General features: G+C 42.7%; 21 protein-coding genes and 2 long non-coding RNA genes across 43 annotated transcripts in view; 12 read left to right on the top strand and 11 right to left on the bottom strand.

The window, feature by feature from the left end:
• The window catches only part of mych (myelocytomatosis oncogene homolog), a 23,355-nt gene extending 17,319 nt beyond the window's left edge, over positions 1-6,036 (bottom strand). Inside the window, exons 1-2 of the mRNA XM_077603918.1 lie at positions 5,953-6,036; positions 5,481-5,578 (exon numbers count right to left, since the gene is read on the bottom strand). The gene's annotated coding sequence lies outside the window, so the exon portion shown is untranslated. The remainder of the gene's footprint in view (positions 1-5,480; positions 5,579-5,952) is intronic.
• Positions 6,037-6,096: 60 nt separating this feature from the next.
• On the top strand, positions 6,097-9,106 carry LOC144076241 (uncharacterized). Its single transcript, XM_077603920.1, has 3 exons — positions 6,097-6,446; positions 7,144-7,774; positions 8,174-9,106. The coding sequence occupies exons 2-3, from the start codon at positions 7,150-7,152 to the stop codon at positions 8,608-8,610; spliced, it is 1,062 nt and encodes a 353-aa protein (XP_077460046.1). The 5' UTR covers positions 6,097-6,446; positions 7,144-7,149; the 3' UTR covers positions 8,611-9,106.
• A 573-nt stretch (positions 9,107-9,679) lies between these two features.
• ergic3 (ERGIC and golgi 3) lies at positions 9,680-18,848 on the bottom strand. 2 transcript variants are annotated; one of them, XM_077603916.1, is made up of 14 exons: positions 18,643-18,848; positions 18,202-18,272; positions 17,548-17,635; positions 17,359-17,478; positions 16,643-16,739; positions 16,413-16,578; positions 16,282-16,339; positions 14,848-14,862; positions 14,464-14,495; positions 13,710-13,806; positions 12,404-12,468; positions 12,194-12,330; positions 10,859-10,914; positions 9,680-10,777 (listed from the first exon to the last, which is right to left on the bottom strand). In XM_077603916.1, the coding sequence occupies exons 1-14, from the start codon at positions 18,728-18,730 to the stop codon at positions 10,698-10,700; spliced, it is 1,170 nt and encodes a 389-aa protein (XP_077460042.1). In that variant the 5' UTR covers positions 18,731-18,848; the 3' UTR covers positions 9,680-10,697. The 2 variants fall into 2 exon arrangements, with proteins under 2 accessions (XP_077460042.1, XP_077460043.1); XM_077603917.1 differs by lacking the exon at positions 14,848-14,862 and having other exon boundaries at positions 18,643-18,846.
• On the top strand, positions 12,875-13,676 carry romo1 (reactive oxygen species modulator 1). The gene is made up of 3 exons (XM_077603921.1): positions 12,875-13,019; positions 13,241-13,377; positions 13,466-13,676. Exons 2-3 carry the CDS (start codon positions 13,241-13,243, stop codon positions 13,572-13,574), a joined length of 246 nt encoding a protein of 81 aa, XP_077460047.1. The 5' UTR covers positions 12,875-13,019; the 3' UTR covers positions 13,575-13,676.
• Positions 18,849-19,313: 465 nt separating the features above from the next.
• On the bottom strand, positions 19,314-23,968 carry LOC144075936 (B9 domain-containing protein 2-like). Of its 2 annotated transcripts, XM_077603401.1 has the most exons (5): positions 23,292-23,968; positions 20,875-21,001; positions 19,778-19,902; positions 19,607-19,708; positions 19,314-19,541 (listed from the first exon to the last, which is right to left on the bottom strand). In XM_077603401.1, the coding sequence occupies exons 1-5, from the start codon at positions 23,595-23,597 to the stop codon at positions 19,398-19,400; spliced, it is 804 nt and encodes a 267-aa protein (XP_077459527.1). In that variant the 5' UTR covers positions 23,598-23,968; the 3' UTR covers positions 19,314-19,397. The 2 variants fall into 2 exon arrangements, with proteins under 2 accessions (XP_077459527.1, XP_077459528.1); XM_077603402.1 differs by lacking the exons at positions 19,314-19,541; positions 19,607-19,708; positions 19,778-19,902 and having other exon boundaries at positions 20,859-20,961; positions 23,292-23,964.
• A 175-nt stretch (positions 23,969-24,143) lies between these two features.
• Positions 24,144-28,967, bottom strand: LOC144075935 (purine nucleoside phosphorylase-like). Its single transcript, XM_077603400.1, has 7 exons — positions 27,819-28,967; positions 26,518-26,681; positions 26,340-26,443; positions 25,250-25,425; positions 24,969-25,159; positions 24,621-24,700; positions 24,144-24,536 (listed from the first exon to the last, which is right to left on the bottom strand). Exons 1-7 carry the CDS (start codon positions 27,890-27,892, stop codon positions 24,378-24,380), a joined length of 948 nt encoding a protein of 315 aa, XP_077459526.1. The 5' UTR covers positions 27,893-28,967; the 3' UTR covers positions 24,144-24,377.
• Positions 28,968-36,597: 7,630 nt separating this feature from the next.
• Positions 36,598-40,728, top strand: LOC144076248 (tribbles homolog 3-like). The gene is made up of 4 exons (XM_077603932.1): positions 36,598-37,032; positions 38,199-38,474; positions 38,546-38,838; positions 39,777-40,728. The coding sequence occupies exons 2-4, from the start codon at positions 38,199-38,201 to the stop codon at positions 40,270-40,272; spliced, it is 1,065 nt and encodes a 354-aa protein (XP_077460058.1). The 5' UTR covers positions 36,598-37,032; the 3' UTR covers positions 40,273-40,728.
• LOC144076249 (uncharacterized) lies at positions 36,795-38,900 on the bottom strand. The gene is made up of 3 exons (XR_013300771.1): positions 38,657-38,900; positions 37,196-37,277; positions 36,795-37,022 (listed from the first exon to the last, which is right to left on the bottom strand). It is a non-coding gene; the product is annotated as an uncharacterized LOC144076249 (long non-coding RNA).
• Positions 40,729-41,080: 352 nt separating the features above from the next.
• On the bottom strand, positions 41,081-49,556 carry LOC144075717 (snaclec botrocetin subunit alpha-like). Of its 6 annotated transcripts, XM_077603039.1 has the most exons (11): positions 48,027-48,042; positions 47,885-47,947; positions 47,547-47,632; positions 46,481-46,609; positions 45,756-45,846; positions 44,457-44,501; positions 44,308-44,332; positions 42,956-43,041; positions 42,330-42,458; positions 42,144-42,237; positions 41,081-41,231 (listed from the first exon to the last, which is right to left on the bottom strand). In XM_077603039.1, the coding sequence occupies exons 5-11, from the start codon at positions 45,825-45,827 to the stop codon at positions 41,122-41,124; spliced, it is 561 nt and encodes a 186-aa protein (XP_077459165.1). In that variant the 5' UTR covers positions 45,828-45,846; positions 46,481-46,609; positions 47,547-47,632; positions 47,885-47,947; positions 48,027-48,042; the 3' UTR covers positions 41,081-41,121. The 6 variants fall into 6 exon arrangements, 5 of the variants coding, with proteins under 5 accessions (XP_077459165.1, XP_077459164.1, XP_077459167.1 ...); XM_077603038.1 differs by lacking the exons at positions 47,885-47,947; positions 48,027-48,042 and adding an exon at positions 48,143-48,245; XM_077603041.1 differs by lacking the exons at positions 47,885-47,947; positions 48,027-48,042 and adding an exon at positions 48,052-48,080.
• Positions 49,557-54,230: 4,674 nt separating this feature from the next.
• On the bottom strand, positions 54,231-65,231 carry atrip (ATR interacting protein). The gene is made up of 17 exons (XM_077603444.1): positions 64,907-65,231; positions 64,050-64,331; positions 63,800-63,970; positions 63,586-63,683; positions 62,635-62,771; positions 62,493-62,567; positions 60,982-61,090; positions 60,789-60,905; positions 60,481-60,700; positions 60,364-60,411; positions 58,776-58,945; positions 58,581-58,717; positions 58,415-58,506; positions 58,258-58,332; positions 57,030-57,312; positions 55,927-56,928; positions 54,231-54,316 (listed from the first exon to the last, which is right to left on the bottom strand). The coding sequence occupies exons 2-16, from the start codon at positions 64,308-64,310 to the stop codon at positions 56,855-56,857; spliced, it is 2,067 nt and encodes a 688-aa protein (XP_077459570.1). The 5' UTR covers positions 64,311-64,331; positions 64,907-65,231; the 3' UTR covers positions 54,231-54,316; positions 55,927-56,854.
• A 2,025-nt stretch (positions 65,232-67,256) lies between these two features.
• On the top strand, positions 67,257-75,526 carry LOC144075968 (uncharacterized). Its single transcript, XM_077603445.1, has 7 exons — positions 67,257-67,523; positions 71,156-71,355; positions 71,562-71,664; positions 71,729-71,824; positions 72,480-72,994; positions 73,290-73,720; positions 74,345-75,526. Exons 1-7 carry the CDS (start codon positions 67,482-67,484, stop codon positions 75,196-75,198), a joined length of 2,241 nt encoding a protein of 746 aa, XP_077459571.1. The 5' UTR covers positions 67,257-67,481; the 3' UTR covers positions 75,199-75,526.
• A 6,760-nt stretch (positions 75,527-82,286) lies between these two features.
• Positions 82,287-83,695, bottom strand: LOC144075949 (transcription factor HES-5-like). Its single transcript, XM_077603416.1, has 2 exons — positions 83,590-83,695; positions 82,287-83,496 (listed from the first exon to the last, which is right to left on the bottom strand). The coding sequence occupies exons 1-2, from the start codon at positions 83,683-83,685 to the stop codon at positions 83,215-83,217; spliced, it is 378 nt and encodes a 125-aa protein (XP_077459542.1). The 5' UTR covers positions 83,686-83,695; the 3' UTR covers positions 82,287-83,214.
• Positions 83,696-86,603: 2,908 nt separating this feature from the next.
• On the top strand, positions 86,604-87,955 carry LOC144076342 (transcription factor HES-5-like). The gene is made up of 2 exons (XM_077604095.1): positions 86,604-86,657; positions 86,751-87,955. Exons 1-2 carry the CDS (start codon positions 86,604-86,606, stop codon positions 87,030-87,032), a joined length of 336 nt encoding a protein of 111 aa, XP_077460221.1. The 3' UTR covers positions 87,033-87,955.
• Positions 87,956-89,380: 1,425 nt separating this feature from the next.
• LOC144076341 (transcription factor HES-5-like) lies at positions 89,381-90,944 on the bottom strand. Its single transcript, XM_077604094.1, has 2 exons — positions 90,822-90,944; positions 89,381-89,916 (listed from the first exon to the last, which is right to left on the bottom strand). Exons 1-2 carry the CDS (start codon positions 90,915-90,917, stop codon positions 89,671-89,673), a joined length of 342 nt encoding a protein of 113 aa, XP_077460220.1. The 5' UTR covers positions 90,918-90,944; the 3' UTR covers positions 89,381-89,670.
• A 3,599-nt stretch (positions 90,945-94,543) lies between these two features.
• pank4 (pantothenate kinase 4 (inactive)) lies at positions 94,544-103,164 on the top strand. Of its 2 annotated transcripts, XM_077603621.1 has the most exons (19): positions 94,544-94,714; positions 95,038-95,120; positions 95,933-96,138; positions 96,207-96,390; positions 96,471-96,563; positions 97,342-97,495; positions 97,552-97,733; positions 97,806-97,887; positions 98,278-98,378; positions 98,616-98,771; positions 99,527-99,639; positions 99,710-99,797; positions 99,899-100,050; positions 100,668-100,723; positions 100,806-100,855; positions 100,939-101,043; positions 101,186-101,286; positions 101,361-101,429; positions 102,626-103,015. In XM_077603621.1, exons 1-19 carry the CDS (start codon positions 94,570-94,572, stop codon positions 102,858-102,860), a joined length of 2,355 nt encoding a protein of 784 aa, XP_077459747.1. In that variant the 5' UTR covers positions 94,544-94,569; the 3' UTR covers positions 102,861-103,015. The 2 variants fall into 2 exon arrangements, with proteins under 2 accessions (XP_077459747.1, XP_077459746.1); XM_077603620.1 differs by having other exon boundaries at positions 97,552-97,887; positions 102,626-103,164.
• Positions 102,758-110,768, top strand: draxina (dorsal inhibitory axon guidance protein a). The gene is made up of 7 exons (XM_077603622.1): positions 102,758-102,902; positions 104,052-104,239; positions 108,789-109,176; positions 109,268-109,507; positions 110,073-110,165; positions 110,249-110,338; positions 110,395-110,768. Exons 2-7 carry the CDS (start codon positions 104,168-104,170, stop codon positions 110,505-110,507), a joined length of 996 nt encoding a protein of 331 aa, XP_077459748.1. The 5' UTR covers positions 102,758-102,902; positions 104,052-104,167; the 3' UTR covers positions 110,508-110,768.
• A 1,563-nt stretch (positions 110,769-112,331) lies between these two features.
• On the top strand, positions 112,332-121,550 carry agtrap (angiotensin II receptor-associated protein). Of its 3 annotated transcripts, none has more exons than XM_077602403.1 (5): positions 112,332-112,465; positions 113,490-113,524; positions 114,156-114,264; positions 114,347-114,557; positions 121,378-121,550. In XM_077602403.1, exons 1-5 carry the CDS (start codon positions 112,439-112,441, stop codon positions 121,515-121,517), a joined length of 522 nt encoding a protein of 173 aa, XP_077458529.1. In that variant the 5' UTR covers positions 112,332-112,438; the 3' UTR covers positions 121,518-121,550. The 3 variants fall into 3 exon arrangements, with proteins under 3 accessions (XP_077458529.1, XP_077458530.1, XP_077458532.1); XM_077602404.1 differs by lacking the exon at positions 121,378-121,550 and adding an exon at positions 120,165-120,262; XM_077602406.1 differs by lacking the exon at positions 121,378-121,550 and adding an exon at positions 114,838-115,125.
• LOC144075420 (RING finger protein 207-like) lies at positions 121,218-135,760 on the bottom strand. 2 transcript variants are annotated; one of them, XM_077602401.1, is made up of 20 exons: positions 135,648-135,760; positions 135,053-135,225; positions 133,914-134,104; positions 130,489-130,621; positions 130,281-130,425; positions 129,429-129,510; positions 129,267-129,342; positions 129,073-129,198; positions 128,490-128,536; positions 128,075-128,147; positions 127,063-127,131; positions 126,885-126,953; positions 126,706-126,815; positions 125,302-125,434; positions 124,151-124,336; positions 124,036-124,087; positions 123,348-123,465; positions 123,199-123,279; positions 122,377-122,477; positions 121,218-121,532 (listed from the first exon to the last, which is right to left on the bottom strand). In XM_077602401.1, the coding sequence occupies exons 3-19, from the start codon at positions 134,102-134,104 to the stop codon at positions 122,420-122,422; spliced, it is 1,749 nt and encodes a 582-aa protein (XP_077458527.1). In that variant the 5' UTR covers positions 135,053-135,225; positions 135,648-135,760; the 3' UTR covers positions 121,218-121,532; positions 122,377-122,419. The 2 variants fall into 2 exon arrangements, with proteins under 2 accessions (XP_077458527.1, XP_077458526.1); XM_077602400.1 differs by having other exon boundaries at positions 125,302-125,479.
• zpr1 (ZPR1 zinc finger) lies at positions 130,721-132,821 on the top strand. Its single transcript, XM_077602402.1, has one exon. The coding sequence runs from the start codon at positions 130,937-130,939 to the stop codon at positions 132,272-132,274; it is 1,338 nt and encodes a 445-aa protein (XP_077458528.1). The 5' UTR covers positions 130,721-130,936; the 3' UTR covers positions 132,275-132,821.
• On the top strand, positions 135,727-137,615 carry LOC144075424 (large ribosomal subunit protein eL22-like). The gene is made up of 4 exons (XM_077602407.1): positions 135,727-135,831; positions 136,131-136,244; positions 137,034-137,158; positions 137,415-137,615. Exons 1-4 carry the CDS (start codon positions 135,820-135,822, stop codon positions 137,554-137,556), a joined length of 393 nt encoding a protein of 130 aa, XP_077458533.1. The 5' UTR covers positions 135,727-135,819; the 3' UTR covers positions 137,557-137,615.
• A 1,643-nt stretch (positions 137,616-139,258) lies between these two features.
• Positions 139,259-166,554, top strand: chd5 (chromodomain helicase DNA binding protein 5). 9 transcript variants are annotated; one of them, XM_077602618.1, is made up of 38 exons: positions 139,260-139,436; positions 144,564-144,712; positions 147,882-148,100; positions 148,854-148,972; positions 149,159-149,394; positions 150,293-150,405; positions 150,482-150,614; positions 150,675-150,841; positions 151,722-151,943; positions 153,148-153,357; positions 153,430-153,641; positions 153,734-153,865; positions 154,595-154,703; positions 154,790-154,981; positions 155,055-155,255; positions 155,347-155,484; positions 155,582-155,703; positions 155,778-155,951; positions 156,032-156,173; positions 156,237-156,368; positions 156,670-156,787; positions 157,299-157,423; positions 157,492-157,741; positions 157,799-157,971; positions 158,061-158,235; positions 158,821-158,907; positions 159,005-159,093; positions 159,234-159,367; positions 159,436-159,580; positions 159,932-160,091; positions 160,166-160,486; positions 160,554-160,715; positions 160,779-160,887; positions 160,966-161,098; positions 161,667-161,862; positions 161,962-162,128; positions 162,204-162,327; positions 163,875-166,554. In XM_077602618.1, exons 1-38 carry the CDS (start codon positions 139,370-139,372, stop codon positions 163,991-163,993), a joined length of 5,976 nt encoding a protein of 1,991 aa, XP_077458744.1. In that variant the 5' UTR covers positions 139,260-139,369; the 3' UTR covers positions 163,994-166,554. The 9 variants fall into 9 exon arrangements, with proteins under 9 accessions (XP_077458742.1, XP_077458746.1, XP_077458739.1 ...); XM_077602616.1 differs by having other exon boundaries at positions 139,259-139,436; positions 150,482-150,841; XM_077602620.1 differs by having other exon boundaries at positions 139,259-139,436; positions 150,482-150,841; positions 161,965-162,128.
• Positions 139,551-152,940, bottom strand: LOC144075513 (uncharacterized). Its single transcript, XR_013300567.1, has 3 exons — positions 152,901-152,940; positions 152,763-152,820; positions 139,551-139,907 (listed from the first exon to the last, which is right to left on the bottom strand). It is a non-coding gene; the product is annotated as an uncharacterized LOC144075513 (long non-coding RNA).
• Positions 166,555-167,397: 843 nt separating the features above from the next.
• On the top strand, positions 167,398-243,533 carry arhgef10la (Rho guanine nucleotide exchange factor (GEF) 10-like a). 2 transcript variants are annotated; one of them, XM_077602971.1, is made up of 27 exons: positions 167,398-167,700; positions 174,121-174,357; positions 175,673-175,700; positions 177,503-177,597; positions 178,938-179,009; positions 179,092-179,222; positions 179,854-179,949; positions 181,353-181,461; positions 182,292-182,392; positions 182,464-182,541; positions 185,872-186,051; positions 186,961-187,077; positions 187,999-188,091; positions 188,163-188,333; positions 191,275-191,420; positions 192,511-192,695; positions 196,959-197,074; positions 198,641-198,768; positions 206,154-206,254; positions 214,070-214,191; positions 223,138-223,224; positions 228,433-228,650; positions 228,712-228,869; positions 232,915-233,057; positions 237,140-237,311; positions 239,198-239,320; positions 240,436-243,533. In XM_077602971.1, exons 2-27 carry the CDS (start codon positions 174,126-174,128, stop codon positions 240,981-240,983), a joined length of 3,750 nt encoding a protein of 1,249 aa, XP_077459097.1. In that variant the 5' UTR covers positions 167,398-167,700; positions 174,121-174,125; the 3' UTR covers positions 240,984-243,533. The 2 variants fall into 2 exon arrangements, with proteins under 2 accessions (XP_077459097.1, XP_077459098.1); XM_077602972.1 differs by lacking the exon at positions 179,854-179,949.
• Positions 243,534-243,793: the final 260 nt, after the last annotated feature.

Consider the following 243,793-nt stretch of genomic DNA (forward strand, 5'->3'; position numbering starts at 1 on the left):
GAAAGTGCCTGTCATGCCGTTATGTGACAATAATAGCGGTTGTGTGTAGCGCTAACGCAATAAGTGTGACAAGATAAAATAAAAGAATAGTAGGGGAACTTCCGCAAAGTTTTTACCAAGACATATCCGACTTAATACGCAATATTTTCATTTATAAAGCAAATTGTAATGTGTCCTTTTGTCTACACGCGTCGCATCGGCGAATGCAATTGGTGGAGCTGTGGCGCAAGCGGTCGCCGCGACTTGCGCCATATAGCGAGCGGCGGAACGGCGGAGATGGGCGTGGCTATCGGCGAGTGGCAGAAAGAGGAAGAGGAGGAGGGGGAGGGCCTCAATGGGGGCCCCTTCCTCTTCCTCTTCCTATTGGTGAATGGAGCGGAGCAGACCAAATGGAGAAGTGATGCCTTTGCTGACCGCGGGAACATTTAATGTCTTGTGGTTGGCTTTGCTTCCTGTCGGTTTTGCTTCGAGTCATGCCGATTGATATAAAATTTAAAAAAAAAATACAATTTTAAAAAGTTGCGTTCACTTAGGGTGAAAGTTGTTTTTTGGGGGGATAAAGTGGACGTGATTGGCCGCTCGAAGATTGACATTTTGGCAGGAAATGAGTGAGCTGAGCTAGGAATATTAGGTCATATGTATGATTTTTAACATGTACTGTCTCTTTAATAAATGAATCAATCAATCAATAGTTCATTTTCAAAAGAGAAATTAGTTTGCACTTGTACAATATTTGATTTGAACTCCTTGTTAAGATCATTTCAAAATATATTTATATCTTAAATGTTAGGCAAGTGGTTAGCGTATCGGGCTTACAGTCCTGAGGTCGAGGGTTCGATCTCAGCTGGGTGTTTGCATGTTTGCATCCTTGGGCTTGCGTGGGTTTTCTCCGGGTACTCCGGTTTGCTCCCACTTTCCAAAAATATGCACGCTAGGCTAATTTAGCAGCCTAAATTGTTCCTCGCTACAATCATTTATTTAGTATTATTTATCTGTGTTTGTTGTTATTTGTGCACTCCCATACTTATTTATGTTGTGACTACTTATTATGTTGACTACTTATTTATTATGTATTTATCATTTATTTATTTTTTGTTATTTATTTACTATTTATCTATTCTTTATCTATTATTTATCTATTACTTATCTATTATTTATCTATTATTTATCTATTATTTATCTATTATTTATCTATTATTTATTATTTATAACTTATTTATCATTTATTACTTATTTATTTGTTGTTTTTATTTGTGCACTTTGGGGTGAACGTTTTAAATCTCATTATAGTACTTGTAAAATGACTTTAAAAAGCATTCAATTCAATTCAAAGCCTGAAACGAGAACATTACTGCCCCACACAGGCGAATGTAGGTACTGCAACCACTGGTGTTTTCAGCTAAGTGGGGAAACTTTGAAAAAACTTGCAGCGTGTGAGTGTGCGCGTGCGCGTGTGTATGTGTGTGTTTGCTGATACTACTGTGGGGATGAACATTGTGTTTTGTGTTTACCGTTGATAATCGGATCATCACTTGGGATTGACTTATCTGCGCTCGCACAAAACCGCCGCTGATTAAGACGCGTGGGCGCTAAGCAACTGATTTCCTCTTTAATCTTGTTTGGACAGCTTTTAGTCACAAAAAGAAAGATTTTTTTGTAGGATTGGAAAAAAAAAGACATCATACAGATTGGACGTCCTTAGCCGTCCATGGCTGCCAGCCCTCCCAGTCAAAATGGATGGAATTTTTAGCGCCACCAATGGCAGAAAAACAGTTGAAAATCTATTTTAATGATTCTATTGATCACCATTTTAATCATTAGTTTTAATCCATTTACCTTTTTAGTCTTTTTAGTATATATAAAAAAAATGTTGATCTCCATTTTAATAATTAAATAATTGTCATTAATATATTTACCTTTTTGTATAGTATATAAAACTGTATAGTATATAAAAATATTTGTAAAAAAAATGATTATAAATAAAATGATAACTTTGTCCAAAATGGATTGAACATGTGTCACCATTAATGAATTAAATATATTTGTAAATAAAACAATGTTAATAAAACAAAATAAAAAACAATTTGCAAAATTAAAATGGAATGCAATAGAAATACACACTAGTTAAGAATCAAAGTAGAATTTGAGATTTTTTGTACTGTTTATCTGCCATTTTAATAATTAAATCATTCTAATCCATTTACCTTTTTAGTATATATAAAAAATGTTGATCTCCATTTTAATAATTAAAATCATTGTCATTAATATATTTACCTTTTTGAATAGTATAATACTGTAAAGTATATAAAAATATTTTTATTTTTTTAATCATAAATAAAATGAAAACTTTGTCCAAAATGGATTGAACATTTATCGCCATTATCGAATAAAATATTTTTGTAAATAAAAACAATATAAAAAAATAATTAGCAAAATTAAAATGAAATCCAATAGATGAATTAAATATATTTGTAAATAAAAACAGTATAAAAATAATTAGCAAAATTAAAATGAAATCCAATAGAAATACACACTAGTTAAGAACCAAAGTAGAATTAGATATTTATGTACTGTTTAACTGTGCGTGCCATTGACATTAATAGACGTCCAATCCACTTTAAACCCGAAAGTGAGCCAAAAAGGCCCTAAAACCCAACAAGAAAGCTTTCAAAATAAACAGGAAGTGGCCCAAAGTAACTCATTGCCCACCATTGACAACAATAGACGTCCAATTCTCGTAAAGCGGGAGGTCGGTTAGGCTTAGCGATTTAAATGAGCGTTTAAAAAGTGGGTCAAATGCAAAATATGGTTGAGATTAGAACCTTCAAAGGGGCGGCTTTGGGCGGAGACGTCACGGCCGCGACGCGACCCCCCGCACGGTGGTCCCCGCCGCAATTGGGGGGGGGCCGTCGCTGGCGTTCCAGCCAGACGCTTTGGGCAGCGGCCAAGCCAAAGGCGGCTTGTCATTTGGGCGAGCCCAAGCAAAAAATAAAACGTTGAATTTGATGAATCAATTGTAAGGAAGCGCCGGAGCGAGACAATCCAGGGGCCCCAAAATGGCGCCCTGTGGGATTCCCAAAATGGAGCCTTCGTCTCTTTAATGGTCGCCTCCGCTTGGGAAAATGGCCACATACTATTTATTATGGTGACGAAACGCAAAATCCGACAAATTCCAACATTGGTTTTGTAGCCTCCCGTGTTTTATTTTGAAAATGGCGCATTTGGGGATGATTATAAAAAAGTAATTGTCGTTGGATCGATATTTTTTTACCAAACGCGGTGGAAAAGTGGTTAGTGTGTCCGCTTCACAATTAGGGAGATTAAGAGTTTAAAAAAACGGGTTTGAACCTTTCTGTGTGCTTGCGTGGGTTTTCTCCGGGTACTCCGATTTCCACCCACACCCCAAAATATGCATGCTAGGCTAGCTGGCTAACACTAAATTGCCCCTAAGTATGAGTTTGAGCGTGAATGGTTGTTATAAAAAAAATGTTGATCTCCATTTTAATAATTACAATTGTTGTCATTAATATATTTACCTTTTTGTATAGTATATAGAACTGTAAAGTATATAAAAATATTTCAAGTTTTTTTTATCATATATAAAATGAAAACTTTGTCCAAAATGGATTGAACGTTTATCGCCATTGATGAATTAAATATATTTGTAAATAAAAACAATGTTAATAAAAACAATATAAAAAATAATTAGCAAAATTAAAATGAAATCCAATAGAAATACACACTAGTTTGAACCTTTCTGTGTGCCTGCGTGGGTTTTCTCTGGGTACTCCGGTTTCCACCCACACCCCAAAATATGCATGCTAGGCTAGCTGGCTAACACTAAATTACCCCTAGGTATGAGTTTGAGCGTGAATGGTTGTTATAAAAAATGTTGATCTCCTCTTCCCCTGCGATCCGTACCGTCTCAAAAGGGTCGCGGGGGTGCCGGAGTCTATCCCAGCCAACTTTGGCGAGGGACACCCTGAATCAGTGACCAGCCAATCGCAGGGGACGAGGAGACAAACAACCATTCACGCTCAAACTCATACCTAGGGGCAATTTAGTGTTAGCCAGCTAGCTTAGCATGCATTTTTTGGGCTGTGGGCGGAAACCAGAGTACCCAGAGAAAACCCACGCAGGTACACAGAAAGGTCCAAACTTGTTTTATGATTTCTTGATCTCAGTCCTTCGCCAAAGTTGGCTGGGATAGGCTCCGGCACCCCCGCGACCACTGTGAGGCGGATAATGAGTGAAAAAAAACATTAATTTGTTCATTTTCAACACTGCTTGTCCTTGGCAAGGTCACGGGGTGCTAGAGCCAAAGGCAGACTACAACCTAGACTGGTCGCCAGACAATGATAGAGACAGACAACCATTCGCAGTCACAACCGAGCCGGAATCGAACCCACATAGGCGGGAAAAAAACACTAAATGACTATGGCGTTCTGGCCAACAGCGGAATGGAATTCAAACTGCATTCAGCCCGTTTTTAGTTTATTTTAAAAAAGAAAACAACACCGGAATGCGGCTGACTGAAGAAGACCAATCCATCAAATTCAGTAAATCACCATCTGACCACTTTAACAATAGGTTAGTTTCCGGATTAGGGTTTCTACTTTGATAGTGTTTGAAGTTTTTCCGTTTTTTTTAGATGCCAATGGTTTTTGAAACGGTTAGAGTTTCAATTTTACGCCGTTTTTCTCTGGATGCGCTCACATGGACAACCCGGAATGCACAAAGTCTGTCATTACGCTTTGGCGACGAGGAAAAGTCGTAATTTGAGGGGGCGGGGGTGGCTTTTGGCAAGACCATGACCGCTTCGCTCTCGCTTTTACGGCGACGGGAACGTTATGGGCGTGTCTTATGTCTTCCAAAGTTACTTCATTCCAGTGCGGTGAGCTGATGGGCTCAATGGCGCCCTCTGGTGAGTGACAACGCTTACAACAGCCCTAAAGATCACATGGTTTGTACGTTTAAACCAAGTCAGTCCGTCATACATTCATTCATGCATCCGGAATCAGATGCTTTTATTTTTTTGACACGGGCGCACCGGAAACCAAATTTTGGGGGTTGTGAGATCGAGTTTCGATATCCACTTAAGCCACATTGCCCCACAATGGCGGCCAATGAGTTAAAAGAGAATCTTAAAATGGACCAAAAGCAACAGGAAAGCACAAAATTCAGCAGAAAACAACCAACAAACAGGAAGTAGCCCGGAAATTCCCCACCAAATCAATAGGAAATTATTTAAAATTGACAGGAAGTGGCCTGTAAGTACGCTAAAATGACGAGGAAGTGACGCAAAATTAGCTCATTGACTGTTTTTTTGTTTGTTTTTACCACATTGCTATTACAAATCGCGTATTTTGAGGAAAAAAAACGACAATATTGCAATAACTATACCACAGATTTTAGGAAAAAACGTTGGCAAGTTATGAGAAGGAATGTAGACATATTTTGTAATAGAACAGCATTATTACCTTGACTCATTTGTGATTCCTGGGGTGCTATTGACGGCGATAGACGTCCAATTCGTGTTGACTGGACATCAAGACACGTTCTCATCTGCAAGTCCAACCTGGGAGGAATTGTCAAATCAGTTTTGCCATTTTTTGTTCAATAAAAAATAAATTAACCCCATAGAGACCGTGAATTCCTGAACGTCACATTTGGTACACAATCGTGGCCTTTTCCAAATGTGACGTCATCAAAAATAAGTCGATGCGGCTATCTATGAATAATTCGATTAATAAAAACATTCGCATGTTAATAAAATAATTTAAAGCAATAAATACGTAAACATGTCAAGTAAACACTAGCTCCACCCCATTATACTTAACAAGTTTACGATTACGAATATATTACGAATTGTCGAATATATTACGCTGGGAGACTTTGCCAACAGATGAGTTTTTAAAAAGTGCCGTACAAAGGATTAATAGTTTCACGTACTTTGTGATAAAGCGAAATTGTTTGAAATTTTGAGACGAAGTACGTAACACATGTATTTTCCCGCTAATATTTCCGGAAATACAAACACTTCCTGGGTAGCCTGTACGTCGTGTAACAAGCTAGGCCCAATTATTTGTGCGATTATATACACACTGACACATTCGCCGCCAGAATTGACGTCGAAATCCAACAGAAAGAGGGTTTTATCACCTTTCCTGAGTCCAAAAACTACGCGTGTTTTCGTTCGCCACCAATTTAGACACTTTGAAAGTTTCTTTCCTCGCGGAGGGACACAGTCGTGCCGAGGTGAAGCAACCAAACTCCGCGACGCCTGCTCCCTGACGTCACATCCGGACGGACAATGCTTCTTTTCCCCTAAGAAACTGTACATTTCTCAACAGCGAATAGTTTTCAATTTTGGTGATACAGAGTGGATTTTAACGCAGATATCGTCACATTTGTTGAACCCACGCACGGTTTATTTGAACGTGCTGGTAAGAAAAATATAATTGTTTTCCTTTAATGATCTGACGTAAAACGTGCTTGAGCAGAATCCCCATTGGGAAGCTATTCAATGTTAATTTAATTGCTAAATTTCACCAATGAATGTTGGGTTATTTGGGAACATCTGTCTTTCAGTAATGTTATGAAGAGTAGATTGGCGTATTTGTATATCTAGTTTTAAGAGAACAACGTTATACTACAGCTTACACAATACTATAGCCATGTGGTTGACATTTTACTTACTAAATTTCCACAATGTTACAAAACAATCACTCTCTACCCATTTTATGGTTGAGAGATTATTGGTATTTGTCTGTCTCTTTAATAACGCAATTTAAAGATATAATGCATTTTTTAATTAAACGTTATTTGAACGCAACGTGAATCATACAGGGTTCTCCAATTGCCATGCTGCGTTCAAATCCGTCGAAAATTCCATTAAATAGTACTACATACATTTGGAATGTACTGCTTCTGTGCATATCACCCCCTTAATGTAGGCTGCATTTAAGATTCTTTTGTGGGCCATATTGAATATTTAGATTAAAATGTTGTTAAAATTTGGAGAGTATTTTGTCCTTTTGACAAGTCTTGCTTGTGACTGGCGGCTAATGCTAAATACAATAAGAACGAAACTACTATTTTGGTGAACTTTTTAACATTGTTGGGTTTTTTTTGTCAATGTAGGAGACCATGTATATTTTGGATAAAGACATGGAGTGTCTCCCGCGGGCTTACTCTTACTTTGACGATGAGGAGTTCTGCCAAAGTTTGCTGAAGGACTTGCAGCGCTTCGCCCGGTCGCCCTCTGTCAAGACCAGCTCGGTGTCCGACGTCCCCCAGGTGGACAAAGACGAGGAGGCGGAGCCAAGCTGGAACTGCGGCTTCTCCCTGTCGGACGACGATGACGACGACGCGAGCCTGAGCTATTCTTCCTCCTCTGAGGACGACATGGAGGAAGACACGGGGGATGACGCGGAGGACGACGTGGAAGAAGACGTGGAGGACAACGTGGAGGACAACGTGGAGGGCGGCGAAGAGGACGACGCCAAGGACGACGCAGAAGGTGGCGAAGAGGACAACGTGGAAGGCGGCGAAAAGAACGATGTGGAGGGCGGCGAAGATGGCAGTAAAGACGGCGCCGAGGACGGCGGTGAAGACGGCGTGTCGGGGGTACCGACCTCGGAGGAGAAGATGGTGCCGTTGGACGAGGATGTGGAGCCCTCCGAGGACTTCCGGGAGCCGGTGGAGAACCAGGAGACGGACGACTACACGTCGGACTACTGCTCCACCGGAGGGGGGACGTCCAGCGAATCTGGTGAGAGCGAAAAACCGCCTGTTTAACTTTTATTATTATGACTCCTCCTACTTTTTGAGGAAGTGCAGTTATTATCTGAGTCTCGTCAGTATAAATATATATATATTTTTCTAAATAAGTATGCATGCAAGCGTGTTATGAAAATATTTTAAAAACCCAAAGCGGCCAAATCTAGCACGCCAATTTTTTTTTGTGGCCAGCAAAATTAATTTACTTCATCATTTATGAAGATTTAGAAAAAAAATATTTTCCCTTTCATTTAATAAAAGAACAATAACACATTTCAAACCATAAGAATCTCCTACCAGTTTGTTTTAAATCACAAAAAAACAAAGCTTTCATTCTAATTTAGCTACCTCGATGCTAACTCAGCTAATAAACAAACATCTGCTTCTTCAGAAGAGGAAATTGACGTGGTGACCGTTGGACAGCGCCCCCTGCAGCCCACTTCCCTCCTCTCGGAGATTCAGCAGCAGCACAACTACGCCGCGCCCCCGCCGGCGTCCCCCCCCAAGCGCCCGCACGTCCACCAGGCGCGCGCCTCGACGGCCCACGCCTACGTCGAATCCCAAGACCGGCGCTGGACGCACACGGCGCTGGAACGCAAGCGGCGCAGCATGATGAGAATCTTCTTCTGGCGCCTCCGAGACGCCATCCCGGAGTTGCGTGGCAACAACAGGGCGCCCAAGATCCTCATCCTCTCCCGGGCCCGGGACTTGATCCGAGACTTGGAGGCCAGCGCCTACCGGCTGGGGACCATGCGCTACGCTCTGAGGGCCCGGCGGAAGGAAATGAAGGAGCAACTGTCGTATCTGACGGGGGCGCCGGACTCGTGAATAAGGGGACGGCGAATTTATCTGGGCGCCAGATGTCGAAACGTTGGCGAGACTCGAACGTAGCGAAGTTGACCGACGTTGAAATGGGCTGCGACAGTTCAGAAAAGAGTTCTTGGTCCCCGTAAAGAAGACTATGTCATCAGGTTTCTTCTCCTAATGGACTGGAGAGGTTTCTGTAGTCCTGAGACGTTCTCAAGATGTTATTTTTTTACGTTTGGAGAGAAGGTTCTTCTCCCCCTAAGAGATGTTCTACTAGAGGGAGGTTCCTTTTACTTACAAATTGAGATGGGTGTTTGTTTAGGTTTGAGGTTCACGGGTCCAGTCAAAGAGAAACGGGTTTCTTCATACCTTGTTAGGTACAAATCCAGAGGGGGGATAGTTTGTTGTTGCAGGAGATGTTTCATCAGACCAAGATTGTTAAGGTGTGTTCTATTGTCCAATGGAGAGAAGGTTCCTTTTACTTAAGAGTGTTGATTAATAAAGTTTTTCCTGCTGAGATGGTTTCTCATTCTGTTTATTATCTTGAATATTTTTTTGTCCTTCAAGATGGACTGTTTCTCATTGGGAGATGGAGGACATCATGTTTTTTTGTCGCCTGGAGAGAAAGCTCATGCTCGGTTACACAAAATATGCTCAAGTACCGTATTTTCACGACTATAAAGCGCACATAAGTCTTAAATTTTCTCCAAAATAGACAGGGCGCCTTATAATCCAGTGCGCTTGATATGGACCAATACTAAAATTGTTATCAGGATAAAATAAAATAAATCAGTGGATAGGTGTTCAGAGTGAAAAAATAAGACCTAAATTGCACCTGAGTATAAGTCGCAGGCCGAGTTAAACTATGAAAAGTGCGACTTATACTCCGAAAAATTTGGAACTTGATTCAATATGTAAAAGAAATACTGATCACATTTTCAGTTAACTATAAAGAAAGCTACTCACCCATCGCGGCCTTCAACAGCAAAGCGGATGTCACCCTCTTGTGGCCGAAAGGTGACACTGCAAACTAGAGGAAACAACATAGTAACTCCAAATGATACAATGATGCATTCAAGCGAATCCGCACTGCTGTCGTTCACATTTATTGTGCCATTTAAAAAACAGTTTCGAGGACAATCAAAATATAAATACATTTTACCCTCGCGCAGCGGCGTACTCACACGGTGAATACGCCGTAGCCCTGATTTCAACGTTAAAAACATCCACGCTTTCAAATTTGAGAAATTCTCTCGTCGGCAAAAAGACGCGTACGACCGTCTCGGCTTTGTCAAATGATGACTCTTAAACGGAAAGACAACACCTTTATCCTCCTTTAACCGAAGGGGAAAAATAACAGAATTTAAACTTTACCGTAGTGTCCGTCTTGTGCGCGGGTATAAGTGATGTCACAAAATGGCTGCCGTCATGAGCGGGCTTGTTTTTTCCTGCATTATCAGAGTTTTAAGACAGCCATCGTTTGCAAAACTTAAATACTTTGAAGGTCATTTATGCTAGGTGTTGTCAGTCCAGTAAAAAAAAAAAAAAAGAAAAAGAAAAGCGCCCCCTTGAGGATGAATAGCAGCAAATTAATGCTGTCAGCCCTCCCGGTTCAAATGGATTGGGCGTCTATGATCGTCCGAGGCAGCTAACGCAACAGGGAAACTGACGATGAATTAACTGGGAAATAAACAGAAAGATGCCATTAAGAACAAATAATATAAGAGACAGGAGACAAAGTGCAATGTAGGAATTGGAACAAAATAATCCGAAAAAAGGCACCGAGGCAAAAGGTGTGGAACTGGGAAAAGACAAAAAATAAAAATGAGGGACCCCAACATGGCACGGAGAAAAAGAAGAGCAAGGAGAAACCCAAGGACCGAGACAGGACACCAACAAGAACACAAAGAACCTGGACAAAAGGACGTAAAGAAGACAACGTCGCGGCGCCCTCCCGGTGTTCGTTTGACGACGGACGACTCCGAAAAGCAGACTCGGGGACCCGGCCGGTGGTGTTCCGACGTCCTTCTCTGCCCGGTCGACGCAAAGATGCTCGCTAGGGGGCGGTGTGGCCACGCAAAAGGCCGGGACGGGGGCGGGGCCTGCCGTTAGGAGGCCTTGCCCAGCTCTATTTTCTTCTGAATGACGCGGGCCGAGTGGTAGATGAGCGAGTCGATGAGTCCGGCAACTGCACGGGGACGGAAAAAAGACAAATAGGACTGAGCCGTGAATTGGACTGGCCACGCCCCCACCCCCGCTTGAGACTGACCTGTAAAGACGCCCCCGACAATGGCGCACACTCCGGTCAGGAAGTGCGTGAAGGACCTGACCCGCAAAGATAGCATCAAACGGGGAATAGCACACTGGAAGGATTACCGACCGTAATTTCTGGCATATTAGCCGCCTCCGCGTATGGTACACGGTCGATTGGTCGCCGGTCTTTTGGTCGCCCGGAAGGTTATTGATAATTACCATTTAAATCGTTGCTCAAATTCCCTAAATACAAACTGCGAATGACTATTTAGTCATACTTAATGCCCTAGTCATTATTAGGCTAAAGAAAAGCTCCAAATTTCCCGGACTTTTATTGTTTTTTGTTGGAGAACTTGTTAAGACCCTGACGGACTGACCTCGCTTCTTAAAGGGACAACGCATGTACATACAAACTCTTCTACACTCACACGTGGGCTCAGTGAAACTGCTCATGGCCATTGTTGGCTTTTATTCGTGTGTAGCCCGTCTTGTTTTACCTTGTTTTGTCGCCAGTCTTTTGGTCGCCGGTCTTTTGGTCGCCTGTTGTTGCGGTCGGGGCGACCAAAAGACTGCGACCAAAAGACTGCGACCAAAAGACCGGCGACCAAACAAGGTAAAACAAGACGGTGTACGCATGAATAAAAGCCAACAATGGCCATGAGCAGTTACACTGAGCCGACGTGTGAGTGTACAAGAGTTTGTATGTACATGCGTTGTCCCTTTAAGAAGCGACGTCAGCGACCGTATAAGCCGCACCCTTAAAATGGTTGAATTTTACAATTTCTCTCGTATAAGCCGCCCCCTGATTCGCCACTTTCACCTCCATATTCGTGGTTTTAATAAGGAGTACAAATGTGTTACTTTGAGGGGAAAATCTTAAGAAAAATCATCATCAATCAGAGATTAAATCGATTGCTGGATTCCGTAAGGGTGTTGCCTGCACGTAGACAAATTCAAAAAGGAAGTCAGATGAGCAGTACAACCAGGAAGTGTGTCCGTAGCGGTCTAGTTTGTCATCCCTAGGTAAGATGGCGGCGCCCTGAGCGAGCGTTGGCAGGCACAAGTGAGTTTTTTCACCTTTTATGCAAGATACGGTTTATCTTTTTTCTTGAATTTCATTCATAGACGTCAAAATAAATTTTGTTAAGCGTTTTATCTGTTTATCTTTTCTCAATTTTGAAATAAATGACCATATCGGCCACATTGTCTTGCATTATGGCGTTTCGTCATTTGCGGTTTCATGCAGTCTAATTTGTGCGCATATAAGCCATACCCTCGATTCAGTTATTTGTTTTTTGCGACAAATGCGGCGTATAGGCGAGAAAATACGGTATTTCGGCCGGCGTCCCACCTGTGTTTCTCTGTGAATTTCACCATCATGGGCGAAAGCTCGTATAAAACGAAAACCCCGGGTAGGCCTTGGTCGCCTATCAAGCCGTTGGCCACTTTTTCGTGTCTGGTGACGGAGAACTGGTTGGATTTGACAACCTGCTCAAAAGAGAAAAGCATCAGTTATTCCGTTTTTGAAATGTTGGGACGGCGTTCCGGTGACGACGCTCACCTCTCCGTCGGTTTTCATGTAAATGGTAGGCACAACTTTAACGAAATACTGGTACATCATTGAGGCTGTGGGACAGAAAACACACAAGACCGTCGTGTTAAGTGATACAAATCATGCTAAAATGTATCTATTTACAGATACGCAATCAAATTTTATATGAGAATTTAACGCTAATGTATGATGTTCCGGTTATTCTCAACGAATTACATAGCCCGGATAATTTAACGCAAAAGCAGCCTTTGGATGTCCAAATTATTTTGACTGGAAGGGGTGGTCCATTGCCGTCAATGGCAATTAATTAAAAAAATGTCGTTTTTGTCTTTTCATTGCATTTTCATTTAATTTATATATTCATTAAATTGCAGAAACAATCATGCACATGACTTTCAACTCAGTTCGAATGCGTATTAAAATAGCACTATTCTCACGAGCCACTGGGGGTCGCTGTCTGCCTTAGCGCGACACCGAATTGACCTGTCGGCTCACTTCCTTTCTTCCTCTCTTTCCTACTTCCGGCTATGGAGGTCTGACCAAAAGGCATTTGAGTCTACTTCGCCCGAGTGCGCCTCTCAACCTTCGACCGATAAATCTTTCTCAAGAAACAATCGACTTAAAGGTAACGTGTGTTGTATCCGAACCCTTTAGAACTACAAAACAAATTGCGCGGCGTGTTTAATCGCCCAAGGCCACAGGTAGCGTTAGCCTGCTAATTAGCACGCTAATGCTAGCACCCGCTTAGGTAAACAACCTGCTTTCATAAGGGTCTACGGAGAAGCTACTTTTAACGCAAGCGTGGTTGTGTTAACCCCGAGTTACTGAAATTTCCTACACTTTCAGATGCCCGTGAGTGTGGCACCGTACGGCCACGGTCAGGCCCAGCCCAGCTGTTTTGACAGGGTCAAGATGGGCTTCATGATGGGCTTCGCTGTGGGCATGGCCGCCGGGGCCATGTTCGGAACTTTCTCCTGTCTCAGGTCAAATTAGAACAAACTAATAATAATAAAAAAAGTGGCACTTGGAAGTGACTTATTTTAACGTATTTGGCTTTTTCCTCGTCTACAGAATCGGCATGCGAGGTCGAGAACTGATGGGAGGAGTGGGCAAGACCATGATGCAAAGCGGCGGGACGTTCGGGACCTTCATGGCTATCGGGATGGGCATCCGCTGCTGATGGTGGGGGGCTTTACCGAGCCCCTCCGCGCAACTACGGGACTTTTGTGACGCGTCCGCTCGGCCGTGTCGAGGCGTTCATTAAAAAATACTTAAAGACGAAGAGGGCTCGGTGGAATTTTTGGTCCCGACTCACCTTGCGGCGCCATCACCTGCGTCCCGTCCAGAGGGTTGACTATGCCGGGGTAGTCTTCTCCGAATGACAGGTGTTTGATCAAATGGGTCATGTTAATCTGGTTAACATAAAAGTTCAAGTCACAGGCATTAATGGACCATCAAAAACAGTGGAAAGCACATTTCAGACTATTTAGCACAAGGGTGAGCAAACTACGGCCCGTGGGCTACCTGCAGGCTGCTGTTCAGTTTTTATTGGCCATAAGCAAATGATATCACAAAATAAGGCCTACAAAAGAATCTTAATTCAGCCTACATTGTTGCATTTCTCAGTGTTAACACTAGGGAGGTAGTCACTTACACAGCACCTCCCATTAGTCCCAATTGATAAAGGTAATTAAAATTTCAGTAGTTTTTACCCATATATTTATTTTTAAAAACTAAATAAGCTATTTTGGTTGGAATTCTTTTTCTATACAGCCAATGGACATTTTTGTTGTTCTAAAAGTTAGTTTCAGTTGTGTAAATATTAAATTTTTAATCATGATTAATCACATGCAATTCTATAGTTAACCTACAACCAACATTTTTTTTATTATTGTTATAAATGCAAAATTATTATTTGACATTATCCTTATCTCTCAGGATTATTTTGTTGCTGCTAGCCCTTTAAATTATGAGCATCAAATCATTTTAAAATGGCGTATAATCTAATTTGAGTAAAAAAACAAAATTGCCGCTAAAATGTTCCATTTAAACAACAATTGGTTACTTACATTATCCAAGCCAAAACTCTGAAGGTCGTGAACTGCGGAAAAACAAATTCATATTTGTAAAAAATGCATCAAATTCAAATTTTTTGTAATTTTAGTGAGGTACTTTAAATATGCGGTACTTAAAAGTGCGGCAGATGCATGTGTATTACAAGCGTGTAGTATTTCAGGCAACCTTAAAATATCATAAAGCATGCCTGCCATTAACGGAGACAGACGCCCAATCCGTTTGAACCGGGAAAGCTCCATCGCTGCCGACCCTCCCTGCTCAGATGGATTAGACGCCGGTCTCCGTCAACGGCACGTGATCGTTCGCTAACCCGAATCGGTGGTAACTTTTTCAAATAAATAGATAGAATTAGCCAAAAAGGAAAAAAGATGACTTACTTTCCACAGAGTGCACTGCACAAAGAACAGAGAAGAAACACCAGATGATTTTTTGGGGGGCGGGGCAACACATTGAAAGTCATGTACTTGCTGGGGCCGCACCGCCCGGAACGCATGACGTGCTGAATAAGACTAATAATCGACTATTTTGATAGACAAGAAATACAGTCATACCTCTACTTACGAAATTAATTGGTTCCAAGACGTTTTTTGTAACTTGAAAATTTGGTAAGTAGAAGTGTACTGTATATGTAAATTCTCTCATTCATTCCACGGCCCTCACACAACGACTAACTGAACTTTACGTAGGAGCCGATTGGTCATAAAAAATAAAGGAGACATTAATGGACTATCAAAATACTGGTTTGAGGCGGCGCTAATGGCGAAGCTAAACGTTGCTTCCACGCGACCGTGCGGCCCCAAAAACAAAGACCGGCTGATGTTAATTCTCGTCTCTCTGCTGCAGAGCACTGAGATTTCATGGTAAAATGTGTTAGTGTGTTCAGTGTAGGAAAGTGAAGAAAATAAGATAGCGTTGCATAGACTTCAATGGCATTAAAATGAATAAAAAGGACCTTTGCATATTGTTCTAAAAAAAAAATAAGACCGCTTCTTGTATCTTTTCTTACTTTCCTGCACAAATGGAATGAAATGGTGGCGGGATCACAAAATTATCACATTTTTGTGTATTGTCCAAAAAGTATGTGCCTTTTTGCGTCTTATGAATCAAAATTAATAGTTAATTACTAAAAAATAATTTAAAAAAAACAGCCTACAAAATGTTTTACAGCACATGTGACAAAGTGGTGGCCCGGGGGCCAAATCTGGCCCACCGCCTCATTTTGTGCGGCCCGAGAAAGTAAATGATGAGTGCCGACTTTCTGTTTTAGTATCAAATTCAAATGAAGAGTATAGATGTATATTTAATTTCCAGATTTCCCCCTTTTAAATCCATAATTGTCATTTTTTAATCCATTTTTTCTGTTTTTAGTTCAAAAATCATTTTGTAAAATCTAAAAATATATTTAAAAAAAGATAAAATAAACATTTTTTTTAGATCTATAAAAAACGTATATATATATATATACATACATATATACACATATATACACGTGTATATATATACACATATATATGTATGTATATGTGTGTATATATATATTTTAAAAAAGATTAAAATAAATAAGGTTTATAACATTAAATACGGTTTTTTTTTCGTGCTTGTTCATTTTTTGTAAATACTATTTAATAAAAAACTAAAGAACATGGCTTGGACGTCTACCTACTAAACGCGCATCCAATGAATCGTCCAATCAAGTTTTATCTCCACCACGAGAAGCTCCGCCCAACCCGCACATCCTCATTCGCCGTTCAGAAACCTTTGACGACCCGACTAACCTACTAACCGACCCAAAACGGAACCAGTCTTCTTACCGTGCACGTGCGACTGCTGGAAGCTTTTCCCCGGAGCGAAGTGAAAGTTTCCCGCCACCTGCGGGTCGGACACGGCGCGTCACGCTAGCCCAAAAGCGACGAGACGGAACGGCGGTGGCGTTGGCCGCTACCTTGTTGACCTCCAGGATGCCATAGACTTGGCAGCCCTCGTTCTTCTGCTCCTGCATCTTCTGCGTGAAGCCTTCTCGCTTGCACTGCTCGATGGTGTCGGCGCTCTTGAAGGCCCAGCCGCGGCGGCGGTAAGCCTCGCGTACGTCGTCGCAGGTGTTGCAGCACCTGAATGCCGCCGCGAGACCGTCATTCCAGAAAATTAAAGACGCAAAGTGGACTTTTGCCTCACCTGAGTTCCTCCGTCTCGGCGCCGTAGCAGCTCTCGCAACGTTTGGGGTCCAGCGTGCCGGGATCGAACGCTTCTCCGTCGTCGGCTTTCCCCAGTTCTGCGCATGGGAGATTAAGAATTGATACCCCCAAATCCGACATAGTGCAATTTAAATACCGTTCTGATCCGAATATAAGACGATGTTTTTTTTTTAGCGAAATAACACTGAAAAAAGCAGCCTGGTCTCACAGCTTTGGGGTTCTGTGTTCAAATCCAGGTGGGAGTTTGCATGTTTACCCTGGCCCTGCGTGGGTTTTCTCCGGGTACTCCGGTTTTCTCCTACATTCCAAAATCATTTGTTCTAGATCGGGTATTTGTGTAAAAAAATGAATTTGTCTTTTTTCAAACTTGAGTCTTGAAAAAGGAGTCGTCTTATATACGGACCAATAAGCGCCTGCTCTGTATTTTAAGCTATTTTTTTCTGGGAAAAAAATGTCAACAGATGTTGTAATCAGCCTGATTACAATCCAAAAATTAAAAAATAATTTAAATGTAAAAACTGCAATTAAGTCATGGTGAAGATATTATGGGCATCCAAAATATAGTTTATTTTCATCACAATATTTAGTAGTTGTAAGATGCTACGGGTTGGACGTGGCAATCCCTTGAGGGGAGGAGCTAAAACAGGCCTAGAATAAAAAAGCCAGGTATCTGACAACATGATATTTGGGACTTACCGTGTTTCTCCGCCTCATTGGTGACGGCTTGGAGGTCTTGGTCCAGCCGCTGCTTGAAGAGGTTGTGTTCCACGTCCAGCTGCTGCTCGCCGGCCACGTCCATGGCGTCGATGCTGAGATCTAACAGGAAGTCAGGTCGTTGGATAATGCGGATAGGCCTCAAAAATAACGACGCTTTGAAATACTAACAGGCGCAGGGCATGTGAGGGAAGACCACGTCGATGTTGATCTTCAGTTTGTCACCTCGGGACGTGTCCACGTACAGTTCGGGATGGACCTGCAAGAACATGGACGATTGCAGCCTGATGATGTCATTTATGCGTCAAAACATGTGATTTTTTTTTTAAATGGATTCTCATTTATCTGGCGCAGAAGTCTTATGGAATTAGAAATATCATTTAATTGAGGAGCGAGGACAGGAAAGAAGACGATAGGACAGAGCACGGTCAGCCAAAATGGGCGGGGCATCGACTACAGTGAATGGCAACCAATGAATTCACATTTAAATAAAAGTAGATAAATACATTGTAATTAGTTAATCTTTTTTGTACCCGATTCTGATCATTTAATGTGCTCAGCCTCGAATTTTGATGGGGGAAATCCCTAATATAGCTGTGATGCTAATAAAACCACATTTCCCACAATGCCTCACGACAAAACATAATTACTTTTGGCGAACGGTAAATCTGATCCAGTACAACCGGTTGAGCATTGGAATCCTGAACATATTCGACTAGAAAACGAGTGTTGGAGTAACATTCTTGCTCGACAACTTTTATCGACTCGATATAACTTGGTGGATGAAAATGATTTTATATATGATAAATATGAAAATGCACTCACCTCCTTTGTAAGGTAGTACTGCAGCTCCGATATGAAGAGGATTAACATGATGAAACCACTGATAATTGTCACTGTGGGGAGAGAAAAACCGTTCAAAGTCGAATTTAAATCGATAATCATCATGTCACATTGCCATTGTCGACGATAGACGTCAATTTAAACGGAGAAGTGGGCAGATTTAAAAGGCATTCGCCCCATTCTCACTACCTTTCACTCATTATGGAACGCCCCTTTCAAACTGGTTCATCGCCAACATTGAATTTAAAACCTTCTGAGTATTAATTTTGACATGCACGTCGAGTTTGAGGACAATAACTTGAAACACGCTTGCTTTATGAACGTGGTTGCTTCAATGGAACCGGCTAGCATTGTTATTAGCCGAGCATGCTAGCGGCGCCGACTGACGGACGGACGGCTCCCGTGTCAGACGAAGCCTCTCACCGGTGGCGCCGCCCCACGTCTTCACCCGGAAATCCTCCAGAGTTTTGGGATAGGCGTCAAATTGTTTAAGTTTGTTGAGCGCGTCCATTTTACGTAGCGGGCGCCGCACGCCACCGACACAATTGCTGCACTCCGACTACACACATCAAGACCGGAGGATTTCTTTTCCGGTATGGGAGGCGGGGTCTGTGTCGTGAACCAATCAGAGACAGACGCGTGAACTACCAACCCGCCCCTCTAATTATTTGGTCGGAGATATCATGTGTATTTAAAAAAGTAGATGCCTGGCTCGGCGATTAGCGGCTGAACCGTTTTAAAAATAAATATAGAATATATATGGGTATATTATTTCTCATATATATTTGTAAATATTAAATAAATAAACATTTATGTTTTTTGTACAAAATTATGGTTTTATAGAGAACGAAGAATGTATTTTGAAATCACTATGAATTTCAAACGATGTTAAAAACTTTTTATTTAACTTTGGAGATGCTTAAAAATAATTCTGTATTTTTTTAAAAGCCTGAATCATAGCCACATTAGTATGATTTGTAATATACCCAACGGTTTTTTTTAAATCAATGTTGTGCAATCCAAAGCAGAAACACACATCTACACACTAAAAATACACACACACTGATCCACTGCAAAAAAATACACTAGAAACTTAAAAGCGTAAACATTTTTACTTCACATTGCTGTTATAAAAGACTACAAATTTCAATTTCTACTCCATTTTTGGCCATAAAAAGTCATTCGTCAACCTCAGCCTGTAGATCATCCCTCATTTGACCTTTGACCTTCCCCTCCGGATCCCCCACAGCCAACTGAACCATTCTCATTTGCTTTTCTCTGAGCCATCGTTTTACCTTTGCCCGTCGGTTCTGAAACCATATCTACAAAACAACAACAATAATAAGTTATTTTTTTATGATTCGGCGTCCGTATGTATAGTCCAAACCTGTATGCGGTCCTCATCTAGGTCCAGCCTCCTGGCCAGATGTTCCCTCAAGTGGATTCCTGGATAACAATCGACCCGAAAGACAGCTTCTAGAACATTCACCTATCACACACAAGCACACGACCACGATCAAACGTGATCAATAGGAGATCGTCCATATTTATTGATTACTTGGCTGTTGGTGAAGGCCGTTCGAGGTCGCCGTCCGATGTAGCAGCCGGACGTGGGACTCGCTTGAGAACGATGGAGATCTTCTTGTGAATGGCAAGATTTGTTCTCCTCATCTGATGACTCCTCTAAGAGTAAAACAAAAAAGTTCTTATACATATGAGCAGGGCAGAGGGTGGATGATTATATTTCAGGGTCATTAATAGTCATTTTAATAGTTGTCCAATCCATTTTGACCGAGAGAGGGTGGCAGGATCTTTAAAAATAAACATATTTTCAATTAATTTAAATAAGAAAATTCAACGCATCAGTCAATGTCTCTACAAAAACGTTTTGGTATTTTTTTAAATTATTTTTTTTAATTAAAAAACAAAAAAGGTTAAAAAAAAAAATGCAATTGCCTGTAAAAAAAGTTTTCTTTTTCATTAAGTTGTAAAAATTGCAAGTAATTGTCTCTAAAAAACGTTTTTTAATAGCTTAAATAAAAAAATATAAAACTGTAGCTATTCTCTTTATTTATTCATTAAACACAGAAATAATTTTTAATGTTATTTGATATTAATGCAGTTTATATTTTTGTTAATTAGCTTAAATAAAAATTATAAAACTGTAGCTATTCTCTTTATTTATTCATTAAAAACAGAAATATTTTTTAATGTTATTTGATATTAATGCAGTTTATTTTTTTGTTAATTAGCTTAAATAAAAATTATAAAACTGTAGCTATTCTCTTTATTTATTCATTAAAAACAGAAATATTTTTTAATGTTATTTGTTATTAATGCAGTTTATTTTTTTGTTAATCAACTTTACAGAGTTATAGGGGGTCCACACTGTGTATGTTTTTTTTTTACTTTATTATTATCGTTTGATCAATTTATATATTTTTTCATTCTTTAAAAATAGATAAAAATTCATATTTAATAAAACAAAATAGTTATTATTGACATTTGGGGAGCAAATGTGGGGCATCACATTTTGGATCATTTCAAATGTGACGTCCACAAAATAGTCACTTGGCCTAAAAAGTCACCAAACAACACGTAAAGGAAATATGGAATATGAGTGTAAAAATGAATTGAGCTAATTGCCCCACTCACCCACATGATGCCAAGGTCGGTGGAGTTTCCCGCGGCGTTTTCCCTCCCAAGACAAAATCCTCTCGATGGAAAACAGCGATGCATTTTCTGCGACAGGAAGGCGACCAAAAGCCGACGTCATCTTTTTCTGTTTTGAGACGCGAAGTCTTCACGTTTAAATGGAAGAGGAAGGATTTGAAAGACGCTCGTCGGCGACCAATGAGAGCCAAGACGCATTTGTTTCCATGTGAATGAGATTCCCTGAGCTTTTGGCTAATCTGCCTGTGTTTGAAAGACAACGCCTTTACATTCTTTGCGGGCTTAGTTCGACGAGCTAATGCTAGCGGGTGGATCTACGTTTTGACCATCTTACACACAGAAAATGGACAGTAGCTTATATTACCGCCATGCAATGTTGTTGCGTAGCTTTTATCAAACTTATTTTGTTAAAATAATAAAGTATTAAAATTTATTTGGCTGGTCATATGTCCAATAACTTCAATGGGCTAATCTATGCTAGCCAAACGTGTTGATTTCTCACAATATCTTAGCATGTTGAGCAGTTTAGCATCAAATCAATACAAAAACAGAAGGAAACCAAAAAGTGTGAAAGCTAACGGTTCCATTTTTTCACCATAATACAAGCTATGCTAATCAATAGCTAGCCAAACAAAACTTTACAGACAACTAAAGGGAATTTTAGCATACCACACTTGTTGATTTCTTGCAATATTTTAGCATGTTTATTAGTTTAGCGTCAAACCAATACAATAACAAAGGTAAACAAAAGAAGTATGGAAGCTAACTAAAGCTAACGAGTGGCTACACGATCTACGGTTTGATCATTATTCAATTATAAAATGGTCAGTAGCTTATTTTTCCACTTCACCATATTGTTTTGTAGCTTTACTCAAAATTATTTAGCAGAAATAATGATTACACCACACGTGAAATTTGGCCTGTCACATTGAACACAAAGCAATAACTTTAACGAGCTAATTTATGCTAATCAAACAATACTTTTCAGACTATTTAAGGGAATTTTAGCATAACACACTTGTTGATTTTTCACAGAATCTTAGCATGTTTATCATTTTAGCATCAAACCAGAACAAAAACATTAGTAAACAAAATAAAAAAGCTAACTTTCTTCTTTTCAAACAGCGTAAACAAAAAAGAAGCAGTAGAACTCGAGTTAACAACTGAAGCATTCAAAGCACTCCGGCCCAATTAAAAGCAGAAAATTAGTTCGACGTTAATGACATCCAATACTAATGATCCGACGGGACGCGCTAATGCTATTAGGCTAATCTGCGCCATGTTGTCATGCAGATGAAGCATTTGAATGCAGCGTGAAGCAGTGGGGAGGAAAATAAGCTTTTCGGGAGAAGATTAGCTCTTAATGAAGGCCCGGGGCTTTTTTTTCTTTTTTTTAAACCAACAAGCACACTTGTTTATTTAATCTCCACCACCAGGGGTGGAAAAGTAGGCCGAAAGGACGAGAATGCGACACGGGATGAGCAGATTTACATAATTGGGAAAGGGAATAAAAGCAATGTATATTGTGTACTGGTAATACATCGACTGTTAGTGTTCATTGTGTACAATGTGAATACAACATTGACATAAAATCGGTACCAAGTAAAAGCTGTTGTTGTTAATTTCCTGAATTAGGAGTTTCAAAATGTAGTTTAAAATCAATATTAGGGTTTCCCGTATGAAATGAGTTTCCAAGGGAGGATGATATCAAGGTTTTGCGATTATGGATGGTAAAAATGTCAGTGATTTTTTTTAGAACGTCAATACAGACATTTTCTATTTGTCCTGTAAATTGTTTCCAATTGAAAAGGCAGGCATTGAGCAGAACATGTTTCACTGCCATTGACGGCGATAGACGTCCAATCAGGCTTGACCCAGTCAAAATGTTGCTGTCAATGGCAGTCAATTAGCTCACATTTGATGAAAATATAATCATTTTAAAAAGCGGATACTCTGAAAATGACCCGATCAGACCGGATTTCCGATGACATGATCGCATATTGGACATCTCTTTGACAAAGTAGCGCTAATTAGATATATTTGATGTTGTACTTTGTGCTTTTTGCTTTGTTGTTCTGCGGCCTTTGACTCTACTGTCTAACTTATAACTATGCATTTTCTTGCTACTGTCACAATGAAATTTCCCGAATATGGGATGAATAAAGTTATCCAATGCAATAAGTAGCTTTTTAAAGTATAAATGCACAGTCCCAAACAACTCACTCCAACGTACTTTTTCGGTTGAGCATTAAGTTTCCACCCCATATTTGTCAAAGTGTCGCATAATGACCCCGAGCTCCAGCTCCACGGTCCCCATGGCCTCGGTACGCAGTCTGTATCGATCCGCCCCGCTGTATATGATGTCCGGGTTGCGGAGCTGCGGCCCACCGCCGACTAACCTCTGCGACATCTGCTCCCACAGCGAACCCAGCGGCCTCCAGGTGACACAGTGGATTCGGTGGTGCCCTGGGCTGGAAGGGACGTGACAGTAACCGTATCCGAGCAGTTCGCAGCGGCCGAACGAGTCCTGGTGCCACACTTGGAGGTGCAGCTTGGGCCAGCCTTGGAGCCCCTTGGTGGCGTAATGGACGTCGATGGGGTGGCTCCAATAGGCCGTGTTTCCCGTCTGGGGGTTGTCCACTTGAGTCTGACCTTGCTTGGAGCCCGAGAGGAGACGCCACGCTCCCCCCGTGTGGAGTGCCCATTTGCAGAAGAGGGTATTGTGGGGGAAATCGCTGGCGCCGACAAGCTGGCCGATGATGTGAAGCTCCGCCATGTCACCGAGTTGGACGCTGCTATTAGCTTAGCATCACCGTTTGCGTCCCGAGTTGGACGCTGCTATTAGCTTAGCATCACCGTTTACGTCCCCGGGCTCCAAGATAATTTGTGTATCTTCCTTCTTACTTTCCCGTGTGTTTAACACTACTCCGATAAACCACGGACGCACAAACCTTTTTGTTGTATTTCGTCGACTGCGAATTCGCGGTTCGAAGCTAAATGAATAGCTTTCAAGCAAAACAACAAACCAAAACGGAAATGTGCATTGTGCACTTCCTTTTCTACGACAACTTGTGCCAACTACAGCGCCACTCACAGGGCGGGAGGACGTAACTGCATACTGAACAACCGCTAGAATCAAGATTTCATTCAAACTGACTTTATCCGATGTCTTTTCTAAATGTCCTCGTCAAAACGTTGTAAAATTATGCACTATGAATTGAGAAGCTGCTTATTGCGACGTAAAACTGAAAGATGGCATGGCAGTGTGTTTTAATCAGATTATAAAGCAGTTCAGAAAGTGAATATATACAAAACAATCGCACAAAGAATAGCAATAGGAGATAAATAGTCCTCCATTTTGACTCAGTGGACATAGCACCACATTACACTGAATTTCGTTTAAATAAAACAGGGGTTGTTTACAAACGTACTTGAACAGAGTGCAGAAGCCTCTGTAAAATCTACATTTATTTTTTTTCCTCCTCTTAAAGAGTGTTATTCGTGATGCTGTCAATGTTGTTGTTGATTTCCATCCTGGCGACCAGTTCGGTGACAAGCTGCTGCAAAGTTTGCGAGCGCTGCCGGCCCACCTCCAGAACGCCCTCGTGGTCCACACTTTCCGTGTCCTCGTAGCTCTTGACCACCTGACATAAACGGTCCACTCAGAAAGCGACTTAAAGTGTGTATTTATTATGTGTGTGTGTATTTTTGTGTGTGTCTGTGTGTACCTTATTGGTAATGAGAGAAAGGCCAAAAACCTTCAACCCGCAGTGCGTCGCTATGACGACCTCCGGGGCCGTGCTCATGCCTGGAAACACAGAATTTAATAGGATGTAAACAAGCTCAAATGAACTACGACCACCCGTCTCATCAGCCTGGAGACATGATAAGATTGTGCGTGCCTTGTACTTACTAACTAGTAACCCACCGACAACAATAAGTCTGAAAATATTATTCAGGGATGTCAAACTTATCTTGTCGTGGGGTCCAAAAAAACAAAGCTTCTGTCTATTTTTTTGTATGAAAATTAACGATAATGATGCGGCATAAATTAGAATTTTGACATTTGGGCATACCGACGGCGTCCACGCCCAGCCGATGCAGCAGCCTGGCCTCTGCGATGGATTCAAAAGTGGGCCCGCCCACCATGGCGTACACGCCCTCCTGCGTGAGGTTGGCCACGCCCATCTGCTTTGCGATTTCCAGAGCGAGGGAACGCAAGCCCTTGTCGTAGCACCCCGACATGGCCGGGAAACGTGGCCCGAACCTACAAAAAATAAATAAATAAAATAGGACAAGGGTTAAAGGTCAATCCGCCAAGATTTTGGAGGTCCCGCCCGGTCCCCGTTGCGCTCACTTGTCGTCGTTCGGTCCGTTGAGGGGGTTGAAACCCATCAGGCCGGGGAAGTTGATGTGGTCCTTGATGATCATGATGTCGCCGGGACGCAGGCCGTCGGCCAATGAGCCGGCGGCGTTGGTCACGATTAAGGTCTCCACGCCGAGAAGCTTGAAGACCCTCACGGGGAAGGTGGTCTAAAAATGTGGAGGAAGAAAGGAGCGCTTAGCTCATTGGCTGCCGTGGACGGCGGTGGGCGTTGCATCCATTTTGACTGGAAGGGGGTGAATGATATGACGTATGATGTGATATGGTGTCACATGACCTGATACGATATGATATGTGATATTTTCTATATGATATGACATATGATATGACATTGATATGACATATGATATGACATATGATATGACATATGATATGACATATGATATGACATATGATATGACATATGATATGACATATGATATGACATATGATATGACATATGATATGACATATGATATGACATATGATATGACATATGATATGACATATGATATGACATATGATATGACATATGATATATGATATATCATATATGATATATCATATATGACATATATGATATGACATGATATGACATATGATCTATGATATGATCTATACATGATCTATGATATTATCTATACTTGATCATATATACATATAACATATATATGATCTATGATATGATCTATGATATTATCTATACATGATCCTATATACATATAACATATATATGATCTATGATCTGATCTATGATATGATCTGTGATCTGATCTATGATCTGATCTGTGATCTGATCTATGATCTGATCTATGTTATGATCTATATGATATGATCAATATGTTATGATCTATATGATGTGATCTATGATGTGATACATTCCTTTTCTGAACCGCTTATCCTCACATGGTTTGCAGTAATATATGATATGATGTAATATGAGATGACATGATGGTAGGTAGTTACTGGAATATTACTCTTGTATTAATTACAAAGCATGATAAGTGATATGATAATGAGATAAAGCTGCATTAAGCTAAGGACGTCCATCGCCGTCAATGGCACCAAACGTCTGCACGCTTACCTTGCATAGCGAGTGTCCTTCGTACATGTGGAAGCGGCCCTGCATGCACACGCAGGTTTTGCCCTTCAGCTCGCCGAAAACCAGCCGTCCGGCGTGACCTTGGACTTTGGGGGAGGGGGGGTCAAAAGGTCATCAACGGGAGGTCAACGGAAGGTCGGCGTCGGAATCCGGAATTTACCCGTGCTCTGCGGGAAGCCTGGAATGTCGGCGTAAGAGAAGGAATCCTGGCACTTGAGGACATCAGCCAGGACCCCCAGACCCGAACCGCAGATGATGGCCACCTGGGGGCGATGGCGGGTCTGCGACTTCAGCCAATCGGCCGACTTTTGGTATTCGTCGTGGCTGCGGCGGAAGACAAAGTGGTGGTTTAAGGCCAAAAAAATAAATAAATCAACGCCAAAAAAGGCATCTGACCAAATTGGGGTTGTTTTGTGTACTTTGTTCGGGTTTACCCGAGGCTCCGTCTGCCCATGGCGAGCTCGGGTCACACGGTCACAGTCATGAGAATAAGTGGTGATAAAAAGGACTTACGCTGCCAAATCATGTTATAACGTTGCACTTTTTCACTTTTGGACTTGGATTATTATGACAACACATATAATGAACCTTTACATGCATTTAGATAAAGTCAATAAGGCATCAGGGAAAGTCACTTCACTTCAGAAGCAGATTTGAAAGCCTCATTTGGGCATCTCACTTTGTTTTGAAACCAAAACATTTGGTTTAAACCCAAATTCTAAGTTTAAACCTTCGAGGTTGTCGTCTAAGCTTGTGGAAACTCAAATTCGGTCTTCAAATCCTACATTTAAATAGAAATTGGATCCAAAAGCCTAATCCCGATTGAAAACCTTAGTGTAAACATCTAACCCTTCTTTGAAACCCAAATCCTGATTTGCATTCCCACCTTCAAATCCTCTTTTAAGCTAACATCCTGGCTTTAAACCTTACTTTTAAAGATCATTTTGAACATAAAATCCCACCTCACACCTATTTCTTGACTTAAACCCCTATTTTGAAACACTTCATCCTGGTTTTATTCTGAAATCCCATTCTAAAAACACATGTATTTAATCCCTTGCTTTAATCCCAATTTAAAAGCAGTCAACCACATTTAAAACCACAAACAAGAAATGGAAACCTTAAAACTAGCTTGAAATCCCAATTCAAATCTCCCAAATAGCTTGAAATCCAAATTTCAACCTTAAAACCATCTTGAAATCCAAATGTAACACTTCATACTCTTTTAAAACCACAAAACTTAATTTTAACCCTTTCAGTTCCCATTATATAAATTCATTTTTCATCCTCCTGCTGTAAATTTAAATAAAATTTTCACAAATCGACGTCCAATCGTCAAACTTTCATTCGCTGCCGGCCCTCTCGGTTCCAACAAATTGGACATCTATCACCGTTCAATGAGGTAAGCTAGCAAAACTCTATTTTCCTGTAAAAAATAAATAAATAAATATCTTGTCTTACCTGATCTGTTCTTTGCTATGCATGACGGCGTGAGAGCGCAAGTTTGTGCGAGTCCGATTCCCAGCTGCCTCCATATAAGCCAGTCACATGCATCCGATTGGCCGACAAGCTGCCCATTCATCGGCTGCGGCCAATGAATGAAGCCGCTGTGTTAATGTGCGTGCGTGGAATTCTGCGTGGCGGCTTTTACGACACACTTTGATTATGACATAAACAAGCGTGGGATTACAAATTTCCGGCTATTGTGAGGTCAAATTGTAGCAGAAAATGGAAGTTTGGCAGCGTTGGGTAAGAACGGGAAAAATAACACTTTGACACATGTGTCTTAACCCTTTCTTGAAACCTTACAAAACAAGAGAATAAATCCTGGCTTCCCACAATGCATTGCACTTACATCATGAATTAGTTCTAGAAGTCGTTTTGTCACATTTTTCATAAATAGAGACATATTTTACGTTAAAAAAAAATCCATGATTGCCGGTGCGGTGGACAAGCGGTTAGCAGCTCGGCCTCACGTTTATGGGTTCATGTTCGATCCCAGGTGGGTCTTTACTTTGTGCGGTTTGCACGTTCTCCCCAGTCTGGCTAGCGTAGCTTTTCTCCGGCTAACACATTGTCCTCTTGATTGATTACAACTTGGATTTTTTTGTAGCATGGTATAAGAACTAATTCTCAACGAATTAATATTTTGTAAGTAGAATAATTCGTAAGTAGAATCGTTCGTAAGTAGAGGTACCACTGTATTTGTGTTACAAAAAAATGCTCAATCTAACCCCACTTGTTTGATATTGCAATTTAAAAAAAATCAAGCTAGCATGCTAGCCAACGTCGAGAATTAGCCGCACGGGCGTCACGTGGCCGGCGTCTACGGAGCGCCGCGCTAACGAGAAGCGTCTGGGTGGAGATTTGAGCCGTCTCATGACCGCTAACGCGCTAACGCACTGCACATGCCGAGGCCGTCAGCTGAGCGGACCTCAAACGTCTCACGTGCAAACAAACGGTCAAGAAATTCACTTGGACTTCATCTGACGCCAATTTTTTATGTGAACGTACGTTTGAACAACGCTATCAAAAGATTAACGCCACCGAAAAAGCTTAATAGCGAAAAACATCGGATTGGACGTCTATAGTCGTCCATGGCAGCCAATGAGTGAATACCTAAAACTCCATTTTTTTACTCACCCGATTCCGGTTCTCCGATTGGGCGGGATTTGCGATCACACGACGGGATCGACGACATCCCTTAATAAGCTCAGCGCCGCCGGCGTTTACAGGAAAATTGAAGGCATCGCCTGAGGGAAGAAAAAAAAAAAGAAAAAAAGAGAAGTACACGCTTAACATTCAACAACCAAGTCTGAGTGACCTTTCCATTTTAAAAAAACCTTATATTTTGTTATTATGTTATTGTTGGGCATCCAACTATATTTACATATTTGTGAATATCATGCAAAATTCATATTAGGAACCTACAAAACATTTTTGCTTTCCTTATTAAAAAGTATTTTGTCATTTATCGGCCGGCCACCACTTCTGGCCCGGAGACAGCTGGGATTGGCTCCGGCACCCCCCGCGAACCTCATGAGGATAAAGTGGTTCAGAAAATTTTGTCATTTCTATTTTAAAAATTAAATAGATACACTCAAAAGGTTAAAAATGTCTGACTCAGCTCATTTTCTGAACCGCTAGATCCTCATTAGGGTCGCCGGGGGTGCTGGAGCCTATCCCAGGTGACTCCGGCTCAGAGGCGGAGGACACCCTGAATCGGTGGCCAGCCAATCACAAGGCACAAGGAGACCAATGACCAATAATTCTCGTAGCCAGGGGCAATTTAGACATGTGGACGTGACCTGGATTTGAACCCAAGACCCCAGTGCTGTGAGGCCAACGCATTAACCACTCGTCTGGTTTTAAGGTTTTAAATGTTATATTTATTTGAATTCATAAATATGTAGTACATATAATATTTCTATTTTATTAAAACTGACTCCAATCCTTTGAACATCATCTAAATTGGGTGATTTATGAAGTAAGAAAAATGTACTCTATAGTTTTTAATTAAAAATGTGTATTGTTTTCATTTTAATCTTTAATATTTATTTGAACGTCTGTATATCTTCTGAATATTTTTTTCTTAACTGTGTAAAATCATTTCAACATCCAATTAGTCAACAAAATTTATTCTGAAAACCTTTCCAATTAAAAAATAAATAAACCTCTAAAGTTGGAATTTTTTTTCAGCCAATCGACAACTCCCATTGACGGCCATAGACGTCCAAACAGTTGGCAATACTATCTGTCTTAACAAAGTTTTTTTGCTGGCGCCACCCCCTTAAAAACCACTCGTGACAAACTCAAGGAAGGAGATTAGACAAGGCAATCAGTTAACCAAATTTCCTGGCTCTTGGAATTGAACGTGACCTTTTGACGATTGGTTTTTATGGACCTTTCAAAATCTCCGTCCTGCCAAGACGTCCAATTTTGCCACTTCTTTGTATTTTGCCCTCGCGCACGCACGCATGCCATTGCTAAAAATGACCACAATGCCAGCAATGTGAGCAATGCCAGACCTGTGTCAGCATTCACCCATACCAAAGGACAATGTAGCCTACAATTAGCCTAGCATGCATGTTTTGGGGATGTGGGAGGAAAGCGGAGTACCTGGAAAAAAACCACGCAAGTCTGGGGAGAACACAGGATTTTTTGGAACCCATTGGCTATCGAACCCTCGATCTTGAGACGTTGAGACGGATAGACTAACCACTGTACCGCTCGTAAATGGTGTATAATTCACAATATTTGTATTTTCTTCATAAAAAATTCTTTCTAAAGATATGATGCATTTATTATTCATAAGAGATATATATATATATATATATATATATATATATATATATATATATATATATATATCATTGAAATAAAGTGTTCAAAGTTACTCATTCTGTGTTTTAAATAATATTTTAATTATAATAAATAATTATGTCATGGAATATAGTTCTTTAAGTTTGATGGGAAACGGTACGACATTTTTATCAGCGTGACGCAAGCTTTGTTTGCTTTGATTGGTGAAGAACCCGGAAGTAGACCTTAAGGCCAAATAGATACATTGTGTTAGCTTGAAGCTAACTAAAAGTCAAGTCATTCATCAATTGGGAGCCGTCAATCTTGTCCCTTCAAGTGAGGAATTGTGCCGAACTAAAGCGAAATTTGCTGCTTTCCTCTAGTTTGTGCCCGAACGCCTTCCGGAAATTTTATCGGGTTGATAAAATACGAGAAAAGGAAACGTTGTGTTTGTCATGTGAACAGCACTTGATTGGAAAGGCTGCTCGAGGAAATCTAGTGGCAGTTAAGAAACGGAAAGGCCATCTGGGATGGAGAAATGTCGCCCTCCAGTGGCTCTAAAGAGTATTGCTTTAAAAAAATCATTCACAATTGTTTCAAGAAAAAAAGGACTGGCTGGTTGATTTTTATACATTAGTGAGTGATGGACAAACTTTTGGAAATAAACCGCCTAATTTGCACCATACAAAAATATTTCATTTTCGTTTCAAGCATTTTAAAACGTATTTTTAAACAAATTGTCAATAAAACGTGTTTAAGGTTATTCTAGTTTTATTTTTTTATTTTTAAGAATGTAATTGTACCAATCAGCTGTTGTTTAGTGGAATTAAAAAAAAAAAACAGATGATATATTTTCCCAATTTTTAATTAACAAATGATTTACTTTTAATCGATATCCTGATTTTAAGAAAGAAAATGTGAATACTCAATTTAAAAAAAAACGTACACGTATTAGTCAATTAAGCCATTGGCTGCCATTTACAAAAAAAAATAAACGTCCAATTCATTTAAACCGAACAAAAACTAAAATATTTTTAACCCAAAAATCGAATGAAATAAAAATAAATAGCTAGACAAGAATCCCCTTTAACTTTTTAGGAAAAAAATCGAATGAAATAAAAATAAATAGCTCGACAAGAATCCCCTTTAACTTTTTAGGGCCTATTTTTCCTGCTTCTTTTGAATGGCGGGCGGAAGAATACAAAGACTTGGCCAACTTCGATTCAAGATACGACGACAATTTACAAACGTGTTGTTCGTTCTTTACGAATGAGACACACAAATACTAAAGAAGCGAATGAGTCAATCGTGTAACTCTTCTGCAATCATCGGCTGACTTCATCCTTCAACCATCCCAGCGTGTCTTTGTGCTCGTGCACGTCCCTGTGTGTGCGTGTGTGTGTATATGAGTGTGTGAGTGTGTGTGTGTGTTGGTCAGCATTGCGTGTTGATTGCACATCGTTACGACAGAAAAAAAGCCTGATGGTGATGGAGGGTTCCAGCGTGTGTGTTTTATTTTGTTTTGTTTGTTTCAGCGGGAGTTCAAATGTGTGTGTGTGTGTGTGTGTGTTTGTGTGTGTGTGTGTGCGCGCGTGTGTGTGTGCGTGTGCTTTGATTGCTCTCTCGCTTTATGCCCATCAAATGCAACTTTCGGCAATAATATCCTCACGTACACACACATACACACACACACAAATGTGTTATATTACTATTTTATGCGTTCGTATTGATGAAGATTATAAAAGTTGGGAGTTTTTATTGGATTTTTTATGGGCGTTTCCGTGGTAACAGTCAGTAAAAATTGTATGTTAGGATGTTAAGTCTGGAGAGGGGTTTCATCTTGCTTTTTTGAGGGGGGAAATATTTTAAAAATATATATTCAAAGGAAATAATCAATGAAAAGGGTGGTCAGATTTTTAAAAATGGTTATCTTTAAATTTAAAAAAAATCTGTCTATTTTAAAAAATATATACCACTTACGTTTAATTTCTAAAAATATTCCCAAAATACTGATTCAAATGAAAAAAAAAACTGACTTTCCCAAATTAAACTGAATCACATTTTTATTTAAAAAAAAAGATGAAAACTAACTTCAAATCCACATTTCCTTCAAATCTCTACATGAGTTAAATCATTCAAACCAGTCCATCTTCAAACTATTCCTACCACCCTAAAAATGTATTTTCAAAAAATAAAAAATAAAAAAATAAATAAAAAACATAACCGCTAATACACATTTTTTTTCCAAATCATCCCAAACATGACACTTATCCTTCCCACAAAGCATTTCGACAACATAAACCACAACAAAATTCTTGCAGACCATTTCAGAACAAAACGAACGTGTTCTCAACGCCGCCGCCGTCCGCTGCTAGCATATTTTCTTAAATCATTTTTGCATCATCCGTGATGACCTCTGTTTGTGGGTATTAACGCACGCATACACACATTTGCCAACACACACACACACACACACACACACACACACACACACACAGTGGGCTGTCTGGGATTGTCTCTGTGATGAAACCAGCGGTAACTGTTGGCATGTCAACTCCATCCTCTGTGACATGCTGTGTGTGTGTGTGTGTGTGTGTTGGTGTGTGTGTGTGTGTGTGTGTGTGTGTGTACGTGCGTTTGAAACCTTTGAGCTTTACGTAATGGCTATCAACGTCTTTCCACAAATACAGGAAGTCATGTTGTAAAGTAATGCCAATGTTTAAGAAAAATGGCCACTTTTGAACAACTTTAGATGGCGAGCGACCCCAAATCCACAGGAAGTGACCCGTAAAGGGAGACAAAATCAACAGGAAGTAGCTAATGAACAGGAAGTGATGGATAAATTCACTCGAGTTAATAGGAAATGATCAGAAAGTATGTAATGGTGACCAAGGAATGCTCCAAAATGGACAGGAAGTGATACAGAAATGCCCCCAAATGAAGAGGAAATGGTCCATAATGACCCCAAAATGTCCAAGAAGTGACCAATGAACAGACAGCGACCTGGAAAAGTTCTACAATTAACAGAAAGTGACCAAATGTCAACAGGAAATGAGCCTGCGATGCTTTAAATTGTACAGGAAGTAGCCAATCACCTGGAAATGATCCGGAAATAACCAAAAATGAGCAAAAAATGGTTCAGCATGAAAAGGAAGTGACCCCAAAATGTCCAAAAAGGGGACTAATGCACATTGAGTGCACTGGAAAGGTTCTGAAATGATCAAAAAGTAACCAAATTTAATCAAAAACGATCTTGGGATGCCTCAAATTGTACAGGAAGTAAACAAGTGTTAGAATTATTATGGAATATTCTATATGTGTTGTAAGCATTTTTCAATAAGTAATAAGGCTATAAACCAATTCATGGAACCATGGACACTTTTCCTCCACATCGTCTCCTCAAGGCCCCACAGCTCGAGGACACATTGTTTTCACACACGCTTTTCGGCAGAACACAACGGGACTGTTTTGACGGGACTCCAGCAGCAGATGGCGATAATCGCATTATTGTTTGAAAATACGGCTTTGCTTACAGTATAATACTGCTTTGTTTACCTTGAAAGCATTCCTCACACTGTTGCGAGGGTGTTATTGTACTGATTACATAACCATGTTTTTCGAGTGTCGCGATTAAATACAATGATTCAGTTACTGCAATTCAGAATGCACTGTGGACTAAGACGGCGTCGCATTGCATCTCCTTGCAAGTTGTAGGCAGAGTTTGTTGAAAGATGTTTTTCCTTTTTTAATTAAATATTACTAATAATGATTTAAAAGGTTTGAATCATTATTCCAACAACAAGGAACTAGAAATGAGCCTGGAAAACCCTTCAAATTAAGAGCAAATGATCCATAATGTCGGAAATGCCCTAAAATTAACAGAAATTGATCCAAAATTTATTTAAGTTTATGCTTGCCAATGTTTTAATTGCTACCACCATACTTAATACTTCATAATTATTGCAATTTCTCATCATAGTGCTCATTTTTGGGACACTTTAGCATCCAATTAGCCTAGCATGCATGTTTTGGGGATGCGGGAGGGAACCGGATTACCCAAAGAAAACTCACTCAAGCCCGGGGAGAACTGGAAAAACTCTACACAGCGAGGACCCACCTGGGAATCGAACCCCGACCGCGGAAAGGCGAGGCAGACGCGCAAACCACTTCACCACCGCGTTACCCTGAGTGACAGATTGTGATTTTCAAATCAGAGGAGTAGTTTTGACTTCTTTTGGCCTCATTTAATCCGATTTAGCCACGTTAAAAGGTTTGCAAGAAGGTCTTTAGCTGGAGGGAACGTTTTATCCGGTAGCCCGAGGCCTTCCCGCGGGGAGGCCACGCCCACCCACACAATCCCCCCCCCAGGCGAGACCGCGTAGCCATCGGCAGGAAGTGGCGTGGAAGCGGCGGATTGGGAAAATGGCGGCGGCGTTTCTGCTCGGCCCGTCGCCAAGTCACAAACTTGGCCTCTGATTTCATCACATTGCTTATGAAAAAGAGTCGACTTTAATACTCGTACTCGCGCACACACACACACACACACACACAAGGGGCCTCTGTTTCTTCAATATTTCATCACGTAGCATAAAAACACGCTAAGCACGTGAAGATAACCTGCTTGGTGCGTGCGGAAATGTCCGTACAACGTGACCAATTTCGCCAATTTCACGGGTCGTCGCGACCATTCATTATTTAATACTGGCCAAAAAATTGCAGGTATTACATTAGCCTGGTGGAAACAGTACCAAATATGGACTGTACCAATTTAGGGTGTCCCTGGTGCTTGTAGTTAGCTGGGATAGGCTCCAGCACCCCCAGCAAACCCTGTGAGGATAAGCTATTTGGAAATTGAATGGGGGTTTTAGGGGGGAATTGAGTTTTAAAAATATGAATTCAATATTTTTATTTGTTAAATGGCAGTAAAACCCAATTGAAATGATGAATTGAATAAAAAAAGCTTTATTTTGATTTAAAACCTAATTTTAAAAATGTATGATTTGTTTAATTTTAAAAAGAACAATTATTTAAATTTTTAAAATGTATTACAATTAATTTAAATAAAAAATGTAGTTGATTTTTTTTACAAATGTGCTAAATAAATCAAGAAAAGAAAATATTTTCATTTGTTATATGCCATTAAAACCCAATTTGAATGATGAATTGAATTTAAAAAAATATTATTTTGATTTAAAAACTAATTTTAAAAATGTATTACAATTTTTTTTTTTTAAATGTATTACAATTAATTTAAATAATTGATGGAATTGATTTTTTTTTTTAAATGTGCTACATAAATTACTAAAAGAAAATATTTTCATTTGTTATTTGGCAGTAAAACCCAATTTAAATGATGAATTGAATAAAAAAAGTTTTATTTTGATTTAAAACCTAATTTTAAAAAGTATTACCATTATTTAATTTTAAAAAGTATTACAATTATTTAATTTCTAAAAATATATTACAATTAATTTAAATACAAATTTAATTGAGTTTTTTTTTTAAATGTGCTAAATAAATCACTAAAAGAAAATATTTTCATTTAACTCTTTAATTGGCTGGGACTGTTTGAACTGCGATCAGCGAATGAATGCCACAAAACCAATAGAAAGCGAGCCAAAAATCTGCATAAAGTGACCAATAAACAAAAAGTGTCCTAAAACGAACAGCACTTGACTCAAAATCAACACAAAGCGAATAATCGTCGCACAACCCTAATACATATCTATTGCTTTTCACTTCCAAACACTCCATTCCAGCATGTAATTCGAGTTCGATGATCGAAACAAACTCGTATCTCAACATTCCATTTCATCTGATTTCATTTTTAAAAAAAAAACAATCTGTGTAACGAAACTTTTCCATCAGGAAGTGATGAAAATGTGGATTCGGAAGCTGATGTAAGCAAGAGGCAGGCGTTGTTTATGCATCTCGTGGTGACTTGTGACTGACTGACGACGGATCGGCGGACTATTGCAACATGGAAGCCCCGCCCCCGCGCCGTGACGTCACATTCCCTCGCCCCAAGCCCAACTAAACAAAGGCCAACTCGGAGATCGCCCCCAAACTTCTACCGGATCGCGATTCTTTCACTTACCTCACGCCGATCACCGACTCCCAGCGAAAAAAGTCCTCTTTTTTTTCGTGCACCTTGCCGTCGCCTTTTGGATGGAAAAAGAAGTCTTCATCCCTCGGTTATTTGTTTTCTCTGGCCACGGGAAGCAGGCGTCGCAGACCGGACGTTTGAGTCGAGCTCCCCGGGACGCAGGCGACGCTGCCATGGCCGCGACGACTCGTCCCTAAACGGGGCTTGTCGTTGTCCAGTTTTCCCCCGGCCGGCTTCGACTGGATCTGGATCCGAATCTGGAGCACGGTGAGAGTTATTTTACTTCGTTTGGAGGACTTTCTCGGACGAAAAGTAGCTGAAAAGTGCTTTTTAAAACACACTTTTTGCTAAAGAGTTGAAAACAAAGTCGTTTTTTTGTTTAAATAACGTTAGAAATGAACAATGCGTCTCGAATAAAATGCATACTCACATTATAGTCTTTACGCCTTGCTAATCTTGGGTTCAGGGTTCGAGTTCTCCTCGTGCTTGCGTGGCTTTTCTTGGCATTTTCCCTTAAAACAAAGGCTTTAAATTGAGTGAAATATCCCGAAAAGATTGAAAGAGTTTCAAATAATGAAAGCCACGATGTAAATTCGCAACTAGAATAGTTTTTTCCCTAAAAAACGTCCCAGGTGCTGCCAATTATTCCTTGATTAGTAGCTTTTGTCAAGTTAAAATCGAAACCAAATCAACGTCATCATTCCGAGACGTTTTATCCCTTTAAAAAAACTTTTCAACCAGCATCTCATACACATTAGTTACATATTTTTGACGGCTATAACCGTCAATGGCAGGCGCCTGGTTTAACAACCCTGGAAATTTAAAAAGCTGCACTTTCACGATGATATCTCCAATTGTTATCTGTCACGTGACGTTGACCTCGCGTCATTGTGAAACTGCAAGTCGACCTCGCCCTCGTGTGGGTGTCACGGGATGGTGTTGCCATGGCGACCCGCCTGTTTATTGGTCAAGAATTCTCCTAAATATCGGTTGTCGGGGAACGGGAGCGCGCACGTTCGGCGGTGTGCGGTCGCCGCTATTTAAAAACAGTTAAAACCATAAAGCGTCGCGCTCTGATGCAACCGTCTGTAAGCCGCTGTCGGCTTACAGGAAGTTGCATCATGGCGCCTATAGACACGTTAACGCGCTCCGAGTTTGATACCCGCACAAGCACGCCCGTCGTTGTATTTATCGGCGGACGCGGACAATGGAACGCGATGTTAAATTGCGTGCGATTCCACCGCCGACCGCTAGAGGGCGGCGGACTTTTTTCGCCTGAAACGACTGAAACGTGCTAAATAAATGGAAAAAAAGTACGTTTATTTCTGAAACCTCTTTCAGCACTCAATATATTTAGTTTGAACAATGTTTGAATCATTTGATTATTATTTTTAAACTGGTCTCGATGTTGCTCCTCCCCCCCCTGACCGCAGATGAGCGTGGGCGTGGCCGAACGCCGTTTGAAGAGACGACTTGAGCAACCCGGCGACGCGCCGCCGAAATGCAAAAGAGCATGTCCGACCCCTCCGCCGACGCCCCCGGACGCCGGCCCGCCGCTCGACCTGTCCGCGGCCGAGAGCCCCGCCCCCAAGTCGGAACGGAGCCAATCCAAGGTCAGGGTCGGGCCGTACTTCCTGTTTGAGCGCTGCGAGGGCGAGGACACCTACAGGGCGGTCCACGCCACCACGCGGGAGCAGTACACTTGCCAGGTAGCGTCCGTTCGTTTTCGATTGGTCCCGCGGGGGAATTTGGCGGGATTAAAAGAGCGACCGGTTTACAGGTGACGACCGTGGCCGGCTACCGGGAGAGGTCGGCCGTCTACGCCCGTCTGGGTCACCACCCCAACGTCTGCGGCCTCCTGGCCACGGTGGTGGAGCGGGACACCGCTTACCTGTTCCTGCCCGCCCACCACGGCGACATGCACGCCCACGTGCGCGCCAGCCGACGGCTGGGCGAGGAGGAGGCGGGGCTACTGTTCGCTCAGATGCTGCGGGCCGTGGAGCACTGCCACCGCCACGGCGTGGTGCTCCGGGACGTCAAACTGCGCCGTTTCGTCTTCACCGACCGATTCCGGTGAGTTTTTTTCAAAGCCTGGGTGGAGGAAAAATGATGTTTTTTTTTTGCAAAAATAGCGGTTTTGATATAATATTATTCAAGTAAAAGTTAAAGTCGTCGCCGTAAAAATACTCCAGTATATAATAATACTCAAGTAAGCAGTCATGCTGTGAGCAATTTATTGAGATTTTTGATATATTTTTTATTTTTTTCCTATATTACCCATTATTATTATAATACACTATTTTATATATATATATATATATATATATATATATGTATCTATGCATATATGTATATGTATGTATATATATGTATATGTATATATATATGTATGTATATATATATGTATATGTATATATATGTATGTGTATATATATATGCATGTGTATATATACATATACATATATATACATATGTGTGTGTATATGTGTATATGTCTATCTATATATATATATGGTAAATGAATTCCGACTTAAAAAAATCCAGAAATGAAACCTTACCGGCCCTTTGGAAGAGTGGCTAGCGCGTCGGCCTCACACTTCTGGGGTCGAGGGTTCGATCCCCAGGTGGGTCCGCACTGTGTGGAGTTTGCATGTTCTCCTTGGGCTTTTGTAGGTTTTCCCTGGGTACACCAGTTTCCTTCAACATCCCACAAACATACACACTAAGCTAATTGTATGCTAAATTCTTCCTCGTTACAAGTGATTGGTTGATGGTCTTCCCCGTGCACTGCGATTGGCTGGCCACCCATTCAGGGTGTCCCCCAACTGGAGTCCGTAGTTAGCTGGGATAGGCTCCAGCACCCCCCCTGCAACTCTTGTGAGAATAAGTGGTTCAGAAAATGAATGTTAATCGTGCCTAATCATGTTTTTTAAAGAACCGAATTGAGTTTGTGTACATTTTGTGATAAATCAATAAATGGGTGGTAAGATATATATATTTTTTCTACGCAGGACGCAGGTGTCCCTCCTAGGCGTCAACGACTGCGTCCTCCTGGAGCGCAACGACTGCGACTCCCTGACGGACCGCCACGGGTGCCCTGCCTACGTGGCCCCCGAGCTCCTGGCCAGCGGCCAGGCCCCGTACTCGGGGCGCGCCGCCGACGCCTGGAGCCTGGGCGTGTCCCTGTACACCATGCTGATGGGCCGCTACCCCTTCCAGGACGCCCGGCCCGCCGCGCTCTTCGCCAAGATCCGCCGGGGGGCCTTCGCCGTCCCGGCCTGGCTGTCGGCGCCGGCCAAGTGCCTGATCGGATGCATGCTACGGAAGCGCCCCGACCGACGGCTGCGGCTCCCCGAGCTGTTGGCCCACCCCTGGTTGAGCGCTCGCCGCGCGCCGGCTTCGCCCCGCGGCGCCCGGCGTGGCGGGGCGCCGGAATGGAGACGCGAGGACGACGACGGCGGCGCTGGCGGCGACCAGGTGGTGCCCACGTTCACCCCCAAACTCTAAACAAAAAACTGCTCCGGAGTCCTGGATTACTTGAGCCTCAAGTGCCTTTAACCTTTTTTTTTTTTGCAGAAGTGGCTCTCTGAAATACTAAAAATTATGGGGTGTCAAAAGGCACTTTTTTGGGGTTGAAATTTCAAAAGTACACCAACTTAGTGGAAGTGTTTAGGTTCGATTTTTGTTTTGTTTTGAGCTTTCCTAGATTTTGTCATGGAGTCACGAGGTGATGTTTGAGACGGAGACGACACTTCCTGTCAGTCTACCTCGGTTTTTGTTGGTGCGCTTTATTTTGAAACTTTTTTTAAAACCATTTCTGACGTGTTCTCGCTTTGCCATAAAGCGAGATGTGGATTTATTTTTTTTGTCGATTCAAACTGTTAATTAGAAGCCTACTGGATTATGTAAAAAGCCCCCTCGACAGCTGCTCATTAAATAAAAATATGGAAAAAAAGTGTTTAATTCATGCTTTGTTTTTGCCGTGAGAAATATTAAGGCGTGGTTGCTGTTAAAAACCTGTTTTGGCGTTTTTGTATTAGAAAATTAGAAGAAAAAAGGAAGGGATAAAAAGATTTTCTCATTTTGTTGAATTTAACTCCCTGGCGGCCTCTGTTGGCGATAGACATTAGGACCAACTTTTTTTTTTAAATATAAAATGATTGAAAGGAGGCAATAGGCTATATCTAATATTAGTTTTCCTCTTTTTTGAAATTGTTGAATTACAAAATCAATTTTTTTCACCCCTTTTTTCTTGAAAAAATGAAATATATGTCTAAAATATATAATTCTAAAATTAGAAAAATAAACAGAATACTTACTGTTTTGGCCATTTATTTTTTGAGTGTTTAAGCCTAGTTAAATGAGGTGTAGGTCTTCTGTTGAGCAGATTAAGGCGCACTGGAAGACATCTCGGGCACAAATGTAGGGCAAATTCATTTCGCGATCCTCAGTGAGCCATGCGAATTCTGGGAGGATATAAACAAAACATTAGGAGCCATATATTTAGACATTGTCCGCCTCGGTGTATTGTCGCCCTCTAGTGATCAAAAACGGAATGATCTCAAGCAGAGATGCCAAAATTCCGATAATACTATGTATAGTAGTCAATCGTGATAAAATAATTATAACTTACTGAGAATAAAGTCAAGTTTTAGCACCAGGGTGTCAGACTCGGGTTGGTTCGCGGGCCGCATTAACGTCAACTCGATTTCATGTGGGCCGGACCATTTTAGATATAATATTTAGATTTTTTTTTAATAAATGGATTAAAAGCCCTAACTATTCCATTTTTTATAGATCCCAAACAATGTTTATTTGAGATTTTTTTTCTTAGTAAAGGAAAATCTCTTTTAAACATTATATTCCATATTACAGTGGAAAACAGAAAATATTTTTGATATATTTTTAGATTTTACAAAAGGATTTTTGAACTAAAAACAGAAAAAAAATATTTAAAACTGACAATTATTGATTTAAAAGGGGAAAAATCAGGAAATATAATATACATCTATAATCTTCATTTCAATTTGATCCTAAAACAGAAAGTCGCCACTCATCATTGACTTTCTCGGGCCACACAAAAGGATGTGGCGGGCCAGATTTGGCCCTCGGGCCGTCACTTTGACACCAGTGTTTTAACAAGTAAACAAATAGTCAATCCCAGAATTATTTTTTAAATTATTTTTTAAAGTCAGACCCCCCCATTTGATAGCCCTTATTCTCTTCAACAACAATAAAACTCCAACCCGTTTTTCAAATAAAGTTCAGAACAACGACAGCATGGAGTCATCTTTCAAACCCGATAAAAGTAGGCCATAAAACAAATAAAAATAAAAATAATTAAAGCACAAAACCTGTGCTAATAATCGCACACCTACCAGACAACTCGATCTTCACGCAACCATCCGGCTGGGACCGAACCTCCTCGATGCCAAATTCTATGTCCGAGCCGTCAGTCCAGAGGGGGCTGCCCTGAAAGAGCAACATTTCCTCCTCTAAGAACAATTCCTTCTCGGCCTAAAAGTCAACAACGTCGACGACTTTTCTCCACTTTGCCGCCTTACCGAGAGCAAGCAGAGTCCAATCCAGACCCCGCTGACGTCGATGGCCGCTTGAGTCAGCTCGTTGACCACGGCCCTTTGGATGTCGTTCTGAATGGACGCCAGGTGTCCACCCAGCTGGACGCAGCTCTTCTGATTGGACACACAACAAAACAAGTGTCATTCTTGGAAAAATACTCCTCGAAAGTACATTTGTATCCATTTTGAAAGCATATTCGGCACTAAAGTAACAACATCTGGCGTTTATTGTATCATTTATTGTCCTTTTTAAGTTCAAAATTTGTTGTATGTAGAATTCTAAATCTTAAAAAAAAACTTTAATGATAATACGTATATGTAATGTCACTCGGATTTGAGCTGGGAAACAGCGCTAGTATTTCAAAGCAAGGCGGCTGAATACTGCCGGCTGGTGGACACAAGTGGAAGTGCAGTCACTCATTGTTGATTTCCACCCAAAACGTTTTAAAGACCGATTTTGAATCGATACGACTATCGTGCAGTGTTATATCGCAGTTTTTTTTTTTTTTAAACACCTTTATTGTACATTGTAAAGCTATTTTCTTAACAAAAGTCTTCTGAAATGACAAGAAAATTCCGTATTAAATGAGAACTAGCATTTTTTTTCTTACCTCTGCCAGATCAAAAGTCAAACTTGTTTCCTTAAAGATATAACAGCGATTGTTCAACTGGGTCCAACCTTCAGGGCATCGATCATCTGCAACAAAACAACCTTTATTTTCATCTCATTCATCTTTCTCGCAGAAAATGAGATTATTTAATATTTGACCTTTCCCCTCATTTTGTAAACAAATGAAAAATGAACAGAATAGAAAGTAAATAATAGTGGTTAGACTTTTCCCTGTTTTATTTAAAATAATAAATAGATAAAAATACTGAAATGTGATATTGACATTTTTTTCCATTGCGAATGAATACATTTTTTTAAAAAGAATTCAGCAAATGAGAAAAAATTCACTGAAATACAGAAAATTTGAACCATCCTGACCTCAGCAATGTTGATAAATTATGCATCTATGATTAAAATAGTCGTCAATCCATTTAATAAACGATTAATGGTGGGGCTGTATGATTGACAGACCTCATTGTGGCTCTTTTAGGGAAACTTTAAAAGTAGACATACAGGTGTAACTACATTGTGATTACTAAAAGCGTGCTATAAGGGACATGAATGATAATTACCAACTACAATAGTAGCACGTATCTGGGACTATAAACTGATTAGTAGTTGCACTAGCCAAAAAATGCAATGAAATGGAAAAATATTGATGTCGCATAAAGAGCAATTTGTGGGGGGAGTTTTTATCGATTAGAAACCAAGAATAAACATAAAACTCATCGAAAAACAGAGAATGGGAATCAAAATAAGCACCTGTTATGTAACGTAGTAACTGTTATATATACTAAAATACACGACATTAGCTGTTGGCAGTCAGAGTGAAAAAAATAAAACAAATTGCAGCAGCTGCATTATGAAAAAAGTACGCCTTATAGTCCGGAATATACATTCGTTTTTTTTTCCTTTTTTAAAAATAATAATTTGTACTTGTGACTGCATGCATGTGCTTTGTGTAACACTCAAATTCTCCCTTCAAAAAAACAAAACAAATATATATATATATATATATATATATATATATTTATATATATATATATATATTTATATATATATATATATATATATATATATATATATTTATATATATTTATATATATATATATATATATATCTATATCTATATATATATATCTATATCTATCTATATATATCTATATCTCTATATATATATATATCTATATATATATATCTATATATATATATCTATATATATCTATATATATCTATATATATCTATATATATCTATATATATATATATATATATATATATATATATATATATATATATATATATATATATATATATATATATATAAAAAGATTGTTATGTGACCGGTACGTACTTTGTCGTATTGCTGTTGTTCCAATCTGCAATGACAAAGAACACGCAAAATGGTGTTACAGATTAAATATTATAATCTCAGGAGTCATTTTTTCCGGATAGAATCCAACCTCGGTCAGAAAAATAATAATAAAACACATTTTAACTCACCTGGAGTCCAAAAATGAGCAGCAACAATCCGAGTGTAAACACCATCTGTGGAGAAATGTTTTATTTAGGTTAATTTTGGGTTCATTTGGGGGAAAAATTAAAAAATAGTGCCATTACCATTGCAGTGGAGATCCTCAATGCGGAGAAAAGGGGGGTTATGTCTTTTTGTATATGTTGTCGTGTCACGTGACTCACCAGACAAGTTTGTAGTCGCCGATTTGACAAAAAATGTCGAGCAGAAAACATGGCTTTTACAATGAAAATCCCGGACAGTAAAACCAGTTTTTTTTTTTTTTTTTTTTAAATGAGTTACCTGTGGTACCTCCACTTTATTATTCTGTCATGATTTTTTTCGTAAGTAGAGGCATATTTCACATTAATTTAACATCAATTGTTCTCCCATAAAAAACACTGATTTAAAATGGGTCAAAGTGACCCAATTTTGTACGAAAATGACACAAATATTCAACAATTAGACAGAGAGGTTATTTTACTAGCCACTAGGGGGCAGGGTTTCCTAAGAAAATGAATATGGGCGATTTTTCCCATGTTGTGCATTAAAAGCGTTTAAGAAATTGCCCCCAAAAAAGCGAATCGAACTCAAATGAATAATAATGATGGATATAAAATAAGATCAACAAAAGGGAAAATGGCTTTAAACGGGTTTATTTGAGGGTGGAATCAATGTATTTGTCATGTCAATGAACGGGAAATTGTTATTTTAAATTTCCGCTACTACAGGCCCGTTTTTAAGACTATCCAGTGACACTATTAGGGTCAGGGTCAGGACTGGTATCGGGTACTGCATTATCGTCAACCACTCCTTGTAAAATCTCAAAAGAGCCCATCATCAATTATCTCTTGCTGGACGTCAATACAAATTAAGGCACACTGGAATATATCTCGAGCACATACATAAGGAAACTCTTGCAGGCAGTCAACAAAGTCCCAAAGAAGACCATCAGCTGTAAAACACACAAAACAGGTTCATATACACACCTGTTTACACAATGTGAAAGAAAAGAGTTGATACAAATACCGTAATCCCTCGATTATCGCGTCCTCCCTTATCGCCAATTCACTACGTTGCGATTTTTTCGGCTATTAATTATTTTTAAAGTTGATAAAAATGTGAAAATAAACGCTGAAACTCGTAAGAGGAAGCCACTTTTGCGACTTGGACTCAGCATTGAAGATTTTTGAAGTTATAATAGGGGTGACCCCACTTTTTGGATGATCGTGGGCGGCCATGACTGGTCTACATTCATCGCGATATTCGAGGGATTACTGGACTATTACCGTTAGTGCCAACGGCTGCACAGCCGAGACCTGCCGAAGAAACAATCTCAGCGAATCCCGTGTCTGAACCATCGGTCCACACCAAGTCGTCCTGTGAGTGAATACAGACGACCAATTGTGAGCTCCAAGAAGAAATGCAATCACCATGCACCAACAACACCAAAAGTTAGCATGTAACTTTTTCTCTGGAATCAATCATGTGTGTGTGTGTGTGTGTGTGTACGTGTGCGTGTGTGTGTGTACGTGTGTGTGTACGTGTGTGTGTACGTGTGCGTGTACGTGTGCGTGTGTGTGTACGTGTGCGTACGTGTGTGTACGTGTGAGTGTGTATATGTGCATGTGCATATGTGTACGTGTATGTGCATGTATGCGTGTGTAAGTGTGTATGTATATGTATATATATATATATATATATGTATATATATATGTATATATACACACACATATACAAATATATATATATATGTGTATATATATACATATATATATTCATATATAAGTGTATGTGTGCGTGTAAGTGTGTGTATGTATATGTATATATCTATATATCTATATATATATGTATATATATATATATGTATATATACATATGTATATATATACATACATATATATATATATATATACATACATATATACATATGTATATATACATATACATACATTTTTCATATAGACGCAATAGATGATGAAATATTTTAGAGGATTTTGGGTCAATGTCTCACGGGATTTAGCCGGGTGAGTCCAATCCAGCTCAAAGGTTCTCGTGCAAACTCAGTGAAACTTTCAGCCAGACGATATTCCAGATCGTTCTGGATGGACACGAGATTCCCACCACGAAGGTTGCAGGCAGCCTGGAAAAAAAAATTGAAACAATGTTAGAAATGTGTTTTGATGTTGTGATTGTGGGTTTGCATAGAGATAAATATTTTTTTTAAAGTACAAATACAGTGTTATACCTCGAGATACGAGCTAAATGGGTTCCGGGACTGAGCTTGTATGTCGATTTACTCGTGACTCAAATGAACATTTCCCATTGAAATGAATTAAAAACAAATTAATTGGTTCTAACCCTCTGAAAAAAACACCAAAAACAGGATATTGGATTGGAAAAACATTTTGATTTGTTCTAATTCACCATCTATTAACTAGTGGTTTAATTGTACTAAAAAAATTTTTTAATAGTACTAAAATTAGACAGGTTTTTGCACGGCAACGCGCTCGTAACATAACATAAAAAAATTAAAAGAACTTGAAGTACGATACAGACACACTCAAAAATAAGTTTCATCTAACCTTACACTAATTCTAATTTTGTTTGACATTTTGATACCTTTCTTCTCCCGGGTTGGCTCTATTGGCCCCGCCTCCACCCTGACTTTCCGATGCAACCTATCGAGGATTGTTTTTTTGCTTTTGTCTTCCTTTCAAAATATTCCCAAAATGATGCACACAAATGTCCTCACAATAGGATAACGTACGACCACTTGCCAGTATACACCTCTCGTATTAGCGAGCAAGCTCCGCCATTTGCACAGACTAAAAGGGAGAAAGCCTGTTCTTAAGGCTATATTTATCCCCAAAAAGTGTACATGTACAGGTGCTTATTTAACTTGTTGTTCTCCATTTTACTTAAAATTATGCTTGTTCTTTGATTCTGTTCTGAATTAAAAAAATCGACCTTACCAAAAAATACGACTCACATCTACGTTTTTCCTCTCTGTTGTGCATTATTTGGCTGGTGCGACTTGTAGTCCGAAAAAATACGGTACTTTGGGAATTTTTTCCTACCTCTGCATCATCAAATGTCAGAGGATCTAGTCTGAGGAGGAAACAGCGATTGTCCAACTGAGTCCAGCCCGAGGGGCAGCGATCGCCTGCAAAAAAGGAAAAATTAAATTAATAATAAATGAATACATTTATTTAGTTTGAAATCACTTTATGTGCACCGCCCTAAATTCAACCGCAGTGTTCCGCATGGCTCTTTAATTACCCTTCTTGGCCTTCCAAAATATTTTGTAAGGCCAAGAAGGGTAATTAAATTATTAGTACTTTGAAAATACAAAATACTTCCTGCTACACAACGTAATAACATATTTCTTCTAATGATTTTTTTTTTACAAACTTACATGTCTAGACGTCTGCGTCGTTACGAAATTTGACAGTTGTTGACTTATCTGCTCTAAAATGAACTGTTTTGTACATTGACTACATAGCAATTAGCATTTAGCATAAGAGTGTACGTACTTACAACACGGGAACTAAACATACATTAATAACCTTACGGTTCATTTACTTGAGTCACTTTTGGAGATAAATTGCACTTCTTAGAATAGTTTTACAACTTCAAACTTGATTTTTGGGTGAAAAAGAAACGCTACTCTTACTCGGTGACTTTTGGCTCCCCTCGAGTTTCCTCTTTATAGTTTTCTACACCGTATATTTGTCTTTAATTTTGCCAAATTAGCCCACGATTGCGCTATAAATTTCACCAATGAGACATCGTAAAGTTAATCACGTGACTCTACTCTACCAATCAGATGCAACATTAGTCACATGTCCGCACATGCGCAGTTGGAGTTGAATTGAATGCTTTTATTGTCATTATACAGGTGAGATTTAAAGCTTTCGCCACGCAGCGAACAAATAACAACAACAAACAGACAAATAAATAATCAATAAATAATAAAAAAATAGTCCAAGTTAGGTCAGCAGAGCGAAAGCGCACCACTCGCTGTAGACATTTACGTTTGGCATAAAGTCAACATGAATCGAAAGTGCGGATTTCAACCGTTCTCCCTTTTTTAGGCACGTAAAACTGGAGATGTGACCGCTTTAATTTCATGTTAGTAAATGTTTTATAACCACTAGATGGTATACTCATACTTTTTCACCATCGTTTAAAAAAAGTATAAATTGTACGCATTGTTCTCTTTTAGTACTTGATTATTTTTTTCATCAAATACTTTTGAATTTGACCTGGATACATTTTTTGGGGTGACTACTTGAGCAGATGGAACTTTTTTGCCCCTTACATTTACACAGAACAGCAAAATGTATATGTATTTACTTAAAGCTGGGCCGATTCCACCAATAAGCAGCAGCACGAAAAGCTCAAACGCCATCTGTGAAAAAGGATGCGAAAAAGGATGCAAATTCTCCATTCCATCAAATTGGCGTTGAAAATAAGGTCGTTACGCACTAAAGAAGGATTAAAAATGTCGAGACGTTACCTTTGCGGTGTAGATCCTCAATGGATTGGTCGACAATGGATGTAAAATGGGCATCAACACTTAAGGAAGTCGTTATTATTTTGGTTTGTCTTCATTATCGCCGCCCAGATTTGATTTTTAGGCGTAGTACATGGGAAACATGTAAGTTTTCAACGGATAATGATCGATAATTAGCTGAATTGGCCGTTTGCCATCGATGATACTGAAAGCAAAGCATCCAGTGTTTCTGGTTTTGGAAGTATTTACATTACCTGTACACTTGCCGCTCCTTTTCCGTGAATTACAAGTCATTTTCTGTTCATTTTGAGCCGCTAAATATTCCTTAAGGGACAGTCCTGGGTCACTTCCTGTTCAGTGACCCAAAATCAACAGGAAGTGATCGTTAGGATCAACTGGACGCGACCCCGAAATGCCCAAAAATTGACAAGAAGCGACTGAAAATTAACAGGAAGTTACCAAAACAAAACAATAGTAAACACAATGGCTGCCAGCCTCCCAAATTAAATGGATTGGACATCTCGTAGCAGCGATGAAATTGAAATTGACGGCAGAATGACGAGAAGAGCTTTTTATTTATATTTATATATATATATATATATATATATATATATATATATATATATATATATATATTGGATAACTTTATTCATGATCGTTTCATGATATATTCAAATATATATATATATATACACATACACATACATATATATATACATATATATATATATATACACACACACACACACACACACATATATATATATATATATATATATATATATATATATATATATATATATATATATATATATATATATATATATATATATATATATACATACTTGTGACTGCATGCATGTGCTGTGTGTAACACTCAAATTCTCCCTTCAAAAAATATTTTTAAAAAAAGAATGTTATGTGACTGGTACGTACTTTGTCGTATTGCTGTTGTTCCAATCTGCAATGACGAAGAACACACAAAATGGTGTTACAGATTAAATATTATAATCTCAGGAGTCATTTTTCCAGATAGAATCCAACCTCGGTCAGAAAAATAATAATAAAACACATTTTAACTCACCCGGAGTCCAAAAATGAGCAGCAACAATCCGAGTGTAAACGCCAGCTGTGGAGAAATGTTTTATTTAGGTTAATTTTGGGTTCATTTGGGGGAAAAATTAAAAAAATAGTGCCATTACCATTGCAGTGGAGATCCTCAATGCGGAGAAAAGGGGGGTTATGTCTTTTTGTATATGTTGGCGTGTCACGTGACTCACCAGACAAGTTTGTAGTCGCCGATTTGACAAAAATCTCGAGAAGAAAACACGGCTTTTACAATGAAAAGCCCAAACAATCAAACCAGTTTGTTGTTTTTTTTTTTCTCCAAAAATTTGAGTTACATGTGGTACCTCCACTTACGAATTCTTCTGTCATGAAATTTTTCGTAAGTAGAGCCATGTTTGAAATTAATTTAGCATCTGGACAGAGGTAATTTTACTAGCCACTAGGGGGCAGTGAATATGGGCCATTATACCCATGTTGTGCATTAAAAGCGTTTAAGAAATTGCCCCCAAAAAAGCGAATCGAACTCAAATGAATAATTATGATGGATATAAAATAAGATCAACAAAACGGAAAATGGCTTTAAACGGGTTTATTTGAGGGTGGAATCAATGTATTTGTCATGTCAATGAACGGGAAATTGTTATTTTAAAGCCAACCTCCAGCGGAACTTTCCGGTACTACAGGCCCGTTTTTAAGCCAGTTCCTATAAGTTGCTAACATCGTCATCGTCATCGTCATCGTCATCGTCATCGTCATCGTCATCGTCATCGTCATCGTCATCGTCATCGTCATCGTCATCGTCATCGTCATCGTCATCGTCATCATCATTGTCATCGTCATCGTCTAAGTCAAGGTCAGGAATGGTATCAGTTACTTCATTATTGTCATCCAGTCCTTGTAAAATCTCAAAAGAGCCCTGATTATCACCATCATCAATTATCCCTTGCTGGTCGTCAATACAAATTAAGGCACACTGGAATATGTCTCGAGCACATACATAAGGAAACTCTTGCAGGCAGTCAACAAAGTCCCAAAGAAGACCATCAACTGTAAAACACACAAAACAGGTTCATATACACACCTGTTTACACAATGTGAAAGAAAAGAGTTGATACAAATACCGTAATCCCTCCATTATCGCGTCCTCCCTTATCGCCAATTCACTACGTTGCGATTTTTTCCGCTATTAATTATTTCCAGAGTTGATAAAAATGTGAAAATAAACGCTGAAACTTGTAAGCGGAAGCCACTTTTGCGACTTGGACTCAGCACTGAAGATTTTTGAAGTTATAATAGGGGTGACCCTACTTTTTGGATGATCGCGGGCGGCCATGACTGGTCTACATTCATCGCGATATTCAAGGGATTACTGGACTATTACCTTCAGTGCCAACGGCTGCACAGCCGAGACCTGCCGAAGAAACAATCTCAGCGAATCCCGTGTCTGAACCATCGGTCCACACCAACTCGTTCTGTGAGTGAATACAGACAACCAATCGTGAGGTCCAAGAAGAAATGCAATCACCATGCACCAACAGCACCAACAACACCAAAAGTTAGCATGTAACTCTTTCTCCGGAATCAATCATGTGTGTGTGTGTGTGTGTGTGGGTGTACGTGTGCATGTGTGCGTGTGCGTACGTGTGTGTGTGTATGTGTACGTGTGTGTATGTGTACGTGTGTGTGTATGTGTACGTACGTGTACGTATGTGTGTGTATGTGTACGTGTATGTGTATGTGTACGTGTGTATGTGTGTGTGTATGTGTACGTACGTGTACGTATGTGTGTGTATGTGTATGTGTACGTGTATGTGTATGTGTACGTGTACGTGTGTATGTGTGTGTATGTGTGTGTATGTGTGTGTATGTGTGTGTATGTGTGTGTATGTGTGTGTATGTGTGTATGTATGTGTGTATATGTGTGTATGTGTGTATGTGTGTGTGTATGTGTACGTGTATGTGTGAGTATGTGTGTGTATGTATGTGTATGTATGTGTGTGTGTATATGTGTGTGTATGTGTGTGCATGTGTATTTGTGTATGTGTGTGTGTGCATGTGTGTATGTGTATGTATGTGTATATGTATATATATATATATATATGAATATATATATTCATATATATACAGACGCTCCCCTACTTACGAACGGGTTAGGTTCCGAGCGATTGTTCATAAGTTGAATTTGTTTGTAAGTTGATTCAGTGCTATATTTTGAATTATAATTTATGTTTAAGGCCTATATAAGTATATTGAAGGTTTATATAAGTGCATATTTAAGGCTTGTATAAGTAACACGCATTGGTTTGTACTGAAAAAAAACATTTAATAAAATGGAGAGAATATGTACAGTACTGTATAGAGAGAGAGATTTATGTATTAGAAACTGGCCGAAAGAAGCGATCTAACGACGATTGCAGTTTTCTTCTTTTTTTCATCATAAATGATGCGGTAGCACTGTATGGCATCATTCCATTGATTTGCAAACTTTGTGCAACGTTCAATATTTGGGTCCTGCTGCTCCATCTTTCTGTTTATAAATGGTACTGACGGTCGAACCATTCAAGTTGGATTCCCGTGCAACGCTCACCACTTTCTGACGCGCATCAAGCTTCGTTACTATTGCCACTCGTTTCAAATGAAATGGCTTGCCTCTTCCTTGCACCGCCCTCAATAGAAGCCTTTCGCTTTTCACCAACCATATTGAATAATGGCTGCACGAGATATTTCATGATAAAAATGAAAAAGGTTCTCTGCGCACTGGAGATACGTCACGCACTTATGCAACTTACGCAATTTACGCAACTTACGCAACTAACGCAATACAAAATCGAACTTACGAACATTTTTCGACATAAACGCAATTTGCAGACATGTTCGTATGTACCGTTGTTCGTAAGTAGGGGAGCGTCTATATATATATATATATATATATATATATATATATATATATATATATATATATATATATATATATGTATATATATGTATGTATACATACATTTTTCCTATAGACGCAATAGATGATGATATATTTTAGAGGATTTTGGGTCAATGTCTCACGTCATTTAGCCGGGTGAGTCCAATCCAGCTCAAAGGTTCTTCTGCGAGCTCAGCGAAACTTTCAGCCAGACGATATTCCAGATCGTTCTGGATGGACACGAGATGCCCACCACGAAGGTTGCAGGCAGCCTGGAAAAAAAAATTGAAACAATGTTAGAAATGTATTTTGATGTTGTGATTGTGTGTTTAAATAGAGATAAATATATATATATATATATATATGTTTAAAAAAAGTACAAATACAGTGTTATACCTTGAGATACGAGCTAAATGCGTTCCGGGACTGAGCTTGTATGTCGATTTACTCGTGACTCAAATGAACATTTCCCATTGAAATGAATTAAAAACAAATTAATTGGTTCTAACCCTCTGAAAAAAAACACCAAAAACAGGATATTGGATTGGAAAAACATTTTGATTTGTTCTAATTTGCCATCTATTAACAAAGTAACAAATAACTAGTGGTTTAATTGTACTAAAAAATGTTTTAATAGTACTAAAATTAGTTTTTGCACGGCAACGCGCTCGTAACATAACATTTTTTTTTTTAAAGAACTTGAATTACGATACAGACACACTCAAAAATAAGTTTCATTTAACCTTACACTAAACTTAATTCTAATTTTGTTTTTAAATTTTATTCCTTTCTTCTCCCGGATTGGCTTTATTGGCCCCGCCTCCACCCTGACTTTCAGATGCAACCTATCAAGGATTGTTTTTTTTGCTTTTGTCTTCCTTTCAAAATATTCCCAAAATGATGCACACAAATTTCCTCACAATAGGATAACGTACGACCACTTGCCAGTATACTCCTCTCGTATTAGCGAGCAAGCTCCGCCATTCGCACTGACTAAAAGGGAGAAAGCCTGTTCTTAAGGCTATATTTATCCCCAAAAAGTGCACATGTACAGGTGCTTATTTATCTTGTTGCTCTCCATTTAGCTATTTTTACTTAAAATTATGCTTGCTCTTTGATTCTGCCCAAATAAAATAAAATTAAAATAAACCCTACCAAAAAATATGACTCACATCTACGTTCTTCCTCTTCGTTGTGCATTATTTGGCCGGTGCGACTTGTAGTCCGAAAAAATACGGTACTTTGGGAAATTTTTCCTACCTCTGCAGCATCAAATGTCAGAGGATCTAGTCTGAGGAGGAAACAGCGATTGTCCAACTGAGTCCAGCCCGAGGGGCAGCGATCGCCTGCAAAAAAAATCAAAATACAGTGGTACCTCGTCATACGACTTCTCGTCATACAATATTCTCGTCTTACGACGGAAATTTCGATCGAATAATTCGCCCGTCATGCGATCAAAATTTCGTGATGCGACCAAGCCAGGTGGCCATGGCATTTTTTTTTGCATATCTTTTGTGTATAACAATATCTACGAGCACGGAACGATTAATTCAGACGAGTTTCTCATAGGACCAGGAAACGCACAACGCGCGGGCAAAAAGAGGGCTTTCTGGGTAATGAAGTATACTCGTGCACACAACACCCACCCATAGGCAATGGCAACCTTTCTCAGAATAAAACTTCATTACCCACAATCAATACGTGGGTAAGCTCAACTATTGTATTTCCTGTTATTCTTTCTAAGGAAAGAAGCTCCCGCGACCGTTCTTTCAAGACTATTTCTCGTTGGCAAGTGGTCGTGCGTTATCCTATTGTGATGACATTTGTATGCGACATTATCGAAATATATTTTGAAGGGTAGACAAAAACAAACAACTCTTGATGCGTTCGTTTTGAAGACTTGGGCGGAGCGGCCAGGTGGTGTCAACCCGTAGAACTACGTAAGGTCAAAAAGATTACAACAAATTTGGAATTTAGTTTTGTTTGAAGTTACATTAAACATTGAGTGTCTGTATACAGTTATCCAAGTTAATTTAAATTTGTTTGTTCGTTTACGAGTGCATTGTTGCCGTGGATAAAGCCCCCCCGAACAGGTGTTTTTTTCAGAGAGTTGGAACGAATTAATTTGTTTCCCAATCATTTCAATGGGAAACTTCCGCTCGAGTTACGAGAATCTCGTCATACGATCTCAGTCTCGGAACGGATTACGATCGTATGTCGAGGTATAACACTGTAAAAGGATTTATTTATAGTTTGAAATCACTTAATGTGCACCGCCCTAAATTCAACCGCAGTGTTCCGCAATTATTAGTACTTTGAAAATACTAAATACTTCCTGCTAGACAACGTAATAACATATTTATTCTACAGACGTCTGCGTCGTTACGAAATTTGACAGTTGTTGACTTATCTGCTCTAAAATGAACTGTTTTGTACATTGACTACATAGCAATTAGCATTTAGCATACGAGTGTACTTACTTACAACACGGGAACTAAACATACATTAACAACCTTACGGTTCATTCACCTGAGTCACTTTTGGAGATAAATTGCACTTCTTAGAGTAGTTTTACAACTTCAAACTTGATTTTTGGGTGAAAAAGAAACGCTACTCTTACTCGGTGACTTTTGTCTCCACTCGAGTTTTCCTCTTTATATTCTACACAGTACATTTGTCTTTAATTTTGCCAAATAAGCCCACGATTGCTCTATTAGTTTCACCAATGAGACGTCGTAAAGTTAATCACGTGACTCTACTCTACCAATCAGATGCGACATGAAACAGGATTAAATCATGAATATAGACAATTTAAAAAAAAAAGTGCGGCCTCATAATTCTGAGCTAAAGCTTTTTGGTCCAAAAACGGATTCACCAAGGACTTAAATTTAAAAAGTTGAGCAGAAGGAACCTTTTTCCCCCCCTACATTTACACAGAAGAGCAATATGTATTTACTTAGACTGAAAGCTGGGCCAATTCCACCAATAAGCAGCAGCACGAGAAGCTCAAACGCCATCTGCAAAAAAAGGATGCAAATTCGCCATTCCATGAAGTTGACGTTGAAAAGAAGGTCGTTACGCACTAAAGAGGAATTAAAAATATCGAGACGTTACCTTTGCGGTGCCGATCCTCAATGGATTGGTCGACAATGGATGTAAAATGGGCATCAGAACTTGAGGAAGTCTTTATTATTTTGGTTTGTCTTCATTATCGCCACCCAGATTTGATTTTTAGGCGTAGTACATGGGAAACATGTAAGTTTTCAACGGATAATGATCGATAATTAGCTGAATTGGGCGTTTTCCATCGATGCCACTGAAAGCAGAGCATCCAGTTTTGGAGGCATTTACAATACATGTACACTTGCCGCTCCTTTTCCGTGAATTACAAGTCATTTTCTGTTCATTTTGAACCGCTAAATATTCCTTAAGGGACAGTCCTGGGTCACTTCCTGTTCAGTGACCCAAAATCAACAGGAAGTGATCGTTAGGATCAACTGGACGCGACGCCAAAATGCCCAAAAATTGACAAGAAGCGACTGAAAATTAACAGGAAGTTACAGAAACAAAACAGTAAACACAATGGCTGCCAGCCTCCCAAATTAAATGGTTTGGACATCTCGTAGCAGGAATGAAATTGAAATGGACGGCAGAATGACGCGAGTATCGATTATTTTTATATCGCGATAAATGGTTATGGCAATTAATCGCCATGGCGATCACTTCTTTTTTCTTTAAGCAGTAGTTTGGCCTAACAATGTCACTTTTTGGCACGAACAAAGTACCAATTTATTTTGAAGCATCCTGTTTTTTATTATTATCATTATTTTTGTTTACTTTCCTGACTCAACTTGGACTTTTTTATAATGAAGGAGTTGGACCAATCAGGAACCAGAATAAGCATCCATGTCGTCGTTGTCGTCGCCTTCCGGGCGGCAGATTTCCTCCAAGGCCAGCTCTGACGTGTGTGGGTGTGTGTATGGAGGGGTGGGGGGGTGATATGAACCATGGTCAGAAACAACGGAATTTTTCAAGGTGTTTTTTTCCGCGTTTGCTTACCTTCGCTTTCGGTGAGGTCGTGGATTTTCCCCAGGGTGTCTTTCAACGCCGGGACGAGCTGCCCGTACATGTGCAGCACGGGCCGGCAGCTGGCCGAGAAGCCGGCGTGATGCTGGAGAAGCCGTTGGAGGAGGAGCACGCACTCGCGCAGGAGCGGCCACCGCCAGGGGTCGCCATCGGCCCGCGTAGCCGTGTCCGTCGCTGCCGTCGGCGTTGATGGCGCGGGGGAGTCGCGGAGGCTCAACCACTGACGGTGGAGGAGGACCACCGTGGTCTCCACCACCTGAACATGCACATGCAAACACAGTCATTTAATTTTTTTGCCTATCTGACTACAATTATTTTTCATTTTAGTTTAGTTTTATATAAATATATGAATATATTAATTCACAAAGTGGTGGTTCGGGGGCCAAATCTGGCCCGCCGCATCATTTTGTGCGGCCCGGGAAAGTCAATCTTGAGTGCCGACTTTCTGTTTTAGGATGAAAATAAAATGAAGAGTATAGTATATTAAATTTCCTGATTTTCCCCCTTTTAAATCAATAATTGTCATTTTTTAAATCCATTTTTCTGTGTTTCGTTCAAAAATCATTTTGTAAAATCTAAAAATATATAAAAAAGCTAAAATAAACATTGTTTTAGATCTATAAAAAAAACGGAATATTCAGGGCTTTTAAACCATTTATTAAAAAAAATCTAAATATTATATCTAAAATGGTCCGGCCCACGTGAAATCAAGTTGATGTTAAAGCGGCCCGCAAACCAACCCGAGTCTGACATCCTTGTATTAATTCATTAAATTAAAAATAGCCATATTAAATGACACCCAATTCTGTCATTTTTGTCTTTAAAACATATACTGTATTTTCTCACATATAAGCCGCCCCCGCGTATAAGCTGCACCATAAAAATGGCCTTAAAATCTTTTTTAGAGTTTTACAAATTCTTACCTCAAATTGCTCCAATATAAAATTGCATTGAGATACAAGTTTACTTCATAGCATGCTCGTAACTTAAAACATTTGTATCATCCTTTCCTGTTTGAATAGATATGCTACTCATCGGCCATTTTGAAATTTTGAATTAAGAAATATTCTATTTTGCTCCAAAAATAACAATTGACTGATTAGCCATCGAGTTCAAATGGATTGGATGTCTCAGGTTGTCAAAAAGTGTAAAATGTCAAATGATCACTCGGTGCAGAGGATAAAGAATATACGCAAGGTACCTCAGTGTAACACGGGCATCGAGCATTCTGCCAGTTTTCTTCTGTCTGTGCCAGTCGATTCAACAATCGGACGACCTTAAAACAAAAAATAATAAGAATAAGCGTGCCGTCTTCTCAAAAAATGGTACGACAATCCCCACGGCGACCAATCGAGCACCTGCAGATCCAACAGAACGAGCTGGTCGTGCGGCGCCTGCTTGCCGGTTCTGTTCCGCACATGCTGCAGCAGCTTCAACGTGACGCACGGTTCTGCAAGACAACCCCATCACGTTACGTCACATCACCTTTAAATCACCGATTCCGCGAGGGTGCTAAAAGCTCACCGTGTCGGGAGCAGAATTCCCGAAGTAGCGTGGGGTGGTCGCACGCGCAAGCTAAGGCGGCGGCGCATCTGGCGAGCAAACGCGGTTCGTCGTGGGCCGACACGCACTCGCACAACGCCCGTAAAATGCGGGGCAGCCTGGAAAACACATCCGTATTAGTCATCATTTCTTTGAAATAGATCCTACTCCACCTACTGGTCAACGTGCGTGTCCGGCGCCCTCTCCAACAGGAGGCTCGCGGCCTTCACGGCGTCGACGGCGATCTCCTCCCACTCTTTTCCGGCGGCGGTGGCGCGGCAGAGGTGCAAAACGGACGGCAGCAGGGCATTGTGGGAGAGGAGCGGCTCGCTTGTGTTAACGCCGGTCTGAAAAAAGACAAAGAAAAGGCGTTTGTTTACATTGGGTTAATATCAGTGGCGGTCCGTGAATTTTCTAGTGACGCCTTCAGCTATCGGAATCAATCCAACCCTCAAAAACTATTTTATGGCTATAAAACCTCTACAGCAGCTACAGCTGCGACACATAAAAAACATCACTAATAACCTCATACAATTGAAATATTATTTAGGAATATAGCCATATTTTACTCACCAAAAATCCTTTTTAACTGTACACAATATCCATCCTCCTTTCATTCCTCCTTCTTTTCTATCGGCATCGAAGCTAATGCCGAAAGTCGAGCCTGTCCTGACGTGTTTCTGACATAGTCCATCTTGAAAATGGCTTTAAATCAACACAACAATATATTTGCTTGTGCAGCTTGCTCCAAATACAGTTTGGTAGCTCTTTGTAGTTAGCGCACTGAAAGTGGCGCACACACCCTTTTCCCGGCTGTAACAGGCTTGCTAGCTTCGGACTTGACCGCCCTTTCTTAATGATGTCCATTTTTTTCTGGAAAAGTCCGTCTGGAAAACAGCTTTGTGGACAAATCTGCAACCAAATCCATTTGTTTTCCTCTGTCGGCCATTGTGGGTGGAGTTTGCGATCTCTGGCTGCCTCACTCTGGCTTTGGCCCGCCTACTCTCTATAGCTAGCCAATAATAGTTGGTCTTGTTTAATGCAGCAGAGCCTGCAGAACTGATTGTGAAGGCCTTGAGGCAGATTTCTGACCCTGGCAACAAATAATGGCTGAAAGATGATTGGTTAAATGCTTCAATATGAAAACACACATCTGGAAGCAGTGCAACCAGGGGAAAAAGCAATGAAAGGAAGCTAACAGACCATTTAGAATAATAAGTATTGATGGACAAAATATAATATATGATTCAGATATTTCTTAGGCCAGCAGAGAAGGCCTTGAAGGCCCTGACGGCCCGCCACTGGTTAATATTCAGAATATTTCAGAAATGCTCCAAATCAACAGGAAGTGACCCAGAAATGTCACAAAGTGTTGTAGTATCTCCTAAAATCTATAGAAAGTGACCTGAAAATCCTACTAAATCAGCAGGAAGTGACCCAAAATCAACAGGAAATGACATTCTTATATATCCCCATATAGACCCAAAATCTCCCCAAATCAACAGGAAGTGACCTAATATTTACAGGACTCGACCTGAAAATGTCCCCAAATCAACAGGAAGTGACCTAATATTTACAGGATTCGACCTAAAAATGTCCCCAAATCAACAATAAGTGACCTAATATTTACAGGATTCGACCTGAAAATGTCCCTAAATCTCCTGGAAGTGACCCAGAATGTTCCCCGATCTCCAGGAAGTGCCTTAAAATACCCCAAAATCAACAGGAAGTGATCCTAAAATTTTGAGCAGACTTGTAGTAGTACCTCGTTTTCCACGTTCCCGGGATACGTGGCGAGGACTGACAGGACCACCTGCAGAAGATTGAGCGCATGAGCCCGGAGGTCTTCTTCTTGTCAAAGCATCGCGTTCGGTCGCCGCACCTCGTCACTGTGATCTATCAGGAGGTAAAGGATCCTCAGCGCCGCCGATCCGGCGTCTTCGGCGCTGACGCCGCTCGCCGCCGCTTGGTCTGGCATCCCCGGTTGGACGGGCGGCCTGTCCGGCCGAGACCCGGACGCGGCGTCCCGTGCGTCCAGAGCGCGGCATAGGCGGGATAAATGCGTGTCCAGTAGCGGGAGAAGAAGCACGGCCCCGGGACACCTGCGGACGTGAAGGCCAGTTTTGAGTGGAACGTGCAGCGAGTGGCCACAGGAGGGCGGTAATTCCCGCAATGACATGCCCGACGTACCCGCGTTCTTCCGCGGAGCCGGACGCCGCGGGTCTACTCTGACTCAGCATGTTGAGTCCCGTGATCGCCAGGCTTTGGACCGGACCGAGGCTCGCTCGAGGGACCGCGACAGCCCCTCTGTGAAAAAGGGCATCAAATCCGGTCAAAACACACGCGTGGCATTTGCGAGGGTGCGCTCGACTCGGAGTCTTGCCTGGCTGTGCAATGGGCGTCGCTCAAACTCATAGACATCAAGTGCGAGAGGCAAAGGCTGCTGGGAAAAAGTGGCTGCTGCTGAAGCAACAAGCCCAGCAGGACTCCACCTGACCAATGGACAGTGCGTTCATCTTGATTGACGTGGGAGAAGTAGCGTATTTTCCGCTTGCTTATAAGGCGCACGCTCAAGGAATGGCCGATCTTAAAATTTGTTCCACACAAGGCGCACTGGATTAAAAAAGGCACTACTAGTGGTGGTGGTATTAGTTGGGGATTGTGTTATACATCCACTAGATGAAGCTGAAGTAGTAGTAGTAATAGTAGTGGTAGTAGTAGTGGTAGTAGTGGTAGTAGTAGTGGTGGTAGTAGTAGTGGTAGTAGTAGTAGTAGTAGTAGTGGTAGTGGTAGTAGTAATGGTAGTGGTAGTAGTAGTAGTAATGGTGGTAGTAGTAGTAGTGGTATCAGTAGTGGTAGTAGTAGTGGTAGTAGTAGTAATGGTAGTAGTAGTAATGGTAGTAGTAGTAGTGGTAGTAGAACTGCTAGTAGCAGTAGTAGTAGTAACAGTAGTAGTTGTTGTAGTAGCAGTAGTGGTACTGGTAGTAGCAGTAGTAGTTGTTGTAGTAGTAGTGGTAGTAGCATTAGTGGTAGTGGTAGTAGTAGCAGTAGTAGTAGTACTAGCAGTATGAGTAGTAGTAGCAGTATTAGTAGTGGTAGTAGCAATATTAGTAGTAGTAGGGTTAGGAGTACTAATAAAAGTAGCAGAGGTTGTGTTATATATCAGCTACATGGAGCTGCAATAGTAGTAGTAGTAGTAGCAGTAGTAGCATTAGTGGTAGTAGTAGTAGTAGCTGTCTTAGTAGTAGTAGTAGCAGTCTTAGTAGTAGTAGTAGTAGTAGTGGTAGTAGCAGTATTAGTAGTAGTAGTGGTAGTAGCAGTATTAGTAGTAGTAGTGGTAGTGGTAGTAGCAGTATTAGTAGTAGTAGTGGTAGTAGCAGTATTAGTAGTAGTGGTAGTAGCAGTATTAGTAGTAGTAGTGGTAGTAGCAGTATTAGTAGTAGTAGTGGTAGTAGCAGTATTAGTAATAGTAGTGGTAGTAGCAGTATTAGTAGTAGTAGTGGTAGTAGCAGTATTAGTAGTAGTAGTGGTAGTAGCAGTATTAGTAGTAGTAGTGGTAGTAGCAGTATTAGTAGTAGTAGTGTTAGGAGTACTAATGAGAGTAGTAGAGGTTGTGTTATATATCAGCTACATGGAGCTGTAGTCGTAGTAGTAGTAGGAGTAGCAGTAGTAGTAGTAGTAGTGTTAGGAGTACTAATGAGAGTAGTAGAGGTTGTGTTATATATCAGCTACATGGAGCTGTAGTCGTAGTAGTAGTAGGAGTAGCAGTAGTAGTAAAAATGGGATGTGTTATACATCCACTGGAACGTCCAAATGGAAGTCTTTTGAGTTGCGCCTTACAGTGCGGCAAATACGGTAATACTATGGAGTACCGCACATGGAGTGAGTACCGACCTGGGTGCTGTTGGTGTGGCGGTTGTCCGGGTGGGAATGGATCGGGAAAGGCGACCTCTTGTTTGTCGACGGCCCCTGCATTCAAACATCCCTTTGATAAACGGCGAGACATCACCCCCGGCAACCATTTCCCGTGACTCACCATCCCTGCGTGTTTTGAGTGACGCCTTTTTAGACGGGAGCTGTGCGGCGAACGTCTCCTTGGTGATGAAGCCGCTTCCTTTTGGCGAGGCGCCGCCGGCGCCATCAAGCTGGGAAAGGCCGTTGGGTCGTTTTGGGCTGAGCGGGACAAACCAGACAAACGATTGGAAACAAATTCCCACAATTCCACTACATACGTAACACTTATTGATTTAAACATGCAAACTCCAACCAGGAAACCCGTACCCCAGGATCGAACCCTTGCTCACAGACCTGTGAGGATGACCTGGTCACCACTAGCCCACTGTGGTGCATGAAGATTAATACCATTTGTTAGGTTAGTTAGCACGTCGGCCCCACAGTTCTGGGGTCCTGGGTTCGATCCCAGGTGAGTCCTCACTGTGTTTCCTGCCACATCCCCAAAACATGCATGCTAGGCTAATGGTATGCTAAATATTCCCTAGCTACAAGCGTCATTGGTTGTTTGTCTCCTCGCGCCCTGCGATTGGCTGGCCACCGATTCTGCCCCCCCGCCTGGAGCCCGTAGTTAGCTGGGATAGACCCCAGCACCCCCTAAATTTTGAAAAAGTCATTAAAAAAGGCAGGAATTTAGAAATATAATACCTAATATACTGTATTTTCACAACTATAAGGCGCACTTAAGTCTTAAATTTTCTCCAAAATAGACAGGGCACCTTATAATATTTATGGTAAAAAAAAAAAAAAAAATGTCTCAGTCATCGAGGGTGCGCCTTATAATGCAGTGCGCCTTATATTCGTGACGAAACGGTACATTAGTCAAATTTCGACCCAGTAAAAATATGTTTGAGCCATTTTTCTTCCAAAAATTGTGTTTAAAAGCCTATTTTTACAAGGTTTGTTAGCGTTTATACACACTTTAATTTGTTACTATAATGTTATCTAACTCTCCCATAAAATTCCAAGCGCTGACCTGTTTACCGGCTTATTCCTGTCGACGCTCAGCAGCTTGCCCCTCATCCCGTTGATCTCGGCTTCTTTAAACTGCAACTCGGTTTTCAGCGACTGAACCTGCACGCAAAAAGCACCTCAGCTAGCTTTTCCTACTGTTTATTTGTCCAAAAAACAACCCCATTGGTTACATCACCGTCCTTATTTTTAGATTCCGTGAAGCGGGAAGTTCTGACCTTCTTGCTGAGCTCCTTCTCCTTGTCACTCTGCTCTCTCTGCCTTTCCTTCTCCAGGAGGGCCAAGGTGTGCCTCTGCGTCTCCTTCTCCTGCTGGCTTCTTCTCAGCGAGTCCCGCAGCATTCGGATCTCGCCGTTCTTGGACACGATCTCGTCCTCCACCTCTTTCAGCTGCCGGCGCAAAAAAAAACAACCAAGACGTCACCGGGTGGACGTCACAGGAGATCTTTTTCCCACGCTTGGGCTTTACCTTCCTCCTGAGATTTGCCCGCTGAGCCTCCAGCGGGGCGCCGGACTCGTCTCCTCTGGCGCCGCCGCCGACGGGATTTCCGGATCCCAGAGACGCCACGTTGATGGTTTGCGAGGCCATGATGGCTTGCGAAGCCATAATGTCGATTTCCTCCAGGTCGTCCTGAGTGAAGTCGTCGCCGAAAGGGTCCGCCTGGTGGGCGTCCGACTTGGGGGCGTCGTGGTTCAGGCCTCGGAGGCGCTTGCTGGGAGGGCATGTCATTCTGTTGGTGACGTGGGAGTGCTGTCAATCAGAAAGTTGATAAAAGCATTTAAAAAAAATGGGTAAATGACTGTCGTAGTGCCATTGACAAATATTAACGTCCAATTTTCTGAGTTAGTCATTCAGCCCTCCCAGATCAAAGGGATTGGACGTCTATGGTCGTCAATTGTATGCTAATTGGGTAAATAGGACTCTCTTCCCAAATCTTTCAGGATTTCAATACAAGGAGCTCTTTTTCATCAAATAAACTGACTAAATGATATGAAATAGTTTGTTTTTCAATCAAGCCAACTGTTGCTGCTCGTTTAAAGTGCGTCATTAAATGGGAAAGCTAAAAGAAGCTAGCAAATTTATAACTTAATCCTAAAGAAAAACGCTCTATCGTGTTCATACTTGAACGCATTTCTATATTTATAACAGTGTATTTAATGTAACTTTTTCCACATTCCTAGTATTTATTTGTAAACGAGTTACAGTTGGGAAATAATGGGATCCCTGGTGCCTCACTTTGACCCAGAAAAAAACTGGAATTTATCGACATTATTCACATCTTGCTCATTTCTTAGATGAAAAGTTATTTATTGATTTATTTTTACCTTTGAGAGTGGTGTTCTTCCCGTCCCTGTTTGCTTCTGTTTAGCACGACGAAGTGAATCTGAACTAGCCTTTCCAATGAATGGCAGAGATAGCTTGATGCTAGGCTAAAAGTATACGATGCTAGTCAGCGTTATGTTTGAACGTTGTGTGCCCACAGCAGGGAGTTTTCTTCCACTCCGTCGCTAACGGAGCTATATAAAGTGATGTTTAACGTCGTTATTTCGTACTTTTTATCACACGAACGGAGAAGTTATGAACAGTAACAAGATTAATGTTTTCCTTCTCCTCCGGTGCAGGATACCAAATCTGACCAATCAGAAGACGTCTTAGAGTTTTTGAACCAATCAAAGAGAGTTCGTGTACGAGTGGCCGTTCAGGACATTCGATGGCTTCCGATGTGTCGTCTGCAAAATGGCTATAAAGTACGACTTGATATTTAAATTATATAAGGCTCTACGCCCCGCGATCCTCGTGAGGATAAGTTGTATGGAATTATTTATTATATTCTAAATAGGATATGCTTTTGCTAGAAAGGTTTTTCTTTAACAGATGCGCTATTACAAATCAAGTCCAACACTTTTTATGCATTGTCTGAAGTTTACGTTTTCAAAAGTTCAACTGATGAGGAGGAAAATGTGCAAAAAGGTAATTTATCTCACTTATTTTAAGTCTAAATGGGGTGGAGGACAAAAGGTACAAGTTAAATTAATCTTTTTTCTTGGCTATACGTACACTTTACATACAATCGTTGCTTATTTGACTAACAGCGCCCTCTCGTGGCTGGAGGTCGAAATGCACGACTTAAAGTTCCCCACTATGATGGCTCATCATTAGCGAATTTGAATACTACATACTAAAATCCTTAAAAGGATAGCCACGCTTGTTGTCATTTTAATCCATTTATTGGACACCAGGATATATTAGCTTTCCCAGAAATCCATCACATGGTTAAAATTTTGCGAATTATGTCTATATGTAATACATAATGGATAGATTAGCATTGATGGCGGACGTTATGCCGCAGCTTCATCTCGCAGGCGAGCATCTTCTCACTCAGCAACAGCAAATGTGTGTTCCATTTATAGACACGGGCCGGTCTGAGACACTGACTCTGACACGCATGCACGCCATCTCTCGCTCCCCAGCGCAGAAATGGCGAAGCTCAGCGAAAGGCCCCATGATGCATTGCAGCGCGGTGAAAACCCAATGATTATTTCCCCCCAGCATCGCATTTTCATCTCTAGCCTTCACACGGGACAGAAAAATGGAGTGGAAATATAGCAGTGGCTCTCTGGCTTGGTAACCATAGCAACTAAAGCACGGTCATGGAGACGGAAGGCTCGTCGCACGTGAGCTCGACGTGGAAAACGGCGAGAGCGCGTGACTCCGTTACGCCTCCGTTACGGTTACGGTAGTACTTTGCCTTCGAAGGCTGAAATTCAGCAGGTTGACTTTGGCCCCGCCCATTTTGCGTTGGTAGTGCGACTATGAAACAACAACATGGTGGAAGATGCAAAAAATGACATTTTTCCAAGTAAAAATTATAATTGGCGTTGCACTCTTCATTGGTGTACTGTTGAATTTTATATATATATATAAATAATAATATGTTGCAGCACGGTGGATAAGTGGTTGGCTTGTCGGCCTCGCAGCTCTGGGGTAACGGGTTCGATCCCGGCTCGGTCGTCACTGTGTGTAGTAAAGTAAGTAAAATAGTAAAGTTATCCAAGCCAATCCAATGTTCTCCTTGGGCTTGAGTGGGTTTTCTCCGGGTACTCCGGTTTCCTCCCACATTCCAAAAACATTAGCATGCTAGGCTAATTTAGCACTCAAAATAGCCCCTAGCTACAAATAATTGGCTGTTTCTCTCCTTGTTACTGCGATTAGCTGGCCACCAAAGTCAGCTGGGATAGGCTCCGGCACCCTTGTGAGGATAAGGACCGAAATTGAACCTAAGACCCCAGAACTGTGAGGCGGACGCGCTAACCACTTCTCCACCAGTCCATTTTTTTGCCATTCTTATGAATATTTGACAGCAAATGCTCTAACGACAACATCCATATTTCGGTATTCGTTTGCGGAATCCCGGCGTGCAAAAAAACAACAACAACAACAACAAAAACCACACACACACACACACATGAATTCAGTAAAGATGGATGAAGTGTTTCCTCTGCATTTGTCTCCCCATCCAGGCTACCCCCGTTTTTGCGCACGTCGCTTCCCTCTCGGAGGCGACGACGTCCGTCCTAGCGGGAGCCCGCGGCGGCTCCCATTGGCTCCCGCTCCGAGGAGGCGTCCAATCGGGTTCCCCCCCCCCCCCCCCCCCCCCCCGCTCGACGCCCGTTCTCCTCCCTGCGTGGCGCATCACTCTCCCGCTTTCGCGGTGGCGCGTGGACGTACCCCGGACGTACCCAGACGGACGCACGCACGCACGGACGGCGGGTTTTTTCGGTAGCCACGGCGATGGAGGAGGGGGAGGGGCGCCGACGCCCGTGATGCGGCGATGCTGAGGAAATAGAGCGGGTGACGGAGCTGGAGAAACGGCAGCGGACACCACAAGATCTTCCAAACATGGGTTGTTGGCTCTCGGGACCGTGGATGGGAGACCCCGCGGTGAGTGCGGCGTCCCCTGGATTCAAAATATGGATGAATATGCTTTATTTTTTATTTTTTTTGCTGAAAAAATGATGGATTTTGTCAAGGAAATGGCTCTATGCTTCTTGAGATATTTCATGGTGACAGCGTTCCTTTTGCGGGCGCTCCGTCAGCCATTTTGTGGTTCCCAGCGATTTTGGTGTGTGTGAGTGTGTGTGTATGTGTGTGTGTGTGAGTGTGTGTGTATGTGTGTGTGTGTGTGTGTGTGTGTGTGTGTTGACGGCGGGAGACGTCCAATCAGCGAGCGCTAATGGCGCTCGCGGGCAAAAGGAGGCGACGTTTAGCGCCGTGGTTACTCGGTTAACTTGCTTGGAGTGGTAAAAACTTGGGTTTTCTCGTGGTTGATTGTTGGTTTGGAGACTTTAAAATGGGTCCAAATGGTATTTTGCAAAAATGAAATATTCTCAATTTCTTTTCAGTTTTTGTATGTATTTACATTTTTTTCTTCATTAAAAGGATTTAGTATTTTATGTTTACTTAAAAAGCAAAAACAATTAGTGTTCTATGTTTTTTTTCTCCATTTATTTACATAGAAAATGGGAAATAAGCAAGTGATTTTTTTTTATTAAATATATAAATAGTATTATATTTATATTGTATTATATATATTTTGCAAGTAGGAATACCTCAAATATTTTTTGATCATTTGTTTTTCAATAAACAAATGATTTTTTTTTTAAAGGAAAGACATTATAAACGCATTTAAACTAATATATTTTATTTTTTATTTACATTAAAAAATAAAATGGGAAAACAGCAAAAAGGCAATTTTTCAATTTGTTAATTGATTATAAAAACATTTTATACAAATACGCAATTTTTTAATTTGTTAATTGATTATAAAAAGTCATTTTATACCTTTTGTATAAAAAAATGATGATTAAATATTCTCTCTCTCTCTCGCTATATATATATAAAATGTATTTATAATCATTTGAATTTTAGCATCATTACACAAAATGATGTGGAAAACAACAAGTGGTTAGGCTCACAGTTTTGAGATCAAGGGTTCGACTCCAGGTGGATTTGCATGCTCTCCCTGGCCTTACGTGGGTTTTCTCTGGGTATTCCACTTTCCTCCCACATCCCCAAAACATGCATGCTAGGCTAGCTGGTTCAACACTCTAAATGTGTGAATCCTCGTTTGTCTCGATTGTCTGACAACCCATTCAGGGCCCAAAGTTAGATGGGATAGGCTCCAGCACCCTCGCGACCCTGGTGAGGATAAACGAACTGGAATAAGAATGATTGAAAAGGGAATATTTGCTATTAAAGACTAAAAAGGAGGATTTGGACACAGTTTACTGCCCGTAAATGATTTTTTGCCTGTCGGAAAAGCTGTTGATCGATTGGTCGACGATTGTAGCGGCCTCGTTGGCCAATGAAAACCTTCCTGCGACTTGGCCCACGATTTTGGACGCCCGCGGTTTAAATGGACAACGCAGAGTTGGCCGATATTGATCTTTCCGTTGCCGCGTGTTTCGAGCACGTCGATGTCGAGCCCACGCGGAAACACGCCGCCAAAACGCGTTGACCTCGTTAGCGCATCCGTCCGTAGCGCGCTGGATGTGACTCACGGATGCCGAGCCGCGTGCACGTGCGCGTGGAAAAACGTCCGTCTCGCGGCAGACTGGGAAAGATGGCCGCGCGCGCGTCCGCGGGCGGAACGCCGCGTTCTGACCCAGTTGCATAATGTGGACGGCGAGGGCGGCGAAAGGAGCGGTAAAAACGGGAACGCTACGGCGCCGGCGAATAGGTGATAGTCGCACGTCGGCGGGCCAATTTCCACGCCGATGTCGGCGGGGTTCTTTTTACAGCCGGCTCGACAACGAGCGAGGTGATTTGCCGGTGTGAAAGTAACGAGATGCGCTAAAAATGGGAAAAAATAAACACATTAGGTGGAATTGGACCACGCGTGTGAAAAAATTTGGTGAAATGTTGGAATGTGTTGCGGGCTGACGCCAGGACGTCTTTTTTTTCCAGTTTTGACCGGCCCAGGAACAAAAAAAATGAAGAGAAATGGGAAACGAGGAGGGTGAAAGAGGGAAAAAGGGAGAGAAATGGGAAAGGAAAAGGCGGAATGAGGTCAAAGGGGTGAGGAAGACAAATGTACGTAAATAAAAAGAGGAAGTGAATGGGAAAAGAGGTAGAAAGGTAAAGAGGGAAAAGGGGTGGAAGTGGTAAAAAGGGGGAAAAGGCCAATGTACGTAAAAGGGTGAGAGAGGTTAAAGGGAAAGTTAAAGGGTGAAAGGTCAAGAAAGGAGCTTTTCCGAAGTAAAAGTAAAGTACTTGGGAAAAAGGAAGGGAAAAGCAAATGTTAAAGGTTGAATGTGGTTAAAAAAAAGGAATCAACTTGCATTGATCGAAATATGAAACACATGACAGTAAAAAAACACGTGTCAGAGCAGTACGAAAAAAAGTCTACTTTTACCCAAGTTGTCTGTTAATAGACTGTCATGCGTCATCCCGTGACACAAATAGAAAGAATCCTTTCCTAAAATAAATGTGCCTGTGATCGCTCCATTCCAATCAAACGGGGGTGGGTGTCCAAACTGCTGCACCGTTTTGATTGGCTGCCGTTGACGGCTATAGACATCGAATCTATTGCGATAAACTTGTATGGAAAATATACAATGGGATCAATTAGCGTGTTTGTGATTTTGTTTGATCCAAATATCATGCATTATGGCCAGCACAAGAATCTTAAATTCAACCTACATACTACTACTACTACTACTATGACTAGTACTACTACCACTACAACCACTGCTACTACTACCACTACTACTACTACCACCATTACTACTACTACCACTACTACTACTACGACGACTACTACTACTACTATGACTACTACTACGACTACTACGACTACTACTACTACAACTACTACTACGACTACAACTACTACTACGACTACTACTACGACTACTACTACGACTACTACTACTACTACGACCATCACTACTACCACCAACACTACTACGACTACTACTACGACTAGTACTACCACTACTACTTCTACTACTATTACTACCACTACACTACTGCTACTACTATCACTACTACTAGTACTACCACTACTACTACTTCTACTACTATTACCACCACTACACTACTGTTACTGCTACTACTATCACTACTACTAGTACTACCACTACTACTACTTCTACTACTTCTACTACTATTACCACCACTACACTACTGTTACTGCTACTACTACTACCACTAGTACTACTATCACTACTACTACTAGTACTACCACTACTACTTCTACTACTATTACTACCACTACACTACTGCTACTGCTACTACTAATAAACTTTCACCCTAGTTGGAGCTCATAGCTAAGTACTACATATCTTTCTGAATATTTCTATACCTTTGGATAATTTCGTTGCTTACGCCCTTAACCCATTCGGTGAGTGATTGTTTTTCACGAAAAGCTCCTCTCAGAGACAAAAGTTTGCACCCCCTCACTCTACAAGCCTCGGCACTCCAAAAGCGGCAGCCGGGTACCTCCTGAACCCGAGACAAACGAAACGTGACCCACTGAACGACCTCGTTGTTTTATCATTGCCGGCGTCCAGGTGGGCGGTGGGCGGAGCCTGGCGCACCTGAGTCAACGGGACGCGCTGCGCATCCTGGCGGCCAGCCAACTGCCCGTCACCATGCAGGTGAAGACTCAGAGGGAGCGACGGGGCGGCTGGGAGCCCCTCCCCCTCAACCTGCAGCACCTCAACCTTCCCCTGGCCAGGATGCCTGTACCAAGCCCCTCCTACCAGGACAGGTGATTCTTATTTGGCAGTCAACGAGTTAAGCGATGTGAGGTCAAAAGACAATGATATGACAAACCCTAAAAAGTCCGAGTGCAAAATACGCATTGCTTTTTAATTTCTTACAAGAAATTGCGTGCACAATTCCTGCAACAGCAAAGGGTAAATAACATAAGATAAAGGTCGCGAAAGATTTCAGTGACCTTCTTCTCGCCGGCAGACATTATTTCGGTCACCTGCCCTTGCCGCAAGATCACTGCGACGGAGGACACTACGGCTACCTGTCCAACTCCCCCAGGGACACCGTGGACATAAGCCACCAGGTGGAGCCGGTCGACCTTTCCCTTCTCCTGTACTGTTTCTCACGTCCGCTTTCCCCGCAATCAGGATCCGGAAATGGGCGGGCGGCGAGCCAAGGAGCAGAACTGCCTGATGGGATGCTGCAACGTCAACCTGGATGAGCCCAAAGGCTTTCACGGCCAGGTGACTCCAATCATTCACTCGTTCATTTTCTGAACCGCTTATCCACACTAGGGTCGCCGAGAGCAAATGTTGCAGCACGCAAGAGAAGCAGCGCTAACGTCAATGCTAACACAAACGCTAACACAAACGCTAACACCAATGCTAACACCAACGCTAACACCAACGCTAACACCAACGCTAACACCAACGCTAACACCAACGCTAACACCAACGCTAACACCAACGCTAACACCAACGCTAACACCAACGCTAACACCACCAACGCTAACACCAACGCTAACACCACCAACGCTAACACCACCAACGCTAACACCACCAACGCTAACACCACCAACGCTAACACCGCCAACGCTAACACCGCCAACGCTAACACCGCCAACGCTAACACCGCCAACGCTAACACCGCCAACGCTAACACCGCCAACGCTAACACCGCCAACGCTAACACCGCCAACGCTAACACCGCCAACGCTAACACCACCAACGCTAACACCACCAACGCTAACACCAGCAACGCTAACACCGACGCGAACACCGACGCGAACACCGACGCGAACACCGACGCGAACACCGACGCTAACACCAACGCTAACACCAACGCTAACACCAACGCTAACACCGACGCTAACGCCGACGCTAACCGTTTTCTCGGCAGACGGACGACGACGATTTCATGCTGGAGAAACCCCTGGGCTACATGCCCCTCCACCACGAGCTGGACAGCGGCCTGGGCTGGACCGACGGCTCCCTCCACCAGGGGGACCTCTCGGGCTTCGAGACGGAGGAGGCCGGCCTGGACGAACGCCACTCCCACCCGGGCCCCGGCGGGCGCGGCGGGGCCTTCGGGACGGGCGGCGGCTCGCCCTCCTCCGAGTCCTTCATCTCGTCGGAGCTCAGCGACTCGGGCTTCTACAGCGTCAGCACGGGCGACTTCCGCCACTTCCAGAGGATGCTGGAGAAGCGCATGCGGCTGTACAACGCCCGCCTCCAGCACCAGGGGGAGCCCTGCGAGAGGCGGGAGCGCCGCGACAGCTGCCCCATGAGCCACCGCGAGCTCCTGGAGGCCATCCCCGAGACGCTGACGGTCCAGCCGCCGTGCCAGCACGCGCAGATGGCCGCCGAGGAGCCCGCCGGCGCCGTCTTGGACGTGCCCAACCGTGGACTTTTCAGGTACGTTCTTCGAAAAAAACGGCGGGGAACATTCCAAAGCCGAGCGGAGAACATCAACACGCTCAAATTCGCACGTACGCCGACGTAGCGGATAGCATTAGCGCGCGAAACTAGATTTGTTCCAACCGTAGAATTGAGCTCGTCGCCATGGAAACAGCCACGGAAGTCTTGCGCGAAGGTGAAAATTGAGAAAAATGTCCTCTCCAATGGCTAAGAAAATAAGGACATTTTTGTGCCGTTTTTGTCACTCAAGATGGCAATAAAATATTTCAAATATTTCCAACTTTCTTTCCAGAGTGTCGTCGGTCCAATTCCACAAAGCCGACCGGCCCTGTCTGAACCGCCACAGCTCCAGCAGCGGCGCCCTTTTCAACCCCTCCCACGGCCTCGTGGCCCCGCCCCGCATGAGCGGCCCGGTCCTCTCCACCTGCAGCACGCCCTCCAGCCACCGGAGGGCGCCGGCTCCCATGCAGCAGCAACAGCTGCACCATCAGGATTCGGGCTCCGTGGGAATGCTGAGGAGAAGCCGAACCTTGCACCACCGGCCCCCGCAGCAAGAGTACCGTCGGAGGGCCAGCCACCCGGCCTCGCCCTCCTACTGCGCCGCCACCCTGCATCACTGCGGGGGGATCCCGCCTCACGCCGTCCTCCCGCCGGGGCTGGCGGAAGAGAGCGAGATGGCGGCGGACGCCATGCCCTCCCCGCCCCCGGCACAACAACACCCAGGTAATTGTCGGCGGCAACCCGTTTTGCTTCCTCTCGCCCCTTAATCCCTTGTACTGTGACTCCGCCCCCTCCCCTAGCTCCGCCCTTTCCGATACCCAAGGCCCGCCGGATAGTATGTTTTACTTTCCGTCCGACAATAGACGCAAATACGCTTTCCTTCATAAAAGTTCATAAAAATGTATTTTATTTTTTAAAGTTAATTAAAAAATATTTTATTTTTTTAAGTTCATAAAAAATATTTTATTTTTTAAAGTTCATTAAAATGTTGTTTTTATTTTTTAAAGTTCATAAAAAATATTTTATCTTTTAAAGTTCATTAAAAAAATATTTTATTTTTTAAAATTCATAAAAAATGTATTTTATTTTTTAAAGTTCATAAAAAAATATTTTATTTTTTAAAGTTAATAAAAAAAATCATTTTATTTTTTAAAGTTCATAATTTTTTTTCATTTTATTTTTAAAGTTCATTAAAAATATTTCATTTTTTAAAGTTCATACTTTTTTTTATTGTTTTTTAAAGTTAATTAAAAAATATTTTATTTTTTAAAGTTCATTAAAAAAAGTATTTTATTTTTTAAAGTTCATAAAAATGTGTATACTAATAGGGGTGATCTTTTTCTCCAGTCCACATCCGGGTGCCCAGTGCTCACGAGCTGCACTACGGCAACAACCCCAACGCGCACCACGACTGGTGGCCGCCAATGAGCATGATGCCCGACCCCCTGGAACCCGAGCGGAGCGAGCCGATGGACAAAAGTCTGGAGAGGGAGGTCCGGATTCAGGAGGAGGCCGAGCGAGAGATGCAGAGGAGCCGAGGGGGGCGGGAGCAACCGCTTCAGGGGCCCGCCCACTTCGGCCAGCCGGGGGACGTCAACGACACCTGGCCCAAGCCGGCCAGCCGCCAGTCTCAGGGCGGACACTTGGGAGGCGGAGCCGCAACCCGAGGCCCGTACAGTACCTTGGAGGGCCACGCGGGGGCCGGCAGGAAAGAGCAAGCGGACCCGCCGCTGCCGCCGCCGCAACCCAAAACCAGTCCCTGCCCCAAACCCGGCACGGCCACCCGGGTCTCCCGGAACCAGCTCCTGAGGGACCGGGCGTCCCGATTGGCCGACGAGCGCAGCGGGATGAGCACGGACGAGGAAACCAGCGCCGACATGCTCATGGGTCGCTACTGGAGCCGGACGGAGAGGAGGGAACACTTCCTGTTGGCCCGAGAACAGAAGCAACAGCAGGCCAGGGCCGGGTCCGGGTCCGGCCCGCCGCGCTCGCCCGCGCCGGAGATGCGGTCGGGCGCCGCCGCCGCTACGGACGCTCGCTGCAACACGCTGCTGGAGATGAGTCAGCGGAAGCTGAGTCGGCTGAGGAACCGCAAGATGTTGGACGACTGGACCACGGTGGAGGAGCTGCTGACTCACGGGACCCGGCTCGAGCACCCCATGTTGCGTCCCAGCCCCCTGCTCACCGTCACCACCGTCTAAAGCGCGGGTCCTCAAACTTTTCCGTACGAGCACGCCAGATTTGAAGTCCCACCATCACCAAAAGAAAGCCTATTCCAAAAATCCAAATCATCTGCTATTGGAATGATTCGGCAAGATTCATTTTGCCGACGGTTTGCCACTGCATAGATGAAACCGATGACGTCACTTAAGGCGGAGTCAAAAACTTGTCGAGCAAAATCACCGATGCATGCGCCACAAACGTTTTATCTGCCTCCTAAATTTAAAACCAAAGCCTTTGTTAACGCCCCCTGGTGACATTTGGGATTTACTACACTCACGTCATGGTAGATTTTACCGCCAGTTACTGATTGCGAGAACCATTTCTGGCTGGATTTCGGCCGACATTCGAATTTTTCGTGATCTTTCCACTGAATAATTTTTCGACCACAAGGTTTAGGGCACAGGTGTCAAAGTGGCGGCCCGGGGGCCAAATCTGGCCCGCCGCATCATTTTGTGTGGCCCGGGAAAGTAAATCATGAGTGCCGACTTTCTGTTTTAGGATCAAATTTTTGACACCCCTGCCCTAGGAAATCAATTTTTCATGATCTTTCCACTAAATAATTTTTCCACGTCAAGGTTTAGGGCAATTTTGGTTGAAATTTGTCGTAAAAAATGACCATTCTACTTATATTTATGTTCCATTTCCGGCTCCCCGCGGCCGGTTGTTTACACATTTCCCCCTCCGACGTGTTTACGACCAATCATACACTTGACCAGAAGGGGGCGTGTCCACCCCGCCCCCTCTGTAAGTGGAAAAACGTCCAAATTGTCGTTCCTGGGCGCGGAATGAAGCGCAATAATACCTCAGTCTCAGTGCTGCAGTTTTTTTAGGCGGACGAAACAAAAAAGGTGCGCAGATATTCTTGTAAATATTAACATATCTTTACCGTAAACCCACCAGAGGGACCTAAAATGGCAAACATTTTTTGCACATTTGTCGTTCTTTTGATACAAAGGCCAGTGGACGACTGTAGATGATAGAACACCATCTTTTAGTTATGAATTATCTTTAAAAAAAATTGACGTGTTTGAATATTTTTAAGTTTCTTTTGGGGGGGAATATTTTAGGGGTTTTTATTGCACATTGCACGGTAAAGAGAAAATGTTTTGGTTCTTTTGGAAGGTAAACACAATATTTTTGTCGATGAATTCAACTGACTGTTGTTTTGTGTCACCGGAATGTGCATAATTATGAAAATATTATTATTTTTTTGTCTGGAAGCTGCCATGTTTTATGATAGTTGTTGTTTTGGAGGCTGTACATAGCGTCGGTGTATTAGTTCTCGCACGACTACTACTACCCGTTTCGTTCTTTTCGGCAAAATGGCCGAGCGATGATGTCATCATTCCGCGCCGGTAACTCATTGGCTGTTTAAGAGTAGATTTTTCAAACATTTTTTCTTTTTTGCTGCTCGAAATTATGCAATTGTTGGTGGCGATAGACGGCTAATCCGGGGGTGTCCAACATACCTGCGGCGGGCCGGAAGCGGTCCGCTGAAAGGTCCAATCTGGGTCCTTTGTTATTTTGGAAAGTTCCCATTTAATTTTGAAAGGTTGTAGTCACTTAAGTGAGAGTTTGTGCAAATAGTTGTTCATTTAAGGGTTGTTTTGTGATTTTAATCCACGCGACCCTTTTCTAGTATTGTTAAAATTGCAACGTGAATATTGATTTATATGAATATCGTACTTGTTTTGTGTATGAAATTGATTTGTAACACAGATAGGGAAAATTAATTGTTGTTTATAACCAATTTGGGCCAAAATATTTCGTTTCACGCCCCTCGTATCATCAATTTTGACTGGGAAATCCGGCAGCGATCCCGGTCAAAATGAACGGCTCGTCTATCGCCTTCGTTGCTGCCCAAACAACCGTTCACTGCCAGTTCGAACCCCCGTTAATCCCACTTTGAGCTTTCATTTTTCATACTTTTCAAGGTGTCGTGACAAAAAAGAAGCTTCTTTCTTGTCTCTGAATAATAGATGTCATTTTTTCTTGTTTTTTTCCGCCGTCGCTCTCTCACAAGTCACACAATATCTGAGAATAGCACTGGTGTTCTCACGTGATGTGAAATTTCAAGCACACTGAAGCGGAGAGAGTCGCTAACGGGCAACGGCACGCTAGTTAGTTCCAAGCTCTTCCGTCCATCTGTCCATCAGCTCACGCCATCTCTCCCATCCATTCGGGCCTGCGGCATCTGTACGGCGAAACCTTTTGGAATACCATGTACGTGTGTGCTGTAATGAGAATAAAGAGAGATTTTAATGAGCGGCGACCCCCCGGTTGTTTCCCGTGTTCAGCCATGCGCTCGCTACAACACATGGCTGGAGTCGCATTAGCGCTGCGGGCGGATTTGTAAGGGGGATTTGTGCCAAGTATGATGAGAAATTACTTTTTATTTTGTTTTTAAAGAAAAAAAAGATCAATATTTCACATTTTATGGTCAGTAAGAGCCATGATATATTTTTTAATTTAGGTAGATTAATTCCCCACTATATTATTCATGAAAAGAAATTAAAAGTAGTGCAAAACTACTAAAAACAATTAAAAAACAATTAAATAAATATTAATATTAATGATTTTTTGGTATATTTTTTATGTTTTATGTTGGATTCAATTGTTTTAAATATCTTGTATTACTATTTCATGTTGTTTTAAATATGTTGTTCTTTTTCTTTTTAATCAAATGTTTTTCAAGTAACCAATTATATGGAGCCGCCAACATGAAAAAAAATATTAATTCATAAAGAAAAAAAGTTGAAAGCCGTTTACTACAAATAATTGTGACACATTTTTTATCCTGTAAAACTGGCTTTCCCAAAAAAATATTAATTGCTTCAACAATGCTTCCTAATGTCAGTCTTGGAAATATCAAAACTAATTTAAAGTTAGTCTAGACGACGTTATCGATTTATCGAACATTTTAAATTCGTTTCAATAATTACGATGACGTCATAAACTAAACGACGGAAGTTAAATACGACAGCCAATGAGACGCAAGCACATTGTAAAAGGCGGAAGCAGCGTGGAGGAAAAAAAGTATTTGAAGTAGGTGTAATAGTAGTATGTAAATAACTTTACGGACAGAGGAGAAATTCGTCAAAAAAGGTTTGAATACGCTACAGACATTTTCCCTAAGAGTCTAATCTCGATAATAATGACATTAAGAACAAAAGTGGACCATAAATGAAAGTTACGGAATGCGATAAAAGCTGTCTGCTAGCATTGCCTAGCTAGCATCTTTCATTTTGAATGCTGTTTAAACAAAAAAAACTGGGGAGCTGTAATTAACATATAAGCGGGGCAAATTAATTAAAAATATATATTAGTTTGCTTTGTGAAAATGACAAAGACACTTCCTTGTTATCCATTTTTTATTTACTCAATTAGCTACGGTAAGTAATGATGCATCACAACAATAACATGTTGATTTCCACAGGAATCGTTGCACTCAAATTGAGTGAAAGAAAAGCTGGTCTTTCAAAACAAAGACCAAATATGTATTAACAATGATTACAATGCACACAATTGTAAAGAAGCCTACAGACACTGTTTACCAACTCAGAATAGAAAAATGAAAAGATCATGTGACCCTAAAACAGATCATGAACCAGTAATTCTTTATCGTCTTGTCATCATGACAAAAAGCATATAAACATCCTTAGATGTTAAAATCATGATATTTAATAATAAACTGTTGCTGTCGATTCCATAGGAAGTCAAATAGCAAAAAAAGAATAATATATCAATAACATAAGATTTAAAGAATAAAATTGGCCAAGAAAAAATATACAAGTATTTGTAAATGCAACATTTAAGAATCATGTAAAATGCATGACATTGTATTTTTCACCAATAGGAAAAATAATTAAAAAGTTGAGATCAACATGATCTACAAAAAACATCATATGAAAAGGATTAGAAAAATAATCATAATGCTTGCCATTGCAATCAGACTGCTCATACATCATGCAATATCATGCCTGTAAAAAGCCACCAATTTGATGAATAACTTCAGTAATTGGCATAATGTTTGATGATTTCCAATTATGGAGCAATTGGTAGTTGAAAAAGCCCTTTAAATCGATTTTACGCCATGAAAACAGGTCATGCTTGACAGTTTGCGTCTTGCAGGGCCGCCAGAGGGCGCTGTTGGCCTTCCTGATGTTGCTGAGGAAAGTCATCATGAAAGAGAAGAATCCTCTAAAAGAGCATCCATGGTTGCCTTGGAGGCTCCTGAGAACGCCAACGCTCATCTCCAAGACCTCGGCCTTCTCCATCTTGGAGTACGCCCCCTGGTGGAGGAACTTTGGAGAATTTGAGGAGGATCTGCAAAGACGATAAACTACGGTGAGTACACTTGCTGAGCGGTGAGTAAACGATGATTACGATGAGGAATTATTCCGTATTGGAAACTATTGGAAATCGGGTACAAAAATATCAGGTTGTGAAAATTTCCTTTTGATTTTTAAGTCTTAACTCATCAATGGGAGTGAAATATTGTCACTTTCTATGGCAGTGAATGAATATTCAGTATGAAAATGATCCATAACTAAAATGCAAATGATGTATATACAGTGTTTTTTCTCATTTTTTATATTGAAACAAACCTTGCAGTAAAAAAACTAGTTCCATCATATTGGGTACCAACTTAAACTGAAAAAATACATTGTCTAAATGTCATCCGTTTTATTTTGGGGTTGCAAAAGGGATTTTTGATTTTTTTAAAAAATCCAATTATAACGTGGCAATAACGCTATACCAAAAAAAGAAATTGGGATCTACATTTTGAAGATGATGATGATGAAGCTCAACGTACCTTTTGAGTGAGAATCATGGCAGGAGAGTCCTGCAGAAAGATTGTGAGGGTCAAAAGCGGCGTGGAATGTGGTCTCTCCTGGCTTTACGTCTCCCTTTTATAGCGCTGAATCTCCATATCAATGCGGCTTTGTCGCTTTCCCACACTTGCGGTCAATCGGAGAGCGACCGGGAGGACAATAGCTCCGTCTCAGGCGAGCAGCTGGACCTTGGCGAAGGTTGACGTGGGTGGAGCGGCGTTCTGGTGGGAAAGCGATGACCCTCTCCGAGTGTGCCACATCTGCCACACGCAGGACGAGAAAGGAGAGATTTTTTAAAAATAAAAATGAGTCAAGTTGACCATCTACGTCACCATGGCGCTCCAAAATGGAGGTGTTCGGTGTTGTTACAATCAGCTAAGGTTAAATTTGGAATAGTTTGACCGAGTTCTTGGACTCCGGTTGCTATGGAAACGGAATTTTCTAGTGGGAAAGGGCGCAGTGAAAACACTCCCCCAAAAAAGAGCCTCAAAGTGGTCACTTTTGCTGCTTGTAGTGTCAGAAAATGGCAGGAAGGTCCTTGAAAAGAAGTGTGCTGAATCCCAAAGGCAGCTGGTGGGGGGCAACTGGGGGCTCCATTTGACGATGGCGGGTGGCGGGGGGCTCATTACGATGAGCGGAACCCCCCTCTTATCAACTCCGCTTTCCCACACGGAGTCATTGAAAGTCACACTGTTGTTATAAGACACTACAATTGTGACATTCCAACAGCACTTGGCATTAACAAATGGGAATTCAACATTTGGACTTGTTAAAATGCCTAGAATCGACGTCGGAAGATCGGAAAATGAGCAATTTATACTCGCTATATTTATAGAGGTCCGTGTAAATAAAAAAATGGAGACGGGCGTGTGTCTTTAGGGACGCTGGTCCCAGGGGGCTTCCTCGGGGAGAGCCCCTTCCCCCCAGTTCCCACGCTTCTATCCAAGAATCCAAAGTGACCACATGGTGGCGCCAGATAGACTATATATTTCGATTTATAGACAAAAGGATTGGACTTCTTGATGCATGCTTGGCCAGCTACATTCATATTCATTATATTTTTTTCATCTGGCATTAAGCGTGTTATCTAATGAATGTAATAGTTTAAACAGAATTTGTTTTCATTGTTTTTATCGTCCATTGGATTGGATTGGATAACTTTATTCATCTCGTATTCGGGAAATGTCGTTGTCACTGTAGCAAGAGGGTGAGAATACAGACACAGCAAAAGACATTTTAGACATAAATAGATAGGTAATAAGTAAGTTAATAAATAAATACATGAATAAATATATAAATAAATAAGCGTATTGCTGAAAAAAATATATATATACACATACACGTACATACACACACACATATATATGTACACGTGTATATATATATATATATGTACACGTATGTGTATGTATGTATATATATACATATACACATACGCGTACATACACACACATATATGTATATATATATATATGTACACATATGTGTATGTGTGTATATATATATATATATGTATGTATGTATGTATGTATATGTATGTATATATATATGTATATATGTATATATATATGTATATATATATGTGTATATGTGTGTGTATATACAGGTGTATATATGTGTGTATATATGTGTATATATATGTGTGTGTGTATGTACACGTATGTGTATGTGTGTATATATATATATATATATGTGTGTGTGTATGTACACATATGTGTATGTGTGCATATATATATATATATATATATATATATATATATATATATATATATATATATATATATATATATATATATATATATATATACATACATACACATAGATGTACATGCATGTCTATTTACTGTTGCTTCATTCACTGCCATTTTATTTGATAGACGGCAAATTCATTTCACTGGCACGGACGGCGATCGGTTGCCGATTGGACATCTATCGCCGTCAATGACAGAGTTAATAATAACTCGACTATATTTAATGAGAATGAGATCATTCCTCCACGCTCCAGCCATTTTAAACAAGTAGTGCTGAGTTACGTCTGCCTCGGGGGGTCAAATGTGAACATCCCTCTGAGAGTGGTCTCTCCTCCGTTTTCCCACCCTCGCAAACAATACGTAAAAGTGTGTCGGGCCATTTAATAGCGGGCTGCCTTTAAAGGCTTCCTGCGGTTGGCTCCAATTGGTCTTTACGACGACGTAGCGTCCACCGTTTCCGAGAGACTAGATGAGACAAAGTTAGGGTCCAGCGTTTATTGACACGGACGTGACGAAACGTCACAACAACAACTTGTAGACGTCTACAAGACGGGAGGATCAGGTTACAAACACGTAGAAAACACATGTTTTAAAACGACATGGCTGCTAAAAATGCAGGAAATGAAATCATGCACCTGAAAGCAGGTGAAGCACACATTTGTCGTCCAATCAAGTGGAAGATAACAATACGACTTGAAAATAATACAAGTTATTCACAGGAATGCAAAAATATTCCAAGCATTTCACGTCATTTACATTTGCAAAAAGGTCCGAAAGGGACGAACAACATTGAATCATCAAAAATGATCTTTTACATTTCCAAAGAATTGAAAAATCATGGCTGCCATTTTCTAGTGAAAATATGCCATTAAAAATCATGAATAGGAATTCCTGACTTTTGAGGAACATTTGGATCAATGTGATCCAGGAAGTGACGTTACCACGTAAAATATATGATGATAATAATAATACAAATCCATTTATCACATAGCAATAATATTTCTGCTGTTTGCACAGCGAGTTACCCACAAAAACAAAGACCAATATGATCCATAACACCCCAAATAAACACACCATATCAAAACATATGAAAACACTTTCCATAAAATACGAGCACAGATTTCCAAAGCAATCCGTCTGCTCTCCAAGATTAATAAATGACAAAAAAAATGCTGTTGTTTCCACAGGAAGTCCACCAGCAAAAACTAAAAAGTGACCAATATGATCGATAACATGACAAAGTAACATAACTTGCCATCATTTCCATCCAGAAATAATAAAAATAGCCAATCGCTAACGCAATGAGATGACGACCGTGCGTTACGCACCATAAATGTGAAAATATTTCCATAAATCTGAAAATATTTCCCACAGGAACTTGATTTTGTGGCATGAAAAAAGTCAGTTTCTACCAGGGCCTCCAGGGGGAGCTCTCGGCCGAGCTCTCCTTGCCGACGCCACGCCGAGGAGTCGTCTTCTCCTCGCGGGAACCTCCAAAGTCCTCCAAGGCCTCCGTGCGGTGGGCCCGGAGTCTCCTGAGGACGCAAACGGTCATCTCCAGGACGTCGGCCTTCTCCATCTTGGAATCCGGTTGTCGTTGGAGGAACTCGGGAGCCAATAGCGACTTGAGCTGCTCGATGCAGCCGTTGATGCGCTCGCGACGGAGCTTCTCCACCAGAGGTTTGCGAATCTGACAAGAGTGACAAAGTGGAGGTGAGCACCCAAGACGCCGCCATCAACGTGACCGTGATGATGAAGAGGACCGTGATGAAGCTCAACTTACCTTGTGAGTGACAGTCACGAGAGGAGAGTCTTGCAAAGAGATGCTGGGCGCCATGGCGGTTGGAGATGTGAGCTCTCCTGGCTGGGCGCCTCCCATTTATAGGGCCTTAGAGGACTTTCTCACACTGGCGTCCAATCAGGGAGCAGTCGGGAGGGGGACTATTGTTCCGTCCCTTGGGAGCAGCTGGACCAATGCGAGCGTTTGTGAAGGTTGGCTGTTGATCTGGTGGGAAAGTGGTGACCCTTTCCAACACGCATCTGCTGCTGCCTTCAATCAATTTGACCTGGCACACGCCATCAGGACAATGAGGGGCGGGGCTTATCCGCCAATGACATCAAACGGTGAGTACACATTCCTGTATCTTCCCACATATCTCAAGCCTACATAAATGTTGTACTTTTTAATATCATTAGGCTTGAGCGGTTTAACAAAAGCCAATTTTGAGCATAAATGTTGAGGATCAGCAATTCTAGTTGCGTCATATTAGATGTTTACATGGCAACGATTTTCAACAAATACGCAAAAATTGTCTATTTTCCGGTTTTTGATGACATCAAGTCCAAATTCCTAGCAAGTATTTCTTATGTCAGGTGTTACATTAAAGTCAGTTTTGTTGCCGGTCCTGTATGGAAGGAAAGATGGCGCCAACTATTGCTTTAACATCTTCACTTGTTGCCCGTGGCGCCCGCAGGTCAGAGATGGCGGCCGCGCAGTCAAATGCAAGCGTGAATGCGGGTTGTATAATGAGCCACACTTGTATTGTCGCGCTGTGGGAAAGCAGAACGAAGCTTCTCTCAGAGCGGCTCCTCGACGTGACCTTTGACCCGAGGTCACGTGATCGTACCATCCGGGTCAAACTCAAACACTTTTTAATGCAAAAATGCCCCCAACGTTTCATCCACAAACTCGCCGACCCATCCAACGGCGCTAAAAATGACATTATGCCATTTTTCTACTCCGACGCAAATGAAAAAACTCCATCAAATTGGAATATTGACGTTGAAGATGACGGAGAGCGCAAAGGGATTTGGCACACTTCAGGAAACAGCTGTCGTGGCCGGCCAATGGCGCGCTTTCCCTCCAGATGTCACCCTCCGCGGGGTGGGGGTGCGTCTCGCACAATCAGCCCCATTCATGTCTTTGTGGCGGAGGGTCGGCGTCTTGGAGGGAAGTGTGTGGGAAAGTGCCACCCAACTTCTTGCCACAAAGTGTCCAGAACAAGACACTTCAGAAAAACCATTTTCACAGTTTTAAACCCTATTTCTGAACCCCAAACATGACTTTGAAACCTTAACCCTCGTTACAAACCCCATTTTGTAACCCTATAACCCAAGTTTGAAACCATAACCCTGATTTTAATCCCAATTTTGGAAGCTCAACCTCCACACTTTTTGCGTTTATATTGGTGTCCACCGAATAAAAGACACTTGCATTATGGGAAGTGTGGGAATCAAAAAAAGGGGGGCTACCTCTGAGGAACCCCCGAGGGACAAACGTTTTATACATGCGTCCCTTGAGACGCAGTTTAACGCACACAATGACGTCCATTTTGTCTATATACGTCTATTAGCGTCACAGTGCGTGTGTCAGTCTTCAAATTAATTCTGTTCAAAAGTACTGACTAAAAATCCTATTTTTAGTTTGACTGGATCTGCAACTTGTACTTATATTTTTTATGTTGTATTTTACAATCTGGATTAAGGAATTTCTTTTGAGTTTTTTTTTTTGTTGCGTCCGCATTCCGATCCCTCCCCGCGCCAAGAGCCGTAATGGCGTGTGCCGTGCCAAAGCCATTGACGCACGCGCTGGCTTCCCGAGGGTCAGCGCTTTCCCACGCGCGATTAGCATTTGGTGACACGCCCGCACTAGCTTGGGCGGCCATCTGGAGGGAAAGCGCGCCATTGGCTGACGTGTGCAGCTGTTTCCCCGAAGTGTGCCGAATCTAAGTTGGTAAAAAGAGTCGCCTCCAGGTGGCGCTCTCCTTGATCGTCAACATTTAGGAGCCAGTTGGATTTATCAATGATAACGACAATCTGAAAAAACTTGAACATCATTGCTATGCTAAAAATCTTTACACGGCACCCCAATGTAAAAATGTCTGTCTCTGTCGGATCCCGAATGACACATTGACCTTAGGTCAAAGGTCATCTTCAATTAATGATCCCTCAGCCGCCCTGAGAGAGCCTCCAACCCGCGTTCCCACACCGCAACAATACAAGTGTGTCTCATTATGCGGCGCGTTCGTACCCCCGTTCGCGCTGCCGGCTAGCCTTGAGCGTTAGCCGCGCGGGGCTCAACTTTGACCTCCGTCCCACCGACGTGGGCAACAGTAAAAAAAAAATGACATTAAGGGCCTGTGAAAATGTAAAAACTTATTCAGAGAACACTATCAATGATGTCATTTTTTTGTATGATGGCCTAATTTTGGTCAATTTTGGTGAAATTTTTGGTGCACCAGAAAAAAGATGCGCCCTATTGGTGGTTTGATGCTTTTTTTGCCTTTCTGTAAGCATGCAAAGTTCAAATAGACCACTTTTGCGTATTTGTTGAAAATCGTTGCCATGTAAACATCTCCTAATATGACGCAACTAGAAATGCTGATCCTCAACATTTATGCTCAAAATTGGCTTTTGTAAAACCTTACAATCCTAATGATATAAAAAAGTACAACATTTATGCAGAATTGAGATATGTGGGAAGATACAGGAATGTGTACTCACCGTTTGATGTCATTGGCGGATAAGCCCCGCCCCTCATTGTCCTCATGGCGTGTGCCAGGTCAAATTGATTGAAGGCAGCAGCAGATGCGTGTTGGAAAGGGTCACCACTTTCCCACCAGATCAACAGCCAACCTTCACAAACGCTCGCATTGGTCCAGCTGCTCCCAAGGGACGGAACAATAGTCCCCCTCCCGACTGCTCCCTGATTGGACGCCAGTGTGAGAAAGTCGCCGGGACCCGGTGGCCCTATAAATGGGAGGCGTTCAGCCAGGAGAGCTCACATCTCCAACCGCCATGGCGCCCAGCATCTCTCTGCAAGACTCTCCTCTCGTGACTGTCACTCACAAGGTACGTTGAGCTTCATCACGGTCCTCTTCATCATCACGGTCACGTTGATGGCGGCGTCTTGGGTGCTCACCTCCACTTCGTCACTCTTGACAGATTCGCAAACCTCTGGTGGAGAAGCTCCGTCGCGAGCGCATCAACGGCTGCATCGAGCAGCTCAAGTCGCTATTGGCTCCCGAGTTCCTCCAAAGGCAACCGGACTCCAAGATGGAGAAGGCCGACGTCCTGGAGATGACCGTCTGCGTCCTCAGGAGACTTCGGGCCCACCGCACGGAGGCCTTGGAGGTCTTTGGAGCCTCCCACGAGGAGAAGACGACTCCTCGGCGCGGCGTGGGCAAGGAGAGCTCGGCCCAGAGCTCCCCCTGGAGGCCTTGGTAGAAACTGACTCTTTTTTTCATGCCACAAACTTTCTGTGGGAAATATTTTCAGATTTATGGAAATATTTTCGGATTTATGGTGCGTAACGCACGGCCCTCATCTCATTGCGTTAGCGATTGGCTATTTTTCATTATTTCTGGATGGAAATGATGACGAGTTATGTTACTTTGTCATGTTATCGTTCATATTGGTCACTTTTTAGTTTTTGCTGGTGGACTTCCTGTGGAAACAACAGCCATATTTTTGTCATTTATTAATCTTGGAGAGCAGACGGATTGCTTTGGAAATCTGTGCTCGTATTTTATGGAAAGTGTTTTCATATGTTTTGATATGGTGTGTTTATTTGGGGTGTTATGGATCATATTGGTCTTTTTTGTGGGGAACTCGCTGTGCAAACAGCAGAAATATTATCACTACGTGATACGCAGATTTGTATGATTATTATCATATATTTACATGGTAATGTCACTTCCTGGATCACGTTGATCCAAATGTTCCTCAAAAGTCAGGAATTTTATTCATGATTTTTTTTAATGGCATATTTTCACAAGAAAATGACAGCCATGATTTTTCAATTCTTTGGAAATGTAAAAGATCATTTTTGATGATTTTAATGTTGTTCGTCCCTTTCGGACCTTTTTGCAAATGTAAATGAAGTGAAATGCTTGGAATATTTTTGCATTCCTGTGAATAACTTGTATTATTTTCAAGTCGTATTGTTATCTTCCACTTGATTGGACGACAAATGCGTGCTTCACCTGCTTTCAGGTGCATGATTTCATTTCCTGCATTTTTAGCAGCCATGTGATTTTAAAACATGTGTTTTCTACGTGTTTGTAACCTGATCCTCCCGTCTTGTAGACGTCTACAAGTTGTTGTTGTGACGTTTCGTCACGTCCGTGTCAATAAACGCTGGACCCTAACTTTGTCTCGTCTAGTCTCTCGGAAACGGTGGACGCTACGCCGTCGTAAAAAACAATTGGAGCCAACCGCGGGAAGCCTTTAAAGGCAACCCGCTATTAAACGGCCCGACACACTTTTACGTATTGTTTGCGAGGGTGGGAAAACGGAGGAGAGGCCACTCTCAGAGGGAAGTTCACCTTTGACCCCTAGAGGCAGACGTAGGGCACTGTAACTTGTTTAAATTAGGCGGAGCGTGGAGGAATGATCTCATTTTCTACATGCGTTTTAAGCATTTTTGACCAACTCCCCCGAAAAAAGGCTTTAATGGCGGGTCCCTAAAGGGAGACAATAACCCCTTAATTAACTTCTATTGTTGGGTTGCTCTCCCAGAAATTGGAACATGTCACCAATAGAACGCATGTCAATGAAACAAAAGCTATTCCTATTCATTCACTCTTAGCCTGCCATGTACAAGATGTCGTAAATTGTGCGTAATCTACAGTAAGTGTCATAAAAAGTAATGATTGTGATGTTTTGATGTCCTCTGTCACTATATTGCTTATGATTCTAATAATACGATATCATATGTGCAACACAAATGCAATATGACCATCCAAGAATAGATGCCCTATTTTTTTAGGTGGAAAAGGGAAAACAGGAGACAAAAATTAAAAAACAAATCCCACACTAAGGTACTTTTCCACTGTGTTGATAATGATTATTAAAAGTGCAACTTGACCGTCCATAAATAGATGCCCTAATTAATTTTTTGGGTGGAAAAGGGAAAACAAGAGGGCAGATGACCCAAAAAAATTGAAAAAAATCCCACACTAAGCTACTTTGCCACTGTATTGATTAGGATTATTAAAAGTGCAACTTGACTCTCCATAAATAGATCCCCTAATTATTTTTTTTAGGTGGAAAAGGGAAAACAAGAGGGCAGATGACCAAAAAAATAAAAATAAAAATCCCACACTAAGCTACTTTTCCACTGTGTTGATAATGATTATTAAAAGTGCAGCTTGACCGTCCGTAAATAGATGCCCTAATTATTTTTGGGGTGGAAAAGGGAAAACAAGAGGGCAGATGACCAAAAAAACAAATACAAATCCCACACTAAACTACTTTGCCACTGTGTTGATTATGATGATTAAAAGTGTAACCTGACCGCCCATAAATAGATGCCCCAATGAATTTTTTAGGTGGAAAAGGGAAAACATGAGGGCGGATAACGGACAAAGAAATCCCACACTAAGCTACCTTGCCACTCTATTGATTACAATTATTAAAAGTGCAACCTGCCCATCCAATAACCCATGTGCCCATTTCCTAGGTGAAAAAGGGAAAGCTAGCAGTTGGATAAGGGGAAAAACACAAACTTTCCAAAACAAAATGGGCCACTTATGAATAATTTCCAAAATATAAACATCAGACGTGTGTTGTTTTTTCATGATTGCTTTAATGCGAACACCTTGGTTTAAAAGCAATTTGTACATTCATGTTGACACCTTCGTTTCAGGTGTGTTTGTTGATTTCCACTCATTCAATAATAACACTTGCCTTCAAAAGAGATCATACACATATTACATATTCGATATGCATCACCATTTCTCCTTCATAAAGGAGGACGTACAAATTCACCGTCCCATCGGGAGTGGACGGCAAAACGCAAATATTGCGCGGGAACCTGTCAGCCTTCACAAAAGGTGACTCCACCTCAAAGTTCTGCCAGCATCTACCAGGGCCTCCAATGGACGCCCTCCTCCGTCTTTTCCGTCGTCTTCTCCGCCAAGAGCGCCCCGGCTCCGCGGACGTCCCGGAGTCTCCTCAGGAAGCAGACGGTCATCTCCAGGACGTCGGCCTTCTCCATCTTGGAGTCGGGTTGCCGCCGGAGGAACTCGGGAGCCAGCAGCGACTTCAGCTGCTCGATGCAGAAGTTGATGCGCTCGCGACGGAGCTTCTCCACCTGAGGTTTGCCAATCTGACAAGAGGGTGACAAATCCAGGTGAGCGCCCGGGACGCCGCCATCAACGTGACCGTGATGAAGATGATTATGATGAAGATGACCGTGATGAAGATGATTGTGGATTGTGATGACGATGACAGTAATGAAGATGATTGTGATGAAGATGATTGTGATGAAGAGGACCGTGATAAAGATGACCATGATGAAGATGATTGTGGATTGTGATGAAGATGACAGTAATGAAGATGATCGTGATGAAGATGATTGTGATGAAGATGATTGTGATGAAGAGGACAGTGATGAAGATGACCGTGATGAAGATGACCGGTATGAAGATGATGTGATGAAGATGACAGTGATGAAGATGACTGTGATGAAGATGATTGTGGATTGTGATGAAGATGACCGTGATGAAGATCACCGTGATGAAAATGATTGTGATGAGGATGATTGTGATGAAGAGGACCGTGATGAAGATGACCGTGATGAAGATGACAGTGATGAAGATGATTGTGATGAAGAGGACAGTGATGAAGATGATGTGATGATGATGAAGATGACCGTGATGAAGAGGATTCTGATGAAGATGACCGTGATGTTGATGACCTTGATGAAGATGACCATAATGAAGATGACAGTAATGAAGATGATCGTGATGAAGATGATTGTGATGAAGATGACCATGATGAAGATGACCATGATGAAGATGACCATAATGAAGATGATTGTGGATTGTGATGACGATGACAGTAATGAAGATGATTGTGATGAAGATGACCGTGATGAAGATGACCATGATGAAGATGATTGTGGATAACGATGACAGTAATGAAGAGGATCGTGATGAAGATGATTCTGATGAAGATGACCGTGATGAAGATGACCGTTGACGAAGATGACCGTGATGAAACTCAACGTACCTTGTGAATGAGAATTTGGGGAGGAGAGCCTTGAAGAAAGATGGTGGGCGCCATGGCTGCGCAAAATGTGAGATCTTCTGCTTTGGCGTCTCCCATTTATAGTGCCGGATCTCCATATCAATGCAGCTTTGCCGCTTTCTCACACTGCCAACCAATCGGGGAGCGGCCTTCAATGGTTCCATCTCAGGGGACTGCCGGAGGGGGGCGGGGTTAAGCGGGGCTCCGTGCCAATGTGGGAAAGTGTTGACCCCGTCCGATTCACATCTGTTGGGGACAATTGATTGGGCAGGTTACAGTACAACTAGGCGTCCAATCCGTTTGGAATGGGAGGGGCCAAAGAAGGAGTTCATATTTTGTTGATTTTTTAAATTTGTAATGGTTCGCATTGAAGGAAAGATGGCGTCCGTTTGCTAAGATTGTCGTCCATTGGTGGACATTTGGAAAGCCGCAATATTTCAGGGAATGGAACAGAGTTATGCTCATTTTTTTGGAATATGAAATGGATATTGATATGGTTTCATGTGGTTGGGTGACATGTTTCTCACTCATTTTATTTGGATGAATATTTTTTGGGTAGCGGACTGAAGACAATCAATATTGTCTTGCATTTCAATTGATTTTTTTCTTGGCAAAACCATTTTCAAGACCTCCTGGAATTTCTGGAATTTTCTGGAAGGACCAAAAAACACCCTTTTCAAAATAAAACCTCATTAATGTGGGAAGGGCGGCCCGGTCCTGGGAATCCCACGCAAGTCTGCATTCCCGCTAGCCTTTTGACCCCAAAAAGAAAAAAACTAGGAGTTCCCATTGCTCCCCAATGGGAGGGCCGGCGTAAAAGTGAGGGTGTGTGTCATCAATGCCATGGGCAAGCAGACACGCTTCTTTTGTGCGCTCAATGGAAGCCGCTGTGGGAAAGGCGAGGAAAGCGACTCACAGTCCGCCCGCGGTGGACAATGGACCACAAGGGCGGGGCTGGGGGGGTCCATGGGGGAGTCCATTGGGGGAGGCCCCTTGGGGGAGGGGGCTTTAAATGATTCCATCAAGCCCCTCATTCATTGCAAGCCACATTCTCAGCCAACAAGGAGTTTAATACCATTTTTTTGTGCTTCCTTCATTCATTCGCGCGGCTCGCAGGGGGTCCTGGAGCCTATCCCACCTCACTATAGGCAGGGGACACCCCGAATCGGTGCCCAGCCGATCACAAGGCGCAAGGATACAAAGGACAACCAATCATAGCTAAAGGCAATTTTTTTGAGTGTTAGCAGCTAGCCTAGCATGCATGTTTTGGGGATGTGGGAGTAAACTGGAGTACCCGGAGAAAACCCACGCAAGCCCGTGGCGAACATGCTAACCCCATACAGTGAGGACCCATCTGGGATCGAACCCATGATCCCTTAACTGTGAGGCCGACGAGCTAACCACGCAAACACCGGGCCGCCATGTTTGGACAGTTCAACTGTTGTTAAATTTTATAACTTATTTCACGCATATACACTAATTAAATGATGTAATTTTGTCAAGAATAAAAAATGGAGACTTGGAGCAATCCTTTACAATTTAAATTGTCCAATCAAAGTCATTTCCGTGACGGTTTCCCTCTGCATAGTAGAAACCATCGGCCCACACGGAATAATGAATGCACTATCAAAACATTCATTTCTGCATAAAGCTCACGTTTTCCCAAAACAACAAATCTTTGATTCCCCTAAGAAGCGATGTCCATCACGTCCAAAACATTTTGGACGTCAACATGTGGATAAACAAGAATCCACTTGGCCAAAACCAATCCCCGTGAACCAAGCTGTATCCGCGCAACATGCGCTCCAAATATTTGCCCTAATTCCCCCCTGAAGGAGGATGAGAGGCCCAAGTGGGGGCTGGTCGGGGGGATTAGGATTGAGGACCCCCGCCACCCCCCTAAACCACCCCCCACCCCCCGAAGGAAGGCCAATTAGCATTTAACGAGGCACATGTCGCCGGCTGAGGAGTGTGGGAACGTCCCGAGCGAGGCGTCACAGTGCCCGCGGTGTTATTAACATCCAAGACACGCCCCCCCCTGGGCAAGCCCCTCCCCCCCGAGGGGATTTGGCACACTTCACAGGGAGATTTGCGTTTATTTACTATACTGGATTGCACAGTTTTGGGATTTTGAACTCATTTACTGCCTTGGACGGGGATAAGCGTCCAATCCAAGTGTACATAAATGATTATTTGTCTTTTCATATCATAGATTGTTTTGGCATATGCATATTTTATAACGTGGTGGATGGAGTTAGCCGGGATAAGCTCAGGCACCCCCCAGAAATGAATGAAAGTTTTAATGGAGGGAAAATATAGGGACATTCAGAAAAATGTATTTGAAACTAAATTGGATGAATTTTGCTGTATTTTTTTAAATAAAGTAAAAATTTGAGGGGAAAATAGTTTTTATTTTGCATTTTTTTGCCAATTTTAAAAAACAAATTAAAGTGGGCTATTTTGGGAGATTTAATTTTTTTGTTATTGTGTTCATCATACATGAATCAACCAAATTTGCACAATTGACATCAAAATTATTATTATTATTATTTTAACTGTAGACTAATGTATTCATCAGTTATCAGAATTTTATATTGACAAATATCAATGCAATTTTTCACGAATTTACTTTTCTTCAATTCGCAAAACATCTCCACTTGTTTACATTTGTTGTTTTTAGCCTTTTGGTGACCCTATTTGGTATCCTGAAAATTGGACACATATTATCTTAAGCCCCTGGATTGCTATAATAATCCTTATGCCCATGTACTTAATATTTAATATTTGACTCTTGTGGGTCAACACCTTCCCACGTTCACACGAAGCTCAGTTAATTCTCCACACTGCAAAAAGTAACGTCTGTTTTCGGTACATAGACTAAAAATAGTCGTGTTAGTAGAAGGTCAACAAGCACGAGTGAGGACCATTTTTGCACAAGTTGTCAACTAGTGTGACCTTTGACCTTACAAAATAGTGCCAAGTTGCCACTGAGTACTTGACAACTCGTACTGGTATTCTCACAAAGTCCTCATTTAAATGTAGTCTCTCTAAAGAGGAAAGGCCATGTGATAGTGCCCCCTGGCGGCTTTAAAAAGCAGACATGACTCAAATGACCTTAATATCATGGATTCCCACGGTTTTAAGTGTAGGCTATTTTGTTTCAATATGAAAAAAATAACTTATCATCTCATTAATTCCCCGTAATGTTTATTGTGAAAATTCCAGAATACGGCATAAATAAAGTTATCTAATCTAATCCTCACAAGGGTTTCGCAGGTGCTGGGGCCTACCTATCCCAGCCAATTGCAGGGCAAGTATTCTTGTATATTTTTCTTGTTCAACACTGCTCTCTAGTGTTCAATAACATCATTGCACCCATTCGGAAATACTGTACTATTACAGAACTGTAATATTTTTACTCCTATTATAATCAGACAGTTGTGATACTAAAGTCAAAGTGAGGATGTATTTTACCACAATAACATTTTTATTGTTTTTAATTAAACGCGTTATTTTAAATAGGAACCAATTTTAATATCTAGCTAGCTCATACATTCTAATACAATATTAACTTAATTTTTTAATATGTAAAGTCTCCTATACATTAATTGACAGCAAATATTGTTTTTTTTTAATAAATATACTGCACGAACGTAGTTTGGACTCCGCCCAACAAAACCAAACGTGCTCGCCAATTGGCCCAGCGCACGCACTCCAACCCGGAAGCGTCATGACGTCGTCGACCATGGCGGAATGCGACCAAGTTGACAGCGGCGACGCGAGCCGTCACCATACGATGGATAAAAGCATCACTTTGCCTCCGGACGAAATATTCCGCAACTTGGAGAACGCCAAGTGCTTTGCCATAGACATAGGTACCCGTAAAAGTGCAACTTTGCCACCACTTGCTCGCTATTCGGCTAAAGAAAGCATCAAAATAACAACTGCTGTTGCGTTCAAGGACCGAGGAGACACGTGAAAGTCAGCGTGACAACAGGCTGCTTTAAGCAAAAAAAAACTAAAAAACTGTCAAATGGCTTTCACGTGCTTCTTTTCTTTTTACAAACTCTCCGAATTTGTTGAAACAACCTCGAAGCGACACGTATGCTCTTGACGCGGGCGTTGTTTTGTCTTCGGATGCCGCTTCACGGACACCTTGAGCTAATTATACTCCGCTAATTTGCTTCTTTTCGTGCAGGTGGCTCTCTCACCAAACTCGCTTATTACTCCACAGTTCAGCACAAAGTGGCCAAAGTCCGCTCCTTCGAACACTCTACAGAGGTAATTATTAATATTATTCTTACCGGCAGTTTCTATGAGACTTTGGGGTGGATTCAGCAAGTTGTGAATTGAATTGACTTGAGTTGAATTCAATGCCCTTATTGTCATTACAACAAGTACAATGAGCGTTAAAGCTTCACAATAAAGAATTACCGTATTTTCTGGCATGTTAGCCGCCTCTGCGTATAAGCTGTACCCTTAGAATGGCTTAAAATGGTTGAATTTGACAATTTCTCTCATATTAGCCGCCCCCTGATTCACAATTTTCACCTCCATATTCATACTTTTAATAGGGAGTACAAATGTGTTATTTTGAAGGGAAAATCTTACGAAAAATCATCGCACATGGTATTTGTGAGATACTGTATAAATCGATTTCTGGATTACACATTCTTAAAGGTTGTTGCTTGCACGTAGACTAATTCAAAAAGGAAGTCATGTGAGCAGTACAACCAGGAAGTGTCAATAGCGCTCTAGTTTGTCATCCCTAGGTAAGATGGCGGCGCCCCGAGCGAGTAATTTGTGCGCATATAAGCCGTACCCTCGATTCGGTCATCATTTTTTTTGCGATAAATCCGGCTTATAGGTGAGAAAATGCGGTATATACAGTAAAAATGAAATGAGGTATAAAAAAATAGATAAAAGGTGACTAAAGTTGTTAGCACTCGAAAGAAAAAGCTGAAATCTGAAGGGAAAAAAATCTGCATAAATGAACCAAAATATAAGATTAAATGTCAAAAAGGTAAGCGTTACTAAACAATAAAAATATGGATAGCCAAACTAATATTTTTTTTCCCCTTTATCTCCGACAGGAAGCGGCGGACAAACTTTACGAGATCTCGGTCCAAGAGGAGTTGACGGCACGCTTGCACTTCATCAAGTTTGAGAACGCCTACATCGAGACCTGCTTGGACTTCATCAAAGACCACCTGGTCAACACCGACACCAAAGTCATCAAGGCCACGGGCGGCGGGGCCCATAAATTCAAAGAACTGCTGGAAAAGAAACTCAAACTCAAGTGAGTGGACTTAGAAGGACCTTTTTAGTTTTTCTGGGATGCCAATCGGCGTTTGTTTTTAATCGGAGAGTGGACAAGGAGGACGAGATGACGTGTCTGATCAAGGGATGCAACTTTGTGCTGAGGAACATCCCCCACGAGGCCTTCGTGTACGCCAAGCACGCCGACTCGGAGTTTCGCTTCCAGACCACGCAGCCCGATATTTTCCCGTACTTGCTGGTCAACATCGGTTCTGGGGTGTCCATCGTCAAGGTGGGTCCACGTGAGCGAACGCAACTTCTGAGTCGAGGTATTTTGTTTTTACATTTCCATCCGTCTCGTCTCGCCGACAGGTGGAATCGGAGGACAGATTTGAACGCATCGGGGGAAGCTCCATAGGGGGCGGAACCTTCTGGGGTCTTGGGGCCTTGCTCACCAAATCCAAAGTATGAAACAACACAACATAGAATTATTATTTTTTAATTAGAAAACTTTTAATGTGTTCGATCTCTTACTTATTTGTATTTTTTTGAAATTTGGTTTTCCCTTCTCCACCCGGCACTCCTTTTTGTTGGCCCTATTATTTTTGCTTTTCTACCTAAAAATCAATGCATTGACAAAAATAGTGTGAGAGCTTATTTTCCTTCATCCACCCTTTTTATTTTCCCATTTCTTCCTAAAGAATGGGCGCGTGGTGGACCAAATTGTGGGAGTTTGTTTCTTTCCCTTGCCATTTATTTGAACTTTACTACCTAAAGAATTAAGGTGCATTGAGGATTATAGTGTGGGTGCTTGTTTTCCTTCATCCAGCCTTTTATTTTCCCATTTCCTCCTAAAGAATGGGTTCGTTAAGGACCAAATTGTGGAATTATTTTTCTTTCTCTGGTCGTTAATTTAAACCTTTCCAGCTAAGGAATTAAGGTGCATTGAAGATAATAGTGTTCGCTCATTTTCCTTCATCCAGCCTTTTATTTTCCCATTTCCTCCTAAAGAATGGGCGTCGTATGAACCAAATTGTGGGAGTTTTTTTTCCTTGTCATTTATTTGAACTGCTCCCCCTAAAGAATTTGGCTGCTAAGGAGCTTACCTTTTGAGTTGTTTTTTTCCCCCCTCCCTCTTCCACTTTCTTGTTTTTCCCTTTTCCACTTAAAGACACACCGACTAATCTTTGCTCCACATTTCCTTCAAATGTCCCACTCTCTTTGGCTTCCTCCGATCCCGCAGAAGTTTGACGAGCTCCTCCAACTGGCCTCGAAGGGCCAGCACACCAGCGTGGACATGCTGGTCAAGGACATTTACGGCGGATCCTACGGTTCTCTGGGCCTCACGGGCGACCTGATCGCCAGCAGCTTCGGGAAGTCCGCCACGGCCGACAAAGGTGGACCGTCTTCTCGCGTCCCAACCAAACCCGAACTGACCCACGGTACGTTTCAGAGTTCTCGAAAGAAGACATGGCCAAGAGTCTTCTCCACATGATCAGCAACGACATCGGGCAGCTGGCCTGCCTGTACGCCAAACTCCACCGGCTGTCGCGGGTCTACTTCGGGGGCTTCTTTATCAGGGGACATCCCGTCACAATGCACACCATCACTTACAGCATCAACTTCTTCACCAAGGTAAGATATTTGGACTCGTTTCCGTTCGGATCGACGTGGCGGCGTCCATGTAACGTTGTGTTTTTGGTGCAGGGGGAAGTGCAGGCCTTGTTTCTCAGGCACGAAGGTTACCTGGGAGCCATCGGAGCGTTTCTCAAAGGCGCCGAGGAAGACAGTAAGAGGCCTTTTTTTCGTGTTTCCGTCTTTGCGGTTAGACCAGTTCTCGGGCATACGATGCAGTCGAAAAGGAAAAAATACTCACAATTTGTAGAAGAAGAAAAAAATTGGACGCATATTCGTGTTCGTAAATTAATTGGCAGACAGATTTCAATGTATTGGTGACGAGATAACCATTGAAATTCCCACTGTCATGAGTTTTCTACACGAAAATACACGTTTTTAAAGCGTATTCAATTGACCGCAATGAAAATAACTTTTGGAACGGTTTGCCTCTGCATGGTTGAAACCGGTAACATAACACAAGGCAAGGAATCCGGCATGACTCGGTGGAAAATATTACTCGGGCCTTCTGACTTTATGCCGGACTATCTTTTTTTGAATCCAGATCCAAACCAGTACAGTTGGGGTGAGAATTACGCGGGCAGCTCAGGCTTGATGAGCATTTCCCCCGAAATGAACCCCATGCAACGCGCACGCAGCGGAACGGTGAGCCCGTCCACCCCGGGTTAATCAACCAATCATCATCTCCCTTTTTGCTTTCCATTGAATGCCCTTGAAATCTTTCCATGTCATCTTTGATTATCTTTATCACCAAATCACGTCTGTCCTCACCCTCGTCTTTTCACCCCTCCGCACCTTCAGTTTCCCGTAAGTAATGAAGTCAGCCGACCGCTAGCTTCTTGGCGTGTCCTCTTAACGTTTGGACTCTGCTGGGTTTTTCAGTTCGACATGCTGGAAATGGACCGTCTGGAGCGCCAGCTGGTCAATCTCCACCTGCTTCAGGACCCGTCTTCGTACATCCCCGACACGGTGGACCTCACCGAGGACGCGCCGGCCCGGGAGTATTGGCTGGACTGTTTCGAGGAGGCCCTGGATGGCGTAAGTCTGCACCGTAACCCGACGTAACGTCTAGAAATTGTGTTTTTGAGGACTGATAGACAACCAGTAGTTCAAATTTGTCCTCTGTGGAGGACATTTGTCAACCTAAATATCTCCCACCCAGTGCATCCAATCGCATTAACCCGCCTTAAAACTTTTTTGCTCAGCGAGCGTTTGATATTGCAAGTTAAAAATAAATAAAAATAAAAAATCCGTATTGGCCTGAGTATAAGACGACCCCCTTTTTCAAGACTCATGTTTAAAAATACTTTTTTAACATCAAATTTAATTTTTCAACAGAAAATAATGACAGTACCCTATCTGAAACGAATTATTTAAAAAAGATATGTTTGAGAGAAAAGCATGTTATTTTGCCTCATTCAAATCAAATCACTTTTTAATATCTGAACATTTAAATATGTAAACTAAAGTGCAATCACATTTCTTAATAAATGCTTGCTGTTTTAAATGTAAATGAACCAATCTGTGAGAAAACAACAAAATTACAATAACTACATTAACTATCAGTGTTCAGCATTGGCATGAAACATATCTGGCGCCATCTAGCGTTGTGAATGGGAATAATATTGACACCCCGAATGTAAGACGACGACACTTTTTCAGTCTTCTTTCAATGCAAAAAATACCGTCTTATATTCGGGCCAATACAATACAAGGATTTTCATACGAATTGGTTGAAAGATAATGATTCAATTCATGTATTTTATTCCAATTTTTGTGTGGGTTACACACAGGTGGTGAAGCGGGCGGTAGCCAGTCAGCCCGACATGGCCGAGTCGGCGGAGCGAGCCGAGAAATTCCGTCATAAATACCGACACAAGCTTCAAACGCTACGACACCAACCTTTGTAAGAGCCTGCCAGGGTTATGGCTACAGCTAATGCTAATGCTAACATAACAACGTTTTTCATCTCCTAGTGCTTACGGGTCTCTCACGGTCAGAAGTCTCCTGGACACGCGAGAACACTGTTTAAACGAGTTCAACTTCCCCGACCCGTATTCCAAGGTCCGACTCGGGTCTGGCGACCGCCTGTGTTTGCCCATCCTTTAAAAAAATAATAATAATCAATTTAAACCTACGCCTTTGCTCCTACCCTGTGCTTCCAGATCAAACAGAGGGAAAACGACGGGGCGCTCAAGTACTACCAGAGAGTGGTGACGGCCTTGGACGCGCTGGACTGGGAGGACAGGCAGTTGGCGTTGGTCCGCGGCGTCCTGGCGGGGAACGTCTTCGATTGGGGAGCCAAGGCCGTATCGGAGTGAGTGCCTGCCTTCAAAAATTGGCGCTTAGGAGTCTTATTTTGGTTGATTTAAGTCAGAGGGGGTTCAAACTTGGGCTTGTGAGCCGTTGCAGGCCAATGAAAAGTGGCCATTGCCCAATCTTGCCTGGGAAATGATGAAAATGTCATTGAATATTGCTGGCTGTTGCAGGCCAATCAAAAGTGACCAATCTTTATTGGGACAAATGATGAAATTGTCTGAATATGGCCAGCACAAGAAGCTTAAATGCAACCTTCATACTACAGTAATCCCTCAATTATCGGGACTTCACTTATTTCGAATTCACTACTTTGTTTTTTTTTCTGCTATTATTTAAAATAATAATAATAATTTTAGTTCAGAGTGACTCAGCACTGAAGTAAAAAATGGGGTGACCCTACTTGGCGATTTTTCAATTATCGCGGCCATAGCTGGTCTACATTAACCGCAAAATTCGAGGGATTACTGTACTTCTCAGTTTTAACACAAGGGGCGAATGAACAAACGTCCCTGCTCAAACGGATTGGACGTCCACAAGTGACAAACTCGTTTTGATGAAAAACAATAAATGGCCAATTGCGTTTATTCCCATTTTTGTTCTTTCTTTGTTCTTCAGTGTCCTGGAATCAGACCCCGAGTTTGGCTTTCAAGAAGCCAAACGGCAACTAGAAGGTACGCGAGCGTTTGGCTGTCAGCAAAAGCTAGCCTAAAAGCTAGCACGTAGCATCCAACTGAATATTTCTTCTCCGTTCAGAACGACCTTGGCTGGTGGATTCGTACGACCAGTGGCTCCAAAGAATGAAGGTCAACGGCTCGTTCCTACCGATCCCGCCGCGTCCTTCCGTTCTACCCTCTTGAACGCAATCCGTCGCCATTGTGTCTTACAGGGGCGTCCTCACAAGTGTGCCTTGTTTTTCGTAGATAATAGCGGCGTAGACATCATTCTAGGCGTCATGCCTTTTGTCAGGGAGCTTCTGTCCAGGGGAACCCAGGTAAGATCAACACCGCCCGGTTCTGGTCCAAAGCCGACGCCCGTCGTCGCCCGGTTTAAAAACGTGCTTCGGCACGAGAGAGCGCCGCCATTTTTTTCCCCGCCCCGGTGGAATAACGGCGTGTTTTTCTGGCCGGGCGTAGGTGGTGCTGGCCAGTAACTCGGGCCCAGCCTTGAACGACGTCACCAACGGCGAGCTGCAGATTCTGACGGAGAGGATCGCCGACACGGATCCGGTCATTCGGTGAGGGGCGACCGATACCGGGAATGGCGCACGCCGACTTCCGTCCTGAGGTGACGGGCTTGTATGTGGTGCAGGGCGGGGCTTAAGGACGACAGGCTGACCTTGATTCAGAGCGGTTCCAGTTCGCCTTGCTTGGATCTGAGGTAGGTTGGGAGGAATTATGGGACTAAAAAAAATAGGATCAACAGTCAAAATATTTGGAGATTCAAGCGAATGCGTTTTAGAGAAAAATGCGAGAGAAGTCAAATGACCTGGTGACCTTGTGATATTACAAGATCAACAGTTGAGATTTTTGGTGACGGCTTGAGACCAAACTACTTTTTATAGACGTATTTTTAGGAGAACAAAAGCGCAATGTCGGAATTTAAGATGGCGCTTGAACAGGAACTTGGCAAACGGCATTTGGCGACGAGTGAAGCGCAACAAGAAGTGTTTACAAAGTGTGTTTGCTGTTTTTCCCCCGTTCTGCGCCGTCTAATTTTCCCTTTTTCGCTTAGGTGCACATGGAGCATAGTTTGGGAAATATATACAGTAATCCCTCGATTATCGCGAATTCACTACTTGGCGATTTTTTTTCCACTTAAATTATTAAAAAAATATATATATATATTTTTAAGGTCATAAAAATGTGAAAATCTACACTCAAACTTGTAAGTGGAAGCCACTTTTGCTACTAAGACGCAGCAGTAAAGGGGAAAAAACGTTTAAAAAAAAAAATAATAATAATAATAATAATAATACTTTTTTAAAAAACATGTTTTTAAAAATAAGAATTAAAAAAATTAAAGTTCATAAAAAATGTGAAAATCCATGCTGAAACTCGTAAGCGGAAGACACTTTTGCTACTAGGACCCAGCAGTGAGGGAAAAAAACATGTTTAAAAAAAAAAAAACATTTTTGTAAAAACAAATTTTATTTATTATTATTTTTAAAATGTATTTTAAAGTTCATAAAAATGTGAAAATCCAAGCCGAAACTCGTAAGCAGAAGCCACTTATTCCACTAAGACTCACAGCATGGAAGCTTTTTTTATTTTTTAAAGTTCCTAAAAATGTGAAAATCCACGCAAAAACTCTAAACTCTAAATCCCTCCCCCTTTGCGGCCATCTTAATTTTGCCATTTCATCCCTTGACTTCACCCAACTTTTGAGAAAGAAGAAACCCCAACATTTGTAGCTCCTTTATATTTTCATACAATTTTCTGAACGAGGGTCGCGGGTGTCGCCGGAGCCCACTTTTCCCAAACTTGTCGAACGCCCGAAGACGACGTTTCGACGGCCAACCGGCGGGAACTGAAGTTTTTTTTGGGTGGCCTCCTCTCTCTCTCTCTCTCCTCCAGTCGCTTGGACAAAGTCCTGGCCATGGTGGTCCGCGAACGCCACACGGACCTGGTGGTCATGGAGGGCATGGGCCGGGCCATCCACACCAACTACTACGCGGCGCTGAGCTGCGAGAGCCTCAAGATGGCCGTCATCAAGAACTCCTGGCTGGCCGACCGACTGGGCGGAAAACTCTTCAGCGTGGTCTTCAAGTACGAGGCGCCGCCCGTGGGTTCCCACGCCAACGCCGTCTGAGAGCACCGGATTTTTTTTGTTTCACCACTCGACCCCACGAATGTAAGACGGATGACGGACGGACGAATGAAAGTCTTCTTCAAATGCTGGTTTTGTGGATTCGGACTGGATTTATGCCGGATTTACCAGGACCAGCTAACGGAAAGAGACGTCAATGGCGGTGAAAAAAAGATCGTAATTAAGTTTGCGGCGTCCAGAGATTCGGAAAAAGCCGTGCTTTTATTTTAATGCAGCCAAAAATATTCATTTCATATTCTATCTGTCATATGGAAGTTTTCACTTAATACAAAATACGTGATCTCAATTTGTGGCTTTTTTTTATATATATAAAAAAAAGCTATGTGTTGCATTTATGTACATTTAAGAGGGTTTCTCTCATTATATGTTAAAAAGCTTAAAATCTGAAATTCTAATCAGTTGTTATTAAAATACCACTACAATCTTTGAAAATATATTTTTAAAAAAACATTGAAGCTTTATTTGGGATTTTATGAATGCGCACACTTTTTTATTTAATCACAATCGAATCTATGAAGAAAGATAGAAAAATAGTATCTTTACTTTGGATCTTATCCACAAGTGTCGTTCTCTACAAACATTGGCATTTATTTTCAAATTCAAATATTAAATTGTCCTCAAAAAAAAAATATTTTATTATAGATTAAAAAAATAATTTCGCAAGTAGAGGTGTGATTTTTAAAGACCCTTAAAAATATAAAATGATATTTTCATTTAAAAAATACTTGAATAAAATACTATTAGTTGTAAACCCAAAAATCAATAAAGAATAATTAAATAAGAAATAAAGACATCAATCCTAAAAATAATCAAATAAGAATAAATAAAAAAATACATCTATCCTAAAAAATAATTTTAAAAGAATAAATAAAAAAATACATCAATCCTAAAAATAATTAAAAAAGAATAAATAAAAAAATACATTAATCCTAAAAAAAAAACAAAAAAAAAACATTAATCCTAAAAATAATTAAATAAGAATAAATAAAAAAATACATCAATCCTAAAAATAATTAAAAAATAATAAATAAATAAAATTCCTCAAACATAAATATAATTAATGTATGTAATAAAAAGATCTGAATCTTTCCTCTTTTTTTCATGAAATGTGTTAAAATAAAAGATAAATGAAATAATGGATGAAAATGGCCCAACATTGATTTTTGTGTGCAGATTGCGAGCAGCTCCCCCACATCCCCCAAAATCCAATAGCGGCCAAGCCCCGCCTCCATCCCGGGCGGGGACGCGGACGCGCGCCGCGCCGGGGGCTCGTCGCCGCAGCCGCGTGGATGCTCGCCGTCTTCCCCGCAAAGCTCGCTCGCTCGTCAAAATCCCGCAGCCCCGTTGCCGTCCAAGCGCAGGTAAGACCCACCGTCCCCGAATGCACCACGGTTTTTGCATTGTTTTTTTTTTACCAATTTTTGTATTTATTTTTGTCCTGTAAGATCCACCAAAAAGAGCTAACGGGGCGCTCTTTTGTTTTTCCTCCCTGCGTAAAGTTGTCGTCCTATTTAAATTGTCATTTTTTTGATCTGGTCGCAAACTATTTTCTTGACGGAATTCTGTCAAATTGTAAATCTTGGCGTTGCGTTTAAGGACAACGCTCCCCCATTCCACTTGTTATTTTTGCCTGTATTTGTATCTAATTCATTGAAAGTGGGAGGACCGGCAGGGGGTTAGCTCAGAGTAAACCCTGACTAGCTGCTCATCGCTGCCAACCCTCCCTGTTAAAATGGATTTGACACCCATTACTGTCAATGGGAGCCAATGAGGTCATATTTGAGCTCAAGTTGCATCAAATCTGGCTTCTGACTTCTAACTGAGATATGCATGTACTTATTTATGTACATATATACACTTGTATATAGTAGTATGCATTTTTAGCAATTTTTTTTGTTATCAAAACACGTTAGTTTTGATTTGCTTCTGAATTCAAAACTAGTCATCATTGGGTTTTTGTTCTATGGACTATATATTGGCTGGCCACAAATTCATCCCCGGAGTAGGCTCCAGCACCCCCGTGACCATTGTGAGGATAAGCAGTATGAAAAATGAATGACTATATGTACGTAGGTGTATATAATAGAACCAAAAGACGGTTGTTGCGCTATAAAAAAATGTTTAGAAAAATGGGTTGGATGAGAAATGAAAATTTCAGTTACACACATAGCATAGCAAACATTTGTAAAACAATGATGTACCGATATGATACAGAAGAAGTTCAGCAGTAAAAATCAATCAAGCAAATCGTTCAGATATGATATGAGAAGCAATTTGGCAGTTCAATTCAATCAAGCCAAAGCGTCGGTAGGATAAGATAGCAAAACAAACATATCTACAATATGTAGAAATAGAATTCTCTTTAAAAAAGTGAAGGAAAAAACATATTGTGGAGAGAGCTAACGTTAAAATGAAGTACCTCCAAATGCTAACAAATCAGGGCTAACAAGGCTAATTAATGCTAGTCATGAAGCCCATACGAGAGCACGAACATATCTACCGTAAGGCGTAGTCAACGTGGTAAGAAAAAAAAGTTTTTCTTCAGCTGACCAATCGGCCACACGGTGCGTTTAGTGACATCATGTAAAAACGAACGTCCATACATCAACTCTGCTTTCAGATTTAACAAATACCAAATCTTGAGTTTCCACACTTAGAGAAGGTGAAGAAATTCAGTCTTTTCGTCTTTTAGGATCTGGCAGCCCTTTCTAACCACCATAAAAAAAAATCAACTCTCTACGGTGCACGGATTGGACAAACATAGTGTGAGAATCTTATTATATCCACCCATCCATCCATAAATCAGTATGTAGTATGAGATGTTATTACATTTATGTTTATTTTTTTTGCACAATCTGTATTTTTTTCCTCAGAAAATTTACAAATAGACCAGGCAAAATTATTATTATTTTTTTTTATGCGTGCGAGGGGCGCTGGCGACGCTCGATAAGGGCCCCGATTCCGCACGCTTGGATCCGTCGCCCCGTCGTGCAATTCTGCGCGCCACGTTTCTAAATTGGTGAACAGACGGAGGAACGCCGACAGCTTTTTTTTTTCCATCTCGTGTTTAATGGCCGCTTTAACAAGCTCCTCGTGGCTGTGAAAACGAGCGTTAGCTTAAAATGGCCTAATTGCCATGGCGTTTACAGTCTCGCAATCACGCGTCGGTTAAAGCAAAAAATCTTTAAAAAGGAATCGTCAAGAGTCAAACGGATCCACAACTATTGGAATTCGTTCATGTTCCAAACCGCTTATCCTCACGAGGGTCGCGGGGGTGCTGGGGCCTATCCCAGCTGACTTACAGGCTACGAGGAGACAAACAACCAGTCGCAGCTAGCGACAATTTAGCATACAGTTAACCTAGCGTGTCTCTTTTTGGGATGTGGGAGGAAACTGGAGTACCCGGAGAAAACCCACGCGAGCCCGGGGCGAACATGCTAACTTCACACTGTGAAGACCCACCTGGGATCGAACCCTTGACCCCTGAGCTGTGAGGCCGACGTGCTAACCACTCGTCTGTTGAAATTCATTCATTCGTTTTCTGAACCGCTTATCTACTCGAGGCTCGCGGGGGTGCTGGAGCCGATCTCAGCTAACTACGAACTCACCCTGAATCGGTGGGCAGCCAATCGCAAGGCACGAGGAAACAACTAGGGACAATTTAGCATACAGTTAGCCTAGCATGGATGTTTTTAGGACCTGTGAGGAAACCGGAGTCGCCGGAGAAAAGCCACGCCAGCCCGAGAAGAACACGCAAACTCCCCTACAGTGAGGACCCGCCTACCCAGGAACCCTAAACCGCGAGGCCGACGCGCTACCCACTCGTCCACCGAGTCCCTCCCCGACGGGACGGCAATGGCGACGGGTTAACGACGTCTCAATTCCTCCGGGGTGGTCTTTTCTTCTTCATCCTTTTGTCCGGAGCTTCCTTTTTTGGTTGCCACGGGAGACCCCGAGGAGAAGAAGAAGAAGCCCGAGAGCAGATGGCCGCCGCTGGAGCTGGGCCGTCCGTCACAGCGGGCGTCTGGTCTTTTTTTTCTTCTTTTTCATCTGCTCCTCTCCTCTCCATTTTTTTCTCCCCTCCAACGGGCCTCCATTTCAATTTCTTACGAGATTAGCCATGGCTTCACACTCGCCCCCCCCCCCCCCAAGCCACGCCCCCCACCCCCCACACACATGGGGAGAAAACGTTGCATTTTCAAGCAAACAGAAACAGCGACCAGTCGGCGCTTTGAGATTTCCGATTCCCGATTTTCGACCCACGAAGCGCCACGAGCGACTATGACGGAATGGGCGGAGTCTGTTGGGAATATTCTGAACCAAAATTCTGCTCCCAAATCTGCTTCATACCGAGTCAACCTGCAGAAAAGTCTCCAAAAGACTCACAAAGTCTTCCATTTTGGGTCAGAACCATCGAATTGAGCCCGCCTTCATTTAAAAGTCCGTATTTTTTTAAATACAACCAGAAACATGTTCCCGAGTGGTTAGCTCATCACCCAATCAGATCATTCTTCTTCTTTTTTTGTCTATGGACACTCCAAAGTCTGCCAAAGCTTCCCTGAAAATCCTCCATTTTGGATCCGAGCGAACATCTTGTGTCGGCCATTGCTCCTTCCGATCCAAGTGCGTCCACTTTCCACCCAATTGGACGCCTAACACCCCCCCCCCCCCCATACGTACCAGGCCCAAGCCGCCCACCCCCCCCGACGCAATCACCTTTCGCCCACCCCACGTTGAAATACTTGCGAACCCCGCCCCGCATTTCCAAACTCCGCCCTCGCAAGGTCACCGCTAGGCCAAGCGTCTTTTGTGTGACTCGAAAGCACTCAGACGCCCCCCACTGGCAGAAATGAATCCTACGCCCCCAAAGCAGGGTCCCTGGCCTCATAAACATTGCCCCGCCCCCTCCCAAAAGATAAAAATGTCACCCTGGCGCAGCTGCTCCCATTCAGGACGGCCGACCCACGTCGGTCCCCGAGGTGTGCTTGTCCCCGGATGTCCCCCAACATCCATTTCCCCCCCCCCCCCCCCCATCCTCCTACAACCCGCACGCATGCCAGCGAAAAGAAAACCGTTAAAGATTCTCCCCGCGTTTCGGCCGTGAGCCATCATCGACAAATCGATTCGGCCGGCGCATTGATTTTCGTCGGCGCCCGCCGTTTGTCTTTTAACACAAAGGAGACTGACGCGAGCGGGCATATTGGACACTTTGTGGGTCAAATGTGCGGGTCTGGGTGTGGATGCAATTACAGAATCCAATGAGAAGCTATGGAGATGAAAAGGGGGCTCAAAAAAGGCAGCTTGCAAAAAGAAAATGCGGGAGGATGTGGGGGGAAACCGGAGTACCCGGATAAAACCCAAACCAGCCCTGAGCCAACATGCAAACTCCACACGAGAACCGATCTGGGATCCAACCCTCGACCCCGGAACTGTGAGGCAGACACCACGACTGCTAATATTCATTCATTCATTTTCTGATCCACCTATCCTCACAAGGGTCGCAGGGGGTGTCGAAGCCTATCCCAGCCTTTCCCAGCACTAGGCAGTGGATGCCCTCAATTAGTGCCCGGCCAATCCCAGGGCACAAGGACACAAACGACCAATCACTCGTAGCTAGGGGCAATTTAGCATACAATTGGCCTAGCATACAATTAGCCTAGCATACAATTAGCCTAGCATACAATTAGCCTAGCATACAATTAGCCTAGCATACAATTAGCCTAGCATACAATTAGCCTAGCATACAATTAGCCTAGCATACAATTAGCCTAGCATACAATTAGCCTAGCATACACTTGGCCTAGCATACACTTGGCCTAGCATACCCTTGGCCTAGCATGCAATTCGCCAAGCATGCAATTAGCCTAGCATGCATGCATTTGTGACTATTTGCGCCTGTTTTCACCCCAGGCGGCGCCGTTGACCATGAGGCCCACCTCGTTGGCGCTTCTTTTGGCGCTCGTGTCCTTCTCCCTGGCCGTCGCCGCCGTTCCCCGCGGCAAGAGGAGGCGGGACTTCGGGGGAGCCCCGCCCCACCCCCTCCGGGCCCACGGCGACCCCGGGGCCACCACGCGGAAGAGAAGCGACGGCGCTCACCGCGTCCCCCACGGGCCGGCTCGGCTCGAGGAGCGCGCCACCGGTCGGGAGGGACGGCGGGCGGAGGCGGGACCGGCGGGAAGGCCCGCCCCCAGAGACGACCGACTGACGGGAAGGCGCAAGGGAAGGAGATCCGGACGCGGCGACCGTTCGCCCATTGGCAGACGCGGAGGGAGGCGGGACAAAGGACGGCACGGAGCAGGTCGGCTCAAATCTCATTTTACAAATTGAAATGTGGATAATAATAACAATAATGATAATCAAATTTTTTTGTCATTTTTGTTTTCCTGCAGGCTTTTTTGCCTTTGCGGGCCGTCCCCCGCCTCCATCCTGGGCGGGCGACGCCCCAAGCTCCACCGCCTTCGGCTCCGGCTCGTCGGCGTCGACGGAAGACGGCCCCCCCACGCTGGCCCCGCCTCCCGGCCGCAAAGGGCGGGGCGAGGTGCTGCCCACCCTGGACATGGCGCTCTTCGACTGGACCGACTACGAGGACATGAAGCCTGCGGACGTGTGGCCTTCCTCGCGGAAAAAAGGTTACGCCTATCTAAACTCAATGTTAAAAATGACTTCCTGTGACTTTTGGGGCATTGTAGGGTCACTTCCTGTTGATTTATTCATTTATAGATACTATATACATATATTTTCTTGTAGATTTATTGATTTATATGTACTACACTATATACATATATCCATTCATTTTCTGAACCGGGGTCGCGGGGGGTGCTGGAGCCTATCCCAGTTGACTTTGCGCACCGGGTGGGTGAATCCAGTGGCCAGCCAATCACAGGGCACGAGGAGAAAAACAACCCATCATTTGTAGTTAACCGCAATTTAGCATACAATTAGCGTGCCTATTTTTGGGATGTGGGAGGAAAGCGAAGTACCCGTAAAAAACCCACGCAAGCCCGGGGAGGACACACAACTTACTACACACAGGGAGGATCCACTTGGGATCAAACCCGCGAGCCTAGAACTGTGAAGCCGAAACACTAACTAGTCGGCCGCCACAAAAAACTAAACTTCAACTAAAAGTAACTTTGGCTGGCCGCCATTTTTTGTCCTAATTTTGTCCTAATTTGGTTGCTTTTGCCCAATTAGAAAAAATGCGGAGTAAAAACCTGAGCAGCGGGAACGCCACCAACCACGGCGATGACGTCGAACCCTGCGACCACCATTTGGACTGCCTACCCGGTCGGTAGCCGCCGCCGCCGCTAACGACAGCCCGATCCGTCCAAATCCTGATTTTTTGACCCGTTTTCACCCGTTTTTTGAAGGTTGGTGTTGCGACCTGCGGCAACACGAATGCAAAGCTCACAACCGCGGCCTCAACAACAAATGCTACGACGACTGCATGTGCGACGAAGGTCAGTTCTGGTCTCGCCCCAAAAGTCTCTTTACCCAATCCCGCGTTCTCCCGCAGGCCTGCGTTGCTACGCCAAATTCCACCGCAAGCGGCGCGTGACCAAGCGGCGCGGCCGCTGCGTGGCGCCCGATTCGGTCGCCGGCGACCAGGGCGGCTTCATCGGCGTCTGACCGCTGGAAGCCAAAGGCTCCGCCCACCCTCCAACCTTTTGCGCATCCGTTTTCGACCCGTTTCGCTAGCACCGCACGTTCGGGTCGCCGTGTCGTCCACTTACGACACCCGCGCCGTTTCATCCCCGCCGCCACATTTTCTGCTTAGCCAGTCGTCCTTTTTGACAGAATTTTGCGTGGAGCCATCCTAAAGTGCAATTTCCAAGTGTCTAAGGCACAGGTGTCAAAGTGGCGGCCCGGGGGCCAAATCTGGCCCGCCGCATCATTTTGTGTGGCCCGGGAAAGTAAATCATGAGTTTCTATTTTATGTTTTAGGATCAAATTAAAATGAAGAGTATAGATGTATATTACATTTCCTGATTTTCCACCTTTGAAATCAATAATCGTCATTTTTTTAATCCATTTTTTCTGTGTTTTTAGTTCAAAAAACATTTTTTTAAATCTAAAAATATATAAAAATAAAGCTAACATAAACATTGTTTTAGATCCATAAAAAACGGAATATTCAGGGCTTTTAATCCAGTTCTTTTAATCCATTTATAAAAAAATAAATCTAAATATGATATCTAAAATGGTCCGGCCCACGTGAAATCGAGTTGACGTTAAAGAGGCCCGAGAACCAACCCGAGTCTGACACCCTTAGTCTAGAGTCTAGACTGTAATTGTGAATCTCAAAATTAAAGGATCGAGACTCGGACAGATCCAATTCTGCCATAAATATGATTTTTGCTAGTGTTTGCCTCTGCATAGTTGAAACCGATGACACAATCAGCGGCAAGAATTCTCTTTCAAATTCAGTAAAGTCTATGGCTTAGACCAAGGGTGTCAGGTTACTCTGGTTGGTTTGCGGGCCGCTTTAACGTCAACTTGATTTCACGTGGGCCGGATCATTTTAGATATAATATTTAGATTTTTTTATTTTTATAAATGGATTAAAAGAACTGGATTAAAATCCCTGAATATTCTGTGTTTATAGATCTAAAGCAATGTTTATTTTAGCTTTTTTAAAATATATTTTTAGATTTTACAAAATGATTTTTGAACTAAAAACACAGAAAAAATAGATTAAAAAATGACAATGATTGATTTAAAAGGGGGAAAATCAGGAAATTGAATATAAATCTATACTCTTCATTTGAATTTGATCCTAAAACAGAAAGTCGGCACTCATCATTTACTTTCCCGGGCCACACAAAATGATGCGGCGGGCCAGATTTGGCCCCCGGGCCGCCACTTTGACACATGTGCTCTAAGGTTTTGTTTGCCAGCGCTAATACTGAAAAAAAAAAAGTTGTTCTTCAAGTCTACTCAGTCATCCTTGGGTGCAATTTCCCAATCTTCCACAATTTTGTGTTTAGAATGCAATGGTTCAGCTTAAATACGCTGTTTTTTTCTTTTATAATTTGTTTTTATGGTTTTTTTCTCCTAGTATAAGTCATCCCTGGGTGAAATATCCAAAAATATTTTGTAGATGAAATGCATTTGCACTGTTCAAAACATATTTTAGGCCGTAAAATATGTTTTTCTCCAAATTTTGAGGCATCCTTGGGTGCCATTTCCAATTTTGTGTACGAAATGCAAAGATTGGGATTCCCCTGATTTCATTGGATGGCTCATCGTGTGCAAATACACTTTTGTGCTTTGGCTTTTAATTTATTTATTGGACGTATCGTGCTTTTTAGTGAGATTAAATCAATTTTTGTGTTATCAAAAAAAATGTGACTGGTTATTTGGAGTAAAGTAGGAGAAAGCGGAAGAGCGAGTTAAGAAAGAAGGGGGGGATTGGGAGGGAGGAATGGGGGGGAGTCACATGGGAACTAGTCAGGGTGGCGTCACATGGTTTGCGTTTGCTAACCCAAAAAAAAAAAACCCAAAACAGCAGACGATGTTTGCGGATTGTGTGGTTCCTCTTTTTTAAAAGTGGGACAGCTATGGAAATTCCAGCCATCAATTTAAAGGTGAGGCTCCTCTTTTTTTTCCAATCTTTGTTTGGCTTGGGTTGACGATAGGATGACACATTCCTCCGAGGTGACGCCTCACTCGTCACTGGTTTCACTGGGGAGCCCCTTTTTACAACTGGGAACTAATGTTTTTTTGGAATATTTTGCTTTAATTATGTGGGCCATCAATAAAAGTAGAAATGAATATTTTGTTGTGTTTGATAAGCAGTTTTTTGGGGGTTAAATGATTTGTAAGTTGTTAAATTGTTTGTTTGATGGGATTTATTGGATGTACTATTTTATCGGATTTTTTTCTGTCGTTTTGGGTTGTTTATTTTAAATTCTGAGCATGGGTTTAATATGTGGACATTTTAATTTAATTTAAAAGCAGATGTTTTTTTTTATATTGATTAATATTCTTTTTTTAAGTGCGTTATTGAACTCTTATTGTTATTTTTCAATAATGTAGTCGTTACTTGTAACTTATTAAAAGTAATTCATTTAATTTTGAAGGATTATTTCTAAAGATTATTATTAATCTATGTCATAATTGGGATTTTATACATCTTTCAAATTACGGGTAATTCATAATTTTCTTTTTATCAGTTCTATTCTGGAATGACTGACTTGTAATTTATTAAAAGTGATTCATTTAATTTTGAAGGATTATTTCTCAAGATTATTATGAATCTTATGTCATAACTTTCAAATGACGGGTAATTCATAATTTTCTTTTTATCAGTTCTATACTGGCATGACTGTGACGTCAAATTCATTATTTTATATAACTGTTGTTAAAATGGTCAGTGTAGATGCCTTTTATTTTTAAATTCATTTTTCTTGATAATAATTTTCTTCATAGTGGTTCCAAATTTACACGCATTTTTTCTTCATTGTAATTTGCCGATTATTTTGTATCTTTGGACTATTAATATTGTGTGAAATGCTATGTTTTGCCACGATCCCTTCCTATTCACGCCGCTCCATTTGAAACGTCATCACCACGGGACGCCACGGACCGTACCATTCCATTCCCGACCAGGCCATCGTCGGGGTGCACTGGCTGTTGACAGTTTGGTAAGTGGACACGTTTATTCTCACTAACTCGTGGAATTTCTCCCTGGCGACCTTTGACGGCTCGAAAAGTATCCAAAAATGTTCCTCAAGTAAAAGCAAGTCTTTAACTTTGAGCTAAAGTCAACGTAGAGTACTTAAATACTAAAGTAATCTAACTAACGTATGTGGTGAAAAGAGTATCCGGCTCATGAGGAACTTCTTCCTCTTTCCTTTTAATCTATTTAAACTGTTATTATTAACACCGTGCGTTCACTTATTTCATTATTAGACCAAACAAATCTGACTCGAAATACAGTCCAGTGAGCTTGCGCGCCCTCTAGCGGACACAAAACATAACAAAATTAAAAACCGGGAGAGAGGTCGAAATCCACGCTTTACGTCAAGTCGTTTCATTTTTTATTTTTACGGCACTTTAAAGTCGTTGCCGTGATGGTGGGACCGCCAACCGCTAGGGGGCGCTAGCACGAATCTATGAATTTATGTTAAAACTGGTCAAACCATTTTTTGGCCACAATTAAGTCAACTAAAGATGGAAAATATGATGTGTAGCATCAAAGTTAGCAAAACAAGGCTACCAAGTCCATTTTCTTTCTCATGATTAGTTAATATATTTGTTGTCCCGTGTGCGCAGGGGGTGCATGGCCTGGCTTCCCTCCTCCTTCGCCTGGGGGAACTTCAGCGTTCTCGCCGTGGGGGTCTGGGCCATCGCTCATCGGGACTCCGTGGACGCCGTGCTCTTGGTGGGTCCTCATTTTTTGTTCTTTGGTTCTTGATGGGGTTTAGATCAGGGTTGATGTTTTTTTTCTTCTTCTTCTTTTGCAGTTTCTGGTGGGGATGGCGGTGACCATTTTAACGGACATGATCCACTTCGGCATCTACTACTCGCTGAGCGAGCTGGCGTCGGAAAAGGGGCGGGACGTGTTCCGCTTCAGCGCCACCGCCGCCATCTTGAGCTTGCTGCTCAAGCCCGCCTCCTGTTTCTTCGTCTATCAGATGTACCGAGAAAGGGGCGGAGACTACAACATCAACTTCGGTCAGTATGGAATCGATTTGTAGTGGACAGCCAATGAAATGACTCGCTCGCAAATTAGGTGTTTGTGTGTGTAATCACATAAAAATGACTGCTTTTACTCATCTTTTTCAACATTAGAATTAAAATGCATGATTAAAGGAAACGTTGCATGGGTGTGGCCTCCGCTCTCACCCGTCCCTAACTTTCCCCGCCCCCTGGCATGCCACGTTGCCCCGCCTCCTCGTCTTATCTGTGTCCTTGTCTCCTCCCCCCCTGGGTCTTTTCCCCTTTGACCTCTCAGACTTGGAGACCTCCGTGGACAGTCGCTGCACCACGGACAGTGCGGACAGTGCCTTTGTCGGGCGCCGTTATTGACCCCTCCCCCTCCGTCCTCTCTGCCAATCGGCTCGCTTGCCTTCCCACCCCAGACCAGAATGAGCCTTTTATTTTCTCTTTGTCGTTTGCATGTGTATTTATAAGTGTGCCTGTCGCAGTTTAGTAGTAATTGGAGTGAATATATTTTCCGCTACACGCGATTTAAAATAGCGTTTGTTTTTTTTGGGACGGTGGAATAAATGTGAGAAATGTATGGTCACGTTTTAATGTGAGTTACTGTGGCTGGGATTCTAGATCAAATGGTAGAGTGTATAGTAAGACTTTTTTCGTAAAAAATGACCATGTATAGTAAGGCTTTTTATTTAAAATAATGACCATGTATTGTAAGGCTTTTTTTTTTTTAAACGACATAGTATATATAGTAAGGCTTTTTTTTGTCAAAAAAAAAACGATATAGTATGGTAAGGCTTTTTTTCCTTAAAAAAACGACATAGTATAGTAAGGCATTTTTTCTTTAAAAAACGACATAGTATAGTAAGGCATTTTTTCTTTAAAAAACGACATAGTATAGTAAGGCTTTTTATTAAAAAAAAAACGACATAGTATAGTAAGGCTTTTTTCTTAAAAAAACGACACAGTATAGTAAGGCTTTTTTTGCAAAAAAAACGACAAAGTATGGTAAGGCTTTTTTTCTTAAAAAAACGACATAGTATGGTAAGGCTTTTTTTCTTAAAAAACGCCATAGTATAGTCAGGCATTTTTTTTTCTTTAAAAAACAACATAGTACAGTAAGGCTTTTTATTTAAAATAATGACCATGTATAGTAAGGCTTTTAAAAAAAACGACATAGTATGGTAAGGCTTTTTTTTTTTAAAAAACGACATAGTATAGTAAGGATTTTTATTTAAAATAATGACCATGTATAGTAAGGCTTTAAAAAAAAACGACATAGTATAGTAAGGCTTTCTTTGTAAAAAAAAAAAAAACGACATAGTATAGTAAGGCTTTTTTCTTTAAAAAAATGACATAGTAAAGTAAGGCTTTTTTGTATAAAAAAATGACATAGTATGGTAAGGCTTTTTTTGGTTAAAAAATGACATAGTATAGTAAGGCTTTTTTTTCTTAAAAAATGACATAGTATAGTAAGGCTTTTTTTTCTTAAAAAGCGACATAGTATAGTAAGGTTTTTTTTGTTTAAAAAAAACGACATAGTATAGTAAGGCTTTTTTGGTTAAAAAATGACATAGTATAGTAAGGCTTTTTTTTCTTAAAAAACGACAGTATATATAGTAAGGTGTTTTTTCTTTAAAAAACGACATAGTATAGTAAGGCTTTTTTGTAAAAAAAAAAAAAAAAAAAAAAAACATAGTATAGTAAGGCTTTTTTGTCGAAAAATCAACTTAGTATAGTAAGGCTTTTTTCCTTTAAAAAAACGACCATGTAGAGTGCGGTTTGACTCCTGGTGTGTTTTCATTTTCCCTTAAATAGAAGTAACTGTGTGTACTCAAGGGTTTCCAAAAACTACAAGGTTAAGTGGGGCCACTTAATGGTGTAGAGCAGGGGTCTCGAACTCAATTTACCTGGGGGCCGCTAGAGGCCGAGTCTGGGTGAGACTGGGCCGCATCAGGATTTCCACAAGAAAAGCACTGATAAAACATTCCAACGTTATCAAATATCTTTATTTTTTAACAAAAAATAATGAATTAAATAAATTAACTTAAAGATGAATAAAAAATAAATCAATCAGTAATACAAAACCAAATAATACTAATGAGCATACAGTAGATATACACTGGCTGGCTAAGTAGAGAAAATGAATTATTTTTATTCCGTTTCAAATGTCTGTATTAACAGCTCTTTAACCTTTAACTTTCTGAACTTGAATGGAACATTGAACATGAAATATTCTGAACACGGCTTCTCTTGCCTACTCCTTGCTGCTAGAGACCTGGCAGCGCTTCTTCTCACATAGTCACATTTGGCTTGAGGGAGGAAGCAGTGGAGACCCTCAGTAGAGCTTGAAGATGCTCATCAGTAAGTCTGGACCTGTACTTGGACTTATTGAAGTTCAAGGTGGAGAAGAGCTTCTCACACAAGTATGTGCTCCCAAAAAGGCACATGGTCCGCTTGAACCTTCGGGAAAGTTCAGGGAAGCTGGGGGTCAACTCTCTCAAAAATTGCCCAAGCTTGTCTGCTTCTCCACTCACCTCCCTGAACTTGGCTTTGAGTGCAGAGTTGCACTGCAGGTCAATGAGCTCCATTTGAAGCTCAGGAGGGGCATCTTGCACATCAAAGGAGAAGGGGTCCGCAAAAATGTGAAATGTGGCTTTGTGTGTCTTGAAGTCTGCAAATCTGTGATCAAATTCCTCCTGTAGCTTCGAAATGGCCTCAACATACTTCTCACCACTGAATGGTGTGCCTGCATCCACGAGAGCCTTGCATGCTGGGAAATGGCAAAGGTTTGTCTGAGAGAGCTGGGCTTTCCATAACACAAGTTTAGTGCAGAATGCTCTCACGTTGTCATAGGCAGCACTGACAAGTTGCCCCTGGCCTTGTAGCTTCTTGTTCAGTACATTAAGCTCATGTGTGATATCAACAAGAAAAGCCAAGTCCATGAGCCATTTGGGATCACTTAGCACAGGATCAATCAACTCACAAACGGCGTAGCTAGCTTTGACTGCTGCATTACAGTCTTTGGTAGCCTTCTTGAAGAGATCCTGTTGCCTCAGAAGACGCGTTTTAAGACTGGCAACCTGGTTGGCTCTCTCATCTCCCTGGTATTTTTCGTACTCCTCAGCATGTCTCATAGAACAATTACGTTTCAAATTGTATTCCTTGTGCACCGCAACTTTTTCAGTGTAAATGAGACACGTCGGGGTGCCCCTGTGTTCAACAAAGAAATATTGCACTCCCCACTTTTCTTGAAACTGTCTGTGCTCATCACCGACCTTTCTCTTCACGGCAGGCTTTGAAAGAGACATCTCTGGGGCTCTGTAATATGTTTTTCCACTTGGAATGAGTCTCGGGTTGATCTTTCACATTCAGTCGCGCGGGTTTGTGGCGCATGTGCACTTTCGCTCTCCGTTTCAATCGCGGAGATGGCTACAGACACTGACACAGGCTGGATCACGGATCATAGCGCCTCATTCAGTTCTATGCTGAGAGCAGCGGAGGAGTGTGCGCGCCGAGCGGAGTGATCGGCCTCACGGCTTCTCCTCCGCCCAGCTGATTGGAGGAATGAATGAGTGAGTGAGCGAGGCACTGGACAGCCCGGCCGATGTCCCGCCCTCCAGAGCCGTATACCTCACCGTGATTGGTTCATTCAGCTCCGAACCAAAGTTCCCTCTAATTTTTTGTTGGTCTGAGCAGAAAGACAACCTCCCTGAGCGCACTGAGTACCAGTGTGAGCGACATCATCGGTACTCGGATGATTCGCCTAAAGACGTTTCGCCGACGGACGTTTGACAGACGGGCAGGTCGCCGAATGGACCTTCCACCGAACGTTCATTCGGCCGAACGGAGGTTTCGCCGAAACGGGATTCGAACGCTCGCCCCGCCGGATCATGTGTGTACAAGTTTTTCAACCTCGGCCCGCGGGCCATATACGGCCCGTTAGGATTTTTAATCCGGCCCGCCGCCGGTGTTGTCCAAATTATAGTAAAAATCAATGTTCGTCTACCATCAATGGCAGTCCGGGAATAAGCACTCTTGGGCAGGCAGATGTAGCAGAACCGAGCCGTAAAATGACAGCAATCGGGTCAAATCCATCCTAAAACAGCATTTAATGATTAAATACAAATACTGGATGATATCGCGATGGAGGCAAAAAAACGTCTATAGACGTCCATTCGCCAAACGGCTCAAAATGCTCTCAAATTCGGTCAAATCCAGCTGAAAACAGCGTTTAATGATTAAATACAAATACTAGTATTTGTATTTAATCATTAAACTAACAAATACTAGTACGACCTGTCCGTCTGTCAAACGTCCGTCGGCGAAACGTCTTTAGGCGAATCATCCGGTCACGACATCATCATTGCTCGCTATCGGCACACCAGTATCACACCGGCCACAAGCAGGTGCATGTCAATGTTCCCTCTAATTTTTCATGTAAAACATGCTGTAAAACAAGAAAAACATGAGTGTACAGAGCTACTGCCACTGGCTGCCACTTAAACGGCGCCATCATGGGGAAAGGGGTAAAAAAATAAAAATAAAAATAAAAAAAAAAAAATAAAAAAAATAATAAAAAAAAAAAAATCGATCTTTCATATTAAGACGGGGGCCGCAAATTATCGTCCCGAGGGCCGCAGTTGGCCCGCGGGCCGCAAGTTTGAGACCCCTGGTGTAGAGGTTTGTTGACCTGACTGGTTTCAAATCCCAGTTGGGAATACTTTTTCCCTTAAATAAAAACAATCGTTTGTAGTCAAGACTTTCCAATAATGACAATGTAAAGTGCGGCCAATTCGTGGTGTAGAGGTTAACTCACATGACTGCCATGTGGGCAGCCTGGGTTCAAATCCCGGTCGGGAAACATTTTCCCTTAGTTGTTTCTATATATTTGTACTCAAGACCTTCCAATCATGACAATGTAAAGTGTGGCCAATTTGTGGCCTAGAGGTTAACTCACATGACTGCCATGTGGGCAGCCTGGGTTCGAATCCCGGTCGGGAAACATTTTCCCTTAGTTGTTTCTATATATTTGTACTCAAGACCTTCCAATCATGACAATGTTAAGTGTGGCTAATTTGTGGCCTAGAGGTTAACTCACATGACTGCCATGTGGGCAGCCTGGGTTCGAATCCCGGTCGGGAAACATTTTCCCTTAGTTGTTTCTATATATTTGTACTCAAGACCTTCAAATCATGACAATGTAAAGTGTGGCCAATTTGTGGCCTAGAGGTTAACTCACATGACTGCCATGTGGGAGGCTGGGGTTCGAATCCCGCTGTCGTTTGACTGATCACTACACTATGTAGTTCAGTAAATGGATGATCCTTTTTTCATTAAAATAAAGACTTAGTCATTTTTTTCAGCAAAACAATTATGTTCCGGTCAGCCTTCGGCTGACCGGAAGACAGTTGGGGGGGGGGGGGGTCCTGGTGGTGTTCGACAGTCGGCCTTCGGCCGACTGCCGACACCACGCAGTCGTTGGCTGGCGACACCGGGACGTGAACCCTCGACACCCACGTCGCAGGCAGGTGACTTACCCACTACACCACGAGGCGGCCCGCCTATACATGGTCACTTGCTGCTTTTATTTAAGGAAAGATGACTTAGTCTTTTATAAAGGCAAAATGGTTCATCCACCAGTCTGTTGCAAGTCAGCAGCCACCGGGATTCGAACCCCACCTGCCCACACAGTAGTCAGGTGAGTTAACCACTACACCATGAAGTGGACACACTTTACCTTGGCATTATTGGAGTCTTGGACCACACAAGGTTGTTTCTATGTAAGGGGAAAAAATAAGATATATAAATAAGAGGTTCACTTGACTGATTGCCTGCATGGCAATCAGTCAAGTGAACTTCTACACCATGAATTAGCCACACTTAACTTGGCCATTTTTGGCTACACTCGGTCGTCTCTATTTGAGGGAAAAATGTCTAAAAAACAACCTAGTATAGTAAGGCTTTTTTCTTATTAAAAAAAAAACGACATAGTATAGTAAAGCTTTTTTCTTATAAAAAACGACATAATATAGTAAGGCTTTTTTTCTTTAAAAAACGACATAGTATAGTAAGGCTTTTTTCTTATAAAAAAAAACGACATAGTATAGTAAGGCTTTTTTTCCCAAAAAACGACATAGTATAGTAAGGCTTTTTTTCTTAAAAAAACAACATAGTATAGTATGGCTTTAAAAAAAAAAAACATAATATATATAGTAAGGCATTTAAAAAAACGACAGTATATAGTTAGGCTATTTTCGTAAAAATGACATAGAATAGTAAGGCTTGTTTTCAAAAAAAAAAAGAAAAAAAAACGCCAATATTATAGTAAGGCTTTTTATTTTTTTTTAAAAGGACATAGTATAACGGGGCTTTTTTTCTTAAAAAACGACATAGTATAGTAAGGCTTTTTTTTTGTAAAAAAACGACATAGTATAGTAAGGCGTTTTTTCTTAAATAACGACTACGAAAAGTAACAATTAAAAACCCATCCAAATTTGCTGCGATTAATTTCACCGAGTTTACGAGTTAAATCTATTAATGCATCAAATTGTTTCCATTCACTCATATTCCCTACCGCAATGGTCGCAGGGGTGCCGGAGCCTCGAGGCCGGCCAATCGCAGAGCACGACGAGACTAAGGGCAAGCCTGAAAAGACACTCGCTCGCAAACACATTCGATCAAGAAGATTTATTGACTTATCAACGTGACCGCCATTGGATATCGGACACAGTAGCAAAAATGATTACGAGAAATATAGTCGGTGGCCAAATGTGACGGCTCGGACGTCTAACGGCGTCCACGGCGCTCAAGCACGAGTGTATTTGCCTTGTAGGTTTCCCCTCGATGAGGCGAAACCGAGACGCGTACCAGTCCATTGATCCGCGACAGGACTCCGCCTCCAACGCCGCCTCCAATGCCGCCGCCAACCCCTTCAACCAAGCGCAGGACCCCAAAGCGCCGCGGGCGTATTGACGTCGTCCGCAACACCTGACAAAAGACACAATTATTATTCTTTTGAAACTGGTTTTGAATCAGGATTCATTTGTTCTGTCTCCTGTTTAAGACTTATTTCTTCCTGTACGAAAAAAACGGTCATAAATTGGCAACAGCTTGGCAATAAAATCTTCCTTTTTTAGCTTTATGGTCGTTTTATTGTCATTTTTTCGCAGATTGCGTCTTATTTGGTGGAAAAAAATGTTACGATTGTTGTGTTGTTGTAAACATCAATCCTAAGAATGACTTTTCAATCAAAAAGTTAAAAATGGACATGCTGATGTGTGACTATTTTTTGATAAATATTCACAGCGAAAAAATTGTAAAAATGTTAAGAATGTTGTGTCAATTGTAAAAAAAAAAAATACATTTTAATCATGAAGTAAAAGTTAAAAATGGACATGCTGACGTGTGACTATTTTCCGATAAATATTTACAGCGGAAAAAAGGTAAAAATAATCAATTTTAATCATGAAGTAAAAGTTAAAAATGGACATGCTGATGTGTGACTATTTTTTGATAAATATTTACAGCGAAAAAAATGGTAAGAATGTGTCAATTGTAAAAAATAATCAATTTTAATCATGTAGTAATGATTATATGCAGAGGCAAACCGTTACAAAAAGGATTTTTTTTGCGAAATTTCAATTGTAAACGACCTGTGTAACTCTTGTTTATTAATTTTTGAATACTCTGACAAGTTTCAATCATTTAGTCGGCGTGTCCAAACGGAGGGGCACTTTAAGAGCGCCCCCAAGGGGTCGGGAACACTTGACCCGCGGAAAGCCCGTCCCCAAACCCGCACCCACCGCCCCACTGATCAGAAAGTGTCACGTACCTTGTGTGGCGCATCTCCGGGTTGGGACGTGGCGGTGGCGGCATTACAGCACGAGCGGGCGCTTGTTCTTGTCCTGCTCCGGGACCCCCGTCTGCTTGTCACTGTTAAAACACAACAACCAAAGGTTAGGTGAGGCGTGGCGTGTGCTAACGTGGCTAGCAAAACTACTGGGGAAAAGTGGTCAGACTGAACATACATGTGAATTTATATCAATCAGCGCTTAATTAAAATTGTGTTTGTTTTAACAACATATAGACTGTTTCATCATTTTGTGTTTTTGTGTAGACCTGCTTTAGTTCCAACCAGATTTAGTCTAAACCTGCTGAAATGCAGGATCGTAAGGATGAGAAAATAAAACATTTTAAAAGGACAGTAATCCCTCGATTATCGTGGATTCACTACTTTGCGATTTTTTCCCACTATTAATTATTTTAAACATTTTATTTCATATAAAAAATTGAAAATCCACACTTAAACTCGTAAGTGGAAGCCACTCTTGCTACTCCAAAAAAAACCTACTTGGCAATTTTTAAAAAAATGGCGGCCATGTCTAGTCTACATTAACCGCAATATTTGAGGGATTACTGTACTGAATATGGGACTGGGCCCTCGTGCGTCCAATCACGATTACTACACGTCGGGGCACAGCGGCTGACTGCTGTTACCTAGTGGACGCGAGTGGAAGTGCAGCCACTTCTTGTTTATTTCCACTAAAAACACAACACAAGTGTGAAAATCCAATCCGACAATATCGCGATATATCGTAGAATGTATTTTTTTTCTCGTAGTTTCAGAAAAGAGATAAAACTCAGTTGTACTTACGCATTTTGGGTGGCGCCGTCCTCGTAAATCTTCAACATGGTTTCGGTGCGATCGTCACGGCACTCTTTGGGCTCCTGGAGTCTGGAAAATGAACGGCGCTTCGTTTGGGTGGATATTTTGGAGATCCAAGATGGCCGACCGTACGCCACCTGGGTTCCAGTCGCTCTTTGACTTTGGCGATGGAAAGGATGTAAGGACTGATTTGCCTGGCGATGGTGGTCAGGTAGGAGTTTTCTTGCTTCAGCTGCATCAGATCGTGGAGCTGAGCTGAAAAAAAGAACATTTTTATTCATCGGAATGAAGAAAGAAAATAAATATAACTTTATTGCAATGTTTTTTTTTGGTTCTGATTGCAAAGCCGCTACAGTAGAATGTATTGATAGCTTTTTTTGGAGGATTTTTTTAGTGGGCGGGGCATGGCAGCTGAGAAAGGAGGACAAATTAGGGTCTAGTTTTTTTAGATCTATTCTGGATGGGTGAATTTATCTGTAGAATATGTTCTGTTTTCATTTGAAAATGAGATGGATCCAAGATGGCGGCACGCACGGGTGCAGTGGCTCTTTGCTCTCCAATTTGGTGTTTTGTTTTCTCAGTCTTATACTTTGTGGAGTAGCACCACTAATTTTGTGTGTATGATGACAATAAAGGTTTTTGATTTTTTTTAAATGACTAAAAGGAGTCTTTTATTAAATTAATCCAACTCAAACTTATTTAATTGCACCTTTGAATTGATGAGACGTCTGTAGTTGTCAAAGGCAGGCAATGAGTTGCATACTATCCCCAAAAAGTAAAGTTTAAAAGAAAGAACAAAAACAACAACAAAAAACAATGACCAACCTTCATAGATCTCCTGTTCGTTGGTGACCCTCTGAAAGGTCTCCTCCCAGATCTGCAAGGTGAAGAAGCATGAAGAGGATTTCCCCCAGAACATTTCTAGGAGCAAAACGGTCACCTCCTCGAACATGGCCCTCATGGTCTCCACCGTGCTGTACTGCGAGGCGATGCAACTATCGATGTGCAGCGAGCGCTCCAGGATCTGGCCCATTTGGTCCGTGTCGATGACCGAGTGGTGCTTGGTCAGATCTCGGTGCAGTTCCTGGACCTGGTCCTTCAGGCTCTGAATCTCCGTCTGCAGAGTCTGAAGAACAGGCGCGCCAATGTGACGTATTTGTCACACACAAAAAATGATGAAAAGGTTGAAAATTGTGAATCAGGCGACGGCTTATACGAGGGAAATTGTCCAATTCAACCATTTTAATGGTGCGGCTTTTACGTAGATATGGCTAATATGACAGAAAATAGGGTTCAGCACAGGTGTCAAAGTGGCGGCCCTTGGGCCAAATCTGGCCCACCGGATCATTTTGTACGGCCCGAGTAAGTAAATCATGAGTGCGGACTTTCTGTTTTAGGATCAAATTCAAATGAAGATTATAGGTGTATATTACATTTCCTGATTTGCCCTTTTTTAAATCAATAATTGCAATTTTTATCCTTTTTTTTCTTTTGGTGTTTTTAGGTCGAAAAGCATTTTGTAAAATCTAAAAATAAATATATAAAAATATTTTCTGTTTTCCATTTTAATATTGAATATAATTTAAGTTTCCATTTGAAATGAAAAAAAAATGATTATTAGATGTTTTCCCTTACTAAGAAATAAAAGTTCAAATAAGCAGTTTTATATCTATAAAAAACTGAATATTTAGGGCTTTTGATCCAGTTCTTATAATCCAATTTAAAAAAAAATCTAAATATTATATCTAAAATGGTCTGGCCCACATGAAATCTAATTGACGTTAAAGCAGCCCGCGAACCAACCCGAGTTTGACAGTTATCCCTCGATTATGGCGGTTAATGTAGACCAGACAATTTGTAAAAAAAAAAAATAAAAAATGTTATTTTTACTTCAGTTCTGGTAGCAAGCGGAGGACAGGGGAGTGGCTTCCGGTTGCGAATTTCAGCGAGGATTTTCACATTTTTATGAACATACACAAAAAAATTTCCCCCAGAAAAAAAAAACCATGATGTCATGAAGTCGCGATGATCGAGGGATTACTGTATTCCCGGAAAAGGCGCTTTTGCGGCCCGGGAACGGCGTCCACTCACCCGGTAGGAGTTCTCGTAGTTGTTGCAGTGCTTGGTGAAGGGCGTCTCGCGGCCCTCGGCCAGGAGGACCTTGGTGCAGATGTTGCGGTGGGACGTGGGCCTCCTGCCCAACACGGATCCCAGCGGCATGTCACTGAGAGACAGGGAGCGGCAAGACATGGAGAGAGGCGACTGCAGCCTGAGGTGAGGTGGGGAGAACATCACAGCTGCTTTCTCTTCGCACGCCGTTACATCCCACAGAAAATCCCACCGCCAACGCCGATTTCCACCACAAGCCGAGTGCCGGATTTATCGATCGGTCCGCCACCGACGCTGGGAGAAGCCAGGCGGCCAGGGGAGGCGGAGCCAGCCACCTGGCTTTTAATAAATACTTTGCCCACCCCCGTGACACGGGGCGTCCTAGAACAAAAGCTGCCGGCGGCCCGCGGATTAATTCCGCAGGGTTCCGTGAAATTACGATAAAAATAGTGCCGGCCCATCCCCGACTTGAGCGTGTCGAGTGTTGAGAGCGCTGATGGAATTACATGCGGAGAAAGATAGAGGCTCGGAAGCCTTGATTGTTTTTCATTTGTTTGTGTGGGTGAATTTTTAAACAGCTATATTTGGGTTTAGGCTGCCCGGTGGAGGAGTGTTTAGCGTGTTAGGCTCGCAGTTCTGGGGGCGAGGGTTCGATCCCAGGTGGGTCCTGGCTGTGTGGAGTTTGTATGTTCTCCCTAGGCTTGCGCGGGTTTTCTCTGGGTACGCTGGTTTACTCCCACATTCTCAAAACATGCATGCTAGGCTAATTGTATGCTAAATTGCCTGTAGATATGAGCGTGATTGGTTGTTTGTCTCCTCGTGCCCTGCGATTGGCTGGCCAATCTGATAAGATGACTTCTGGCACGAGGCTTCAACACCCCCTGCGACCCTAGTGAGGATATATCAGTTACAAAAATGGAATGAATGCATTTTTACATAGCCATTTTCAGGTTTAGGCAACCCGGCAGATGAGTGGCTAGCGCGTTAGCTTCGCAGTTCTGGGGTCGTGGGTTCAATCCCAGGTCAATCCTCGCTATGTGGACTTTGCATGTTTGTGTGGGGTTTCTCTGGGTACTCCAGTTTTTCTCCCACATCTCCAAAACATGCCTGCTAGCAAATTCTTATCTTAGCTTAGCTTAGCACTTGACCGGGCTTGATTTCACTCAAGGGGATCCGTTCTGGACCAAATGAGTCAGGTCTGGGGCCAATTTCTGACAGAACTCATTCCGACACCACCTGTCACGCCCCTCCCCCTCCATCGCGTTGGGAAACCGTTGGGGGATTTCGCGTCTGGACGTCTCGCCCGGGGCCGGCGGTTCGGCCCGACTCGCCGGCGTTCCCGGAACGCGGTATTCGCGGAAGGCAGAGTCTCGGAAACGATCTCACCTCGTGGCGACGCCGGCGTACGAGCCGGCGATGGACGGGGCGCGGCGTTGGCCGATCAGAAGCAAAGACTCCAGACAGCGGGCGAACTCGCTGCGGAAATCCGTGTTGATCTGGCGGCGATGGCATTTGGGTTGGAATTCAATTTTAATTTGAAAGGGGAGGGCAAAAACCACACTCACTTTGCTGCTCTGCACGGGTCGGAGACGATGAGGGAGCTTCACGATTCGTTTCAGGCGCTCCATCAGTTGCTACGGGGGTGAAAAGGGTCTTCAACGAGACAGATGGACCGCTTCCGTTTTCCACGGCGGGAATATGGATGCGATTTATTGACGTTTGTTGGCGGTGGAACACACTCACGTAACCCATGTCCAGAAACTCAAACATGTTGGCTGAGCTGAGGAAGGCGGAGCAGGTGACCAGATGGACCTGCAAACAAAGAACCTGATAAACATCTACAACTTGGCTTTGTATTTGGAACAATGGCGATCTTTAAGTCTCACCATCAGGTGTTTTTTTTATACACTGAAAAAGTGAGAATATTTTCAAAGAGTATTCAAAAATCTCATAATAGTTCGATCTTAATCTCATAATATAGTAATACCTTGAGATACGCGCTAAATGCGTTCCGGGACCGAGCTTGTATGTCGATTTACTCCTATGTCAAATCAACTTTTCCCATAGAAATTAACTAAATTAAATTAATTCGTCCCCACACTGGAAAAAAAACATAAAAAAACAGGATATTGGATTGGAAAAATATTTTTATTTGTTCTAATTCGCCATCTATTAACAGAGTAACAAATAACTAGTGGTTATTATGTTTAATATTACTCAAATTAGACGGATTTTGCAGAAGGGAGAGAGAGAGACTCTTTGCATGGCAACGCGCCGGTAACATAACATAAACAAATTTAAATGAACTTGGATTACGATATAAACACACTCAAAAATAAATGTCATCTAACCTTTATTCTAATTTTGTTTGAAAATTTTAAGAACTTTAAATATATACATATATACATATATATATATATATATCTATATATATATATCTATATATATATACATATATATATACATATATATATATACATACACATATACACACACATATATACATATATATACACACACACATATATATACACACATATATATACACACATATATATACACATACATATATACATACACATATATATATACATATATATACATACATTATATATATATATATATATATATATATACACAAAAAAAATTCCCCCAGAAAAAAACACAATGCAGTAAAGCCGCAATATTCGAGGGATTACTGTACACACTCCACTAGCATGACAGTGCGTTTAAAGGGGCGTGTGTGTCCAAGTACCTGGAGGGTTGGCAGTAGCGAAGTGAGATGTGACAGCTGCTCCTTTAGCGCTTTCTCCTTCTCCTCGTGCTGGCTGCACAAAAACCTTCATTGAGTATGTTCTCCCCGGGCTTTGGTGGGTTTTCTCCGGGTACTCCGGTTTCCTCCCACATCCCCAAAACGTGCATGCTAAGCTAATTGTATGTTAAATTGCCTCTAGCCATTTGTGATTGGTTGTTTGTCTCATTGGGATGTAGCCTGGGATAGGCTCCAGCACCCCCAGCGATGTATGTGAGGATAAGCGGTTTGTAAAATGAATGAATAAGGGATGGTGCTTTCAGATGAAATTATTTCTTTGGTAGTGTAAAATTTTATGACGCGTGCTTTGGTGTTCCAATGATGCCATGAAATGTTCCCACTGTGTGTTCTGTTGTACCTCTGTGCAGTCTTCAGCAGAATCTTCTTCCTCTCGGCTAATTTTTCCTGTCGAGTAAGGGCAAAACAAGCAAACGTGAGGATAGCGTATTCTCCGGGGTGTGTTGAAATAAAAAGTGCATAAAAACGCCTCCAGTTCAACGTCTTTTTTTTTTGGAGCAGTTGGATAAACAGCGACATGCTGTGGTCACATAGTGATATTGCTCTTGTTTTGTTTCTGTGTAATATTTTAATTTTTTGATTATTATACTTTTTTTAAAAACAAAAACTGTAAATATTTCATTTTAATTTTGAGATTAGACATTTTTTCGTAAAAAATATAAATACATTGCAAATATGATTTTTTTTTAATTTAAAAAAAAGTTATTTCATTTTAATTTTTTTCTGAAAATGAAATAAGGAAACCTGAGTAAATATTCTCTACATTCATTTAAATTCTAGCATGAAACTTTCGACATGAAACGATTGACTTTCGTGGGCTGCACAAAATGAGGCGGGGGGCCCGGATCGGGCCCCCCGGCCGTTCCTTTGACACCAGTGGCGAGCGCATGAACTACAACAACCAAAAACGTTGCCTCGCTTACCTGCAAACTGTTAAACAGAGAGCAGATGGCGCTCTCCTCCTCCTCCACGTTTAGACATACTTCTCCGATCATGGACCTGAGTAGAAAGATGGTCTCTCGAGTGGACGTCTGGAGCTCCTTCACCACCTGCGTCGGCGGGAGACGTTCGTTGGGGACGCAGGTCGTTTGGGACGGACGCCCCTTGGTTTTCTCACCAGCACGGCCTGGTCCAACATCTCGCATCCTTGCACGTAGGCCGTCTCGATGTCGATGCAGTGCGTTCGACTCTCCCTGCGGAGGACGCGGAGAGGCGCGACGTGGTGGCGACGTGGTGGCCGGGAGGCGCTCGAACGGCTTTTCGTGGCACTTTCACTCACACTTGCATGTCTCGGAAGCACTTGACGCACAGCATGGACTTGTTCTCGGTGGAGAAGAGGATGTAGGGCTCCTCGTGTAGAGCTAGCACCCAGGAGACAATTTTAGGGTCACTTGTGGCCACGTAAACAAAAATAAGAAATAATAATATATCGCAGTGCTATGCGTAGATTGGCTTTCTTAGTGGAAAATGTAGACATGGTGGAGAAGTGGTTAGCGCGTCGGCCTCGCAGTTCCCAGGTGGGTTCTCGCTGTGTGGAGTTTGCATGTTCTCCCCGGGCTTGCGTGGGTTTTCTCCGGGGACTCCGGTTCCCTCCCACATTCCCAAAACATGCATGCTAGGCTAATTGTAGGCTAAATAGTCCTTAGGTATGAATGTGAGTGGTCGTTTGTCCCCTTGTGCCCTGCAATGGGCATTTAGGGTGTCCCGGGCCTGGTGCCCAAAGTCACCTGGGATAGGCTCCAGCACCCCTCGCAACCCTTGTGAGAATAAGCGATTCAGAAAATGAAGGAATAATGAAAAGGTAGACATGCTGTTGACTCTACAGTGGCGGAACAAATGTCAACATGGCGCAGGTGCTAATTAGCATTAGAATGAGCAAAATTAGAAAAATTGCAGTAAGTTGCAAGTGACTCCCATTTGAGCATTAACATTAAAATAATACAATTTCATAACACAAATACAAGAAGGGATTATAAATGAAGGTCCAGGGTCATAGTTGACTTAGCAATTATTTGAACTAGCATTTATGCTAGTGCACATGTAAACAATCCATTTGAAGTTATTTCCGACTGACTCGAAACAGATTGCAACTCCGCCCCCGTCAAGGACACAAACTATAGTTTAAACTCACCGCATTTCCTGTGCTTGGCTTTACTGCGCTTGGCCAGCGAGACGATGTCGTGGTGGGCGAACATTCGGGCCTTGTGCGTGACTTCTCTGCAGGTGCAACACAAGGGCTGATTGCACGTATTGCAGTAGAACATCCCGCCCGTGTCCTGGACACAAACACGAGAGCCGTGAATGAAAACGTGTGGCAGTAGAAGAAAATACGTGTCCACCTTTTTATTGCTTTCTTGGTCACAGTTGGCGCATTGCACGATTTCCTCGGCGTCCGCGTTGTTGTCCACCAGGAACTTGAGCAGACGGTCTTCTGGTGGCAGCCCGTTGTTCCCCTTTATGATGGACGTGTAGCTGGGAAAAGCAAAAAAATATCGCTTAATAGCACGAATGGTGAAAGGTGGCCATTTAAAACGAGTTAATTGCGTTTTTATACCATTTTTCATGCAACTTAAGTGTGTACAGATCAGTTGCAGTACTCAAATAAGCCTGTAGGGGCAGTGCAGGTCTCCCCGCGGCCAGCCTCGAAGAAAAAAACGCGGAAGTCGCTGCGTGGACGTCATTGCTAACATGTGCTAACTGTAAACCGTCTCTAAACTTCAACGATCAGAACCGAACCCCACTTAAAAACACTTTATAGACAACGACGAGCACTAGCGAAGCGTCAAAATGTCCGTCATCGCCCAGGAACACGTTCGAGGGAGCAACGTTTTTAAAGACCTGAGCGCCGACGACGAAGACTGGCAGCCGACCGAGATCGAGAGCCTGTGCATGAACTGCTACCAGAACGGCACGACGCGTTTGCTCCTCACCAAAATCCCATTTTTTAAGGAAATCATCGTCAGTTCGTTCAGCTGCGACCATTGTTGCTGGTCCAACACGGAGATCCAATCGGCGGGGCGCATCCAGGAACAAGGCGTGCGATACACGCTCCAAGTCAGCAGCAAGCGAGACTTGAACCGCGAGGTGGTCAAAATGGACAGCGCGACCACCAGGATACCCGAGCTGGATTTTGAGATCCCCCCGTTTACCCAGAAGGGCGCTCTTTCCACCGTGGAGGGTCTTCTGGACCGAGCCGTGGCCGGCCTGCAGCAGGACCAGGCGTCCAGGCGGGAGGCGGAGCCCGAAGTGGCCGACAAAATCCAGGTTTTCCTGCAGAAGCTGAAGAAGCTGAAATCCGCGGAGGAGGCCTTCACGCTGGTGATCGAAGACCCGTCGGGCAACAGTTTCGTGGAGAACCCGTCCGCCCCGCTGAAGGACGAGGCCCTGACGGTGTCCTGGTTCCGCAGGAGTCCGCAGCAGGAGAAGCAGCTGGGTCTGCGGGCCGACGACGATCCGGACGAGGACACGGCGCCGGCGGGCGACGACCTGGAAACCATGCGGGGCGAGGTTCTGGTCTTCAACACCAACTGCCCCGAGTGCAACGCGCCGGCTAGCACCAACATGAAGCTGGTCCAGATCCCTCACTTCAAGGAGGCCGTCATCATGGCCACCAACTGCGACGTGTGCGGCCACCGCACCAACGAGGTCAAGTCGGGCGGCGCCACGGAGGAGAAGGGCACCCGGATCACGCTGCGGATCACCTCGCCGTCCGACATGACTCGCGACCTGCTCAAGTCGGAGACCTGCGCCGTCCTCATCCCGGAGCTGGACTTCGAGCTGGGCATGGCGGCGGTCTGCGGGAAGTTCACCACCGTCGAGGGTCTCCTGACGGACATCAAGGATCTGGTGGTGGCCAAGAACCCCTTCGTGGGCGGAGACAGCGGCGACGCGTCCCGCGCCGACAAGATCAAGGAGTTCGGCCGGAAGATCGACGACATCGTGGCGGGACGGACGGAGGTCCGGCTGGTCCTGGACGACCCGGCGGGGAACAGCTACCTGGAGAACGTGTACGTGCCGGAACCCGACCCGGAGATGACGGTGGAAACGTACGAGCGCACGTTCGAGCAGAACGAAGATCTCGGGCTGAACGACATGAAGACGGAAAACTACCAGGACGATAATTGAAAATGGACCCGCCTCTCATCTAAAAAAATAAATAAATAAACACATTGACCTTCTCGTTTTAGCGCGCCGCCATTTTGAACTTCTTCAGTTGAGCTCGTGTCCGTTTGTAATCGTGACACGGTAAATATAAGTTGTTTTTATGGCAGAGTGACTACAAGTAAAGCAAAACTACGCGACTAATTTGCGCATATTTTGGTAGAGCATATTAGTAGATGGGAAATTTAGCGCAGAAATCATTGAGTAAATTATGCAGAATCAGAAGAAATATTCTTTTTGCAGCTTAGCGTGGGATTTCACTCATTTTAGATTTTTGCCAGATGTCGGGGTTATTTATCGGAGCAACATTGTATTTTTTTTAAGGTGATTATTTGTAACATTTTTTTTTATTTGGACAATTCCCTGTTTGAATGCATATGGTTTGATCTACCAGATGTTTAAGGTGAGGTGGTACGTCCAATTAAAACCACGAATGTTGCACCGCATGTATCTATACGTGATAGAAGTTTAAAGAAAAAACTATTTGGAAATAAAGATTTCATGATACCAATCATTTTTGGCTCATTTTATCCACCGTACAGTAACTTTACACGAAGGTACAATTCCATTTGAATGAGACGCTTGTAGTTTGCAGGGATTTTGCAAATCACCACCGTACAATAAAGTTATCAAATTGAAATTGTTCTCGAGCTGTCAATCTTTGATGCCATTGGCCGACCCGAAGGTCGCCCTTGACGGAGATGAAATGCATCGCTATCAAGTTACCGCGTTTGATTCGCTGTAAGCTATGCGGCCAAATGCCACGACTCTTTGTCCGCCGTATGACCGGACGGGCTAAATCCGGACAGCTGTTCCGGCCAATCAGGCACACGGACCAGCCAAATGCTCTAGCTAATTTGCTCCCTGGGACGAAAGTGGGGTGCTGGAGCCAATCCCAGCAGGCTCTGGGCAAAACTACAGACAACCATTCACAAACGCCGCCACCGAGTAAGAATCGATCGCACATTGCCCCCACCCAAGTCGAGCAAAAGAACCACTGCACCAACAGCTAGCATAGCATATTATTTATGTTTACCAAATACACCAACTTAATGTTCTTCTAGTATCATTTTAGCAAAGAAAACGAATTTTGGTCTCACAGAAAACAACAAATGTGCCAGCATATAAACACAAATGTAAATGATCAATAATAATAAAAAATAATAAGCATGATTTGAATGTTATATTTTAGACGTCGATGAGGGTAAAACTTGACTCTTCTGGACTTGGATGATGTGAAAATATCAACTAAATCATAAAAAAATGCATTTGAAACTGGATGCAGTAGCACTTTTGTGACACTAGAGGGAGGCAATGGCCCCGACGCAAACTACGGCGAGGAACAGCCGCTCTATGCCACTAATTTTACGTGAAAATGAGGGATAAAACTTTAGACAACTGTTATTATGATAGGGAAAAACATTATTTTTAGGACGGCTGTCGCGCGCCCCCTAATAGATGGCACAGGGGGCGGTCGCCCCCATTGCCCAGAGCAAAAACTGGCCCTACGCTTTTGGCCAAAAACGCATTTTGAGGACACTCCAGGTCCAAATTGGTTTGTAATTTGACTAAAATCGTACGTTTTTGTGTTGTGGAGTCTTACCCGCAGAGGGGACAGCCGAGTCGGCTGTCATTGGTCCGTCCCAGCAAGCAGCGGGCGCAGAAGATGTGGTAGCAATCCAGCAGACACGGCGACTGGTATTGCTCGTGGCACAGGTGGCACACCAGGGGGTGTACGTTGGCGCAGTCCACATTGCACAGGTTGTCCAAGTTATTCAAAATACCTCCGGCCATCTGAAAAAAAAAAAATCAAAAATCAAAAATGCATCATTGACCAGGAAATGTATTCAATTACGTCTTTCAATTTTCTGCCTTTGATTTGAAGTCGTTTATTATGAGTGGACGTCCAATCCATTTGAGCTGTTTGTTTCAAATGAAAGAGACGTCTATTGCCGCCAATGGCAGTCAATGGGGGACCCATCAAAAGAGACACATGTGGCTCGCGAGCCATAGGTTCCCCATTCCTGGTCTAAATAAATAAATTGGATCAAAACATATCCTGAAACAAATCTCTTCTCATTTTCTGAACCGCTTTATCTTCACTAGGGGGTGCCGGAGCCTATCCCAGCTGACTTTGGCCAGAGGCGGGGGACACCCTGAATTGGTGGCCAGCCAATCACAGGCCAGAAGGAGACAAACATCCAAACACTTGTAGCTAGGGGCAATTTTTGGTGTCCAATCAGCCTACCATTCATATTTTTGGGAATGAGTACCCGGAGAAAACCCACAAATGCAAACATGCAAACTCAACACAGGTAGACCGACCTGGATTTGAACCCAGATCCCCCACCGTGAGGCCGACGCGTTACCCACTCATCCACCGGGCTGTCCACATCAAAAGTCAACATTTCAAAATATACAAGGAGATGTCCAATCCATTTTGACTGAGAGCGATTGACCGCCAGCAGCCCTCCCGCTGCAAATGAATTGGACCAATCCCATTTTAAAGTTCCATCATCTGCGCACGCTAAAAGACGCTAGCATGTTTCATGGAGTCAAACTTAGCCCGTAGCTGCTTGCTACGAGCAGCGGGAATCAAATAACTCCCGTCGGGATTAAAATAAACAAACACGCTTACCTTGACATGCGATTGGTGGTTATCCAAAGTTCACGCAAAACAAAGAACGTCGGACAAATAAAGCTGGAGAGTCCGGCGAGAGCGAATAAGAGAGGCACTCTTACCTCGCAGCGGCGCTATCAGGCTGGCCCCGGCAGGAATGATAGCAATGCTTCCATGGTGGACCCTCGGGCAGCTGACGCCCGCTGCCGGATGCCCCACGTGTTGCCTAGTGCACTTGTCCGAGAGACGGCATCTCCACTGCGGCCGGGCTCTCGGAAAAGACGGCAAACGGCATCTAGAAGAAAGAGGAATTTATAAGCCAGGGGTGTCAAACTCCATGTCGTCACGGTTTCGTTCAGAGTCATATCTCCGACTAAGCTGCCACATTTAATCGGCTAATGAACGGAGAGCTTAACGGAGAGTTGATTGAGCATTTATAGCCGTCCAAATATTTTTTGAGCCTCTTAACTCTTGTATTTTTGATTTTTAAACCGTTTCTTTCACAAAAAAGGGTGAAATCATTAAATATACATGTATTCCTCATAAAAATCAGTGTTACTGATGAATACAGAAACCTGCCTATATTAGCTATAATGCTAATAGCAATACGAAATTTAAATAAGGTTGAATTTCAGTTCAAAGTTATTTTTTTTCCAACTATTATATACATTTTATGGCATTTATTTAAAAAAATAATGTGGAATTGTTTAATTTTACCTCCTAAATCCATAACGTAACGAGCTATATATTTACAACAACAACAAAAACACGTCGTCTGTAATAAACACTTCAGACATTTGCAATCGAACGCCGATTCATCGATGGGGAAGCCATCTATTATCCGTCCTGCCCAGCATTTCCGTCTCCCTTTTTGCTGAACGTGTCAGCCATGGCGCCGACCGTGAGTACTACGGCGACCAGGCTAAACAACCCACACGCAATAAATACGATATAAGTCCTCCCCGATGTAACGTAAAGAAGCTTGCCGAGTGTTACGAAGTCTCGCCTTCGGCGTTTTTCGGCACTCGTCGGCCTCTTCGTTTCGCGTCGCTTGTCAACAATATTATTGCTAACGTTAGCTTAGCCGCAGCTACCCCACGCAAACAGCAAGGGGTTGGCGTGTTCTAGCGTGGAAAAATGTCGCGTGTTTACTGGTCAGCAGCGTGATTTAAATGTTATTGTCGTGTTGTGTCTCACCAGAAGCAGCACGTAGTGGTCAAAAAGCCCGGTGGGAAGAGGAAGAAGCAGATTTTAAAGTTCACGTTGGATTGCACGCACCCTGTGGAGGATGGCATTATGGACGCGGCCAACTTTGTGAGTCCATTATGGTTATTTTTGACACCTGTCAGTCATTCGCTACAAATGTTCAAATAGATTTGATTGGGGTGACATCGTAAGATGCTTGTGTTATGATAGTTTCAAAATATGTACAATTTTGACAGGTCCCTGTCACTTTCTGAGGAAATTATTCAGGTTGAAAAAAGATTGTTTTGTATTTGTTTCATTATTTTAGCTTTAACTGATTGAATGTACACTATGGAATCAAATTTGAGCAGAATAAAGAGAAAAATGTCAAGTGACAGTATAAAAATCGCCCTCGAGAAAGCTGAATGTATCGCATTTTTTTCTTATATTAATTCAAATATAGAGGCATATTCCCCCAAAATATATATACATTACATTTTATACTGTAAATTTGTAATGACACTAATGAAACCAACATTGCTGTAAAAGTCAAGAAAAAAATCAAATTACACTAAAAAAAAATCAGTCTTACCAAGAATGTATGTAGTTTTGTGTATAAAATGTCTACTTAAAATAAGATACCACCCCTTGAGCATGATTTCACTAAGATTAAAGGCTTATTTTTGTAATCATTTTTTACTTGTTACATTGGCAGATATTTTTTTTGTCATTTTCTTCAATTACTTGGTTTAGAAAAAATATTTTTTCCTAAAGTGGACATTTTTTAAAGTGTGGAAACCTGTACATTTTACAAGGGCAAAAAATGCCCAAAACATCAACCGAGTTAGTTATTCCTTGTCCATAGCTGCATTTTTAAGATCTAAATTAGATTTTTTTTGTGACATTCTCTCCCCTCAGGAACGATTTCTTCAGGAGCGCATTAAAGTCAACGGTAAAGCGGGAGGCCTGGGCGGCGGCGTGGTGTCCATCGAGAGGAGCAAGAGCAAAATTACAGTCAGCTCTGAAGTTCCTTTTTCAAAGAGGTAACTTTATAAACATTCTTTTTTTGTCAGGAGTGTCATTTTAAATCTCATAATTTTATAATGACAATAAAAGCATTCAATTCGATTCATTTTACTCGTCCAAACTGGACATTTGCCATTCGCCTCAATGGAAAAGACACTCAAACTCGTTTAAAAAGCGACTGCCGCTAGAGGGCGACAAATACACACTTACAGGCATGAGGCTGTTTCCATGCCAAATTGCAACTAGACCAAAATATACTCTTTTTTTTTTTAGGTACTTGAAGTATCTGACGAAGAAGTACCTGAAGAAGAACAACTTGCGGGACTGGCTTCGCGTGGTGGCCAACACCAAGGAGAGCTACGAGCTGCGTTACTTCCAGATCAACCAGGATGAAGAGGAGGAAGAGGATGACTAGAAAAACATTCAAAAAAAACACAAAAACGCAGAGTTTAATAAAAGAACCCAAAGATGGAATACAGTGTTTCTTTTCATTTCAGTGCACAAAAAATCACATGTAAGTTTCCAAATTCCCCCGCAAAGTAAGACACCCAAGTTCTTCTCTACTACTCTGTTATATGACAATTTTTTTCCATTATGTAATCTACCACAAGAGGTCAAATATTGGACGCAGCGTACTTTTCATTCTTGGCAAACTACAACAATAATATAAAGATGATGGATTCATGCTGAGCTTTTTTTTGCAGTAGTGGAAATATTTATCTAATTTCTTATTACATGAATCAGCAATGGTTAAAAGTGACCTTTTTATTTAAAAATAATCCTAATTTTGGGTATTATAAGACCAATAAAAACAAGTTGTTGGTTTGACTTTTGTAAATAGTCATAATTCTAGACAGTTTATAAAACATTTGTTTTAAATCAAGGCTACTAAAATAACATTTAAAATAGAGAAAAAAATACTAATTATTTTTTTGTATTTCAAATCAATACCCGTAAAATGGAGTACACTAAAAGAAGCTTATATATATATATATATACATATATTTACATATATATACATATAGATATATATATATATATATATATATATATATATATATATATATATATATATATATATATATATACATATATATATACATATATATATATACATATATATACATATACATCTATATACATATATACACATATACATATATACATATATACACATATATACACATACATATATATACATATATATACACATATACATATATATACACACATACATATACACATATATATATGTGCAATAAATTACTGGTGTCTACTCAAAAATTATGTAGCATTAATTTCCTTTTTTTTGTTAAAGTAGAAATGCACTCCATTAAAAAAAATAAAACAGTAATATTTTTATCTCATCTTCACTCATGTCCCTCCAATTAAACAATTTCTATTCCTACCACCATGAAAAAAAACCTCCAATGAAAACCAAGCGCCATGCGTGGGGCATCCCGTGTTGATGCTGCGGTAACCATGACAACACGCCCGCCTCCTCGGACTTTGTCCACGTTGTCTTTCAAAAAAATAAAATAAAAAACGCCCTAAAACCCAAAACAAGCACCATCCACCTACATTTACAAACTGTCACATTGTCGACTGTGGGGGGGCGGTTATGATTGCCTGAAAGTGGGCGTGGCTTAATTCCCCTCTGCAGCATAGAAGTTTAGCGCTCAAATCTTCGGAGGGCTAACGGGCTAGCCTCCTTATTATTTATTTTTCCTTCTGCCATTTTTTTTTCAAAATCCTCTTTTTTCCCCGCTAGCGTAACTCCGCAGGCATGCCTCACTAGTTGTGTGGGAAATTATGGGATGCATCGTCATGGCAACAGACCAGACGTCACAATCCGGGCATGTGTGTTCCAACCCCCCCCCTCTCTTCTTCTTCTTCTTCTTCTCTTCTCTGTGTGTTTCTTATTTTTTATTTCTCCAGACTGGCACTACTCCCCCCCACCCCCCCAACCCCCTCCCTCCATCCCCCATCTTTTTTTTTTCTTTTTTTCCACTCGCCGATCTCGCCTTCGTCACATTTGAATGTTCTCGTTTCATCCCGGCGCTGCGGATTTAGCGGCGGCTGACGAGAAGAGGAGGAGGAGGAGGGAGGAAGGCGGGCGGAGCGGCGAGGGTTAACTTCTCCCCCCCGATCGGCGGCCCTGAAAGGGGGCTCTTTTTTTTTTTGGCGAGGAGGAGGAGGAGGGTGGGTGGGGGGGGCATGAGATCAAGATGCCCGGGTCGCTGAGCAATGAAGACGAGGCGCGGGACGACATGGATTTTGACGACGAGATGCCAGGTGAGGAGGGAGGGAGGGAGGGAGGGAGGGAGGAAGGGAGGGATTGGGGGAGGGAGGGGAGGAAGGAAGCCAGCTGGGGGGGGGAGGCGGAGTGTCCTTCAGCCTATTTAGCGACGCGTTTCAACGCTGGCTCCGAGAAGTAGGGATGGGCGCCTGAAAACAAGCGCAGTCGTGACGTTGGCTTTTTCTCGAATGAGGAGAAAAGAAAAAAAAGAGAAAGAGAAAGAGAGAGAGAGAGAGAGAATTTTTTTTGGGGGGCCAAGTTTGGCCGGAGCGGGACGGTCGGAATCCTCCCTCCTCGTGTCTGTCGCCCTTGATGGTGTCGCTGGCGAGCGCCGGTGTCTTGTTAAGGGGTGGCTTGCCATTGACAGACACGGACGTCGTGGTCCGTCGTGGTCCCCCCCGCCCCCCTCCCGTGGTGGTCCGCTTACGACGGATCGGGAGGTTCTTGAAGGTTCTTTGAGAAAATTGCTGGAAATGTTGGAAAAATTGGACATTTTGGCAGGAAAAAGTGTTTTTTAGTGCAGTCGTTTGCGTATTTATAATTGATGGCGGCCAGGCTTGAGCTCTTTTTTTTGGTTTTCTTTCACACTTATGAATATTTATGACGAGTAATTATATACATTTCTCCTTTTGAATGGAATGTCAAGCAATTTGCGGTATTAGATGAATTGCTTTGTTTGGTTTAGAATCGTTTTCATTCATTTTCCATCTCAAATATATTGATTTCTTTTCATTAGATATGATATATTTTACTGTGTTTGAATGTTATTTGTCATGTTCAATATTTCTCATTTTTGGACATTTACGGCCGTACAAGCTACATAAGCACATTACAAATTTCATTTATTTCACGTCTATTTTCCTTTTTATTTTACGCAATTTATAAGCTTGTTGTATTTTGAAACATGGATTTCTTTTGATATCATTTTTTGGTGCTTAAATGATTATTAAAAATCATCTTGTTTACTTTTTTAACACTAGTTTTAGCCCATATACCGTATTATTTATCACATTTTAATCAATTTTGTCTTTTTTTTTTTGCAACATATGTTCCATATTGGATTATTTTTACTCCTTTTCATGTAATAACATTCTAAAAAATATATATAAATATATATATATAATGTATTTTATGGCCTACAGTATTTAATTTCTATTCTTTTTATTTCATGTACAGCACATTATTGACTTTTTTAAAAGCCCTAATGACAAAAAAGCAACCCAGAATGAAGCAGTACAATCTGACACTGACATCAAGACCGCCACTAATAATAAATGTAATATATAATACAATAAAATAATAATAAATTGCTTCGGACGTCTAAAAACGACAGAAAATTGGAGAAGCCAAGTGTCATCGCTCGACAACATGCCATTTTGACGTTAAATTGCTCTTTTATTTCCCGCCGTGCCGACATCCGAAAGATTGAAAGATTGTCGAGGGACCCTAATAAGCCCCCCCAAACCCCCCCCAATTGAAAGTGCGTCTATTTTTGTCTCGACTCTCTGAAAGTTGACACCATTCGAATCCGGCTGCTAGCGCATTGTCTCTCTTCCGACTGAAGACGATAGATTGCTGCTTTGTTTGGAATTAGCAAAGTCGCTAACGCTAGCGCAGGGGTAGGGAAGCCGTATGTGGCTCTTGTACATAGCTCGAGAGCCACGTGTGGCTCTTTGGGTGGCGGCATAAGGCTCTCCGCTAAACTGTGAGCTAACATATGGCAAGAGAGCTGAACGCACCAATAGGATCGTCGTGTTAGCACTGTGGCGTTGACACAGGGGTGTCAGACTCGGGTTGGTTTGCGGGCCGCTTTAACGTCAACTTGATTTCACGTGGGCCGGACCATTTTAGATATAATATTTAGATATATTTTTTTTATAAATGGATTAAAAGAACTGGATTAAAAACCCTGAATATTCCGTTTTTTATAGATCTAAAACAATGTTTATTTTAGCTTTTTTTTTTGCATATTTTTAGATTTTACAAAATGATTTTTGAACTAAAAACACAGAAAAAATGGATTAAAAAATGACAATAATTGATTTAAAAGGGGGAAAATCAGGAAATTGAATATACATCTATACTCTTCATTTTAATTTAATCCTAAAACAGAAAGTTGGCACTCATGATTTACTTTCCCAGGCCGCACAAAACGATGCGGCGGGCCAGATTTGGCCCCCGGGCCGCCACTTTGACACCTGTGCTCTAATGCCTTTTTCATTGGGCCTTTCTGTCATTGATACTCATTGATTAGCAAGAGCGTAGCAGTGTTGTCAAAAGAATTCTGTGACTTTTAGCCCGTTAGCGGGTCCGTTAGCATGGTTTTTCTGCCTGATGGGCACTCTGCAGGCAAAAACGAAAAAGCTTCAGGTGACGTGGCGCGTGAGATCGTTTTGTTTTCGTTCTTCACGGGAAAAAAAATGGGAGGCGCGTTCCAAACGTTACCGCTTTATTTATTATTCATTAGAGATTTTCCAAGCGGGGGCCAAGTGTCCTCACCGCGGTGGTCCCCAATAAAGTCTCACGGGTTCGTTTGCCCAGCAGGGAAGGTCAGAAAGGATTGTGTGGGTGTGCGTTCATGTGTGTGTGTGTGTGTGGTTCCCGTGACGAACACGAGCCGCCGCCGCCGACCTTCGCCCCGCCGTCCCGCGGCGCTAAGCCGCCGGAAAGGAGGCGTCGTCGCCCGAGGGCACGTCACGGACCATTTAGCGGTTCGACTGTGCGGCCAGGCAGGTGCTAAATGCGCCGAATTAGCGTTGGCGGGTTCGCCGCGGGAGACAATGCGGGTGTCTTGAGGATTCTTTGGCTGCTGGATGGGATTTTGTTATTTTGGATTTCCTTCAGTTTGATGTTGAATGGAATGCAATTTAAACAGTCTGATTGGATTGGGAATATTTTGGAAGGTTTTGATAGCATGAGTGCACGCTAATGCTAATGCTAATACTCTGAAACTGCTAATTTAATTCAATGAAATTGATCATAAATGAATTAACTTTTTTAATTAAAATGATATTTAGTATCTTTAAGTTAGTTTTAAGCAAAAGAGCACTTTTAAATATCTAAAATAATGAAATGTGACTATTAAATAATTCAAAGTTAAAAAAGGCTGTATTTAATGTTCCGTTTTTTTTTTGTCTTTTTTAAAAGGGTTGATTTTTTTTTATCTAAAAAAACCGCAATATTTATTTTTTTCACACTGTTTTTAACCTAAAGATATTTCAGGGGAATATAAAAAATATATAAAAACTATTTAAAAAATGAATAAATTAAAAAAAATGGGGCTGTTTATGCTATGGGCAATACGGCCAACTGCCAAAGGCGCAATTTATTTGGGGGCACACGAGACCCCTAAAAAATAATTCAATTATTTTCACAGTGGTCTTCATTTTATCAAAAAGTAAAAATGAAAATTCGTACTGTCACCGATTTCTTGCAAAAACGTAGACATACCCACTTTTCAGTTTCAATCCTACCACCCAAAACCCAATTTAATACCAAATATATCTGAGTATAAGACATCTGGGCACTGAATTGACATTACGGTAAAGATTTGAAATGGATTGTACTCTATTTTTAGGGTTCAGTGTTTGCGCAAGTTACATTGCTCATTATATATTGACACATTTGTGCTCTGTTACTACCGAGTTTTTGGGCTAAAAGAATGCTAAAATGGTCCGTATTTGCTAAACATCAATAACATAAGCAATATAATATGTTTGTACATTTGGGGATGGGCGGAGTCGACTTCCCAGGGCGCCAAATTGTCAAGGACCCTCCTGCCAACGCTACCAAAATATTTGTTTTGGTTGGCCTGCCAGAACCAGGGTGCCCCCGCGCCCCAGGCCAGGCCATCAAATGTTGTGGCGGCGGCGGCATGTCGGAAGCGGTGTCGCTGGACCGGGAACGCCGCGGGGAACGGGCTCGGCGAGTGGCCTCGTTTGTACGCGGACCCTTTGACAAGCGGCAGCTGGGAAATTCTCAGCGGGGTCCGTTCGCCCGCCAAGGGGAGTCCCCCCGCTTAGCGCTGGGCTCCGCTGGTCCGCGACGTTTTGGATTTTTACGTTCGTTGCGCCTGAGCGGCGCCGGGACAGATTGGTCGCTCGGTTCTGCCGGAAAACTGAACGGAACTCCAGTTTCTCATTTGCATGACTCTGAGTGGCCCGTATAAACCAATTAGCATTCTTTAGCATTCAACGTTTGTTATTAGCGGTGTACCGATTCGATACGTAGTATAGTCATACCTTGAGATACGAGCTTAATGTGTTACGGGACCGAGCTCGTACGTCAATTTACTGGTATCGCTAATCATTTTTTGCCATAGAAAATAACTACATTCAAATGAATCCGTGCCCACCCTATTACTACACACACACTTAAAAATACAGTTGTACCTCTAGTTACAAAATTAATTGGTACTTCTTGACATTGCAATATTTTTGCAAGAATTCCTCTATTTGACAACAATGATGAAACAAAACAATCTACAGTCGTACCTCTACTTACGAAATTAATTGGTTCCAAAACTTTTTTCGTAACTTGAAAAATTCGTAAGTAGAGGTGTACTTTATATGTAAATTCTCTAATTCCTTCCACGGTCCTCACACAACTACCAACTAAACCCTTTAAAATGGGTCAAAGTGTCCCAATTTTGTATGAAAGATGTGAGGAAACACAAGAATGAGAGAAAATTATAAGGAAATGATTTATTAATATCTTAAGATAAATAAAGCATGCTGAAATATCTGCCTCCGCGGCCGTTTTAAATGTAATACCCGTGTTTGCCCGCCAAATGGCAGCAAGAGCCTGTTCTAAAAGGGGCGAAAGCCGTCCACTTTGTAGTACATTTTAGACTTTTACGTGTGCCCTGTGTGTGTGTGCGGGAAAATATTTGCCACGTTGCATTTGTAGTTTTTAATTGATCTAAAAGGGCAATTCAAAATAAAATAATGGTTAAGGAAATGCATTTACTTTTTGGGGGATTTTGTAACTTGGATCTTTTTCGTATCTCGAGTCACTCATTTGCATATTAAAAAAATTGTAACCTGAAATGTACGTACCTAGAGGCATTCGTAAATAGAGGTATGACTGTAATGGCTAAATGGGCCGGACTTTTGTTTTGGTAGACGAGGAGCACGTGCGAACGGCGCTGCCCCTGGCGTCCATCGGCAGCTTCTTCTCGGACGATGACGACTCCCTCAAGCAGCAGAAGAAGAAGAAGAGCAAGAAAATGAAGGAGGAGAAGGTCGCCAAAGTCAAGAAGCGGAAAAAGGAGGTGCGTAATCAAGACGGGCTGGTTTTTATGCTGGTTCTAAATCGCCCAAACATTTGCAAGTAACCCACATTTATCAAACGATAAACAAACTAAAATATTGAGCAAGTACGTTTCTGAGGTGAGAGTTTGTATTTCAATATTTTTGTGGCGTATCGGATAAAAGGTGGTGCGGTGGAGGAATGGTTATCAGGCCCGCCTCGCAATTCTGAGGTCAAATGAATATTTGATGAAATAAGCACACATTTTGGCTGCCCTGCGGCTGAGTGGTTTGCGCGTCGGCCTCGCAATGGGGGACCTGGGTTCAAATCCAGGTCAGTCCACCTGTGTGGAGTTTGTATGTTCTGCATGTATGCCTGTGTGGGTTTTCTCCGGGTACTCCGGTTTCCTCCCACATCCCCAAAACATGCATGCTAGGCTAATTGTATGATAAAACTGACCCTAGGTATGAGTGTGATTGGTTATTTGTCGCCCTGCAATTGGCTGGCCACCGATTCTGGTACCGATAGTTCGCCCGGACGTTTGGTCGCCGGACGCTTGGTAGCCAGACGTTTGGTCGCCCGGACGTTTGGTCGCCCGGACGTTTGGTCGCCCGGGTGAATATAATTTTGAGAGCTGGTTTCAACAGTAGACTCTCTGTCATGTTGTCAAACGTCCGGCGACCAAACGTCCGGCGACCAAACGTCCGGCGACCAAACGTCCGGGCGACCAAACGTCCGGTCACGGTCCCACCGAACTATCGGTACCAGAATCGGTGGCCAGTACCCGGTGGGACAGGCTCCAGCACCCCCCGGGACCCTTGTGAAGGCAAAATGAATGAATGAATGAATCCAGCTTTTAATTTTATAAAAAATGCCAAGTGCACGGACTAATGGACCTTCCCCCCTCGAGCCCAAATCCTGATCTCATCAACCCGCCGTGGCTTCCCCGTTTTTTTTGCGTTCCCGCATTTTGTATGGAAACAAAGACTCGAGCGCGCGTGGCGTTCCGAAGCTGTTTTTCCAAACAGCTCTCAGATCAGCCCGCCGTGTTGATTTTACAGTTCAGCAGCGAGGACAAAGAGTTGTTTTTTTTTCTTCCCTTTTTTTTTTTTTACATCTGCCTCTAATATTCAGCTCCTCCCTGATTGGCTAACCGCTGCACTGCAGTCTTCCCCTCCGAGGCGGAACCGATATGCAGGAGCGTCTAATTTGATTAGGTTATCGGCGGTTATCTGATTTGGCTCCCCTAAGAGGGGGCTTTTGTCCTCTTTGGGGTTCCTTTTTTGGAAGTCACCTCCACTCCACTCCCCTCCTCTTTTTTTTTTCTTTTTCCTCGTCCTCTGCATAAATGAGATTTGTCTAGACGGCGGCTGGCGGAGGAGCGAGGGCCTCGGCGCGACCGGCTCCTGACGCGGAGCCGTGTGATTGGACGGCGCACTTCTATTAGTAGGGTGAACAGAAGGATAGAGCGATGAAATTAAATGGGGGAGGAAGAGGAGGAGGAGGGGGGAGGAGGAAGAGGAGCGGGGGCTTTTTATGCGCAGGTCGGTGATGAGAATGACGGTAAAGCTAGGAAGAGAGAGAAATGTGGTCGCCATGGCAACAGCGCCGAGCCGCCGGTAAAGTGTCGGCGGGCGCTGCGGCAACGCGAGCCGTTCCGCCGCGCCACCGAACCGGCGCGTGCCGACGCAACAGGCTGAGCGTTGCGACGTGAAAGAAATACAAATGGTGGAGTGAAAAATGCATGCGGATGCGAGAGAAAGGACGACGCAAAGGCGTCGATGCGTTGGCGCGGCGACGCCATGGCGCCCCGTCACGTTGACGTGCGCGCTTGCACGGAGACATTCGATTGGGGTTTGATTACGAAGGCTTGCGGATGTGTTTCTAATGGATTTAAGTTTGTTTTTATTGTGTCATTCGTGTGTTTTTATTCCGTGAAATATGCTTTATAGCAGGGGTGTCAGACTCGGGTTGGTTCGCGGGCCGCTTTAACGTCAACTTGATTTCACGTGGGCCGGACCATTTTAGATATAATATTGAGATATTATTATATTTTTTTATAAATGGATTAAAAGAACTGGATTAAAAGCCCTGAATATTCCGTTTTTAAAGATCTAAAACAATGTTTATTTTAGCTTTTTTTTAATATATTTTAAGATTTTACAAAATGATTTTTGAACTAAAAACACAGAAAAAATGGATTAAAAAATGACAATTATTGATTTAAAAGGGGGAAATCAGGAAATTTAATATACATCTATACTCTTCATTTTAATTTGATCCTAAAACAGAAAGTCGGCACTCATCATTTACTTTCCCCGGCCGCACAAAATGATGCGGCGGGCCAGATTTGGCCCCCGGGCCGCCACTTTGAGACCTGTGCTTTATAGCGTCAATAAGTAGAGCGTATTGGACGTCTAGGGCTGTCCATGGCACTGAAAGATGAGCTTGGGTTTTCTCCGGGTATTCCGGTTTCCTTCCACATTTGCAAAAACGTGCATGCTAAGCTATTTATTCATTTTCAATCATTTTCTGAACCGCTTTATCCTCACTAGGGTCGCGGGGGGCGCTGGAGCCTATCCCGGCTGACTTCGGGCCAGAGGCGGGGGACACCCTGAATCGGTGGCCAGCCAATCGCAGGGGACGAGGAGACAAACAATCAATCACTCATTCCTCAGGAATATTTAGCATCCAATTAGCCTAGCAAGCATGTTTTTAGAATGTGGGAGGAAACCGGAGTACCCGGAGAAAACCCACGCAGGCCCGGGGAGAATATGCAAACTTCATACAGGTGGACCAACCTGGATTTGAACCCAGAACCCCAGAGTTGTGAGGCCGACACGCTAACCACTCAAGTCAACCCATGCTAAGCTAATTGAATGCTAAATTGCCCCTAGATATGAGCACAATTGGTTGTTTGTCTCCTCGTGCCCTGCAATTGGCCGACCACCGATTCAGGGTGTCCGGCACTTTGCTAGGATCGGCTCCTGCACCCCCCGCGAGCCTTGTGAGGATATGTGGTCGGACGAGAAAATGAATGAATGCTAGCGAATGACAGACCTAATTCCAATTGACAAAAGTCAAGAATAAACTCTCACCCCAGAAACTGTCACTTAACTGGTTTGAACTGGTGAATAAACCCTGACCTCAGAAACTTGCAAAAGCTTTTTTTTCCATTTTGTTGTCGCCAGGGAGGCATCCAAATGAGCTTGGATAGCGACCAGGACCGAGGGTCCGAAGTGGACGAGGAGGCGGGGCGTCCCGAGCGGGGTTCCGGCAGCGAGAGCAGCGTTTTCGGGCCCACCAAGAAGAAGAAGAAGAAGCCCAGGGAGAAAAAAGAGAGGAAGCCCAAGAAGAAAAAACGAGACGAGGAGGACGACGACGATGACGAAGATGACGGGAGCATGAAGGTGAGTTGCTCAGCGGACTTTTTGAAAACATGGCAACCCATTTTTCAAACCAGACTTCAAACCAAAATAAATGCATTTGTTCCATTAAATATAAGCTAATATTTGTCGCACTGAGACAAAAAAATCGAATGAAGGGAACGAGAATATTTAAAAAATATATATTTTTATCGAGATAGAAATGTTGTTATTATTATTAAATTCCCCGATAAGTTTTAAGAATTATTTTAGGTTGCCATGTTTTCGATTTTGATTGGAATGATTAATTTTGGACACATGCCAAAAAAAGAAAAGGAAATACAACAATCAAAAAGATTAAGATAATAACATGAATAGTCCATATAATAATAAAATGTACTCAGTATGCCCAAAAAGCAATAGTATTTAAACCCACACAATGAGTCTGTCATATTACTACTAGTCAGTCTCACATTTACAAGAGAAATCCAGTAAATAACCACAAACTGAAGTATCCAAAATACCTTGGAAGAAAAAACAAAATGGAAATTACAAACAAATCTACACCGGGATGCCTCTAAAAAGCATATTCAATTATTTTCTCTGGCAACAAAAATACAAGATGAAACTGGGTAAGAATTCAAGTTGCCAGATTGGCTGCTTTCCAGCAGGCGAGGAGGTCAAAGACTCGCTCCCCTCCGCCACGGGACAATCGCACATTTGCCAGCTTGGCTCATTCGCGGGAATGCCCACATTTGTCCCGTTTATCGGCATGTGCTTCCGCCCCCTCACCCCCAGGAGCCCAAGTCCTCCAGCCAGTTGATGCAGGAATGGGGCCTGGAGGACGTCCAGTACGGCTTCTCCGAGGACGACTACAAGACCATCACCAACTACAAAGCGTTCAGCCAGTTCCTCAGGCAAGCTTACATTTTAATCCTCCCCTCGCCGCTTCACTGGTGTCAACCCGGTCCAGACTCACCTGGGGCGGTCTAGAGGAGCTGAAGCCAAAGAGCGGGGGGAAACCCAGGGGGTCCCAGAAGGGGGGTCCCGTGGGTTGGGAAAGGCCAGGGTTCTCCGTCACGGTTTCTGTTTTTTCTCGCCAGGCCTCTCATCGCCAAGAAGAACCCCAAGATCCCCATGTCCAAGATGATGACGGTCTTGGGGGCCAAGTGGCGCGAGTTCAGCGCCAACAACCCCTTCAAGGGTGCGTCGGCCACGGCCGTGGCGGCCGCCGTCGCCGCCGCCGTGGAAACGGTGACGGTGGCGCCCCCCGCCTGCGTGGGACCACTGGGCGCTCAGCTCGGGCCCGTCAAAAAAGCCAAAACCAAAGAGGGAAAAGGTACACTTTTATGCACCAATTATGATTTCCAGAAATGTTTATGCTTAAATTCAGGGCTGTCAAACAATAACAATATTTCGCGACCTCTTTGACCTCCAATTCTAGCACAATGACTTCTTATAAATCATCTTTAAATGAAATGAATCAATCAATTCGTCAATGAATATGAATATTTTCCATACCGCTAATCCACACGGGCAAACGCAGGGGGTGCTGGAGCCTATCCCAGCCAGCCAATCACAGGGCACAATGAAACACACAACCACCCACAAGGACTCTGCGTGGGTATCGAACTCAGACTGCCCACACCCGAGTCAGCCGGAAGAACCACTGCACCACGGGTTGGCTGAAGGATCAATGACTCAAAACTGGAGTAAAATAAACGATAAAGCAAATTTAAAAGAAAAACATTGTCTGGATAGGCTCCAGCACCCCCTGCGACCCCAGTGAGGATAAAGCGGTTTAGAAAATGAGATGAGAACTTTGCGATAAACATGAAAGCTAGGCTAGCTGGTTGAACACTAAATTCCCGCTAGCTGTGAGTATGTGCGCGGATGGCTAAGCTAATTGTATGCTAAAGTGTCTTTAGCTGAAAGCTAGGCTAGCTGGTTGAACACTAAATTCCCGCTAGCTATGAGTATGTGCGCAGATGGCTAAGCTAATTGTATGCTAAAGTGTCTTTAGCTGAAAGCTAGGCTATCTGGTTGAACACTAAATTCCCGCTAGATGAGTATGTGTGTGGATGGCTAATTGTATGCTAAAGTGTCTTTAGATAAGTTTGCCATCTACCACAACACAGAATCGGTAACCGCGAGCTAAGCTAATGCTAACTTTTGAATAAATGTCCAGCACAGAGACCTTAAATCTGCGTTTTGTTATGTCATCCCTGCGTCTTCAGGGCCCGGCGCTCGAAAACGAAGCAAAAGCGCGAAAGACGGCAAGAAGAAGGTCAAGCCCAAGAAGACCAAATCCAAGTCGGGCCAAAGCGGGAAGAAAAAGAAAGCATCCTCGGTCCGAATCGCCCGCCCGAAACCCCCCGTCTTTTGTCTTTAACCCGGTCGCCGCGACTAGCGGGTTTGCGTTACAGAGCGAGGAAGACTTCCTGGACGAGTCGGACTTTGACGACGTGGGCCTCCTCGGCGCCTCGGTGCTTTGCGACCCCTCCGGCGCCCCCGTCGCCCCCAAGAAAAAGGCCAGACGCGGGCACAAAAAGAGGAAAAGTAGGTGGGCCGACGACGAGCTGGGAAAGTGGCGGCGTTCTAAAACGAACCACGTTCCAGAGGAGGACGGCGACGGCTACGAGACGGACCACCAGGACTACTGCGAGGTGTGCCAGCAGGGCGGCGAGATCATCCTGTGCGATACATGTCCACGGGCGTACCACTTGGTGTGCCTGGAACCCGAGCTGGAGAAGGCCCCTGAGGGGAAATGGAGCTGTCCACACTGTGTGAGTAGCCCCGGGTCCGAGATACACTACCACTTCCTGGTTCATAATCTATTGATCCGAATATAAGACGATGTTTTTTGCATTGAAAAACACACTTTTTATTAATTATATATGAAGGTTCTATTTCGTTCTTTTGCATCATTTTCTGAGGTTGTAGAGACTATTTTCCATCCAAATAAAGCAATATTACCTTTCTGGGATAATTTATATATTTGTTATGAATATTTTTCCATTAAAAATTTAAAGTTTTGGGAGTTTAAAAGCCAAAAAAAGTCAAATGTTCGTCCGCCTTCGTCTTTTGTTTACATTCGAATGCCTGTGATTATTTCTTCAACCTGGCGAAAGATGGCAGCATCTAACGGACTAAATATAATTTTTCGAAATATCATTTTTCGTATCTAGCATGGCGCTAACTTCAAAACGTTTTTGGGCATCGGGGGTTTTAATTTTCACAAAAATGCGCTTTAGACACGTACAGTCATACTGGTTACGATTTTTTATATGCAAATGAGTGAATCAAGATACGAAAAAGATCCAAGTTAGGAAATCCCCCAAAAAGTAAATGCATTTCCCTATCCGTTATTTTATTTTGAAAATATTGTCGCGGATGCATTGATTCTCACTTTAGAACATCGCTACCCTCTACTTGGCTCTCATTACATTGCTCTCTTTCTATCTCATATAATGACAATTTACATATAAAGTACACCTCTACTTACAAAATTTTCAAGTTACGAAAAAAGTTCCGGCACCAATTAATTTCGTAAGTAGAGGTACGACTGTAGATCGTTTTTATCCATCATTGCTGTCAAATAGAGGAATTATTGCCAAAAATTACAATGTCAAAAAGTACTAAAACTAATAAAGCATATGCCCGCAGGAGAAGGAGGGCATCCAATGGGAAGCCAAAGACGAAGAAGATGAGGACGAAGAGGAAGCGGCGGGCGAGGAAGAGGATGACCACATGGAGTTTTGCCGAGTGTGCAAGGACGGCGGCGAATTGCTGTGTTGCGACACTTGCCCGTCTTCTTACCACATCCACTGCCTCAACCCGCCATTGCCCGAGATACCCAACGGCGAATGGTTATGTCCACGTTGCATGGTAAGCCCCACACAAATTTTGGTTCTACTCAACGGAAGGTCCGAGACACCCAAACAAAAGCTACAGTCAAACATATGTAAATATAACTGAAATTTGGGTGCCCTTTGAATTAATCAAACCTCATTCACACAACTCAATACCAAATACGAGCTTATAATTACGTCTGGACCCATTGAATATTTTATCGATTAATACATTGAATAGCAAACATTGAATGGGTTGCTGAATACTAAAATATATATAAAAACAAGGGTTTATACTATTTCCAATACCATTTCTTTTGACCTTGGCAGCAAGTTTGCTCTATAAATAAGAGCATTAAATGCTGCTACAAAATAAAATACATGACTATACATTCATAGAAAAACTAACAGACTTATTTAGGCCTTATTTCCGTTATTTACACAAACAATGTGTCCAAAAATATATATATATATATTCCATATGTATATCGCATTCTAACTATTTACATTTATACTGTTTTTGACATCTCAATGACAAAATATACAACACGATAAAAGTAAGCATATCATTTTAACTAGCCACATTTAGCATTTATAATCTATTTACGGTATGTAGTACACGAAGTGTATCTGCTAGCTTAGTAATTAATCAATCGTGACTAGCGCTAGCTTCGTGCTCATCGCTAACTAGCATTTTTACACATGAAATACTGTCTGTATAACCCCAACTATAATATTCAACACATTTATGACTCTCATAGGTCTTATTAAATTCTCGAACAAGATACAGTTTAACAAAATAACGTATTCGAACACAATTTAGCAATGGCGGCTACATCTGACATGTCTTGCTTACCGTAGTTAAACTTGAGTTTTTTTTCGACGACGGCAGCTCAAGGCACACGTCTTTTGTCCTAACAAATAAGCAAATCGTTAGACATCCATACAAATGATATAATTATTGTTTTATATGATTTTGCATTATATTTCGTACCGGAAGCTTCAAGGTTCTGACGCTCACGGAAGTGCTCTCACTCAATATGCGGTCATGGTATAAAAGAGTTGTGATGTTAATTGTTGCCACCAGAGGGCAACGTATGCTCCAAATCAAAATGCTAAATAAATAAATACGACATCACTTTCAAAACAAACCTCTTAAACGCCACTCTCACATCAAAATTGAATTTAAAAACGTTTTAATTTTTAATAATCGAAATGTAATATTCTTTTATTTATTTTAGTGCCCACCCTTAAAGGGCAAAGTGCAAAAAATCATGCACTGGATGTGGGGTGAGGCCCCCCTGCCGGCCGAGCCGCCCCCAGGCGTGGACGGACAGCCCCCCGTGGACCCCCTGAGCAAACCGCCCCTCAAGGGCCACCCTGAGAGGGAGTTCTTGGTCAAGTGGGCCGGACTTTCCTACTGGCATTGCTCCTGGGTTAGCGAGCTGCAGGTGAAGTGTCTCACGGTCTTGGGGGTCATGATTTTGAAATCCTTCAAACCCGACTTTAAACCCCGTATGCAGTTGGAACTGTACCACACGGTGATGTACCGCAACTACCAGCGTAAAAACGACATGGACGAGCCGCCGCCCTACGACTACGGTTCGGGGGAGGAGGAGCTTAACAGCGATAAGCGCAAAAGCAAAGACCCCCAGTACGCCGCCATGGAGGAGCGCTTCTACAGATACGGGATCAAACCCGAGTGGATGGTCATCCACCGTGTGCTTAACCACAGGTTGGGAAAAAATGGGAAATGTTAATCCTTGAAACGTGGGTAAATCTATGAAAAGTGAGATTAATAAGACAGTTGCATTTGGGGGTGTGTAGCTTTGACAAAGATGGCGACGTGCACTACCTGATCAAATGGAGGGACCTCCCTTACGACCAGTGCACTTGGGAAGTGGACGACTTTGACCTCCCAGAATACAACAACCACAAAGTAGCCTACTGGGATCACAGGTACACCGAATTTGACATTTTTCAAATCCCACTACTTGACTGAATTCGAAAGAAAGTTCTTGCCGCTGATTGCGTCATCGGTTTCAACTATGCAGAGGCAAACTCTAGCAAAAATCATATTTATGGCGCAATTGGATCTGTCCGAGTCTCAATCCTTTAATTTTGAGATTCACAATTACGGTCTAGACTCTAGACCAAGGGTGTCAGACTCGGGTTGGTTCGCGGGCCGCTTTAACTTCAACTTGATTTCACGTGGGCCGGACTATTTTAGATATAATATTTAGATTTTTTTTATATAAATGGATTAAAAGAACTGGATTAAAAGCCCTGAATATTCATTTTTTATAGATCTAAAACAATGTTTATGTTAACTTTTTTATATATATTTTTAGATTTTACAAAATGATTTTTGAACTAAAAACACAGAAAAAATTGATTAAAAATTACAATTATTGATTTAAAAGGGATAAAATCAGGAAATGTAATATACATCTATACTCTTCATTTTAATTTGATCCTAAAACAGAAAGTCAGCACTCATGATTTACTTTCCCGGGCCACACAAAATGATGCGGCAGGCCAGATTTGGCCCCCGGGCCGCCACTTTGACACCTGTGGTCTAGACACTCGTGACGGTGGGACTTTAAGCTAACCATTAGCCTTTTGGAAGTTCTAAATGAGGACTACTCAAAAATGCCATGTTTCATTCTGTAATGCCTTGTCGTCCAGGGAGCAAATCTTAGGGGAGGACCAGCGCCCCCCGGCGGCGTCAAAAGGAAGTCAGCGAAATGACGAGCACCCAAAGAGGGAGATCCCGCCGGACGCCCCCATCATCGACGTAAGCTTCAAGACCCACGGCAAGGGTGTCCCCCAACGTCTGAAAACCCGGTTTTCCCTACTTTGAATATACTTAACACCTTACAGCCGACCATCAAGTTCGAGCACCAGCCGTGGTACATCAACGCCACGGGAGGGACGCTGCACCCGTACCAGCTGGAGGGTCTCAACTGGTTGCGCTTCTCCTGGGCTCAGGGAACCGACACCATCTTGGCCGACGAGATGGGCCTGGGCAAGACGGTGCAGACCATCGTCTTCCTGTACTCGCTCTACAAAGAGGTGATTCTGTTGGATCCCAAACCGTCCCGTGGTCCATCGGGGCCCCCGTTCCTCAGTTCTCGTTGTCCCACAGGGTCACTCCAAGGGTCCCTTCCTGGTGAGCGCGCCGCTGTCCACCATCATCAACTGGGAACGCGAGTTTGAAATGTGGGCCCCCGACTTCTACGTGCTGACGTACACGGGGGACAAGGACAGTCGTGCCATCATCCGGGAGAACGAGTTCACCTACGAGGACAGCGCCGTCAAGTTGGGACGCAAAGCCTTTCGCATGAAGGTCTCTCTCGAAGGCCTCGCCTCGTGTCCGTCTGCGTCCTCGTGTTTTTTGGACGCCGCCGATTTGACGGAGAGCTCTCGGTGTCTCGCAGAAAGACACGCCCATCAAGTTCCACGTTCTCCTGACGTCCTACGAGTTGATCACCATCGACCAAGCCATCTTGGGATCCATCGGGTGGGCTTGCCTGGTGGTGGACGAAGCCCATAGACTGAAGAACAACCAGTCCAAGGTCAAACCGCCAATCTTTGCTTCTGAAAAACCGTAGATAAGCGTTACATCGAGCAAGTCCATCCCATTTACCGCTACTACTACTACCACCCTTGCAGTTTTTCAGGATTCTGAATGGCTATAAGATCTACTACAAGTTACTGTTGACCGGAACGCCGCTTCAGAACAACTTGGAGGAGCTCTTCCACCTGCTGAATTTTCTCACCCCGGACCGATTCAAGTAAGACGATCGAACGAACCACACTCGCCGTCCCACAAACCGGTCCCAACCGCGTTTTCGTCCCGACTGCGCAGTAACCTGGAGGGTTTCCTGGAGGAGTTTGCAGACATTTCCAAGGAAGACCAGATCAAGAAGCTCCACGACCTGCTGGGCCCGCACATGCTCCGGAGACTCAAGGCCGACGTCTTCAAAAACATGCCGGCCAAGACGGAACTCATCGTGCGGGTGGAACTCAGTCCCATGCAGAAGTCAGCGGGCGCATGGCGAAAGCGATCTAAGGACTCGCGGACCCCCGTTCGAAAAACCCTGACCCCTTTCCTCTTTGCAGGAAATACTACAAGTTCATCTTGACACGAAACTTTGAGGCTCTCAACTCCAAAGGGGGCGGCAACCAGGTCTCCCTGCTCAACATCATGATGGACCTGAAGAAGTGCTGCAACCACCCCTACCTTTTCCCCGTGGCCGCCATGGTACGACCCATCGGAAGAGTTTTCCCACCGACCGATGGTTGACGTGAACTTTGGGTCCGCTAGGAGGCTCCCGTCTTACCCAACGGCTCGTACGATGGCAGCCAACTGGTCAAGTCGTCGGGAAAACTGACCCTGCTGCAGAAGATGCTGAAGAAGCTCAAGGACCAAGGTCACAGGGTTCTCATTTTTTCACAGGTTCGTACCTTCATCTAAAAATCCAACAGCACACGACTCATCACAAAAACTTGGTCCTTCGGGTCTTGAGTGGATGAACCAATATTTTCTAAATTTGATCACATGAATGTCAACCATTGGCTGAACACGGAATTATATTTATGCTGTCCTAGAAATTAGTGCCTGTAGGGATCTGGTTTTGGGGCGCAATGGGGTCTGTAGGGTCTTGTGTAAGTCGTCTAGGGGCCGTTGACAGTTATCGCCCGTAGAAATTTGATTTGTCGCTCGTCCTACTCACCGTTGTTTTGGATTCTCCAACCAGATGACGAAAATGTTGGATCTTCTAGAGGACTTTCTAGAGTTTGAGGGTTACAAATACGAGCGCATCGACGGCGGCATCACCGGAGGTCTGAGGCAAGAAGCCATCGACCGCTTCAATGGTGGGTTTTCTTCAATCCGTTTTGTCTGGATCTGGTTTAATGCTGTTGAATCTGTATTTTTTGTACTCTGAGTTTGGATTCTGGTTGGGGGACTTCCCAATCCTTTGAGTTCTTCACTAATCCTGGGTTCACAAGCGACAGAATCCGTTTCGTCTGGATCTGGTTTAATGATGTTGAATCTATATTTTTCTACTGCGAGTTTGGGTTTTGTTGGGGGATCTGCCAATTCTTTGGGTTCTTCACTAATCCTGGTTTCACAAGCGACAGAATCCGTTTTGTCTGGATCTGGTTTAATACTGTTGAATCTATATTTTTTTTCTACTCCAAGTTCGGGTTTTGTTGGGGGACCTCCCAATTCTTTGAGTTCTTCACTAATTCTAGTCACAGAATCTGTTTCGGGACTTTGTTTTTTGCCCCCTTTTCCACCCGTTTTCATCTACGAAAGTGCAAGAACCTCAGAGCGACCGGTCCATTTTCCCCGTCCTGAATTCCTTGTTTGTCTTTTTGGCAGCCCCGGGCGCTCAGCAGTTCTGCTTCCTGCTCTCAACCCGGGCCGGAGGTCTGGGAATCAACCTAGCCAGCGCCGACACCGTCGTCATCTACGACTCGGACTGGAATCCTCACAATGACATCCAAGTAATTCCGTCTCCGTTCGGCGGCGACCCGAATGAAACCCGCTTCAACCGTCCTCGGCTTCTTTTCAGGCTTTTAGCCGAGCGCACCGCATCGGGCAGAACCGGAAGGTGATGATTTACCGCTTCGTGACGCGGGGATCGGTGGAGGAGAGGATTACCCAAGTGGCCAAGAGGAAGATGATGCTCACCCACTTGGTGGTCCGGCCCGGCCTGGGTTCCAAGACGGGGTCCATGTCCAAGCAGGAGCTGGACGACATCCTCAAGTTCGGGACGGAGGAGCTGTTCAAGGACGAGATGGAGGCCGCTCGCAACATGGGCGGTGAGGGACGCCGGAGAGGCGGAAAAGCCAACTCCTCGGCGTCCTTCTGTCCGCCAGGCGACGCCAAAGACGGCGAGGAAGGCAACGTGATCCACTACGACGACGACGCCATCTCCAAACTGCTGGACCGTAGCCAAGACGCCACGGAAGACACGGAGATCCAGAACATGAACGAGTACCTCAGCTCCTTCAAGGTGGCCCAGTACGTGGTCAAGGAGGAGGACGGAGAGGTGGGACCATCTTGTCTCCGCCCCTTTTTTCGAAAGGATCAAATCCGGAAGGTTCTTTTTAAGTCCTTGCGCCGCTGACCCCACCACAGGAAGAAGTGGAGCGCGAGATCATCAAGCAGGAGGAGAACGTGGACCCGGACTATTGGGAGAAGCTTCTGCGACACCACTACGAGCAGCAGCAGGAGGATTTGGCGCGAAACCTGGGCAAGGGCAAGCGGATCCGCAAGCAAGTCAACTACAACGACACCACCCAGGAGGACCAAGGTAGGCCCCGCCCAACCCGGCTAACTGCTAACGAATCCCCGCCTTCTTTGTAAAAACCACAGCAACCTTCCTTACAGTTCTGGGGTCATAGGTTCGATCCCAGGTTGGTCCTCTTGTGTGGAGTTTGCGTGGGTTTTCTTTGGGTACTCTGGTTAACTCCCCCATCCCCAAAACACACAGGCTAAGCTAATTGTATGCTAAATTGCCCCTTGATATGAGTGTGATTGGTTGTTTGTCTCTTTGTGCCCTGCGATTGGCTGGCCACCAAGTCAGGGTGTACCCCGTCTGTGCCCGTAGTTGGCTAGGATAGGCTCCAGCACCCCACGCAACCCTTGTGAGGATAAACCGTTGAGAAAATTGATAAATGATATGTAAAAAAGTATTACTACTGAGTAAAAGCCAAGATTTGAAGGCAGAAAGAAGGCAGATTTGATTCCAAGCTCTGGACCTGGGCGAGCGAGATCTTTAAAGTCCACTAGAGGTCCAGGGCTGGAACGTTTTTGGAGAGCCACGCCCTCTTTTCGGACGGCGGCATCCGACGGAAGCAATGTTCTGTGTTGTCTGTCTCTGATGTGCGGCGCTCAGAGTGGCAGGACGATGTTTCAGACAACCAGTCGGAGTACTCGGCGGGGTCCGAGGACGAGGACGAAGACTTCGAGGAGCGACCGGAAGGTATCTTCATTGGAGGGCTTTTCTTTAGCCGCGCCTATAGTGGCCGCTGTTCTCCAAAGAGCTAAAAAGTGGAGTTTGACTGTCTTACCTGGTGCAGGTGGGCGTCGACATTCGCGCCGCCATCTGAGGAACGACAAAGATAAGCCCTTGCCCCCCCTATTGGCCAGAGTTGGCGGCAGCATCGAGGTAATAGCCAATGGGATTTGCCCTTGTCAATCAATTTTCAAATATGATTTCCACAACGCTCATGTTAGCGAAAACCGATGTTGCAAGCTAGCCAAATCGTATCGGTTAAATGGTAACGGACTGTTTTTGCGGCTCGCCAGGTGCTCGGGTTCAACGCCCGGCAGAGGAAAGCCTTCCTGAATGCCATCATGCGCTGGGGCATGCCCCCCCAGGACGCCTTCACGTCCCACTGGATCGTGCGAGACCTCCGAGGGAAGAGCGAGCGCGAGTTCAGGTGAGGCTCCGTTTTCGGCGGGGCGACGGAGCCACGTCGCCGTCACGCTCCTTGCCATTTGTCCCCAGGGCCTACGTGTCGCTGTTCATGAGACATCTGTGCGAACCGGGCGCCGATGGAGCCGAGACGTTCGCCGACGGCGTGCCACGGGAGGGGCTGTCGCGCCAGCACGTGCTCACCAGAATCGGGGTCATGTCGCTGGTCAGGAAAAAGGTCAATGCTCGCTAGGTTCTTGCCCTGGGTGGGGCCCTGGGCGGGGCTATGGGTGGGGCCTTAAATCGATATGATATGACTTCTAAAGCCAAATCCTAAAACTTGTTCTTTGGAAAATGCATTAGCTCAAGCCTGCAGCCATTGATTCGACTCCATTCAAATCCAGTCAAAGCATATTTGACGTTGATCTCTGTCAGGGGCACGAAAACCAGATTTCCAATTTTAGCAAAGCATGCCAAGTCACACCTCTAATTAACGGGCTCGGCGAGGGCTTTCCAGATGACCCATCATTAGTCGGGTTGCGCTCATTATAACAACGTAATGATTTAAAAAATGTATTTTGGATGGCAGGTGCAAGAGTTCGAGCATGTGAATGGAAAGCTGAGCTCGCCGGACTTGATCCCCATCGGCATGGAGCTCAAGAAGCTGACCGAAAGCGTCTCGTCGGACCCCAACACCCCGCTGCAGGCCAGCCCGCTGGCCACGCGGCCCGGAACCCCAAACCCGCTCGGTCGGTATCCATTATTTTTTTACTTGGACCACAAGCCGAAAGCCCACGCGCTTACATAGTATATATTTTCGTAGAGAGGACCGAGGGTCCCGTGGAGGACCGAGACGTGGCCGAACCAGACGGCAAGAAGCCGTCGGAGCAGGACGCCGTTAAGAACCGACAGGCGGAAGCGACGAACCCGCGGGGAGACGAAGAGGAAACGCGCCGACGGGAGGAGAAGGAAGGGGGCGACGGCGAGGAGGCCAAGGCTGCGGCGTGCGAGGAGAAACCCGGAGGGGACGACGAGGGGGACAAACAGGAAGAGAGGGCGAGTGGGCCGGACTCGCCCAAAAACCAGAAGCAGCCCGAGAAGATCTCAGAAGGACGGGACGCCGATGAGAAGGCCGGCAAACCAGGTCAGGATCAAACTGGGGCTGCGGGTGAAAAATTGGGGTTCACGGGGGTCCCTTGATTGCTTCGCAGCTGATATTAAAAGCGAAGACGCTGTCGCCGTTGCCGCCGTCCCGGACACCCGACTAAATGGCGATCAAGACCCGCCGGAAGATGTGGAGGAGCCCAAAAAGGAGGAGAAGATCGGGTTCAAAACCAAGTTCATGTTCAACATTGCCGACGGCGGCTTCACAGGCGAGCGTTTCCACGAAGGCCTCGGCCGAGGACTCTTCCGTGACGCCGCCCTTTCGTCCGCAGAGTTACACACGCTTTGGCAGACGGAGGAACGAGCGGCGCTGTCGTCCGGCAAGATGGCGGAGATCTGGCACCGCCGCCACGACTACTGGCTTCTGGCGGGGATCGTCACGTATCCCAAATCCCCCGGTGGCGGTCTGGAATGTCTCTTGTGTGTGTGTGCGCTTTTTTAGCCTTGACCTAGCGTCAGTCACGGCTACGCGCGTTGGCAGGACATTCAAAACGACCCGCGCTACGCCATCCTCAACGAGCCCTTCAAGACGGAGATGCACAAAGGCAACTATTTGGAGATGAAGAACAAGTTCCTGGCCAGACGCTTCAAGGTAGGCGGGTGGCAGCTCAGTAAACATACTAGCATGTAAACAAGCACGTTAACAGACAACTTCACAAGCAGGTTAACACACAATTAAACATCGATGCTAACACACAACATAACAAGCACGTTACCACACAACTTAACAAGCACGTTAACACACAACTTAACAAGCATGTTAACACACAACTTAACAAGCACGTTAACACACAATTCCACAAGTACGTTAACACACTGTTAAACAAGTACGTTAACACACAAACTATACAAGGACGTTAACACACAACTTTACAAGCACGTTAACACACAGTTAAACAAGTACGTTAACACACCTTCACAAGCACGTTACCACACAACATAACAAGCACGTTACCACACAACATAACAAGCACGCTAACACATAACATAACAAGCATGCTAACACACAACTTAACAAGTATGTTAACACACAATTAAACAAGCGCGTTAACACAACTTAACAAGCACGTTAACACACAATAACTTCGAATTATGTTACGCACACTCGGAAAAAGTCAAAAAAGCCCTAAAACTGACTCGAAACGTACCCACGTGTGCAGTTACTGGAGCAGGCGCTGGTCATCGAGGAGCAGCTCCGGCGCGCCGCCTACCTCAACATGAGTCAGGATCCCGGGCACCCTGCCATGGCGCTCAACACCCGCTTCACCGAGGTGGAGTGCCTGGCCGAGTCCCACCAGCACCTCTCCAAAGAGTCGCTGGGCGGCAACAAGCCCGCCAACGCCGTCCTGCATAAAGGTAAACCCCGAAACCCACGTGTTCTCCGAGGTCGGGACGAAAACCCTTACCCGGTAGTTTGCCCACCCGTGGTTACCTTTGGGTGTGTTCTTCTGGAAGCAGTGCTGAACCAATTGGAGGAACTCCTCAGCGACATGAAGGCCGACGTGACGCGGCTCCCCAACATGCTGTCGCGGATCCCGCCCGTGTCGGCCCGCCTGCAGATGTCCGAGCGCAGCATTTTGAGCCGACTCACCAGTCGGGGTGGCGAACCTCCGCCCCAGCAGGTGCGCGCCCCGCCATTTTAACGGGCGGTCTTAAGTACTGTGCCGTAATTGATTTGTATTTCCACCTGGTTTTAGGCTTTCAGCCAAGGGTTCGCCTGCTCCCAGATGTACGGAAGCACCTTTGGCGGTGCGTTCAGGGGTGCCGGGGGCCAGCCCATGGTCAATTACAGTCAGATGCCTCTGGGGCCGTACGTCAGTGGTAAGAAATCAAACCCACGCTTGCATATTTTCAACAAAACACGCATCGCACTCAAACTCGTTAGGTCCAAGTCGCCCGTCTGGTCTTACCATAAACAAATGCGTATGGTTCATGCGGTCTGCCGGTATTTTTATACGGGATCGTCAAACTTTTTAACAGGTATGATGTCTCATGTCTCATCTTCCATACCGCCCATCCTCGAAAGGGTTGCGGGGGTTGCTGGAGCCGAACCCAGCTGTCTTCGGGCGAAAGGCAGACTACACCCTAGACTGGTCGCCATTCAGTCGTAGGGCACACAGCGAGACAAACTACCATCCGCACTCCCAATCGTACCACCAGCGGGAATTGAGCCCGCGCCTGCCCGCATCAAAGTCAGGCGAGTGAACCACTACACCACGAGGCGGCCTACAGGTATGACTTACAGTAAAATATCCTATTGGAAAACACTAAAATAAACTAAATGTAATGGTGGCCCGGTGGACGAGTGGTTAGCATGTCTGCCTCGCAGTTCTGGGTTCTAGAGTTCAATCCCAGGTCCAGACCTTCCTGTAGTGAGTTTGCATGTTCTCTCTAGGCTTAAGTGGGTTTTCTCTGGGTACTCTGGGTTCTTCCCTTGTCCTAAAAACATTCATGCTATGCTAATTTAGCATTCTAAATTTCCCACAAGCATGCTATGCTAATTTAGCATTCTAAATTTCCCACAAGCATGCTATGCTAATTTAGCATTCTAAATTTCCCACAAGCATGCTATGCTAATTTAGCATTCTAAATTTCCCACAAGCATGCTATGCTAATTTAGCATTCTAAATTTCCCACAGGCATGCTATGCTAATTTAGCATTCTAAATTTCCCACAAGCATGCTATGCTAATTTAGCATTCTAAATTTCCCACAAGCATGCTATGCTAATTTAGCTTTCTAAATTTCCCACAAGTATGCTATGCTAATTTAGCATTCTAAATTTCCCACAAGCATGCTATGCTAATTTAGCATTCTAAATTTCCCACACGCATGCTATGCTAATTTAGCATTCTAAATTTCCCACAAGCATGCTATGCTAATTTAGCATTCTAAATTTACCACAAGCATGCTATGCTAATTTAGCATTCTAAATTTCCCACAAGCATGCTATGCTAATTTAGCATTCTAAATTCCCCACAAGCTACGAGTGATTGGTTGTTTGTCTCCTTGTGCCCTGCGATTGGCTGGCCGCCATTTCAGGGTGTCCCTGCCTGGTGCCCCGTAGTTGGCTGGGATAGGCTCCAGCACCCCTGGCGACCCTTGTGAGGATAAGCGGTACAGAAAATGAATGAATCTATAGAGTACGAATGAGCTCCAGTGGATTTCAGATAGAACAATCCCGTGGGCCGGATTGGACGTCCTAGCCGGCTGCAACCGGCCCCCGGGCCGTAGGTTTGACACCACCGGTTTGAATGAAATGGCCCATTTTGGATATTTTTCTCTTTTAAAAACCATGATAGTGTTACGTTCCAATAGTTTGAGAATGCTGACCCTCATCTAACGGGTCCACAAATGTGATGGTTTCAGTTTCCAACGGTCCCCCCAGCAGCCACCTGGACAAGAAGACCTTCGAGTCCCTGCGAGACGCGGCCACGCCAGACCTCAAGTCCTCAAAGGCCAGCGACGTGATCTGCATCGAGGACTGAGACGCTTTCTCCCCACCCCGCGTTCCCGCGTTTTCATTTGCTGACGTATTGAATCTCAACAATTGCACTTTGACCTTTGCCGAGGTTTTTTTTTAAATATTTCGACTGAAAAAACAACAAACAAACAAACAAACACAAAAAAAACAACCTCCGACGAGATGTCAGGACTGAGGTAAAGTGTGACTTTTCCTCCATTTTCTTTTTGGAGCGCAATTTTCGTCCTTCATGCGGTGCGTATTATTTTGAAAATCTTTTCCTGTATGCAGCTCGTACCCGGAAATGCGCCTCCCGCTTGTCGCGACGGTTTTTACCTCACGTGGATGGTGTCGTGGGTGACACCTGCAGGGCTTTTATTGCATCGCAGCGTGTTGGCTTTGTACTTGACTGGATATTTTCTCATTTGAATGTTAGGGATTGCACTACGAATGCGGAGGTTTCATATTTTTGTTCGGGTTTAAAGCCGGGGTGTCAAATCTGCGGCCTACTAAGGTCTTATTTTGACAGGCACACCAACAGGAAGTCGCCTAAATGCCCCCAAACCAAGAGTAAATCACCTAAAATGCCCCCAAACCAACAGGAAGTCGCCTGAAATTTCCCCAAACTCACAAAAGTCGCCCAAAAAATCCCCAAAATCAGCAGAAAGCGAGCCACGAACAGGAAGTAGCCCGGAAATTCCCAAAATAAAAAAGAAACGGTCCAAAATTGACAGGAAGTGACCTGTCAGTACCCCAAAATGGCAAGAAAGTGATTCAAAATGAACTAATTGCCTGCCTTTGACAAGGATAGATGTCCAATTCATTTAAAGTGGCTGTGGAGGCTCATCTTTCAGTGCCATTGACGTCAGATAGACGTCCAATCTGTCAGTCAAAATGGATTGGTCGTCAATGGCGGTCAGTAAATAACTTTTTCAGGCCCACGTGAGCTCTCATTGGCACGAATCTGACCCGCCTACCCAAGTCGGTTTGACACCCTTGCTTTAAAAAATACATCGGGACCATCAGTGGCTTCAAGTCCTTCATGTTTTTGTTTGAAATCAACAATGCTGTCTGTTTTGAAAGCTTCAAACCCAAACTGGAAAATTGAACACCGTATTTTCTCGCATTGACGCCGTATTTGTCGCTAAAAAAATGACGACTGAATCGAGGGTACGGCTTATATGCGCATAAATTAGACGTGACATGTACAAGACGCCATAACGCAAGACAATGCGGCCGATACGGGCATTTATTTCAAAATAGAGAAAAGAGAAACAGATAAAACGCTAAACAAAATTAATTTTGACGTCTATGAATGAAATTCAAGGAAAAAATAAACCATAAGTTGCATAAAACGTTAAAAAAAACCTGCCATTGGTCACTTAGGGCGCCGCCATCTTACCTAGACCGCTACGGACGCACTTCCTGGTTGTACTGCTCACATGACTTCCTTTTTGAATTTGTCTACGTCTCAGAAATACCTCGTGCGATGATTTTTCTTACAATTTTCGCTTCAAAGTAACACATTTGTACTCCCTATTAAAACCATGAATATGGATGTGAAAATTGCGAATCAGGGGGCGGCTTATACGCGAGAAATTGCAAAATTCAACGATTTTAAGGCAATTTTAAGGGTGCGGCTTATGCGCGAAGACGGCTAATATGCGAGAAAATACGGTAATCTTTGTTAGACAGTGTAATGCAGACTTTTTGAAGATTTTGACAGCATCACCTACTTTAAAAATGGCAAATCTGAGTACACAAAAGCATCATTTAATACGGCAATGGGACCATGACTTAGCTGCAAACCCTAAAAGTGTCTTGAAACCTTAGCATTAGTACAAAAAAGCTATCCTAGCCATTTTTTTAGCATGGATGTCAATTTAAGAATGCTAATCCTGACACAAAAAGAACTAAAAAAGGGACCATTAGTTTTGCGTTTGCGACACGTATTATCAAATGTTAAACCCGATCTTGGACCACCATTAGGAAATCTTAACCCTTCCTTTAAAAAAAACAGCTCAATTTTTGGCTTTCCTGCTACAAACTGTATTGCCCCCCCCCCCCCCCCAACCTATTTATTTCATTTCATGCGAACGCCGTATTCCGCAAATCTTTGTTTCTTGCACTAAATGTTGTTTTGTTCTCGTCACAAACTCGCAAATCCTCAGAAATGTGTAAATAACGTGTCAAAATTCCCATGAAAAGAAGATGAATGTCCGCACGTTGACCTTAAAGGTCGACAGCGACAACCTGTTTTGATCAAGAATGCAATCAAACTGAAGTCGGGACGAATGTACTAAAAAAAAAAGACTTCAGTCTAATATAAATATTGCATATGTACATGCTTTTATTGAACATGGCTTCAAAAGCTAGGGGGATAAAAAAAGAGAACAAAAAGACCTTGTTGCAGCGAATGCACAGCTTTTTCTGTGGCGGTTCACTTTTTGGCCTTGTTTTTTTTGGGACGTTTTGATGAAGGCGACCATTCGGCTGTGAAGCGACTGGACCACAAAGTGAACGGTCATCCTTTGATTTGTACTGTGGTTTGGTTTTCTTGTGTTTTAATAAATCTTCAGATGACAACTTGTGTATTGACGTTTTGTATTGTGCCGATATATTATTTGACTCCCTAAACTTTGTTTAGTTTTTGGGTAGATTTGGAAGAAATAGATATATTACTACGGCAAGAAAAATAATTTTGTTCTTAACCGTTACACTAAAGATGCAGTTACTATTCTAGTAATATTAGTCATATTTAGATTTATTTTTGCATTTCAACTGTATTTATTCCAAATAGCAGAGCACAATTTGACAGTTTAATTTTATTTGAGCATTTTTAAAAAGAGGAAACTGATTTAAATGCGTTTATATATGTTAAAAAAAGATAAGATAGATAAGAAAATACGTACATTGTAATAACTTTGCAGGTTATATAACTGTTAATATATCCATAACAGCAATAGACGGCGGAGCCAGGGTTAACACACGTGTACCTTTATAACCCGAGGCAAATATCATTATCAATATATTACATACATATTATTATTGTTGCAACTACTAATGTACTTGGTTAATGTGAAACCCAAATACGTACATCTTTTTTAAAAATAATTATTCAAACTAACAAAATTATACTTGACCAAATGATCTCTTTTAAAGAATGTCTACATTTTTAAAACATTTTTTTATTTTCCTAAAGGTAAATAAAGTAAGATTTGAATACAATTAAAAAAAACGATAGTATTTTAACGCATCTCCAAAACCACCGGCTGCCTAAAATTAAGTGAAACCCGGAAACGGCCCCCTGAGATGGATTGGTTTTAATTCCAATACGCCCGCCTATCTTTCCCGCCATCTTCCCCACTATTGGTCCAGAATCCCAGTCGAGCTCTCCTATTGGTCGTCTTGTTGCCGGTTGCCAGTTTCGCCATTGGCCGGTGTAGCGTGAGAGCTCTCCCTCGGACGCCTGGCTTTTGTGCCGCTGTCTGGGCAACAACGCGGGGTGGAGGGAGACAAAACCAAGAAAGGACACACAGGGATGGAAGCTGGGGGTGAAAAAACGACGGAAAGGCGGCGAGGACATAGCAACGTAAGGCTCGACGACCAACCACTTCAACATGCTAGCAAGACGGCGCTCGGCTACGAACAACTTGCCGACGAGACGCCAATGATGAAACGTGGGATTTCGGTGCCAGTTTACCAGCATTGAAGCAAGCGGAGGACGCAAAGGCGAGTTTTTTTCTTTGTATATGTACACAATTATCAAATTAGTCCTATAAATGCGTGTCGGGAGTGTTGAATTAACTGGCCTTATTTTGTGGGCATTTCGACTTGAAAGGATAAAACTCGTGGTGCATTCACGGACTTTATGGAATTCCTCAATCTTCATCCATTCGTGTTCGAATGTCGACTTTACAGGTAGACACAAACACACCCTGCACTGATTCCCAGCCAATGGCAGGGCCCATAAACGCACCTGACTTTTAGCATGTAAATTAGGGTACACCCCAGAAGGGTCGCCAGCCAATGACAGTAATAGCCTCCCTTCCTGGGAATGACGTCACGCTGCGTCTTTGGGGGACCCATCTTGGGAAGAGAGGGTTAAAAGGGGAAGAAGCAATTGGCTCATTTGCATTTCCTCCATCTTCCAGGGGCCCACTGTACCAAATTGTTGTCTTGTTAGTCACAGGCTCAATTCATTCACACCCCCCACCCCGGCACCCCCGGAAGACCGGACGCACACAAAACTCCATTGATATGCTTGAAGGTTCGCTTGACAACAACACTGAGCTGGCAAAAATGGTGCGAGGAGAAATTTAGACAGCAGGGGAAGTGAAAAATGGAAGCGACGTTAGCATTTTTTTAAACTTTAGCTGCAAGGTCAGGATTTGAGTTCTTAAACTGTATCTAACTTTGTCTCAAAGTTGCTTGCTTTTCTTCACCATTATCACCCAAACATTCTTTTTTGTGCATTACAAAACATTCTAGGATGAACAAACATTTGATTGGACTTCAGCAGTGAAAGGGCGGGGCTTTGAAATCAAGTGTTGCTCACCATAAAAGAACACCACAAACCCATTCATTCATTTTCTGAACCGCTTTTCCTCACGAGGCTCGCAGGGGGTGCTGGAGCCGATCCCAGCGAACTACCAGGGATACCCAGAATGGGTGCCCGGCCAATCATGGGGCACGAAGAGACTATGGACAACCAATCATAGCTAGGGGGCAATAAGCATGAGCCCAGCATGCATGTTTTTGGGACGTAGGAGTACCCAGAGAAAACCCACGCGAACATGCAAACTCCACACGGCGAGGACCGAACCGGAATAGAACCCACCATCAATCCAACCCTTGAAAATAACCACCATGGAATTGACAAAAGCTTACATTTGTTTGTCTTCTTGTCCTCATTTTACAAAATCAATACATTCCCCATGTGCACTTTCGATGCTTTGTCTTGTCACAATGGCGACGTACGACGGCAGTGTTCTGACAGATGGCGGGTGACCTTGACTTGGACATCGATGCTGCGGCGGCGCATCCATCGCATTAATTAAGTTGTTTGCACGCGGCAAGGCAGGTGAAAACCAATCTGACGACACGCAATCCAGCGAAAGATGTGTGCTTTGCTGTCTTTCTCAGAGGAATCCAAATGACTGGTACTTCTCAATTTTTTTGTATGTTTGATGTTACCAAGCGACAGCCATAAAATTTTTCTTGGTAAAAAAAACATGAAAGTACAGCATAGCGTATTGGCCTGAATATAAGACGATGTTTTTTTGCATTGAAATGACACTGAAAAGATTTCAGTCATCTCAAATTCGGTGTGTTTAGACATTATACCCATTCATAATGCTAGATGGCGCCAGATATCTTTAAACCGAATGCCAAACAAGGCAGTTTTTGCAATGTTGTTATTTTATCATAGTAAATTTGTTAATTTACATTTCAAAACGCAGAAGCCATTCATTTACAAATGTGATTGCGCTTTAGTTGACATATTTAAATGTTCAGCAGATATTAAGATGTGATAGAGTTTTTGCTTGATTTAAATGAGGCAAAATAACCTGTGTTTTCTCTCGAATATATTGTTACAATCCTTTGTTTCAGATAGTGTACCGTCATTATTTTGTGTTATTTTGGTGTTCAAAAAGTCTTCTCAAACTTGAGTCTTGAAAAAGAAGGGGTCGTCTTATATTCGGGTCTGTACAGTATTTTCATCCCATTTTACATCTCCTGGGCTTGCGTGTGTTATTTTAGGCTACACCGGATTCTTCCCGTATCCCAAAAACATGCATGCTAAGCTAATTCTATGCTAAATTGCCCCTAGCTACGATTTGTTGTCCTCTGTCTCCCCGTGCCCTGCGATTGGCCGGCCACCGATTCAACCATAGTTAGCTGGGATAGGCTCCAGCACCCCCTGCGACACTTGTCAGGATCAGCAGTTCAGCGAATGAATGAATGAAAAAGGAATTGAGATCAGTGGCTAGTTCTTTAATCGTTTACTATTTCGCATTTGGAAAAAAGATCGGAAAATATGAAAAGACAACATGGCGGAGAAATTGAAGACATTTTAACAAATTCCATGTGACTCCATACCTGGACATTTTTTTTTGTGAAGACAGAGTTCCCTTGTCTTGACAAATCAAGTTTCGTTAAAGGTATATTGTGGTTAATAAGTCCCCAAAATGCATTACTTTTAACCAGCAGCGTCACATCACTTATTACCACATTTGCTCCACACTGGGTGTTTTTTTTAACTCTCTGTCGTATCTAGGTCAGGGGATGGGCGTGTAGGAGTGGATTTCATCTCAATTTTGTCATCTTATACCCCCCTAGAAGAAGAATAGTTTTTAATTTTTTCACTCCTAAGGGTCTTTGTTTTGTCCGAGTGGGTGGGAGTTCTTTTTAGAAATCACTCAAAAAAGCCTTTCATCCTCCCAACAACAACAACAAAAAACTTGGACTAGCCCTCGGTTTAATGTTCAAGCCAAGAATTATGTGCCTGGACCTAACGCTAATTTTTGAACTAACCGTATTTTCTCCCTGTATTTGTCGTTAAAAAAAAGACTGAATCGAAGGTGCGGCTTATATGCGCATAAATTAAACTTGACCCGCACGAAACAGCAAAATAGAGAGATAGATAAAATAGATAAAACGCTAAGCAAAATTAATTTTGATGTCCATGACAATCTAGACCGCCACGGACACACTTTCTAGTTGTACTGCTCACATGACTTCCTTTTTGAATTTGCAGGAAACACCCTTTCGGAATGTGTAATCCAGCAATCGATTGATACAGTGTCTCAGAAATACCACGTGCGATGATTTTTCTCAAGATTTTCCCTTCAAAGTAACACATTTGTACTCCCTATTAAAACCACAAAGATGGAGGTGGAAATTGTGAATCAGGGGGCGGCTTATACGAGAGAAATTGTATAGTTCAACCATTCTAAGGCCATTTTAAGGGTGTGGCTTATACAGGGAGGCGGCTAATATGCAAGAAAATACAGTTTGTATTTTTTGCTAACCCTTTCCCAACTTGGCCATTTCTAAAACCAAAAAAAAAAAACATAGAAAAGCATCCGTTTGTAAAAAATAAAGTGGATTGGATGGCACCTACGCTGTAAAATAAATACACATCTATTTAAGTGCATTCCACTGCAGGCTAAGACGCTTCATCATCCAGAAATTAGTCACGTCAACGTGTCGGAACTGGTTGCCCGAAGCCGAAATAACGCCGCTTTGCGCACATTGTCGCTGAAATCGACTCCGTGACGTAAATGGTTGTATTTTCAAATACCATTTGGGATGGGTTGACGTGGATTTCGACTGGAATGCAGGTGTACCTCGGCCGCCGGTTTGTTTAACCCAGTGTATTTTGGTTGTTTGGTTTCCAGGTCTGCTCGGGTCAGGGATCTGTTAGTTTTCATTCCTCTTCTCCACCTTTTGCCTCGGCAACCGCGTTGCTATACTGAAATGTTCCCGTGACATTTAGACCCAGGGGTCGTCAACCTTTTTGACAGAGAGCCATAAACAATGTCGATTTTTTTTTTTTAAATTATTTTTTTTATGTTTTTCCTTGAGCGACATCAAAATGTGATTGTTAAAATTTTATTTCAACACTTAAAGCTGCAAAAAGTGTCTGAATTCTTTTGACATTGTTAGCTGTTGCTAATCAATGAGTATCAATGACGCTTGACAGAGAGCCATAAACAATGCATTTTTTTTTTTTTTTTTCCTTGAGCGACATCAAAATGTGTTTTTTTTTTTTTTAATTTCAACACTTTACCCTCGAATGGTCAAGCTAAAAGTTGTTTCGGGGCTTGTCTTCCAGCTTTCACACGAGCGGCGTCAAAGCACAGAACTCGTAGCCGTGGCCCAAATGACCCGTGAGCTAATGAGTAGCGTAGTGACGAATGAAGAAACAATGCGAGATAGACGTTGGCTCCCCACAGAGGGGTCATTGTTGCTGGCTGGGGGCCGGATGGAGAAACTGGTAGGATGAGACCTGCTCTAGAATCTCTGTTTGTAAACAGAAGTCCTTTCTCATGCTAGTTCCCCTTTTTCCTTCGCTTTGTATCGTTCTAACGACTGCAAATGATTTCTCCGACTTCTTAGAACCATCGCCAAACTCCTCATTGGACCGTCAATAGCATTAGCTGGATTCTATTATATGATGACAGACATTTGAAGTATGATGCTTACGCTAACATTTTTTAGTTTTTTGTTCTAGCTTGTATTAGCCAAAGAATCCTGATTAAAATGCAAAGCAGATGCGGCCATTCTACTACACACCCCGCTTTATGTGGCAATAATTAGCCGGCGTGGCGGAAGAGTGGTTAGCGCGTCGGTCTCAGAGTTCTGGGGTCGAGGGTTCGATCTCAGGTCGGTCCTGTCTGTGTTGAGTTTTCATGTTCTGCCTGTGTGTTTTCTCCGGGTACTCTGGTTTCCTCCCACATCCCCAAAACATGTATCTAAGCTAATTCTCATTTCATCTCATTTTCTGAACTGCTTTATCCTCACTAGGCTCGCAGGGGGTGCCGGAGCCTATCCCAGCTGACTCCAGGCCAGAGGCAGGGGACACCCTGAATGGGTGGCCAGCCAATCGCAGGGCACGAGGAGACAAAGGACAACCATCACTCATACCTAGGGGCAATTTGGAATACACTTAGCCTAGCATGTATGTTTTTGGAATGTGGGAGGAAACCAGAGTACCCGGAGAAAACCCACGCAGGCCCTGGGAGAACATACAAACTCCACACCGGTGGACCCACCTGGATTTGAGCCCAGGTCCCCCACTGTGAGGCCGACGTGCCAACCACTCGGCCGCCCGCTAAGCTAATTATTTGCTAAATTGTCCCTAGGTAGGAGTGTGATTGGTCATTTGTCTCATCGTGCCCTGCGATTGGCTGGCCCCAGCACCCCTCGCCACTCTTGTGAGGATAAGCAGTACAGAAAATGAATGAATAATTATCTTGTGTATTCAAGTCATAATCTGCTATCATAAGGCACCAAAAATTGGATATAACTACAAACGTAAGATAGTGATTCGCCATTTTGAAGGAAATGTTTCGTCTTTTAGCATCTCATAAACCGCAGTTAACCATCCTTTTATGTTGTAATATGTGCAACACCCCTTAAACGATAAGGGCAACTGGCAACAGCTTCGTTTTTACGACCCTGGGCGAGGCGGGTCAAATTGACCCGAGAGTCTTTTTGGTCCACTGAAAACCAACGAGTTGGAGAATTCTATCCGATCTCCCAGACACGACTGCTTTTGGGGCCCTTCTTAATTAATCCGCCCCTAAGCCGCCTCAGACCTTTTGATTCCGCTAGCGGACATGCTAACTGCCATCTGTCACATCAGCGTTGCCCACGTTCCAGCGATTTTAGAAATTACGGCGCGGTGGATGTTGTGGAGTGTTTTTAATAAGCCTTTTTATCTCAGAGTTGTTTTTTTTTATGATTTTGTTAAGAAGCTTAGAACATTCCGGCCCCACAATCTGTCTACGCCGTTAACTCTTATCGGGAATAATCGTTTTCTTCCTGTTCCACGCAACGTTTCACTGCTCGGAATGATGTGTGGATCATGACTAAGCGGGCTCAATGCTAGACATTTCTCTCCGCTGTGAGCAAATCTGATTTCAAGTGGGAGTTGGGGCATTAAAAATGGGGGAGGTTGGCTACAAAAATGATATTTGTGGAACCGAGTAATCATAAGGCTAGTACTGTACTGCTAAATACGTGCGGTTGATTTTTTTGTAGTGTAAAATTGCAACTCTGGGAATCCTGTCCGTCTCTTTCAATCCATCCCTCTGGTTTTTACCTTTCTTCCTGCTCATATTCGCAGAAAATAGTCAGATTGCGCTGATTTAATGTCAAAATCTATTGATATTATCTGCCGAACTGTTTTTGATGAAGTACTGATATGTCTCACCAAGCCCAGTACTTTGATTAATGAGGCCTCCATGACAGGACATTAACTGCCCAATTTCCCAAATTCACCAAGTTCAAAGATCCAGCAGGCCTCAATGAGAGTTGAACTCACGACGCCTGGTTTATGAGTCCAGTGCTCTAACCGCTGAGCTACAAGGCCATTTCTTGACAAATAATGAGTGAAAATATCTCTGATTTCATTTCATTTAGGAGCCATGTCCACCGCCGTTTCTCACCAACTACCAGAACAGGTCGAGGAAGAGGAGGAAGAGGACGAGGAGCAAGGCGAGGAGTTCAAATTTGACGACAGCGAGAACGAAGACAAGCCTCCGGGGGATGTCGGAGACCCGCCTCAATTGTCAAAGCAGGAAGTCCCGAAGATGTGCGAGGACTCGTCGCGGCCTGTCAAAGACGTCACGACGCGGGAAGGAAGCGCCGACAAGGACGGTGAGACATTCCTTATTGGTTTGGAGACCTATTCAAAAGGTCAAATGTTATTCTTTCAAAACGGTCATTTCCACCAAAGGTTGTTAGCGTCATCAACGTTCCAATTTCACGTCGTAATCCATGAAGTCAGACTTTGTTGAAGCTAAGGGGAATTTCCAGTGAAAAGTAGCAGGGAAGGGGGGTGCCGTTATGTAAGAAGAAGTCACCCCCTCCCTTGCTTGACAGCCAATGTTTACGTCTCAGGCGCGTGACACCCGTTTAACCCGTCGTTACGTTTGTCGGATGCCGTAAAGTCGGGGAAATCAGTGCACGTCTTTACTGGTGTGCTCCAAAAAAGCTTCTTGGTCTTCTGCAATCGCTTAGAAAAACAAAGCACCCCTGAGGGGATTACGGTTGTTATTATTAAGGCTGTGTAATCACACAGGGAGTTGAAGTCCAAGGTAAGAAAATAGATGAGGAAATTAAATTATTTCCATATTACAAAGATTGACTGAAAAAGTGACCTGACAAAAAAGCCCACAAAAATGACTCATTTTCTGTAGTACTAAATACAGTAGTTTCAATACAAGACTTCCATAAGCAGCGTTTACTCGGCTTTTAATCTAAATACTGTATTATTATTACTACTACTACTAATGGCTTCCGTTGTCAGAAAAAAACTGCAAATTAATCTGGTTCTGGCCTACATTCCTTTCATCCAGATCAGGGTTATCGTGACTGAAACGATCACAGTCATAACAAGAAAATGCATTTTTGCCTTGTTGCAAATGGTCTTTTTACTCTGCAGGGTCGTCATAAAGGCAAAGCTTTATTTTCGATATGGAGTTTTACAGACAATAATATACACCCTCACCACTGTTCGCTGTAAATGAACAGTCATCACCTTCAATAATATTCAGTCTTGATAGTTTTTTTCGTAAACGTTCATCTCAGTTTCAGTTTACATAGACAAGTCAGAAAGGCTTGGAGTTAGAGAGAATAATTCTCACTGGTACGACTCGTACGGTGTTTGTAAGGTTTTTTTGGGGTTTGTAAGGGGAATCATAATCATTTATAAGGGCAGTTATCGGCAGAAGTTGACAGGTATGAGTCCAACACCAAAAAAGAAGAACCAAGAAGTCTCACACTGACATTTTTCACATCATCTTCCAGTTATTAGACAGGCCCTGGTCAATATTGACTTTACGACCCCTCGTTTAGCTCATTTCTAGCCAATACAGTCGCGTGTACGGTGTTTACCTTTGACTGAAACTCCGCAACGGGTTTCACTCTCAGTTTCGCTTTCTCATCATGCTTTTCTTCCTCTTTTTGACAGAAGTTCCAGTCAGCGATTCAACCACGGGGTAAGTTTTACTCACAGCAGACACAAATACCAACTAATTCTTAAAATAGACCAATCTATCAAGACCAATCTCAAACTTCTGCGACCGTCTGTTAGCGCGACCTTTCATCGTTACAAAGTTCTATTTTTTTAGGATCCATCCATGCTTTTTAGGAAGTGTGTTTAGAAACCTTTACTCTTGTCATTTGGACCTTCCTGTGCTAAGTGACCCAGGTGTGAGTCAATGTGGGCGGAGCTTTACTTTTGCCTTGATGTCAGTTTTTAGACTTTATTTGCTTATCCTGCCTTTTCTCCAAGATGACATCGACTTCCTGTTCGTAATCTCGTGAGTTCATACGCTTGGTTCTGCACCTTTGACGGTAAACTTTGTTAGCAAGCGCTAAACTAATTATGCTATCGTATCATTAGCTTGAGCTCATTTAATATAATGTGCTGAATATGTGCTAGAAGCTAATGTTAGCGCACACTCGTTTGTGTGTGTGTGCCGGTCTGAAGTCGCAAAAGGTCCCGACTATTTTTCACGCAGGAGTGATTTCTGCTGAGTTGGGCGTTTGCACTTTTCCTCCGTCAATAAGCCGGTCTCTTAAATCGGGGAGCTATCAATAGCAACTTCCAGCGTCAAGGTGTTCAAAGTGTCAGCACATTTTGGGAGAAGATTACTTTGCTATTGTTATGGTGGAGATACTTCTCTCTTATTTTAATAGCGTTATTAAACAGGAGGCAGCGTTTCTCTAAAGCCAACATTGACTTTAGTTTCCTTTTTTTTTTTTTACCTGGTGACAGATCGTCTTCATTAAGCCTACAAAAAAAGCCGGCCATGACGACGGCACGGCTTGACTTTTCAGCACTTTATCTCTGTGTTCTTTACTTTATCCTTTTTTTCCTTACTTTCTAGTCTATCCGTAAAGCTTCTTTCAAGTGCATTTGTTATTTATTTATTTATGTTTTTTCCTAGCATTACTTGGGCTGGATTTACAAGCAAAATAAATATATATATGTAATATAATTTAAGGCAGTAATGGGTAATAAATACATTTTTAAAATTAAATGCAAAGGGAATAATGTAAACATACAACAAAATAACAACACACTAAATATAAAAAAATATATTAAAAAATTTAAAATCATTATAATCATTTGCAAAATAAATTATAAAATATAAAATATGTAAAATATAAATAAGTATAATATTATGTAAAGCAATAATGGGTATAAATGAATAAATAAAAATAAGAAAAATTAAAGGCAAAGGCAATAATATAAATATAAAATATATATTTAAAAAGATTAAAAAAAAACTATAGAAATGTTGAATTAAATTGAATGCTTTTATTGTCATTATACAAGTATAATGAGATTTAAAGCTTCATAATAATCATTATAATCAGTAGCATTACTTGGGCTGGATTTACAAGTAAAATAAATAATTAAATATACAAAAATTATACGCAAAGGCAATAATATAAACATAGAATATAAAAAAATATAAAATTATAATAAATCTAAATATTGAATTAAATTGAATGCTTTTATTTTCATTATACAAGTAAAAGGCGATTTAAAGCTTCACCACAAACTGCACTAATTACAACAACAAACAAAAATGTAAATAATCAATAAATTATTTCTAGATAAATAAATAAGTAGTCAACACAATGTGGCATTACTTTTACTGTATTTGACAAGAGTGGATTAAAAAAAAAAAAATTGTCAAGTACTATATTTTCCTCATTTATAGCAAGACTGAATCGTTACACAAGTGAATAAGAATTAAGTTTGTCGATGTGTTCTGGAACCTCGCAGGGTCCCCGCAGCAACCCGGCTAATAACCACGGACGTCGACCCAGGAGCCAGCCAGGCGGAAACAGCCGCGGAAAACTCGGGGGACGTCCCGGAAGGTACGAAACGGGACCACGTTGACGGGGGGGGGGGGCATTGCCGGAGATTGGGCTTCGTTCGTTAAAGCCTTGCTCGGGGGTCTCCGTGGGCGGGTGAGCTTGATCCGAAGAGGCAGCGCGCCTCGGGTTCATTTCTCACTTTATTGATTTCCGCGGCGGCGCCGGTTCGAGACACGCTTGCGTCGTCCGATCCCGTTAATATTGGAACAAGTGAACATTTGTGTTGATAATCCTCTTTTTACCGTGTTTTTTTTTCCGGGTGGCTTTGGAAGTCTGCGGACTTGTAATCCGTGACGGAATCGATTTTTTTTTTAATCGAATGAATGGGAAAGTCCGACGACGTCTATCGGGGATGCGAAGGAGCGAAGCAACGTGGACAAATGGCGCTTTAGAAGCCGATCGTTAGAAGTTTAGAGAGCCAAATTAGGCTCATCGCCATCACAGTCACAAAGTGGAGAGAAAGAGAGAGACCCATTAGTCAATTGTTTTCATTGAGTGCGCGACTCTGTTTCTTTACTTGGATTAGATTTGATTAGGTTAGGTTAAATTAGGTTAGATTAGATTACTTTAGATTACTTTCGATTAGATTACTTTCGATTTGATTACTTTCGATTACCTTAGATAAAATTACCTTAGATTACTTTAGATTAGATTACTTTAGATTATATTACTTTAAATTAGATTACTTTAGATTATATTACTTTAAATTAGATTACTTTAGATTAGATTATATTACTTTAGATGAGATTATTTTAGATTAGATTACTTTAGATGAGATTATTTTAGATTAGATTACTTTAGATTAGATTAATTTAGATTCCTTTAGATTACATTACTTTAGATTAGATTACTTTAGATTAGATTACTTTAGATTAGATTACTTTAGATTAGATTATATTACTTTAGATGAGATTATTTTAGATTAGATTACTTTAGATTAGAATAATTTAGATTCCTTTAGATTAGATTACTTTAGATTACTTTAGATTAGATTACTTTAGATTCGATTACTGTAGATTCGATTACTGTAGGTTAGATTACTTTAGATTAGATTACTTTAGATTAGATTACTTTAGATTAGCCTACCAGTTCAGGGTGTTCCCCGCCTCGTGCCCGAAGGCAGCTGGGATAGCCTCCAGCACCCCCGCGACCCTAATGAGGAGAAAGAGATTCAGAAAACGAATGAATGAATATATACAGTAAGTCTTGATCAAGTGATAGCAGAACTGGAGTTGAGTATGATGACAAACGTCTCTTGGGAAAAACTGTCCTTGAGTCTATTTGTCTTGGCTGTTATGACCCTGTTGCGCCTGCATTGTCATTTTACCCCCATCCCCCAGCCTCTCCGGAAATCGAAGACGACGTCATCTACGACGACGTCCCGTGCGAGGAGCCTATCTCGCCCGATGAAGGTACTTAAAAAAAAAAACGCCACCGGCCGGCCTCGAGCCACGGGAGTTAGATTTCTATTCACCCCGTGTTTTCACCGCGCAGACACGCTCTACGAGGACGTCCAGCGGGACCCTTCCGTCCCGTCGGCGACGGGCAACGGATGGAGCTCCAGCGAATTCGAGAGCTACGACGAGCAGTCGGACGGCGAGAGCAAAATTCCCGCTCGCAGCAAGGTAATCATTCCACTCACTACTTCCTCTTCCGTCCGCTTGAGAGCGCTGTGGGCACGTGCAGTGAAATCCATCCTGATATGAGAGAAGCCTAATAGCCTTTTTTATTTTATTTTATTTTTTTTACCATCTGCACGCGCACATTTGTTATTCAAGGGAAGCTCAATCGATGGCAGAGCAAAGATTTGGAAACAAAAGCGTGATGTATGTGGACAAAATGTCTTGCTCAGGTAATTAAAGCGAGGAAGCCTGTAGAGGAAAAAAAAAAGAAAAGTCTTTGCACTTTTCAGTCTGCTGAGCAAAGACCAGAAGACTTTATGCGGCAATTACCGAGGAAGCATTAAGCGTTAGCTTTTCCAGCTACAAAACACATTCCTTTTAATTAGCTCTACCCGATTAACTTTGGTGATTTCTCAATGTTCAAGTTGATTTTTTTGGAGGGCGGGGCTTAAACCCGATCTGCAAGAATACAATAATCGCTCTCTGTCATGATTCTGACTCCCTTTTATGTGTGGCTTTTGGATCATTTGTGTCGCCGCCCTGCTTTTTCTGCCGCCTCCATGTTGTTTTCTTTTTTTTGTTTGTTTGTTTTTGTCTTGCTAACGCTCCCCCAAATGGCTCCCCCCACCTGTAGCTGTCCCCCGAAGTGCGGCGGCTGAGGGAACGCTGCGCCAAGACCAAGCGCGAGTTGGCGACCAAGCTGTCTGGCAAGCACAACTATGATATCAAGGTATCACATTACAAGGAGAACAAACTCCACACCACTATGTTTAGGACAAACCCTTTCCTTTTATTAACCCTTTCCCTCCCTCTGCTACTTTTGTGACCTTGTCTTTCTTTGTTCTTCCTGCCGCTTTAACAATCAATTCGTGCGTATTGAAAGGTAATATTTGGGCTGCTTTTAAAGATAGGCAGACCTCCTAAACCACATGTGTCAAAGTGGCGGCCTGGGGGCCAAATCTGGGCCGCCGCATCATTTTGTGCGGCCCGGGAAAGTCAATGATGAGTGCCGACTTTCTGTTTTAGGATCAAATTAAAATGAAGAGTAGAGATGTATATGACATTTCCTGATTTTCCCCCTTTTAAATCAATCATTGTCATTTTTTAAATCCATTTTTTCTATGTTTTTAGTTCAAAATCATTTTGGAAAATCTAAAAAAAAATATATATAAAAAAGCTCAAAGAAACATTGTTTTAGATCTATAAGAAACGGAATATTCAGGGCTTTTAATCCATTTGCGCACAAATTAGACTTGAAATGCACGAAACTGCAAGGTGACAAACACAAAATAAGACAATGCGGCCGATACGGTCATTTATTTCAAAACATTTTTTTCTTTTCACGACAATGTTCCCTCTAATTTTTTGTTTATTTGGGCAGAAAGGTATGAGCAACATTATCATTGCTCGCTATGGGCACACACCAGTATCACACCTGCCATAAGCAGGTGTATGTCTACTACACATAAATGATTTAGTAATAATAAAATGTAATGATTAATATCTATGAATGGGCGGCCCGACGGATGAGTGGTTCGCGCGTCGGCCTCACAGCTAGAAAATAAAAAATAAAAAAATAAAAAAGGGATTTTATTTTGTGCGCTCCATATGATTTTTATTTTGTGCGCTCCATATGATTTGGTGTGCGCAGAAAAGACGAGAGTAGTGCGCAATTGCGCACTCGCGCAGCTTAGAGGGAACATTGTTTCACGACCTCAGCACTGAGGGGAATTAAAGCGAAATCACGGCACTGTTTATCTTGCACCTTTAAATCTAATAAAAAACCCTGCACTGTCGCGCTATTTTCTGCAAGTTGAATTCCCCAATGCCGACATTCTTCAAGCGACTGACCTACTTTTCATCTAAAAATACAACCACAATGTGACGCACCAGCTTGTATTCCGGGCCCCTCGCGGCGTCCGGTCGTCGGGCTCGGGGGCGGACTCGGACGACCCGTCGAGCCGCCGACGCGGTCGTCTTCCCGCGCCGCCGCCGCCGTCTTCTCGTTCGCAGGTCTGACGCGGACGGGCGGGGGGCCGCAGATGGCGAGATGATTCCCACCGTGACGGCGTCCCGTCAATAGGCCGGGCGGCCAATGACGGCGTGCTAATGTATCTTTCCGCTTGGAACCAGGTGCAGCAGCTCATGAAGGCAGCCAGAAGCAACACCAAGGATGGACTGGAAAAAACCAGAATGGCCGTCTTGCGCAAAGTTCCCTTCCTCCACCGGAAAGACATTATCGGTAACCGAAAATCCATTTTTTTTTTTTAAATATACTTTCATCCAATCACGGGACTGTTTATATTCAGATTGCAAATTTCAGTCTTAGCTGTAAAGCAAGGGTGTAGAAATCATATTTAGATATTTTTTTCTATTTAAATCGGATTAAAAAACGGCATCAAAAGCCCCAAATATTCGGTTGTTTTATAGATATAAAAAAAAATTTAGAGCTTTTTTTTCTTTGTAAGGGAAAATATCTTTTAATTATTTGTTTTTCATTTTAAAAGGAAACAAACTATTTCTGTTAATATGTTCAATATTAAAGTGGAAAACATATTTTTTTTATATATTTATTTTTAGATTTTACTAAATGCTTTTTGAACTAAAAACACCAAAAGGAAAAAAATGGATTCAAAAAAATGCAATTATTGATTTAAAAGGGGGCTAATCAGGAAATATAATATAGATCTATAATCTTTACTTTCCCGGGCCACACAAAATGACGCGGCGGGCCAGATTTGGCCCCCGGGCCGCCATTTAATCACCTCTCGTAACTTGAAATGTCAAAATATCATTCAGGTTTTACATTAATCCCTTTATTTGTTTTTACAAATAATCCCTTTGTTTATCTCAGGCGAAATTGTCGTTAATCATCATAAATCTTTATTTTTACTCTCTAATATCCTCATTTATTTATTTAGTATGCAAATGTTAAACATTTTAATGTCTGTTTTGGGTCTGTTTACCACGCTGGGATCTTTTTAAATGATTTCAAACTATGGAAATAAACGTAATAAAATTCCCTGCCGGCCCTCCCTGACCTTTGCACTCACTTGTCTTTTTTCCAAACAGAGGAAGAGGACGACGCGGGCTATCTGGACGTGGCCATCTGCGACGTGACGCATCCGCCGCCGCAATTGAGCGCCATGCCGGAGGGCCTGACGGGCCACCAGGTGGGGGAGGCTTTTTAAAATGGCGCCGTCGCCGCCTGTCAAAGTCTCACGTTGGCCTTCGCTCGTGGCAGGTCGTCCGTCGCCACATCCTCAGCTCCATCATCCAGAGTGAGCGCGGCTATTTGGAGTCCTTGCGGAGGATTTTGCAGGTGAGCCAAGACCCTATACACCCCTAAATGTATATAAGTACTGTAAAAACCACATTTATCCGCATATAAGCCACCCTGCGTATAAGACGCATCCTTAAAATTGCCTTAAAATGGTTGAATTTGACAATTTCTCGCGTATAAGCCGTCCCGCGTATAAGCCGTCCTGCGTATAAGCCGTCCCGCGTATAAGCCGTCCCGTGTATAAGCCGCACCCTTAAAATTGCCTTAAAATGGTTGAATTTGACAATTTCTCGCGTATAAGACGCATCCTTAAAATTGACTTAAAATGGTTAAATTCACAAATTCTCGCGTATAAGCTGTCCCGTGTATAAGCCGTCCCACGTATAAGCCGCACCCTTAAAATTGCCTTAAAATGGTTGAATTTGACAATTTCTCGCGTTTAAGCCATCCCGTGTATAAGCCGTCCCGCGTATAAGCCACACCCTTAAAATTGCCTTAAAATGGTTGAATTTGACAATTTCTCGCGTATAAGACGCATCCTTAAAATTGCCTTAAAATTGTTGAATTTGACAATTTCTCGCGTATAAGCCGCACCCTGAAAATTGCCTTAAAATGGTTGAATTTGACAATTTTTCGCGTATAAGCTCCCCGCGTATAAGCCGTCCTATGTATAAGCCGCCCCGCGTGTAAGCCGCACCCTTAAAATTGCCTTAAAATGGTTGAATTTGACAATTTCTCCCGTATAAGCCGCCCCCTGATTCACAATTGTTTGCAATTGGCTGGCGACCAATTCAAGGTGTCCCCTGTCTACTGCCCACAGTTGGTTGGGGTAGGCTCCAGCACCCCCGTGACTCTTGTGAGGATGAGCGGTATGGAGAATGAATGAAGGAATAATAGGAGATATTTTTTCATGTATTTTTGTTAGCATTTTTTTCGTTCAAAAACTATGATGAGCTATTTCAATTTGTTTTTAAAGTATTTTATTAGAACTGCGATTCTCTTTATATTTATCGTGAATATATTTTATGAAACTATATATTCGAATGTAAAACCAAAACCAAAAAAACAATACTAATATTTTGTATCTCTTTAATTTCTTTTTTCAAATTTTGTAAACATTGCAATTAATTCATTTTCTGTGTTTATTTTTAAAAATACAAATATTTTGTATCTCTTTAATTCCTTTTTTCAAATGTTGTAAACATCGCAATTGATTCATTTTCTGTATTTGTAATATTTTTTATTATCTTATTATTGATTTTAAATTAAAAAACAAAATAGTCTTGTTTTTATTTTTTGGAAATTGACAAAACTTAAATGAAAAAGCAGTTAATATTTTTCGGATTCTGTTATTCTCAGTTAAGATGATTATGTAAAAAAAATGAATTATATGAAAAATAAAAAATAAAAAAATGAAATATATGACAAATAAAAAAAAAAGAAATATATGACAAATAAAAAATAAAAAAAATAAATACTGGCCACATAATATTATTTTTCCCAAATTTCCACTTTTTTTCCACATACTTTTTGGATTCCCAGGCAAATTTACAGCTCAAATGTAATAAAATAAACTTTGTACAAGCGAATAATACGTTTTCACAACAAATCAACGGTTAATCGTCTGTCAAAGACTTTGTTTGCGGTGCCCCGTCTCGCGCGACAGAAATCAGGCGTGACGGCTTTCGCTTTGGACAAACAATCGACCAGATGGGACACTTTGCAATGTGCAGCTCGCCGGAAAAAAAAAAATCTCCGTCTCGTCGCGGCGTCCGACGGCGCGCTAAACGCCGGCGATGTGTCGGCCGGGCCAATTAGACGCTGAAGGTTGCCACGTTCTTCACCGCTGGATAGATTTTTAAGGGGAGGGCTGGGACAAAATTGCCCAGAAAACAAAACAACAAAACAGCGCTTTTGTCTCCGCGGCCTGCCACGCGTTACGTCCACTCCAAGACGTGTCCCGCTTTAGCTTTAGCGACATCTCACTGAGTTCACCTTCCAGACTTTTGCCTTTTACGCCTGGTTCGCCATCACTCCCCAAAAAATGGAAATGACTCAAATTCACTTTTTGGTTTGTTTATTTTCGAGACCGGGGTCGTCAAAACTTCACTTTTTGCACGGCAACACGCTCGTAACATAACATATACAAATTTAAATAAACTTGGATTACGATCACTTTATTTCTGACATAAAACGCATCATTCATTGTGTAATTTAAGTGCAAATCTTACATATAAAGCTCATTTTATGCACTTCTGCCCCCTGCTGGCTGTTTAGCGGCAGTAAAATTGCTCACTACTTTACATAGCCTCTCACCGACCAAGTCTTTGGTACCAAATACAGTCGTACCTCTCCTTACAAAATTATTTTTTTTATAACTTGAATATTTGGTAAGTAGAACAGTACTTTATATGTAAATTCCCTAATTCGTTCCACGGTCCTTAAAAAATGACCAACTCAACCATTTAAAAATGACCAGTGTCCCAATTGTGTATGAAAGATGCCAGAAACAGACAAAAAAGATGAAGAAAATTATTCATTAATGCAAGCATGCAAAAATGTATTCTATTCGTGCAGTAGTACAGTAAAGAAGAAGCTAATGTTAGCACGCGAACACAGATCTAGGCTTCAAATGATGAATTTAAATAAATTCAAAAGGAGTAAAAGGGTGAGGCCGCAATAATGTTACCAGGAAAATTTCCACCGAAAATAACAGATTCAGGAAATGTATGTACATTCAGAAGGATTTTGTAACATGAAATTTTCGTACCTAGAGGCATTTGTACCGTATTTTGCCGTTTAATATACCCGGGTATATTAAATGATTGTTGCCTTTTTGAGCCTCCCGTTTGTGCGCCATTTAATATACCCCTGTCGTTTAATATACCCAGGTATATTGAATGGGGGGGGTGTATATTAAACAGCAAAATGCGGTAAGTAGAAGTACGACTGAATGAGTTTTACGGATTGAGCGGAATAGCGATAGGAAAAAAAAAGAAAGGCAAAAGGTAATTTGAGGTCCAAGGATGCTTGGAAAGCCGGCACCTGCAGACCGGGAGATCCGGTCTGACCTCAAAGCAGAAAAAAATCAACTCTCCCGTCACGCTTGGGTTGCGCAAATTAGAGCGCCGGCGGGCAGAAGGTAACCCCTCGGGATGCCACGAATAGCCTTAGCACCTCTCTTCCAATAACTTAGCGGCGATAGAACATTGTGATTTGACGGGAATATGGTACACATTTCAAATGCCGTGGAGATTTGCACAAACCGACGGAAGGCGACGATTGAAAAGGAGCCGACTCGAACCCTCGAGCCCGGAACTGTGAAGCCGACACGCTAACCGCTGGTGCGCCGGTCTGCTCTGTTTGCAGGAATACCACAAACCTCTGCTGGAGGCCGACCCGCGCATTTTGAGCCCACGCAAGATCCGGCCCATCTTCTACCGAGTCCGGGAAATCACGCATTGCCACTCCATGTTCCAGATTGCGTTGGCGTCCCGAGTGGCCGAATGGGACAGCTGCGAGAAGATCGGAGACCTGTTCGTGGCCTCGGTCAGTACAAAGTCTTACTGAAGAGAACCAAGTCATACGTGATGATATTACGAGACAAAACTCTGCGGAAATATTTTTCAAAGTATTCCCCGTTTTTCATTTTTAGCGTTTTTTTTTTCCCGTTTGTGCGTTTTTTTGAACACTGGAAAAAATGGGAGAATACTGCAGAAATATTTGTCACAGTATTCCCCGTTTTTCATTGTTTTTCATTTTTTAGCGTTTTTGTGTTTTTTGCGGAACAACGCGAAAAACGGGGGAGAACTGCTTAAATATTTTTCAGTGTTCCCCGTTTTTCATTTTTAGGTTTTTTTTTTTGTTTCTGCGTTTTTTTTAACACTGCAAAAAATGTGAGAAGACTGCAGAAATATTTTTCACTGTATTTCCCCATTTTTCAAGTTTTTTTTGCAGAATACTGCAAAAAATGGGGGAATACTGCAGAAATATTTTTCACCGTATTCCCCGTTTTTCATGTTTTTTCATTTTTAGTGTTTTTGTGTTTTTTGCGGAACACCGCTAAAAATGAGGGAAAACTGCCAAAATATTTTTCGCAGTAATCCCCATTTTTCATTTTCTGCGTTTTTTGTTCAACACTGCGAAAAATGGGGGAAAACTGTGGAAATATTTGTTACAGTATTTCCCCATTTTTCATGTTTTTTGCAGAATACCGCAAAAAAAGGGAGAATACTGCTAAAATATTTTTCACGGTATTCCCCTGTTTTTCATGGTTTTTCATTTTTTCGCGTTTTTTATGTTTTTTGCGGAACACTGCGAAAAACGGAGGAATATTGCGGAAATATTTTTCACAGCACTCCCCGTTTTTTGCATTTTTTTGTTTTTGCGGAACAACACGGCGGCGGCCAATCACTTAATTAAGCATACAGGTTTAAGGACTCCTCCATTTGCCCTCAGTTTTCCAAATCCATGGTCCTGGACATCTACAGCGACTATGTGAACAACTTCACCAACGCCATGGCGCTCATCAAAAAGGCCTGCCTGTCCAAGCCGGCCTTTCTGGAATTCCTAAAGGTGAGCTTTGATCTGATTCCATGAAATAAAGTTGTTTACGTTTCTGAGACGATCCTCTCCCGCCGGACATTTAATAATGCATCGTCTTCGCTTTCTAAAAAGACAAAGTCATACTCGCTACAACTTATCTTTTTGTGTAAATGTCCTACAACTCTGAAAATAAGACCATAAACACAATTCTCAAATGGAATCTACAATTTCAAATCCTTCTAGCCCAGGGATGTCAAACTCATTTTTTATTGCGGGCCACGTTGTAGTTTCGATTTCATCCAGAGGGCCAGTATGTCTTCCAACACGGCGGCCAAAATGAATTGATTAATAAATTGACAGCTTTTTCAATCGTGCTGATCGATAGATCATTTTAGGACATTCAAATTTGTACAAATCGTCTGCAATTATTGATTTAAAATGCGCAAACACAGGAAATATTCCCTATACATCTCTAATCTTCATTTGAATTTGATCCTAAAACAGAAAGTTGGCACTCATCATTAACTTTCTTGGGCCACAGAAAATGATGCGGCGGGCCAAATTTGGCCCGCGGGCCGCCACTTTGACATCTGTGCTCTAGTCTAATTCATCATCATCAGTGATGTGTGAATCAGGCGCCGTCTTATACGAGAGAAATTGTCAAATTCAAAGATTTTCAAGCTAATTTGAAGGGTGCGGCTTATACGCGGGTGCGGCTTATACGCGGGTGCGGCTTATACGCGGGTGCGGCTTATACGCGGGTGCGGCTTATATGCAGGTGCGGCTTATACGCGGGTGCGGCTAATATGCGAGAAAATACGCTAGTCGTCCAGGGTCCTCGTTCATTCGTACTACCGCTTATCCTTATCCAGATTTTTAGCCACGATCATTACAAATCTGAGAATTTGGTTCTTTGCCAAACGTGTCCTCCCGTTTGCTTCCATCCCGCAGAAGAAACAGGCGTCCAGCACGGACCGCATTACCCTCTACGGCCTGATGGTGAAGCCCGTCCAGCGGTTCCCGCAGTTCATCCTGCTCCTGCAGGTATGTTCCTTCCGCCGAGCGGCTCCGCCCCCGAGCCGAAAGCTCACCCGTCTCGTGGCGTCCCCGACCAGGACATGCTGAAGAACACCCCCAAGGGCCACGTGGACCGCCTCCCCCTGCAACTGGCCCTCACCGAGCTGGAGACGCTGGCCGAGAAGCTGAACGAGCAGAAGCGGGTGGCCGATCAGGTCGCCGAAACCCAGCAGCTGGCTCGCAGCGTCAGCGATCGTCTGCTCAGTAAGGTGACCAATCACTTCCAACTCGGACACGCCCCCAATTCGTCTTTGGTAAAAAAAATGAAAATCACTGCAATTGTGTCATTTGAAAAAATGAATTTGGCATCCAATATAGCTCTCTTATTGTTATTCCACCCAAAATAATGGATCGGGGAACGCCCACTTTTTCCTCAATTCTGGTTGTGACATCACAACCAGAATTGATGATCTTAAAAAGAATACAAAAAGACACATTTACTTCCACTTCAAGAAGCAATTGACCAACTATCAATTGGAAATCATGACCAAAATCCCAATTATCGGCAATCATTTCTCGTGGGGAGATGGTTTTTTTAAAATGTTTTTATTTTGATAAACAGAAAATGACGCCCATAATCTCAGCCACTCTCCATTAATGTCCCGAAACGATGATCGTCTCCTCTCAACAAACGCACATTGAAAGGATTACCGTATTTTCTGGCATATTAGCCACTTCTGCGCATCAGCCATACCCTTAAAATGGTTGAATTTGACAATTTCTCTCGTATAAGCCGCACCCTAATTCACCATTTTCACCTCCATATTCACTGTTTACTTGTTACTTTGAAGGGAAAATCTTAAGAAAAATCGTCCGGGGACCAATCGTCCGGGGACCAAACGTCTTTCGACGAAACGTCCGAGTACCCACTGTACAACGTATCAGCGAGAAAATAGGAAAACCGCTAAATGAGACATTTAATGGGCAAGCATTGGTCACTTTGAATTCTCCTTCCACTCAGCTGATTCTTTCCTGTGAGATGAAGCCATTGGACAGTTCCTCCTTTATTCCGCCGCTGCAGTGACAATGCAGAAAGGAAGACGGACTGAGCCAGCGTCTCTTTTTCTATTGCCTCCGTAACCGGGCAATGAAATATTCATTCTTTCCCTCAAACTGTCGACGTTGGCCAGATTGGACCGATAACGGCCGGATTTATGAATGCGCACACTGGCGATAGACACATAAATGCGCCGCAAAGCCCATTGAGGTACGATACGGATCTGGACTTTAAGCCATTAAAGAAAGCTAACGTGAGGAGTGGTTAGCGCGTCGACCTTGCAGTTCTGGGGTTGAGGGTTCCATCCTGGATGTTGCAGGTAGTCCCCGGGCTTGGGTGGGTTTTCTCTGGGTACTCCGCTTTCCTCCCACATCCCAAAAAACGTGCATGCTAGGCTAATTGTATGGTAAATTGCCTAATGCTAGCTATAATTGACTGTCCTTTGTTCTGTCCTGGGTTGAAATCCAGTTCGGTCCACCTGTGTGGAGTTTGCTTGGTCTTCTCGGCCCTTTGTGGGTTTCCTTTGGGTACTCTGCTTTCCTCCCACATCCCAAAAATATGCATGCTAGGCTAATTGTATGCTAAATTGTCCCTGGCCATGAGTGTAACTCTATAATTAATGCTCTCATACCTAGTCAAAATGGCATCAACGTCTATCGTCACCATGGCAACGAATGGCAATGAACTAAAAAAATAAAATAAAGGCTCCAACTTTTTAAAAAAAATGTTAATCACACATAATAGCTGCTTTCAAAACTCGGTACACTGAAAAAAAAAACGGTTACATTTCTTCTTTTATGAACTGGCCAGATGACGGAAATCCATATCGAAACGAGCTCCTCAACGCCGGCGGCGGCGGCGGCATTGTAGCGGCGCCTTCGGATGCCCACGTCACGCTTTAAAGTGGACGCATTGATTTGGACAGTCGTAAAAGAAGCGGGATAAAGAAATAAAAATGCTTCCTCTTGAATAAAACTTGGTTATTGGGTGCTTAAACCCAGTTGCAATCTCAATATGCGGCAAAGTCCAGCTGGATGGAACTTTTAGCCTCCATTATTCCATCCATCACGTTTACCTGCCGCAGTCGTTTCTATATAGAATTTGCCTTTTTCTTCACTTGGGACAAAATTGTCCTCTTTAGACTAAATTATTGACAGAAACTTGGAAAGGAAGTAACGACGTTCTCGACCTACCACGTTTGGACTTTATAATGCCATTCGGTACCCGGACACTTTGCCAGAAATGTTTTAAGTAGAGGAAAAAGAACTATTTCCAACGTTCAATTTTTTAATAGAGCTGTTATAACATTGTAATCTTAGAAAATTGATATTTTGGTGGCACGGTGCGAGAGTGGTTAGCGTGTTGGCCTCGCAGTTCTGGGGACGTGGGTTCGATCCCTTGCGGGTTCTTATTGTGTGGAGTTTGCATGTTTTCTCTGGTTCACTCCGGTCTCCTCCCACATCCCATAAACATGCATGCTAGGCTAATTTAGCACTCTAAATTTCCCCTGGTTGGCCAGTTAGCTAGGGCTCCAGCACCCTTGTGAGGATAAGCGCTTCAAAAAATGAATGAATTGATTTTATCTTGTCTTTTACATGTAATTTCTCGCATATACGCCGTATTTGTAACAAAAAAATACGAAGACTGAATCAAGGGTATGGCTTATATGCGCACAAATTGTGAAATTTCCTGAATACGGGATGAATAAAGTTATCTAAAAAAATTAAGTTATCTAAATTAGACTTGACATGCACAAAACTGCAAGGTGACAAAGACGAAATGCAAGACAATGAGGCCGATACGGTCATTTATTTCAAAATAGACAAAAAATAAACAGATAAAACACTAAACAAAATTAATTTTGATGTCTATGAATGAAATTCAAGATAAACACTAAACCCTATCTTGCATAAAATGTGAAAAAACTCACTTATACAAGAGAAATTGTCAAATTCAACCGTTTTAAGGCAATTTTAAGGGAACGGCTTACACGCCGAGGCGGCTAAAATGCCAGAAAATACAGTGTATGTTCATTAATAGTTGTCCTTTCTTAAATAAATCGAACCAAAAGAAGTGTAAGGCTAGCTGACGAGGACAGCTGGAACTAATGACCACAAAGGAGAAATGACCACCCACTCAATGTCCACTTTCAGCAACTGAACCTGGAGCAGGGCGCCCTGGTCCAGTGCGAGACCCTGGTGGAGACCGTGTACGGCGAGCGGGGACAAGTCCTCAAGTCAAAAGAGCGCAAGGTCTTCCTCTTCGACCACGTCTTGATCTGCGCCAACATCAATGTCAAGTAAGTCCCGGCGGGAGGCGGCCAATCCGCTCGCGTGTTTGCGCCGTGGTTGTCTCTTTTTGGGAGGTTTTGATTTTCCCATTTTTTTCGTCCGCCAAGATCGCTCTCTTGTCAGAGTAATTATTTCTTGGTATATCATTTGGCTGAAGAGTCCCAAAGTGCTTTGCCCGCCCTCTCGTACCTGACAAACCAAGCGCCATGTCGATGGTTTGCGCGATTGCGCGCATACATGAATGCTAATGAGCTCCTCGTCTCAGCGGGCTGTCCAGTTGCCAACCTCATTCTAATAACAAAAAAAACAAAACACCCACCAGGTTACCTTTAAAGATGACACACTCATTTGATCTAACGCTCACAAGACACGCAAACGTTGGCCAAAGGCTAAATTGCATCTAAAAATGACCTGTTTAATGTGCTTTAATGGTTTAAAATAAAAGATTGAGTTTACACATTTTGAGAAGATGAAAAAAATCAATCTAATCCAAGGGTGTCAAACTCTGGTTGGTTCGCGGGCCGCGTTAACGTCAACTCGATTTCATGTGGGCCGGACCATTTTAGATATAATATTTAGTTTTTTTTATAAATGGATTAAAAGAACTGGATTGAAAGCCCTGAATATTCAGTTTTTTATAGATCTAAAACAATGTTTATTTTAGCTTTTTTTAAAATATATTTTTACATTTTACAAAATGCTTTTTGACCTAAAAACACCAAGGAAAAAAATGATAAAAATTGCAATTATTAATTTAAAAGGGGGAAAATCAGGAAATTTAATATACATCTATACTCTTCATTTTAATTTGATCCTAAAACAGAAAGTCGGCACTCATCATTTACTTTCCCGGGCCACACAAAATGATGCGGCGGGCCAGATTTGGCCCCCGGGCCGCCACGTTGACACCTGTGATCTAATCAGTCTATTAGGAACCAACAGCCGTTTCCGGCCACCTTTAAAAAAAATCCAACTCTTTACGATTTACGGTTTGGACAAACGTAGCGAGAGAGTCTTAACATACACACCCACACATCCATCAAAAAAATCATGCATTATAAGGATTATAGAGATGAAACCGTCTCTGTTTCTCACCAGGGGTTCTCCGGACATCAGCAGCTTGGTCCCGGTGGGGCCCAAGTACACCATGAAATGGAGCGCCCCCTTGCTGCAAGTGCAGGTGGTGGAAGTGGGTCAGGAGACTTCGCAGAGCAAGGACGCCGCCGCCACCGTCTTCCCGCAGAATGCCGCCGGCAAGCGGCAGAACGCCGCCCACGCTTCAGGTAGGTCGCAACATTTGACGGCGTTCTAAAATATGCCGGGGGCGGGACTGTTTGGAGTGGCGGCCATGGAGGACGGCGTTGGTGGGGAGTGACGGACGGCGGCTTGTTCCTGCGCTTTATCTCGAAGAGCGATGCTATCTCAAATCTTTTTTTTCTATATAAAACAACTGAATACAAATTAATCCGTTCTCAGCCTCTGAATAAAACATCTAAAATAGGATATTACAATGCAAAAACATGTTTTTAATTGTTGTAATTCACCCGCTACGCTCACAATGTAACAAATAATATAATCTAGTGGTTATGATCGGCAATAAAATGTGACATTATTGTACAGAGTTCTTAACTTTGAGACAGACGGTAGCGGCTAACGGCTAACGGAGACTTGACACGTGCGGTTCGCTACACTTTTGTGACACTACGTAACATAACAAACTTTAAATTAAACTTAAATGAAAATGATAGATTTATTATTAATACACTTTAATCAAAGCAGGGAGACATCATTAACATACACTGGCTACAACTTGCAAGGAAAATCACTCCCGACTCGCCCTCGTCCAGGATGATTGTAAAGAAACGGCATCCTCCTCTGTCAATTTAGTCGGCGCATACTCAAAACATTTGAGGTAATCTGATTCAAACAATTGCATAAGATAACCGAATAACACCATTAAGGTCAAAAAACAACTGCTCATATTAGATCGGAACCAAAACAACTGCGTAAGAATTTGCACGAATAAGCATAATAATTTCTTTATAAGGTAAACAGAGCGACAGTATTTTTTAAACAATAATGCGAGTATTTTCGGAAGTTGATTCGATGATCGCCATCTGCCGGAATCCAAGTCAAAGCAATTCAAGAGTCCCTTGTAGATCTTCATTGCCAACTCAGATCAACAGTCTCGGCCTGGAACAGGGTGTCCTGTTCGGTCAATAGTCCTGAAAACAATTAACTGGCCTCGAAAGCAGCTGTGGGGGGAAAGTGTCCTCACAAATTAAATTATAACTTCATTACCTATTACCGTAATTACTCGAATATAACGCGCACTCGAAAATAACACGCAGGTATAACTTTGGGCCAAAAAAATCTGGAAAAACGCAGTACTCGAATATAGTGCGCACCTAAAATTTCCCGCTGACGAAAATCAGAAATCTTACCTTTTTTTCTTCGTTTCACGATTGTTTTGTTCAAACAAATTTATTCATTAGAATCCTTCAAATGAAAAGTTCCTCTCTCTCTTTGTCTGTCCTCTCATACATCTCTTCGTTGAGAATCCTATCAACGTCCACGCTTCCTTCATCCACTTCCTCTTCCTCCCACAACACATCATCCGATTGGCTTTACGAGATGACGTAAAATCCGTGCGTCAAAGTGAGTTTGACAATGCTTTTTTCGATCGAAAATTTGTAATTTATTTTAGTTATTGATTATAACACTGAACTGAGAGAGGGTGAACTGAGACGGGTACGAGGCTAGAGGGGGGCAGTGGTGGTCTCGGCTTTACGAGATGACGTAAAATCCGTGCGTCGGCTTCACGAGATGACGTAAAATCCGTGCGTCGGCTCTACGAGATGACGTAAAATCCGTGCGTCAAAGTGAGTTTGACAATGCTTTTTTCGATCGAAAATTTGTAATTTATTTTAGTTATTGATTATAACACTGAACTGAGAGAGGGTGAACTGAGACGGGTACGAGGCTAGAGGGGGGCAGTGGTGGTCTCGGCTTTACGAGATGACGTAAAATCCGTGCGTCGGCTCTACGAGATGACGTAAAATCCGTGCGTCAAAGTGAGTTTGACAATGCTTTTTTCGATCGAAAATTTGTAATTTATTTTATTCAATTCAATTTCAATTCAATTTATTTGGCAAGAAAAAGCACCAGGCTAAGGGCCATGTAACAAGACAAAAAAAAAAAAAAAAAAAAAAAAAAAAAAATAGTTTTTGATTATAACACGCACCCCCAACTATTGGAATTAATTATTTTGCAAAAACCTGCGTGTTATATTCGAGTAATTACGGTAAATACTTAATGAACATATAGTAACATCCCAGAATAAACCCAACAACTAGCTTACTATTCTCCGTGCCTCCCAACCAAGTGTATACCAGTTTGTTTTTTAAAATTTGAAAGATTCGCGTTGGCATTAAAGTCTCGCTTTTCTCAGCCGCTTACTTTACTTTCAAATCCTGGCCGATTCCACTAACATTTTTTTCTGTATCTGTATTAAAATAAGCCCCTCCCTCTCGTCACGAATATCACCACCTAGCGGCCGCATTGTATGCTCATATGTCAAATTTGACTCATATCTCAAGGCAAAAATTTGCTCGGAATTTTCCTCCTATCTCAAATTTCTCGTATGTTGGGACACTCGTATGTCAAAGTGTTACTTCTACTATAAACCACGTATACGGCAAAGTAGCCGGACTCCTCGGGGATTGACGTCCAGTCGGTCGGAGCCGAGAGGGCTGGCGGCAAACGGATTTAATCGCTCCGATTCAACCGGTTCCAGCCGGCTTTGGATGCGGATCAGACGAGGGTTTCCGTTGACTTTTTAACCCAAAAATAGCCCTTTAAATCTAGCAACACGGTCGCACCGAAGCGATTTAGCCCGCTAAAAACCCGTGTTTCCATCCAACGACATTGGTAAGCACGAAGAACCGTCCGGGTTGAAGCGGATTATGCTGGATTACAGCTCGGCGCATGCATCCACCTCGGGAGAATTTGGCAGCGGTTTCTAGCCGGCGCCGACAGTCGCTAGAATTGGGATCGGTCGCACCGGTGTGGAGGTTTGCGATAAAAACAAAAAAATTCTCAGAAGTATTAGGCTGAGGTTTTTCCTTTGAAACACTGGTGTTGAAAAATGCTGTTATTGTTTTTTTAGGGACATTTTTGTGGAAATAATTGGATTTAAATGAATGCCTTATAATTCAGAAAATGACTACTTCATCGGTTAATCATAGCTAGAAATTGGAAATCCAATATTTTTTTTCCATACTTGAATTATCAAATTTAATGGTTTTTCAGTCTCTAGATCAGGGGTGTCAAACTCGGGTTGGTTCGCGGGTCGCATTAACGTCAACTCCACTTCATGTTTTAGATATAATATGTAGATTTTTTTAAATAAATGGATTAAAAGAACTGGATTAAAAGCCCTGAATATTCAGTTTTTTTATAGATCTAAAACAATGTTTATTTTAGCTTTTTTTAAATATATTTTTAGATTTTACCAAATGATTTTTGAACTAAAAACACAGAAAAAATGGATTAAAAAATGACACGTATTGATTTAAAAGAGGGAAAATCAGGAAATTGAATATACATCTATACTCTTCATTTTAATTTGATCCTAAAACATTGGATTAAAAGAACTGGATCAAAAGCCCTAAATAGGTCGTTTTTACAGATCTAAAGCAATGTTTATTTGCGTTTTTTTTTCTTAGTAATGGAAAATGTCTTTTAATCATGTTTTTCATTTCAAATGGAAACAAAATATATTTTTTAATGATGTTCAAAATTCCCACCTGAGCCGTACCGCCCGGCCAACTTTTACGCCACGTTTCCAACCTCGCCCTCGGACTCGGCTGGACGGCTAACGACCTTACTGGCGGCCTAAAATTAGCTTCAAGTGCTTGCCTCCATTCTCCATCACCTCACCGCCTTGCTTCCGCCAGGCAAGGTTCCATTCCGTGTACGATGCCACCTTCCATTTTTTTTTCTCAGGCGTTTATTGATTTCCTTTTGTGGCGTCCGAGAGATCCCATTAAGACGAAAGAGCTCCTTAAATGAACACTTGAAGTCCCCGTCCGTCCGTCTGTCCGTCCGTCCGGGCGTCCTCCGGCTCTCGTTGACGAGGACGAACAAGTCCCCGAGGACCGTCCGTGATCTTCTCCTTTGTTTATCACGCGGCGACGCCTCCGCCGTTCGTCCCTCCTCGCGGATTTAATCAGGCGCGGCGTATCGATTGGGCGGCCGGACTTCCAAGGTAGCGCCCAATCGATGGCGTGTTTTGCGTCTAATGAGATACCTGCGTTCCTTTTGGCCCGACAAAGGGCATCATAAGCCCCGAGATGAGACTTTCCGCGTTCCACGGCCAAAGCCCGCCGCCGTAATGACGGAGATCGATCCGCCCACGTACCTCGCCGCCAACACGAACCTTTTTTTCCACACATTCCGACTTCTTGTCTCGTCTTTCTACGTTTTCTAAACTTTGAGTCGTTGGATTGTTGCTGTTGTTGAAATGGACCTGGATCTGATTTTAGGGAAATCGCTTCTGGGTCCCCCGAGGCTCTACCAAGAACTGCAGGAGCTCCAGCATGACCTCGGCGTGGTAGAAGACGTGACGCTACTGGTGGGCACCCTAGAGGGGACGTACCAGGTACGGGACTTGCTCCGTGATTGCGATTCACGTTGTAGATTTATTTACAGCCACGTAAAGACAGATTTTGTATTAAAATTAGCCTGAATATAAGACGACCCCCACTTTTTCAAGACTCTGGTTTGAAAAAAGACTTTGAACACCAAATTCAATTTGTATACAGAAAATAACGACAGTACGTCTGAAACAAAAGATTATAACAATAAATTCGAAATTTTGCCTCATTCCAATCATGCAAAAACTGTCTATCTTCACATCTGCTGAACATTTAAAAATGTCAACTAAAGTGCAATCACATTTGTAAATAAATGGCTTCTGCTTTTTGAAATGTGAATGAACCAATCTACTCTGACAAAAATCACAAAATTGCAGTAACCACATTAAGTGTTCGCTTTAATGATATCTGGTACCATCTAGCCTTCTGAATGGGTACAATGCCTAGACCCCGAATGTAAGACGACCGACACTTTTTCAGTCTTATTTCAATGCAAAAAACACCGTCTTATATTCGGGCCTATAAGGTTGAGTATTAACAGACATATTGAATTAAAATAGACCTTTTGCACGGCAACGCGCTCGTAACATAACATAAACTAATTTAAATGATCTTGGATTATGATGCAGACACACTCAAAAATAATCTTAATTAATCTAACCTTGCACTAAACTTAGTTCTAATTTTGTTTTAAATTTTGATACCTTTCTTCTCCCGGGTTGGCTCTATTGGCCCCGCCTCCACCCTGACTTTCAGATGCAACCTATCGAGGGTTGTTTGCTTTTGTATTCCCTTCAAAATATTCCCAAAATGATGCACACCAATGTCCTCACAATCGGATAATGCACAACCACTTGCCAACGAGAAGTAGTACGTATATACTCCTCTCGTATTAGCGAACAAGCTCCGCCATTCGCACTGACTAACGGGAAAAAAAACACTGAAAAAAATGCAATGCTCCGCCCAGTGCTCGTTACGTTATAATACGGCCACCACAAATGATCATTTAGATCCGGGCTGTCCAACTCATTGCCAATCCGTCTAAATATCTAGTTCATTGGCCCTCCCAGTCCAAAGCAATTGGACATCCACCGCTGTGAAATATGTCAAATACGCACCACGGCTTCTCCAAATGCTTCCGTTCCTTTAAGCGCGTCTTCCATCTCGTCTTCAACAACAACAACGATATGTCCCCCCACCCCCCCGACGCGAGACTCATATTTGATATGCCGACACTCCGCCCGTTGCGTTCAAATCAGGACGCTTCCCAGCAGTCTACCGCTGACAGCCGCGTGCGTGATCATCCATGGCGTACCCCAAAAAAATAAAAAAATGTTGCCATCCCAGAAGGGCCGCCGCAACCTTGGCTCGTGCGACTCGTCGTCCTCCGGAGAACCAATCGCGTCTTACGTCTTGAAATGCTTCCTTTCCCCTTTTGATCGTCTCGCCTTAACGGGGTCCTCGCCGGAAGGTCGGCGGGGAGCCAAAGTCCCCGCCAACCTTCTGGCACGTTTTTGAACTTCCCGACGGCGGTGGCGGCTCACGTTGTTTTTTTGTTCTCCCGTCAAAAGAACCTGAACACCACCGTGGCCCAGGACTGGTGTCTGGCCCTGCAGAGGCTGATTCGGATCAAAGAGGAGCAGATCCAGAGCGCCAACAAATGCCGCTTGCGCCTGCAGGTGCCCGGAAGGCCAGACAAGTGAGTACGCTAACACATCCACAACCTCAAACCAAGTGAGTTTTTTCACGTTTTAAGAAAGATACGCTGTATTTTTTTTCATTCATAGACCTCAAAATTAATTTAGTTTAGCGTTTTATCTGTTTATCGTTTCTCCATTTTGAAAAAAATGACCGTATCGACCGCATTGTCTTGCGTTATGGCGTTTTGTGCATATCAAGTCTAATTTATGCGCATATAAGCCGTACCCTCGATTCAGTCATCATTTTCTTAGCTACAAATACGGCTTATATGCGAGAAAATATGGCAGTCACGAGAGGAACTGCATTTGGATGTCCGAAGTAGCCGAGAAAAAGTAGTATAATCGTAGTTGTGCTGCATCGGGTGCGGAAGGGGTGACGAAAGAGTTGGCTGTTAAGGTGGGATTGCTCGGGGGGGTCAGCTCCGAGAAGGGGGCCCCCTTTTGTTTGCCATGGTGATGGATAGACTGACAGATGAGCTGAGACGGGAAGCTCGGTGGAATAGGATGCCTGCAGATGGTGTTGTGAGCTAGAGGAGAATTGCTGTCTGCTCTAGAAAGGAGAAGAATACAAGTCAGAAGATCCCGGGGGGAACGGGGAGGGAAGTTACAAGGAGTCAATGGAAAGAAGGTACAGGATTTCAAGAACTTTGGCCGAGCAGGAGGTGCAGCTTGTGGGTTTCTCGTGCCATGGAAAAGCGTCAGTGACGATGAAGGGAAGGAACGGTCTCCGGGAAAGCCACGAGGGAGATGGATGCCTGGTAGACGGGAGCCCTGGGGACCAGACGGGAGGCGGAGCTACAAGGAGTGGAGAAGATCCGGGTTGGATTGATGTCCGCAAGAGACATGGATGGAACTTGCCGCAGGGGAACGGGGCGGGAGGTCCTAGGATAGGGGTGTCAGACTCGGGTTGGTTCGCGGGCGGCTTTAACGTCAACTTGATTTCATGTGGGCCGGACCATTTTAGATATAATATTTGGATTTTTTAAAAATAAATGGATTAAAAGAACTGGATTAAAAACCCTGAATATTCCATTTTTTATAGATCTAAAACAATGTTTATTTTAGCTTTTTTATATATATTTTTAGATTTTACAAAATGATTTTTGAACTAAAAACACAGAAAAAATGGATTAAAAAATGACAATTATCGATTTAAAAGGGGGAAAATCAGGAAATTTGATATACATCGAACCATTTTAGATATAATATTTAGATTTTTTTAAATAAATGGATTACAATAACTGGATTAAAAGCCCTGAATATTCGGTTTTTTATTGATCTAAAACGATGATTTTTCTTAAGATTTTCCCTTCAAAATCACACATTTGTACTCCCTATTAAAACATCATCAGATACAAAAAAAATGTAAAATTCAACAATTTTAAGGCGATTTTAAGGCTATGGCTTATACGCGGAGATGGCTTATATGCGAGAAAACGCGTTTGTTTGTGAACCTCATTTTGTAAGCGATTGTTTGCAATTTGTCTCGTCTACTTTTTGGCCTTAAAGCAATCCCGCTAAGGGTAACGAGCACCTGGAAAAGACAATAGATTGAACTATAAAATGGCCGACTCCCCCCGTAAACAAACACGGCTTCCAGTCCCCAAAGATGAGCGCAAAGTAAGTCTGGAGTGCGGGAAAAAAGCCAAGTCAATTTCCCCGTCGGTAATAGAAGCAACCCCGCCAGCACCGTTACGACGTAATTTGCGCCCGGCGCCGGGGCAGGGCGCCGTAGTCAACCTGTTCTGACGCCACCCGCGGCGCCGCGATGGCGAATTTTAAGGGAAGTGCGGAACAGCAGGCGAGCTCGCCGAGGTGCGCAAACAAACCCACTTTGGTTTTATTTGCCTGGGTTGGGAATCTAACTGGAAATACGGGAATCAACCGGAATGAACCGGAATTTACATTTGAATGCCTCAAGTGGCCAATGTTAACACGTAAACACACATTTTTATCGAACGTGCTCACTCCGAGACCCATTCAGCTGATTTATTAATTAATTTTTTTGTGTCTCGTTTCCACCTCTCGCCAATGTTTGTAATAAAGCGCAAGGCGGAGCCTATCCCAGCTGACTTTGGGCCAATCGCAGGGCACGAGGAGACAAACAACCATTCACGCTCACACTCATACCTAGGGGCCATTTAGTGTTAGCCAGCTAGCCTAGCATGCATGTTTTTGGCCTGTGGGAGGAAACCAGAGTACCCGGAGAAAACCCACACAGTCCAGCTAGCCTAGCATGCATGTTTTTGGAATGTGGGAGGAAACCAGAGTACCTGGAGAAAACGCACGCAGGCCAGCTAGCCTAGCATGCATTTTTTTGGATTGTGAGTGGAAAGCGGAGTACCCGGAGAAAACCCATGCAGGCCAGCTAGCCTAGCATGAATGTTTTTGGAATGTGAGAGGAAAGTGGAGTACCCGGAGAAAACCCACGCAGGCCAGCTAGCCTAGCATGCATGTTCTTGGAATGTGGGAGGAAAGCAGAGTACCCGGAGAAAACCCACGCAGGCCAGCTAACCTAGCATGCACGTTTTTGGAAAGTGGGAGGAAAGCAGAGTACCCGGAGAAAACCCACATAGGTCAGCTAGCCTAGCACGCATGTTTTTGAAATATGAGAGAACAGCGGAGTACCCGGAGAAAACCCACGCAGGCCAGCTAGCCTAGCATGCATGTTTTTGGAATGTGGGAGGAAAGCGGAGTACCCGGAGAAAACCCACACAGGAGAACATGCAAACTCCACACATGTGGTCAACTCATCCATCTCCGTCTAATTGATAACTTATGTATAATAATTAATCTAAATAATTCCCAAAATGAAAATGAAATGAAAAAAATATGTATAAAAAGGTGGTGCTGACGCGACACTCTCATTGGTGCATTCAGGGACTCCGCTCGCTCAACAACAGTTTCCATATCTTAGCTCCCACGTTAGCGTCCAAATAGCCACACGTGGCTCCCGAGCCATAGGTTCCCGTCACCCCGCTATAAAAGGTGAACCCAAAACGGCCCGGGCTCTCTCATCTCCAACGTTGCCTTGCCAATAAAAGCGTCTTATTGAGTCAAAGTGCGGGTTTCGCGTGACAGCCAGTAAAATAGCTGCGAGCTTTTGGCGCTGCCAATAAAAATCGACCCGGCTGCGCAAAGGCCCGCTTATGGGAGCGGCGGTCAAAATCAAGTCGCTCCGTGTTTCCGCCGCCGTTGCATTATTAAAGAAGGCGGTCTCAAAGCTAGCGGTACGCCGCGACTCCATATTGGGCTAGAAATGGTTTCAAAACATGAACTGCAGCCGTATTTTCACCATTTGGGCTTCATAGCGACAAATGAGAATGAATGAATTGAATGAAATGCAGAAGTTCCCCATCTTGTGGAAGACTTCCTATGTGTGATTCCAGTTTTTGTCCAACTTTACAACGTCTTTTTGAGTCTATCCGTTTTTGCTACCGCAACCAAGATGGCGCCGTTCAAGTGGCAGCCGGTGGCGGTAGCTCCGTCCACTCTTGCTCGTTTTGTGTTTTTGCTGCTTTTCTGTCTTCATGATTTGATTTGGTGATTCTTAATGATCCCATTGACTTTGATTTGCTTCGTACTTTGCGCTTTTGCTTTGTTGTTCTGCGGCCTTTGCGACTGTACTGTCTAACTTTTAATAACTATGCCTTTTCTTGCGACTGTCACAATGAAATTTCCCGAACACGGGATAAATAAAGTTATCCAATCCAATGTTTGTCATAGTTACGCTTTGGCCCAATAGAGACAGGTCGCTAGCCGACAATAAAACAACTTCATAAAGTGTTTAAAAAAAAGTCATAAAGCGTTAAAAAAGGCATAAAGCGTTTTAAAAAACGTCATAAAAATGTAAAAAAAACACATTAAAAAGCGTACAAAAACGCAAAAAAACGTCAAAAAGCAGAAAAAAATGCATTTTTAAAAAGCGTGTTAAAAAAGCCTTCAAAAACATTAAAAAAACGTTAAAAAACGTTCAAAACCGTTCAAAACCGTTAAAAAAGCGTTTCAAAGAGCGTTTCAAAAAGCGTTTCAAAAAGTGTTTCAAAAGGCGTTTCAAAAAGCGTTTCAAAAAGCGTTAAAAAGCGTTAAAGCGTTAAAAAAGCGTTAAAAAGCATTAAAAAAGCGTTTAAAAAAGCGTTAAAAATCGTTAAAAAGTGTTAAAAAACGTTAAAATAGCGTCAAAAACGTCAAAAAGCGCACAAAAGATTTTTTCACATACGTAATGATGAAATAAGAACGCTAAAATGGAAATGACGGTAGTAAAATATTCGCAGTAGTAGTAACTTGTTGTTGTTGTTGTGGTCGTTGCGCTTCAGTCTGATTATATTTACATGATTTAACTGTGTATTCGCTCTAGCGTTACATGATGTTGTTTACCATGGAAATCAACGCATCTAGCGTGTCAGAACGTAAGAAGTTTTGTCCGAAGAATGATTTATTCTTGTTTCATTTTTCAATGCCGTCAGCCGTCAAGCTGGAAAAAAACATGTGGGATGCCTCGTAGGTGTAAAACTAAATTCTTTTTCCCTCCTTTCCGTTCCAAAAGCACCATGCAAATATGCATTTGTTTTTCGGCTCCCTCCAGCAAATCTCACCCACAGTCAAATTCCCCAAATGCAAATGTGAGCGAGAAAAGTCGGCAAAAAGCAGGAATTATGCTCACTTTTCCTAGACGTTGTTTTCGGGCCAATTTTTTTATATTCATTTCTTTTTTTATTTTTCTCATTTGGCACGCCGCCTCGGAGCGACTCTGACACTGGGGCGATTGGTCGTAACCTTTTTGCCAAAGTAAGACAGCCCCAAACTAAAAAAATTGGAAGGCTTCTGTTTATTTAAAAGGCAAATAACAAAATGAACTTTTGAGGCAAGACGGCAGATGGTTGCTGTGATCAGCAATGCGTCAAGTTCTTGTTTGCTATTTTTTTGGATTGTTAAGAAGCAGGGTTCATTTAAAAAAAATGAATCGGTTCATTTTTTGAGATGACAAGTGGTGCCAATCTTATTTTTTTGCAAGATTTGACACGTGTCAAATGAGAATGCTGTAAAAAACGAAAATTTTCTCTTTGTTAGCCATTTTGTTTCGCTTCCCATGTCTTTGTTAACAACTTTTTTTTAGAAGTTCTCAGTTAAATTTTTGGATCAAAACAACACAATACTTACGAAAAAAAACTTAATATAACACTTACATCGATAGTGTTTGTGTCGGAACAATTTCTGACAAAACCCATGTTAACTGATTTAATGTTTTCGAGATTTTGTTGTGCCTAAAACTCAAAGACTTTCAGGCAGTTGAACTTGTCACATTGGAGATCAATCAGTTCCAACTGCAACTCCTGTGGAACCCTTTCCCGGTCTTGTGAGAAAGGACATGACACCAGCTGTGAATTTTTCCAAAATCACAAAACCGACGGCAGAATTGCTCATGCGGGTCGTCCAATGATTTCCTGTACTTTTAATGCAACCAGTGTGGGGAAATGAGCAAAAGACTTTTGCTTGAAAAATAAAACCAGCTTGGTTTTGAAGGCGGAAGGTTTGCTTGCATTTCATGCACAAACTGTTTTTTTTCCTCTTGTAGCTTCACATTCAGCTCGTTCATGTGCCAGGATGCCCACAGTAAAAGTTAAATGTTCAGAAATGTGTCAGTATTCTCAAGTAGATCCCACTCACATTTACATACTTTTACTAGGCTAGTGCGCCATCTATCCTGGAAACAAGGGTATTGCAGTGAAATGATTGAGGTCATTAATTTTTACTATAATTTGGACGACGTCGGCGGGCCGGATTAAAAAGCCTAACGGGCCGTATATGGCCCGCGGGCCGTACTTTGCCCATGTCTGTACTAACCACTTCCCAACCACTCCCCCAATCCATCAAATTCCCAGCCAAGAATCCCCCCGAGGCGCTCGTGGAACTTTAAGGTGAAGCGTTGGTTAGTTTGAGCCCGGGATTGGCTGCGGAACATCAAGTCGCCGGCTAGCCTTGTCGCTAAGGGCGACTTAGCACGAGTTGGGCCTGACCATTAGAAGCCACTTGACTCCACATCTAAAGAATGAAGGTCAGGCAGGGCTCGTAGCTCATGATGAAATTCAACTCGCACACCCACACGCACACCCGCACACTCACACGGCGCCGATTTACGGCTTGCGGGCCGTGTGATTGTCACCAGCCGTCCTGAATGACGACGACGCGGCCGCAGCGGAGCGCTTCGGAGCGACAAGCGCCGACAGAAAATTCTCTGTATTAAACTTAAAGTCCCATGAAATGAAAAATGTTCTTTTTTTTTTCTTCTTCTGTCACCCCGGCGCATAAAAAAATCGGGCGACTTTTTTTTCCTCGCCATCAAAGTCCTCGTGATGTTCGGCACGAGGCGATTGGAGAAAATCGGGGGGGCAGATGCCCCGTCAAAATAAAAGCGACTTTTGGGTGGTCGGGTTTTGCGTGGCCCAAAAATAAGTGAAATGTATTATTATTATGATCCATCCAAAAGTAACAGCAAGGGAAGACGTTCCCGTGACCTCATCTCACGCTGGCATTTGGCGAGCGTTTGGAAATCGATCAAAATCTGGCAAGGCGGGGACCCCACTTATGGCCCGTGTGACCTTCGCTAAACTTCTCAGTCGGCCCGCAAATAAAACATGAAAAAAAAAGATTTTACAGAGATTTATATAGACAGAAAGACTTATTACGTTATTTTGCGGGTTGAGACTTCAAGCCACGTATTAACACAAAACGACCGTATTTTTTGGACTATAAGTCGCACTCGTTTTCGGGCTTATTCGGGTAGTTGATTTGAGATATGGATCTTTTCAAGTCGAATCTCGAGTTTGTGGACGTCCTACATCCGTCCAATTAGATATTTTATTATAATATATTTTGTAATATGATGATCCTAAATGAATTATGATGAAATTTTGTGGAAACATTGAAGAAGCAAGACGAGCTTTAAATCTTATTGTACTTTTATAATGACAATAAAGACGCAATAAATTCAATTCAATTCAATATCAACACAAAACGACCGTATTTTCTGCTACATAAGCTGCACTTTTTTTCATAGTTTAGCTGGGCCTGTAACTAATACTCAATTCTAATTTACTTAACACGCACTAACAGCCTGTTATTCTTTTTTTTCAACTTTAGTTTTCTGAAAAACTGATAACTCCATTTTACTATTCTGACTTTGTTTATGTTTTTCCATGCTTTGTTTTATATCAATGCTGCAATTGGTGTGAGGTGGTACTTTTTACATTGCTTTCAATGAGTGAAACACTACTTTTGCTTTTCCATGTCCTATATTAACTTTGCTAGCTTGCTAGCTTTCCCAACAGTCAGCAGCAAAATGTATCAGCTTTAAAAAGTAACTTTTTGTGTGGTTGTTCTCTAGGTCCGGCCGTCCCGTCAGCTTCATGGTGGTCTTCAACACTCCCAACCCCCTCAGCAAGATCTCCTGGGTCAACCGCTTGCACTTGGCCAAGATTGCGCAACGTAAGAAACCCACACACACAAGATAGAACACACTAAAAATATAGATTTTTTACATAAGCTAAAAGACATTTTTTGTAAGATGGTCCCGTGTTGTTTTCAAACGTTTAGCAACGTTTTTATGTCATATTTTCACTGTTTGAGATCACGACCGTTTACCAACGCAATCCTGATGTCGCAACTGCTTTAGCGACAACAAATTATGGTCTTGGCGTAAACGGAAAATTCAAAAATCGCCATCTAAATATGAATACAGTAATTCCTGGAATATCGCGGCCTCACGACATCGCTGTTTTTTTTTCTGGAGGATTTTTTTTTTTTTTTTTTAAGTGCATAAAAATGTGACTCAGCACTCAAGTAAAACATTTAAAAAAATAATAATGTTTTTTTTTTAAAGTTCATTAAAATGTAAAAATCCACGCTAAAACGCGCAAGCGGAAGCCACTCCCCTTTCCTCCGCTTGCACTCAGCTTGGACTCAGCACTCAAGTAATTAAAAAAAAAATAAATAAATTTTAAAGTTCATTAAAATGTGAAAATCCACGCTAAAACTCGCAAGCGGAAGCCACTCCCCTTTCCTCCGGAAAAAAAAAAATCTACTTTGCAGTTTTTTGTTTATCGTGGGCAAGTCTGGTCTACATGAACCGCGCTAATCGAGGGATTACTGTACTTCTTATAAAGGGATCTCAAGAGTCCACTATAGTTGGCTAATGGTCTTAAAAGAACTAGCTTGAAGCATTGCCTAATTAGCCCGGCGTCGGCATTCTGGGAAAGAATCTCTCCCCCGCTAAGTTCGGGGTCTTCGACTTTGACGCCGCTGAGCCCGATGCATTATGGGAGGGCCAAATAAGGGACGGGAGGTGTTGGCATGATTGAGTTGTGCAATCAGACCCACCGCGGGGGACAGAGAGGGCCGGCAGGGGGGTTGGGCACGCTCGCCTAAGGCTACTTAGCTAAAATTGCCACTCAAGAATCATTTTCCGTGAATTATAATGGCGTAATGCTCCATTATCTTAGTTTACGGCCAATTAAAATATGGAACTGGGATCAAGGATCACATCAATTAAGGACAAAAAATCATGAATAAAACGGAGGCCCTTTTTGCCTATTTCTATCGGGATAAAAATTCATATTGGTAAAGATCTAAATTAATTATTATTCTGAAAATGTTTGCCTATTTTCATCAGGATAAAAAATCATATTGGTAAAGGTCTAAATTAATTATTATTCTGAAAGTGTTTGCCTATTTTCACCAGGATAAAAATTCATATTGGTTAAAGTCTAAATTAATTATTATTCTGAAATTTTTTGCCTATTTCCATCAGGATAAAAAATTATATTGGTAAAGGAAGGTCTAAATTAATTATTATTCTGATAATGTTTGCCTATTTCCATCAGGATAAAAATTCATATTGGTAAAGGTCTAAATTAATTATTATTCTGAAAATAATCTGAAAACTCTCTTCAATAATTATAGAAAAATAAAAGTCAATATTTTTTGGTCCAAAAATGTTCATTTTTTGTCTTTATTTCATTTCATAAAAAACAATGCTATTTATTGGTAAAGGTCTAAATTAATTATTATTCTGAAAATAATCTTAAAAATATATTTTCAATAATTATAAAAAAATAAGTCATTTTTTGTTGTCCAAAAATTTCCTTTTTTTTCTTGATTTCATTCCAATAAAGAAAAACTGCTATTTATTGGTAAAGGTCTAAATTAATTATTATTCTGAAAATAATCTGAAAAATATCTTTTCAATAATTATAGAAAAAATAAAAGTCAATTTTTGTTGTCCAAAAATGTGCTTTTTTTCCAATAAAGAAAAACAATGCAATTTTTTTGGAGAACAAAAAGCTACTTTTATTTTATTATATTATATATTATTATTATTTTCATCATATTTTTTTTTAATTTTAATCTGAAGAGATTTTTCATAATAAAAAAACACCCTCTTAATTTAATCCCCGTTTTTAATCCTTTTACTGATATGAATTTCTATCCCGATATGCTGTAAACAGGCAAAAAAGGGCACCTATTTTCTGGCAAACAGCGCTAACGCTCTCAGACTACCCGCACGGCGGCCACGTACGGCAAACCCACGGCGCGGCGTTGCCTCCCGATCTTGTATTTTTCATCAGCGGGCAAGGATTGGGGTCGCCATGACGACCGGGGGGCTTCAAACAACGGCGGCTTAACCTGCCGTGCAACTTTTATCCGTCCTCTTTTGTGCTCCTGAAACACATCTATTCGATAAATCCACTCATTCTTGCCACATTTATTTATTTATTTCAGCGTCCGAGCCCTGAAAGCCACGGAACAAAAAAATGCTTTTAGCAAACGCGTGCGCTTGAAGGATGTTTGCACGACCCTGAATTGAATGTCAAACGATTACGATTATCACACGCGTACGCACGCACGCACGCACCCACGCGGCCGCCGTATAGGCCCCGCCCCTTCCCCACCCACCCACGCACTCGCATCTCGACACGCTCAAACGTGTTTATGATGAGTAAACATGATCATAGATTCAATTATGAAATCCCACGCTGCCATTGATCCGTGCTGAAATATTAATGGAGACAGTATGTAATTAGTCGATATATTTTTTGGGGGCCAATGCGTGCTGGTGAAAATTCATTTTTGTCGACGGCGATGGGCGTTCAATTCTTTAAATCACAGGTGTCAAAGTGGTGGCCTGGGGGCCAAATCTGGCCCCCCGCATCATTTTGTGCGGCCCGGGAAATTAAATGATGAGTGCCGACTTTCTGTTTTAGGATCAAATTCAAATGAAGAGTATAGATGTATATTAAATTTCTTGATTCCCCCCTTTTAAATCAATGATTGTAATTTTTTCATCCATTTTTTCTGTGTTTTTAGTTCAAAAATCATTTGGTAAAATCTAAAAATATATTTAAAAAAGCTAAAATAAACATTTTTTTAGATCTATAAAAAATTGAATATTCGGGGCTTTTAATCCAGTTCTTTTAATCCATTTATTTTTAAAAAAATCTAAATATTATATCTAAAATGGTCCGCCCCATGTGAAATCAAGTTGACGTTAAAGCGGCCCGCGAACCAACACCCTTGCTTTAAATGATTATTCATTGCAATTTTTAAAAGTTATGGTAGTAATTATTTTCATTCATAACTTATTTATTTGAATTTTTACCAGAAATATATATTTTTTCTTCCTGAAAACTCATCTTGACCTGGTGACCTTTTATTCCTGATTAAAGTTGTATCATTTGCAGTTCATGTTTTTATACATCAGGTTGCATAAAACATGATTTAAACAGGCATTACTTGTAGCCTTAGATGATATTTGTTTGGATTTAGGATTTGATTTAATTGCCTGACCGAGGTCAGAATATTGATATTTTACGAGGTAAGCAACCTTGGAGTTTGGAATTCCTCTCTTACCGGATTTATTTACTCATTCCAAAAGATATACTCTGCTATTCCTTCCAAAAAATATATCGTCTTAATATAGTGAGCTTTTTTTGTCACTTAAAGCTGGTAAACAGTGTTTTTTTTTTTTTTCCACGACAACGCACTCGTAAACGGAACAAACAAATTTTAATGAACTTGGATTAATATATACAGACACTCAAACATACGTTTAATGTAACGTTACACAAAACTGAATTCTAATTTTGTTGTAATCTTTTGTTACCTTCGTTTTCCGGGTTGGCGGTTTGCCACGCCTCCACCCTCACGTTCGCTATCGATGGACTGTTTGCTGTTGTATTGCCTTCAAAATATTCCCAAAATGATGCACACAAATGTCCTCACAATAGGATAACGCACGACGACCACTTGCCAACGAGAAATAGTCTTTAAAGAACGATCGCGGGAGCCTCTTTCCTTAGAAAGAAGAACAGGAAATACAGTAGTTGAGCTTACCCACGTATTGATTTTGGGTAATGAAGTTTTATTCTGAGAAAGGTTGCCATTGCCTATGGGTGTTGTGTGCACGGGTATACTACTTCATTACCCAGAAAGCCCTCTTTTTGCGTTTCCTGGTCTTAGGAGAAACTCGTCTGAATGAATCGTTCCGTGCTCGTAAATATTGTTATACACGAAAGATATGCAAAAAAGACCCGGCTTGGTCGCATCACAAAATTTTGATCGCATGACGGGCCAATTATTCGATCGAAATTTCCGCCGTAAGACGAGAATTTTGTATGACGAGCGGTCGTATGACGAGGTACCACTGTATCTATCTTTTAAGTTCATTCATTTAGAATTATTTATTGTCATTGTAGCGGCCTACGGAATGACTGTAATGGGGACATTGACACATGTGTGTGTGTCCGTGTGTGTGTGTGTGTGTGTGTGTGTGTGGGTTTTGTGTGTGTGTCATGTTGACTTTGAGCACTTTGGCGGACAAATCTCACATTAAGTTAATTGGGGGCATTTTGTTCAATTAAGGCCAAAGTGTGAGTGGCCCTAATTGGAAACGTGCTGGTTTTCAGGTCACCGTCTTGAGGTTAGCCGCCGCCACCGCGTGTCCTTGCGCTCTTTAAAATATTTATACAAATAACATTAAATCATGTATTCATTCCATTTTAATTACGGCGCCCGCCCGCCTGCCGATGGCTCGGTGGCGCGATGGCTTTTTTTCTGGGCGGACGCGCTGGGTCACAGATGCCTTGCGTAATTGCCATCAGGAAGCTGACATTAAGGCCTATTTATGGCAAATCTATGCTCGTCACCAGTGTCGCCGCGTTTGTCCTTGTAGAACAAATACGTTCACGTGAAAACGCCATCGATGTTTCCATTCCGTAACGGCGGGCGCCTCGTTCGGGTTGTCCTTCGCCAGCGCGGCGCTACGGGCGGGTGAATAAAACGTGCTTTAAATGCTCTGTAAGGTCGTTTGGATTATTTTGTTTCTTTTCTAAATATGGGGAATTGTTTTGAATACCATTGCGGCGTCTATGGGAAAATGAATAAACTCTTTTTGGTCTGATTTTGACCCATTTTAGGTGTGTTTAAAAGGCGCATTGTGATGGCCATTTTTGCTAGAACTGAAAAACACATTGCTTTTTTGTTATGCTCATTTTATGGAACCCCGCCCACAAAAAAACAAGGTGACATTATTGAAACTAGCTAAAACGAGGTACCTCGAGATACGAGCTTAATGCGTTCCGGGACTGAGCTCATATGTCGATTTACTCGTAAGTCAAGAGAACGTTTCCCATAGAAATGAACTAAAAACAAATTAATTGGTTCCAACCCTCTGAAAAAAACACCAAAAACAGGATGTTGGATTGGAAAAACATTTTTATTTCTTCTAATTAGCCATCTATTAACAAAGTAACAAATAACTAGTGGTTTAATAGTACAAAAATTAGACGGCTTTTTGCACGGCAACGCGCTCGTAACATAACATAAACTAATTTAAATGCACTTGGATTACGATGCAGAAACACTGTTTGCTTCAAAACAAGTACAAAACAAAAAACTATCCACCGCCATGTCTTCTATACGTGGAATTTTTCTCATGCATTCCAAGAGCAATTGAATGAAACCACAATAAGAGAATTGCTTCAAAATTGGGTTTAGTACAAATTATTATTAGTAGTATTAGGGCAGTAATGGATAGATGTTAAAGTTTTTTTTAATTATTATTATTTTTTTTTTATATCTTAAATGTAGGACATGTGCCTAAATTTTGTTGTCATAATACTGCATTTCATGTTTGGTAACGGATGATATTTGGCGCCATCTAGCCTTGTGAACGGGTATAATGCCTAGACCCCGAATGTAAGACGACCGCCACTTTTTCAGTCTTATTTCAATGCAAAAAAACAGCGTCTTATATTCGGACCAATATGGTGAGTATCAACAGACATTGAATTAAAATAGACTTTTTGCATGGCAACGTGCTCGTAACATAACATAAACAAATTTAAATGATCTTGGATTACAATGCAGACACTCAAAAATAAGTTTCATCTAACCTTACGCTAAACTTAATTGTAATTTTGTTTTAAATTCTGATACCTTTCTTCTGGCTCTATTGGCCCCGCCTCCACCCTGACTTTCAGATGCAACCTATCGAGAATTGCATGCTTTTGTCTTCTCTTCCAAATATTCCCAAAATGATGTACACAAATGTCCTCACAATAGGATAACGCACGACCACTTGCCAACGAAAAGTAGTATAAACTCCTCTCGTATTAGCGAACAAGCTCCGCCATTTGCACTGATGAACGGGGAAAAAAAACACTGAAAAAAATGCAACGCTCCGCCCAGTGCTTGTAAAGACATTACACGAGGGAGTTGCAGAAGATAAAAATTTGCTCGTATCTCAAATTGCTCATATGTCGAGGTATTACTGTAATTTTAACGACTTCATTTCGAGTCCTTTTTTTTACAGAGCCTGCCCTCACTAATTGGAACAGTCCATCCCGTTTGTTTGCCCTCTCTCAATAACAACAACAACATTGCGTGAGAAGTACCATTAAAAATACATTTGTGACCGCAAAAGGACAAAGTTGAAAAGGTTTTATTTCTGCCCTTGTCCAAAATTGGGGACGTCGCAGTCCACTTTCGGGGCGTAGCAAGCGATCCGATTTAAAAGGCGTCCCTGCAGAAGGTGAACATTTTATAAAGGAGACTTTTGTAGACTTCAGGCAGAAGCGGCTCGCCTTTGAGTCGTATTTTATGCCGGTTAATGAGACAGTCATCCGTCTCGTATTCTTTCTTGTGGAGGTTGAAGAGTTGAAAGGAGGAAAATAAAGTTCCTGCTTGTGTGGCTACGGGATGCGCTACGTGGCTACGTGGCTACGTGCGCTCGTTAATGTTGTTTACTGTTATTCATCATCATTACGAGGTTGGGAGGACTGAAGGTCAAGGCTAATTTGCGCTCGCCGTTGTCCGCCGCCGCCATCGTCGTCGTCTTCTTCTATCGTGACCGTTGGCTACACTTTTAGGACTGAAGGGGGCGCTGTGCCGCTCTAAAATGGTCTTTTCGGTTGAGTTTGAACTCATTGGCCAAAATAGGATCAATTTCAATGACTGGCAATAAGATACCGTATTTTCTCGCATATAAGCTGTATTTGTAAAAAAAAGAAATGATGACTGAATCAAGTACGGCTTATATGCGCACAAGACTTACAGCGGTGCTATCAGTAAATGTCAGCAAATTAACATTTACCATTTGTTGCTTATATTCTGTTTTGTAATAAGAAAACAACCATTACTGGATGAATTCATTACTTATGATATTGACCTGAATAATGTGCTTTTGATTTATTCAGTATCTCAGAAATACTACTTGTGATGATTTTTCTGAAGTTTTTCCCTTCAAAGTAACACATTTGTACTAAAACCATGAATATGGAGGTAAAAATTGGGAATCAGGGGGCGGCTTATACGCGAGAAATTGTAAAACTAAACCATTTTAAGGCCATTTTAAGGGGGTGGCTTATACGTGAGAAATTGTAAAATTCAACCATTTTAAGGCCACTAAGGGGGCGGCTTGTACGCGAGAAATTGTAAAATTCAACCATTTTAAGGCAATTTTAAGGGGGCGGCTTATACGTGAGAAATTGTAAAATTTAACCATTTTAAGGCAATTTTAAGGGGGCGGCTTATACGTGAGAAATTGTAAAATTAAACCATTTTAAGGCCATTTTAAGGGGGTGGCTTATACACGAGGTGGCTTATATGCGAGAAAATATGGTAAATGAGTACCCAGTAAGGTGCCCCCCCCCCTCAAAATAAATAAATAAAAACATAACCATATATTCATACTTGAAAGGTTCTAAATAGTTTTGGATATCTTGTAATGATTCTGTCATTTTTCAGGCGAGGAAAACTCTCCCGGTTGGCTGTCCGGCGAGCACGAGGACAAGACCACGCCCCCTTTTTGGGGTCCACTGCTGGTCTGTCACATGCCCGTTTTTGCAACCAAGACCCCCGACAGAAAGGTAAGTCTTTTCCATTCCCTTCAATATGTTGCAAAACATTCTACGAACGCTTTTTCGGAAAGTTTACAAAAATGCTAACGCTAGAATCAGTCCGACCGACGGCGAAAGAGGAATAAAACTTTATATTCCACCTTTTTACAAAGAAAAGGACGAGCGCTGGTGGCGGGCTGAGCCCATCGTCAGCCCTTAATTCAATTGATGGAATGCCCAAAAGTCTTTTGCGCGTCCAGCGACCCATCGATCAAACCTGCGGCACATTTGCGGGATGGAGCCGAGTGCTTTTAGGAGTGGAAACGCGGGGAAATTCCATCTGAAAAGTCATATTTTACAGCACTTTTTCAATCCGTCTAATGCAGTCCTAGCAAGTTTGGGGGGGGGCGGCGGTGAGTCACCTGAGAGGGGTGTTACAAAGCCATCACGCAATTATCTTAATGGCCGCCGGACATCCGAGTGTAAATCAATGTTTCAACATTCGATTAACGCCCCACGCCGCGCCACCGCGCCCCTCCTAGCGCCTCGCCGTTTTTACCAATTGAAGGTGAGGCTGTCCAGGGATTTCCCAGAAGGCCTCGCCGGCCGTATCCTCGCTAACACGCGCGTCTCACCCGACCGCGAATGTCGGCCGCTCCATTAATAGATTTCCAGACGGCTCTCTGGCAAGATGGCGCCGGTCTTCTTCGCTTCCTGAACAAAGAAATGAATCCGGCGAATGGCATCGCGGAAGCGTGAACGCATTTCCCGACTCGCTTTCTTTATCCGCAAAGATGGCGTATGGTCTTATTCCGCTCGGAGATGAGTTGAAAAACGAGATACAGAGCAGCATTTGTGTTCTGCCTCGCAGTCTTGAAGTTCGCAGTTTGAATCCGGGGAAACGAGAGAGCGCTCCCCTTAGGTTTTTTTTTTACGCTAGTTGCCATATTACTTTCCGGTAATTAGGTATTAGACCAGAAATTCATTCATTTTCTGAAGCGCTTATTCTCACGAGGGTCGCAGGGGGTGCTGGAGCCTATCCCACCTCGCTATAGGCAGGGCGCATCCTGAATAGGTTTTTTTTAATCGATTTCTATTGGCCAACTAAACAGGAAGTGTAGCTTTTCCCAAACGAACATACCTTTCCTCTTCAAAAATACATTAAAAAACACTTTTTAAAGGCACACCCTAAATGTTAAACGGCTCATTAGAAGCCAGGCCACTTGAGAAATAAACAAAACGATCACTTTCAGAACAAAAATGGCCGCCGTCGTCCACTCCACTGGATTCCAGCCAGACGCCCACCAGCTCGCTTTCCCTTAAATCGCTTCGGGGTTTGACGCTCGGAAGAAAGACGGCAATCTGACACCTCGGCAAAACGCCCGTCCGAGACGTATTTATTTATTTTTTGGAGTGTTTTGGCAGATTCGTCCGCCGCGGCGCGCTAAACGAAGCCCTCCGTTTTCCCGCGGTTGTTCCCGACGTAATGAGGCGCAAATTCCTTGGCGGAAAGCCTGGTCCATCCTCGGAAACTCTTAAAAGATTTCAGCCGTCCGAGCAACGTTTTCCCGCCCGGCTGAGTTTATGAAGCATTAGCCAGGACGGCGCCCGCCATGACGCCACGGCGCTCCTCTAATTCCCAGTGGGGGGAGGGGTGGATTTCATCACGCTACGCTTTGAAGTGTGCGATGACAAACCGGTTGGGACCGCATCGGGATTAGGAAGCCCGGCGGCTTCTCCTGCCTCCTTCCTCGCCTCCGATACGCCGCTGCCGCCGCCATCAAGATGGCGTCACGGCCCATGATTCACCTGTGGAACGTTTGCACTTGAACTTGACCGCGATGTACGTTTAATTTATTTTTAAATTGGACGCTTTGCTTAGCATAAAATATGACTGATGAATTCATTTGATTTTTGATAGCTTGTTAGCACATATCGAAATCAAACATATTGTTTATACAAAGTGTATGAAGTACAAATGAACACATTACCTTAGCTAGCTCTACATTTAGCATGTTGCTACATGAAGTAGCACATAACTGAATCTGCTAGCGTCGGAATTACCCAATCGTGACGATTGTTAGCCTTGTGATAGCTACCTAGCATGATATTTAACGACAGTTTCACCCTTACAATAATATAACTAATTCTTTTTTTATGAATTCTCAAACAAGTTTAGCAAAATGAAGTTATTCAAGGCTTAATCAATAACCACCAGAGGGCAGTGTACCTGCCAAGCCCATAAAACTTAATAAAACGCTTTAAAAACAAACCATCACAACGCCGCGGCAATGAAACAAATCAACCGAGCTCCAAAAATGAAATTAGAGTATTTTTATTTCAATTATGAAGTATTCGCAACGCCACTCACTAGACCAAGGGTGCCAGACTCGGGTTGGTTTGCGGGCCACTTTAACGTCAACTTGATTTCACGTGGGCCGGACCATTTTAGATATAATATTTAGTTTTTTTTTTTTAATAAATGGATTAAAAGAACTGGATTAAAAGCCCTGAATATTCCGTTTTTGATAGATCTAAAACAATGTTTATTTTAGCTTTTTTTAAATATATTTTTAGATTTTACAAAATGATTTTTGAACTAAAAACACAGAAAAAAATGGATTAAAAAATGACAATGATTGATTTAAAAGGGGGAAAATCAGGAAATTTAATATACATCTATCTTCTTCCTTTTAATTTGATCCTAAAACAGAAAGTCGCCACTCATGATTTACTTTCCCGGGCCACACAAAATGATGCGGCGGGCCAGATTTGGCCCCCGGCCCGCCACTTTGACACATGTGCACTAGACCACGCCCCCTTAGAAGCTCACATAAAACCCCCCGGTCGTGTTTTGAGCTACGCTAATGACACTTAATACATTTGTGTTGATTTATGGAGAGCGTCTCGGCCGTTGTTTTTCCTCTTTTTATCTTATTTATCTTTAGCAAAGCCCACAAAATCCATGCCGCCCAGGTATCTAGCTTTTTGGGGGGGTTTGTCGTGCCTCCATCTTCCCTCGTTGATGGAGCGATTAAAGGGAGGCGCCGGGATTGAGCCGCCGCCCCCGAAAAGGGGTTGCCCTGGCAGATTTAGAGAGCGAGGGTGCCGCCGTCCACTCGCTGACGGATTTATGAAAGATGAAGGAAGATTTGTGTAGCAAAGCGCAGATGTTATGAACAAAAGAGGCTTTAAAAAAGACCATCTAAAAAAAGAGGAATGGCTGACTTGCGTTTTATAGCTCAAGATTTGTCCTCCTGTGTTACGGGAAGGTCGAATAATCGTGTTTTTCTCGATTTCAGAATCAACACTTTGTACGAATCACCACCCCAAATTATTGAATTATCCAATTTCTGCTAGCCTTATAATACCAAACAAAATGTATGAAGCTAGCTGCTGTTTCGGGCTACGACGACCGTGTCAAACCGTTTCTGCTCACCTCATTAAATTTGACATTTAAAGAAGAAAAAGTTGACTAACGAGCCGACCCAAGTTAAACGCTGGTTAATTCAGAACGGTCCGTACGAGAAAGTCTCGGCTTCTATTGAAAAAAATACATATTTAAAAAATGTCTTCAAGCTTAATAAAATGAATGTGTTGAATATATTACTTGAATGAAGCCTGCATTTGATCTCGTTTAACCTTTATATTATGGGATCCAAGCAATGTTCCATTCTATTAGACTTTTTTTTAAACAAATGAGCCTGATTGGTTCAACTAAGAGTAACATTTTTTTTTCAGGGAATACTGTATTAGACGGTATTCCAATAAGATAGTGTTTTTGGCACTTTTTAGACTGAAAAAGTGGGGGTCGTCTTATATTCGGGGTCTAGATATTATACCCATTCACAACACTAGGTGGCGCCAGATATTATTAAACCGAAAGCTGAATTCAATTCGACTTACCGTATTGGCCCGAATATAAGACGGTGTTTTTTGCATTGAAGTAAGACTGAAAACGTGGGGGGCATCTTACATATTATACTAGATATTATACCCATTTACAACGTTAGGTGGCGCCAGATATTATTGAACCGAATGCTGAACACAATTTTGTTGTTTTATCACAGTAGATTGGTTCATTTACGTATCAAAAAACAGAAGCCATTCGTTTACAAATGTGACATATTACATGTTCATATATTAAAAAAGTGATTTGAATGAAGCAAAAATAACTTGCTTTTTCTCTCGAATATATTATCATAGATTATTATTGTCAGTATTTCGTGTATAAAAATTGAATTTGGTGCTCAAAAAGTCTTTTTTCAAACTTGAGTCTTGAAAAAGAGGGCGTCGTCTTATATTCGGCCCAGTTTCTCTTCGACACAGGAAATTGGATTTTTTGGCTCAAATGGAAGACAAATTTATCATCTTTTACGACACATTGATTTTCGGGTGGCCGACTTTTGGTCTCTCCAAAGCGACAAGTCGTTTGCGTGCGACTATCCAGACGAAAGCTGAAGTGCGTTGAAATAAAAGCGCATAAATAAAGATCCCGTGATGCCATCAGCATGCAAATATTGTCATGTCATCCCGGCTAAATCTTTAATTAATTCACTAAACAGCGGGAGCAGGGCCGGAGAATTGGATTTGAGATTTCTAATTTGCCACTGCCGCCACATCGCGAACGACGAGGTGATGTTTTTCCGTAAACGCCAATTGGAATCGTGTCCGTTCGACCCTCCCGCCAATGAACCGCCACCGCGACATTCGTTGAAAAAAACCAACTCCCTTAAAAGGCTTTGTATTTGCGTTCGGGTGCCACCAGATGGCGGAAGGTGACTTGACACACATTCGCAGATGTTGTGATAACCACGGACTGTGAGGTCATTACCCATAATGCCTTGTTAGCGGCAAAAAGGGGCGGGATTTCAGAAGTGGATGAAATGACCATCACTTTCCCAGATAAAGCGAACGGAGACCACAAGTCTTGGACGGTAGAGTTCACCACCAACTTTTTGGTTTTAGTCGAGTGTGTGTGTGTGAATACACTTTTTGTGGCTTTTATGTGGGTGTCAATGCGCCCGCCAAGCACGTAGGCAGATAGGCGTCCCCTTTTTTTACAATCTGTTGCGATGAAGGACACGATGATAGCAACATGGCCGCCAGTCTTGCTTCCGTTTGGTCGCCGTGGCGACGGAGGACTGCAGTGGCGATTATGACATCACTGCGCTTCTCCATCTTGACAGCTAGCCTATCAGGAGTTAAACATCAGACTCGCCTCCTCTCTCCTCTGTAGCTCTCATTGTCTCGCCACCACTTTCAGCGCGGCGGGCGCTCGGGTCTTTGATGCGTTTGCTGGGGTGGGGGGAGGGGCTTAGACGCCGTTGGAATTTGAATGGCGGCTCCGAACGAGCGCGGCGTAGACGTGAAGCGGCGACCTTGACGAGCCCTAACCTTCGTTTAGGACGGGTGGTGTCAAACATACGGCCCCCGGGCTGGATCGGAGCGTAGGGAACTGATAGGTTTATTATTAATACACTTTAATCAAAACAGGGAGACATCATTAACATACTCTGGCTACAGCTTGCAAGGAAAATCACTCCCGACTCGTCCTCGTCCAAGATGATTCTGAAGAAACGGCATCCTCCTCTGTCAATTTAGTCGGTGCATACTCAAAACATTTAATGTAATCTGATTCAAACAATTGCATAAGCTAACCGAATAACACCATTAAGGTCAAAAAACAACTGCCACAACAATCTCATATTAGATCGGAACCAAAAACAACTGTGCAAGAATTTGCACAAATAAGCATAATAATTTCTTTATAAGGTAAACAGAGCGACAGTATTTTTAAACAATAATGCGAGTATTTTCGGAAGTTGATTCAATTATCGCCATCTGCCGGAATCCAAGTCAAAGCAATATAAGAGTCCCTTGTAGATCTTCATTGCCAACTCAGATCAACAGTCTCGGCCTGGAACATGGTGTCCTGTTCGGTCAATAGTCCTGAAAACAATTAACTGGCCTCGAAAGCAGCTGTGGGGGGAACATGTCCTCACAAATTAAAGTATAACTTCATTACCTATTAAATGCTTAATGAACATAGAATAAACCCAACAGAACCTATGGCTCGGGAGCCAAATGTGGCTGTTTGAGTGGCTGCTAACCTGTGAGCTAAAATATGGTGACAGGGCTTAGTCCCGAACGCACCAATAGGAGCTTGACGTTGGAACTGTGGCGCTGACACAACCTTTTAATCATTTTTTGTGTCTTTGATACTCATTGATGAGTAATCAAGAATCCAGACTTTTTTGCACTTTAAAAGTAGTGAAATGACTTAAAAATTCACGCATTTTCATGTATTTTGACTTTTAAATTCTGAGTTAAAGAGTAATATTTGAAAATATGAATTGTTTATGGCTCTCTCCATCAAAGAGTTCACTACTACACTTTGGAGTGCGAGTTTTCTCATGGAAAAAAAATCACATTCCATTTTTAGAAAGCCTTGGAACTCCATCATTTTGTGGACGCTCGACCGGCCCGCGTAGGCCGGCGGCGGCGAGGGCGGCGAGGGCGGCGGCGGGGGTGCCGTCGCCACTCAATTGCCACTTAATAAACAGTGGAAATTTTCTATTAGTGCTTGTTAGAGCGTGTAAAGTATGTTGTTGTGTGGAAGCGCAGGGCCAAGATGGGGCGCCAGTGTTGGAAGTGACTGCAGAATTGGAAAGAGTGCATTTTCATAGGCTGTCATTTCGGAATTACTCCAGAAAATGGCTGACCCACCCAGTTAGATGGGGACCCTAATGATCCACCATGTCCTCAGATGACAGCGAGAACTTTTACACTGTAAAAAGTACTTTTTTGCGAGGGGTGTATGTATATTATTTCCTCAAATCTCATATGATTCGTATCACGATTCCGTTGGATCCCCATGAATCCCGATACTACAGTTATTGCGATTTTTGTGTATCGCTGTGGAAAAATATTACAAGTATTCCGATTTTTCTCTATCACTGTGGCAAAAAATATCAGTTCATTCATCCCAATTGATTTCTCAAACCACTAATTTAAACATGTTTTATGTTTGAACAACATATGTCCTTCATTATATCATTTAAATATGATATTGTCAACCAACTAGTTCACATCTGCTTAAATGCAGGATTCTAAATTTGAAAAAAAAAAAACATTTTAACCAATATAAATAAATAATTGACAACAAAGACGTCCAAACTTGACTGTCGATGAATGAAATGACGGAAACGGTTCGCCGTCCGTGAGTTAAAAAAACAAATGTGATCCTTGAGAAAGAAAAGGACACGCCATCTTTGACTTTTTATGTTACCCAAATTGGCCTTTAAAACGCCCGTAGAACATCGAAAAGACCCCCGCGGACCCCTTCGGCAATTACCGATCCTCCCGAGAATCGTAACAGGAAATTGTTTGCTTTGTAAAAACTCCAGCAAGGCTTGATTTTTTTTTCTGGCGCTTTACGGTAATTAATCAACTCTAAAAAACGTCCTTCGCCGGGGCGGAAAAGTTTTGCGGAGGAACGACAAAGGTCGAGTCGCTCTCGGAGACGGATGCGGACACGCGGCGGGATGGGGGGGCGGATCGGTGGGCGTCGCCCGCGGATGGAGAAAGCGCTGACCTTTTTTTGTTTACAAACACATCCCGGAGAAGGGAAAAGGGGGCGGGGCCCGTTCGCCCAGGACCGTCCGTCATCTGTGATGGATGGCGGTCGGCGGGGAGGACGACGGCGAGAGGCGGGCCGCCATTTTCTATATTTACCGCCAAGAGGCAGAAATAGGAAGTTGGAGAAAGTCTTTGAAATCGATTGGTCGGAATAGCCATCGTTTATTGCCCAAAAAATTGGTCAAAGCTAAAAATGCTCCAAATCATTTTGTTTTATTTTTTTACGTTTTTAAGGAAACGGAAACATTTACAAACATTATTATTTTAACATTATTATAGGATTATTTTTACCAACAAGTATTTGGATTATTTTTATTGGTGTATTTTTTTATATGTACTGTCTCTTTAAAAAAATTGGTCAAAGCTAAAAATGCTCCAAATCATCTGCGAAAATATATATATTTTTTTCTTCATGTTTTTAAGGAAAAGGAAACATTTACAAACATTATTTTAACATTATTATAGGATTATTTTTACCAACAAGTATTTGGATTATTTTTATTGGTATATTTTTTTATATGTACTGTCTCTTTAAAAAATAAATCAAACTCTTACAACAACAAAAAGAAAATAAACAACAATTCTTTTGTCAGTATAATAACAGTATATATGATTTATGATTTTTTTTAACCCCTTATGGTGCATTTATTGGCTCCCATTGACGACATGAAGTCCAATCCATTTTCACTTATTTATCGTTTTAACCGATAATATAAAAATGACAGTATATGCATAGAAATGAAAAAATAATGTGCTTATAATCAGGCATTTTAACAGAATAAAAAATAGTCCCTGACTCGATAAGCCTTAACGATTCCAAACGTCAAATTTATTTCAATTTTTTAATTCAGAAAAATATCTCCAAAATATTTTTGTAGTCTTCCATAAAGTCCGATGCTTATCTAATCTGAAATAAAGATCAATAAAAGAGTCAATATCGCCCGATTGGTTATGAGCCGCGAGTCGTCAAAAAATAATCATTATTGAGATCATCCTCACTGCGGCTAAATTAAGGGAGCGACACGTTCCGACACCCCCGCGGACGCCGAGCGCGGTGTCACTTTGACGTGCGGCCGCCCTCCAACGAGGCCGGCCGGCGCGTCATCGCTCGCTAACAGGATAATAAAGTCCTTGGGCGAACACCCGCGGAGCCCAATTGAATTTGGGAAAAGCATCCAAACCGCTGCCAACGCCGCCGTGCGCTTTTGATCGAAGGCCCGCAAACAATGAGGGAGGGATTTGGGTGGGGGGCAGTTTCGGTTCTGTGGGGGGGTTGAAGAAAAGAAGGCCCTGAAGTGATGTATGAGAAATCAATATTGGTTTTGTCTGTCGTAGCTGGAAGCCGCCATCCACAATCCCGTTCGCTGCGCCACGCTCGGCTTCTCGGCGGCCAGCACGTCCTTACCTCAAGGCTTCCTCTGGGTGAGTAAAAGCACTGGCGCACCCGCATTCTCATCCGCACACCCACGTTCTCATCCACTCATCCAATCCAAAATCCACCAGAAGAGAAAGGAAAGACATTTTTTTTGGCGTTGGACGTCACCGACGAAAACACTTCTCCCCACGTTTTGATTTGCGTTCGTATTTGGGAGAAAACACGGTGGTAAAGTGGTTAGTGCTTTGGGCTCGCAGTTCTAGGGTCGGGGGTTCGATTCCCACGTGGGTCCGAATTGTGTGGCCTTTGCATGTTGTCCCCGGGCTGGTGTGGGTTTACTCCGGGTGCTCCAATTTCCACCAACATCCCCATAAACATGTATGCTAGGCTAGTTGTATGCTAAATTGTCCATAGGTATGAGTTTGATTGGTCCGTTGTCTCCTTGTGGCCCTCCGATTGGCTGGCCACGCATTCGGGGTGTCCCCTGCCTGATGCCCGTAGTTAGTGGGGATAGGCTCCAGCACCCCCCTTGACTCTTGTGAGGATAACCAGTTCAGAAAATGAATGAATTAAGAGTACCTTTTTATGCACCCCACCACACACATATAAATTAATATTTATTTTTAGGAACCAAAAATATCGAGTTTGGATTAAGGGTTAGTTTAGAGCAGGGGTGTCAACTCGATTTCATGTGGGTTGGACCATTTTAGATATAATATTTAGATTTTTTTTAATAAATGGATTAAAAGAACTGGATTAAAAGCCCTGAATATTCCGTTTTTTATAGATCTAAAACAATGTTTATTTTAGCTTTTTTTACATATTTTTGGATTTTCCCAAATATTTTTTGAACTAAAAACACAGAAAAAAATGGATTAAAAAATGACAATGATTGATTTAAAAGAGGGAAAATCAGGAAATTGAATATACATCTATACTCTTCATTTTAATTTGATCTTAAAACAGAAAGTCGCCACTCATGATTGACTTTCCCGGGCCACACAAAATGATGCGGCGGGCCAGATTTGGCCCCCGGGCTGCCACTTTGACACCTGTGGTTTAGACAATAAATTAAAAGTACCTAAGTAAATTGCTAATATTTATTTTTAAGAACCAAAAATATCAAGTTACCGGTTCTTTTAGATTAGATTCAAACTTTATTTCATCCCGTATTCTGGACATTTCTTGGTTGCAGAAGCCAGACAGACACAGAAGACATTGTAAACCTAGCTAAAAAAAACTGGAGCCACACACTATGAAAAAAAACTGCAATTTATAATCCGAAAGATACGGTCGCTACCTGTTTATTACACCCACACAAACATACAAAGCGCTAAAATGTATTTATAAGAACCATAAATATCGAGGTTAAAGGATCTGAATCGTCCACACGGTTAAATAACAAACACATAATAATGAAGACTGAGCCGCCATTGTCATTTCTTTCCATTTTTAATGTGGGATACGACGAGTGTTTTAAAGTCGAGAGCGACTCTCCAAGGCCAAAAAAAAAAAAGAAAAAAAAGCGGGTAGGGGCTGTCAAATGTTGCTAGGAAACTGCGAGCTGCCGTGCTAGCATCAAGGTGGCCGCTCGGACGGAGGTAGGCGCTCTTTCGTCAAGTGCGCGCCGTCACGATGCCAGGGGACTTGTGGGAGTTGAGATGCAGCTGCCCGACCGCCTGCCTGACTGCAAAGTGGAAGAAAAGGGGGAAAAAAATACAAAAAAAACCACACACACAGGATGCAGTGTTTATTTTGGGAGTCTTTGTGGTGGGCAGCTGATCAGGTAATCCGCTCCTGGCCCAGAAAAGGGCCGCAAACCGGCGTAGGCCGCCTTAAAAATAAAAAATAAAAAAAGGAAACAAGGGCGGATAAGCGTCTTGGCCGTGTTGCTTTTGTTTGGGGATGAGTACCTTACATTTATTCTCAATGCTGATGCTGTTACAAAGAGAAAAGTTGATGTGTTATTTGTTTATTTAGTGGTTAGGAGAGAGTAGAGGGTGCTGGAGCTGATGATGGAGAGTAATGGTGCGCTGTGGATTGATTGGCAGGCAAATAAACACCATCAGAGAGCAAAAAAAAACATGTTGGCCCGGATGAGATTCTCGGAGTTTTCGTTTAAAAGTTGGAGTTCTGCCTTTGTTCTAATTTGAAGGTCAGAATTTTTGGAGAATATAATCAGCTTTTGTTCAGCAGCTCCAAACCTCTTCCATTTACATCATGAAAATTCCCAGAATTTTTATTTAAACTCCAAATTCTGCCTTTGTTCTGACTTGAATTCTGAGAATATTGTCAGAATTGTGACTTCTCATGAGAATTCTGAGAATCAAGTCAGTCTTTGCCACTTTTTGGGAAATGCCCTCCCTCCCCCCAAACAGCAAGCGGGACCCGGTCCAGACCGTGACTCCGCTATACAAACTAGCGCTTCGCCAGGAAGACTACGGCGACTGTCACGAGAGGGCGAAAAACGATGGAGAGGCGCCACTCCAAACCATCTTTTTTCCCCTCGCCGTCTCCTGGACGGCGCGTTATTTGTTCTGGCTTGCCCCCCCCCCCCTCCCGATCCCACGGGACCGCTCCCGTCCAGATCCGCCTCGCCGATACAAATCAAACAAACGAACGCGGGTGAGCGCGGAGGAGAGGGGCTAAAGACTATATTTAGCTCCCGTCAGCGCCACGCGACGCGGCTTAAGGCCGGGAAGCGATCTGTGCTTTTCCCCCCCGCCGACAAGGGCCCTCGTGTTTTTGCGCGCCGGCGTCTGGCGAGGAGCCTCTCACGGGAGATTAATGAAGCCATACGCAGCCTCTCACGCGTACTTCCAGGTGGCGAGGAATCGCTCGCCGCCGTCGGCGGGGATAGACGTGCGTCCGATCGCATTGGATAAAAGATCCGCCGTTTTCGGATCTTTGGCTTTTATGTGGGGATGGCCGAGAATCTAAGACACGGTCCGCTAGGGGGTACGATCCGGTTCTTATGATCCGGCCCATACTCGATTCTTACCCAATCAAATGCTTTTATTTTTTCAACATGGCCGCCAACAACTTTGACGTTTCGGGGGATTTCGGAACTTGGATTTAGTTTCCGTTTATTTATTCATTCATTTTCTTTAACCGCTTTATGCTCACTAAAGTCGCAGGGGTGCTAGAGCCTATTTGTGCGCTCTGAATCGGTGGCCTGTCAATCACTTATTTATGATTCATTCCTTTATTCATTGTCCGAACCGCTTAGCTTCACATGGGTCGTGGGGGGTGCTGGAGCCTATCCCGGCTAACTACCAGGGACACCCTGAATCAGTGGCCAGCCAATCGCAGGGCAGGAGAAGACAAACAACCAATCACACTCATTTTTAGGCGCAATTTAGCGTCCAGTTAGCCTAGCATGCATGTTTTTGGAATGTGAGAGGAAACCGGAGTACCCAGAGAAAAAACACAAGCCCCTGGGCCAACATGCAAACTCCCCACAGTAAGGACCCATCCGGGCATTGTATTTAGCGTCCAATTAGCCTAGCGTGCATGTTTTTGGAACGTGAAAGGATTTCAGAGTACCCTGAGAAAACCCACGCAAGCCCCCGGGACAACATGCAAACTCCCCACAGTAAGGACCTACCCGGGCATTGTATTTAGCGTCCAATTAGCCTATCATGCATGTTTTTGGAACGTGAAAGGATTTCAGAGTACCCTGAGAAAACCCACGGAAGCCCTTGGGACAACATGCAAACTCCACACAGTAAGGACCCATCCGGGCATTGTATTTAGCGTCCAATTAGCCTAGCATGCATGTTTTTGAAACGCAAGAGGAAACAGTAGTACCCGGAGAAAACCCACGCAAGCCCCCGGGACAACATACAAACTCCACACAGTAAGGACCCATTGTACATTGTATTTAGCGTCCAATTAGCCTAACGTGCATGTTTTTGGAATGCGAGAGAAAACCGGAGCCCCCAGAGAAAACCCACGCAAATTGGTTGTCCACCCCGTGAACTCGCCAAGCAACGGCGATCCTCGACGAGAACTGGCTTGAACTTCTCTCCCGCCATGAAGAAGAGCGGCGAGCGACTCTGCCCATCTTTTATGCGATAATGTGTTTTAACATTCCACTGGAGCAGCGGCCGCAAACGACAAAGTCGGGAAGGATAATTGATTTGATATTTCTCTTTAGTCAAACTGCTGACGGGTGGGCAAAGTACGGCCAATCAAGCGCGCGCAATTTCCATCAAAGCACCCAAATAGCTTTCAAACATTTATTTAACTGTTCAGACACGAAAACGCTCGCCACTATTTCATGCTTAGGCGACTTCATTTTGCTTGCTTTGACTTTTTGGGACACTTACAGGCAGATTTTGTGCATTTCAAAAGTTAAATTGAATGGTAAATTAAATGCATTTGAACTACACGGTGAATCGAATATGAAAAATCATGATTTAGATCAAATCCGGGATGGCAATAACTGGAAAATGCTGATATTTTGGATCATTCTGAACGACACGAGGCCTCAAAGCAATGAATTCAGTGTAAAAATATCATATTTGGGAACATTCAGGGAAGCAATAATGATCTAAAATTCCGATTGAAATTCAGATTTTTTTTTGTGCAAGTTCTCGAAACCACAAATTGAAATAATCTTGGACCAAATTCAGGATCAAATTCCAATTTCTGACCGTTTTAAACTGCGCATGGTGTCTTGAAACAATTACTCGTCTCTAAAAAATAGTGCTTGATCAAAAACAAAATCAAGATAACAGAATTAAATTTTTACTGGATCATTTTGAACTACACAAGCTATCAAAATGATTGTGGACCAAATTTACGATCACAAAAACAGGATAAAAATCCAACTTTTGACCGCTTTGAACTGCGCATGGTCTTGAAACAATTAATCATCTGAAAAATACAATAAGAGAATCAAATTTTTTACTGGATCATTTTGAACGACACAAGGTATCAAAATAATTGTGGACCAAATTCCACATAAAAACATGATAGAAATCCAAATTTTGACCGTTTTTTTTTAACCGCGCACGGTCTTGAAACAATGAATCGTCTCAAAAATAGAGCCTCATTCAATTCAAAATCAAATTTGGACCAGATTATTTTTAATTGCAGAAGGTCTGAAAACAATGAATGGAAATAATTGTGGACCAAAATTGAGTACGTTAAATGTCCTTCCGAATCCCATTCCTCCAAACCAAAGGTGACTCCATTTTGACAAGAAGCAATGTTCTCAGGCTCCTCCCTCTTTTGCTTTTTCCGGGCAGGTGGCGTCCGGCGGCGAGGACGCCTCCCAGGGCCAGATCGAGATCTTCTCGCTCAACCGACCTCTACCCCGAGCCGTCAAGAGCCTGCAAACGGGCTCGGCCGTCCGCTGCCTGGAATACGTGCCGGAAGCCCCTCCCGCCGAGGAGACGGAGGACGGCGCTGGAAGGCCCCAGCCGGGCCACGGCGCCGCCGTCTGCGTGGGCTTGGACGACGGGCGGTGAGTCAGACGCGAGACCAAAGGCGGCGTGGCGGCGTTTATCTGACTTGGTGCTTTTCAGGATTCTGGTGTACGGCAGCGTGGACGCGGCGGCTCGGTGCCTCTTGACCCTGAGTAACCCGCAGGGCTGCCCCGTGCTGTGCCTGAAACATTCGCCTGGCTTCCTGTTTGCCGGGCTGCGCGACGGGACCTTGATGCTTTACGGGAGGAAAGACGGAGGTAAGCATTTTTTAAAAATATATATATATATATATATGGGGCCGTATTAGGGAAAAAGTGTGAATTATAGTTCAGAAAATACAGTCATTTCACGTCAATATTAGCTTGTTTTGCTATAAAAGTGGAAGGCAAACTAGGAAAAAAATGTAACAAATAAAAAAAATGTATTCTCCAGAAAACAGGGTAATTTTATGTCAATATTAGCTTGATTTAGCCATAATAGTACAGGCCGAACTAGGAAAACAAGTCCGACTTTTAGTCCACAATACACAGTAATTTTACGTTAATATTAGCTTGTTTTAACCTAGTACCAGCCAAACTAAGGAAAAAGTGTGAATTATAGTGCAGAAAATACGGTCATTCTACGTCAATATTAGCTTGTTTTAACTATAAAAGTAGAAGCCAAACTAGGGAAAAAGTGTGTCTTATAGTTCAGAAAATACAGTCATTTTATGTCAATATTAGCTTGTTTTAGCTCTAAAAGTAGAAGCCAAACTAGGAAAAAAATGCAACTTATACTCCAGAAAACAGGGTAATTTTATGTGAATATTAGCTTGATAGTACAAGCCGAACTAGCAAAACAAGCGTGACTTTTAGTCCACAATACACAGTAATTTTACGTCAATATTAACTTGTTTTAGCTATAAAATTAAAAGCCAAACTCGGACAAAAAACTGCAACCGAAACTTCTCATTTAATGTCAATATTAGCTTGTTTCATCCTTAAAAGTACAAGCACTCTGAAATGCAAAACTAACATCAAAAAAAGGAGTTCAAAACATCACCCCGACCTAAATCAAGACAAAGTCTACTCCTCCTTCTCTAGCCAACCAAATTTGCCCCGTCAAACAAACCGAACAATTCCAATGATTCCACAATCAACCCCAAAAATAATAAAAACAAACACGACCCACTCATCCGGTGGATTGAACTTGTAATGAAGACGCCAATGGTCTCCGGGCGAGCGGCGTTCCCTCGGCGTTGTTCTCGTCAGCGTGCAAACAACAGCACGCGCCAGACGCCATGTCAGGCGCGGTGAGGCGTTTCGCGCTCCCGTCGGAACACGAAAAAACAAGGAGAAAATCTTCCTACCTGGATGAGATATGACGGCAAACAGGCACCCGCTGTCCTCCCAGCAAGAAAAAGATGATTAATTACAGCCAGGAGAGGAAGCAAAATTAAGAGTCCCGATGATTAATTACACGCGTACAGGAGAGGAATGGCCCCGGTCTTGATAGGGCGCTAGGCGTCCAATCCCTTTTGACTGGGAGTGGGGAATGAACAAAGAAGACGATTTAGACGGGAGAAAAAAATAAAAAAATTAAAATGAAAGGAAAATAATGCGTTGACAGTCCGGTGGTTGAGTGGTCAGAATGTCGGCCTCGCAGTTCTCGGGTCGAGGGTTTGATTCCCATGTGGGTTTTCACTCTGTGTAGTTTGCATAGGCTTGCGTGGGTTTCCTCCGGGTACTCAGGGTTCATCCCACATTCCAAAAACATGCATGCTAAGCTAATTGAAGACTCTAAATTGCCCATAGCTCTGATTGGTTGTCTTCTCGTGCCCTGCGATTGGCTGTCCACCAATTCAGGGTATCCCCCATGCCTCCGCTGGGATAGCCTCCAGCACCCTCCTGCAATCCTAGTGAGGATAAAGTGGTTCAGGAAATGAATGAATGGAAACAACGCAGTGTTTGAGTGGTTAGCGCGTCGGCCTCACGGTTCTGGGGTCAAAGGTTTGATTCCCAGGTGGGTTTTCACTCTGGAGTTTGCATAGGCTTGCGTGGGTTTTCTCCGGGTACTCAGGTTTTCTCCCACATTCCAAAAACTAAAATGCTAAAGCTAATTGAAGACTCTAAATTGCCCCTAAATATGAGTGTGATTGGTTGTTTGTCTTTTCCTAACCTGCGATTGGCTGGCCAATGATTCAGGGTGTCCCTAGTAGTTAGCTGAGATAGGCTCCAGCACCCCCCACGACCCATGTGAGGCTAAGGATTAGGGTTAGGGTTTGGTCGTCTATGATTGGTTGTCTCATTGTGCCCTGCAATTGGCCAACCACTAATTCTGGCTGCTCTGTAGTAGGCCGGGATAGGCTCCAGCACCCCCGCGACCCTCGTGAAACCACTGCTACACACTCAGCAGTTTTCTCTTCTATGTGCGGGTTTTTTCTTCTTTTGTGACGCGGGTGAATTTGACCTTTTTGATGACGCCACGCAATTAACCCGCCGCCGCCAAAAGTCAGTGTAACACAATGAAAGGCAAAAATAATCAAGTCTAAATGTTAATGAGGCGCCCAATCGCGGCCCACTCTTTCATTGGACAGGAAACATTCCGCTTATGTAATCCCATGAATCATCCGCCGCTTTCTTTATGACGAATTGCTCGAACGGACGCTCCGCTCGGGCAAAACGTCACGTGAGCGGAAGCCCGGGATCATACGGGAAATTATGACTTGCCATCTTACATGCTTTATTACCCAATGGTGAAAGGGCAATGTGTCACCCCTGACATTTTTTTTTTGTGGTGTTTTTTTTTACTGGATCGCAAAACGCAACGACTGGTGAAATGACGCGTCTCGTGCAAATGATTTGAAAAACTGATGCTAATTAAAACCATCCACAGTGTTTTCTTTTCATTTCCATTTTGCTATTGTTTTTGTTTGTGGTTTATGACACGGAGGAGGCGGGGCCAATTTACAGAAAAGCCAAAACAAAACACACAATTTTTTAGAACCAGTTCAATTGCCGTATTTTCAGTGTAAATGTAGCAGAAATAAAAATAAATAATAAAATAAATACAGTCAATCTGACTTCGTTATTAGACTTCTTGAATTATGAAAAATAGCCTTTTATTAAGATGAAAAAATATCCTTGACAGACTTGGGTCGAGCAAAGAGTTTGTATATTAAATATGGTGAAGCTTTAAATCTCATTATAGTTGTATAATGATACTAAAAAGCATTTATTCAATTCAATTTAATATTCCTTGGAAATATTTAGCATGTAATGAGCAAAAATCCCCAAATTAAGGAGCTAAAAAAATTTAATCACTAATATAAAACAATCAATTTCCATTGAGAGGAAAAACTGCATTAAAATTTATAGAAATTTACGCGATTGAAACGTTTATATCGTGTTTTAAGATTTAAAGAAAAATCTGTTTCGATGTTTGAGGTGAACTGTGTAAAAAAGTGATTTATTTAAGTTATAACAGAGTGATTCTTAATTTAAAAGCAAATCTGTTAGAAATGTTCTTCATTTTTAGACTAGAAACTATTCAACATTTTATTGCAAAAACATTTTTCTTTCTTGATTTCGGTGAAAAATGAGCTGTTTGGGCTTAATGAGAATTTTTAACATGAATAATCAGATGGAGAAAATGACTAAACCCCGTGAACCTTGTTAGGATCAAAGGAATGAATGAAAAGTATTTGACTAGATCTAAGAAAATAATATTTCTAAAGATGTTCTGGCCATTTAAGGGGATTGAAGCGCAATAATTTTGTGTATTGTGATAGATCTGTAATACAACTTCAGGAACAGGTAAAGAAAGAGTGAGATCAATTGAATAAGAAATAGGTTTATTACCAGACTGCACAATGGGAAGAGAGCTCCAACAGCTGTGAACCGCTGACAGTCTGTTGTCCTTGCAACTCTCTCTCCGAATGAACAGTGGGTCAGTCTTTAGATAGGAAAACAGGGTAATATTTCTAAGACAGCGATGTAGGACAAGGTTTATGTAAACCAAACTTTAGGCTGATATGGTTAGACATTTGCAGGGCTAAGTTGTATGCGAACACGATATTTTTATAGCTCACACAAACTGCCGCATCCTATCTTACATTGCGCGATGCGAACAAACAATTGCAAACCGAGTTTGCCACATTGCAAAGCCAGCTAGTTGGCCTATCTTACATTGCACGATCTTAACAAACAATTGTAAAACCAGTTTGGCCACATGGCGCGACATGAACAAACAATTATTAAGCCAGTTGGCCAGTCCATCCCACATATTGATCACATGCGTATTGATTTTTTTTTGAACGATCAGATGATTGGTGGGATCCGGATTCCCGCAGAAGCGTCAACTTGGGCTCGGATCCCGTGCGGACCCTCCTGGTGCTGGACGACTCGGCGTGGGCGAGCTGCGGCAATTCCGTCACGGTGGTCGACATCGGCACCCTCGGCGCGCAGGTGAGCGATCGGCGAATCGCGGAGCGGTCTCGTATTATTTATTATTCGATCCCAGGTGGGTCCTCGCTGTGTGGAGTTTGTATCTTCTCCCCGGGCTTACATGGGTTTTCCCTGGGTGCCCCGGTTACCTCCCACATTTCAAAAACGTGCATGCTAGGCTAGCTGGTTGGACTCTCTAAATTATGTCTCGATAAGAGTGGGATTGGTCATTTGTTCCCCGCCTGGTGCCTGTAGTTATCTGGGATGGGCTCCAGCACCCCCTGCGACCCTCGTGAGGATAAGCGGTTCAGAAATGTTTGTATAAAAAAAACTGTTTTCTCTGGCTGGGTTTTCCGGTTTCTTCCAACATCCCAAAAACATGCAAGCTAAGCTAATTGTAAGCAAAATTGTCCCTTGCTATGATTGGTTGTCCTTTGTCTCCTTGTGCCCTCCGATTGGCTGGCCGCCCATTCAGAATGTCCCCTGCCTATCATTAGCTTGGATAGCGAGCCTTGTGAGGATAAGCGGTTCAGAAAATGAATAATGAAATGAAACGTATAAAATACGGGAAAAACATCAAAGTTGCCAGGTATGGTATCAGCAGATCCTCAAAATCAGACGACACGGACCGGACATGCCAAATGAAACCACCGGGGACATCCTTACTGGCGCCGAATGGCCACGTCCTCTTAAATTGCCGTCCTCTAGCGGCGAGGACTTAATGAGGTGAGCTGACCGGAGAGCTAGCTTAACGGGTCAACGCGGTTCCCGGGGAGCCCACCTCGCCTTCCTCGCTAATGCGCCCCCGTGAGGCTCGTCTCGCCCGACACGGACGCCGCCCCTCCAACGTGAGGGCGGACGGGCCTCCGAGGCTGGCGGTTATCTCCTCTTCTTCTTTTTTCGCCGGACGCCACGTTCGTCTCATTTGACGCCGCTTATCCGCCGAGCCTCGGAGGGGATCGGCGGCGACGTGCGCGCCGTCGTAGCGGCGCCGCGATCGAGTATATCGCTGACAAAGCCGCACATGAAAAGAGCCGAGATTGCCAGGCATGAATAAATCATGAGACGTAAGGAGGTCGATACCCCGTCGTAAGCCGCGAAGAGCCTCGGGATGAATTTGGAAGACGTCCGGATTACGCGTGGGCCCGTTCTAATGTCGTCGTAATGATGTATTTGTTGACCCAAATGTAAAAAAAAAAAAAAGGCGCGCCGATTCCCATCAGACTTCCGCGCGACCTCTGCTATGGATCGGGTTGTCACGTCAGGTTGTCACGGATGTCAGCGGCTTGAGTTTTTCCATCTCAGAGGAAGATTGGATTGGCAAATTCAGCCCGTTTTAGCACGGAGCCAGGTGTCATATATATTTTTTTTCGTTTTCTGAACCGCTTATCCTCATTAGGGGTGCTGGAGCCTATCCAACTTGACTTCGGGCACCAGGCGGGAGACACCCTGAGTCGGTGGCCAGCCAATCACAGGGCAGGAGGAGACAAACAACCACTAATTTGTAGCTAGGGGGAATTTAGAATGCTAAATTAGCATAGCATGCATGTTTTTTGGGGTGTGGGAGGAAACTGGAGTATCTGGAAAAAAACAGAGGACGGTATTTTCTGACCCGCTTATCCAAATGGGGGTGCTGGAGCCTATCCCACTTGACTTCGGGCAGGCACCCTGACTCGGTGGCCAGCCAATCACAGTAATAAGTAATAGTTTGTCGGTAGGGGGAATTTAGAGTGCTAAATTAGCTTAGCATGCATGATTTTTGGATGTGGGAGGAAACTGGAGTATCAGGAAAGGAAAATCCTCGCAAACCCAAGGACAGTATTTTCTGACCCGCTTATCTTCATGGGGGTGCTGGAGCCTATTCCACTTGACTTCGGGCACCAGGCGGGAGGCACCCTGACTCGGTGGCCAGCCAATCACAGGGCAAGAGGACACAAACAACCAGTAATTTGTAGCTAGGGGGAATTTAGAGTGCTAAATTAGCTTAGCATGCATCTTTTTTGGGTGTGGGAAGAAACTGGGGTATCTGAAAAAAAAACTCGCAAATATTTTCTGACCCGCTTATCCTCATGGGGGTGCTGGAGCCTATCCCAGCTAACTACAGGCATTAGGCAGGGAACACCCTGAATTGGTGGCCACCCAATCGCAGGGCTAAATGAGACAGACAACCAGTCACTCATACTTAGAGGCAATTTACAGTGCTAATTTAGCCTAGCATGCGTGTTTTGGGGATGTGGGAGAAAACTGGGGTACCCGGAGAAAATCCACGCGAGCCCGAGGAGAACATACAAACTCCCCACGGGAAGATCCGGACCTAGGATCGAACCCTCGATCTCAGAACCGCGAGGCTGACAAGCTAACACCCGGTTACACACTTATTTTATTATTATTATTCTCTTGCAAGTCTATTTTTGATGCTCTAAAATCCACATCACTTTCTCGAAAGGAGACGTGACAAAAATCGATGAAGATCTCCTCGAAAATATCCCTCGTTGACTTTCAAAGAGAAAATCTCGACTCATTTGTACTTTTTCCAATCGTCTAATCTCCGTGGACGCGTCGTCCGACGGCCGCCGACCTTCCCGGTCAAACCGTCGGACTTCTATCGCCGCCGAGTTAATATAGCCAACGCTTATCTCATCTGCGCCGCTCTCGTTTAGCCGGCGTCTCGGCGGCGCGCAGCCGAGGATCCAATTAGAAGAGAAAACACATCAAAGGCGGCGTTTCAAACAAAGAAGCGCCCGCCGGCAAGGGCGCCCAAAACAGGTGCTAATCCCGGCGGGCCCCGCCCGGCGTTCTCCCCGTCGCCCGCTCCCTTTCACCCCCTTAATTACGCGGCCTCGGCGTCGACAGCGATACCGGCGCCGAGATGACGGCCCACGGCGAGCCTTGTCACGGCGCCGACCGCGAGGGCTGCTTGCCTTGCCGCGATAAGGCTAATTGCGTTTGTTTTTGAGCTGCTCATTAAGCGCCGCCGCTGCCGCGCCGGAGGGGACGGGGACGGGGGAAGTGACGTCAAAACAAACCAAAAGGGCCTGACACGTGCCAACTCTCGCTAGCCTACCAACTCATGGCCATGGACTTGTAAACACCAAGGCCTGACGCGTGCTAACTCTCACTAGCCTATCAACTAATGGCCATGGACTTTTAAACGCGAGGGCCTGACACGTGCTAACTCTCGCTAGCCTACCAACTCACTTCCAGGAACTTTCAAACACGATAGCCTAACGCGTCCTAACTCTTGTTAGCCTGCTAACTAATGGACATGGACTTTTAAATACGAGGGCCTGACGCGTGCTAACTCTCGCTAGCCTACCAACTAATGGACATGGACTTTTAAATGTGAATGCATGACCCCAGGGAGAACATGCAAACTCCACACCTGAAGGTCGGAACCCACTGAGGCTGACATTTTAACCGTCAGGTTCATGTAGCAACAACAAACATGTCCTCCTCGTCTTAGTCTTTGCAGTCTTTCATTTCCAAAAGACTTGGTCTCAAATATTGGGGTCTTCATCCTCGAGCACGAAGCTAAACCCTTGTTTTGAGATCTCGTCTTCCACCAGAACGCGTCCTAAAATAATGACGCAGCAGGCTGAAGCACCCTTAGATCTTAGGAGACACGCTTTTTCTCGCCAAATAAAGACACTAAACCGCACCCAAAAAAAAATCATAACAAAAAACAAAAAAATCCCCCTAAAACCTGACATTTTTTTCCAATTACCTTTTTCTATTTCCCCCCAGAAAATAGACCAGCCCAAAAATGTCTTTAATTTTCTATCCCCCAAATGGGACTAATCTCAAAAAAATTTCTCCCAAAAATTAATAATTTTTCTCCCCAAGACAACACACTAACCCCCCCAAAAAAACTTTCCCGTAACAAAAAAAACCAGGCAAAAATGTCCCCCTAAAACCTGACATCTTTTTTTCCAATTCCATTTCCTCTAAAAAAAGACACCAGCCAAAAATGGGACTCAAATTTATCTCCCAAAATTAACCATTTTTTTCTCCCCAAAACAACACAAAAAATCCCCCCCAAAAACCCTACATCTCTTAAAATGTTATGTCGTCCTTTAATCTTTATTTTTTCCTTTTTCTGGCAGAAAGTGGAGGTCCACCCGGAACCGACGGTGAGCGTGACGCACGTGGCTCGCGCCGGCGGCGGCGTGTGGATGGCCTTCTCGGAGGGCTCCTCCATCCGCCTCTTTCACACGGAGACCTTGGAACTGCTTCAGGAGATCAACATCTCCACGCGCTCCACGCTGCTCAACGCCGGTAAACATCACTTTTCCACTTTAGCGAAACGCCGCGCCATATTCTCGTCTCGTTTCGATCGTCCCCGCGGCGCTCCCGGCACCTGCGGTGGCACGGGGGGTGGGGGGCATGAATAAGTAAACCCCCCCCGTGACGGCGCGGCCGCGGGGGGGTGAAAGACGGGGGATTAATATGAATGAAAGAGTCTCCGGGAAGAAGGGGCTCCTCGGGGCGCTTCAGTGCAAACACCTGACGAGCGTACGTTTGGTTTTCCTAACACGCTCGCTCGCTCGCTCGCTCGGAGTTAATGCCGTACTTTTTTTGTGTGTGTTTGTCCTACTTGCCATAATTCCTCTCCGCGACCCTTTCTTTGGCTGCGTCACCCCCCGCGCGCGTCCGCCATGAAATATTGATGGTAAAGTTCCACGCGTGTTGTGGCGAGAAGTGTCGGGGAACCGTGAACTTTTTGGTTAGCGCCGTGATTTAGTTATTTATGGCAGAGATTTCATGTTACGACGTTAGCCGCTAACGCTAAAAATGGATTTTGCGAGTTATCGTATCGCTTTTTGGTGGAAATAAATAATATGTGGCTGCACTTCTGCTTATGTCCACTAGTAAGCAGCAAAATCTGCTATTTGGTTTTGATAAACCAAAAAGTTCCCATTTTTTTTATTGATTACTGCAAAAAATTGAATCATATTTTCTGTCTAGAAGCTCAAATGAGAACATTTGGATCATTTTTAGGAAAAAATAAATGATTCATTGATAATCATTTGTTGATAAATTTGATTAGTTTGAATTTAAAGTAAATCGGTTGACTGTGGTTTGATTTATTATTGTGGTAAAACTATTAAGTATAAGGTGTCCTTTGATTGGCTGGCTGGGATAATACCGCCCCCCGACCCTTGTGAGGATAAGTGGTATGGAAAATGAATAAAAATAAGTATAATTAGGAGTGCGCAAAATTTTAAGTTTAAGGACTATGTTTCATTTTAAAAACTGACTAATAGGCCATATTATTGGTAAATAAACTTGTCGACAATAAATGTCCCTAATTTAATAATCAAATAATTCCTGTTTTTGTTTTCAAGTCATTTTAATATAATTTTCCCAATCAATTTCTTGCAAAACAGAACAATATCATCATATTTACATTTAAAATAGGCTTGATTCATTGATAACGATGAAATAGGGTGCAAAAAAGTAAAAATGCCTTTTTTAATAAAAAAAAAAATATATATATATATATATATGGAATGACTGTCTCCGGCCTCCATTTTGTATTTTGGGGGGACTCTCAAGAGCAAATGGTCCCGCATGAAAAAAATGCTGGGACCCGAGGGTCTTCCGACCGCAGCGTCGACTTGAAATATGCAAGAGATACACGGAGGGGGTGCCGGATTGTTGACAGAATGGAGCTTTGGCCCCTGGGGGCCCAAAAAAAAATCTCCATTGGGGGTTCACCAAAGACGCCAGACTTCCTTTAGAGTTACTGTCTTGCCATCGTGACAGTGTTTCAATTCGGGACCACCGGGTTTTCGAGACGGTCGGAAATGGGAAAATAGACCCGTAAAAAATATGTATTTGAATTTAGAAAACTAGAGAAGCCCACTGGCTTGCCTACCATATTTTTTAAATAAAAAAATAAAAATAAAAATAAGTTGATCCTGTCAAAAAAATGAAAAAGACTGCATTCGTATCATTTCCCATATGAATTTGTCGGTTGAAATGCGTTTAAAATATGCCCTATTTTGATACTATTTTGAGCGTGTAGTCAAGTGCTGGATAAAAAAACCTAGCGACCCACCAGGCTGATAAAACACTAATATTAACCCATAGATGGGCAGACTTTTTGGACTGGAACGGCTAGTGTTTTGACCTTTGTTCTCCCGGTTTTGATGTTTCAGTTCCAGAAAGCATGCGGGTTAGCAGCCTGCTCATCTGTCAAGGTCTCTTGTGGGTGGGCACCGCCCAGGGCCTGATTGTCACTCTTCCCGTCCCCAAACTGGAGGGCATCCCAAAAATAACAGGTAAATCTTGTCCTTCTTTTCTGAAATAAGCGCCATGCGGGTCACAAAATTGGACGTCTAACAATTAGAATTAATTCCTCCAAAATCAATCAATGTTTTTAAATCAAGCCAACTACCCTCCCAAAATGTTTTTAATCAATAAATAGGATTTTACGGTCCCTTAACATCCAAGTTTATGTGGCCTTGGGCTGTTTAAAAAAAAAAAAATCAATTAATTTATTTTAACCATTGACACAATGAGCTAGCATAACTCGGGCTAATAAGAATTTTCATGTTGTTTGAGATGTTTGTCAGGAAGCTAAAGTCAAGGTAAAGTAAGAAAATGTTGTTTTTTTAAAAGTCAAGGTCACTTCTGGAAAACAGGTCTTTTTTTTTTCAACCCCCAAAAAACAAAAACAAAACTGAAAGAAACGTTTATTGAATTTAATTTTTTGTCCAGGATAAATCTCCGCAAAAATGACCCTAAAGGTCAATTCCCATGTACCGTATTTTCTGGATTATAAGTCGCACTTATTTCATAGTTTGACTGGGCCTGTGACTTATTTTTTTTATTTTATACCAATCTGGTCGCCAACTGCTTGTTGTGTTGGTTTTTTTTTTTCGGTTATAGTTATCCCCCAAAAACCCACCTGTGTCAAAGTGGCGGCCCGGGGGCCAAATCTGGCCCGCCGCATCATTTTGTGTGGCCCGGGAAAGTAAATCATGAGTGCTGACTTTCTGTTTTAGGATCAAATTAAAATGAAGAGTATAGATGTATATTAAATTTCCTGATTTTCTCCCTTTTAAATCAATAATTGTCATTTTTTAATCAATTTTTCTGTGTTTTTAGTTCAAAAATCATTTTGTAAAATCTAAAATATATATATAAAAAAAAGCTAAAATAAACATTTTTTAGATCTATAAAAAAACTGAATATTCAGGGCTTTTAATCCAGTTCTTTTATTCCATTTATGAAAAAATGTGCGACTTATAGTCCAGAAAATACGGTAACAAAAAAGACTATCGACGTTGGCGAAAAAGTCGATTGATTTATTATTTTTTTTCACGGTGAAAATCGCGTTATTCGCCAAATAAAAGAGGTCACCTCCTCACGTGAGTGCGTTCGCCCGGTCCAGGAAAAGGCCGCGTCTCCCTGAACGCCCACCGCGGGCCGGTGGACTTCCTGACGTCGGTGGGCGGCACCCTTTCGCCGAACCTCCTGAAGAGGGACTCGGTGGCGGACGGGCCGGACTCGGCGTGCGGGGGCGAGGATCCCAGCGACGCCTCCTCCTCGCAGGAGTCCCTGCGACAGGCTGGCGAGGGCCGGGCACGGGGCCGCGGCGTGCTGCTACGCTACAAGCTACGCTCCACCTCGGGGCTGCCCGGCCGCCCGCTGACGGCCGACGAGGCGTCCGATTCGTCGCTGGAGTCGCTGGAGCACGGCCTGGAGGACGGCTCCCTCTACGAGCTCAGCGACGATCCCGACGCCTGGGTGCGGGGGCGCCCTTCGGAGAAGGACGGCGGGGCCAGGGACGCCGTGGTCTCGGCCGCCGTGGTCTCCGGGGGGCGGGGCTTCCGGCGGCTGAGGGCCGAGGCGACGACGACGGCCGGCGGCGGCGGCGACGCCGGCGGGGAGCCTTCACAGAACGTTCTGATGGTTTGGCAATTGCCCTTGACTGTTTAATTTATAACAACGTGCTTAACCCCGGGCGCAAAGGACGCTTGGACATCTTGGCGGAAGAAAAGGAGGGACGGAAGGGAAGCGCTTGGACTTGTTTTCAGTCCCAAAAATGACAGCAGGATTTTTCCACGTCGCCAAATAACCCCCTGTTAACTCTTTCACTGCCATTGACACGTCATTCACTTTCATGCCATGGCAACTTAAGTGGGCGTGGCTTCGTTTTATGGGCGTGTCCAGTCCGGGGCACCAAATTTGGAGGATCTGCCCATAACCATTCCCCATCAAATACCTCGGAAATTGATTATTTCCTGAACCGCTCATCCCCACGAGGGTCGCGGGGGGTGCTGGAGCTTATTCCATCTTATTATACACACACCTGAACTAGCCAATCATAGGGCACAAGAAGACAAAGGACAACCCATCATTCATACCCAAAGGACATTTTAGCTTACAATTAACCTAGCGGGCATGTTTTGGGGATGTGGGAGGAAATCCGGGGAGTACCCGAGGAAGACCCACGCAAGCCCGTCTGCCATTGATGGAAAAAGATTATCCAAATAAATTGGACGCCTGTCGCTGTTATTTGCTCCGATTCGATTCGATGCAAGACATTCCGATTTAAAACGATTGGTCAATGGCAGCGAATGAATGAGCTCGACAGGTCGCGTCAAAAATGAAAAGGGAAAAACTACATGAGGGAAGTGCATTTTGCCAAGCTTTGTTGGGCATTCGACAAATAGATGGAAATGTGTGACAGCGCCCCTGCAGGACAGGAGTTGGACCACGCCAAGAGCGTACCATTGAAAGCGAATGGGAATTGCCAAATTTGTCAAAAGTCAAACCACTAAACTTTGTTGCACATTTTTTAAAATTCTTTTTATTGTTTACTCTAGGGTGTTTTGAACGTGTAGCACTTCGTTGTTTTAGCATTTTTTAAAGAAAAAAATGAATTGGATTTTAGGTGTTCTTTTTAAGTAAGTATGAAGTGAAAATAAATATGTTAACAAAAGTGCTCATTAGGAAAATGGATGCTAGATGAAGCCCGTGACTAATGTGGAATTGTTTTTTTGCCCTCAAAGTGACACTTTTTCCTCCAAATAATGACAAAAAAATCCTCACTTCCATATTTGGGCTGAAGAAAATATCCATTTTCTTTTAAAAAAACACCACAATTTTTCTCTCCAAAACAACACTCCTTATCCCCTCCCCCCCCAAAAATCATTTTCCTCCCAAAAAATAAAAAAAAATCTCCCAATAGACACCACACTACCCCCGCCCAAAAATATACTTCACAACAAAAAACAAAAAAAAATTCCCCCTAAAACCTGACATTTTTTTCCAATTTAATTTTTCTATTTCCCCTAAAAAATAGACCATCCCAAAAATGTCTTATTATTCTACATTCTATGCCCCAAATGGGACTCATCTCCAAATTTTCCTCCCAAAAATTGACACTTTTTCTCCCCAAAACAACACTTACCCCCCCAAAAAACTTTCCCATAACAAAAAAAAATCCCCCTAAAACCTGATTTTTTTCCAATTCCATTTTTCTATTTCCTCTAAAAAAAGACACCAGCCAAAAATGGGACTCAAATTTTTCTCCTAAAATTAACATTTTTTTCTCCCCCCAAAAAAATCTCTTAAAATTTGACTTTTTTTTTTCATTCAAATAGTCTATTTCCCCTCTAAAACATGCTAATTTGTGGCTCTAAGAACACAACAACAAGCCCCCCCCCCAAAAAATTAATTAATAATCCCCCCACGCCTTTATAAATGTGATGCTTTTCAAAAATGCGTTTCTCAATTTTTTTCTCCCGAAATTAACATTTTTTTCTCCCCAAAACAACACAAAAAAATCCCCCAAACCCCCCCAAAATCTCTTAAAATGTGACATTTTTTGAATTCAAATAGTCTATTTCCTCTCTGATGCTTTTCAAACATGTGTTTCTTCCTCCAAAATATTGCCGATTTTTGCGTCAATCTTCGGGCCCGCCCATTTTTTTGCTTTCCCCGCCCCCGTCAAATTGCTCTGTCACCATTTTTATTAAATCCAAAATGCTCGCTCACGAGCACAAAACATCACGCCGGACCGGGGAGCTTTCCGTCCGTCCGCTTCCGGCGGCTAACGGCGAAGGACGCCGATGTCCCCGCCCGCCTCCAGCCCGTACTTAACCTTCCCGGCGCGTCGGGTTTCCCGTCTTATCCCTTCATCAGCCGACACTCGGCGTAAAGCCGCCTGGCCGGCTGTCATCTAAATGGAAATGCGCGTGGCCAACGTCTACGTGCGCACACCCGGATTCGTTCCGTGTGCCCCGACCACCTCGTGGTCAGCGCCGAGGCGTTTCGGCTTTTCCGTGTTTGCGTTCTGCCCATGAAATATGCATGATACCCTCCCGGGAAAAAAAGAAAAGAAAATGGATACTATGTTGAACCGCGTACTTACTTTTTTTTGTCAATATGTCATTTTTTGCCTTTCGAAATGTGTTGTACTTGCTAATATGTAATGTACATACAAAAATAATAATAATAATAATAATCCTAACTAATGCTGCAGATGAATTGTTTTTCGTTGTGTTTTGTTGACTGCGTTGAATGTTGAAAGTGCTATAAAATGCTATTAGGTCGCAAATTCATTTATTAATGTATTCCTTATGTGTACCGCTTATCCTTAAGAGGATGCTGGAGCCTATTGCAGCCAACTATGGTCAACAGCCTTGGCTGCCAGCTAATCTGAATTGTCAAGTGAATTGAGCCTGACTTCTTGAGAATTTTTTGTAGAGTTACTACTAATTGATGGCTCTACCAAATTTCAC

Source organism: Stigmatopora argus, chromosome 6, assembly GCF_051989625.1.
Source record: "Stigmatopora argus isolate UIUO_Sarg chromosome 6, RoL_Sarg_1.0, whole genome shotgun sequence".
NCBI lineage: Eukaryota > Metazoa > Chordata > Actinopteri > Syngnathiformes > Syngnathidae > Stigmatopora > Stigmatopora argus.

Coding starts and splice junctions, on each gene's coding strand:
- agtrap (XM_077602403.1), top strand. CDS start 112,439: ATGGAAATTCCAGCCATCAATTTAAAG. Junction 114,265..114,346: donor CCGTGGACGCCGTGCTCTTG/GTGGGTCCTCAT, acceptor CTTCTTTTGCAG/TTTCTGGTGGGGATGGCGGT. Junction 114,558..121,377: donor AGACTACAACATCAACTTCG/GTCAGTATGGAA, acceptor TTTGCCTTGTAG/GTTTCCCCTCGATGAGGCGA.
- arhgef10la (XM_077602971.1), top strand. CDS start 174,126: ATGTCCACCGCCGTTTCTCACCAACTACCAGAACAGGTCGAGGAAGAG. Junction 177,598..178,937: donor CTCGGGGGACGTCCCGGAAG/GTACGAAACGGG, acceptor CCCATCCCCCAG/CCTCTCCGGAAATCGAAGAC. Junction 186,052..186,960: donor GAGACCTGTTCGTGGCCTCG/GTCAGTACAAAG, acceptor ATTTGCCCTCAG/TTTTCCAAATCCATGGTCCT.
- ergic3 (XM_077603916.1), bottom strand. CDS start 18,730: ATGGACGCGCTCAACAAACTTAAACAATTTGACGCCTATCCCAAAACT. Junction 18,273..18,642: donor GACGTGGGGCGGCGCCACCG/GTGAGAGGCTTC, acceptor CTCTCCCCACAG/TGACAATTATCAGTGGTTTC. Junction 10,778..10,858: donor TGTCGGGGGCGTCTTTACAG/GTCAGTCTCAAG, acceptor GTCCCCGTGCAG/TTGCCGGACTCATCGACTCG.
- romo1 (XM_077603921.1), top strand. CDS start 13,241: ATGCCCGTGAGTGTGGCACCGTACGGCCACGGTCAGGCCCAGCCCAGC. Junction 13,378..13,465: donor GGAACTTTCTCCTGTCTCAG/GTCAAATTAGAA, acceptor CCTCGTCTACAG/AATCGGCATGCGAGGTCGAG.
- LOC144076241 (XM_077603920.1), top strand. CDS start 7,150: ATGTATATTTTGGATAAAGACATGGAGTGTCTCCCGCGGGCTTACTCT. Junction 7,775..8,173: donor GGGGACGTCCAGCGAATCTG/GTGAGAGCGAAA, acceptor CTGCTTCTTCAG/AAGAGGAAATTGACGTGGTG.
- LOC144075420 (XM_077602400.1), bottom strand. CDS start 134,104: ATGGCCGGAGGTATTTTGAATAACTTGGACAACCTGTGCAATGTGGAC. Junction 129,199..129,266: donor TGTTGGACCAGGCCGTGCTG/GTGAGAAAACCA, acceptor CCGCCGACGCAG/GTGGTGAAGGAGCTCCAGAC. Junction 128,148..128,489: donor CTGCTGAAGACTGCACAGAG/GTACAACAGAAC, acceptor GTTTTTGTGCAG/CCAGCACGAGGAGAAGGAGA.
- LOC144075949 (XM_077603416.1), bottom strand. CDS start 83,685: ATGGGAGGCGCCCAGCCAGGAGAGCTCACATCTCCAACCGCCATGGCG. Junction 83,497..83,589: donor TCGTGACTGTCACTCACAAG/GTAAGTTGAGCT, acceptor CACTCTTGTCAG/ATTCGCAAACCTCTGGTGGA.
- pank4 (XM_077603620.1), top strand. CDS start 94,570: ATGACGTCGTCGACCATGGCGGAATGCGACCAAGTTGACAGCGGCGAC. Junction 96,564..97,341: donor CCTTGCTCACCAAATCCAAA/GTATGAAACAAC, acceptor CCGATCCCGCAG/AAGTTTGACGAGCTCCTCCA. Junction 97,888..98,277: donor CAAAGGCGCCGAGGAAGACA/GTAAGAGGCCTT, acceptor TTTTGAATCCAG/ATCCAAACCAGTACAGTTGG.
- LOC144075968 (XM_077603445.1), top strand. CDS start 67,482: ATGGGTTGTTGGCTCTCGGGACCGTGGATGGGAGACCCCGCG. Junction 72,995..73,289: donor CCCAACCGTGGACTTTTCAG/GTACGTTCTTCG, acceptor CTTTCTTTCCAG/AGTGTCGTCGGTCCAATTCC. Junction 73,721..74,344: donor CCCGGCACAACAACACCCAG/GTAATTGTCGGC, acceptor CTTTTTCTCCAG/TCCACATCCGGGTGCCCAGT.
- LOC144076342 (XM_077604095.1), top strand. CDS start 86,604: ATGGCGCCCAGCATCTCTCTGCAAGACTCTCCTCTCGTGACTGTCACT. Junction 86,658..86,750: donor TCGTGACTGTCACTCACAAG/GTACGTTGAGCT, acceptor CACTCTTGACAG/ATTCGCAAACCTCTGGTGGA.
- draxina (XM_077603622.1), top strand. CDS start 104,168: ATGCTCGCCGTCTTCCCCGCAAAGCTCGCTCGCTCGTCAAAATCCCGC. Junction 109,177..109,267: donor CAAAGGACGGCACGGAGCAG/GTCGGCTCAAAT, acceptor GTTTTCCTGCAG/GCTTTTTTGCCTTTGCGGGC. Junction 110,339..110,394: donor CGACTGCATGTGCGACGAAG/GTCAGTTCTGGT, acceptor GTTCTCCCGCAG/GCCTGCGTTGCTACGCCAAA.
- atrip (XM_077603444.1), bottom strand. CDS start 64,310: ATGACATGCCCTCCCAGCAAGCGCCTCCGAGGCCTGAACCACGACGCC. Junction 60,412..60,480: donor TGATAGATCACAGTGACGAG/GTGCGGCGACCG, acceptor AATCTTCTGCAG/GTGGTCCTGTCAGTCCTCGC. Junction 58,946..60,363: donor CCGGGAACGTGGAAAACGAG/GTACTACTACAA, acceptor GTCTTTTTTCAG/ACCGGCGTTAACACAAGCGA.
- chd5 (XM_077602613.1), top strand. CDS start 139,370: ATGCCCGGGTCGCTGAGCAATGAAGACGAGGCGCGGGACGACATGGAT. Junction 153,358..153,429: donor CCTGGGTTAGCGAGCTGCAG/GTGAAGTGTCTC, acceptor CCCCGTATGCAG/TTGGAACTGTACCACACGGT. Junction 160,716..160,778: donor TGCCGACGGCGGCTTCACAG/GCGAGCGTTTCC, acceptor TTTCGTCCGCAG/AGTTACACACGCTTTGGCAG.
- zpr1 (XM_077602402.1), top strand. CDS start 130,937: ATGTCCGTCATCGCCCAGGAACACGTTCGAGGGAGCAACGTTTTTAAA.
- LOC144075936 (XM_077603401.1), bottom strand. CDS start 23,597: ATGGGCACTCCACACGGGGGGAGCGTGGCGTCTCCTCTCGGGCTCCAA. Junction 19,709..19,777: donor CGGCCTTCACCAACAGCCAA/GTAATCAATAAA, acceptor TGTGTGTGATAG/GTGAATGTTCTAGAAGCTGT. Junction 19,542..19,606: donor TAGATGAGGACCGCATACAG/GTTTGGACTATA, acceptor GTTGTTTTGTAG/ATATGGTTTCAGAACCGACG.
- LOC144075424 (XM_077602407.1), top strand. Junction 136,245..137,033: donor TTATGGACGCGGCCAACTTT/GTGAGTCCATTA, acceptor CTCTCCCCTCAG/GAACGATTTCTTCAGGAGCG. Junction 137,159..137,414: donor GAAGTTCCTTTTTCAAAGAG/GTAACTTTATAA, acceptor TTTTTTTTTTAG/GTACTTGAAGTATCTGACGA.
- LOC144075935 (XM_077603400.1), bottom strand. CDS start 27,892: ATGGAGGCAGCTGGGAATCGGACTCGCACAAACTTGCGCTCTCACGCC. Junction 26,444..26,517: donor AGGCTTCCCGCAGAGCACGG/GTAAATTCCGGA, acceptor CCTCCCCCAAAG/TCCAAGGTCACGCCGGACGG. Junction 24,537..24,620: donor TTTCTCTCATTACCAATAAG/GTACACACAGAC, acceptor CGTTTATGTCAG/GTGGTCAAGAGCTACGAGGA.
- LOC144075717 (XM_077603037.1), bottom strand. CDS start 44,702: ATGTTTTCTGCTCGACATTTTTTGTCAAATCGGCGACTACAAACTTGT. Junction 42,238..42,329: donor TTGGACTCTGCTTGCTCTCG/GTAAGGCGGCAA, acceptor TTGCTCTTTCAG/GGCAGCCCCCTCTGGACTGA. Junction 41,232..42,143: donor CGTGAAGATCGAGTTGTCTG/GTAGGTGTGCGA, acceptor ATATCCTCCCAG/AATTCGCATGGCTCACTGAG.
- LOC144076341 (XM_077604094.1), bottom strand. CDS start 90,917: ATGGGAGACGCCAAAGCAGAAGATCTCACATTTTGCGCAGCCATGGCG. Junction 89,917..90,821: donor CCCAAATTCTCATTCACAAG/GTACGTTGAGTT, acceptor CCCTCTTGTCAG/ATTGGCAAACCTCAGGTGGA.
- LOC144076248 (XM_077603932.1), top strand. CDS start 38,199: ATGAGCGTGGGCGTGGCCGAACGCCGTTTGAAGAGACGACTTGAGCAA. Junction 38,475..38,545: donor GGGAGCAGTACACTTGCCAG/GTAGCGTCCGTT, acceptor ACCGGTTTACAG/GTGACGACCGTGGCCGGCTA. Junction 38,839..39,776: donor GTCTTCACCGACCGATTCCG/GTGAGTTTTTTT, acceptor TTTTCTACGCAG/GACGCAGGTGTCCCTCCTAG.